Genomic DNA, 284,523 nt, shown 5'->3' with positions numbered 1-284,523 from the left:
ACAAGTTATCATCAATTAATGTGATCAGAAGTAATGTGCTTCACTTTTAGGCCAAGGAGATTACAAAGCAGTTGACAGATCTCCTCCCTCACCTCCCCATCTCCCACTATGATGCTGAGGATACAGCAGATGAGAAGCCTAGGCCTCAGGAACCAACAACACCAGCATCACCTGGGAACTTGATAGAAATGCAAGTGATTGGACCCCATCCCCCCACCTTACCCCACCCACCCCCAAACTACAGAATCAGAAATTGTGAAGATGAGACCCAACAACCTATGGTTTAGCAAGCCCTCCAAGTGATTCTGATGATGCTCAGATATGAGGGCCATTGTCTTAACAGATAATGGAGCTCAGTCTCTAAGGGCCTGAGTCCTTCTCTCCCCAAGGAGGAAAACCATCCATAAATCAGGAATGCTTCTTTTGGACTTTACCTGAGTGAAAAATAAAGTTCTTTCATGTTTGAGCCATCAAACATTTGGGAATTTACCAGTTTCAACAGCTAAAGTCACTTTAATTCACCTGAAGTGTTTGGAAAGGGGCTGAGAACCAAAACCATACACCCCACTCACCCCGGACACTGAGAACTGAAACTACTTCACTCCCACTTACCTCATCCTCTACATTAACATCTACATCAACATGTTTTTATTCCTCTGTCTTCATTACTTCTCTGGGAGTTTCTTTCCCAGGCAAAGATTGAGAGTTCATCACAGGAATTTCCTAAAAGAAACCCTTCAAAGTAAGACATCCCCAGGCATTTTGTGCCCTAAGATTCTTTGAATCCCTAGCTCAAAACACATTCCTTGTTGTTTCTACCAATCCTGAACAGTTTTATCTGATCTTTACCCAATTCTAATCAAATCCCTACACTGAAAACCTTTCTTAAGCCAAACTTCAAATTCTCAATAAGCTCGCTCCTGAGCTTCCCCCCTTTCAGAAACTGCCAAAACTCTAAGGAGGTGTGGTTCTTCCTTACCAATGTAAGCAATAAACTCAGCTCTGTCTTATCAGTAGATTGTGTTGGTGATAATTGTGAGACATCACTAGACAGGGCTGACAAAATACTACTATATCCTTGAGTTAGTAAATAGGGCAAGTAGAAATCACATAGATTGAGAGCATATAATAATTTATGTGCTTATAAATAGAAGAATGAAATCACGACATCCTATCCTCCCTGGACAGAGTGTGACCTTGGCCAAGAATTTAATATAAACTTATAAGTACAACCTTAGCGAGGTCTAATATAGCTAAAGGAGCAGCCTGTAAAAGGTACAGTTTTTACCTATTGGGCTAACAATAGGATTGCTTTGTTTTCCTAGAAGGCCTGAGAGGTCATAATGTGAAAGCGGAGATCAAAGAAGGAGCAATGAAGGGAAGAACCAATACGTCTCATATTATAATGTCCAGTAAATAATGTACAGGACAGATTCCGTTTATCAAGAAGTGGCTTATAAATTATGAGTAAGCAGGAAAATATTTGTCTTTCTCCTCATGGGTTCATTGCACTACTTCTGGGAATTAAAATTTGTCTTTGGGAGATGGCATGATGAACATGATTATGATTATGTATTGTGTGTTTTATTCAGTACTTAGCCTAGACAGTCCAGAGAATAAAAGATATGTTGAACTCCCACTGGAAAGAGATCAAGAGAACCAGATTTTAAGTTACCCACAGCTATTCTAAACTGCTTCTTGAAACGGAGCACCAAAGTCTGCCCTCAATTCCATGCCCAACTGTTCTGTAGGACTTGGAGAGTCACCACCAACTCTTCTTCTCCAGGCCCTCTTCCCTGGGGCGTTATTCTAATCTAGATTGAATAACTCATACTTAAGGACTTAAGCTGCTAAAAAAAGAAACATGGATTCAGAATAAGAGCAATTCTTATGTGTAGGGACTAGAGTTTCTTGAAAAGTAGCAGGGAAGTGGGACACCTGTATTACCAGGTTTAGAAGGAGGCACTTCCATAAGAAAAACATGGCCTTGATGACAGGGAAGCAAGAGATTAGGGTAGGAATGAGGAGTCCTTCTGGAGGCTTTAACTTCTTGAGTACTTTATACCTAGGACTTCAGGAAAGTGATATTCAGTGTATACTTTTGAGTTTTTCCTCTCCTGCACAGCAATTCCAAGCATTCTGAAAAGCCTGGTGCATCCTTAGAGGCACATGTTGTAGTCCAATGAACAATAAAGAACAAGGTAGAAGGGGAAGTCTTGCTGGCCCCTCACTCAGTCTCCCTAGACTTGTGTAGAGAAGAACAGCATCCCATTCAAGAGTCTAGGAGTTCCAAATGGTGACTGGCAGGGCAAAAGACAGAGCTGATAGGGGCAGGGAGGGACAGCTAATGGGGGAAACTCAGAAGGACTTAAGATCCCCACCTAAAATTATATACTTGTATACTTTATTTGCATGTATAACTTTGATTGTTTAGTTGAAAAAACATGTTGGTGAACAAATTACATATTTTGTTTAAGATCAAGTAAAAAGTTATTGTTTTTCAAACTTGAAAATTGGATGTTATTCACAGTTGAAGACATTGTGAGTGCTCCACAAAGACCATAAATATTTTGTTGTATAAAATAAAATTGCCCTTTTTACAAATCTATAGAGACAGGAAATAGATTAGTGGTTGCCTTGGGCTAGAGGTGGAAAAAGGATTGACTGCAGTTGGGCAGAGGACTCTTCTGGGGGTAGAAGAAAAGCTCAAATTTGGATTGTAGTGATGAATGTACAACTTTGTAAACTAATTAAACTGAATTGTGCACTTAACAGGAGAATTCTGTGGTATGTGAATTATATGTCAATAAAACTGTTTTTAAACAAAATCCCAAATTGCCTTTTTCAGTTAGAAGGAATATTTATTTAAAACCCTCATATCATCAACGAAACTCATATGAACATGCATCCTTAGACTGCCTAGCCTTCAACCAGATAAGAAATTAAGAAAATAATTAATTCCAGAGCATACCATTTGAAGTGACAAATTGATGACTTAACTGAAAATGTAATACACATCAACTTTTAAATAAATAAATAAAATTACACCCACTTTTGCAATTGGTTATGACATATCTACTAATACAGAAAATTGTCCTCAACTGTATATGTATAATATGTTGTTAAACCTCCTCTAGAGTAACCTGTTATTATCATTATGATTTTTCTCATGCCTTGGAAAATGGCTAAAGCTGAAGATATCTCAAAATTTTTCAAAGCGAGTGATCTGAATAGGTTCTTGTTTATATTGCCTACCCCAGCTCCCCTGCTAAAGCTGACTGAACCATGAGCAGAATTTGGAATTGGGTCTGAGAGAGCCAGCCAGTCTGTGGGCAGCTAGACCGGCAGCAGGTATGTTGAGGAGCTGTGGGGCAGCAATCAGCCACATGAATGGAGAAGTGAAGAAAAATCTGAGATGAAATCTGACCCACAGAGCCCACAGAGGAGAGATGTAGAAAGGGTACAATGAACTTCCTGACCTCTCAGTGACCCTTCAACTCCCAGAGGCACAGCTGCGTTTCTGCCCAGGGTTTCCAGAAGACACCATGTTTTCTATTTTCTGTTACTTGCAACCAAAAAGCCTTAACTGAAACAGAAATGTAATAATATGCATAGCGATATAACTGGGAGGATAGTCACCAAAATGGCAACACTGGTTCTATCTGAGCAGTGAGATTGATGGTGATGTTTTCTTCTTGTGTTTGTATAAATTATCTATAGTTAAAAATTACTATTTTGTAATAAGATTACATTTTTATTGTAAAAAAATACACATAACATAAATTTTTCTGTTTTAATCATTTGACGGTGAATAATTCAGGGGCATTTAGTAAATCTACAATATTGTACAGTCATCACCACTATCTAGTTCCAGGACATTTTCATCATTCCAAAAGGAAACCTTGTACTCATGAAGCAGTAATTATCCATTCCCCTTTCTCTCCCTAGACCCTCGAAACCACTAATCTGCTTTCTCTCTATGGACTTGCCCATTCTAAAAGGTTATATTTACTTTTCTAAGACTGACATGCACAAAACAATAGCTGACCCCCTGAAGTCTTGTGGCTCCCTTGCTAACCTGCACCCAAAAGCCTCTGACATTCAAAAGAACCTCTTTGGAAATGTCTGATCTCTTATAACATTAAATTTATCTTAGGAATTAAATATCAAAATTCTCTGATTAGAAGGCATAAAGTGAATGAATGTTACAAATAAGTTAGTTTAACTATGGATATTTTCAAATGTGCACATGCCAAAGTAAGAAAAATTATTTCCTAAAAAGAACATCCCTGACTCTTTTTGAATGATCTTTGTCTGTACGGCCAGTACTTGTGTGGCTTTCATGGAGTAGAAGCTTGATGTTTAATAGGACTTATGCTATTGTCTTTTTTCTGTATCTGGGATTTAAAACTATATGACAACACTATTACTTTTATTTAGTGGTTCTAAGAATTTTCTTCAGGTTTAGTAGATTGATTGAAAGGGACATATATGCAATATGTAAGCTTCGAGGGGAAAAAATAGAATTATTTCACAAAATTCACAATAATAAGAGGCAAAAGAGAAAACCATCTGCTTAAAGAAACCATTACAATAAAAATTAAACCAAAGAATACCATAAAGAAGCATGTCAATGATCAAGACATTAAAAGACACTAATTCTTCTACTTGGAAAGAGAATTTATAGATACCAATAGACACCACCACTAATTTAACTTTGAAATATGGTCTTCATGCTAGAAACTCTAAAAACTCTTATTAGCTATGTAAAGATGCAGTAGAAAATCACCGATTTTAAAAAAGAGTCAGTATGGGAATTCCCTGGCGGTCCAGTGGTTAGGACTCCGTGCTTTCAACTGCTGAGGGCGCGGGTTCCATCCCTGGTCAGAGAGCTAAGATCCCACAAGCTTAAGGTTGCAGCCAAAAAAAAAAAAAAAAGTCAGTAGCTATGCACTTCAATTTATAATGACAAATCCGAAAATGCTGATTTATTTAAAGCAATCCAGCCATACTCAAAAAACATTTAAAAATGGATCTAGTGTCTACCTCATGACTGTATGAGGAATAAATGAGATAAGGTGTGTGAAATTTGGTACTAAATGAATAGCTTTTAAAAATGAAATTAACCCTCTTTTCAACTCGCTTCCCTACAATCTACACAGCACTGAGTATAGTACTCTTCAATGAACACATGCGAATTAATTATCTAAAGCATGTCAGAAAATTATGAAATAATATACAATGTGTCATATAAGTGAAATTCTTTATGATGTCAATACATTCTGCAATTAAGAATGATTCTGCTTGCAAACTATTATATATAGAATGGATAAATAACAAGGTCCTAATGTATAGCACAGAGGACTATATTCAATATTTTGTGATAAACCATAATAGAAACAAATATTAAAAAGAATATATAAATATGTATGTATAACTGAATCACTTTGCTGTTCAGCAGAAATTAACACAATAGCCAAGATACACTTCAATTTAAAAAAAGGAATGATTCTCCTGTGTAAAAAAATTCTGATGGTCTTTCTAAAATGTATTTCCTTTCATTTGTTTTTTGTTGTTGTTTTTGTTTTGTTTTTTCTTGTTTTTTTAGTTTTTATTGTGGTAAAATATACATAACATGAAATATACCATTTTAATCATTTTTAAGTGTATAGTTCAGGGGCATTAAGTACATTCACAATTTTGTGCAACCATCAACACTACTTGCATCATCCCAGACAGAAACTCTGAACTCCATTCCTCCCTCTCCCTCAGTCCCTGTTAACCCCTATTCTACTCCGTCTCTATGAGTTTGCCTATTCTAGGTACCTCATATAAGTGGAATCAACCTTTCATTTGCTTTTACCCTGAGAAAAGAAAAATAACCAATGTCTTCACCTTTGACTCCTCTTTCCTCAAAACCCAATGGATTTACAAATCCTGCAGATCCTATCTCCAGCATGTCTTCTGAATTTATCCCCTCCTTTTCATCCCTGCTGCCATTTCCCTATTTGTTTCTCCTCACACCCTTATAAAACCCTCCTCCCCAGTCTCCCTCCCTCAAGTCTCTCTCTACTTCAGTGCTTTCTCACTTCCTGGAAGTGAGCTTCCAAGTTATCTTTTCTCACCCCAGCTGGGTATGAAGCTAAGATCTAAGGTTGTATATCTTTGTGTTCTCAGCATTTGGCATTGTGGCCAGCACATACAGTAGTCCCCGCTATTGAAACCATGCCCCATAGGGTTAACAGAAACTGGTGACTAACATAAATCCTTGAGCTTGTCTTACAGAACAGCAGATAAGGGAGCAGCTTGTTTTTTAAAAAAAAAAAAAAACCTCCACTTGTAACCTGCCTTCACTGAGCAAGCTTGCCTTAATTATTATTATTTTTTTAATTGCATGCCCTCTAAGCTTCACACAGCCTAGGAATTGGAGTCAGCACTTGTCCAGTTCAAGCCAGCTAAGACTGGTTAGGACCACCGACCCTAAAACTGGGCCTGCACAGGTGTCCAATGAGTGACCTTTTAATGTCAGAGAAATTAAAAATAGATCTACCATATGATCCAGGGATTCCATCTCTATGTACATACACAAAAGAAATGAAAACAAGATTTTGATGAAATATATGCACTCTCATATTTATTACCACATTATTTACAATAACCAAGATATACAAACAACCCAAATGTCCATCCATAGATGAATAGATTAAAAGGATATGGTATATTTACACAATGGAATATTATTCAGCCATGAGAAAGGAGGATATCCATCTATTTGCAACAACATGGATGGACCTTGAGCACATTATGCTAAGTGAGATAAGTCAGAAAGACAAGTACTGTATGATATCACTTACGTATGGAGTCTAAAATAATTAAACCTATAAAAAACAGAGAGTAAAGTGGTGGTTACCAAGGGATGGGAGGGGGGAATGATAAGAGTGATGATGTTTAAGAGTACAAATATGTAATGAGCAGTAAATAATCCATAGATCTCTAATGCACAGTATAATTAATATAGACAATAATATTGTACTATAATTATGTAATGTGATATATATCACTACATTGACAATCATATTACAATACATACATGTGTCAAAGAAACATGCTGTACACCTCAAACTTACACAATATTACCAGTTGAATTCATCCCACAAAAAGTCCAGTTTTCAATAAAAATTAAGAAACATACAAAGAAACAAGAAAATATGGCCCATTAATAGGGGAAAAAATAGAAACTGTTCCTGAAGGTGCCCAGATATTGGACTTACTAGACAAAGATTTTAAATAATCTATTTAAAATATGTTCAAAGAGCTAAGGATACCCTGTCTAAAGAACTAAAGGAAAGTATGAGAATGATGTCTCACCAAGTAGAGAAAGAGGAATTATAAGAAGGAACCAAATAGAAATTCTGGAGCTGAAAAGTAAAATAACAAATTAAAAATCCACAAGAGTGGTACAACACTAGATATGAGCTGGCAGAATAAAGAATCAGGGACTTGAAGATAGGTCAATTGAGATTATCCAGTCTAAGAAACAGAACGAAAATATTAAACAGAGCCCAAGACAACTATGGGACACCATCAATCATACCAATATATGCATGGTAGAGTACCAGAAAGAAATAAAGATAAAACTGGACAGAAAGAATATTTGAGGAAATAATGGCCAATTTACTAAAAAACATTAATCTACATATGCAGGAAACTCAATGAACTCCAGTTATTAATAGATCCCTTTCCAGACATCTCACAATTTAATTGTCAAAGGCTAAAGACAAAGAATCTTGAAAGTATCAAGAGAGAAACAAATCATCATGTGCAAGAGATACTCAATAACATTAAAGACTGATTTCTCATTAGAAACCATGGAAATCAGAAGGCTGTGGGATGACATATTCAAAGTAGTGTGATAAAAAATTGTCAACAAAGCATTCTATGTCTGACATAATGATCTTTCAAATCTTAAGGAGAAATTAAGACATCCCCAAATAAAGAAAAATTGAGAGAGCTCGTCACTAGCAGACCTACACTACAAGAATTACTCAAGAGAGTAGAATGTATTTTCTTGCAACTACTTTTTTCCTGCCTGATTTAAAAGTCAGCTTTACAAAGCAATAATTATAAATCTATGTTGATGGACACATAATATACAAAGATGTAATTTTTGACAACAATATACTAAAGGGGGAGGGACAGAGTTGTACAGGAACATGTTTTTTCTATAGTTTTGAAATTAAGGAAGTATCAGTTAAAACTAGATTTTTCTAAATTAAGATGTTAATGCTAACCCCCAGAGCAATCAATTAAAAAAACTCAAAATATATAGTAAAAGAAATGACAAGGGAATCGAGTTGATATACTAGAAACTATTTAACACAAAAAGCAGTAATTGAGGATTTGAGGAACAGAGAAGATATAAGACATATACAAAAAAGATCAAAATGGCAGATGAAAATTGTACCTTATCAAATAATTACATTAAATCTAAATGAATTAATTTCTCCAATTAAAATGTAGAGATCTGCAGAATAAATTTTAAAATGCTATTCAACTATATGCTGTCTAAAATTGACTCCTTTTAGATTCCTCAACATAATACCATCAAGCTAAATGTAGCAACATATAAAAAGGATTATACACAAATATCAAGTGGAACTTAATCCAGGAATGCAAGGAAAGAAAAGAAAATCACATGATCAGATTTTTGATAGACACAGAAATGGCATTTGACAAAATCCAGCACCCATTCATGGTAAAACAACAAAAACAACAATCAAATAAACAAAAAAACCTTGACAAACTAGGAATGGAAGGGAACTTTCTCAACCTGATAAAGGTCATCTATGAAAAACCCACAGCTTACATCATACTTAATGATGAAATACTGAAAGCATTCCCCCTAAGTCCAGGAATAAGACATGAACATTCACTCTTCCCATTTCTATTAAACATTATACTAGAGGTTCTAGCCAGAGCAATTATACAAGAAAAAGAAGATTGGAAAGGAAGAAGTATAACTACCTCCATTTCAGATGACATAATCTTATATATAGAAAACCCTAAATAATCCTCACACAAAAAACACCAAAACTGTTAACATTAATTAAAAAGTTCAGCAGTGTTGCAGGATAAAAGTTAAATATGCAAAAATCAGTTGCTTTTCTATACTCTAGCAATGAACAAAGTATGAAATTGAGAAAATAATTCCATTTGCAATAGCATCAAGAGGATTAAAACAATTAAATTTAATCAAGGAAGTCCAAAACTCGTACATTGAAAACTATACAACTTTTTTGCAACAGCTTTATTGTTCACATATTATAAAATTCATCCATTTAAAATGTGCAATTCCATGATTTTTACTATAATTACAGAGTTATATATTACCACAATCAATTTTAGAACATTTTAATAACCTCAAAAAATAAACACCATCCTCTTTACTTATCAACCCAATCCTCTATCCTATCTCCACTCCCCAATTCTAAGCAACCACTAATCTACTTACTGCTTCTATGGATTTACCTATACTGAATATTTCATATAAGTGGAATCATATAATATGTGATTTTTTGTAACTGACTTCTTTCGTTTAGTATAATCTTTCAAGGTTTATTCATGTACAGTCAGCCCTCTGTATACACAGGTTCCACATCTGCAGATTCAACCAACTGCGGATTGAAGATTTTTTTTTTTAAGTTTATTTATTTATTTTTGGCTGCATTGGGTCCTTGTTGCTGTGCATGGGCTTTCTCCAGTTGTGGCGAGAGGGGCTACTCTTTTTTTTTTTAATTTTATTTATTTATTTACTTTTGGCTGTGTTGGGTCTTTGTTTCTTTGTGAGGGCTTTCTCTAGTTGTGGCGAGCGGGGGCCACTCTTCATCGCGGTGCGCGGGCCTCTCACTGTCGCGGCCTCTCTTGTTGCGGAGCACAAGCTCCAGATGCGCAGGCTCAGTAGTTGTGGCTCACGGGCCTAGTTGCTCCGCGGCATGTGGGATCTTCCCAGACCAGGGCTCGAACCCGTGTCCCCTGCATCAGCAGTCAGATTCTCAACCACTGCGCCACCAGGGAAGCCCTGAAGATCTTTTTTAAAAATTCCGTAAAGTTCCAAAAAGCAGAACTTGAATTTGCCACCCACCAGAAATATTTACATAGCATTTACATAGTACTAAGTATTATAAGTAATCTATAGATGATTTAAAGTGTACAGGAGGATGTGCACAGGTTATATGCAAATGTTTCTGTAAAGGACTTGAGCATTGTGGATTTTTTTATTCATAGGGTGGGTCCTGAAGCCAATATCCCTCAGATACCTAGGGATGACTGTATAGCATGTATCAGTACTTCATTCCTTTTTATGGATGACTAATAACCCATTTTATGTACATACCACATTTTGTTTATCCATCAGTTGACAGACATTTAGGTTGTTTCTACTTTTTGGCTACTATGAATAATGCCTCTATGAACATTCATGTGTAGGACTGTGTGGACATATGTATTTATTTCTCTTGGGTATATACCTAGGACTTAAATTGCTGGGTCAAATGGTAATTTTACGTTTAAATTTTTGAGGAACTGATAGACTGTTTCCCAAAGAGGCTGCACCATTTTACATTCTCAACAGAAGTGTATGAGGGTTCCAATTTCTCTACATCCTTGCTAACACTTGTTATTATCTACATTTTTTACTATAGTCATCCTAGTGGATGTGAAGTGATAGCTCATTGTTGCTATCAGGGATAGCTTCCAATTCCCTGTTGACTAACAATATTTAGTCTATCTTCCCATGCTATATCCCCTTTGGAGAAATGTCTATTCAGACACTTTAACATTTTAAAATAGTTACTTATCTTTTATTATTAGTTGTAAGAGTTCTTTGTATATTCCATATATATGTCCGTCAACAAATATATAATTTGCAAATATTTTCTCCCATGCTGTGGGTGTCTTTAACTTTTTTGATAGTGTCTATTGAAGAACAGAAGTTTTCAATTTTGAAGTCTAATTTATCTATTTATTTTTGTTGTTGCTTTTGGTGTTACATCTAAGAATCCATTGCCAAATTCAAAGTCATGAAGATTTACCTCTATGTTTTCCTTTCTAACTAGGGTAAAATGTACATAACATAAAATTTACCATATTAATCATTTTTAAGTGTACAGTTCAGTAGTATTAAGTACATTCACATTGTTGTACAACCAATCTGTAGAACTATTTTCATCTTGCAAAACTGAAACCCTATACACATTAAACAACAACTCTTAATTCTCCCCTCTTCTCAGCCTCTGGCAACCACCATTCTACCAGCTGAGTCCATGAATTTGACTATTTTAGGTACTTCATTTAAGGGGAATTGTACAATATTTGCCATTTTATGACTGGCTTATTTCACATAGCATACCCCCAAGGTTCACTCACGTTGTAGCATGTATTAGAATTTCCTAACTTTTTTTCTTTTTGGCCCTGCCGCGTGGCATGTGGGACCTTAGTTCCCTGACCAAGGATCAAACCAGCGCCCCCTGCATTGGAAGCATGAAGTCCTAACCACTGGACTGCCAGGGAAGTCCCTAGAATTTCCTAACTTTTTAAGGATGAATATTCTATTGTATGTATAGAGATACATACATACGTATGTATTTATATCACATGTTTATTTATTTATCCACTAATGTACACTTAGGTTGCTTCCACATTTTGGCTATTGTGAACAGTGTTGCTATGAATGCAGATGTACAAATATCTCTTGAAGTTCTTGCTTTCAGTTCTTTTGAGTGTATACCCTGTAGTGGAATTGCTGGCTCATATAGTAATTCTTTTTTTTAATTTTTAAGAAATCTCCATGTTGTTTTCCATAGTGGCAGCATTATTTTACGTTCCAATCAATAGTGCCAAAGGGTTCCAATTTCTCCACATCCTCACCAATACACATGTTATTTCCTGTATGGTTATCCTAATGGGTGTGAGGTTGTATATCATGGTGGTTTTAATTTGCATTTCCCTAATGGTTAGTTATGTTGGGTATCTTTCCATGTGTTTGTTGGCCATTTGTATATCTTCCCTGGAGAAATGTCTAAGTCCTTTCCCCCTTTTTTAATGGGGTTGTTTGGGGTTTTGTTGTTGATGATGAGTAGTGAAGTTCTTCACATATTCTGAATATTAACCTCTTTCATATACATGATTTGCAAATATTCTCTCCCATTTCATAGGTTGTCTTTTCAATGTTGATTGTGTTCTTCAATGCACAGAAGTTTTAAATTTTGATGTAGTCCAATTTATCTATTTTTATTTTTGTTGCCTGTGCTTTTGGTGTCATACCCAAGAAGTCATTGTGAAGCCCAATGTCATGAAATTTTTCCCCTAGGTTTCCTTCTAAGAGTTTTATAGTTTTAGCCCTAATGTTTAGGCCTTTGATCCATTTTTCATTAATTTTTGTTTATAATGTGAAGTAGGGGTCCAACTACATCTTTTACATGTGGATATCCAGTTGTTGTAGAACTGTTTGTTGAAAGACTCTTCTTTCCCCATCGAATGACTAGTCTTTGCACCCTTGTCAAAAACCATTTCTGTTCCCTTGATCTATACGTCCATCCTTATGCCAGTACCCCACAGTCTTTATTATTGTTGCTTTGTTGTAAGTTTTGAAATCAGGAAGTGTGAATTCTCTGACTTGTTCTTCTTTTTTAAGATTATTTTACTCTTCTTGTTCCCTTGAGTTTCCATATGAATTTTAGGATCAGCTTGTCAATTTCTACAAAGTAGCCAACTGGGATTTTGATAGGAATTGCATTGAATCTATAGATCAGTTTGGGAAGTTTTGCCATTTTTCACAATATTAAGTCTTCCTATCCATGGCCATAGGAATCTCTTTCTACTTATTTAGATTGTCTTTCATTTCTTTCAATAACTTTTTATAGGTTTCAGAGTATAAATTTTATACTTGTTTCCTTAAGTTTATTTCTGAATATTTTATTCTTTTTGGTGCTATTTTATTTTTTTATTTTTTTATTTTTAACATCTTTATTGGAGTATAATTGCTTTACAAAGGTGTGTTAGTTTCTGCTTTATAACAAAGTGAATCAGCTATACGTATACATATATCCCCATATCTCTTCCTTCTTGCATCTCCCTCCCACCCTCCCTATTCCACCCCTCCAGGGGGCTGCAAAGCACCAAGCTGATCTCCCTGTGCTATGCGGCTGCTTCCCACTAGCTATCTATTTTACATTTGGTAATGTATATATGTCCATGCCTCTCTCTCACTTCGTCCCAGCTTACCCTTCCTCCTCCCCGTGTCCTCAAGTCCATTCTCTACATCTGCATTTTTATTCCTGTCCTGCCCTTAGGTTCTTCAGAACCTTTTTTTTTTATTAGATTCCATATATGCATGTTAGTATACAGTATTTGTTTTTCTCTTTCTGACTAACTTCACTCTGTATGACAGACTCGAGGTCCATCCACCTCATTACAAATAACTCAATTTCATTTCTTTTTATGGCTGAGTAATATTCCATTGTACATATGTGCCACCTCTTCTTTATCCATTCATCTGTCAATGGACACTTAGGATGCTTCCATGTCCTGGCTATTGTAAATAGAGCTGTAATGAATATTGTGGTACATGACTCTTTTTGAATTACGGTTTTCTCAGGGTATATGCCCAGTAGTGGGATGGCTGGGTCATATGGTAGTTCTATTTTTAGTTTTTTAAGGAAACTCTATACTGTTCTCCATAGTAGCAGTATCAATTTATATTCCCACCAACAGTGCAAGAGGGTTCCCTTTTCTCCACACCCTCTCCAGCATTTATTGTTTGTAGATTTTTTGATGATGGCCATTCTAACTGGTGTCAGGTGATACCTCATTGTAATTTTGATTTGCATTTCTCTAATGATTAGTGATGTTGAGCTTTCTTTCATGTGTTTGTTGGCAATCTAAATATCTTCTTTGGAGAAATGTCTATTTAGTTCTTCTGCCCATTTTTGGATTGGGTTGTTTGTTTATTTGATATAGAGCTGCATGAGTTACTTGTATATTTTGGAGATTAATCTTTTCTCTGTTGCTTCATTTGCAAATATTTTCTCCCATTCTGAGGGTTGTCTTTTCGTTCTGTTTTTGGTTTCCTTTGCTGTACAAAAGCTTTGAAGTTTCATTAGGTCCCATTTGTTTATTTTTGTTTATATTTCCATTTCTCTAGGAGGTGGGTTAAAAAGGATCTTGCTGTAATTTATGTCATAGAGTGTTCTGCCTATGTTTTCCTCTGAGAGCTTTATAGTGTGTGGTCTAACATTTCGGTCTTTAATCCATTATGAGTTTATTTATGTGTATGATGTTAGCAAGTGTCCTAATTTCATTCTTTTACATGTAGCTGTCGTCCAGTTTTCCCAGCACCACTTATTGAAGAGGCTTTCTTGATTCACTAGGTTTTAATTCCTCAGGAAACAGGTATTGCGCTGTCAGGATTGCTTTTTTGTTTTTTTTTTGTTTTTTTGTTTTTTAAACATCTTTATTGAAGTATAATTGCTTTACAATGGTGTGTTAGTTTCTGCTTTATAACAAAGTAAATCAGTTATACATATACATATGTTCCCATATCTCTTCCCTCTTGCATCTCCCTCCCTCCCATCCTCCCCATCCCACCCCTCCAGGTGGTCACAAAGCACCGAGCTGATCTCCCTGTGCTATGCGGCTGCTTCCCACTAGCTATCTATTTTACATTTGGTAATGTATATATGTCCATGACACTCTCTCACCCTGTCGCATCTCACCCCTCCCCCTCCCCATATCTTCAAGTCCATTCTCTAGTAGGTCTGTGTCTTTATTCCCGTCTTGCCACTAGGTTCTTCATGATCTTTTTTTTTTTTCCCTTAGATTCCATATATGTGTGTTAGCATACTGTATTTGTTTTTCTCTTTCTGACTTACTTCACTCTGTATGACAGACTCTAACTCCATCCACCTCATTACAAATACTTCCATTTCATTTCTTTTTATGGCTGAGTAATATTCCATTGTATATATGTGCCACATCTTCTTCATCCATTCATCCGATGATGGACACTTAGGTTGCTTCCATGTCCTGGCTATTGTAAATAGAGCTGCAATGAACATTTCGGTACATGAATCTTTTTGAACTATGGTTTTCTCAGGGTATATGCCCAGTAGTGGGATTGCTGGGTCATATGGTAGTTCTATTTTTAGTTTATTAAGGAACCTGCATACTGTTCTCCATAGTGGCTGTATCAATTTACATTCCCACCAACAGTGCAAGAATGTTCCTTTTCCCCCACACCCTCTCCAGCATATATTGTTTCTACATTTTATGATGATGGCCATTCTGACCCGTGTGAGATCATATCTCGTTGTAGTTTTGATTTGCATTTCTCTAATGATTAATGATGTTGAGCATTCTTTCATGTGTCTGTTGGCAATCTGTATATCTTCTTTGGAGAAATGTCTATTTACGTCTTCTGCCCATTTTTGGATTGGGTTGTTCGTTTTTTTGTTATTGAGCTGCATGTGCTGCTTGTAAATCTTGGAGATTAATCTTCTGTCAGTTGCTTCATTTGCAAATATTTTCTCCCATTCTGAGGGTTTTCTTTTGGTCTTGTTTATGGTTTCCTTTGCTGTGCAAAAGCTTTTAAGTTTCATTAGGTCCCATTTGTTTATTTGTGTTTTTCTTTCCATTTCTCTAGGAGCTGGGTCAAAAAGAATCTTGCTTTGATTTATGTCATAGAGTGTTCTGCCTATGCTTTCCTCTAAGAGTTTGATAGTGTCTAGCCTTACACTTAGGTCTTTAATCCATTTTGAGTTTATTTTTGTGTATGGTGTCAGGGAGTGTTCTAATTTCATACTTTTAAATGTATCTGTCCAATTTTCCCAGCACCAATTATTAAAGAGGCTGTCTTTTCTCCACTATATATGCTTGCTTTCTTTATCAAAGATAAGGTGACCATATGTGCGTAGGTATATCTTTGGGCTTTCTATCCTGTTCCATTGATCTATATTTCTGTTTTTGTGCCAGTACCAAACTGTCTTGATTACTGTAGCTTTGTAATATAGTCTGAAGTCAGGGAGCCTGATTCCTCCAGCTCCATTTTTCGTTCTCAAGATTGCTTTGGCTATTCGGGGTCTTTTGTGTTTCCATACAAATTGTGAAATTTTTTGTTCTAGTTCTGTGAAAAATGCCAGTGGTAGTTTGATAGGGATTGCATTGAATCTGTAGATTGCTTTGGGTAGTAGAGTCATTTTCACAATGTTGGTTCTTCCAATCCAAGAACATGGTATATCTCTCCATCTATTTGTATCATCTTTAATTTCTTTCATTAGTGTCTTATAATTTTCTGCATACAGGTCTTTTGTCTCCTTAGGTAGGTTTATTCCTAGATATTTTATTCTTTTTGTTGCAATGGTAAATAGGAGTGTTTTCTTAATTTCACTTTCAGATTTTTTGTCATTAGTGTAGAGAAATGCAAGAGATTTCTGTGCATTAATTTTGTATCCTGCTACTTTACCAAATTCATTGATTAGCTCTAGTAGTTTTCTGGTAGCATCTTTAGGATTCTCTATGTATAGTATCATGTCATCTGCAAACACTGACAGCTTTACTTCTTCTTTTCTGATTTGGATTCCTTTGATTTCTTTTTCTTCTCTGATTGCTGTGGCTAACACTTCCAAAACTATGTCGAATAATAGTGGTGAGAGTGGGCAACCTTGTCTTGTTCCTGATCTTAGTGGAAATGGTTTCAGTTTTTCACCATTGAGGACAATGTTGGCAGTGGGTTTGTCATATATGACCTTTATTATGTTGAGGAAAGTTCCCTCTATGCCTACTTTCTGCAGGGCTTTTATCATAAATGGGTGTTGAATTTTGTCGAAAGCTTTCTATGCATCTATTGAGATGATCATATGGTTTTTCTCCTTCAATTTGTTAATATGGGGTATCACGTTGATTGATTTGCGTATATTGAAGAATCCTTGCATTCCTGGGATAAACCCCACTTGATCATGGTGTATGATCCTTTTAATGTGCTGTTGGATTCTGTTTGCTAGTATTTTGTTGAGGATTTTTGCATCCATGTTCATCAGTGATATTGGCCTGTAGTTTTCTTTCTTTGTGACATCTTTGTCTGGTTTTGGTATCAGGGTGATGTTGGCCTCGTAGAATGAGTTGGGGAGTGTTCCTCCCTCTGCAATATTTTGGAAGAGTTTGAGAAGGATAGGTGTTAGCTCTTCTCTAAATGTTTGATAGAATTCGCCTGTGAAGCCATCTGGTCCTGGGCTTTTGTTTGTTGGAGGATTTTTAATCACAGTTTCAATTTCAGTGCTTGTGATTGGTCTGTTCATATTTTCTATTTCTTCCTGGTTCAGTCTCGACAGGTTGTGCATTTCTAAGAATCTGTCCATTTCTTCCAGGTTGTCCATTGTATTGGCATAGAGTTGCTTGTAGTAATCTCTCATGATCATTTGTATTTCTGCAGTGTCAGTTGTTACTTCTCCTTTTTCATTTCTAATTCTATTGATTTGAGTCTTCTCCCTTTTTCTCTTGATGAGTCTAGCTAATGGTTTATCAATTTTGTTTATCTTCTCAAAGAACCAGCTTTTAGTTCTGTTGACCTTTGTTATTGTTTCCTTCATTTCTTTTTCATTTATTTCGGATCTGATCTTTATGATTCTTTCCTTCTTCTAGCTTTGGGGTTGTTTTGTTCTTCTTTCTCTAATTGCTTCAGGTGCAAGGTTAGGCTGTTTATTCGAGATGTTTCCTGTTTCTTGAGGTAGGCTTGTATTGCTATAAACTTCCCTCTTAGCACTGCTTTTGCTGCGTCCCATAGGCTTTGGGTCGTCGTGTCTCCATTGTCATTTGTTTCTAGGTATTTCTTGATTTCCCCTTTGTTTTCTTCAGTGATCACTTCGTTATTAAGTAATGTTTTGTGTAGCCTCCATGTGTTTGTATTCGTTACAGATCTTTTCCTGTAATTGATATCTAGCCTCATAGCGTTGTGGTCGGAAAAGATACTTGATACGATTTCAATTTTCTTAAATTTACCAAGGCTTGATTTGTGACCCAAGATATGATCTATCCTGGAGAATGTTCCATAAGCACTTGAGAAAAATGTGTATTCTGTTGTTTTTGGGCGGAATGTCCTATAATTATCAATTAAGTCCATCTTGTTTAATGTATCATTTAAAGCTTGTGTTTCCTTATTTATTTTCATTTTGGATGATCTGTCCATTGGTGAAAGTGGGCTGTTAAAGTCCCCTACTATGATTGTGTTGCTGTCGATTTCCCCTTTTATGGCTGTTAGTATTTGCCTTATGTATAGAGGTGCTCCTATGTTGGGTGCATAAATATTTACAATTGTTATACCTTCCTCTTGGATCGATCCCTTGATCATTATATAGTGTCCTTCTTTGTCTCTTGTAATAGTCTTTTTTTTAAAGTCTATTTTGTCTGATATGAGAATTACTACTCCAGCTTTCTTTTGATTTCCATTTGCATGGAATATCTTTTTCCCTCCCCTCACTTTCAGTCTGTATGTGTCTCTAGGTCTGAAGTGGGTCTCTTGTAGACAGCATATATATGGGTCTTGTTTTTGTATCCATTCAGCCAGTCTGTGTCTTTTGGTGGGAGCATTTAATCCATTTACATTTAAGGTAATTATCGATATGTATGTTCCTACTCCCATTTTCTTAAATGTTTTGGGTTTGTTATTGTAGGTGTTTTCCTCCTCTTGTGTTTCTTGCCTAGAGAACTTCCTTTAGCGTTTGTTGTAAAGCTGGTTTGGTGGTGCTGAACTCCCTCAGCTTTTGCTTGTCTGTAAAGGTTTTAATTTCTCCATCAAATCTGAATGAGATCCTTGCTGGGTAGAGTCATCTTGGTTGTAGGTTTTTCTCCTTCATCACTTTAAGTATATCCTGCCACTCCCTTCTGGCTTGCAGAGTTTCTGCTGAAAGATCAGCTGTTAACCTTATGGGGATTCCCTTGTGTGTTATTTGTTGTTTTTCCCTTGTTGCTTTTAATATGTTTTCTTTATGTTTAATTTTTGACAGTTTGAATAATATGTGTCTTAGCATGTTTCTCCTTGGATTTATCCTGTATGGGACTCTCTGTGCTTCCAGGACTTGATTAACTATTTCCTTTCCCATATTAGGGAAGTTTTCAACTATAATCTTTTCAAATATTTTCTCAGTCCCTTTCTTTTTCTCTTCTTCTTCTGGGACCCCTATAATTCGAATGTTGGTGCGTTTAATGTTGTCCCAGAGGTCTCTGAGACTTTCCTCAGTTCTTTTCATTCTTTTTTCTTTATCTTGCTCTGCAGTAGTTATTTCCACCATTTTTTCTTCCAGGTCACTTATCCGTTCTTCTGCCTCAGTTATTCTGCTATTGATCCCTTCTAGAGTATTTTTAATTTCATTTATTGTGTTTTTCATCGTTGTTTGGTTCCTCTTTAGTTCTTCTACGTCCTTGTTAAATGTTTCTTGCATTTTGTCTATTTTGTTTCCAAGATTTTGGATCATCCTTACTATCATTATTCTGAATTCTTTTTCAGGTAGACTACCTATTTCCTCTTCATTTGTTAGGTCTGGTGTGTTTTGACCCTGCTCCTTCATCTGCTGTGTGTTTTTCTGTCTTCTCATTTTGGTAACCTTACTGTGTTTGGGGTCTCCTTTTCACAGGCTGCAGGTTCGCATTTCCCATTGTATTTGGTATCTGTCCCCAGTGGCTATGGTTGGTTCAGTGGTTGGTGTAGGCTTCCTGGTGGAGGGAACTAGTGCCTGTGTTCTGGTGGATGAGGCTGGATCTTGTCTTTCTGGTGGGCACGTCCACATCTGGTGGTGTATTTTGGGGTGTCTGTGGCCTTATTATGAATTTAGGCAGCCTCTCTGCTAATGGATGGGGCTGTGTTCCTGTCTTGCTAGTTGTTTGGCATAGGGTGTCCAGCACTGTAGCTTGCTGGTCGTTGAGTGAAGCTGGGTCTTGATGTTGAGATGGAGATCTCTGAGAGATTTTCGCCTTTTGGTATTACGTGGAGCTGGGAGGTCTCTTGTGGACCAGTGTCCTGAAGTTGGCTCTCCCACCTCAGAGGCACAGCCCTGATGCCTGGCTGGAGCACCAAGAGCCTTTCATCCACACGGCTCAGAGCAAAAGGGAGAAAAAATAGAAAGAAAGAAAGAAAGAAAGAGGATAAAATATAGTGAAGTAAAATAAAGTTATTATAAAGCAAAGCTATACAGACAAAATCTCACCCAGAAGCATATACATATACACTCACAAAAAAAGGAAAAGGGGAAAAATTAATATATCCTGCTCCCAAAGTCCACCTCCTGAATTTGGGATGATTCGTTGTCTATTCAGGTATTCAACAGATGCAGGCACATCAAGTTGTTTGTGGAGTTTTAATCCGCTGCTTCTGAGGCTGCTGGGAGAGATTTCCCTTTCTCTTCTTTGTTCGCACAGCTCTCGGGGTTCAGCTTTGGATTTGGACCCGCCTCTGCGTGTAGGTTGCCTGAGGGCGTCTGTTCCCCGCCCAGACAGAACGGGGTTAAAGGAGCAGCTGCTTCGGTGGCTCTGGCTCACTCAGGCCAGGGGGAGGGAGGGATACGGATGCGGAGCGAGCCTGCGGTGGCAGAGGCCACCGTGACTTTGCACCAGCTCGAGGCGCGCCGTGCATTCTCCCGGGGAAGTTGTCCCTGGATCACCGGAGCCTGGCAGTGGTAGGCTGCAAAGGCTCCGGGAAGGGGCGGTGTGGAGAGTGACCTGTGCTCGCACACAGGTTTTTTGGTGGCAGCAGCAGCAGCCTTAGCATCTCATGCCCGTTTCTGGGGTCCACGCTGATAGCCGCGGCTTGCGCCCATCTCTGGAGCTCATTTAGGCGGCGCTCTGAATCCCCTCTCCTTGCGCACCACAAAACAAAGAGGCAAGAAAAAGTCTCTTGCCTCTTCGGCAGCTGCAGGCTTTTTCCCGGACTCCCTCCCAGCCAGCTGTGGTGCGCTAACCCCTTCAGGCTGTGTTCACGCCACCAACCCCAGTCCTCTCCCTGTGATCCAACGGAAGCCCGAGCCTCAGCTCCCAGCCCCCGTCCGCCCCAGCGGGTGAGCAGACAAGCCTCTCCGGCTGGTGAGTGCTACACTGCACTGATCCTCCGTGCGGGAATCTCTCTGCTTTGCCCTCCGCACCCTTGTGGCTGCGCTCTCCTCCGTGGCTCCGAAGCTTCCCCCCTCTGCCACCTGCAGTCTCTGCCCGCAAAGGGGCTTCCTAGTGCCTGGAAACCCTTCCTCGTTCACGGCTCCCTCCCACTGGTGCAGGTCCCATCTCTATTCTTTTGTCTCTGTTATTTCTTTTTTCTTTTGCCCTACCCAAGTACGTGGGGAGTTTCTTGCCTTTTGGGAGGTCTGACGTTTTCTGCCAGCGTTCAGTGGGTGTTCTGTAGGAGCAGTTCCACGTGTAGATGTATTTCTAATGTATCTGTGGAAAGGAAGGGGATCTCCGCGTCTTACTCTTCCGCCATCTTCTTCTCCCCCCTCCTGGTGCTATTTTAAATGGAATTGTTTTCTTAATTTCATTCTAGGATTATTCACTGCAAGTGTGTAGGAATAAAATTAATTTTGTATATTGCATCCTGCAATCTTGCTTTTATTTTTCTTGGGTGAATATCTAGGAGTGGTATGTCTAGACCATATGGTAGGTGTATATTTAAAATTTTTAAGAAACTGCCAGGTAGTTTTCCAATGTGGTTGTATAATTTTACATTCCCATAATCATTTATTAGAGTTCTAGTTTCTCCTCACTCTTGCCAACCTGCTATCATCAGTCCTTTTCTTTTTTGTTAGCCATTTTAGTGCATGTATAGTGGTATCTGATTGTGGTTTTAATTTGCATTTCCTTAATGACTCATGATGTTGAGCATCTTTTTATGTGCTTGTTTGCAGCCACAGATCTTCCTTGATGAAGAGTCTTCACACCTTTTGCCCTGTTTTTACTGTGATGTTTTTCTTATTTTTTAGTTTAAATTTTTTCTTTGTATATACTGGGTACAAGTCCTTTATCCATTGCGTGATTTGTAAATATTTCTTCCCATCTCTTTTTTTTTTATTGGAGTATAGTTGATTTACAATGTTGTGATAGTTTCAGGTGTGCAGCAAAGTAATTCAGTTATACATATACATATATCCATTCTTTTTCAGATTCTTTTCCCATATAGGTTATTACAGAGTATTGAGTAGAATTCCCTGTCCTATACAGTAGGTCCTTATTAGTTATCTATTTTGTATACAGTAGTGTGTATATGTTAATCCCAACCTCCTAATTTACCCCTCATCCCCAACCTTTCCCCTTTGGTAACCATAAGTTTGTTTTCAAAGTCTGTGAGTCTGTTTCTGTTATTGTAAATAAGCTCATTTGTATCATTTTTTAGATTCCACCTATAAGTGATATCATATGATATTGGTCTTTCTCTGGCTGACTTACTTCACTTAGTATGATAATCTCTAGGTCCATCCATGTTGCTGCAAATGGTATTATCTCATTCTTTTTTATGGCTGAGTAATATTCCATCATATATATGTACCACCTCTTCTTTATCCATTCTTCTATCGATGGACATTTAGGTTGCTTCCATGTCTTGGCTATTATTGTAAATAGTGCTACAATGAACATTGGGGTGCACTTATCTTTTCAAATTACGGCTTTCTCCAGATATATGCCCAGGAATGGGAGTGCTGGATCATATGGTAGCTCTATTTTTAGTTTTTTAAAGAACATCTATACTGTTCCCCACAGTGGCTGTACCATTTACATTCCAACCAACATTGTAGGAGGGTTCCCTCTTCCCATCTCTTAACAGCATATTTTGAAAAAGTTCATAATTTTATGTCCAGCTTATCAATTTGTCATTTTATGAATTGTGCTTTTGGTGTTATAACCAAAACTTTTTTCCCTAACCCATGATCACAAAGATTTTCTTTGTTTATATCTAGAAATTTCATTGATATTCTCTATTGGCTTTCTAATATTTTAATTTCATGGATTTCTGCTTCAATCTTTATTATTTTCTTTCTTCTGCTTATGTTGGGTTTCATTTGCTTTTCTTGTTCTAGTTTCTTAAGGTGGAAGCTGTGGTCATGCAGGTTCAGTCTCCAAATTTAGAGTTGGAAAGCTTAGTTTTTGATACTTTACTAAGACCAATTCTACTACTAACAACACTATCTCTCTGTGTGTATACCAAGTAATTACACCCCCTGCTCACATCCACTCTTTATGTTTTTCATAAAAGAAGAGGGAAGATTTCAGAGAGATAAAAGTAATAAATCTCTTTGCAAGTCTATTTAATAACATACAAGGTCTTATTATTTGAGAGGTTTTTTTTGTTTATCATTCATCAGTTGTTGCACATTTGGGTTGTTCCTACTTTTTAGCTATTGTGAATAGTGCTATGATGAAGATTCATATACAAGCTTTTGTGTGAACATGTGTCTTCAGTTCTCTTGGGTATATGCCTCAGAGTGGAATTGCTGGGTCATATGGTAACTTTATGGCTAAATTTTTGAGGAACTGCCAAACTGTTTTCCACAGAGGCTACACCATTCTACATTTCCACAGTATGTGGAAATGTAGAATGGTGTAGTATGTGAGCATTCCAATTTTTTCATATCCTCACCAATACTTTTTTCTTTTTTTAATTATAGCCCTCCTAGTAGGTGTGATGTAGTATCTAGTGATTTTAATTTGCATTTCCTTGATGGCTAATGACATTGAGCATCTCTTCCTGTGTTCATCTTCTTGGTATGCTATATTTCTTAGTAATGGTAGCTCTTTTCCTCGCAATACATTAGGTAATAAATACCTAGTGCTGAAGTAACTTTTATACTGTGAATTAAACCCTGTATGATGTTTTTGCTGAGCTAGAAGTAAGAAAAGGCTGTATGATGAACACGTTAGTTGGCAGATAGAAACAAAGACCCATTGCAAAGAGAATAATTATTATATTGAAGTCCCTTGCAGCTTCCTCCAAATAAATCATGTATTAGTTCAGCAAGAGCCTGCTGTGGGTTATGGAGAAAACACAGATAGGTCAGATTTACAGGGCCAGTACTAGACAGACCTGGGTAGAACTGGTGGTGAGCCCTGCAGAATCAGCTCTGCTGAAAAGAGCTCAGTATGCTGCAGGAGTAAAAACAGAAAGTTGGGTGTCTTGAGCCCGCAGCAGCTACCTTTGGGAGGGAAGCTAGCTAGAAAACCAGCTTATAATGTGTGTGTATTTGTGTATGTGTGTTGTCCATTCATTCATTTATTTGTTCATACCTGGGTATGAGCTCAGAAAACTTCTGTGTTTCTCCTTTACTCCCACACTACTATTACACTCACAACATTTCTGATACCTGATGCGTGTGTGTATGTGGGGAGGGTGTTTCCTTCAGCAAGCCATTCTGCAACACCAGCTAGCTGTCCTACAGTTTAAGTCAATTTATCTCCAAGTAGTGTCAGATCCCACAAGACTGTCCCCCCCTACCTCACTTCAGATGCCAATCCAAAGTCCAGGGTGCAACCTGTTCTTCTGACCAACTGGCTATAAATCAGACGTTCCCACCTTCCCCCCCGACTTGGGTTCAGTTAATTAGCCAGAGCGGCTCACAGAACTCAGGAAAATAGTTCACTAACTGTTTACCAGTTTATTGTAAAAAGATATTATACAAGATACAGACGAACATCCAGATGAAGGGATATGTAGGGCAAGGTATGTGAAAAGGGGCACAGAGCTTCCATGCCCTCTCTGGGCCTGCCACTCTTCCAGTACTTCCACATGTACACAAGCCTGGAAAATTCCTGAACCCCGTATTATTGGAATTTTAATGGAAGCTTCATCACGCACGCATGATCAATTACTAACTTCATTTCCAGCCCTCTGCACTCTTTGAAGAATGGGTGGTGGGGCTGAAAATTCCAAGCTTATAATCATAGCGTGGTCTTGCTGGTGACCAGCCCCCATCCAGGAGCCCACCAAAAGTCACTTCATTAGAACAAATGACACTGCTATTACCCAGGAAATTCCAAGGGATTTGAGAATGCTGTGTAGGTGCAGACAAATACTGTTTGATTCCATTTATGCAAGATCCGTAGAATAGTCAAATTCATAGAGTCAGAAAGTACATTGGTAGATGCCAGGGGCCAGAGGGTGTGGGTGTGGGGAGGGGGAATGGGGAGTTAGTGCTTATGGGGACAGGGTTTCAGTTTAGGAAGGTGAAAAATTAGAGAGATGGATGATGGTGAGAGTTGCACAACAATGTGAATGTACTTAGTGCCACTGAACTGTATAGTTAAATATGGTTAAAATAGTATGTTTTATATTATGTGACTTTTACCACAATTAAAAAAAACATTAAAAAAAAGAACCAGGGTCAAAGACCAAATATGAGAACAAATGGTTCTCCTAGCACTCCTATTTGCAAGGATTTTAGAGACCTTGTGTCAAGAACCAGGAACAGAGACTAATATACATATTTTTTTTAATTTCACAATACCTTGCCAAAAAGAATTATCTCAGGTGGCAGACAGAAATCGATAGGTAAGGAGTTAAACTTCCAAAATAAAATACCATCAACAAGGATTTGTAACAATTTTTATAACTTCTGAATTCTTGGACTCAAGATTTATGATACTTTTCTATGTAAACTTTTCCTTTCTCTTCTTCACTAATTTTCTTCACCAGCAAGATGAAGTCAACCCAGGACTCCCTGTCCACCAACCCAGACCAGCTGGGTAACATCCTGACACACAGGCAAAGTCTGAGCCCCAAATACTCCTCATACTCATCCTGAATTCCGACTGCAATCTAGTTCAGGCATCCCTTTATCTTCAAACATCACCAGCTGGTCTACTGAGCTCGCCTACACCACCAAGCCTCTCCTTTCTGTGCCTTGTATTCTTTGTACATTTCTATTCCATTTTCTCTTGGACTTTGCATCTTGGTTCTTTCTGTGCTCATTTCCACTTCCCACTTCCCTCCATTCATTCACTTCTTCATTTCTGGTCTCACAACTCCCGTGAGACTTGATCTTCCAAAGTCATCAGTAATGTCCCAGTAGCAAAATCTAATGGCTTCTTTTAAATTCAGTTCCCATACCCATACTCAGACATAACCTTCGTTGTCAGTTAAGTAGTATCATTCTAGGCCTTTTTAAATGCACTTATAAACATGTACATATAAAGATGCATGGTACATTTTGTGGTTTTCTTAAAAACACAGAGATTAAACTGTTCCTTTTGCTCTGTGACTTGCATTTTCACTTCAAAAAATATGTCCTGGAGATCTTTCTATGTTGTACATTGATCTTTGCCTCAGCCTTCATATTTACTGCATAGCATTCTGTGGTATATAAAAGCATGGTTTATTTGACAATATTATTTCATATTATTCTTCTAACCTATGGACATTTCAATTGTTTAATTTTTTTCTAATATTTTAAACAATAATGCAATGAACATTTTTAGTTAGGCCACCCTATGCCCATGTGCAAAAATGTTGCTGGGTTGAAAAATTACTGGGTTGAAAACTATAGAAAATTTTAACTGGTAAATGTAGGCAAATTGCTCTTCTAAAATGCTATGACAATTTACATTCCTACCAGTAGTATAAAAGAGTAACTCTTTTTTCACATTACCAGTAATAGTGAACATTATCTTTTTTTACTGTTGCTAAGCTGTTGGGCAAAAATCATTTGTTATACATTTATTTATTTATTTATTTATTTATTTATTTATTTATTTATTTTAATTTTTACTGGAGTATAGTTGATTTACAATGTTGTGTTAGTTTCGGGTGTACAGTAAAGTGAATCAGTTATACATATACATATACCCACTCTTATTTAGATTCTTTTCCCATATAGGTCATTACAGAGTATTGGGTAGAGTTCCCTGTGCTATACAGTAGGTCCTTCGTAGTTATCTATTTTATATATAATAGTGTGTATATGTCAATCCCAATCTCCCAGTTTATCCCTCCCCCCCCCCCCCACCTTTCCCCTTTGGTAACCATAAGTTTGTTTTCTACATCTGTGACTCTATTTCTGTTTTGTGAATAAGTTCATTTGTTCCATTTTTTTAGATTCCACATGTGATATACGATACTTGTCTTTCTCTGTCTGACTTACTTCACTCAGTATGACAGTCTCTAGGTTCATCCATGTTGCTGTAAATAGCATTATTTCATTCTTTTTTATGGCTGAATAATATTCCGTCGTATACATGTACCACATCTTCTTTATCAACTCCTCTGTTGATAGACATTTAGGTCACTTCCGTATCGTGGCTATTGTAAATAGTGCTGCAATGAACATTGGGGTGCATGTATCTTTCCGAATTATGGTTTTCTCCAGATATATGCTCAGGAGTGGAATTGCTGGATCATACGGTAGTTCTATTTTTAGTTTTTTAAGGAACCTCCATACTGTTCTTCATAATGGTTGTACCAATTTACATTCCCACCAACAGTGTAAGAGAGTTCCCTTTTCTCCACACCCTCTCCAGCATTTGTTGTTTGTAGACTTTTTAATGATGGCCATTCTTACCAGTGTGAGGTGATATATCATTGTTGTTTTGATTTGCATTTCTCTAATAATTAGTGATGTTGAGCATGTTTTCATGTGCTTTTTGGTCATCTTTGGAGAAAGATATCTTCTTTGCAGAAATGTCTATTTAGATCTTCTGCCCATTTCTCGATTGGGTTGCTTGTTTTTTTGATATTGAGCTCCATGAGCTGTTTGTGTATTTTGGAGATTAATCCCTTGTTGGTTGCTTCATTTGAAAATACTTTATCTTATTCTGTGGGTTGCCTTTTCCTTTTGTTTATGATTTTCTTTGCTGTGCAAAACCTTTAAGTTTAATTAGGTACCATATGTTTATTTTTGTTTTCATTTTCATTACTCTAGGACGTGTATTAAAAAAGATATTGCTGAGATTTATGTCAGAGTGTATTCTAGCTATGTTTTCTTCTAGGAGTTTTGTAGTATCCGGCCTTACATTTAGGTCTTTAATCCATTTGAGTTTATTTTTGTGTATGGTGTTAGAGAATGTTCTACTTTCATTCTTTTACATGTGGCTGTACAGTTTTCCCAGCACCACTTATTGAAGAGACTGTCTTTTCTCCATTGTATATTCTTGCCTCCTTTGTCATAGAATAGTTGACCGTAGGCATGTGGGTTTATCGCTGGACTTTCTGTCCAGTTCCATTGATCTATATTAGTGTTTTTGTGCCAGTACCAAACTCTTTTGATTAAAAAAATCATTTGTTATTTAAATTTACATTTCCTTGATTATGCTGCATTTGAGCACCCGTTCATATGTTTGCTATTTGATTTTTTTCTTCAGAAAATTTCCTGTTCATATCCTTGTTGTATTTTTCCAATGAGTTATCTTTTTCTCAATGATTTGTAATATATTTGTATACTCTACATATTTATCTGTTGTCAGTTACACATATTGTAAATGTTTTCTTTCAATCTGTTACTTTCTTTACCTTGTTTACATTAACTTTTGATATTTAGATGCTTTCAGTTTTTTTTAATTGAAGTGTAGTTGATTTACAATGTTATGTTAGTTTCAGATGTACAGAAAGGTGATTCAGTTATATCTATATAATATATATTTTATATATATAATATTTTCATATTCTTTTTTCATATTCTTTTTCACTACGGTTTATTACAGGATACTGACTATAGCTCCCTATGCTATAGAGTAGGGCCTTGTTGTTTATCTATTTTATATATAGTAGTTTGTATCTGCTAATCCTAAACTCCTAATTTATCACTCCCCCACACCCTTTCCCGTTTGGTAACCATAAGTTTGCTTTCTTTATCTGTGAGTCTGTTTCTGTTTCTTGATTAAGTTCATCAGTGTCATATTTTAGATTCCACATATAAGTGATATCATACAGTATTTGTCTTTCTCTTTCTGACTTACTTCACGTAGTATGATAATCTATAGGTCCATCCATGTTGCTGCAAATGGCATTATTTCATTCTTTTTAATGGCTGAGTAATATTCCACTGTATATATGTACCACATCCTCTTTATCCATTCATCTGTTGTTGGACATTTAGGTTGCTTCCGTGTCTCAGCTATTGTAAATAGTGCTGCAGTGAACATTGGAGGTGCATGTACCTTTTCGAATTATGGTTTTCTCCGGATATATGCTCAGGAGTGGAATCATTGGATCATATGTTAGTTCTATTTTTAGTTTTTTTAAGGAACCTCCATACTGTTCTCCATAATGGTTGTACTAATTTACATTCCCACCAACAGTGTAAGAGGGTTCCCTTTTCTCCACACCCTCTCCAGCATTTATTGTTCGTAGACTTTTTAATGATGGTCATTCTGACCAGTGTGAGGTGGTGCCTCACTGTAGTTTTGATTTGCATTTCTCTAATAATCAGTGATGTTGAGCACCTTTTCATATGCCTATTGGCCATATGTATGTCTTCTTTTAGAGAAATGTCTCTTTGGGTCTTCTGCCCATTTTTTTGATTGGGTTGTTTGTTTCTTTTGTTATTGAGTTCTATGAGCTGTTTGTATATTTGGGAAATTAAGCTCTTGCTTGTTGCATCCTTTGCAAATATTTTCTCCCAATCCATATGTTGTTTTTTCATTTTGCTTATGGTTTCCTTTGCTTGCAAAAGCTTGTAAGTTTGATTAGGCCCCATTTGTTTATTTTTGCTTTTATTTCTATTGTAAAAGCTATTGATTTTTGTATGTTAATGTTATATTCTGCTGCATTACTGAATTCTTTTAATATTTAAATTAATTTTATCATTGATTTTTTGAGGGGGTTTTCAGGTATACTATCATATCATCTGCAAATATAGATGTTTTTACTTTTTCTTCACCCATTCTGATGCCTCTAATTGATTTCTCTTGTCTAATTGTATTGGCTAATATCTCTAGTACAATGTTGAATAGTAATGGATAATGCACATACTTGTTTCCAGTCCTAGAAGAATTGCCTATAATGTTTGCCATTAGCTTCTTTGAAGGTAATACTATGATCCTTTTTCTTAGATTTATTAATATTAGGTATGATACTAATTGATTTCTAAATATTTAACCAGATTTGCATTTCTGGAATATAACCCACTTGGTCATCGTGTATTATTTACTTAATGTGGTATTTACTTAATATTTTGTTTAGAATTTTGTATCAATATTCTTTTTTATTTATTTATTTATTTTTGTCTGTGTTGGGTCTTCGTTTCCATGCGAGGACTTCCTCCAGTTGCGGCGAGCGGGGGCCACTCCTCATCGCGGTGCGCGGGCCTCTCACCATCACGGCCTCTCTTGTTGCGGAGCACAGGCTCCAGACACACAGGCTCAGCAGTTGTGGCTCACGGGCCCAGTTGCTCCGTGGCATGTGGGATCTTCCCAGACCAGGGCTCGAACCCATGTCCCCTGCATTGGCAGGCAGATTCTCAACCACTGCGCCACCAGGGAAGCCCTGTATCAATATTCTTGAATGATATTGGCCAATAGTTTTCTTTCTTTGTACCCTATTTAGTTCAGATATCAGTGTTATACTTTCCTCATAGAAAAAAGATTTCTTTCCTTTTTAATGCTTTAGATAAATGGTTTGGTAGAATTCCCCTGAGAAATTATCCATGTCTTGTGCTTTTCCTTGAGATAGTTATTTAATAATTTTCTTTGTTTCTTCTATGGAAATTGGTCTCTTTAAGCTTTCTAACTCTAATGAGCTCAATTTTGCTAATCTGAATTTCCCTAGGAAATTATCAATTTGCTCTAGGTTTGCAAATGTATTTGCACAGAAGTTTGCAAAGAAGTCCCGTATGGTTTTTTAAGATTTTGCTTGGGACTTCCCTGGTGGTCCGGCAGTTAAGACTCCATGCTCCCCAATCTTGAGAAAGAAAAATGGAGCTGGAGGAATCAGGCTCCCTGACTTCAGACTATACTACAAAGCTACAGTAATCAAGACAGTATGGTACTGGAACAAAAACAGAAACATAGATCAATGGAACCGTATAGAAAGCTCAGAGATAAACCCATGCACATATGGTCACCTTATCTTTGATAAAGAAGGCAAGAATATACAGTGGAGAAAAGACAGCCTCTTCAATAAGTGGTGCTGGGAAAACTGGACAGATACATGTAAAAGAATGAAATTAGAACACTCCCTAACACCATACACAAAAATAAACTCAAAATGGATAAAAGACCTAAATGTAAGGCCAGACACCATTAAATTCTTAAAGGAAAACATAGGCAGAACACTCTATGACATAAATCACAGCAAGATCCTTTCTGACCCACCTCCTAGAGAAATGGAAATAAAAACAAAAATAAACAAATGGGACCTAATGAAACTTAAAAGCTTTTGCACAGCAAAGGAAACCATAAACAAGAAGAAAAGACAACCCTCAGAATGGGAGAAAATATTTGCAAATGAAGCAACTGACAAAGGATTAATCTCCAAAACATACAAGCAACTCATGCAGCTCAATATCAAAAAAACAAACAACCCAATCCAAAAATGGGCAGAAGACCTAAATAGACATTTCTCCAAAGAAGATATACAGATTGCCAACAGACACATGAAAGAAGGCTCAACATCATTAATCATTAGAGAAATGCAGATCAAAACTACAATGAGATATCATCTCACACCAGTCAGAATGGCCATTATCAAAAAATCTACAAACAATAAATGCTGGAGAGGGTGTGGAGAAAAGGGAACCCTCTTGTACTGTTGGTGGGAATGTAAATTGATACAGCCACTGTGGAGAACAGTATGGAGGTTCCTTAAAAAACTACAAATAGAACTACCATACAACCCAGCAATCCCACTACTGGGCATATACCCTGAGAAAACCATAATTCAAAAATGGTCATGTACCAAAATGTTCATTGCAGCTCTATTTATAATAGCCAGGACATGGAAGCAACCTAAGTGTCCATCAACAGATGAATGGATAAAGAAGATGTGGCTCATATATACAATGGAATATTACTCAGCCATAAAAAGGAACGAAACTGAGTTATTTGTAGTGAGGTGGATGGACCTAGAGACTGTCATACAGAGTGAAGTAAGTCAGAAAGAGAAAAACAAATACCGTATGCTAACACATATATGTGGAATCTAAAAAAAGAAAAAAAAAGAAAAAAAAATGATCAGAAGAACCTAGGGGCAAGATGGGAATAAAGATGCAGACCTACTAGAGAATGGACTTGAGGACACGGGGAGGGGGAAGGGTAAGCTGGGACAAAGTGAGAGAGTGGCATGGACATATATACATTACCAAATGTAAAATAGATAGCTAGTGGGAAGCAGCCGCATAGCACAGGGAGATCAGCTTGGTGCTTTGTGGCCACCTAGAGGGGTGGGATAGGGAGGATGCGAGGGAGCAAGATGCAAGAGGGAAGAGATATGGGGACATATGTATATGTATAACTGATTCAATTTGTTATAAAGCAGAAACTAACACACCATTGTAAAGCAATTATACTCCAATAAAGATGTTAAAAAAAAAAAAAAGACTCCATGCTCCCAGTGCAGGGGGCCCTGGTTCAATCTCTGGTCAGGGAACTAGATCCCACATGCTGCAACTAAAGATCTCATGTGCCACAACTAAGACTCAGCACAGCCAAATAAATAAATAAGTATTTTTAAAAAAGATTTCTCTGGTTATTCTCCCTTGTTGATATTCAATTAAAGTGTGTCTTAAGAGAAACCTAATATGATGGGTGAAGAAATGAAAGGAGACTTTCTTGGTTTTCTTGGTATGTTTTTATATTCCTTTTCTTTTTCAGTGGAAATATTCATGTATTCCTTATATAATTTTTTAAAAAGCAATATGGACAAAAGAATGAAGCCCCAAAAGGACATAGACACACATGCATGCATGCATGCATGCACACAGAGGGGTGATCTCTAACTGGTAAGTGTCTACTATGTGGAGTCTATGGCCCCATCATCCTCCTTGATACAAATTAACATGTCAAGATACAATCTGAGTCAGCCAATTCTTTTAAAAATTATATTTGTATCCAAGGCATATTTTGGAAATGATTGCATTATTAGTTAGTTTAGCACATTTTCAATGTGCCTACAGCCCCACATCCTCCAACTCAATGGAAAGCCTCTCTGTGAACTTAGATGCAGATATCTCCCATAATATAGGCAGAGTCTCCTGGTTATATCCAGTGCCAAAAGTTGATCACTGATTATTACTTTGACATAATGATAATACCTTACATTTTCATGATGCTTTTCTGGCATTCAAAGCACTTCTACATATTTTCTTATTTGACCCTCACAATACCTCTCTTAGGTAGACTTGGCAGGGTGTCTTCATTTTACAGTCAAAGAAAAAGTCCGAAAGAGATTAAGTGGCTTTGCTAAGGCCATCTGGCTGACAAGGGTCGGGGGTAGGACTGGCACCAAATTCACTCCTCTTCTCTTTATGCTGCAGTGCTCATCACAACCTGACTTCTCCTACGCTGTGTTTTAATGGTATGCCGCATCACAGTGCTTGCTAAATGATGTCAAAAACAGCAATGTTATATAGGCAAAAGAATTTAGCAATTGTGTTTTTAAATGCTCACTCAGCCTTAAGAGGGTAATTATATAATGACTTAGGAAACCCAACCATTTTAAAAGACTTTCTACAATGGCAGCAATAATCTTTGATGTTAAGCAAAGGAATCAAGTACACTGTATTGCTTAGCATTTCTATTTAGCTGAAAGTACGTTTTTAGACATTCCACCCCATTCATTCAACAAATATTTATTGAGTGCCAATTATGTGCCAATCCCAGTTCTCAGCAATGAGGATACGCAGTGGAGAAAACAAAGTCTGTTCTCAGAGCTCACACTCTAGTGGAGGGAGAAGGACAACAAGCAAATGAATGTACACTGTGGAAGATGCTGTGGAGGAATATACAGTGGGAAATGGGGCTTAAAATGGGTTGGTCAGGGAAAAGTGTCTCTGATAAGAAGACGTCTGAGCAGGGATGTAAAAGAATTTAAGGACTGAGTCTTACTGGAGAAACAGCTCCAAACAGAAAGGCCCTAGAGCAGGAGAGGAACTTCTGTCATTCTTTTCTATTTCAATTTTTAATTGAAATATAGTTAATGTACAATATTTCATAAGTTACAGGTGTGCAACATAGTGATTCACTATTTTTAGAGGTTATATTCCATTTATAGTTGTTACAAAGTACTGACTATATTCCTTGTGCTGTACAATACATCCTTGTAGCTTATTTATTTTCTACATAATTGTATCTCTTAATCCCCTACCCATATCTTGCCCCTCCCTCCTTTTCTCTCCCCACTGGTAACCACTAGTTTGTTCTCTATATCTGTGAGTCTATTTCTTTTTTGTTATATTCACTAATTTGTTTTATTTTTTAGCTTCCATGTGTAAATGATACCATACAATATATGTATTTGTCTGTCTGACATTTCACTTAGCATGGACCCTCCAAGTCCATCCATGTTGTTGCAAATGGCAAAATTTTATCTCTTTTTATGACTGAGTAGTATTCCATTATGTATATGTATATACCACATCTTCTTTATCCATTCTTCTGTTGATGGATACAGGCTGCTTCTATGTCTTGTCAGTTATAAACAATGCTGCATGAACATTAGGATGTATGTATCTTTTTGAATTAGTGTTTTCTTTTTTTTCAGATATATATATATAGCCAGGAGTGGAATTTGCTGGATTATGTGGTACTTTTATTTTTAGTTTTTTGAGAAACTTCTGTACTGTTTTCCATAGTGGTTACACTAGTTTACATTCCCACCAACAGTGTACAAGAGTTCCCTTTTCTCCACATCCTCACCAACATTTGTTGTGTTCTTTTTGATGATAGCCATTCTGACAGGTGAAAGGTTTTCTGTTATTCTTAAACATGTAGAAGAGAGAACTAATTCTCTCCTCCCTAAATGATCCATAGAGTGCCTTCAGAACTCAAATTTTCCCCCATGATTGGAGAATTAGTACGAACAGTGTCTTGTATTTAAAATAAAAAATTAATAAATAGTAAAACCTAAGCCTCTGTTGCCTAAACAATGTCAAATATTTTAAAAAAGAAAATACTGACCATTTTATTTATTCATCTATTTTTGTCTTCATGTCTTCACCACATAGACACTGTCTTTAGCCTTTGTTTCCTAAAAAATTGCATTTTTACCTAAAGAGCTTACCTAAGCTACACATCATGAGGCTCTGGAAAATTTTAGTTGACCTGGAAAAACAACCAGAAGAGGTGTCTTTTTATGTGGACGTTTGTTGTGCTGAACTGCCCTTTGTGTTACAAAAACCACAATTCTTGCTCAGGATGCTTATGTACCTTCCTCTTATATTTTTCTCTATGCTAGGGAAATATCTAGGATATTTGGTATCTTTGTGTTATTGAACTCACAGTCTAATGATCTCCAAGCTCAAAACTCAGTGACTTAAAACAACAACCATGTTATTATCTTATGATTCTGTGGGTTGACTGAACTCAATTGGGCAGTTCTGCTGGTCTTGTTTGATGTATTTCAGGCAGTTGCAGTCACATAGTAGGTGGTCATCTGGAAGCTTGCTGGTGATGCAGGAATGGCTGAGTTTTCCTCCTTCTCCATCTGGTCTTAGGGCTTCTCCTCTCCATGTGGCTTTTCCACATGGCTACTTGGGCTTCCTCACAGCATGGCAGCTAGATTCCAAGAAGGAGAGTTCCAAGAAGGAAATGGAAGCTGCCATTCTTCTTAATGGCTAGGCCCAGAATTGGCACAGCATTATTTCTACTTTATTCTGTTACCTAATAGTCACAGCCAGTCCAGATTCAATGAGGGAGGTGGCTGTGCAAGTGCGTGAATACTGGCAAGTGATGTTCATTGAGAGCCATCTTTGGAGACCAGTTATAACACCTTCTCATCCTGCATTATCATTCTGTGTGTTTACTTTTGTTAGATAACCAAATAGAAAGGCTATAAGACATGGCAGTACAAAGTGTTATACAATCACAGAAAAAGGAATGACCAACACTTTCTGGTAGGGAATAAACAACCTTGAAAGAAAGGAGACTTCAAAGCTAAATGTTGAATGCTGAATGGTCTCCCTGTGCAGTTCAGGTAGGGCGGATTAGGCAGAGGAAATATCACGTGTGAGGTCACTGATGCATGAAGAAGCCAGGGATGTTTGGGGAGCAAAATACGTTAAGGAGCATATGAGAAGGTACAGGAGGTGGCAGGAAAAAAATGGAAAGGAAAGCTGGGGTTTGATCAAGAAAGTATAGGTTCTACCTGCAAATGAGTTAGCCAAATTTTAAGGAGTTTAAGGGCATCTCCAGACTACCAAGTCTGCCCAACTCTGACAGCAACTGCAATGAGTTTGCCAGAGTGCAAAGTCAGAGGAAACAGTCCCCACAAGACTGCCTTCACTTCAGACACCAGCCACAAGTTTGGAGGTCTTCAGGGCCATCCTCATTTCAGACTAGCTGACTACAAATTTGGGGGTTCTCACAACCACACTCAGGCTTGATAACTCACTAGAATGACTCACTGAGCTCAGGAAAATGCTTTATTTATTATTAGAGTTTTATTATAGTGAAAGGATACAAATTAGAACCAGCCAAAGGAAGAGACTCGTAGAACAGAATCTGTGGAGAAGGGGGATCAAAACGTGAAGCTTCCATATCCTCAGGAACATGTTACCCTCCTGGCATCACCGTGTGGCAATACACATGGAATACTGTCAACCCAGGAAGCTCACCTGAGCCTTGGTGTCCAGAGTTTTACTGGGGCTTGATCACATACTACTTGTGTGGCTGACCTGTAGTCTCCAGCTCCTCTGGAGGTCAGAACTGATATGGCCTGTCCAAAGCACCTCACCATTTATCACATTATTAGATTGTCTGATGGGCAAAGCTCACAGGCAAACAAAGACACTTATCAGGCAGGACATTCCAGGGAGCACCTCCAAGCAAGTCAGAGGCCAGACCTCTCTTCGGGTAAAGTTAATTCCTCAGCACACAATACACTATCTGTATTTTGGAATACATGTTAGGAGTATAGGCTTCAGAGTTTGCCAAGGTTTGTCTGCCCCATGTGGTGGTCGTTGTCGGGCACTATTTATAAATATATTGGTTCTCTTCTCTTTCTGGGCACAATGTGGGATTGTGCTTCCTTACCCCCTTTGAAGACAGGTATGGCCTTATGACTTGCCTTAGTTGAAGAAATGCAAGTGGAAGTGATGAGCAGGCAGAAGCTTTAGAAGTCAATGTGAGATTCATCACATACGCCTTCTCCCACCTCAGGAACTGTGGAAACACGTGTTGAGATGGAGGCTCCATCTGCCTGGGCCCCTAAGTACCTATGAAGAACAGGTGCTTTGCCCCCAAACCTTGTTGGACTTGAAGTGTGAGTGAGAAGTAAATCTTTGTTGTGTTGCACTGCTGAGATTCGGGGATTATTTGTCACCACAATACATCTTGCTCTATCCTGATATTATACCATGGGTGATCTTGGGCAATTTATTTAGCTTCCCTGTGCCCTAGTTTCTTTCTACAAATGAGGATAATAATACCTACCTCTCGGGGTTATGAAGAGAATAAGTGTGTTACACATTGTATTACTTTGCTAGAGCTGCCATAACAAAGTACCACAGTCTGAGTAAACTTACACAACACAAATTTCTTTTCTCATAGTTCTGGAGGCTGGAAGTTCAAGATCAAGGTGTGGACAGGATTAGTTCCTTCCAAAGCCTGTCTCCTTGGCTTGTGATGCCTGTCTGCTCCCTCTGTCTTCACAAGGTCTTCCCTCCATGCATGTTTATGTCCTAATCTCTTCTCCTTACAAGGACACCAGTCATATTGGATTAGGGCCAACCCTAATGACCTCATTTTAACTTAATTACCCCTTTAATTTTTTTTTTATAGCTACTTTATTTATTTATTCATTTATTTATTTTTGGCTGTGTTGGGTCTTCGGTTCGTGCGAGGGCTTTCTCCAGTTGCGGCAAGCAGGGGCCACTCCTCATTGCGGTGCGGGGACCACTCTTCATCGCGGTGCACGGGCCTTTTACTATCGCGGCCCCTCCCGCTGCGGGGCACAGGCTCCAGACGAGCAGGCTCAGTAGTTGTGGCTCATGGGCCCAGCTGCTCCGTGGCATGTGGGATCTTCCCAGACCAGGGCTCGAACCCGTGTCCCCTGCATTAGCAGGCAGACTCTCAACCACTGCGCCACCAGGGAAGCCCAATTACCCCTTTAAAGAACCTATCTCCAAATACAGTAACATTCTGAGGTCTTAGGACTTCAAGAAATGAATTTGGGGGGAACACATTTCAGCCCATAATACAGATGGAAACATTTACAGTAGAACAGTACATAGCACATAGTTAATATTCAATAAACTTAACTATTATTGTTACTACTATCATTGTCTTTTATATACACTGATAATAAAATATATTGAAGGCATAGTGTTACCTGAAGAAAGTTGTTAAATGATAAACAATATGTTATTATCCTTATTTATTTAATTAATTAATAAGTAAGCAAGCAAATAATATTGTGCACTTAGGGAAAACAATCTAAAAAAATACGTCAATTTGGAAAGGCTAAATACTGTATGATTCCAACTATCTGACATTCTGAAAAGAAGACAGTAAAAAGATCAGTAGTTGCCATGGGTTGGGGGGAAGGAGGGATGAATAGGTGGAGAATGGAGGATTTTTAGAGCAGTGAAACTATTCAGTATGATGATGTCATTATATATTTGTGTGAATACATAAAATTTACACCATCAAGAGTGACCCTAATGTAAACTATGGACTTTGGGTGATAATGATGTGTCAATGTAGGTTCACTGATTCATAGACTACATTTTGTGCACTGCATTTATAGTGTAACAAATAAAACACTCTAATGGGGGATCTTGACAGTAGTGGAGGTTGTGCTTGGTTGGGGGAGGGAGTGTATGGGAAATCTCTGTACCTTCTGCTCAATTTTGCTGTGAATCTAAAATTGCTATAAAAAATTGTCTACTGAGATGGCAGACAGCAGAAGCAAGAAGAACTACAGTCCTGCAGCCTGTGGAACAAAAACCACATTCACAGAAAGATAGACAACATGAAAAGGCAGAGGGCTATGTACCAGATGAAGGAACAAGATAAAACCCCAGAAAAACAACTAAATGAAGTGGAGATAGGAAACCTTCCAGAAAAAGAATTCAGAATAATGATAGTGAAGATGATCCAGGACCTCGACAAAAGAATGGAGGCAAAGATCGAGAAGATGCAAGAAATGTTTAACAAAGACCTAGAAGAATTAAAGAACAAACACCTAGAAGAATTAAAGAACAAACAGACAGAGATGAACAATACAATAACTGAAATGAAAACTACACTAGAAGGAATCAGAATAACTGAGGCAGAAGAACGGATAAGTGACCTGGAAGACAGAATGGTGGAATTCACTGCCACGAAACAGAATAAAGAAAAAAGAATGAAAAGAAATGAAGACAGCCTAAGAGACTTCTGGGACAACATTAAATGCAACAATATTTGCATTATAGGGGTCCCAGAAGGAGAAGAGAGAGAGAAGGGACCTGAGAAAATATTTGAAGAGATTATAGTCAAAAACTTCCCTAACATGGGAAAGGAAATAGCCACCCAAGTCCAGGAAGTGCAGAGAGTCCCAGGCAGGATAAACCCAAGGAGAAACATGCTAAGACACATAGTAATCAAATTGACAAAAATTAAAGACAAAGAAAAATTATTGAAAGCAGCACGGGAAAAACACCAAATAACATACAAGGGAGGGCTTCCCTGGTGGCACAGTGGTTGGGAATCTGCCTGCCAATGCAGGGGACACGGGTTCGAGCCCTGGTCTGGGAAGGTCCCACATGCCGTGGAGCGACTAGGCCCGTGACCCACAATTGCTGAGCCTGCACGTCTGGAGCCTGCGCTCTGCAACAAGAGAGGCCGCGATAGTGAGAGGTCCGCGCACTGCGATGAAGAGTGGCCCCTGCGTGCCGCAACTAGAGAAAGCCCTTGCACAGAAACGAAGACCCAACACAGCCATAAATAAATAAATAAAATTAAAAAAAAAAAACATACAAGGGAACTCCCGTAGGTTAACAGCTGATTTCTCAGCAGAAACTCTACAAGCCAGAAGGGAGTGGCAGGATATACTTAAAGTGATGAAAGGGAAGAACCTACAACCAAGATTACTTTACCCAGCAAGGATCTCATTCAGATTCGATGGAGAAATCAAAAGCTTTACAGACAAACCAGCTGTACAACAAATGCTAAAGGAACTTCTCTAAGTGGGAAACACAAGAGAAGAAAAGGACCTACAAAAACAAACCCATAACAATTAAGAAAATGGTAACAGGAACATACATATCGATAGTTACCTTAAATGTGAATGGATTAAATGCTCCAACCAAAAGACACAGGCTTGCTGAATGGATGCAAAAACAAGACCCATATATATATGCTGTCTACAAGAGACCCACTTCAGACCTAGGGACACATACAGACTGAAAGTGAGGGGGTGGAAAAAGATATTCCATGCAAATGGAAATCAAAAGAAAGCTGGAGAAGCAATACTCATATCAGATAAAATAGACTTTAAAATACAGAATGTTACAAGAGACAAGGAAGGACACTACATAATGATCAAGGGATCAATCCAAGAAGAAGATATAACAATTATAAATATATATGCACTCAACATAGGAGCACCTCAAAACATAAGGCAACTGCTAACAGCTCTAAAAGAGGAAATCGACAGTAACACAATAATAGTGGGGGACTTTAACAGCTCACTTACACCAATGGACAGATCATCCAAAAAGAAAATTAATAAAGAAACAGAAGCTTTAAATGACACAATAGACCAGATAGATTTAATTGATATTTATAGGACATTCCATCCAAACAGAAGATTACACTTTCTTCTCAAGTACACACGGAACATTCTCCAGGATAAATCACATCTTGGGTCACAAATCAAGCCTCAGTAAATTTAAGAAAATTGAAATCATATCAAGCATCTCTTCTGACCACAACGCTATGAGATTAGAAATCAATTACAGGGGAAAAAAAGGAGAAAACACAAATACATGGAGGTTAAACAATACGTTACTAAATAACTAAGAGATCCCTGAAGAAATCAAAGAGGAAATCAAAAATTACCTAGAGGGGCTTCCCTGCTGGTGCAGTGGTTAAGGATCCTCCTGCCAATGCAGGGAACACGGGTTCAAGCCCTGGTCCGGAAAGATCCCACATGCTGCAGAGCAACTAAGCCTGGGCGCCACAACTACTGAAGCCTGCGCACCTGGAGCCTGTGCTCCGCAACAAGAGAAGCCACAGCAATGAGAAGCCCGCACACCACAACAAAGAGTAGCCCCCACTCACTGCAACTAGAGAAAGCCTGCGTGAAGCAACAAAGATCCAACTCAGCCAAAAAAAAAAAAAATACCTAGAGAGAAATTACAATGAAAACACGGTGTTCCAAAACCAATGGGATGCAGCAAAAGCAGTTCTAAGAGGGAAGTTTATAGCAATACAAGCCTACCTCAAGAAACAAGAAAAATCTCAAATAAACAATCTAACCTTACACCTAAAGGAACTAGAGAAAGAAGAACATACAGAACCCAAAGGTAGTAGAAGGAAAGAAATCATAAAGATCAGAGCAGAAATAAATGTAATAGAAACAATAGCAAAGATCAATAAAACTAAAAGCTGGTTCTTTGAAAAGATAAACAAAATCGATAAACCATTAGCCAGACTCGTCATGAAAAAGAGGGAGAGGACTCAAATCAATAAAATTAGAAATGAAAAAGGAGAAGTTACAATAGACACCGCAGAAATGCAAAGCATCTTAAGAGACTACTACAAGCAACTCTATGCAAATAAAATGGACAACCTGGAAGAAATGGACAAATTCTTAAAAAGGTATAACCTTCCAAGACTGAACCAGGAAGAAGTAGAAAATATGAACAGACCAATCACAAGTAATGAAATTGAAACTGTGATGAAAAATCTTCCAACAAACAAAAGTCCAGGACCAGATGGCTTCACAGGCAAATTCTATCAAACATTTAGAGAAGAGCTAACACCTATCCTTCTCAAACTCTTCCAAAATATATCAGAGGGAGGAACACTCCCAAACTCATTCTATGAGGCCACCATCACCCTGATACCAAAGCCAGACAAAGATACTACAAAAAAAGAAAATTACAGACCAATATCACTGATGAACATAGATGCAAAAATCCTCAACAAAATACTAGCAAACAGAATCCAACAACACATTAAAAGGATCATACACCATGATCAAGTGGAATTTATCTCAGGGATGCAAGAATTCTTCAATATATGCAAATCAATCAATGTGATACACCATATTAACAAATTGAATAAAAACCATATGAAAAAAACTGTCTACTAAAATTTTTTAAAATACAAAAAAATGCTGAACTGTTAATAGTGATTTTTTCCACTCATTTTATTTCACTTGTTAAACCATTTTTTTGAGGTACGATTGACATAGAAAAAGTTGTACAGATTTAATATAAAAATGTGATGAGTTCAGAGAGAAGTATATACCCATGACTCCATCACCGCATCTATGCCATTAACATACCCATCACCTCCATAAGTTTCTTCTTGCACTCTTTATTTATTACCATTAAAAAAAATTATTTTTTTGGCTGTGCTGCATGGCACATGGGATCTCAGTTCCCCAAGCCAGGCACTGAACCTGGGCCATGACAGTGAAACCCTGGAATCCTAACCATTAGGCCACCAGGGAACTCCCTTTTCATGTTTTTGTTTTTGTTTTTAAATTTTTTTCCAGTTTTATTGAGATATAATTGACATACAGCACTGTATAAGTTTAAGGTGTACAGCATAATAATTTGAGTTACATACATCTAATAATGAATTTTTCTGGAAAAGGGTGGGAGATTGACGGACAAATTATGAGAATTTTTGTCACATATTTTGGTGATGTTTGAGTTTTATAAATTTTCTGTGTCCATAAATTTATAATCAGAAAAAAAGCATGTATGAAAAACAAAAATAAAGGATGGCCAAAACCTTTGGGATGAATAATCAAAGACAAAGGTGGCAGAATCCACACCCTGCACTTCTGTCTCCTGGCAGGCCTGACATACAGCTGATGCTCAATAAAAGCTAGTCAAATCTTCACTGCTTGTTAATAGTCTCAGGCAGCATAAAGTCTCTGGGAAATACTCTACAAGGGAAGGGCCCATCCTCTCAGAAAGAACCACTGCCCCTTTGCCAGTAACCCCTGGCTAGGACTGAGAACTCCAAAAGAGAGGACGGTGACTTTGAGAAGCAAAGACCTCTGTGGGTGTATGGAAAGGTGTTCAGATATCCACAGGAAGAGCCCCTGGAGGGGAGCCAGCCACCAGGGCCAGAACAGGCAGGGCAGGGACTTCTGTAAGGGTCTTGGGAAACCATGGGGTAGGGTGAGCCTTTTTGAGCCAATATAGAAGATAGCAAACCTACTGGGCTTTTTCCCTTTGGGGTAATTATATTTTTTCTAAAATATGAAAGCAGCTTGGACTTGGACTTGGGGGCTGGTTTCAAATTCCAGCTTTATGACTTGTTACCTCTGTGACGTCAGACAGACCTTTTAGTTTTTTCACTATAATTTCCTCATGGTTAAAGTAGTGATAATAACACCTATCTTTCAAGATCCTTCTAAGGATTCCCAGTCATAATATGATTGCTCAGCTGATTAATGGATTGAAGTATGTCTGCAAGAAGTGAATACCAATAGGGTGAATTTGAGGGATTTCTAAGCAGGAACTGGGGGGTACAGGGGGTGGGGGAAATTAGGACAAGCCTTCCGTGTAGTAGACTGGGTCCTAGAGGGCTTTTAGTTCTATTTATAAATATCTATAAATGTGGCGTCTAATACAACAAATTTAAAAATATTCCCAAGGAGAATAAGCTAATCTCCTAAGAGGGAAAGATGGACTCCTCAGGTACCAAGTAAAGAAGGAGCTGAGGGCTTCCCTGTTGGTACAGTGGTTAAGAATCCGCCTGCCAAAGCAGGGGACACGGGTTCGAGCCCTGGTCCGGGAAGATCCTATGTGCCGCGGAGCAACTAAGCCCGAGTGCCACAACTACTAAGCCTGCGCTCTAGAGCCTGGGAGCCACAACTATTGAGCCTGCATGCCACAACTGCTGAAGCACACACGCCTAGAGCTCCACAACAAGAGAAGCCACTGCAATGAGAAGCCTGCTCACTGCAACAAAGAGTAACCCCGCTCGCCGCAACTAAGAAAGCTCGCATGCAGCAATGAAGACCCAACACAGCCAAAAATAAATAAATACAATAAACAAATTAATAAACAAACAAACAAACAAAAAATCACTTCTTTAAAAAAAATTAAAGAAAAAGAAGGAGCTGAAAGATCTCTGGTGGTCCTAGGGGTGGCAGGACAGAGGTCTGTTATGCTGGGAGAGGCCTGACTGGCTCAGAGCTTGGGCTTGGATGACAATTTAGAGATGGGAGATGAGGCTTCGGTGTATGAAGACTTCTTAAATAGTTCTCTCTGGTAGCTATAGTGATTCTTAGAAAAGTAGCTGTGCCAACTCTAGAGGAAGCCCCTCATCACCTCTGAGTGACCCAGGCAGCAGCTGATTTCCACAGCATTTCCATAAGCCAACTGTAGCTTTGATTGACTAATCCAAGAATGGGATGTAAAGCTCATGTTCATCTCCTCAATTTAAAACTCTCTTCTAATAATTACTTGAGTGTGAGAATATGTGTATCTAGAGTCTTACATGCCAGCATTATTGAAAATGGTGAAGCATGGGAAACACCAAAATACCCATTAATAGAAAACTGGTTCAATACACTGTAGTATGCTAGTTATTGATTTATTATCTCACATCTGCAAATTCATCCTTCATTGCCTGCTCCACAAAAATGGATCTAGGTCCTTTAAATCATTTTCCTTTGCCAGTGGAAGGTGTCAGACTCTGGTAGTAGCAGGTGCTGAAAGGACACTGGAAGAGAAAGAGCTTTTCTTTTCCTTGTTCTGGGGTACATTGTCACCAGGCTCCTACAGAGAATGCTTTTTACTCCACTAACTCCAAGTGTTTTTTTCTGTACTGTTTGCTGGGCTTCTGCTCTTTCCAGCTGTCAACATGGACAGTTAGCCAGGAGCCTCAGAATGCATGGGCCTGTGTCTCAGCCCAAGTGACTGCTCCTGGCACCCTCTTCTCTGCCTCCTGTGTGTACACACTAGAGCCCCATAAGACTAGCCATCTAATGGGCCAGTTAGCCAAATTTTGTTCCATGCAGTGTCCAGAGTCTCCTCAGCCCAAGCGATACACAGGAGTGTGCTGGGTTCCTACAGAGTGTGATTGCCCCAGCTTCTGGTTCCAGCAGTGTCAACAGTGGCACTTGACTCCCTTTATGCACCCCCCTCCCCCTTCAGCCTTTAGTCACCTAGGCCCTGGGGTGCTGCTCCTGTTTTCCCAGTGATTGTGGACCATCTATGACCCAGAAAACTTCTCAACCATCCAATGGGCTATAACCAACACCTTCCTCAGTGATGTCTGAACCCCCTTCCAACTTTGTCCTTCCTTGGATACCCTTCCTCAGTCCTAGGGTACCTTTTAGAATTCTTTTTCTATCCTTATAGTTACTCTCCTATCATAAGTTAATAATTCTTTGTGTTAAGCTTCCCTGTTTAAATTACTGCGTGTTTCTCTCTTTTGATTGGACCCAGATCACATACAGTGTAATATTTTGTGGCCATTAAAATGATGACATTGATGTATTTATTGACACAGAACTATGTCTATGACATTGTTGAGTGAAAAAAGCAGATATGTAAAATTATATGTATGTTTACATGCATGAAGAAGACTAGAAGTGTGCTTAGAAAATGTGGGCAGTGATAATTTGTGGGTGGTGGTATTTCAGATGAGTTTTACTTTCTTTGTGTTTTTCATAGTTTTAATTTCTTTCAGTGAGCATGTATAATTTCACCCAAACAATAAAGTTTATTTCTCCCAACCCTCAGAAAACTCTGGTGATACACCCTAAATTTAAAAGATAAAGTCCAAACTCCTTACCACGGCACATAAAGTAATTCAAGGTATGGCCCCTTCTTGTTGGTATAGCCCCATATTTTACCGTTCTACACAGAAATTCTAGTTAATCCAAAGCTCCCAATTTTATACCTATGGGTCTTTGCACATGTAATTCTCCCTGGAATGGCTTAATCATTCATCAAAGCCCTCCTTTCTAGAGCCTTTCCCAACTCGTTCCCCTTAACCTTGTGTTAAGGCATTAAGTTCATCAAAGGACATGTAGCTAGAGGACTTTGCAGTGGAAGAGGTTGTCTGAGCCTCTGCTGGTGCAGGATCTCTGTCCTTCCTTGGTGGTCAGACTCTTTTTCATTGTGTGCCTAGGTCCCAGGCTGAGCACCTCAAACTCACCAGCTGCCAGATAAGACTAAACTAGTCAACAACAAATGATGACCAGGCTTCCATCAGGTGGTACTAAGAGATCCCATTGCTGGCTTTGTATTTTTACTTTAGCTTAGTGCTTCCCAAATTCTACTGTGCACAGACATTTCTTAGGGATATTGTAAAATGCAGATTCAGATTCAGTAGCTCTGTGGTGGGCCTGAGATTGTGCATTTCAAAAAAGCTCCTGGGTGATTTGCAGTTGCTGGCTCACAGATCATCCTTAGAGAGTTAGATGTGAGCTTATTTTTAATATATTTCTGAAACATAATCTAAGCAGAAGAGCAGCCCTATTTCAACATCTTAGTCAATTCAAACTTAGCATGAACACTATAGCTTTCATTCCACAAAATTATAATTTTAGTCAATTCAAACTTAGCATGAACACAATATAGCTTTCACTCCGCAAAATTATATTTTTCATTCCACAAAATTATATTTTAAGTATACCATTTCCCCCACTAGTGTCTCAGTGAGCACTCCCTAACATAATTCTATTGGTGATATAATTACAGACCCTTAGGTCTCTTCTGAGAACTGTGCATTATGTGCACAATGTCTGCCCCCCACCTTGCATAGCTCTTTAAGGAGAGAAGCCATGTCCTGCTCACACCAAAGCTGTTAGCTCAATACTTAGCAGGAAAGCATTATGGTTAGGAGTGTAGACTCAAGTTCATGATCCCAGCTCTACCACTTACTGAGGCACTCATCTCATGGCACTGTAACATGGGGACAGTAGAAGCATCTACATCTTCAGGTTGTTGTAAGGACTAAACAAACAGAAAATGCTTAGAATGATGGCTAGCACCTAGTAAGCCCTATATAAAATTCAGCTATGATTATTAGCAAATGTGTGGAATAATGAATCTTTCAGAAAAAAGAAACAGTATCACATCCATTTAATCATGTAAATATATTAATTAACTTACACACATTAATTCGTTTGTTGCATTTTTACTTTATTTGTAACACATGCAAAATTGTCAGGAGCACATACATACAAAGAAGAAACTCATTTATTCACACAACAAATATTTCCTGGATGAAAAGCACTTTTGCAGGCACTGAAGATGAAGCCAAAAAGAAGGGAAGGAGGGGACAGAAAAATGAATTAGATATGATTTCTGGTCTTTGGGAGGAGAAGTAAGGAGAAAGAATTATAATGCAGGGCCCAACAATCCAATAATACAAGAGGGGTGCCAATAACATGTTCATGCTAATCATCACCTGTGGGGAATTCTGTTTGTTACCTACCTGGCCATCCATTCCTATCTGCTGGTATTGGAAACCTTATTTTCCTTGGGGACTTACTCCCTCCACTCAGCCCCAGTTGAGGGGGCTGACTCCAGCTTGACCTGGTGAACTAGGCCAGCTGATCAGAGAATCAAATGCCCTTCGCTATAGCAACTGGTTCAAAGGTGTACTCATGACCCAAGAAAGGCCAATGATTCAATTCTGGGACTCTATGCTAACGTTGCCAGAAAGGCCCTTTCTTTTCCTGCTGGGCTTACAACTATAAGGGTTTAAATATGGTACTACTGGGACCATCTACAAAGTGAAACTGATAAAAGGGAAGCCAATACAGAAGAACATATAGCAAAGAGATGGCAAGGGGCAGAGAGAGAGATGAGGTCCTGGTATGGTTTATCCCTGACCCAGCTATGCCTGATTCAATCATGGACTTTTTTCTTGAGCCAACAAATCCTTTGTTTTAATTATAGGTTTTCTGTTGCTCACAACTGTAATGATCCAGAATAAATGTAGAATTTAAAAGTTCTAAAATAAATTATTTTATTCAGGCTTGATTAAAGTTACAACCAAGGGGGTCTGGGCAAGATGGCGGAAGAGTAAGACGCAGAGATCACCTTCCTTCCCACAGATACATTAGAAATACGTCTACACGTGGAACTGCTCCTACAGAACACCCACTGAACGCTGGCAGGAGACGTCGGACCTCCCAAAAGACGCCCTCAGGCGACCTACACGCAGAGGCGGGTCCAAATCCAAAGCTGAACCCCGGGAGCTGAATGAACAAAGAAGAGAAAGGGAAATCTCTCCCAGCAGCCTCAGAAGCAGTGGATTAAAGCTCCACAAACAACTTGATGTGCCTGCATCTGTTGAATACCTGAATAGACAACAAATCATCCCAAATTCAGGAGGTGGACTTTGGGAGCAGGATATATTAATTTTTCCCCTTTTCCTTTTTTTGTGAGTGTATATGTGTATGCTTCTGGGTGAGATTTTGTCTGTATAGCTTTGATTTCACCATTTGTCCTAGTGTTCGGTCCGTCCGTTTTTTGGTTTTTTTTTTTTTTTTACTTAAAAAAATTTTTTTTCTTTTTTTTTAAATTTTTATTACACACACACACACACACACTGTATTTCATTTTTACAAGAGATAAATAGACTCCACCAAGCATTGTACATGGATGACCACAACAAAAGCAACAGTGATTGCAATTACCAAACATGAAACACACTCATACTATGTCATAATATTGACATTCAGTCCAGTAATCCTCCACTGTAACAGCTCCTTTACTTTGCAGTGAAAATTAATTTGTATGCTCTTTGCCTCTGAGTCCTTGTGGGATTTTTTCTTTTTTAATTCAGACAGAAAGTCACAAAAATTATACTCATCCTCATCAGTTCACTCAGTCCCATGTAATTAAATTTTTTTTTCATCTTGATCTTTTGTTAGCACTTTTATGAGTTCATCAGTTTTTCATTAGAGCTCTGAAAATGCTTATTCATTCAGTTCAGCAGTACAGTCAGTTATCAGAAACCTGTACTTGTCAGAGTCTTTTCCATGAATTTCTTGAAGATGAAACCCTTTTATAGGAACATATTTTCAAAAGCATCAGAGTACACCCAGAACTGTCTGTAAATGACAAAAGACTTAAAAATGACCACAGTTAAAGATTTGATGAAAGTTCATAATAATGCAGTTGACAAGAAAATTAGTTATTTCCGAGATATACATTTTAAAGTAATAACTAGGATTATGACTTATAACATTATACTAGAACATATAAGATTTTTAGAAATTTCATGTAATGTCTGAAACATTTATATTAACAAATTTCCATACAAATAACCCAATGAAAGTTTAGTATTAGTTGTTTTGTTTGTTTGTTTGTTTGTTTGTTTTATACTGCATGTTCTTATTAGGCATCAATTTTATACACATCAGTGTATACATGTCAATCCCAATCGCCCAATTCAGCACACCACCATCCCCAGCTCACCGCAGTTTTCACCCCTTGGTGTCCATATGTCCGTTCTCTACATCTGTGTCTCAACTTCTGCCCTGCAAACTGGCTCATCTGTAATAAGTGTTTTCTTAATAATTTTTTCCTTATTTTCTATTTTTAAAAATTAAAAAAAATTTTTCCCTTAATAAGTTTTTTTGTATTTTTTATTTTAAAAAATTAAAAAATTTTTTCTTAATAAATTTTTTCCTTAATAATTTTTTTATTTTTTATTTTAAAAAATTAATAAATCTATTTTTAAAAATAAAAAAAAATTTCTTAATAAATTTATTCTTAATAATTTTTTTTCTTATTTTTAATTATAATAGCTCTATTTTATTTTATGTTATCCTCTTTCTTTCTTTCTTTCTATTTTTTCTCCCTTTTATTCTGAGCCGTGTGGATGAAAGGCTCTTGGTGCTCCAGCCAGGCATCAGGGCTGTGCCTCTGAGGTGGGAGAGCCAACTTCAGGACACTGGTCCACAAGAGACCTCCCAGCTCCACGTAATACCAAAAGGCGAAAATCTCTCAGAGATCTCCATCTCAACATCAAGACCCAGCTTCACTCAACGACCAGCAAGCTACAGTGCTGGACACCCTGTACCAAACAACTAGCAAGACAGGAACACAGCCCCATCCATTAGCAGAGAGGCTGCCTAAAATCATAATAAGGCCACAGACACCCCAAAATACACCATCAGACGTGGACCTGCTCACCAGAAAGACAAGATCCAGCCTCATGCACCAGAAAACAGGCATTAGTCCCCTCCACCAGGAAGCCTACACCACCCACTGAACCAACCTTAGCCACTGGGGACAGATACCAAAAACAACGGGAAATAGGAACCTGCAGCCTGTGAAAAGGAGACCCCAAACACAGTAAGGTTACCAAAATGAGAAGACAGAAAAACACACAGCAGATGAAGGAGCAGGGTCAAAACACACCAGACCTAACAAATGAAGAGGAAATAGGCAGTCTACCTGAAAAAGAATTCAGAATAATGATAGTAAGGATGATCCAAAATGTTGGAAATAGAATAGACAAAATGCAAGAAACATTTAACAAGGACCTAGAACAACTAAAGAGGAACGAAGCAACGATGAAAAACACAATAAATGAAATTTAAAATACTCTAGAAGGGATCAATAGCAGAATAACTGAGGCAGAAGAACGGATAAGTGACCTGGAAGATAAAATAGTGGAAATAACTACTGCAGAGCAGAATAAAGAAAAAAGAATGAAAAGAACTGAGGACAGTCTCAAGAGGCGTCTGGGACAACATTAAATGCACCAACATTCGAATTATAGGGGTCCCAGAAGAAGAAGAGAAAAAGAAAGGGACTGAGAAAATATTTGAAGAGGTTATAGTTGAAAACTTCCCTAGTATGGGAAAGGAAATAGTTAATCAAGTCCTGGAAGCACAGAGAGTCCCATACAGGATAAATACAAGGAGAAACACGCCAAGACACATATTAATCAAACTGTCAAAAATTAAATATAAAGAAAACATATTAAAAGCAGCAAGGGAAAAACAACCAATAACACACAAGGGAATCCCCATAAGGTTAACAGCTGATCTTTCAGCAGAAACTCTGCAAGCCAGAAGGGAGTGGCAGGATATACTTAAAGTGATGAAGGAGAGAAACCTACAACCAAGGTTACTCTACCCAGCAAGGATCTCATTGAGATTTGATGGAGAAATTAAAACCTTTACAGACAAGCAAAAGCTGAGAGAGTTCAGCACCACCAAACCAGCTTTACAACAAATGCTAAAGGAACTTCTCTAGGCAAGAAACACAAGAGAAGGAAAACACCTACAATAACAAACCCAAAACATTTAAGAAAATGGGAATACGAACACACATATCGATAATTACCTTAAATGTAAATGGATTAAATGCTCCCACCAAAAGACACAGACTGGCTGAATGGATACAAAAACAAGACCCATATATATGCTGTCTACAAGAGACCCACTTCAGACCTAGGGACACATACAGATTGAAAGTGAGGGGATGGAAAAAGATATTCCATGCAAATGGAAATCAAAAGAAAGCTGGAGTAGCAATTCTCATATCAGACAAAATAGACTTTAAAAAAAAGACTATTACAAGAGACAAAGAAGGACACTATATAATGATCAAGGGATCGATCCAAGAGGAAGGTATAACAATTGTAAATATTTATGCACCCAACATAGGAGCACCTCAATACATAAGGCAAATACTAACAGCCATTAAAAGGGATATCGACAGTAACAAAATCATAGTAGGGGACTTTAACACCCCACTTTCACCAATGGACAGATCATCCAAAATGAAAGTAAATAAGGAAACACAAGCTTTAAATGATACATTAAACAAGATGGACTTAATTGATATTTATAGGACATTCCAACCAAAAACAACAGAATACACATTTCTCTCAAGTGCTCATGGAACATTCTCCAGGATAGATCATACCTTGGGTCACAAATCAAGCCTTGGTAAATTTAAGAAAATTGAAATTGTATCAAGTATCTTTTCCGACCACAACGCTATGAGACTAGATATCAATTACAGGAAAAGATCTGTAAAAAATACAAACACATGGAGGCTACACAATACACTACTTAATAACGAAGTGATCACTGAAGAAATCAAAGGGGAAATCAAAAAATACCTAGAAACAAATGACAATGGAGACACGAAGACCCAAAGCCTATGGGATGCAGCAAAAGCAGTTCTAAGAGGGAGGTTGATAGCAATACAAGCCTACCTCAAGAAACAGGAAACATCTCGAATAAACAACCTAACCTTGCACCTGAAGCAATTAGAGAAAGAAGAACAAAAAAACCCCAAATTGAGCAGAAGGAAAGAAATCATAACGATCAGATCAGAAATAAATGAAAAAGAAATGAAGGAAACAATAGCAAAGATCAATGAAACTAAAAGCTGGTTCTTTGAGAAGATAAACAAAACTGATAAACTATTAGCCAGACTCATCAAGAGAAAAAGGGAGAAGATGCAAATGAATAGAATTAGAAATGAAAAAGGAGAAGTAACAACTGACACTGCAGAAATACAAACGATCATGAGAGATTACTACAAGCGACTCTATGCCAAAAAAATGGACAACCTGGAAGAAATGGACAGATTCCTAGAAATGCACAAACTGCTGAGACTGAACCAGGAAGAAACAGAAAATATGAACAGACCAATCACAAGCACTGAAATGGAAACTGTGATTAAAAATCCTCCAACAAACAAAAGCCCAGGACCAGATGGCTTCACAGGTGAATTCTATCAAACATTTAGAGAAGAGCTAACACCTATCCTTCTCATACTCTTCCAAAATATTGCAGAGGGAGGAACACTCCCCAACTCATTCTACAAGGCCAACATCACCCTGACACCAAAACCAGACAAAGATGTCACAAAGAAAGAAAACTACAGGCCAATATCACTGATGAACATAGATGCAAAAATCCTCAACAAAATACTCGCAAACAGAATCCAACAGCACATTAAAAGGATCATACACCATGATCAAGTGGGGTTTATCCCAGGAATGCAAGGATTCTTCAATATACGCAAATCAATCAATGTGATACACTATATTAACAAATTGAAGGAGAAAAACCATATGATCATCTCAATAGATGCAGAGAAAGCTTTCGACAAAATTCAACACCCATTTATGATAAAAGCCCTGCAGAAAGTAGGCATAGAGGGAACTTTCCTCAACATAATAAAGGCCATATATGACAAACCCACAGCCAACATTGTCCTCAATGGTGAAAAACTGAAACCATTTCCACTAAGATCAGGAACAAGACAAGGTTGCCCACTCTCACCACTATTATTCAACATAGTTTTGGAAGTGTTAGCCACAGCAATCAGAGAAGACAAAGAAATAAAAGGAATACAAATCGGAAAAGAAGAAGTAAAGCTGTCACTATTTGCAGATGACATGATACTATACATAGAGAATCCTAAAGAGGCTACCAGAAAACTCCTAGAGCTAATCAATGAATTTGGTAAAGTAGCAGGATACAAAATTAATACACAGAAATCGCTTGCATTTCTATACACTAATGACGAAAAATCTGAAAGTGAAATTAAGAAAACACTCCCGTTTACCATTGCAACAAAAAGAATAAGATATCTAGGAATAAACCTACCTAAGGAGACAAAAGACCTGTATGCAGAAAATTATAAGACACTGATGAAAGAAATTAAAGATGATACAAATAGATGGAGAGATATACCATGTTCCTGGATAGGAAGAATCAACATTGTGAAAATGACTCTACTACCCAAAGCAATCTACAGATTCAATGCAATCCCTATCAAACTACCACTGGCATTTTTCACAGAACTAGAACAAAAAATTTCACAATTTGTATGGAAAAACAAAAGACCCCGAATAGCCAAAGCAATCTTGAGAACGAAAAATGGAGCTGGGGGAATCAGGCTCCCTGACTTCAGACTATACTACAAAGCTTCAGTAATCAAGACAGTTTGGTACTGGCACAAAAACAGAAATATAGATCAATGGAACAGGATAGAAAGCCCAGAGATAAACCCACACACATATGGTCACCTTATGTTTGATAAAGGAGGCAAGCATATACAGTGGAGAAAAGACAGCCTCTTCAATAAGTGGTGCTGGGAAAATTGGACAGGTACATGTAAAAGTATGAAATTAGAACACTCCCTGACACCATGCACAAAAATAAACTCCAAATGGATTAAAGACCTAAGTGTAAGGCCAGACACTATCAAACTCTTAGAGGAAAACATAGGCAGAACACTCTATGACATACATCACAGCAAGATTCTTTTTGACCCAGCTCCCAGAGAAATGGAAATAAGAACACAAATAAACAAATGGGACCTAATGAAACTTAAAAGCTTTTGCATAGCAAAGGAAACCATAAACAAGACCAAAAGACAACCCTTAGAATGGGAGAAAATATTTGCAAATGAAGCAACTGACAAAGGATTAATCTCCAAGATTTACAAGCAGCTCATGCAGCTCAATAACAAAAAAACGAACAACCCAATCCAAAAATGGGCAGAAGACCTAAATAGACATTTCTCCAAAGAAGATATACAGATGGCCTACAGACACATGAAAGAATGCTCAACATCATTAATCATTAGAGAAATGCAAATCAAAACTACAATGAGATATCATCTCACACCGGTCAGAATGGCCATCATCAAAAAATCTAGAAACAATAAATGCTGGAGAGGGTGTGGAGGAAAGGGAACACTCTTGCACTGTTGGTGGGAATGTAAATTGATACAGCCACTATGGAGAACAGTATGGAGGTTCCTTAAAAAACTACAAATAGAACTACCATACGACCCAGCAATCCCACTACTGGGCATATACCCTGAGAAAACCATAGGTCAAAAAGTGTCATGTACCACAATGTTCATTGCAGCTCTATTTACAATAGCCAGGACCTGGAAGCAACCTAAATGTCCATCGACAGACGAATGGATAAAGAAGATGTGGCACATATATACAATGGAATATTACTCAGCCATAAAAAGAAATGAAATGGAGGTATTTGTAATGAGGTGGATGGAGTTAGAGTCTGTCATACAGAGTGAAGTAAGTCAGAAAGAGAAAAACAAATACAGTATGCTAACACATATATACGGAATCTAAGGAAAAAAAAAAAAGGCCATGAAGAACCTAGTGGCAAGACGGGAATAAAGACACAGACCTACTAGAGAATGGACTTGAGGATATGGGGAGGGGGTGGGGTGAGATGTGACAGGGTAAGAGAGTGTCATGGACATATATACACTACCAAATGTAAAATAGATAGCTAGTGGGAAGCAGCCGCATAGCACAGGGAGATCAGCTCGGTGCTTTGTGACCACCTAGAGGGGTGAGATGGGGAGGGTGGGAGGGAGGGAGATGCAAGAGGGAAGAGAAATGGGAACATATTGTATATGTATAACTGATTCACTTTGGTATAAAGCAGAAGCTAACACACTATTGTAAGGCAATTATACTTCAATAAAGATGTTTAAAAAAAAAAAAAATTCAACACCCATTTATGATAAAAGCCCTGCAGAAAGTAGGCATAGAGGGAACTTTCCTCAATATAATAAAGGCCATATATGACAAACCCACAGCCAACATTGTCCTCAATGGTGAAAAACTGAAACCATTTCCACTAAGATCAGGAACAAGACAAGGTTGCCCACTCTCACCACTATTATTCAACATAGTTTTGGAAGTGTTAGCCACAGCAATCAGAGAAGAAAAAGAAATAAAAGGAATCCAAATCGGAAAAGAAGAAGTAAAGCTATCACTGTTTGCAGATGATATGATACTATACATAGAGAATCCTAAAGATGCTACCAGAAAACTGCTAGAGCTAATCAATGAATTTGGTAAAGTAGCAGGATACAAAATTAATGCACAGAAATCTCTTGCATTCCTATATACTAATGATGAAAAATCTGAAAGTGAAATTAAGAAAACACTCCCGTTTACCATTGCAACAAAAAGAATATCTAGGAATAAACCTACCTAAGGAGACAAAAGACCTGTATGCAGAAAATTATAGGACACTGATGAAAGAAATTAAAGAGGATACAAATAGATGGAGAGATATACCATGTTCTTGGATTGGAAGAATCAACATTGTGAAAATGACTCTACTACCCAAAGCAATCTACAGATTCAATGCAATCCCTATCATACTACCACTGGCATTTTTCACAGAACTAGAACAAAAAATTTCACAATTTGTATGGAAAAACAAAAGACCCCGAATAGCCAAAGCAATCTTGAGAACGAAAAATGGAGCTGGGGGAATCAGGCTCCCTGACTTCAGACTATATTACAAAGCTACAGTAATCAAGACAGTTTGGTACTGGCACAAAAACAGAAATATAGATCAATGGAACAGGATAGAAAGCCCAGAGATAAACCCACACACATATGGTCACCTTATGTTTGATAAAGGAGGCAAGCATATACAGTGGAGAAAAGACAGCCTCTTCAATAAGTGGTGCTGGGAAAATTGGGCAGGTACATGTAAAAGTATGAAATTAGAACACTCCCTGACACCATACACAAAAATAAACTCAAAATGGATTAAAGACCTAAATGTAAGGCCAGACACTATCAAACTCTTAGAGGAAAACATAGGCAGAACACTCTATGACATAAATCACAGCAAGATCCTTTTTGAGCCAGCTCTTAGAGAAATGGAAAGAAAAACACAAATAAACAAATGGGACCTAATGAAACTTAAAAGCTTTTGCACAGCAAAGGAAACCATAAACAAGACCAAAAGACAACCCTCAGAATGGGAGAAAATACTTGCAAATGAAGCAACTGACAAAGGATTAATCTCCAAGATTTACAAGCAGCTCATGCAACTCAATAACAAAAAAACAAACAACCCAATCCAAAAATGGGCAGAAGACCTAAATAGACATTTCTCCAAAGAAGATATACAGATTGCCAACAGACACATGAAAGAATGCTCAACATCATTAATCATTAGAGAAATGCAAATCAAAACTACAATGAGATATCATCTCACCCCGGTCAGAATGGCCATCATCAAAATATCTAGAAACAATAAATGCTGGAGAGGGTGTGGAGAAAAGGGAACACTCTTGCACTGTTGGTGGGAATGTAAATTGATACAGCCACTATGGAGAACAGTATGGAGGTTCCTTAAAAAACTACAAATAGAACTACCATACGACCCAGCAATCCCACTACTGGGCATATACCCTGAGAAAACCATAATTCAAAAAGAGTCATGTACCACAATGTTCATTGCAGCTCTATTTACAATAGCCAGGACATGGAAGCAACCTAAGTGTCCATCATCGGATGAATGGATAAAGAAGATGTGGCACATATATACAATAGAATATTACTCAGCCATAAAAAGAAATGAAATGGAGGTATTTGTAGTGAGGTGGATGGAATTAGAGTCTGTCATACAGAGTGAAGTAAGTCAGAAAGAGAAAAACAAATACAGTAGGCTAACACATATATATGGAATCTAAGGGGGAAAAAAAGGTCATGAAGAACCTAGTGGCAAGACAGGAATAAAGAGACAGACCTACTAGAGAATGGACTTGAGGATATGGGGAGGGGGAGGGGCGAGTTGTGACAGGGTGAGAGAGTGACATGGACATATATACACTACCAAATGTAAAATAGATAGCTAGTGGGAAGCAGCCGCATAGCACAGGGAGATCAGCTCGGTGCTTTGTGACCACCTAGAGGGGTGGGAAAAGGAGGGGGGGAGGGGGGGAGAAGCAAGAGGGAAGAGATATGGGAACATATGTATATGTATAACTGATTCACTTTGTTATAAAGCAGAAACTAACACACCATTGTAAAGCAATTATACTCCAATAAAGATGTTTAAAAAAAAATAAATAAAATAAAATAAAGTTACAACCAAGACCAACATTTTAATAGTAGGAATTTTGAGAGAATAAAAAACTCTTGTATTGGCATGAGTGCTTTGAGGATATAAAGCACTGTGGTAGCCAGTAACATCTTGACATAAGAAAGCTGGAAAGAGGACTTCCCTGGTGGCGCAGTGGATAAGAATCCTCCAGCCAATGCATTGGACACAGGTTCGATCGCTGATCTGGGAAGATCCCACATGCCGCGAAGCAACTAAGCCTGCGCGCCACAACTGCTGAAGCCCGCGTGCCCTAGAGCCCATGCTCCACAACAGGAGAAGCCACCGCAAGGAGAAACCCGTGCACCGCAACGAAGAGTAGTCCCCGCTGGCTACAACTAGAGAAAGCCCGCACGCAGAAACAAAGACCCCACGCAGCCAAAAATAAATAAATAAAAATAAAATTAAAAAAAAAAAAAGCTGGAAAGAACCTCAGTGACAACAAGAATACAAATATTAGTAGGCTGGGTGCAGGTCCTTTCCTGGTTTAAATATTCTGTTTCTGGTCGTCATAAATGGAATTTGGCTTGCTGGAAGTTCTCCTGCAGCATCCTGATTGTTAATGATTTATGGTTCTATAACCCCTAACTTTGAGACTGTGAACTTGCTTTATTCATTTGCTGTGGGAAACTGAATTTAAATTCACTTCCACCTGTTAACAACTAAACCAGGACCTATAATTTCACTGATCTTATCACAATTGACTCAACTGGCACAAAAGACAGATGAGATCCTCTTTGAGTTAGGAAAAATATTTTTGTTCTTGCATATATTACTCAAGTAGAAACAACTGTAAAATAATGTTAAATTTTTTAACCTTTTAAAATTTACTTCTTTCGTTTTATCTTCCCATCAACCATATGCGGAACACAGGACCAATTTTAATCATCCTAGTTTTATAGAGGAGAAAGGTAAGCAAAGAGGGAGTAATAATCCAGTGGCAAAACAGAGTATATGGAATGATGATTCACAAAAACTCACACACTTTATAGCCTGACTGGCCCCTCCGCCTTGGCCCTCACCCAGGTGTTGCTCTTTGCATGTAATCAAAGGTAATAAAGCTACATGCTTGTAAATTCTCTAACTTTCTGTGAATTTTAAGTCAATCTGGAAGATTTTAGTGTATTTTATTTTATTATTCCTAGTGGAATTTGCCTATTAATTAACTCAAGGCAATTTACATTTTGTATGTAGTTAAACTTCACTGCATTTCCACTGGTGCCAATAAGTAACTGTTATGGAAGGGCTGGTGGTATCGTTCAGCATCCACCCTTCACTGCTTTTTTTGTATGCTTTATTTTCTGAGTTGTATGGTTGTGTGCATGTTTTGGTTTTTTCTCTTTGGTATCATAATTACTATCAAATAACTTTTATTGAGGATCTACTCTGGCCAGGTATGGTAATGAACACTTCATATGCATTACTGGACCCGGTTCTCACAATAACCCTCTGAAGTAGGTACCATTATTTTCTCTGTTTTACAGATGAGAAAACTGAGGCACAAGAATAAGGAATATGTCCAAGGTTACAAAGTCAGTTAGTGGCATAGCCAGGATTCAAATCATGGTCTAACTCCAAAATATAAGCTTTAAAAAAATTGTGGCAAAATACACATAAAATTTACTATTTTAGCCATTTTACAATTCAGTGGTATTTAACTGTCACCACTATTTAGTTCCAGAAAAATTTCATCACTCTAAAAGGCAACCTCATGCCCTTTAAGCAGTCAATCCCCATTCTTTTTCCCCTGAGCCCCTGGCAACCACTAATCTGCTTTCTATCTCTATGGATTTGCCAATTCTGGACATTTCATATAAATGAAATCATACAATATGTGACCTTTTGTGTCTAGTTTCTTCCACTTTGCATAATGTTTTCAAGGTTCATCCATGTTGTAGCAGGTATTAGTACTTCATTCCCTTTTCTGACCAAATATTAATCCATTGCACCACATTTTGTTTATCCATTCATCAGCTGATGTGCATTTGGTAGTTTCTACCTTTTGGCTATTGCGAGTAGTGCTGCTATGAACACTCAGGTACAAGTTTTTGTTTGAACACCTGCTCTCAGTTCTTTTGGATAAAAAGTATAGGCTTTTGATCATAAGCCTCTGTTGACTCCAAGAAGGAGAAGACCAGATATCTTAAAATCTTCATTCAACAAATATTTACTGAGAACCTACGGTACAGCTACCTAGAATGCTAAGCACTGGGAATATGTTGCAATAATGAATAAGATGGACATCATCCCTGTTCTCTTTCTCGGGAATGACAGAAAGTTGAATAAGTGAGTAAAACACAGACCTGGCAGCAGTTAAGATGAAGGGTTCCTTTTCCATTTGCTATTAAAGGAAAGTAAAAGTTGGTACTGATGTATCTGAGCAAGATGCTATAACAGAATGCTTTTGATGCAAGAAACAAGTACAACTAAGACTAGTTTAAACAATAATGGCATTTATTGTCTTACATAATAATAAGTCTGAGGCAGGAAGTTTCCCGATTGTGGCAAGTCAGCAGCTCCACATCATCAAGGAACTAGGTTTTCTCCATCCTTCTTCTCTGCCATCCTCATAGTCACAATAAGGGCCAGCACTCTAGGCATCATGCCCTCCTCACATAACAAGGACCAAAGTACAGAAGTGGAAAGTTAGCAGATCCTGTCGCAATCCCTTTTTAGGTACAAGAAAAATGATCCCTCCAAGAAATCCTGCAGAATACTTTCCCTCAGGTCTGTTCTGCCAGATTTGCACCAGAAGCCTATTCCTACACCAATAATTGGTAGGGGAATGAAACTACAATGGGTGATTTAAGATTAATCAAGTTTGAGGCTGGAAAAGGGCCCAGTGTCCCCCTGGGGCAAACAGCTCCTTGATGCCCTAACAAAACACAGGTTTTGGGAAAGTGTAAGAGGGAAAGGAAGGGCTGTAGTATAGGCAGCCAAGAGTGTCTCCACCAGTGCCTAGGCAAGAATTCCTGGAGAAAGTCCAATTCACAGTTCTTCTCTGAACTTCAAGCCCTCAGTTGAATAAAACAACCAACGAACCAACCAACCAAACAAAACCCTAAACTTCAACATGTCCAAGACTGAACTTATGATTCTCATCAAAGTGGTCTATAAATGCTCTGTTTCTTTGTGAATAGCATCACCATTCCAGTTGCAAGAGCCAGAAAAATAGGAGTCATCATACTCTCCTCCTTTTTCCTCACCACCCATATCTGGTGCATCACTGAGTCCTGTTGATATAACCTCCAAAATAGCTCTTGGATCTACTACTCTCTTCACCTCCACTGACAGTATCCACTATCCAAGGATAGTGATCATCACCTTTTCCCTGGAGCTCTGCAGCAATCTTCAGCTTGGTCTCCCTGCATCCATTTTGACCTCCCTCCAACCTAGTCCTTCACATTACAGCTACAGCGGCCTTTTCAAACACGTGCTCATGCTTAAAATTTGCTTGCCGCTGCTCCTAGAATAAAGACCAAAATAAGGCCTTCCCCCAACTCTTAGCAATCCATTTCCTTGAGCTTGAAGGGGCTGTGCTCCACCCCAACTCAAGACTTGTGCACTTGCCGTTACTCATGTCCCTTGTCATCCTTCAGATCTCAGCTTAACCGTCATTCCCTGGGAAAGCCTCTCCAAACTTCCTAATTAGGTCAAGTCTCTCTGCTATAGGATCATAGAGAAGTCTGTGCCTTTTCTTCAGGGCACTTTTCTGCCTATAGGCTGTAAGATCTACGAAAACAGAGAGCTAGTATCTCCTACAACATAACGCCAGGCACATAGTAAGTGTACACTATACAGTTGTTGAATGGCTCAATCAATGTATAAACTTTAAAGAAGTGTGGCCGATGATGAATGTGGACCCAGTCCCAGAGAGAACATAAATTATGGCCGTGACCCACCTGCACGGTCCAGCAGCCTGGACCGCAAGGCTCGTTGCTCCTCCCAGTAGCTCCGCCCCTTGGGTCCTGCCCCTCCCTGCTGAATCGTGGGGAGGGGCATAGAGGTCGCATGACGTGACAGCAGCCGGCCGCTGATTGGGTTTCCCGGCGTGCTGGCTAGGAAAGGGGGCGTGTCCGCATGCGCTGATTGGCTGGCGGGAAGCTGCTGGACGGGCGGCGGCGGCGCGGGGGCGGGCGCTGGTAGGGACGGGACTGGGCTGGGCGGGGAGGGATGTAGCTGCGGGTAGGATGGGTCATCGCTGCCGGCTTCGGTGAGACTCGCTCGCGTGGACCGCCTGCGGCGGGCCCGCAGTGGCCGCGGCGGCATGAAGGGCGCTCTGGGGAGTCCTGTGGCCGCGGCCGCCGCAGGCGCCGCGATGCAGGAGAGTTTCGGCTGCGTCGTGGCCAACCGCTTCCACCAGCTGCTAGACGACGAGTCGGACCCGTTCGACATCCTGCGCGAGGCCGAGCGCCGACGCCAGCAGCAGCTGCAGCGCAAGAGGCGCGACGAAGCGGCGGGGGCGGCGGCCGGGGCTGGCAACCGCGGCGGCAGGAGCCCGGCTGGGGCCTCGGGCCACAGATCCGGCGCGGGCGGCGGCCGGAGGGAGTCTCAGAAGGAGCGCAAGAGCCTCCCGGCCCCCGGCGCGCAGCAGCCAGACAGCCCAGGGGGCGGCCCTCAGCCGCCCGGTACGCGCGCTCCGCCCGGCACCTAGATGCCCCCGGGTGGGCGCGGTGGGCGGGAGGGGAAGGAGAATGGGGTCATGGAGGTCACCTCTCCTCAGCAGCCCCACGACCTCCTACTACGAGACTGGGATCACTGGAATCTGTTCCAGAAAGGGGAGGGGGCTCCGGGAAGAGTTGGCTGGAGTTGAGGGTCCCTGTGGCCGAGGAGGGTGGGAAAAGAGGACGGGGTGGGGGGGGGTGTCATGCCCCTTCTGGCCTTTCCCAGTCCCTTCTGGGGGCGAAGGAGAGTGCAGGCTTGGAGTAGGGGGTTTCAGAACGCTGAAACTGAGGCTTTACAAGTTGGGCAAAGTTGAGGGATATTTCTGGGTTGGTGTGTGGGGGCGAACACTGAGGTCGCTGCCCCGGGGCTCTCAGATCTAGAACTAGCAGGGACATTCTCCATCCTGCAGCCCAACCTCTGCAAGATTCGCGTCGGGAGGCAAAAAGTAGTGTGGTGGGAAGGAGGGAGGGGAGCGCCTTTTAGGGAGAATGGAGGAGGGCGCACGCGGACCCTGGGGGTGGTGGCGAGAGCCCGGGGTGTGTGAAGGATCGCCGGGGTGAGGGGCTGGGGCCTCTGTGATAGAGGGAAGTCCTGGGTGACCTCGAGGGCGGGCTGTGAAGTCAGGGCCGCGAGCAGAATGCGGCGGGGGTGGACGCGGGGTCCCCGGCGGCGCCTTCCAAGCTCTGTGCCTTCACCCATCCATCCCCCTTACGGAGCCTCCAGCAGTCATCCCGCACGACTTTTCAATATAGCAGGCAGCATTGATGGGTTGTGTAACTTGTCATTAACTCAGGCTGCTTTAAGAAAAGCGTTTTTAATTAACCTTTTCAACAAGAATATTCAAAGCTCCCCACTCCCTGCTTAGCCAGAACGGCAAGTGCAAAGCTTGGTGTACTACTCTCTGCATCTAGCGACGGAGGGTGCTTAAGAGTCTTCTCACCTGAACTGCATCAGTGGCAAAGCCTACAAGTTTCCACCTGTGTTTCCTCTGTTTTTCAAAAATAAGACAGTGGTCCTAAGGTTTCCGTAAAAAGAATGTTAAGATGTATAATTCGACCACTCCAGCCAGTGTTTGGCAGTGTATTCAACTTGGCTTTACTAACTTGGTCCTTGCTTGATAAAAATTGTGCAGCCCAGCCCTGAGAGAATAACACCTGATTTGAGTGTTGGGGCTTTGACTCCTGCAACTAGGTAATGTTTACCTTTATCTGTGGAAAGTTCAATCCAGCATTATCTCTTGAAAATCAGAAAATTAAGTCACTATAATAAAAATATTGAAAATTATTTAAAATGCTATTGGATATCCCAAGACTCCTTGGTAGGCCAGTACATTTATGAGCCTATTTAAACAGTGGGTGAGACTTGAGGTATTTTGTACACTTTGCATTATGTTCTATCTTTTCTTCTAAATCTATTTAGATAAATATCATAGTAATAAGAGAATTAGGAAAGGCTAAGCTTTATTTTTTAACAAGTGAAAATATGTATTTTAATGTGAAACTGAATTTAGTTTTCTATGTCCATGTATTGCTTTTTAACCTTTTTACTATTAAAAATGTCATGCATTTTTGTTATAAAAATTTTAAACAATTCAAAAGTGTATGAAGTAAAGTGAAAATCCTGTATTTTTCTTACTTTTAACACCTTGCATTTACATACATAATTGCACAGAGCTACTTCTTTTTTTCTAAATTTACATGATATAAACTGGGTTGTAACCTGCATTTAGCATTATGATCTAGTACAGTTATAACTTGCTAAACTAATAAACTTAGCACTGTAATCTAGTACATTTATAACTTTTTTTCTGTCAATTGTTTATGATCCAAGTGATCTGGCTTTTGAGATCTATATTAAAGAATTTTAGTTAGTTTTGTAGTTAAAATGGAAATTTTGTAATTCTAGTTCTTTTTCAAGCATGTTATTTCAGGAGCAAACAGCTCATTAATTTCCGTTTATGTAGTTACTGTGCTAAATTTATCTGTAATGGGTGTTAGAGAGCTACTCTCTCAAGGTTTTGTAGCCCTAATTGATATGGACTGTACTTTTCTAACACTCAAAATTTTTAATTTAGTTAGAATATTATAAATGAATGCTTAGTGTAGACAAGAATCAAAGTCAAAACAAGTTTGACATATAACGGAAACATTAATCTCAAAGGGATGTGGAAATCATAAGATTTTCCCATAGAAATAGGTTTTTAATGGCCTTCACTATTTAACAATATACATAGACCCTTGGATGAGCCTTGCTCAAAAAAATTCGTTCTTGAAGTCTTCAGAGGCTGTTTCAGCTTTGCTTTTCCTGGCCTTTCAGAACTAATCTCTGAGTCAAAGCTCAAATTTATTTGGGGGAAATCTCACTGTAAATTTTATTGTATTCTAAACTTATTCACAATAAATTTTATTGTCCCTTCATGTGGGCTTGGGGTTACATCAGTGATCAGACTGCATATGCCAGACTTTTATTGGAAAGGGCTAGTAAAATTCAATGTTTGCATATCCACTTGGAGCCGCTGATCTAGCAGAGAAAAACTAGGTTCAGTTGCATTCTTGAATCCCTTAGTAGTAAATTGTGGGAAAAACTGGACCCCTATTGTCTTTGTTTTTTGGATTTTGGGAGGAAAAGGAAATGTTTGCAGGGTATTGATAATTATTCTAATAAGTTGCCAGTTATATTTAATGGTTTTCAACTTATACACAGAAGCTTTGGAAGAAGCTTTAGTATAAAGTATGCAGCAAACGTCATTTTAAATTTTGAATGATGAATTCCAAATCTAATTGATACAATTTTTAAAATAACCTTGAAAGCAGAAAGAAGGTGGGAATAAGCTCCTAAGTAATTCTGTAGTTGAGTGGAGATATTTAGTTTTTTTTTTTTAATTACAGGTTATGAATAGGAAATTTGAAACTGTATTAAAATAACTTTTTACATTGAGGGAAAAGTATTGAAAAGTATTGTTACTGTTGATGTTCTTGCTGTTATATCATGGTCTAATATAGTTTTCAACTTGTTAGGTAGTTAACTTTCACAATAACATTTTCTACCTTACATTTTAAATGCCTCTTCCAAATTTGATCTCTCTTAGTAACGTGTGTGCGCTCGGATCTGGCGTTGCATACTCCTGGGCAATTGGGCACCAGTGTCAGTCTCTGTTTCTGCAATAAAAGCATAATGCTCTGTTTATGATAACATCTTTCCTATATCCTAAACATGTCACAAGCTCAGATTGTGGCTTCAGGAAGCAAATCAGATTTAAGCATTTCCTAGGTTATGGGACATTAACTTACGATTGAACTTAGATCTGTTGTGCAATATTTCACATTTCAAAAAAATACTTTGTTAGCTAACAAGTAATAAATTACACAGTTTTACACAGTTTTACACACAGTTCCTGGTGTCACGACATGATTTTTGCTTTAAAATGAGATTAGTAACGTATTGGAACTATGTTAATATTTACATGTGCCTAGTTTATAAAGATTAGATAGAAAATATTAAGTGGGAAAATAGGAGAATACATGTAAACATATATTTCTTAAGAGTCACAAGTATCTGCCTAAGTAGAAGAGGAACCCAGTAGTTTAAAAAAATACCCATTAACTCAAGTACATTTAATATTTTTTATAGCCATACAATAAATGTGAAGGGTGACATACCAAGAAAAATCTAAAATTTTCTACTAAAATGAAAATTGTACATAATGTTTGAGATGGAGACCTATTAAATGTATACAAAGAAAAGATAAACACACATTTTTGGAAGATGATTTAAGAAGTAACAAAGTTCTTCACAATATATTCACCAAATATTAGTTGCCTTAAGACATAGACCCTGCTGAAAAATTTTAAAGCATCAAAACCAAGAGGAGTAAAAAGAGAACAGAGAAGGCTGGAGTGCCCCAGCCCCTACCTCCTCAGTGCTGGCCGCTCCATGGACGGGAGATGCCCCTTCAAGTGCTGGCCAGCCCTTGCATGAGTTGGCAAATACCAGCTTGGCCTCATATTTGAGAAGTGTGATCATAAATGTGTAAATCCCATCAAAGAGCAGGAAAATCTGTTTTCAAATGAGAACGATATAATGGTACAAACTATTTAAAAATGAAAACTTTATTAGCCAATGAATGATAAACTATAGTTGGGATTCTCAAAATATGTTCTGGAATACAGGGTATTTATCCTTTAATTTTCTGGAAGGAACTTAGCTACCATGTTTTGATAAAGCTGCTCTTGTGAAATGTAGTTGATAATATATCTCCGTAGCTATCACAGAGTCATTGTAAAATATCTGTAATTGTAAGTTAGTTGGTATAGTTTATCTTATCATACTTTCTAGGACATAGGGGGTTCAATGGTAATGTCAAAGTTTTATTAAAAGACGACTCTGGGCAGTAGTAGTATCAGCAACTTTTTTTCTTCTCTGAACTTTTCCAAACTTCCCAAATTTTCCTATGACACTGATTTCTAGAAAAGTAAAATTTAAAAGTACCTGTAATAACGTGCTGCTGCAGACCTTGTGTTCTAGCTCTCCCCTTTGATTTCTCCCTGTCAGGCCAGAAACGAACTTCCAGAAGAGGCGAGCAGCAAGGATGGAGTGAGAGCCGGGGGACAGAGGTGACGCTTGATAGAGCAGAGCGGAGATCCTACAGGGAATATCGACCCTATGAGACGGAGAGGCAGGCAGACTTTACACCTGAGAAGTTTACAGATGAAAAGTAAGTACTGCAGACCTCGGCCTGGAGGGTTGGGGGAACCAGAAGGATTTTCAGAGGACTACTAGCCTTTGCAACCTTTTTGTGGTGCCAGTCCTGGGAATATTTTGCCAATTTAAGTACCAAATCATACTACCTTAGGTAACACGTGAAGCACCTTCCATTTATCTCATAGATGACCTTAAGTCTTGGTTCAGGAAATCATTACACAATGAAAAATGGATTACTTATTGGTAACTATGAAAAGCATTCTTATAACAAACTATATAGGAGTATGCTAAACTGATTAAATTTTCTTTTGAAATTTAGGCCACGGATATAATTATGTTCTTGATTTAGCAATACTAATTTGGGCTACTAATGAATTTAAACAAATTCCTAGCCCCATGTCAGGTCAATAGGTTATCACGATGAAATTGGACAAAATAACTGATAAAATATGTGACTGTGACACCAGTTTAAGGCTCCCATGCCGTCTCTAGAAAGTGCTCTGACCTGGAAGATGGTCTCAGGCTGGTGCAGCCTGACACCCTTCTGAGTAATGTGGCATGTGGGCTATCATGCCCACCTATACACAGAAAGCAGTTCTTAGTGTCTTACGCTTGGCACTAACAAGATGGATGCTCGCTGCCTCAAGTTTTTAATTATTAAACCTGCATAGCACTGGGTTTAGATTAAAACAAAACAACTTGTGAATCATGTTTAAAGGAAAAGAAAGTTAAAAAGGCTAAAAGAGACTAGAATAGTGTACAGTTTAATGTCAAGGGAGCCGTTATTCCCAAAGTCTTTCAACTTCTTGACTACCTATTCCACTACACATTCAAAACAGAGATGGTATATCTGCCACCATGTTAGAGGATGAGGGCTAGAGAAAGGCTTAATTCTGCTTTTTTGGGTGATTAGTTCAAATTTGCTATGTAACAGCCGCAGTCTGCTTGCTTACAGAAAGCCTTCTGGATCAGAGCTGCTTATTTTGGGAAGCATTTGTGTATTTTTTTCCTTCACTGCAGGGATTTATTCTGTGGAAATACAGAAATTATAACTCATGTTTCCAGCTTTTTTAGTAGCAAAATTATGAGTTTTTTTAAAAGGATAAGTCTTTATATGTTACCATGAAAAAAACTGCCTATTAAGGGATGCCTATTTTGGATACAGAAAGTTTTAAGAATTATGTAAGGAATTCCCATATACCCTCATCCAGATTCTCCAATAACATTTTACCACATTTGCTTTATCATACCCCTCCCTCACTCTCTCCTTCTCTTTCTCCTCTCTCTCTTTCTCTCTGTCACACACACACACACACACACACACACACACACACACACCCCTCTTTTTTCCTTGGCATTTGAGAGTAAGGTGCAGGAATGTCTCTTTATCCCTAAATACTTTAAATATATTTCCTAAAAACATGGTACAATTATCAAACTCATTAACATTGATACAATACTATTATCTAATTCTCTAAATTATGTAATCTACAGACTACTCAAATTGCACCAATTGTCCTAATAATACCCTTCTAGCAGAAGAAAAACAATTTTGGTTCAGGATCCAGTCCAGGAATGTGCATTGCATTTAGTCTTCTTTAATTTAAAACAGCTCTTCAGTTTTTCATTTATTTATGGATTTGACATTATTTAAGAGTATGGACCAGTTATTTTGTACAACAGCCCAGAATTTGAGTTTGCCTGCTCAAATTCTTAATGCTCACCAACCTATTAAAAAAGAGGATAAGCTACATGTAGAAGAATGAAATTAGAACACTACCTAACACCATCCACAAAAATAAACTCCAAATGGATTAAAGACCTAAATGTAAGACCAGACGCTATAAAACTCTTAGAGGAAAACAGAGGAAAAACACTCTTTGACATAAACCACAGCAAGATCTTTTTTGACCCACCTCCTAGAATAATGGAAATAAAAACAAAAATAAACAAATGGGACTTAGTTAAACTTAAAAGCTTTTGCACAGCAAAGGAAACCATAAACAAGATGAAAAGACAACCCTCAGAATGGGAGAAAATATTTGCAAATGAAACAACAAAGGATTAATCTCCAAAATATACAAACAGCTATGGAGCTCAATATCAAAAAAAACAAACAATCCAATTAAAAAATGGCCGGAAGACCTAAATAGACATTTCATCAAGGAAGACATAGAGATGGCCAAGAGGCACATGAAAAGATGCTCAACATCACTAATTACTAGAGAAATGCAGATCAAAACTACAATGAGGTATCACCTCATGTGGTCAGAATGGCTATTATCAAAAAATCTAGAAACAATAAATGCTGGAAAGGGTGTGGTGAAAAGGGAACCCTCCTGCACTGTTGGCGGGAATGTAAATTGATACCACCGCTATGGAAAACAGTATGGAGGATCCTTAAAAAACTAAAAATAGAACTACCGTATGACCCAGCAATCCCACTACTGGGCATATACCCTGAGAAAACCATAATTCAAAAAGAGACATGTACCAAAATGTTCATTGCAGCACTATTTACAATAGCCAGGACATAGAGGCAACCTAAATGTCCATTGACAGATGAATGGATAAAGAAGATGTGGCACATATATACAATGGAATATTACTCAGCCATAAAAAGAAATGAAATTGAGTTATTTGTAGTGAGGTGGATGGAGTTAGAGTCTGTCATACAGAGTGAAGTAAGTCAGAAAGAGAAAAACAAATACAGTAGGCTAACACATATATATGGAATCTAAGGAAGAAAAAAAAAAAAAAGTCATGAAGAACCTAGTGGCAAGACGGGAACAGAGACACAGACCTACTAGAGAATGGACTTGAGGATATGGGGAGGGGGAAGGGTAAGCTGTGACAAAGTGAGAGAGTGGCATGGACATATATACACTACTAAACATAAAATAGATAGCTAGTGGGAAGCAACCGCATAGCACAGGGAGATCAGCTCTGTGCTTTGTGACCACCTAGAGGCATGGGATAGGGAGGGTGGGAGGGAGGGAGATGCAAGAGGGAAGAGATATGGGAACATGTGTATATGTATAACTGATTCACTTTGTTATAAAGCAGAAACTAACACACCATTGTAAAGCAATTATACTCCAATAAAGATGTTAAAAAAAAAAAAAGATGTGGCACATATATACAATGGAATATTACTCAGCCATAAAAAGAAACGAAATTGAGTTATTTGTAGTGAGGTGGATGGACCTAGAGTCTGTCATACAGAGTGAAGTAAGTCAGAAGAGAAAAACAAATACCATATTCTAACGCATATATACGGAATCTAAAAAAAAAAAAATGGTACTGACAAACCTAGTTGCAGGGCAGGAATAAAGATGTAGACATAGAGAACAGACTTGAGGACATGGGGTGGGAGGGGGAAGCTGGGGCGAAGTGAGGGTAGCATCGACATATATACACTACCGAATGTGAAATAGTTAGCTAGTGGGAAGCAGCAGCATAGCACAGGGAGATCAGCTCGGTGCTTTGTGATGACCTAGAGGGGTGGGATAGGTAGGGTGGGAGGGAGGCCCAAGCGGGAGGGGATATGGGGCCATATGTGTACATATGGCTGATTCACTTTGGTGTACAACAGAAACTAACACAGTACTGTGAAGCAATCATACTCTAATAAAGATCTATTTAAAAAAAAAGAGAATATATTTTATAAGAAGGGGAGTATAAAGAAGCAATTGAGCATATATTTAATTGGGGGTGGGGTAAACCTGTGGGATAAAGAAAAATGATTTAAGGGATTAAAATAGACTAGAACACAGGGTTATTTTTAGGGTCAGCTTCAGTTACTATTATATTATTAATGAATTCGTTATTTTATCAGTATCTGATCTAGATTTCATGTAAATTTAGACCCGATTTTGACTATTGGCATTATTTTCCATATAGAGTTTTATGCTTCATTTCTTCTCAGTTTTTAGGTAGACTTCTTTTCTTTTACGGCCCTGTCCAACTTCCTGGTTAAGAACTTACTGTTACTTTTCATTTGTCATTGTTTTAGAGCTCTGCTTTAGATATTTACTGTAATGTGGAATCAGATTCTACAACAATCTCTATTTAAAATTTTGGTTTTGGTCTGGGGAGGTGGGAGACAGAAAGGCCAGCTTGGAGAATTGATTTAAGATGATGTTTCTTGAAAGAGACTGGCATAAAGTTAATGATTGGCGCTTCTGTATTTCTTTATCTTTCTGAGTAAGGAGAATTGTGAGTTTTGTATCTTTTATCGGTGATTGTATAGTAGCTTTTTAATGTAACATTTTCAGCCTGTTTCAGTAGACTGGAACACACCTCTAGTTCTGGTGTTTGAGCCACTAATGTCACTAGATTTCAATAAGTAATTTGTTGCTTTAAATGTTTTTAAAAGCCTTGACAAATTAAAAAACATAATTTATCTTATTAAACTAGGATTTAACAATGAAAAAGATGAGGCCCTTCCTGCAGAAGCTTTGAGTCTGGTGGAGGAGAGACAAGTCCTCATAAAAAGTGACAGTGACCAGATGGTAGCAGAGAATGTATGTGAGGAGAAGCGGGCGGTCAGGCCCTGGATCCAGTGGGTGTGGCAGGGAAAGAGTGAGAAAAGGCAGATTCTTGGCTTGGACACTTCCACGTTGTGAGTTAGGGACCATAGTAGGAGCAAGGGGTCAGTGTTGGTCATGTATCTTCAGGGCCATGGGGTGACATAGGGGGATGTCCAGGAAGTAACTGGCTTTGTGGCCTGAAATCAGAGAGACCCCCAAATGAGAGACACAGGGTCACGTGAAGGGGCCATGTAGCATTAGCATAGGGACGAGGACGATGTGTACAGGAGGTGGGGAGTCAGGAATGCTGGTGCTTTTAAGGACAAATGGGTAGGTATCCAGAAGATGAGATATCCAAGACATATTCCATGAAAAAGGCAAGGTGTAGAACCTTTCCCTGTATGTGACTCTGCAGTGTCTGCCTCTGAGAAGTGGAATTGTGTGGCCAAGAAGCAAGAGGAGTACCTTGTGAATGTTTGGGTATTACCTATTTCAAAAATCATTTTATAAGGATGAGCAGGGAAAGAGAAGCCAGAAAGGGCAGAGGAAAATTAGTGGTTGGCAGTGTCAAATGATGCATAAGGGTCAGATGACCTAGAGACAAAAGTTGCTATTGGATTTAACAACAAAGACGTCATCTTCAGCTATCTTCCTCATCTGTGGGCACTAGTTGTAATTAAACGACTGTACGTGAAGGGCTCAGAACAGTGCTAGAGATAGTATGTGCTCAGTAAATTTAACTATTAATTTTTTTATTCAAGACACACAATTCTTTCCAATATACTGTAGCCATGATGTCCTTCTAGAATTTTTTTTTAATCAAAAAAAGCCTTAGCTCTTTAATGCAATTCACTGCTTTTTATTATACTCATCTCTTCCAAGACCAGTTGACAGGTTTGATCGAGACAGACCACTGAGAGGTCGTGGAGGCCCAAGAGGGGGCATGCGAAGCAGAGGCAGAGGTGGTCCTGGGAACAGAGCTTTTGACGGTTTTGACCAGAGAGGGAAACGAGAATTTGAGAGATACAGTGGGAATGATAAAATGTAAGTTTCTTTGTAAATGGCTATTTTCCCTTTAAGATCTTGGTGTGAATCTGTTGTGTGTTAATATTTAGTTGACTTTATACTAGTATGCAGTTATTCCTAAGGGGGCTGATCCTGGGACAGTTTTTATGATCAACTTTTCTGATTTGGAGATTGACTGGAGACCAGCTTTCAGTTTAAGGGAATATTCTTTCTTTTTCTAGAGCAATCAGAACTGAAGACAACATGGGTGGATATGGAGTTCGCACCTGGGGATCAGGTAAAGATACCAGGTATGGTGCAAATGTGTACCTTCTGTGAACCTACAATTAAGTGGAAATATCTGGATCTTTATTTGCCTGTCTTGAAAATTATGTCCTCTTTGTTATGCTTGCCATGTCTTTATACTTGTGTGCTTTACGTAGCGATTGAATTTAGGCTTTTGTTTCATGAGATAACTTTTTAAAACAGTTTTGCTATGTTGCGGTTAGATTTGAAACTGCTTTCAAAATTCTTTTATTTTATCTTATTTTAGCCAAGCAAATTGTATATTTGCTGATGCCCCAAGCACATGGCACTGTATATTTGCATATGCCTCAGAATGCTTTTTAAATTCCTGGATATTCTATACTTTATTTTTCTGTGACTTTCCAAAGTTTTTGTATACATTGCCTCTTTTTTTTTTTAATAAGTTTATTTATTTATTTATTTATTTTTGGCTGCGTTGGGTCTTCGTTGCTGCGTGCAGGCTTTCTCTAGTTGCAGCGAGCGGGGGCTACTCTTTGTTGCAGTGCGCGGGCTTTTCATTGTGGCTTCTCTTGTTGCGAAGCATGGGCTCTAGGCGCACGGGCTTCAGTAGTTGTGGCACACGGGCTCAGTAGTTATGGCTCGTGGGCTCTAGAGCGCAGGCTCAGTAGTTGTGGCACACGGGCTTAGTTGTTCCGCAGCATGTGGGATCTTCCCAGACCAGGGATCGAGCCCGTGTCCCCTGCATTGGCAGGTGGATTCTTAACCACTGCGCCACCAGGGAAGTCCCTGCATCTTGATTTATAAAATCATTTGCAGATGAAAGCTCAATGACAAGTTTCACCTGAGGTTCAAATTTGATATTTCTCAGGCTTTATGATATCTCAGATCTGTGCCAGTTTTGCTACTTAGGGGAGGTACTTGGTTCTGCTATTTCTGTCATTTCAGGGCTGCAGGGAAGTACGAGGAATGGGTTGCTCCAGGATGTGTTGCAGGGAAGGCTTTACACAAGTTTGAAGGTTTGAGGGGATCCAGACTTCCACTTTTTTTCTTTTGAAGAATATAGGCTCTTTACATAAACTTATTTTTCTTAAATTTTTATCCTTAAAAACAAATGTACAAAATGAGATCAAATGTAAAATTAAATTTACTACCATTGCACATCTGTGTTGTCCTTGAAAAGAAACTTGTTGAATGTTTGTCAATCTAGGGTTCTACAGAATCTCAAATACAGACTTTTTCATTTTGTTTTATTTTACTGTAATAGTATATTTTTAAAAAGTAATATAGGCACTTTCTGCATCATCTGATTTACTAGCTTATTTAATACTACCACCCTATTTCAGTTTGCATTTGAGTTTAAAATCATTTTGTCTCCAAGTGATTACTTACTCTAAGAGGTAATTATTGACCTTGGAACATGAAGAAGTGACCACATGTGCTCCTGGCAGATGGTATGTCCCAATGTTAAAATGAAACGTGCCCCATGGCATTCATTTTGGATTGGTTTGTGAGTTATAAAGTCAAAGCTCTTAGGTGGTAATAATGTGTAATTGAAAGTTCTTTTGTAGAATAAGACTTTAATTTCTTATTTAATACATTGAGATTTTGATTTGCCACCATGGTATAGTGCAGCTGAGTTATGATTAATCAGAAAACAGCAGAGGTGAGCCTAACAATAAGTGATGTGTTCGTGGCTGACAAGGGCGAGTGCTGCACCACGCATTGGAGGTGTGAGGGTTTTGCTGTAGTTTAGTATTCCTGTTTGAAGACATTGGCAGTATAACTAGATCTAAGGACAAGATGCTTTCATAATGGTGTGACTGAGCCATTTCCATTGTTATTGGTTTTCTTCAAGAGTTTGACTGTTAGTACCTGTGCTGAAAATAGAATTTTCTCCATTTGTAATAATTTTAAAAGTGTAATATCAGATATTATTTTCTTGTTATTAACTGGAATAGACACCCACAAATGCAGTTTTTAATAATACTGCCTTCCAACTTTTGTTGTGAAGAGCCAAGACAGTTTTATGTAGTAATCAAGCAACACTGGATTAAATCTGTTCACTGTCATAGATTTGGTTAAGTATGAAGTCTGATTGAATTTGAGCTAGTTAACAAAGCATTGAGGTGTTTAAAATTGTTTTGTAACCATACTTGTGCAAACAGGCATTTTCTACATAAGTATAACTGAAGTCAAAATATAGGCATGGGCCCTGGAGCTTTATCTTTCTTCTAATAAATCCAACATTGGTGATTTACTTTCAACAAAATAATAAAATTTGCCAAAATAAATTGTTGCTAATCTTGAAACTTGTTCTGTAGTTTTGGTCATATGGTTCTATAAGCTATGGTTCTATTGAGCTATAAGCACAAAATTAGTTTTATGTTTATTCATAAAATAATTTAGGTCAATACAGGAGGGAGGTCTGTGATTTTTCTTCTAAATTGATTGACAGGTTTAAGAATTGCTGGTCTCTTTGTTTTGTATTCTGCTTCTTTTTTCTTCCCCTATATAGTTATAGCCCTTTTATGATTTTTAATTGTTGAAAGCTATGAACTGTCAGTGAATCCATGTTTTTTATCCCCTTGGTTTATGACATGGCCAAGGGAATAAAGAGAAAGTTGGAGTAATACAGCACTGCCACTGCTGCTAGACTCCTGGATGCTAAAAACTCCCATGACCCACGAGGGTCAGGCTGATGTGTAGAGGCTGCTTTTGTTAGAGGACTTCAGTCAGGCAGAGCAGCAGGGATGTCCTTCCAAACAGGGAGAACATTTGATTTAGGACCTTTTTTAAAAGTAAAAATTATTTATTCAAATTTTGTGTTGGAAAACTGAGTTTTTTTTAAAGTTGATAACAATGGCTTTGAGTTGAGAATTAAAATATTTTTAATGTAAAAACTCTATTCTTTTATTATAGTTCAATTTATGTTTACTTAAAAAAAACCTGATTTTATGAAGATTTTTCCTGAACTGGGGATGAAAAAGTGCTGGGTTCTGAATGTAGAGTGTAAAATATTTCTATTATATTGACCAATTTTAGCATTTTCCTGAGAATGAAATTTCTTTTGCTGGTACTTTTTTAAAAGTAATGTTCGGATAGGATTAATGTCAACATAAAAAAATTAAGATTATGTATTTAAAATTCAAATTGTTTTTCACTGTGCTGTAATTTCTAATCTGCAGATTATGTATTTAGATGTGATGGTATGTAAATTGATGTTTCAAAGCCTTATTTTTCTGGTATGGTTATCACCAGCTTGTTTGTAATCCTACACATTCCTTTTTGTGGAATGTTTCCACTTTCTTGCCATTTTCTAAAGTTTGAAATGGCATGTTCTTAACTATTTTAAGTCATTTAACACTAACAGGTTGAAAATTTTTATGGCCCCTGTTAATATTTGGAATTTCCTAGGATAATAAGAGTTTTGAATAATTGTTCTGGTCCTTTACAATCTGTTTTTAATTTTAGGCCATTCATGGAAACTTGTATTTCTCAAAGTACTTTTCACACTTTTGGAAATAATTTATATGGATTAGCAATTAAGAGCATTTTTCTTCCTCTTGTTTATTTTGATGTGGGTTACCTGTATGTACATATTAATTCCTTGAGGGATGTTTACTTAAGAAAAAGGACATTGAAATGTGGTTTTTTTCTGTCTTGAATATATAAGGGCATTGATGTAAACAGATCTGTGTGACTAGAGTGGTTCTTGCTGCTTTGCAGTGACATGGACCCAACTGCCCCCATGGAAGAGACCACAGTGGTGGAGGAGTCCCTGGGCCCCCTGGAGGAGGAATCTCCAGCCAAGTGGGTATTTCATTCATTTTACCCATTGGGTTGTTGGTGGTTTTCTTAAAGATTTATAAGAGGTCTTCATAGAATAGGAAGCTCAGCCTTTCATCATATCACAGAGGGTTATCTTCTTAATGTGTTAATGAATAATCAAACTAATTAATAGTTCAAATCATCTAATGAATGATTATTAATGATAATTAATGGGTTGAATTCAAGTATTCTGTCCTGTGCCTACAACTTATTTTCCATCAGCAGCCTGTACTGTGACTAGTCTCTCTCTCATCAGGACCCCCATCTTTTGTCCCTTTATTCTCTCCCGGTCCCTCCTTCCTCTTTTCTTCATGGAGCTTAGTTCCCTGCTCCATCTGTAGCACCCTTGCCAAGGCTTTAAACTCCCTTGCCCCTTGGGTCTATGAGTACCTTGCTAGCAAATGCACCCACCTCCTGGACAACCGGTAGCCATCTGCCTTCTTTCTGCCTGCATCCACAGGCTGAGCACTGCAAGATACTCAGCAGGACTGATGGGAACCCCTGTAAATTCCCGATCACCACATTCTGAACTGAGCCCTCAACACCGCCCAGCAATACCCATTTCTTGGATTCGCTCTTTCCCCCACCCACTACAATGACTGGCTCAGTCCTTCCTGTCCCCTCAGAGCCCTGACATTGCCCCCCACTTTCCCCTTCTTCCATCCTTACGACACCCACACCTCCTCTTTCATTTTCTGGGTACAACTTGGCCTCCTTTGTCACAGAGAAATTACACCACTCTCAAAGGTGCAAACCTGCCTGCACCTGCCTCCTGGGCTTCTTCCCTTGTGGTAAAATAGAGGCACCATCCCTCCACCAGCCTCTCCAGCATTTGGATCCTATTTCCTACTGACTTCAGAGAAATCTCACTATCAGTTAGCTCCTTCATTTTTAGGCATACTCACTTCCTTCTTCCCATCTCTGGTCTTCTTATCAACATTTTACCTGCGCTCAATCTCTCCTGTTTTAAGCCTCTTGTTGCCCCTACATTCACATTCAGCTGCCTTTTTCGGGGTTATGTGCATTCTTTCTTCATTTCCTCCCCTTCACTTCATCCTCGCTTCACTCCAGGTCTGGCTTTGTCCTCATTGCCCTTCTGAAACAATCACCACATGTCTCCAGACCTAACAGATGTTTCGGTCTGCATCTTTCTTGACCTCTCAGAACATGTGACTTTACAGGCATACCTCAGAGATATTGTGGGGTTTGATTCCAGACCACCTCAATAGAGTGAATATCACAATAAAATGAGTCACACGATTTTTTTGGTTTCCCAGTGCATATAAAAGTTACGTTTAGACTATACTGTAGTCTATTAAGTGTGCAATAGCATTATGTCTAAAAACAAAGTATACATACCTTAATTTAAAAATACTTTATAGCTAAAAGATACTAACCTTTTTAACATATTTATCATCTCAGCCTTCAATGAGTCATAATCTTTTTGCTGGTGGAGGGTCTTGCCTTGATGATGGCTGCTGACTGATGAGGGTGGTGGTTGCTAAAGGTTGGGGTGACTGTGCAGTTTCTTAAAATAAGACAGCAATGAAGTTTGCCATATTGACTGACTCTTCCTTTCATTTGAACACTTAGAGGCCATTATAGGGTTATTAACTGGCCTAATGTCAATACTGTTGTGTTTCAGGGAATAGGGAGGCCCCAGAAGAGGGAGAGAGATGGGAAGGCCAGTTAGTGGAGCAGTCAGAACACATACAACATTTATTGATTATGTTCACTGTCTTATGTGGGTGCAGTTTGTGGCACCCCAAAACAATTACAATAGTAACATCTTTGTATCATTGGTCACAGATCACCATGATAAATATAATAATAATGAAAATGTTTGAAATATTTTGGGAATTACCAAAATGTGACACAGAGACATCAAGTGAGCAAATGCTGTTGGGAAAATGGTGCTGCTAGACTTGCCCAACGCAGGGCTGCCACAGATATTCAATATGTTAAAAAGGCAGAATCTGTGACGTACAATACAACAAGGTATGCCTGTGTTGATTTCCTCTTAACCACAACCTCCCATTGGTTTCTGCATTCTTCTGGCTTGCTTTCTGCTGCTCAGTTCCTCCTTTGCAGACTCATCCTTGTCTTTCCGCTCTTTTAAAATGTGGAGTTCTTCAGGGCTCTGCCTTAGGCCCTCTTCTCTGTGTCTAGTGTCTCTTTATAGGATCTCATGCACTCCTGCAGCTTGAGTTGTCATTTATCCCCTGACTCCAGAATATATATCTCTGGCTCCAACCTTCAACATGGACTCCAGGCCCATGTGTCCATCTGCCTCCTAGACACCTCCCTGTGGGCATCCCAAATGCACCTCATGCTCAGTGTGGCCAGGACTGAGGTCCACAAGCCCCCACCCTCATTAGGTGTTTCTGTTTTGCGGAACGGCATTGCCATTCATCCAGTTGCACAAACCAGAAACCTAGGAGTCATTCTTGAGATTTCCTTCTTCTTGACCCACTGTCTCCCCAAAATCCAATCTGTCACCATGCCCTGAGGATTTGTACCCTTTTATATCTACCATCTCCACTCGCCGTCATAGTCTCCGCTACTGCTATCTGCTCTCTCACCAGAGCTCCTAATGGGGCTCCTTGCATTCTCACATTCTACCAACCCACCCGTTTCACACCAAAGTGGCTTTCACACTGCCATTCTGATCATCATGCCCCTACCCCTCGAGTAAGACCCTCCCCCTGGTGGCTTGCTGTCCTTTTTCTGTCCCTTGCCCTGACCTGCACAGTCCTGCATGGTCTGGCCCATGAAGAGCCCTCAAGTTCAACCACTCCTGTGCCTTCTACAGGTTCACCATGTGGCCCTTATTTCATGTTCCCAAGCACCTTTCTCCAGCTCCTATGCCACACCTGCCAAAGAGCTTTTGCAAGTGCTGTTTTCTTGTTTTTCTGTACCTCTCTTCCACACCTCCTTCACCCTTCACCTATTTATTTAACTCTTACTCATCCTTCAGCTGCGAAGAGGCAATGCTTAAGAGCAGAGACTCTGAGCCAGTGTTCTGGGTTCAAATCCCAGCTCTGCCATTTACTAGTTTGGCTAAGTTATTTAATCTTTCTGTGCCTCAGTTCTCTTCATCTGTAAAATGGGAATAATAATAACACCTACATCAGAAGGCTGTTATAAGGATTGGTTGGGTGTGCATGTGTTTCATGTAGAGTGGGGCCTGGCATGTAGTTAGTGCTGTATAAATACCTACTATTATTATTGTTACTTATTACAAGAGTAAAGTGCTACGATTGATGATTGTGAAAGCTGTTAAGTTACTATTCAAAACAACTAAGTAATGTATTTAATTAAAGAAATAGATTAATAGTTAATATGAATATTTAGACAGTAAGTTAACTAAGAAAATAGATCAACAGTGTATATGAATGTTAAGAAGTGAGTTAATTAGATACCTTCAGGAAAAATTGGATCCTTTTTGAGCCAGTAAACCATTTATACAAATTCAGGTAATATAAAGCAGAATAATAGAGAGTAAATTATAGCATAATTGTAATCTTTAGAATTGATTGAGGTACTCTAGCATTCATAATATTAGATAAAATAATTATTGCAATTAATCAGTTATTCTGAAAGACAAAATAATACTTAATGATTTTGTTGGCAGTCTCATTGTCCACGATATCCTAGTGGAGCTAGTCAGCAAATCTCTCTCCCTCTGCTGAACATGCTGGACAGTGAGCATCCAGTTAAAATTGCAGGAGCTGCAGTGCACCACATCTGCAGTCTAGTGGCCGACCACATGAGAAATTCTTGTTTCTGCACTGCCTTGTCAAATTTTAAAATTATTACTAACATTTGTAGTAATACAATTATAGTTTTTTATAATTTCAAAATTAGGCTTGTATACGCATTCTAGGATGGAGATGCTCTCTGATCTTGGCTTTGTCGGGATATTGACCTAACAGCCAAGCTTTCAGCATTCAGCCAGAATGTATATTTAGTGCAACTCTTGGTTTAGAACTTCTTGGTAGGTGAATTTAATGTACCCTTGCTTATTTTCAAACCTACAACCCAAAGTACATACATTTTCCTCAAATTGGACACATTTTGTTGACAGTTATATGTGCTATGCCCTTCCTTCCTTCTTCGTTTCATTACAGAAGTATTACATGTTTCTTGTCACGTGGTGTTCTAATGTCCAAGGATACCTGTGACAGTTTCCTGTTTTGCTTTAAGAGTAAGTCTAATATTTATTGAGCATTTCTTGTGTGCCAGGAACTGCTCTAAATGAGTCTATGGCTTAACTCATTTAACCCTTTGCTGCCTGTGAAGGAGAAGGTACTGTTCCTATTCTAATGCTGAGACATACAGGTTAAACAACTTGTAGTAAATGTCAGAGCCAGAATTTGAACCAGGTATTGTGGCATGAACATTCATGTTCTTAACTGTACTGAGTGGTAGGAATGGTTAAAAGTGCCATTTAGACTGACTTACTATTAAGAACTGCAAATGGGAGAAGGTGGTTCTGTAAGCAGGGGAAGAGCTGCCAGGATCACTGAGGATTTCCCTATTAAGTAACATGGATCAACAACTCCCTTCCATCCTTAAAAATTTTAAACTCTATGAAAAGAGAATGGTGAGGAAGCATTATTACAAAATATCTGCAATTAATTATTTTGTACTTTGTTTCCAAGGGTATTTGCTTAGACAATGAAGATTGTTATGTACTGAGTCTTCTTAAAGCAGGACCACACCTCTTTAAAATTTTTATCGCAAATTTATGAGGAGCTCAAAGTTTATCATGAAATTCACTTCCCTTTCAGTACTTAATTTTTTTCTTTTATTACTTTTTTGGCTGCATAGGGTCTTCGTTGCGGCACGCGGGATCTTTCATTGCGGCACGTGGTCTCTTTGTTGCAGCGCTCGGGCTTCTCTCTAGTTGCGGTGCCTGGGTTTCTCTCAAGTTGAGGCACTCGGGTTTTCTCTCTAGTTGTGGCGCATGGGCTCCAGAGTGTGTGGGCTCTGTAGTTTGCGGCACGCGGGCTCTCTCCTTGAGGTGCACGAGCTTAGTAGTTGTGGTGCACGAGCTTAGTAGTTGTGGTGCGCGGGCTTAGTTGCCCTGTGGCATGTGGGATCTTACTTGATCAAACCCACATCCCCTGCATTGGAAGGCGGATTCTTTACCACTGGACCACCAGGGAAGTAGCCCTTTCAGTACTTTGGAAGGACGTAGGAGGTATTATTTACATGTTAGGTTAGATCCACTTGCCGCAGTTAAGTATTCAGTGAGTAAAGTTTTATTTCTAGAACCCACTTTTCTTGATTCACTGCACATTTTCATTCAGGTGAAAAAGTATTGCCTGAATGGAAGTTTGGACATTTGAATTGTATGCTTCCTCTGTCCATATCTTGACTATCTTCCATCTAAGCATTTTTTCTGCCATCTTATTCCTTAAATAGCACAGAGGTTAAATGCGGGCTTTGGAGATAGAGTGAATGGATATGAAACTTGGCTCTTTCATTTATTTGTTAGCTGTATAACCTGTCTCCTTGATTTTCTTACCTGTAAAATGGAGCTGTTAATTTTAACTAACTTGTGGCATTAATTATCATGAGCAAATTAATGTAAAGCACTTTGAATAGCATCTGGCACCTAGTAAACATACAGTAAATATTAGCATTATTATCCCATTTATTTCTACATAAAGATAACTGTTGTTAAAACAGTTCTATTTCTTCTATAATTTTACCCATTTAGAAACAAAATGTATAATTATCAAATCTTCATACAGCATTGTTCACATTACAAGTCATAGATTTGATGACTTATATCTATAAGCAGTTTTGATGGAAAATTCTTTCCAAAAATTTTTTATCATATTGGGTGGGCCAAAAGTTTCATTCGGTTTCTTCTGTAAAATGGCTCTAGTAGCACTTTGTTGTCTTTAACTTCATTGGAAACAATTTTGTTACATTGTATTTGACAGCTGTCATATCAGCGTGCATTTAAAAAAGACATAAAAATTGGTGAATTTTTGTGTAGCCATTTTAATATTGAAGATGGAAGAAAAAAAGCAACATTTTTGGCATATTATGCTTTATTATTTCAAGAAAGGTAAAAACGCAACTGAAATGCACAAAAAGATTTGTGCAGTGTATGGAGAAGGTGCTGTGACTGACCAAATGTGTCAAAAGTGGTTTGCAAAGTTTCGTGCTGGAGATTTCTCACTGGACGATGCTCCACAGTTCAGTAGACCAGTTGAAGTTGATAGCGATCAAATCAAAACAATAATTGAGAGCAATCAGTGTTATGCCACGTGGGAGATAGCCGACATACTTAAAGTATCCAAATCAAACGTTGAAAATCACTTGCACCAGCTTGGTTATGTGAATCGCTTTGATGTTTGGATTCCATATAAGCGAGAAAAACCTTCTTGACGCTATTTCTGCATGCGATTCTCTACTGAAATGTAATGAAAACATTCCGTTTTTAAAACAAATTGTTGGGGACTTCCCTGGTGGCACAGTGGTTAAGAACCCACCTGCCAATGTAGGGGACACGGGTTCGAGCCCTGGTCTGGGAAGATCCCACGTGCCGCGGAGCAACTAAGCCAGTGCGCCACAACTCCTGAGCCTGTGCTCTAGAGCCCGTGAGCCACAACTACTGCAGCCTGCGCGCCTAGAGCCTGTGCTCCGCAGCAAGAGAAGCCACCGCAATGAGAAGCCTGCGCACTGCAACGAAGAGTAGCCCCCGCTCGCTGCAACTAGAGAAAGCCTGCACCCAGCAGCAACAAAGACCCAATGCAGCCAAAAATTAATTAATTAATTAAAAAAAAAATTGTGACAGGCGATGAAAAGTGGATACTGTACAACAATGTGGAATGGAAGAGATCGTGGGGCACGCAAAATGAACCACCACCAACCACCAAAGGCCGGTCTTCATCCAAAGAAGGTGATGTTGTGTATATGGTGGGATCAGAAGGGAGTCCTCTATTATGAACTCCTAACAGAAAACCAAACGATTAATTCCAACAAGTACTGCTCCCAGTTAGACCAACTGAAAGCTGCACTCAGTGAAAAGCGTCCAGAATTAGTCAACAGAAAACACGTAATCTTCCATCAGGATAACGCAAGACCACATGTTTCTTTGATGACCAGGCAAAAACTGTTACAGCTTGGCTGGGAAGTTCTGATTCATCTGCTGTATTCACCAGACATTGCACCTTCGGATTTCCATTTATTCTGGTCTTTACAAAATTCTCTTAATGGAAAAAAATTCAATTCCCTGGAAGACTATAAAAGGCACCTGGAACAGTTCTTTGCTCAAAAAGATAAAAAGTTTTGGGAAGATGGAATTATGAAGTTGCCTGGAAAATGGCAGAAAGTAGTGGAACAAAAGCGTGAATACATTGTTCAATAAAGTTCTTGGGGAAAATGAAAAATGTGTCTTTTATTTTTACTTAAAATACCGAAGGCACTCTTTGGCCCACCTGATAAACCAAGAACTGTAAAGGTCTTTGAATTACTCAAAAGGGAATTGTTAAATTTAGAGTGATGGCAGTTATGTTGCTTTTATAACTGTTAGAAATATACTTGCATTAGTCCTTCCTGGAACTGAGAATTAGTTATATCTCTTCCTGTTGAATATCCAGTCTTTGCTAAAACGGCAGTAAAAACCACATTCAGAGCTGATTCAAATGGGAAATGGAATCTGCCTTACAGAACTGTCATAGAATGTGTTTTGTTTGTTTAGAGTGTGTTTTTTATAATTATTTTTGGTCAATAGGCAATGAAGTTAAGGAGCCTGTCCTTGGTGATTTTATACTGCTCCCAAAATGGCTTGTTGAAATAGCAGGTGATAAAGGAGAATGCATGGGGGCATCTGTAAGAACACCTCTGAATGAGGCGCATCTGAGTGAAGGGTGTCAGGCTGATCACTTTCATGGATGGAATCACTTGTGGCAGATGCTCTATTCTGAACTGCACTATTTGCTTTATTTTGAGTGTCTGTGTGGCTTCAGGGCTACATTTCTTACATGCCTTCTACTTTTTCTAGTTGTTTATGTTTAGATATATTTTTTAAGACAAACAAGCAAACAAAAAGTACTTCTTTTGTGGTCTTAACACAAAATCTGTTCTTATTGAACTTTTTGGAATTTATTAACTTCTATTAGGTTATCTTAGTTATGAAAGAATCCTCAAATTCATAGCATCCGGTTCCACAGATTTCTTAATTCTATCACAAGTAGGCTACAGAAACCCTCATGATTCCTTAATATTTCTTTATTTTTAGCTCTTTTTGTTAAAAGTTATAGAAAAAATGTATATAAAATAAGAATAGTATATTGAAACTCCAAGTAAGTTATTCAGCTAAACTGTTAGCAAATCATGGTCATTCTTGTTTCATATATTTCTCTACCCACTTCCTCTACCTCCAGGATATATTATATATTATCCAAAAATGTTTCAGAATGTTATATCTAAAAGACTTCCTTTAAAAAAACCATAACTGGAATATCATTATCCCATCTAAAACTTTTTAATAATTCCTTAATATCATTAAATATCTAGGCAGTTTGTCAGTTTCCCTGATTATCTCAAAATCCTTTTTTTTTTTTTTTTTTAATTTTTATTTATTTATTTATTTATTTTTGACTGTGTTGGGTCTTCGTTTCTGTGCGAGGGCTTTCTCTAGTTTCGGCAAGCGGGGGCCACTCTTCATCGCGGTGCGCGGGCCTCTCACTATCGCGGCCTCTCTTGTTGCGGAGCACAGGCTCCAGACACGCAGGCTCAGTAGTTGTGGCTCACAGGCCTAGTTGCTCCGCAGCATGTGGGATCTTCCCAGACCAGGGCTCGAACCCATGCCCCCTGCATTGGCAGGCAGATTCTCAACCGCTGCGCCACCAGGGAAGCCCTCAAAATCCTTTTTTAAAACAACTTATTTGTTTGAATTAATATTGAAATATACATTTTAATTTCTATGTTTCTTACATCTCTTTTAAAAACAGCTTTATTGAGATACAATCCAAATCCAATAAACAGCACATATTTAGAAGGTACAGTTTTACAAGTTTGAAATCCATAAACAATCAAAATAATGAGCACATCTATCAACCCAAAAAGTTTCCTTGTGTCCCTTTGTAATCCCTCCATCCCACCCCTTTCCCCCAGGCAACCAGTGATCTACTTTTTTGTCATTAAAGATTAGTTTGCAATTGCTATAATTTTATATAAATGGAAGCATACAGCATGTATTCTTTTTGTATTCTTTTTTTGTCTATATTCTTTCACTGAGCACGAATATTTTAAGATTCATCCAGGTTGTTGAATGTATCAGTAGTTCCTTCCTATTTATTGTTGAGCAATATTCCATTGTACAGATAGACCCCTATTTATCCATCTGCCTGATGATCATCATTTGGGTTGTTTCCAGTTTTTGCTATTATAAAGCTACTATGAACATTTCTGTGTGTGCCTTTCTGTAGATATACATTTTCATTTCTCCTGAGTGAAATGGCAGGTATTTATGTAACTTTTTTAGAAATTGCCAAACTCATTTTCAAAGTGGTTGTTCCAGTTTTTATAATTTTTAGGCATTAGAATAGGTGTATATCTCATTGTGGTTTTAATTTGCATTTTCCTAATGACTAATGATGTTAAGCCTCTTTTCACGGGTTATTTGCCATCTGTATGTCTTCTTTAATAGTCTGTTGAAATCATTTGCTCATTTTATAATTGGTTTGTTTTCTTATTACTGAGTTCTGAGAGTTCTTCATATATTCTGGATTCAAGTCCTCTATCAGATACATGATTTGCAAATATTTTCTCCAGATCTGTGGCCTGATTTTTTATTCTCTTGACAGTGTCATTTTTTTTTTAAATGATGACCCCCCATTTTCTTTTTTTTTTTTAATATTTATTTATTTATTTTGGCTGTGCCAGGTCTTAGTTGCGGCACATGGGATCTTCATTGCAGCATGTGGGATCTTTAGTTGCAGCCTGCGGGCTTCTTAGTTGCAGCTTGCATGCTGGATCTAGTTCCCCGACCAGGGGTCAAACCCGTGCCCCCTCCATTGGGAGCGTGGAGTCTTACCCCCTGGACCACCCAGGAAGTCCCCTCTTGACAGTGTCTTTTGAAGAGCAGAAGTTTTTAATTTTGAAGAAGTTCAATTTATCAGTTCTTTCATTGATCATGATTTTGGTATGAAATCTTTTCCTAACCTAATACCACAAATGTTTTCTCCTATAAGTTTTATAATTTGGGGTTTTATATTTAGGTCTGTGATCCATTTTTAAAAATTAACATTTGGTCCATTTTGAGTTGACTTTTATATACAATGTGAGGTATGGATAGACGTTCCCTCCTTTTTTTTGCATATGCATATCAAGTTTTTCCAGCATACTGAAAAGCATTATTTGAAAATCAATCACCCATGTATGTGTGGGCCTATTTCTCTACAGTCTGTTCCATTGGTCTGCCAATATCAAACTATTTGGATTACCCTTAAGTCGCTTTTAATCTATGTGTCTTCTCTTTTTTTTTCCCTTGCAATTTATTTGTTGAAAAAGCTGGGTCATTTGTCCAAATAGTTTCTCAGAGTCAGAATTGTATTGATTGCATCCCTGTAAGCAGTGGTGTGCTGGTAAATATTTAACATCTGGTTCTCTGGGATGAAAAAGCCTGGATCTATTGCACTTGCTAGTTTCTGTGGTGTAAATATTGCTACCATGGCTGATTTAAAACTACCAAAGCAACATCATTGAACACAGAGTGGGGAAAAGATGTGCAGTAGTACATCGTTGCGTAGTATTTCCACTCTACACATAAAATAGAGATAAATAACTTCAAGTGCATAGGAAAAGGCAAAATGTAGTGAAATAATTAGGGAACAATGAGTTGTGAGGATTTATTACCTTTGTTTTAACATTGTTAATTATGCGTTTCTATAATTTAATTTTTAACAACTGTATTTCACAGCCAACTCGGCAAAATTCCTGAAAATTTAACAATTGGCTGTTATGACTTGGTGCAAGCCAGTCCCAGCATGGCATTGTAGAGTAGTCCAACATGTTTCTCTGTTCTTCATATTTTTTTAAAATTTCCTGAATATTAATAATGAGAGGCAGAGGTTTGATTAAATTCAGGTTCAACTTTTTGGCAAGATTGTTTCGTAGGTTATGGAAGGCTGCTGATTGTCATTGCCTTTATCCATTAATTCATTAGGGCTGCAAATTAGTGATAGTCTAATTCTATCATTCTTTCTTCAGTTAAGTAGCTGGGATGATCTGTAAAGAAAAGCTTACCTAGAACTAGTTGATTACACTGAGTGTAAGTTTGTTTAGGAAATGAAGGATGCATAAAAGGCATGTTTTACTTTTAATTTACTCATTTTCAGAATAATGAGCTGGTTCCCTCATATCCTTCAAAGGTGCCAGTGACTTTTTTTAAGTGTCATTGTGAACTTAGAGATTTAAACATATCTGATGTGTTTCAATCCACTGAGTTTTTATGCTTATTGGTGCTTAAACTGATCCATTTTTTGACTGAAGGGAGCCTCTTCAAGTTGATTCTTGATCCTTTTGACACACATTCAGTGGTCTTTGATAGCTTCCTTGCTTTCTGGTAAGACATGTTTCAGACTCATCATCTATACTTCACCCCTCATACTGAGTCATTTTTCCAGGGAGCTAGAGTCCTTTAATAGAATATGGTATTTAGAACCATATGATATCACTTATGTGTGGAATCTAAAATATGACATAAATAAACTTATCTACGAAACAGAAACAGACTCACAGACATAGAGAACAGACTTGTGGTTGCCAAGGGGGAGTGGGTGTTGGGGAAGGATGGATTGGGAGTTTGGGATTAGCAGATACAAACTATTTTACATAGAACGGATAAACAACAAGGTCCTACTATTGTATAGCACAGGGAACTCTACTCAATATCCTGTAATAAACCATAATGGAAAAGAATATGAAAAAGAATGTATATCTATGTATAACTGAATCACTTTGCTGTACAGTATAAATCAACTGTACTTCAATAAAATAAATTTAAAAAAATATATAATATGGTATTTAGAGACCATAGTCTAGGCACTAGGGTTACTTACTGCTACTACTTAACTGTTTCTAGGACATTTAAGTGAACAGAGCTGAGGAATACACACACACACACACACACACACACACACACACACACATTTTTAAGCTAAAATATATTATGAGTTCATTCAATATTTCCATTTGAAATTTAGGAGTACAAAACTTTTAGCTAAACTTTCTTAAGTTTGTTTCTGTTTTTCTTCCATGCTGAAAATCCCAGTTGTCAATAACATCATACTATTACTCATTTGCTGCACACACGGCAGTAACAAATAACATTACCAACACTACCTCCAATAATATGATTATTAAAAAGTTATATACAGAGAGATGAATAATTATAAATTTGGATTTAAAGGCACTTTAAATAGCTTTTTTCTGATGCTTTTATCACCAACTTGATAAACAATTAGGCTAATTTGATTAATTTTGCTTCCAAATTTAGAGATTGAATTTTAATTTAAATCTGTTTTATAATTATGTAAAATATTTAAATGTTTCCAAAGTATAATCTGTTAAAACATGATATTTTCCAAATAGCTGCTATCCCTGTTCTTTCCCTGGTTTATATTATGATTTTTTTTTAAAAAACCTATATGTATATATATTTGTATGTCTCCTTATTTCTTAGGTGAATGGTAACATACATACCACCTTGCTTTTTCATCAGTATATCCAGGAGGTGCTCCATAGCAATTTATGTATTTCTCATTCCTTTTTAGCTGCTTAATATTCATGTTTGATATCCATAATTTTTCCACCAAATTCCTCTCCAGATGATTTTGGGTTGTTTCCAGTATTTGGCATTACAAAATTTACTGTCTTTTTATATTTTTGCCAATGTATGTTTGGGATATGTTTTAATGTTAGTATTTTTCCAACATTTTATTATGAAAAATTTCAAACACAGCAAAGTTTAAAGAATTTTACAGTGAACACCTATACCCACCACCTAAAGTGATATAAAATTTATTTATTGTGAAATGTACAAAAATAAGTGTACATTCATTGTTTTGACAAATGCACATTTTTTAGTTGCATCATTTATTTTTTTGAGTTATGAGTCCTTTATGTATTCTAGATCTAAGTCTCTTATTAGATATATATATGATTTGCAAATATTTTCTCCCATTCTATGAGTTGTCTTTTCACTTTCTTGATGGTGTCCTTTTGCAGCACAAAAATTTTCAATTTTGGTGATGTCCAGTTTATTTACTTTTTCTTTTGTTGCTTGTGCTTTTGATGTCATATGTAAGAAACCATTGCTTAATCCAAGGTTTATGCCTCTGTTTTCTTCTAAGAGTTTTATACTTTTAGCTCTTACATTTATGGTGTGAGAAGTCCAACTTAATTCAAAGGAGAAAGAACAGTCTTTTCAACAAACGGGCCTGGGAAAACTAAATATCCAAGTGCAAAAGAATGATCTTTGGCACACTGATCAAAAAAAATTAATTGCTCATAAATGTGAGGGCTTATTTCTGGACTCTGAATTCTATTCCATTGTTCTATATGTCTGTCTTCTGTTTTAAGAATTCATGAATTTAAGGAGGATATTTACAAAAGTATGTATTTGTGACCCATTGTTTATAACCTCTGTTCATGGTTTCCTTATATGTGTTTTGTCTCAGTTGCTTCTCCCATTTGTTTCTATAATTACCTATCTCATTTTGTGTGTAATGTCATAGGGGAAGGGAGTGCCTGGTGGTGAAGTGTAATATTGTCATTGAGATGGTGATGCTCCCATTTTTCAAAGACTGCTTTGAACACAGACAGGAAGTACCTTCAGTTGGCAATGGTGGCATAAAATGATGAAAATAAAATAAGGAAGCTTATGGTTCAAAGATTTTCTTACCTTATTTAAATTTAAGATACAGAACCATGAAAGTACGTTAAACTAATGGTTATGACTTTCTCTTTGAGAAAGTAGACATTTCAGACCTATCAAGAAATTATTCTTTATGATTATACTTCTTTATAGAGTTCCTGAGTTGGAGGTAGAAGAAGAAACTCAAGTTCAAGAGATGACCCTAGATGAGTGGAAAAATCTTCAAGAACAGACCAGACCAAAGCCTGAATTTAACATCCGGAAACCTGAGTCCACTGTCCCTTCCAAAGCAGTGGTGATACACAAGTCTAAATATAGAGATGATGTAAGCATGACGTTTTGTATCTAGAGGTAATCTTCACTGTTACCTTATTGGAAACGAAATGGGCTTTTCCACTTCTATTTTAAAAATGGAACATTAGTAGTTGACATTCTAGTTTCAACCTAAGAGTAATCAGAGATTATGTGTGCCTAATTTTACTGTATTTTTATTGTTTATTAAGAAAAAAAATTGAAAAAGAATTGACCCATTAATACTTAATCCAAAGCAGTTATAGTGACAGTGCACTTTCTGCTCCCTCCAGAACTGTGCAAAGACTGTGCACATGCTGTATGTTTTAGTTGCATTTCAATTTTGTGTCAGAAGAGAGGTACAGAATGTTTCCTGAATCCATTTCAGAGGATAACTACTCTGCATTTTCGTGATTAGATTACCTTCAGTTCTAATTCTTTTTTTTTTTTAAGTTTAAGTATAGTTGATTTACAATATTTTGTTAGTTTCAGGTGTATAGCAAAGTGATTCAGTGTGTTTTTTTTTCACAGTTCTAATTCTTAATAAGAGCATTTAGTTGGAACTAGTTGATCATTTTTAACTGGTCAGGGTTGGGTGAAGCCTTTTTTGTGTTATTGCAGCAGCTTTGCTCCCTCTGCAGAAACTCACCAGAGGAGCCCTGAAGCACCTGGCAGCACAGTCAGGCACTGCTGCTGTGGCCAGCTATCCTGCTGGAGCTGCTTGTGCGTTCCTCTGTCTTTTGTGGTCCTGATTTTACAAGGTTTATGTTCAGCTCTTCATTGGCGGCTTCAGCTTTGAAAATATCTTCCAGCAGATATTGATAAGGCTGGTCAGAGAGTTATTTAATCACATTCTGTTTAAAGCTGCTGGACTTAAGGAAGGGTACACTGAAGCATTCTAATTTTAAAATTTAGAGTTTGTATCATTCAGTCACAGCTATTTATTTTGATACCAGTCTCTGTGTCGATGACGGTAGTGAGCACCCTTCCTGTCTGCTGGATATTCATTGATTTTCCATTTGAAACTCAGAGGTTTTGTACTATGTAGATTTGTCTGTGTTCCCATTTACACTTTGGTTAGTTACATTCTTTGAATGAATAGCTTCCCTAGGGGGTCATTTATGATACAGGATCCCCTCCTAACTCCTGTTTCAGTCAGTCCAAGCTCTTGGAGTCTAATAAGTTTTTAGCTGTTCCACTAGAAATGGCTTTTTGTACACATACGAGTGAGGCCTTTTTACAAGTCCATCAGCTAGCTGGGTTGTGTTTTTTTTCCTATCCATTTCCTTCTTTTTTGTTCTGGGGCACTGTAAATAAAGCTTTGCCTAAAACAATTGTGCTGTCAGGATTTGAAATGCGCAGCTGACATGTTAGGTAAAAATAGAAGCTGCTCTTCCTTAATCCACACCAGATTCATCCTCCCTGGCTCCAGAGAGAGGTCTCCTGGAATCTTTGAAGCAACTGTGTTAGCTGCTGAGTCATCGAGCTTAGTCTCAGTAAAGCACACATCTTTGGTACTTATTAATCTTATGGCATTGACGATTTTAGCCAGGAATTTTTCTTAAAGCAACAGAAGCCAAATCTGAAGTGATTGGTGTCACTTAGTTTGTTCTGAGTACCCTAAGAGACAAAAGCACTAGAATAACACCTCTTGTTTGCATGGAGCGCTGTTCTTTGCAAAGTTCAGACCAAACAGTAGCCTGTGAAGAGAGCTGGGACCTTAAAAAGCACCTTGGCCTGACTATTCGCTCACTCTGCTTCCATTGCAAGCTGTCCCTTCTTACTGGGAAGGCCGCCGTGTCTCTGCTGAGGCACACTGACAGCCAATTGTTTTCTAAACCAGGCCGTAGTTATCATTTTGCCTCTTATATTTTTTGTGTTTATCTTGTTGCCAGAGTGCCATTGTTCCTGAATTGTTCTTTCCTTCATCTTTTTAGCTTTGAGAGCCCATCTATCTAAGGCCTTTGCTTTATTTTAATCTGAAACTTTGAAGGGGACACAAGTGTTAAACGTGAAACCTGAAATGAACATATGGCCAAAAGGGATTGATGTGCTCAGGGAAATTTGATTCCATTTGCTGGACAAGCTGTAGGGATGTTTAACCTTACAGCACTTCGGAGATTCTCATCTACTATGACTGGCATATTTTGTGTAGGTTTATATTTTACTTAAAAGTGAGAGTTGTTCTTTGTTTCATTCATTGTTAGGAATTGAAGCCAAATCAAATTTGAAGGAGATTTATTTAATACAGTGTTCTTTTAACAAGAGGTAGAACTTATTTGACCTCTTATAATAAAATGTACTTTCTCAAAGAAGTTGAACTAGAGCAGTTCTTCCAAAGCAGCTTGAGTTCTTTATGCAGCCTTGGTAGCAACCCTCAGATAAATCGTACTGTTGTTCTACCCTTTCCATATATTTTGAGTCAGAGTTGTTTATTGTATATCATCCAGTTTTTAACATATGGTATTTGTACAGCCAGCACCCATGTTGAAAGAAGTTTCTCCAACAAGCTCTATTCTAGGAAGGTGATTTTCCTTATTTATCGAAGTAGCATTTGTGAAGAAATAAAACAAAAGGCAGAAACTAAAAGTTTTCAATCTCAGCAAAATACACTTAGATATAAAACATTTAAATGATTACTGTTAGTCCTGTCAAATCTTACATCTTAACCTACTAAACTGATAGAAATTTGGTCTCACTTGAAGTAACGGTAAGGTCAAAAATGTTTGAATTAAGACTGTGAGACACTACTATATATAAAATGGACAACCTTGTAGCACAGGGAACTCTGTTCGATACTCTGTGATGACCCATATGGGAACAGAGTCTAAAAAATAGTGGATATATGTATACGTATAGCTGACTGACTTTGCTGTTACAGCAGAAACTAACACAGGATTGTAAGTCAACTGTAGTCCAGTTCAGAAGAAAGGACTGTGAGTATGAGAACGTGTGGCTGCAAAAATGTGCAGAACCCACCTGGCTGGAAGCGGAGCAGCAGCATCACCTTTCCCTGCCCAGAGAAGCCCGGCCCAGTGAGTGTCCATGGAGACGGCCGTGTGTATGTCCTGTGTTTGATGCTGTAACTGTGTTTCAGTTGGTAAAGGATGACTACGAGGATGATGCCCACGTTTTCCGGAAAGCGGCCAATGACATCACATCCCAGCTGGAGATTAATTTTGGTAACCTCCCCCGTCCCGGGCGTGGAGCCAGAGGTGGCACCCGGGGAGGCCGGGGAAGGATCAGAAGGGCAGAAAACTATGGACCCAGAGCAGAAGTGGTGGTAAGTGTTTATATTCTAAACCCTGGATGGTTTTCTGAAGTGAGAGGATGAAGATGCCCTGGGCCTACATAGTCTAATTTTGGAAGATCATCAGGTTCTGCCTCATCTAGATAGAGGAGGTTCTTCCCCCTCTGTCTAGTGTGGGTCTGACGTTGGAGTGTTTGGAGCGGTCATGTCAGCATGATGGACATCAGTTGGATACAGACCATTGTGTAGCCCTGGCCTCCAGGGTCTCCAGGGAAGTCCGATGTCTGCCATGAATGCACGTTCAGAGCTGGAGAAAAATTCACACATCTGCATCAGATAAGATCCCCAGGCTTGGGATTGAATTAGATCAACTGATGGTGGCTTGCCATGGTCTGATCATCTGCCCTGTGCCCTGATGCTTTCAGGGTAGACAAAATCCTTCCTACAGCTTCAAGGCCACCTTTTCGCTTCAAACCATTCTTCCCCACTCTTCAGCCAACACTGCTCTACTTCTAGAACAGACAAGCATGTTCCTTACCCCACGGGGCCTTTGCACCTGCTGGCCCTTCTCCCACCCCTTTGCCTGTTTACCTAGAATAGATCCTCCAACCTCCCTTCCTCAGAGGAGTCTTCCAGACCAGGTCAGAGTCCTTATTTTCTTTGAAGCACCATCTGCATTTGTAATTGTATTCTCGCTGGTGCAGTTGTTGATCAGTGTCTGCTGTCTCCAGGGGACATGATGGTTTCCCCAGTGCCTAGCACAATGTAAGCTGTAGTAGGTGCTTTGTAAATGTTTTTCGAACAAATACCTGTTTAGTGGGAGCTGGGCACAAGGCCCGGTGGCCAGCACAGGCCGCCGCGCAGTCCTTGTGACGGTGGAGCAGGAGCAGCCCCTTCTCTGTGGCTGGTCTTGGAAATGTTCCTTTTGCTGCCTGATTCCCTTACTCCAGGGAGCAGCCCCTGGGAGGAGAAACTAGTTTGTTATACTTAAACAAGAGCAAAAATACAACAGTGTTTTTTTCTGGGTACATTTGAGGCCATGTTGGAAAAAGGAACTATTCTGGGAATAGAAAATATACATCCACTCCTTTCCAATAGCAGAGCTCTGCCACCGCGGCACTTCGTGTGCAGTGTGGTGATCTGGTGCCTCGAACCTGCTGCCCACCTGGGCTCTTCCACCTCCTAACAGCCTTCACAGTCGCATTGTTTCGGGATCCTGTTCCTTTTGCTCATTCATTGAGGCTTATCTCTGGGAGAACCTTCTCTTCTAGAAAACATTACTTGACTGTGATGTGTACTTTGCCACCAAATTGCATTGGATTCCCTGACTGTGGGCCCCCATTCCCAGGCCATCTGTTACTGAAGTTACCAGTATGTTTCTCCCCCAACTTTGTGAGCTCCCCGAGGGCAGGACTGTCTTTAATCATCCTTATATCTCCATGTAGCAAACATTCCATCATATTTATTGGATGAAGGAAGCTCCAGATACAAAAAGGGTCACTCAGTAAGGATCTGTGGGAGGGAGGGCCGGGGGTGGCCAGCCATTCTGCAACAGGGATGGGAGCGGGTCAGAGGAGGGAGAGGCACCCTTCCATGTCCCCTCTTCGGGGTCTGTGCAGTACTTGGCTGCAGCTCAGCTCAGAGCAGGGCCTCACTTAGGGTGACCCTGCCACTCTTCTCTTCCCACTGGGACCCTCTCTCCCTCAATGTTTGGGCCGCTACCCCTACCCCATTAGCTCCTCCCCTAAGGGAGAGTGGGCACCATGTTTCACATAGCTCTGCACCCAAGTGGGAATGGGTGAAGTGACAGTTGGTTTCAAAACTTTTCTTTTTCAGACACAAGACGTTGCTCCAAACCCAGATGACCCTGAAGATTTTCCTGCTCTGGCTTGAGAGAGCCCTATTTCCCTGGCAACTTAAAACAGCACTGGCATACCTATAAAGAGACTTTTCTTGCTGTGGGGAAAAGAGTCAGACCCTAAGAACAATAGATGTTGCTTTTTCCCATGTAGTTTGAATTCATTGCACTTTTTTGGCCTGGGGGTGGTGTGGGAATAGGGATTTCTCCAGATGCTAGAGAGCCGCAGTTCTGGTCAGGGGTTAGTCTGGCACTTTCCCAAGAAGGTGGAGAATGGTGATTATTTTTTTATTTAAGGAATTCCAAATGTAGTTCAGAAATAATGTTTAAAATATGTACATAGAGATTGTATTGAATCTTCCACAAAAGCATGGAGAGTAAAGCAAGTTGTAAAATAGAATCTATTGAGACTACTTAGTAAGTTGTATAGATACCGGAAAGGCTACGTCCTTCGGTATTAAAGGAAATACATATAACTGGGACCATTAATTTAAAGCGGTCACAGCCTAGTTTTCCGAGACCAAGAAATTAAAATACAGTTGTATTTACTATTTACTTGTAAATGTTATATTCTCCTGGAATTTTTTGGTTTTCATTTAACCAATAATTTTAAGTAGCTATCGTGCAGTCACTGGTTACCACTCTGTGGCAGAGAATTAGGGAAAGTATTGATTTTTTCATGGTGATCTAAACTACCTCGTGGTTTCTGCGTGTATGTACACACACATACACACACATGCTTAGTATAAATGTGCATATTTAGTGTTTGGGTGGTTTTTAGGATGAGTATTAAGTAAATGATTTTTTAAATAATGTTATTTAACCCACCAATCAAATGAAAAGGGGTGCAGGCAAGAGTATTGCAACTTAACACCACATGCTTTTCTCCCTCAGAGCTAGTGTCAGAATTCAACACCTGTGACAAAGGCCCTCTGTCCCTGTCCTGGGCAAGACTTACAAATAACTAATATTTATTGAACACCTATGTTTAGTTTTTCTCACTTGGCCCTTGCACCAGTTCGAGTTCCTATTTCTTGCCTTTGGAGAATTTTGGGGTTAGGGGCTTCCTCAGAGGTTCAATAACTCCCTGAGTCCCACCCTAACCAGCAGGGCTGAGACCTGGAGGCCCATGTTCTCTCAGCCCAGCTGCCTGCAGCGTGGTGCCCAGGGTGGCAGCCGGGGCAGAGGCAGCTGTAACAGCCGCTGGAAGCTGGGGTGACACTCTTCCCACTTTACTGAAGAAACTGGGTAACATTTGCTGGTTGTCACACAGTTAATATGCTTATGTGGGAATCTGAACCTTGGTCTCAGGATCTGTGCTTTTTTTTGCCTTGCTATACTAAGATGGCAGTTCTGAACTTGAACCCAAGTGTAAATAAAGGTTGGTATTCCCTCCTTTGTGTATAGAGAGCTGAATCCTTTTGGTGACACCCAGGTCAAGAGAGAAGAATGTGGGAAAAGGCCACAGTGGAAAGAGTCATTTCATATTTTGTTGAATAATCAGCACTGAACCCTTGGCCACGTTAAGCCAGTTAAGGACCTTCCCTGTGGTTGACAGCCTACTTTTGGATTCTTGTTATTAATCTGAGTACTAAGGTAGTCATTTTATTCCCTCTCCCCGGAAAAGACACAGTGAACGTGAGTACCTGACCTGAGAAGTCTTGTGAGAGTGAATGTCATGTTCAGCCATGATAACCCGCTGGTGCAGTGTGAAGATGTGTCACTACTCATCAGGCTTGAGCTGTCACATTAAGTCATTTTGCCTTGCCCTGGCTTTGAAGATTGGCAAAACAGAGATCCTTCTCAAGAAAATTCCCTTTAGTGTTGTGAATAACAATTGAAAAGCCCATTGTGCTGGATTTAATGTATTTGCAAACACTGCATCCTTCCCAAACACATTGAGGATTCCCGTACCACGGAGCAGTCTCGGGTCTTGTGGTCAGAAACTAAGTTTGGGGGAATAGGGGACGGTTTCTGAGCCTGCTCGAGGTCTTCATTTGCTCACCAGGACTACCTCTTGCCAATTTGGTGGGGCAGATGAATGTCAGGCTTTTGTCATGTGGTTGTCCACAGTCCGGCCCCAGAGAAGACAGAGCAGAAGCAAAGGGCAGGGGAAATCCATGATGTGCTGTAGGGAAACTCAGGAGGCAGGATTGTGTATTCGGACCTATATACAAGGCAGGGCCTTCCACATGACAGTGCCTTGCGAGACTCCTTTGAGGTGCTTGGGTGTAGACGTGTTGTTGTGAGGCAGGACACATTTCTGGCTGGTAACCTTAAAACTAAGCAAATTAACCCCATTAAAGAAAACCTGTGAGCCTAACAGACTCTCTTGGAAAGTGGGAGGTCAAGCATGTATTTTTTTTTTTAATTAATTAATTTATTTATTTATGGCTGTGTTGGGTCTTCATTTCTGTGCGAGGGCTTTCTCTAGTTGTGGCAAGCGGGGGCCACTCTTCATCGCGGTGCGCGGACCTCCCACTATCGCGGCCTCTCTTGTTGCAGAGCACAGGCTCCAGACGCGCAGGCTCAGTAATTGTGGCTCACGGGCCCAGTTGCTCCGTGGCATGTGGGATCTCCCCAGACCAGGGCTCGAACCCGTGTCTCCTGCATTAGCAGGCAGATTCTCAACCACTGCGCCACCAGGGAAGCCCATCAAGCATGTTTGAATTCCAAGGGCAGGTGTGCCAGCCCCAAGCCTGACTTGGATCCCTTCTGATACGGGCGCTCACTGCCGGGGCTCCTGAAGCTGAGCTGGTCCCAGGACCTGCAGAGGGGGCAGCCTCATCAATAGGAGGAGGTGTGACCCCTGACAGGTTTTGGTACCCTGCTTCGACTGGATGAAAACCTAAGTCACACAGCTGACAGGGTCTGGGAAGAGGCGGACTCACTGCAGAAGCTGCTCCTGTCTGGGAACCTTGCAATGGATGGTTTGAACGTCTGGCCAGGCTACTTTGAAAAGTACATCCTTAGCCTAATGTTACTGATAAGCATTTGACATTTTCATCCCATGCAAGGCAGCCTCCTCAGAACCAGAGAAGCCGCAGCAAGCACCCCGTTTTCTAGTGCTGGTCTCTAGTTGAGGTCCTTTCCTTCTCTCTTCCCTCGCTCCTCCATGCCAGCCCAGGGCATAGGTGTTTCACAGGTGAAGGCATTGTTTGTCCTTTGGAACCACACCATGTGTGGTGTTGGCAAGGCCTATGGAGCAGCAGGACCCGGGTCTCAGAAGCTGGGAAAGGGCAGCCCTCAAAGTAAAAACAACTGCCATCTTCTAAGCTATTCAGGAGACAGCTACGCTGCCCTCCCTCTCAGCAGAGCATGACCCAGCAGGACAAGCAGGGTTTCACTTTGAGAAAAAATCTGCCCACTTTCCTTTCATGGCTGCTGCTGCGGCCACCCTCAGCCTCCATGGGTATCACACTCTGTGAACACCTTCCAGGGTCCCGCCCTCCTCACCGCCACATGCTCCCGACATCGGCCTGAAGTCAGGTACTTGGGTTGCCGGCACCACTGCCGACAACGTGTCCCAAGTGTAAGGCTCTGCCTGGCTCTCTGTATTTATGTAGTAAGGAGAATGAGGAAGGAAAAAAGCAGAAAATAAAGAAACCTTTATTGTAAAATACAACACGGATAAAAGTGCAAAAACTTTTTTGTAACCACCATCTAAGTCAAGGAGCCAACTCCCCCAGAAGCCTGTCCATGCGACCATGCCCATCACAGCCTCCCCTCCTTCTGAAAGGAGCCAGTCTCCTGACTTAGAGGAAGCACTGCCCAAGGACGCACCCCTAACAATACGGTTCTGCCCTTTACCTGAATGTCCTTTAAGTCTGAAGGATCCCCCTTCCACCCTTTTTGCAGAACCTGGGTAACTGGAGGAAACAAGCATTTCTTGAGTAACTGCTGTGTGCTGTCTTGTAATTGTCTCATCACTTTTCAGTCAGGGAACAGGAAGGGACATCTGTCTTCCTTGCTCCCTAGCTAGTATTTGGGCAGGGATGGGGTGAGAAGATGAAGCAGAAAGAAGATTCGGTCCCCAAGCTGTGTTCTTTCTACACACTTCTGAAATTTCCAGTTAATTGATTAGTCCCTCTGGCAAAGCTGCTAAGAGAGAGACAGGGAAAGGCCAGAGGACACATGTACTTCTGTGGGGGCCCGAAGGACCACATGGGGCTGTGTGCTGCCGTGCTTAGCCAGTCCCTGTGGTGAGGTGGTGCTCAGGGCAATGCCACACTGTGACACGTTCTCCTGAAAACATTTGAAGTGCTCTTAGAAAGCTTTATTAGGTCTCCTGCACAGGTGGAGATGCCAAGACTTGAGAGGCCACGAGACTAGGTTCAAGGCTGCCGGCAAGGCGCTGGTGGAGACAGGAGCAGAAGCTTGGCTCTCCCAGGGGCCTCATGGAGCCTGAGGTCCGAAGCACTCCAGGGGCCTCCGCTGGCCCAGGCGGCCTCTGCCCATCTCCTGCTGCTCTGGGAAAGCCTTTTCCTTGGCCATAGGTTTCCCATGACTCCAAGGCAATAGGACTTTCCCCAACCAAACCACAAAGGTTCTCTAACCCATCACAACTTTACCACGGGCAAAATTGGCCCCATAGTGTGGGGAGAGCACCAGCTGCCTTGTTTCTTTGCAAAATGTGGCCCCATTTCAGAAGACTGACTTGGGATCACAGTCATTTATAAGTTGAGAAACGCCTGTCATGAGAATGGAGTGGCATCAACTTACACATAAGTAAGTCCCTCAGGGGGCTCTGAGAGTTCTCAAATGTTCTCAGAAAATAGGAAAACTATTTTCTTGAGAACAGCCACCCTGCCAGAGGCATCGAGGATACCTCCAGAGAGGTGTGCACTGCCCAGCCCCAGGGGACCTCACTCACCTTGATGAACCACCCGCATAACTGTGCTGGTGGCTCTGGTCTGCACTTCACCCACCCGCTCAGATAGGAGCAGCATTAGAGCAACAGGGAGGAAAACTTAAAGTACGTGAGGTGAGTCCTACATTCTTGGCAATGCAAAATGATCAGAACCTACATGTTCTGGTGGTGAGGGAAAGTGAGAGTGGAAGTGAGTGGGGACGCCAGAGAAGTGTTCAATAAGAGGGAAAGGACGGTGGGTGGAAAGGAAGCAGGAGAAAGGCAGAGCCCAGGTGGCCCAGCGAAGGAAGTGGCAACCCAGGGTCCTGTGACCAGGGTGGAAAGACATCCTTCAGGGGTTTTCACCGAGGATCCTGAAGGCCCAGAAGTGTGCCTTGGGATGACTGGCGAATAGGCTCCTTCATGGCACACCTCTAGGGGGCACCCTTCACACTGCACCTGTGTGAACAGCACCTCTGGATGCTGTGATGCCATGGAGGGCCTGTCTATGAAGTCTTCAAAATTTTGCTTTTGGGGGGGCAAGAGGGACCAACTCCCATCAGATAGTCACAAGGACCTCTAATGTAAGAAAGGTCAAGGAATGCTGTCGACTTGGACTTGGGATTGCACCACTACCACAGAGGGTGCCAGCCTGGTCATGTCCCTGACCCGGTCATCCCCCCAGGTCACCTACAGGAAGTGCCAGCTCTGGCTTTGGGCTGAAATCTCCATACCCAGTGGAAGAACGAGGCAAAAACTCCTTTGCTGTGAACCTGAGGCATGGGCCTGAGGAAACAGGTTTAAGCAGTTTAAGCACCTTGAGAAAATCTCTGATGGTGAGCGCTGTGGTGTCCAGGAGAAACCTCTGGAGATCTAGTCCCCGCGGATCCCGAGCCAGATTAAAAGTCGGTCTAGAAAGGTTACAGCCCAGGACATCCAACCATCGCTGGAAAAGGTGGGAGACAGACAGAGTTGTACTTACAACACCAGAACCTGTCTTAGGGGGTTACTGGGTATGGCAAGGACTAGTTTAATATGCTGGCTGGAGAAAAGACCCCAAGGTTCATCCTCTAAACTCCCTGGTTAACCGCAAGGCAAATCTGGGGCTGGCCAGAGAGAACGGCTCTGAACAGCAGGAGTGAGCTAGGGTGGCCACCAGCCATCATGCTCCCTGCCCTCACTCCTGTCCTGCCAATGTTGAGTGAACACTCAACTGCCACTTAAGGACATGCCAATCACTGGTCTGCCTATGGTACTCCGTGTGTTGTCCAGCTGTCACAACAGACCCCTCACAGGGATGGAGACAACAGGATGGGCAACCTCCTCATGGCTGCTACATTGATAAGCCAGGGCCAGGCAGGAAGGCCCCGCCTAAAATCTCAGGGTCCCCCAGTCTCATGAATACTCATGAGCCTTATACCCAGGATTAGCCTCTGCTGCCTCCTATATAAATGAAACCTTTTCTCCGACCCCTTCCTCTGCCAGCTGGGGCTTGGGCCAGAACAGAACAAGGAAGGAGAACAATATTCACTTCCCAAGAGCATCTGCTACTGTTTCTGTGACATCACAAGTAAAACTGTGAACCTAATCAGCGGTTCCCAACTGGAGGCAGCACTGCCTCCCGAAGGTGGCTGAAACTATGGTGGTGGTGGTGGGTAGGGGAAGTTGGATTACTCAACAGCTGGGACATGACTGGCATTTAGTAGGTTGGTGGGGGGTAGGTTTGCAAGGAATGCCAGACTGGCTGCATTCTCTGTGGAGTCCTACACAAGGAAGAACTGTCTGCCTGAAAAATCATCTTGCTTTACATAGGGAAGCAAACCCACGATGAAGAGAAACCACTGTCTTTCTCCAAGTAAAACGACGCACAAACCTCACTACCTCCCCCACTCTTTCTATTCCCACCCAAAGCCTCTCCTCACTTAACCTATGATATTTGGCCATTATAAGAATCAGAGGGGCCAAGGCCAGGCTCCCGACCCGCAGGAGGCCTCCTTACCTGGGCACCTCAGTGTGGATAGAGCACCCGTCATCCAGAAGCATGTCAAAGCCATGCAGACTTGCTAGCAAAGAAATGAGACACAGTTAGAGACAAGGCAAGGAGACCAGACATGCTTCAGGGGCAGCGCAGAAGGATCTCCATTCCACATGGACTGGGCCAGCTTCCCCATTGAGGGAGCTGGGGTTATCTGGAGAGGAACCTGAAAGGGTTTCCCAGAGTCCATGTGCTCCTCCAATAAGCTGAGAAAATGGTGAGACTATATATAACATAGGGGCATATTATGCCAACCACTTAGAAGACAAAATGCCCCAAATCTTAATAATGGGGCAGCTAAAAGATAGGACTATATATAGCAGGGAGTGATGGTGACCATGACTCATGGCACTAGGGCCAGTGTCCTCCCGTTAATTAACCAGCTCAGCAGTGTCACAACAGCTGCTGATGGGGGACGGAGGGAGTACAGAGAACTGTATGTATCATAGTCCTTTTGAAGAGCATTAAGGCAATACTTTAATTTTTAAATTAAACATAATATATATAGCTCTTAGTATGTACCAGGTGCTTGTTCTAAGTAATTAACAAATATCAAATCATTTAATCCTCATACAACCATATTAGATATTGTCACTCTGGCCCAAATCACACAGCTAACAAGCAGCAGAGCAAAGGTTTACACCCAGTCTGGGTCCAGAATCCGTGTTCCAAACAATTATACCAAGCTCCTTTTCGATGCACTGTACATCGAAACCTTTAAAATTTTGCATATCCCTGACCTAGAAATGCCTTTTTAAAGAATTTATCCCAAGAAAATAAGCAGCACCACCCAGGAAGAATTTACATATGAGAATATTCAAGCAGTGGTATAAAGGTAAAAGGTTGGAAACTACCTACATGGGCAACAATGGGGAGAGAATGATTATTGAAGTCATGGCATATTGCAGAGAAGGTAAAAATCACATTTGTGGAGAATTCCTCCCACTACACGGCTTTCCAACGCACCCACAGCTGCACTTAAGACCCACGGGCAGAGGAAAAGCAAGCAGTGGAGGATGTTATGCTCCACGCTGGCACTGGGCCCCATACTATGCCACCATTGTGTACTTTGGTCTCTTTTAATCCAAACCCTACACATTTACTAGTCCAATTTTACAGATGAACAAAGGGAGGGCCAAGAGGCAGATAAAGGATCCCCAAGGTCACAGAATAAGTGGCAGAGCTCATTTTAGAATGCACATTGCTGATTGCTCTTTCCATTATCAACTTGCTATTTAAATAAACTCATGCGGCCTCATGAAGGGGCCTTTTCTACTTAACTATGCCCCTGCTCTGCCTTGAACAAACCACTCTCAAGAGACTCAGAAGTCAAAACAGTCTGACCTCTTTAAAAACGTACACCATTATACTTACATGGAATTATGCTACAGGTACCAAAAATAGTGGATACTGAGGGACCATAATCTGCTATCAAAAAATTGGTCTTTACCTAATTACCTAGAGAAAATTACCTTAAATGTATGAAAAAATTAATTTATTGAAAGCTGTGTGCCAAATGCTGTTTTAAGCACTTTCCAAATGCTGTATTATCTCATTTAATTCTCCTTGTAACTGTTAAGGTGGGAATTCTCTTTATTCCCGTTTTACTTGAGGAACAGAAGCAGAGGGATTTAGCAAATTGTCCACGTGGTAAATGAAAACTGGACAGTGGTCAACAACAGAGAAGGAGACCAAGAATCTACAGGGCCGGGGTCTCAGAGGCTGGTTGCCCACACTGCACAGTCCTGGAAGCCACAGCTGCTCCCACGAGAAACAGACACGCCCTATGGTTTCATCCAGAGCCTTGCAAGCCTCAGAGCCTTGCTGCCAAGCCTGCCCCTTTCACAGCTCTCATGTACCTTGAGTTGCTTGGCCCATGCCAACTGAGCTCCAGTGGGTCAGCAGGAGGGCACACGATTCAGCACGGGTCTCAGGGTAAACCATAGAGGGGCAGGCAGACGCTGCAGAGCCTGGAAATCGCTCTTTGCGAGTAGTGGTGTGCGGGAGGAGTTTGGATAGGGGTGAGAAGACAGATCCCTTTGCTTTGTACTTTGAAAACTCATATCCTAGCACAAATCAAAGCTAAGTCCCTTGGGGGAACTGGACAGCACTCCTTAACAGGACAGACTCCTACAACCTAGACACAACCTCTGCATGATGGTGTAGGCAGTTAGGTCTTTTAGGATTCCGCCCTGCAAGAGACCAAGAGGGAAGGCAGGTAATTAACACTGCGGATGGCGTCCTGGGTTATACATTGGGATGTGAAGTGCTCTAGCACTGGTCCTGCCCTTTACTCAGCACTTTAATCCTGACCTTGGCAGGCAAAATGAAGGGGCTAAGGTGTACATAACCTACAAGACTCTAAGGGCCTGACTTACTTGTGTCTTATCCTTAACAGTTTCCAGAAAAGTCAAACCTTTGCATGCCTGAGCTGGCTAGTGGGTGTGTGTGAATGAGTTCTTAGCAGGAGGCCCCTCACTTGCTTACTGTCTTATCCTGGGGAAGATGTTATGGACTAAACTGTATACCCCCAAATTCTTAAGTTGGAGCCCTTCCACCACTACCTCAGAATGTAACTAACTGTATCTGGGGGCACTGCCTTTAAAGAGGTAATTACGTTCAAATGAGGCCATTAGGATAGATCCTAATCCAACCTGACTCGTATTATAAGAAACGGAGGACAGACAGAGGGACACCAGGGACTGCAGGGCACAGAGAAAAGGCCAAGGAGAGAGGCATCAGAAGAAACCAACCCTGCTGACACCCTGATCTTGGATTTCCAGCCTCCAGAACTGTAAGAAAATTAATTTCTGTTGTTGAAGCCTCCCAGATCACAGTATTTTGGTATATAGCAGTCCCAGCAAACTAATACTACAGAGGGTTACATCCACTTTATACTTTAACCACTGCCTACCATGATTCAGAATGGTAAGTGAATAAAAAACTCAAAAGGCTCTTTGGTTAATACTTTTAATTACATGATTATAATTATACAATTTCCACTATTCAACATTTCATATAAAACCAGTTACAATACACAAATGTGACAATATGTATCAAACTATATAGATATGCAAAGTTTACATGCCATTATGAAGCTTTATCTTAAAAATACCTTCAGGAAAATAGACATTCATTCAACCAGTTCTCTCAGCTTTATAAAATATGATTAGAAATATACATTTTAATTAAAAAAAATCAAGACAATGATTGATCCAATACTGATTAATCAGTTACATTTTAAAAGTTTTAATAATCTATACATGAGTGCAGGTTAGATAAAAGTCTGCAAATCATTAATATAAAACTGCAGTAATATAATCAGATGAATACATCTGCTGACAGTTAATTCTACTGGGCAATTAAGGAGGTAATTTCCTACACAGATTAGGTGAACTGTCCAGTCAATTAAACACATCTGTAGTATTTCCACTTAGTGACATGGAGAATACTCAGATTTAGGAGAAAAGGAAGAGCAGCAGCTAGCCACACAAGGACAGTTTCGGTGGGAAAGAACTATGAAAGAATTAAAATATGTTTTTAAAGTTGTGATGAGCACTGCTTTCCAAAATGCAATAATCACTTTAAAAACCGTATGAAGAGAAGCAGCTCAGCCGCTTTCTGACAAACATCAAAGGAACGCAAGGCCCACTGGTCAAGCAAGGGAAGGGCTCCCGGAGCTCTTGGCATGACGCGGCCCAGAACACCCGATGGTCCAAACGGTTCACCCAAGGGGAGACACATCGCCTCATGAGAACACTTGGGGACTCCTTCAATCTTGTCGGGGCCCAAGAGGTAGAAATCACCCCTGTGAGAGGCGGAGGAGGGCAGGGAAGGAAGTGGGTGGGGGACAGGCTAAGAGGATCGAGTTCACAACAGAAAAATTCTGGAGACTAGAAGAGTGGCGGGCCGCTTAGATGCAGCTACATCTTGACAAGTAAGGCTGCTTGTTTTAGTGAGGCACTGCTCAGGATCCATCCCTCGTCACTGACAGGTTAGAGGGATTTCTAGTTTTTCTGTAGCATTACATAATGGAAGTCTGTCTATATGTCTAGGTACCCAGTTTGGCAGACACCCTTCTTTTGGACTGTCCCTAACTCTTGATGGTTTGAGTCCCCAGAAAGCTTCAAGGGCACCTAAAAATATTCATTTCTAATTTTAATTCCAATGGAAACTGTCTTGGTGTACTTTCAAAGTTATTTAAGGCTCTGAAGTTAAAGAAATCTCTCCATCTGACATGCCCTGTTTCATATTCCATAGCAACAAGATCTTCTATAACAAATTAAAAATGAGAATCTGAGAAGATTCTTGGGTATGTTAAAGTTTCAGTTGGGGGCCGGGGGAAGAGTCTACTTTTATTCACAGCAGGAAGAACTTTCCATCAATCAGATCCAGAGACTTCCTAGATTCTAGATGTCCCCAGTACATTTAACACTGTGCTATACAATCCATCTGAAGCACTATCCCAAATTGTGTGTTCCAAGGAATGCTTCTTTAACAAATGACTAGTTTGCTATGACTAATTTCAGTGAACCTGTCAAATACAAGGATTTTTAGAAAGAACCACAGTGACAGCAATTCTAGCTGGAAACTTGAGCAGCCACACAAAAAGGCAATTTGTAAAACAAAAAGTACATTGACGCCCAAGAGACACCAAATGGCTTATTCACTGTGAGGGTGACGGCACATTTACTTGTTCTGACCAGCAAGAACGGTTCAGATGGAAGTTTGATTTTCACAACTACCGGGATTATTTATGTAGAAGATGGCCTTTAAAAGTATAAAGGGAAGAAGAGTTGCCCTGAGAATTCAGTGTTTAATGCCTGGGCACAGCTTGAATATTTAGTATCATCTCCCAGACCAACACAGCAAACAGAAGGTTTCCCCTCCCACTCAAAGCTTAATGAAGAGCTGTCTTCCCTCAGGTAAGTAGGTCTTTGTATTTATGAACTTCCAGGGATAGAAAAGTACTGTTTTTCTGAGGTCTAGTCCTGATGTTTAAAAGCTGGCATGGCCCTCATGGTGCCCAATGAGGACGAGCTGCTTGTTTGGCCAAAACAATGGCATCTTCCATCTCCCCTCAAAACTAGGCAACCTTACAATTTACTCCAAGAGAGTAAATACCAAAATAGATCCACCGTCTTCTAATTACTTTCTGCATTAACAGACTTTAATCTGTTTATTCCAACCATTCCTTATTCTTCATATTTGTATTAAAAAGGCAGCTTTTTAAAAATGGAATTGCCTACTGACCTGATTCATTCATCTTATAACGTGAAGGCATTTTGCCTTTTAATATTGTATCATCTCCCCATTCTCCAAACTAGGACAGGCAAACACTGGTTAACAATAACTAAACCATTCACTTCTTATGGAAGTAACCAAGATGATTACAAATATTTTTTTCTTTTGGGTCCCATTTTTTTTTTTTTTTTAGCAGCAAATAAATTCTGTTTTGTGATTGTTTTACATTACAGACTCTGCTGTGTTTCTGTGGGGTTGAGGGGAGAAGGCACTCTGCAAAGAGTTATTAGTTGTATTCCCTAACCAAAGGCAACAGTGAGTTTCTTATTTACAAACAACTGAAATCCAGATACGAATAACTGTCACTGAAACCAAAGGGTGTGTGAATGGCCTTAGGTCATGCACATAACAAAAAAAATCCACAATGCTACAGAGAAAGACCCTAACAAAGTAACTTTTTTAAAAAGTCACCATTATTTGGGATCACTGTTTCCAGGGGAAACACCAACAGTGTGGGGTTTTTTCCTGCATGGAAGGAAATATGATTTTAATTTGTATGACTGGGCAACCAAATAGTGGGCAGCCTTGGCATTCTTCAGTCTCGAAATGACAAAGGAATGACTTACAACCATCTTCCAACTCTGAAGCCAGTTTCTCCTCCTGAGTCTTCTAAAGCTACTATTAACATTCTCTTGAAAGCTTTAGGTTACCAAAGTACCGCAACATGCAACAGTCTTTAAATGTGGTTTTCACAGATTCTTGTTAATAAAGCACTCTTTGGTGGAAGACAAGCAGCTTGGGTACTTAACAGAGTTAACATTACAACAGTATTACAAATACTAAAGTGAAGATGATTAAACCAAATAGTATCAAATTACAGAAAGTACCATTTCAGTAATGCTTGTTTTATCTTTATAAATTTTGACACAGGGTGAACAGCAAATAAATAAGTAAAAAACCTCCATCAGACCCTCAATTCTTCTGAAGGCCAGCAGCTAAAATGATTGCCATCACAGGGACACACGTGCACCACACAGACTAGTCAGCTCTCCTGATAACAGAGGGCTTTGATATTTACACCTGAGACTAATTTACAACAGCTTTTTTGTTAAAGACATTTCTATAGAAGGAGAGTTGGGCCCTCTTCAAGTCATTCACTTGTACCCAAACTCATGTAGTTATTTAAGTTCCAGTGGACATTTTCTTCATTGAATGAACTTCTTAGGTGGAAAGCAGCTAAGGCTTTTGCAATTCTGTTTTGTTTCCAAATAAATCGTGCTAAAGTCCTGTTGTAGTTTTCTGTTCCTAGAGTCTTCCTTCAGTTCTGGTCACAGGTTTTTACTTAACGCAAGACTGTTTTAGTCCTTGAAATGGAGGGACTACAGGGGAAAAAAGAAAGGATTTTACCATGAAGGCTTTTAAGTGTCCCATATGTAGTTATCAAAGACAAGGAAGGCAACATAATAAAAATATTGACATGCTAAAAAGTGTACACTTTGTATAATTCTTTAATGACAGATACTTTGGAAAAGACAGTACAATATCAACCGTAAAGTAAAGACAAACAGGAGAGAAGAGGCAGAGCAGAAAAAGGTTCAGTTCTGCAAAAAATTAAAAAACAATAAAAAAACAATAAAAAAAGAAGGGAGGGCAAAAGCAGCCGAGCAATGAGAGTACCATAATGCCATTAAGGGCATTTGTTGCAAAGCATTCCTTTTCCTTCTTTCCCTCTGAGGAATCAGGCTGTGGGAAAAGTGGAAAGAACGAAAAGATAAAGAAGTGTTACTTGATTATTTCCAAAGCCAGAAGTCGGTCACAGAAAAAGCTGGGGCACAGCAAGCAGTTTCCAGTTTAGCAGAGTGCAGCAGGCACCCCGCACCTGCTCCCACCTTGCTCCGCACTGCTGCACAGCTGCAAGGGGACAGCCGCCGACCCTTTTCTGTTCGTGAATAATTGACCTACATTGATCTTCACCCTACCTCCTTTCTTTCCTTCCCCAACTGATCACTTTAACTTTCAACTAAATAGCAACTTTCAGAGAACAACTAAAGCAAAAGAAAAGAGAGAAACCAATTCCAATCTGGAGGTGAGCCTCACTTGGATGATGATAATGGTGCTCTATCAGAGCAGCTCAGCTGAATCAAACATTTAGTTTTCCGAGCCCCCAATAGAGTATTGAGTATAAAGGTCCAGGTTAGTTGGTGGAGCCAAGAGGGAAAATATCTGAAATTTCAAAGGGAGATTAATATTTTAAAAGAACAGAGGTAACCAGCATAAAAGAGTATTTAGGTACAACATTCTGGGGCTTCTACAGTGATATAGTTTTTAAACATAATAGCAATGACAAAGAATTAAAGCCCAGAGGTGATGGAACAGACACTGAGATCTGAGACTCTAAGGAACAAGAAGCAGTGACAGGTATGATGATGGCAAACGTCACAAATGAGAAGACTTAAAAAGCCAAAGTCCTAAATGTAGTTAACGCCAACTGAAGGGCTTGTGAAGAGACTCATGGTTTCAGAGGCTGAAGAAAGAGCCTGAGCATTTATCTTCCTCCAAACTATGAATAATTAGGTACAAAATACCCCAAAGCAATGAACATTGGTTTGGTTTGGCAGGTGGAGCAGAAAGTGATGGTTCCCAATGATGCAACTTGGAATAAAAAAGGCACTTATACATGACAGTTTTCTTAGGAAACAAATGAAGTTATAATTTTTTAAAAAAAGAAACAAAAGACTGCCCCAAAGAAACAGCATAAGCTTACAGAAACATGCACTCAATGGGTGAGCAGTGTAAAGACATGAACCGAATTGAATGACATCAAATGAGGTGGCTACAGGTTCTCAATCGGAGGCTCGATGATGAAATGTTCGAGACTCATTCTCAGGGAGCTCTTCAGAGTTGATACAACAACACTGAAAAATGGGCCAATTCTATTTAGCTGGTTCTTCAGTGGATTAATGATTAAAACAGAAACATTAAAATGGGTTTCTAGCTCTAACAGGAAGTGGGAGGTGTAGAAGCCCATTAATTTACTTCTCTGGACTTAAGGAAGGGGATGAGGACGGTGCTACACAGACCCCTCTCAGCACCCCATCCGCCACCAGACACTCCAGTGTTTCCGTGCCTGAACTGCCACAGCGGCGCCAGAGCAGAGCTTGTCACCCACAATTTAAGCTTAGATGTGGCTAATGTTCAATGGATACATGGGAGAATAATCAATCACCTGCCATGAGAGAAACATGGTGGCAATTCTTCCCAACAACAAATACTTATGCCAACACTCCTATTTTTTCAGTCTCCAAATAACTGCTCTTTTAACATGTTTGTGGAAAAGTTCTTCAAAGATGTAAAGCCTCTCAGTAAACTGTCAAAAATCAAAAGAGACAAATCAATGGAAAGTGAATTTTGGTGAGGTCTTCATCCTGGAAAGCCTCGAAGAGTAGAATAGAACATGGAAATGAAAGGTCAAGTTCTATGGCACAATAGAGATGATGATGATGACGTGCAAACAACATCAACCTGCAAGAGAGAAGGCCTCACAAATGGGAATGACAGCAGACTGGCAACCCTGGCTCCTTGCAAGTGTTTATGAATGTACATGGAAATGGTGTAAAAATGGTGTACTATTTTGTGTGTGCGTGTGTGTGTGTGTATTGCTGTTCAAAGAAAAGATTTCTATTCAATACTTTAAAATTACTCAACAGTCTTAGCTCATATTGTTTTGTCCTGAATCAGATTATGTACAATTGTGTTAATTCTCTCACTACCCTCCAACCAAAAACGAATACTATCCCATAGGACAAAAACTTCAGGCTACACCTTGGGTGCGAGTCCCATTATTTCCTAGAAGCAGGGAATGGGACCTGTGCATAACATATTTGCCTTTCTCTTGTGAGCTGTATGTGGTCACAGTTAAGGTGATGTCAATACAGGCCAAAGCCCAGAAAGAGGTAAAGGAGACCTGGCATGGAGGGCGTGGTTAAAAGCACTGTGAAACCCAATTAACTCTCGTTGTTTTACTTCTTTGCCCCTCCAAATCTCTGAAAGTCCATTTCAGAATTTAGAAGAAGTCTTTTTAGTTTTCAGCACTATCTCGAATGCCTGAAAACTGCTTTCTTTGGCCCATTTCAATATTTGGTCAAGCTATTCAGTCTGAACTCTACTTTAGAGCCCTCAAAGCAACAAGTCCAGGGACCTCAGGCAGATGCTCACCGCAATCAGGAACCACCTCTGCTGAGAAGCACAAGCTTAGATCACTAGACAAGACCTAGATGGAAAAACTGCCATAGGGTCACACCCTAAGAGGAACGGGGTGTGACCGGGCAAGTGCAATCCCGGCTCCAGGACTCTAGCCAACTCCTCTGAAACCTGCAGAGCGCCATCCAGAAAAGCAGAAAGCAGAATTAAATGTGCAAAACACACTCGGATGTGATAGAAGTCTGAAAAGAATATGTCCATTCAAAACATGTCTAATTATCATCAACAGCAGGCTCTTTATTTGAATTTTTAATAATTTAATTTACATAAAAGTGTCAAAGTTAAAAAACCTCGCATTTCCCCTCATTTATTGTAGAAAAGTTAGAAAAAAAGAAAATGATAAAAAAAAGAAAAAAAATCCCCAAATGTCCTACCAACCAGAAGAACTGTTAGTGTTATGGCATATTTTTCCTTTATCTTACTTCTCTACATATATATTGGGTTGGCCAAAAAGTTCTTTTGGGTTTTTGGGTAAGATGTTACGGAAAAACCCGAACGAACTTTTTGGCCAATCCAATAGAAATGTCCACATCTATAAATATTTAAGCTTATAAATATTTACACATCTATACTCTTTTACACATATATATATAAAGTATATTTTACATTTACAAAATTAGAGCAATACTTCATAATTTTTATGTGTAGCCCTTTTCACTTATTGCTCCATGAGCAATTAACCCAGGTCATTAACTTTCCTTTGAAAATGTGACTCTCGATTCATTTGGCAGAATTCATCAATCATTTCCTATTTCTTACTATTATAAATAACATTCTGATATTATGTTATAATGTACCTAAATCTGACTTTTTGTCAGTATTTCTCTAATATTCTTCTCAGTGAATTAGAGTAAAAAGAGTATGAATATTTGATACCTTTCTAATAAAAAGTTTTAAACCCTAAAATCATGAGTCAGTGCCCAATTCTCAAATACTTGTATTGAGGCACTATCACGTTCTCAGGCAAGTAAAAGATTGTAGTAAAACTGTACAAAAGAATCAGCAAAGAAGGAGAGTGGCAGAATGGAACAATTCCTTACAAAAGCAAAATACACAGAGCCCTCTAGATTGTCAGTGAGTCCCCCACGACACAGGCTGCCGTGGGACTGCACCGGAGACTACCTTAGCACTGAAGGTCAACGCAGGCCCAAAGCCTCAAAGATCTGAGGGCAGGGAAGTCAAAAAGAAGCAAGGAAAACTGTGAAGGACGTTTTAAAGTCTGGTTCAGATTACCTTCAGGTTGCTTGTGGTGTCTATAAGACAACACTGTGCCCTGAGCACGGTACTGTCATGCTCAGGACCGCATGGGTTGCCAGCTCAAGGCAAAGATACACAAACACAAAAAAGGTGCCTGCCTGCCTATCCCTCCTGAGATGATAGGAAGTGGGCAATCTGCTCTCCCCTAAAAGTGGATCTGTTTTTGGAATATGTTAAAAATGAAATGTCTCAGTTCATGATAAACAACCAAAAACAATGGTGAGTAATGGATTTGGTCACAGAACATGTCCATTTTTTTGTGAAAGCCTCTATTAATGAAGGAAGTGAAAGATGCTGGGCCAGAAAGTGAAAAAGCTAGCGCCCTTGGGTATATATAGACTGTGGACAAGAGGATAGTCACTAGGTAAAGAAGGATCCCAAACTCAAGAGAGTTCTCATTTTTCCACCATCACACTTATTTGCAACTAATTCTCCAACAATTATGCTGGATCTGATACACAGACAGAAAGATTTCCTCCAAGTCCTGACAGAGAGCTTTGGAAGTTCTTAATTTAAGAACTTAGAAGTACAGCATTCTCAACTTTCCCATATTATGACCCAGAGACCACATTTCCAGTGTTGAGAATCACCTCTGTAAAAAAAACAAAACAAAACCCCAAATTAAAATGGTCCAGATTGTCTTAGATGATGAACAAGTCAAACATTTTTGATTAATTTCCTGCCACAGGGACTCTGCTTTCTCCTGTCTTCATTTCTATCTCCAGAAGACTAAACTGGAAAACCAATGCTTAGAACATTTCAGAAGAGTAGGATTCTTTTCTCACCTTTTAAAACTGCTTTTTCTTGAAGCAGATCTGGTGGTTCTTTTAGTAATGCCTGCACTGCCAGAAATGTTAGGTTCAGATGTTTTACAGCTCTGAACACTGGACTGAAGAATTACTCTGAAAACAGTTGAAAAAAGATAACATTATATTCACTGAAGCAATGTGCAAATACTTGACAGAGGAAGGCACTTTTGCACTTTAGTGCAAATTATTTTCTTGAGAACGGAAAGGATTTTCCATAAACACATTTGCCAAAAAAAAAATTTGAAACACACTTTTACATCAAGGTCTTTTGAAATAAAGCACCTCATTTCCCTATGAAGGTTTACACAAAGATAACCAAAGAACTTTGCTTTTGGAAAATGAAATGACCTGGCATGTCAAGCAATTCCCACACCAAAGAAATCAATCAGTAAGACAAATTTTTGTGCCCCAAAGTAAAAATAAATTCTCAGAATTCTAGTCATGAAAACAAGAAATCATTTAAAAGCCCCAAATTCTAAAGACTACGAATATAAATATACATACAGTATTCACTCTTCAGAGATGGAAGTACAAGCAATAGACATCAAATCAACAGTAATTTTTTATAACATTTCAAATTTTAGAAGTATGTTCAAACAGAATTTTTTGGGCTGGCTTACAACCACTTACAAAGTCACCCAGTACCATTAAAGTGAAGCTGTTTAAATTTTGTGAAACTTGATTTAATTAAACTCTAGACATCTCAAGGAACTGAGACCTATGGGAGTAGACTGCCCAGGAGGCAAATTCATGAATCAGAAAGAACACCCTCAGATAAAGCCCACACAGAATACCTGTTCAAAAGTAGAGGGTGTTTTAAAATTCCTCACTGAATTGTCAGAGGGACAACAGCAGAAAACACCAAAAAATTTTACAAGCAATTCTTTTCTTCAAGAGATAATGACTAAAACACTGAACTGCATACATACACATTTACATATACTCAACTTTTATTTATCTTTGAGAGAAAATACTTTAAAAAGCTTTCTCCTCTCATATCCAAACATAAAGGTGAGATAGCCAACAACAACTTATGAGAACCCAGCTCATGCGTAAAAAGAAACCATTACAACGAACTAGCAGTCAGTCCTACCTCCTATGCCTGTGTTAACACCACATTAGTTAATAACCAAAGCCAGGTCCTTAAAATGTAGTAAATTCTTATAATCTTAATATTACTCAAACCATAGGATATTCAACATTTAGTAAAATACTAACTTCTCATCACTAAAAAAACAATGGGTTGTACTGCACCAGAGCAGAAGTCTGGAGGTCAGTGGTTTTCGAGCCATTTGGGGGAGAGGAGTAGAAGGCTGAGGGAGGGGAACTCCTAGCCTAGCTGTTTCTCTTTATCCAAGAACCATTTCTGAAAGTCTTATGAATCAGGCCTTCAATCTCACTGAGGGAAACTGATCCTGGGTAAATGAGCCAATGCTTGATTCAGGATTTCTGATAAAGTTTTATCATCCTAAATGTTGACTGTTTCAACAAAACAGAAAATGTATATGCAGACATAATTATATTATCTAAGAGGGTACCAACTGCCCTGGCATATAAATTCTATCCTTGAAAACAAGGATTTATTTTTAAATTCTTTCTGATTTTATAAAGTGAAGAGGAAATATTTAGTTGTCTCTGTTAAGAATGTGAATCTAGAATTTTTCATTAAAAAAAACAAACTGCAATGCTTCCATTGCTATTTCGAAGGCCCAGGCCCAGGGCTTGGTGCTGCCACTACTGTCCCGAGGCCTCTCACCCACTCAGTGAGGTTCATGAGTTTTATCTCCATTTTTTACAAATGGAGAAAATGAGACTCCTGTTGGCTTTTTTTTTGAAATACAACATCTACTTTTCAAATAATTTGAGGCCACTTATGGTCAAAAGTATCAACTATCACACTGTAAAATCATTAATATGAGGAAAAAAACAAGAGCCAATACATTGCCTGCTTAGGATATTTACCTCCTGATTTCTTAAGTTAGCTATTATGTTTAAATACTATTCAAAAGAAGAAATTACTGCTAAATCATATTTTAGGCTGATAGGAAACATCCTTTTAAAAGTACTTATTTCTCTATAAAATTAGTGTAAACAATTCATGTGAAGTAATATACTATTTTTTTTTAAACATCTTTATTGGAGTATAATTATTTTACAATGTTGTGTTAGTTTCTGCTTTATAACAAAGTGAATCAGTTATACATATACATATGTTCCCATATCTCTTCCCTCTTGCATCTCCCTCCCTCCCACCCTCCCTATCCCACCCCTCTAGGTGGTCACAAAGCACCGAGCTGATCTCCCTGTGCTATGCGGCTGCTTCCCACTAGCTATCTATTTTACATTTGGTAGTGTATATATGTCCATGCCACTCTCTCACCCTGTCACATCTTACCCCTACCCCTCCCCATAGCCTCAAGTCCATTCTCTAGTAGGTCTGTGTCTTTATTCCCGTCTTGCCACTAGGTTCTTCATGACCTTTTTTTTTTTTTCCTTAGATTCCATATATATGGGTTAGGATACTGTATTTGTTTTTCTCTTTCTGACTTACTTCACTCTGTATGACAGACTCTAACTCCATCCACCTCACTACAAGTACCTCCATTTCATTTCTTTTTATGGCTAATATTCCATTGTATATATGTGCCACATCTTCTTTATCCATTCATCCGATGATGGACACTTAGGTTGCTTCCATGTCCTGGCTATTGTAAATAGAGCTGCAATGAACATTTTGGTACATGACTCTTTTTGAATTATGGTTTTCTCAGGGTATATGCCCAGTAGTGGGATTGCTGGGTCATACGGTAGTTCTATTTTTAGTTTTTTAAGGAACCTCCATACTGTTCTCCATAGTGGCTGTATCAATTTACATTCCCACCAACAGTGCAAGAGGGTTCCCTTTTCTCCACACCCTCTCCAGCATTTATTGTTTCTAGATTTTTTGATGATGGCCATTCTGACCCATGTGAGATGATATCTCATTGTAGTTTTGACTTGCATTTCTCTAATGATTAATGATGTTGAGCATTCTTTCAGGTGTCTGTTGGCAATCTGTATATCTTCTTTGGAGAAACGTCTATTTAGGTCTTCTGCCCATTTTTGGATTGGGTTGTTTGTTTTTTTGTAATTGAGCTGCATGAGCTGCCTGTAAATCTTGGAGATTAATCCTTTGTCAGTTGCTTCATTTGCAAATATTTTCTCCCATTCTGAGGGTTGTCTTTTGGTCTTGTTTATGGTTTCCTTTGCTGTGCAAAAGCTTTTAAGTTTCATTAGGTCCCATTTGTTTATTTGTGTTTTTATTTCCATTTCTCTAGGAGCTGGGTCAAAAAGGATCTTGCTGTGATTTATGTCATAGAGTGTTCTGCCTATGTTTTCCTCTAAGAGTTTGATAGTGTCCGGCCTTACACTTAGGTCTTTAATCCATTTTGAGTTTATTTTTGTGTATGGTGTCAGGGAGTGTTCTAATTTCATACTTTTACATGTATCTGTCCAGTTTTCCCAGCACCACTTATTGAAGAGGCTGTCTTTTCTCCACTGTATATGCTTGCCTCCTTTATCAAAGATAAGGTGACCATATGTGCGTGGGTTTATCTCTGGGCTTTCTATCCTGTTCCATTGATCTATGTTTCTGTTTTTGTGCCAGTACCAAACTGTCTTGATTACTGTAGCTTTGTAATATAGTCTGAAGTCAGGGAGCCTGATTCCTCCAGCTCCATTTTTCGTTCTCAAGATTGCTTTGGCTATTCGGGGTCTTTTGTGTTTCCATACAAATTGTGAAATTTTTTGTTCTAGTTCTGTGAAAAATGCCAGTGGTAGTTTGATAGGGATTGCATTGAATCTGTAGATTGCTTTGGGTAGTAATATACTATTAATAGCTAATAATTTATGTGCAATTTTGAAAATGAGAGCATGACAGAAATTTGAAATGCATTAATCTCATCAGTAAAGATTCAGGTCACCAGTTATTTGCATTAAAAACAGAGCAGTTATTACATCTGTAGGTTATGCATCAATAAAGTGGGAAGGAAACACAGCAACTACACTTAGATATTACCTGAGATATCCTACAAGTTAACACCCTAAGGTGGGTTAAGCTAGCAAACGTGTGAAGTATTCACTCTGCCACAGGGATGTGGGAAATCACTAACCCCCACCTTGCACACTAGGCCAATCACATGGCCCTGCAGGACAACATTCAGCAAATGTCATTTCTCCTTTCCATCTTTTCCTGATAGAACCCTCAGTCCTACCTTCTATCTCTTGCCCATACTAGAGTTCGTTTTCTTCTCTGCAGTATCTTTTGAGGCCCAATATTTTCCGATTTTGGATACAAAGATATCTGCAACTTGAGGCAAAGCAAAAAATTGAAAAGCCAGGTCTCTCACCTATCAAGTCACAAAGTACTTTGAAAATAAATGTTCATTCCAAGAAGAGAATCCATCAGCTCAACCATGCACTATTTACACTGGTTGTCCACCACTGATACAAAAAGAGCCTGCAAAATGATAGGCCTGAGGCCCTGCAACCTGCAGAGATGCCTTTCCCACTGTCTAAAAGGTCTGAAGCAGCATGTGAAGTGCTGTTATAAGGAAGCTCTCCAGGCATGCCAGGAAACAACCTATCAGGCGATGCTACATCATCAGCCAATAGAGGTGAATGTCAACAACAGTGCCCATGAGTAGTCACCTCAAAGGATAATTATAAGGATTATATCTGTTTACATTATTGTTATTGTTGAAAGCTTTTGTTTCTGTAAATTCCAAATTAATCAGGGTAGGCTAAAGTGAATACTCTGCTTTGGGCTAGAAATACAATGGCAAATGTCAGTAATAACAAAAAACGTTATGTCTTACATAGAATATTAAAAAGAAAAGAGCCTGATAGAGACCATTTTTTAAACTTACCCAGCAAAAAATAATACAACCATGAAATGCCTAAACATCATTAGCAATGACTCCACCTGTTTGAAATTGCCACTCGGAATAGTTTGAGAAGAATAAATCTATGCAGTGTGTGATGGCCCTGAGTCCAAATGTGTGAAATCTAGGCTCAATAAGAGAAGTAAAGGAACAAAACACCTGAAGGGATAATCCGTATCAGAAACATAGCATATGTGCCTATGTAATAAGCTTGTATTAATAAGATTTTTTAAAAATGTCATATATAGGTTCATGTTAAGCAGCTTTTCCTTAATTTTGAAAAGAATGGCATCTGCTAGTTTTTTAAATCTTTTCTAGCCATTTGAAAACATTCAACGAACCACAAAGTACTAGAGTTGGTTGCAATGGAATTTTACTTTGGAGGAGATCCTAGAAGGCACTTTTGTATTCCTTTATAACTCCCAAGTCCAAGTTGGAACAAGACAAGAAATTCTTAAAATTTGAGCTAAAGAAAAAGTTTCAGAGAAAAAAAGAATGCAGCCTAGACGTAAGAGGGTAATGGTGAACCACAGTCTCACAGGATACACCCTCCTTTCTGTGCTCTTGGTCTTAACATGATGTTCCCGGAAAGCTTCTTGCCACATTCTTCTGCAGAAAAGGAGTCTCTTCACTGTGAAGGTATTCATTTAATGACGAAAGGTATCAAGAGAATACAAATTCTGCCTCTATTAACCTAATAAAAGCATTCTAGTTACTTTTGGGAAAGGAGGAAAGTGGGAAGGAAAAAGGAGCACAGTGCCTGTCATGTGAAAACACAAACATAAACAAGGGACTCCAGTTTTCTCTGCTTTCCTATCTTCATTCAACACCAAGTGTTGAAAACTATACTTAACTGTATTCCCTAAAGGGGAGGAAGTGAAACGAGGTAGAGGAGAAAATTCTGCATACTCAAGACAGAAGATTTATTAGGGAAGCAGGTGCCTGCTGAGAGAGCACCGTGTACAATGGCAGAATCAGAGGTGAAAAAGGATGCAATGCTCACTAGACCTCATGGCTACAAAACAAAGTCTTTACTAACAGCAGAAAACCAGTGGGAAAATTCTTTTTGCTAGATTGGAAAGGATATATTAACGATATTTACTCTAGAAAACCAGAGGAAAGTTGTACAGACAACTGATTGAAAGAAAACCACCCCAATTACCCCAAACTAACTATACATTTTTGATAAGAAAAAGAAACTACGTCATTGTCATCATAAATTGCTATTTCAAAAAATCTGTTAAGAGTAAGCACATCTTAAACGAAGCGTGTTACTTTTAATATCCCTGGTATGAAAGTAACAGAGAAGACTTCCTTCCCTGCCACCAACCCATGAAGTGCAATGATTCAGAATAAGAACCTTTGAAAAAAGGCAAATCAACAAAGCTAGAAGAGCTGATAGTGAGAAAAACATGCATCATGAGAAACACACTGGACACCAGAGGTGAGCACTAGTAGAGAAGTGGAATGGGACACTTACACAGCAGCTATCTGTCAAGGGTCCTGATGGCTACTGTGTTCTTAAACCATCGAGACAGAATAGCAGGATGGGGAGAATGTAGTCACAAACAATCCACCAGATGACAACACTACACAGTGCAGAGGTCAGCACAGCTAGGGAACATCTGGAAAGGGGCGAAGGGGAAAGAACAGATGTTCAAATTGGGAAGCCAAAATAAATAAAATAATAAATAAATAAAGCCACGTGTGAATTTTAGATACCCTGCGATGCAAAGGAGCAGGAAACAGGGATCAAATTTTGCCATTTTATGTTGGAAAAAAATGCTGTCTTCAGTTTTAAACAGATTTGATATTTGGTAAAGAAAGAGTAGACCCAATCTCTAGTTGGATAACTACCCCATGTTAATTTAATTGTATGATACTGAAATTAGAGTCGTAGCTATGCGATTGAAATTCTTCAAAAAGCACAATATGCACACAGAAAACCAAATCACAGAGAAAAAGGAGGCAAAACCAACCAGACAAACAAACAAAAAAAGCCCTGAACTGACACAGGCTTGTGTCTGCTTTATAGATTTTCATTTGTTCCTCTAGTAAAGCTCATGGCATGAGAATTATTTTTCAATGATGAAACATACCCACCTACACTGTACTGTTTAGGTGGTTTTAAGGGATTTTCAAGGCTAACTATATCTGTATTTTTACCTGTTCCCATAGGATGCACTTCCACTCTTCATGCATCATTTCCTTTGCCCCTAACAAACCTAGCAGAAATCATCAGCACAATGCAGAAAGATAGGCAGCATGGATGAAGTTACAAAATCTACCCAATCTGTTTTAGCACAGACAATAATATACTTGCCATTATCCTGAAGATCACTTCAAGATCATGGTGCTACATAATTTCCTGTCTTCATGGTAGTCAGGATCAGACAAGCTCTCTGACAAAATTACCAATTTTACAATTTCTAACACTTAATTCTCCCCAAATATTGACTGTAAAACAGAAACCAATGACTGGATTACTTTATGTACTATAACTTTCTTTTAAGAATCACCAGTATGCATATATTTTTAATTAACTTTCCCTCTTACATTTTCATTTGGCTAAGTACCAACAGTGAAGCAAAATAACATGTCCACACTGACAGATGGGTCAAAATCAGGAGGCAGGAATTGAATTTAGATGTTTCAACCCAAGCTGCTGCTGCAAACTCTCTCTCTCAGGGGACTTTTAAATATTTCTAAAATAACAACAAACACTTGGGAAGGAAAGGAAATCTCCAGTTGACCTCCTCTTCTAGGGCCAAAAGAGCTACAAATAGAGCAAAAATGAGACGACTGTAACAGCAAAGAGGGTCTGAAAAAGCAGGAAGGGATAAGGAAGGAGAAGGAAGGAAAATCTGCTGTGACTAATCTTAAATCTCCCAGTGTTTACGCATAATTAAGAGCTTAGAATTTTAGCATTTTGCTTTTCCTTTAAAAGTGTGACCTAAAATCTTGTTAATTGTGTGTATGGGAAGAGGGTGGTTTGGGGACTATTCTATTTTTGGGGGGATTACAATTACAATTAAAGGGAATCCTGAGCTAGCTTTTTTTTTAAACTTTTACCAAGTAAAAGGTTGTTTTAGGGAATTCCCTGGCAGTCCCAGTGGTTAGGAATACACTTTCACTGCTGAGGACCCAGGTTCGACCCCTGATAGGGGAACTAAGATCCCACAAGTCGCAAGGCGTGGCCAAAAAAAAAAAAAAAGATTCTTTTAACACATGCCAAGAATGCCAAGAGTGCTTCAGAGCAAAGGGCCAGTGTTCTTTACTCCTTTTAGGGTAAGGTGGGCTGTAAATAGATAACTAAGCAAATGGATAGCACAGAGGCTGGTCTTTCCTCCACTGGTCTTTGCTAGTTACTATCATTCAGCCATCCATCAACTACCACCCCAGGGAACCTCACATACCAAGATAAATGTCATAGCATCTAGTGTCATCTTTGGTTTCCAACAATATTTCTAATTTTAGTCTACATTTATTGTTTTCTTTTATGTTTCCACAAATCCATGAGCTATGGAAGAGACTTTTATAGTCTCATTTTTCTAGAAAGGAGCATCAAATGATTTGAACTCTTATAAAACATATTCACAAGATAGCAGACTCAGAGTAACTACAGAAAATTTCCTATAAGCCCTATCGAACTCAAGAACCTTTGACTAAGCAGAATTCCCATCCCTGACTCCCAACTTGACTTTTGAACAGAAGGCAACAAGCTATTGAGAAATAAACTGATGCTGCAGATTCTTAAAAACAGAACGAAAAATCTGGACATGACTAAAAGCAACCCACAAAATCATCCATTTTCTAGGGCTTGTGATTCCAAGTGTGGTCCCTGGACCAGCAGCATCTTTAACACCTGGAAGCTTGCCAGAAATGCAGAATCAGATGGCACCCCAGACCCACTGATCATTATCTGCATTTTAACAAGCTTCCCAGGAGACTCAAATGCACACTGAAGTTTGAGAAGCACTGCTCTAGGGCACTAGCTATTTCCTCCTGTCTAAAATTGGCTTCAGAATGATTATTTGGAGGGACTATACTATTTCTAAATAAAAAGAACCATTAAGGGCTTCCCTGGTGGCGCAGTGGTTAAGAACCCACTTGCCAATGCAGGGGACACGGGTTTGAGCCCTGGTCCAGGAAGATCCCACATGCCGTGTAGCAACTATGCCCGTGCGCCACAACTACTGAGCCCGTGTGCCACAACTACTGAAGCCCGTGCACCGCAATGAAGAGTAGCCCCCGCTTGCCGCAACTAGAGAAAGCCCGCGTGCAGCAATGAAGACCTAACATGGCCAAAGATAAAATAAATTAAAAATAAACTAATTTAAAAAATAGTAACTAAAAAAAAAAAAAGAACCATTAAGACCTTAAATGAAGACTTATAATGAAATTAAAAACAAAATGGCATTTGGAATTAAATAAATTATTTAAAGCATTCTAGTTGATTGAATGCACAACTAAACAGCAAAGAGAATGCTTAATTAATGCCTATAATCAATACTGATGCCTTTCATTCACATGGCACTTTATTTTGGAAAACTCGTTCCTTTTCTATGGGTCTTTTAAGAATCTCCCAAGGCAGTGGCCCATGATGACACATCCCTTAAGTGTAATTCTACTTTGGATTTTAAGATTATGAGAAGATACCAGTGAAGAACTACTTTTAATTAAAAAGGCCTGTTCTTCTCTGCCATAACCATTTACTATGTCATAGGTCCTTGCCATATTACAGGATGCTTACTGAATACTAAGATGACCTATCTCCATCACCAAAAAAGGGGGGCGGTGTGAAATTTGGCACCCACCCCACAATGAAAGGTACTAGAAGGAAGGAATCCATTGGTATAGGTGGGAGCATCTACTAAAGAATACCCTAGAAAAAAAGTACAATGGTCAAGTTTTTGATTCTACATATCTTTCTAACAATCCTGGACGTTCCATGAGATTGAATCCCGACTAACACTTACAGAAGCAAGTATAAGTGGACACACACACAACCCAATAACTATAAAACTTCCTATCTCCATACTAAACCTTCTTCTGTAACTTGAAAAATTCCTCCAACAAAAAATTAATACAAAAATATAGTTTAATCAATTCACTGTTGACTTAAAATAATATAATGACATTAAGCCACCATGTCACCACTAATTAAAGTTTACCATACCAAAACAGATTATGTGTAATACGGTAGTAAATTTAAAGAAATTCACAATTTTAATAACTCTGGACAAACCTACAGTTATTCTACAGTTTATATCTGCTGTCACTCTCTTGAGGATGTAACATGTTTATGAGAAATGGAATACTGTGTGTCATATCAGTAAACAAAGGATGTCACAGTCATCAGTGATTACAGCCACAAGCCAACAATGAGCTGGTGAGCCCTAAGGGAACTCAGGAAGGAAAGAATACCTGCCATCTAGCAGCCATCAGGCTGCAGCCACTCCTACTCCCCATGGTGAGCCCTGAGGAAACTCAGCATAGATACTGGCCCCAGATAGCTGAGGAGCATATCAAAGGAATTATTTCAGTGAGCCCAGACTCTTGCATCTTCCCATACATAGAAAAGCGCTAAATTCCTTAACTTGAGATATCTATTTTCTCTTATTAATGGTAATCTTTTGACATTCAGACTACCTTTGCTGCAAAACTCCTATATATCCTGGCTCCCTCCTCACCTCCTTGGAGCAGTTCTCTCAGGGTTACTTGAGATGCTGCCTCCCGGGCTTCTTCAAGTCCTAAAAATTTCCGCCAAATGAAACATAACTCTCAACTTTTAGGCTGTGAATATTTTTTTAGTCGACAGTTATTATCCATGGAGAAAAATCACTCCGAATAGTGCTTTCCTGTCTATATGAGCTAGCGAGGTTGCAACAGAAGACAGAGATAATCAAAGGATAGCTAAGAGCTTCTTAGGCAACACCCTTAGATTTTAAATAAAGTAGATATTCATTTCAAAGTGGCATAATGGGCATGCAACCATGGAGAAAATGTACAGGAAAAAATGCTCATGAAGGACCTTATACACAAATTAAATAACTACAACCACACGAAGGAAATCAGACTCACGTGAGGGGAATAGCGTTTGTTTTTGATTGTCTTCTGCTTTTCAGGGCTCGAAGTCTATCACCTTGTGTCACTACATTGATTTCGTCGTCATCACTGTACTGTGTAAGTAGAAAAACACTGAGCTAACGATTTAAGCTGTACTTATTAATGCAGCGAAGCATAGCAGCTACATTTACCCATATAGATCATACATAGACACATATAAATATACTTCAACATTCTGATGAACTCTAAAATATTTTGCTGCTTTCAAAATAAAGGTACCGGACACATTTCGAGACAACCAAAAGTTGACTTTCATAGACAAAGAACCCAATAGCACTCTTGTTATAAAACATTTTGACAGTGAAGAGGCATAATGGGTTTTCAGTATTGAAAACACTCTCTTTTAAATTTCACAATCTACTTACCACCACTTAATATAGTACTGCTACCCCCTAAACTCTTGGTTCTTTAAAGTGCCCCATCTGAGAACAATTGGTTCCCTAAATCAGCTACCATGAAATAGGAAAAAAATGGGGGAAAGGGGTGTCACGAGGTCCATCTAAAGAGTGTACTTCACATACCTCTTTTTATCACCAGTGCCTTGTGAGTAAACAAAAAATAAACTTTAGTTTTATGGACACATAACCTCGTTTTAACTATTTTGACTAAAAAGTTCCTAGAGAGGGCTATAAGTATAAAAAATGTGTGATGATAATCCCTCAAAATGTGCTTTATTATTTTTATCTACAATTTTCTCCATGCCCTAAAAAGTTCTCAACAGCACTTAAAGCAATGACAACAGTGTGATGGGGGTGGTTCGATTACCAGTTCATGTTCTTGCTTGTCTTGATTCTCGACCCCATTGATTGAAATGTCATCAACAGCCAAGAGGAGTTTTGAGACAGCTGCTCTGTGTTTTCCATTCTCCTGACCCTTTAACTTTTGACGAAAATAGTCACCTTCCATCCAGAGGCTTGCCTGTTTCCTACAGTATTTAAGTAACAATATCAAAATACAGCCTTCCAGAAAGATACATACAAACAACTTTCTCCTACTAGACTATCTGCTGTTACTGGAGCCTAAGGAAAATTCTACTTCCCATCACTTTCCAGACCCATGCATTCCTGAGGAATTACAAAAGCTCTCCATCCACTTACATCATCAAAAATTGTTGCTGAGGTCCAATCACTGAGCCAGGTCTGCAGATTCTGACCCAAGCAATGGCCTCGGTTGCTGTCATCCTGTAATGCTTCATGATGTAGCAGGCTATCAAAGTGCCTGTTCGTCCAAGGCCAGCTAGGAAAATAAACAAACCAATGAGACCTGGTGTCATGTGCTCCAGAATTTCGTTGGGCAGGTAGAATTTTTTAAAAAAGCTTCCCATGATTCTGCTCCCCTCAACAGTGGTTCACATGTTTTGATGCACAGTACAATCAACTGGAGAGTTTTTTTGTTTGTTTGTTTTTATTATTCTTTCTTTATTTTAGGCTACATTGGGTCTTTGTTGCTGTGTGCGGTCTTTCTCTAGTTGTGGTGAGCGGGGGCTACTCTTCGTTGCAGTGCACGGGCTTCTCACTGCAGTGGCTTCTCTTGTTGCAGAGCACGGGCTCTAGGCGCCAGGGCTTCAGGAGTTGTGGCTCGCAGGCTCTGGAGCGCAGGCTCAGTAATTGTGGCACACGGGCTTAGTTGCTCCACAGCATGTGGGATCTTCCCAGATGAGGGCTTGAACCTGTGTCCCCTGCATTGGCAGGCGGATTCTTAACCACTGTGCCACCAGGGAAGCCCAACCGGAGAGTTTTAATTGGTATGTGATGCAGCCTGGACACAGAGATTCCTAAAATCCCTCACTTGATTCTATGTTTAGCCAAGATTGAAAATCACTTTCTAAGCGATGATTCTCAGTAAGTGCAGTGTTTTATACTCTGGGTTTTCAGTTAATGGAACCACCATCTTTCCAAAAATACAGGCTTAAAATCTTGTACTTTCTCCCTCATCCAACTGTTTTTTCTACTCTACTTTTATACCTATTTGCACGTGGACTTTTTTTTCCACTCTATTCCTGCTGTCCTCCTTTACTCTTGTCTAGACTAGTATCATTACCTCCTGTGATGGTTAATTTTGTGTGTCAACCTGGCAGGTGTATTTGGATGAAATTGGTAGACTTTGAGTAAGCCAACTGTCCTCCGTAATGTGCGTGGGCCTCATCCAATCAGCTGAAAGTCTGAACAGAACAAAAATACTTGCCTCCCAAAGTTAGAGGGAATTCTCTACCAGACAGCCTTTGGATTTGAACTGCACCATTGGCTCTCCTGGGTCTCCAGCCTGCCAGTTCACACTGCAGGTTTTATGCTCACCAGCCTATATAGTCACATAAGCAAATCCCTTATAATAAATCTCCTTCTCTCTATATATACATCCTACTAGTTCTATTTGTCTGGAAAACTCCCACTAATACAGATTTTGTGAAGTGGCATGCTACTGAAACATTATGTAAAAATGTGGAAGTGACTTTGGCATTGGAATTCTAAAGGCTGGGAGAGTTTTAAGGCACATGTTAGAAAAAACCTAGATAAACACACCATTGTAAAGCAATTATACTCCAATGAAGATGTTAAATAAAATAAATAAAAAAAAAGAAAAAACCTAGATTGCCTTTGAAGGGGCTGTTAGTAGCAGGAATACAGACATTAATCGTGATTCCAACGGACTCACATGGAAACTGGAAGAAAGGCAATCCTCGTTAAGAAGTGGCAAAAAAACCTGGCTGAATTGTGTTCTAGTGCTTTGTGGAAGGTAAAACTTATGAGTGACAACCTTGGATAATTAGCAAAGGAGATTTAAATTCATAAGTGAAGTGTTAAAGGTGCAGCTTGGTTTCTCCTGACTGATGTGAGAGGAGAGAGAGGAATTGAAGAAGTAATTGTTAAGCAAAAAGGAACGAGAAACTAAACATTTAGAAAATTCTAGGCCTATTCATTTTGAAAAAAGTGAGAAAGTGTGTTCTGGATACCAAGGGTATGATTGAAAAATCAGTTCCATAAAGATATTACCCATGGATTTAATCAGCCATCTCATCAGAAGCTAAAAATACTGATGGGATTACACTGGAAGACTGCCAGTTTGGACTAAAGGGGACAGAAACAGGATGAAATAAAGGAAGGCTTTTACATTTCAGGGATCCTATAGGACTGGACAACAGAGGTAACTGGTTGCAAACATGGCTTATCCTTCAAAAGAAGGTTAGTATGACCCTGACGGTGATGCAGAGATCAGCTTCCACTGCAGGGGGCACAGGTTCAATCCCTGATCAGGGATCCTTGCATGCCATGTGGTGAACAACAACAACAAAAGACAGTTTTTTCTGTTTTTTTTTTTTTCCCAAAGATAGTAGTCATCTTTTCTTTCTAAAATTTATTTATTTATTTTTGGCTGTGTTGGGTCTTCGTTTCTGTGCGAGGGCTTTCTCTAGTTGCGGCAAGTGGGGGCCACTCTTCATCGCGGTGCGCGGGCCTCTCACTGTCGCGGCCTCTCTTGTTGCGGAGCACAGGCTCCAGACGTGCAGGCGCAGTAGTTGTGGCTCACGGGCCCAGTTGCTCCGCGGCATGTGGGATCTTCCCAGACCAGGGCTAGAACCCGTGTTCCCTGCATTGGCAGGCAGATTCTCAACCACTGTACCACCAGGGAAGCCCGACAGTTGTTTTAATGTCTTTGTCTAGTAAGTCCACCATCTGGTCTTTCTTTGGGACAGTTTCTGTTGATTCATTTTATTCCTTTGAATGAGCTATCCTTTCCTGTTTCTTTGTATATCTTGAGATTTTTTGGTGAAAACTGGACATTTGAATCTTATAATGTGTGAACTCTTGAGATTAGATTTCTGATATTCCCCAGGTTTGCTGTTTAGTTTTTCTTTTCCCCAGTGTTGGATTTTTCTTAACAAAAATGTATCCCTTGCCTTCTTAGTTAACTAACAAAAGGAGAAAAGTTAAATAAATCCTAGTATATTCATCCAATGTGTTATTACACATTCATTCAATAAATATTTATTAAGTGCCAAGCACTGTTCTAGCTGCTGAAAGCCTAGCAACTTGTCAGAATATAAAGTCCAAAAGATAAGCTCTTGGAGTCTGCTCTGCTTACTGACATATGCCAGAACCTACCAAAGTAGGCACTGAATAGATATTTGATGAATAAATGAATGTGATAAGCCTTTGTAGTATTACCCATGAATACAACTTAATTTACTATACTTTCCATATGAAATTAGGGTTTTAAAAGCATTCTTTATATGTACAGCCTTTTTATGACAATCATACCTCAATAAAGTGGTTTTAAGAAAAAAAAGTAAATCACAAAAGGAAAAAAAAGCACTCTATAAAAAACAAAGGCATCTTCATGTGTCCTTGCATATAATCTAAACGAGTATGGTGTGTTTCTACACATATATACATTCATGTCCCCCATTTTTTAACCAACACTAGAAACATACCTTTACAGTGTACTGCAATGGCACCCTCTGCATTTTCACAAATATCCAGAAATTCTTTAACAATGGCATCAGTAGGGGTGCTGCCATCCGCAAAGAAAAGATCATAGTGATCGAAACCAGCGTTCGTAAAGCGTTTGGCATCATACATCCTTTTATTCAGACGAATAATGGTAGTAACGTTGTGATTCTTAAAATACGGAATATAAGCCTCAGGAGAATGTTGGTGGTAACCTACATAAAGAAATTCACCAGATGCTGTAAAATGCAGAAAGAAAACAATGGATAACAATTTCACTTGTAACTGGGTGGAAACAGTATCTGGACTGGGGATTGAATACCAGTTTGATTATAACTGTGAAAAAAATAAATTTAAAAAGTTAAAATTCAGGCAGAATGATGTGCTAAAATGTCCACGTACACTTAATTAAGACAGTCGAGCTTTGGCCTCTTTTAAAAGAAAATATTGGATAGATACTTTTAATAACAAAACTATACTGGTCCCATGTATTTGCATACCACTTTCAAGTCTGGTTCTTGAATGAGGTCCACAGAAGGCAAGAAATCGGTCTGGTATTATCCAATTTAAATCTCCATTTTCTGCTTTCTGCAAAGGGAAGACCAAAACAAGATCAATGTATGTGTATGTATACGTGTACCTAAGAACAGGTAAGAAATAAATCAAGAGTTGCCTTAAGAGCTATAGGCCAGGCAAGTAACCCAAAACTGATTTATTTGACTTAATTATCAGCCAAGGGAATTGATGAGTTCATTCCAAGCTAAAAGATGTAAGCAGGAATGAGGACAAGCATTGCCACATGTTCTGATTTTGAAGTAAAACCAGAAGTCTGGAGTTTTTAATGAGAAATGTGTGGTAGATTTCATTGAATCACAGGCATCACAGATTGTAAGACATATCCTGAATTCAGAGAATTCCTATTCAAAACAGGATAAAATGGGCATCGTGGACTCAATGAAAAACACTAATCCAAAATTTCTAAATATACTTATAGAGACTAAACAAAGCTACCATGGTGGTCTGTAGCTACCCTGTGTCTCAATGCAGTTTCACTGAAAGTAAACGACATTTGTGGGTGACCCTGCTACTCTCCCACAATGCTGCAATTTCCGCATTAGCGAGAGGGAAGCTAATTAGCACCTATATTACTCCTTAGTAAAAAACACATAAAGGCATCACTGTGCTACACTGAGGGAATACCAACTGGTGTTTTTATTAGTTTTGCTTATCTAAAAAGAGAAAGTATATTTTATTTTAAATGTTTAATTTTATAAGGAGAAGCACAAAAAATGGTGTTAATAATTCAATTATATTCAGTAGTTAAGATGGTAAATAAATATTGATGTATATTGTACTTTATAAATGTACTGCTCTTACACAGAAGTAAAGGCAGAGTTGGCCTAATGAATCACACAATATGCTTTTAAGTGTTTGGTACATCACAGTAGTGACTAGTAGTAACTATTAACCCAATTTATCAATAAAATAGTTCAGTTATACTTAGGAGTTTAAAATAATAGTTACTTTAAAAATTGATTGTGAAAGAACAGTTATCTGAGGATTCAAGATACTGCTGAATAAAGTACTGTCTATGGAATCACTCCATTATTAGTGAGACTGCTCAAGATAACTATAGCAGGCTAAAAAAAAAAACAAGATTCCACAAGTATTCTTGGCTGGAAAAGACCTTTAGCATAACATCTTACTCATTATCTACTTGGAAGGTAGAATAGTAGAATCAAACTACTCATTAAAAAAAAAAAAATACACTACATTAAAAAACATAGAGGACATCTGTGGTTTTGCCTGCCTGGACTCTCTCCTCTCTGTGCCCCCCCCCCCCACCTTTCTTGGTCTGTATGATTTGATAGGGCTGACCCGATTCCACTCCTGTGATGGCCAAAGTATTCTACACCTACTCATCCCCCACCCTCACCAAAAACACAACCTAGGTCAGGACTAGAGACATGATCTAAGCCAGGTCAATGAGAGGAATTCGAGAGTCTTCTGCTGGAGCTATGAATTTTCTTTTCCAATGAGTTGGGTAAATCAAACGGGTAAGTCAAAGCTGTTGGTAGCCATCTTTATTCCAACTGGGGAGAACTGACCTTGGAACAAAACTAGCTTCAGCCCAATTTCTGGTAAGTGCTTGAGTACCTGAATCTGGTCATGAGTGAAGTTACACTAGCTCCTGGACTTTTTATTTACGTAAATCAATAAATTTTCCCCATTTTATTTAAGCCACTTGTGTTTACTTTTTGTAATTTGCATCCAAAAGTGTCTTGACTTCTCAGAAACAATAGGTTCTGACAAAAACAGATATTTTCCAGAGTTAATTAGATGTATAATGGCTATTCATTTCATCAGATCCTATGCTAAGGGTTTAACAAACATTATCTCATTTAATCACTGTATGAAAGTCATCAATAATAAAAAAATTTAAACTAAAAATTAAAGAAAAATGCCAGAGCACACTCATTCACTCTGGAAAGATGTATCAAATGCAAAAATCAATATGAACTAGGACTACAGAAATAGGAATAAGAGAAAAAAAGACTTGAGTTTTTTTTCACTCTACACACATCTAAATTGTTTGATTTTTCAAAAAATAAGAATATTACTTCTGGAAGTAAAACATGCATAAAAGAGTTAAAAACAATATCCTTGAAAACTTACTTCATAGTATTCATACTCATCAAGGTTAAATGAATTGAAATTAAGGAAGCCATACTGCATTGCCTAAAATACAAAGGAAAGCTTTTAATAACAAAGATGCAAATAAGGAAACAGTTTCCAATCCAATTTCTTAATAATAAGTATCAGGAGGCACCCCAGAAAAACATTATTATATTTAGATTATGTTCCATTGAGTAGTTTTCAAAGGAGGTGGGCTATGTCTTTTAAATGCTTCCATTATCAGGAAAATTAGTTATAACAATATTTATTTTTTTAACTATTTATTTTAATGAAATTTTATTTTTTATTTTCCTTCATCAGTCATCCTATCCATGCAAGATCTAAATAATCAAGCCTTCAAAGTAATCCTACTAGTTTATTAGATCAACATCATTCAGGCTTCAAATATAATGCATAACCCAACGGTTGCTAAATAAATAATATAAAGGAAAGAAACCATGGGTTAGTTTATATCAAACAAATCCCACACATTTCATAAACATCTTCACTTTCAAATTCTGAACAGTCTTAAATTAAAAGATGAATGTTCCCTATACTAAAGACAGCCCAGAGATCAACACTAAAATGCAAAATTCTGAGGGAAAAAACCCTTCTTTCAATAAGGAAAAATATATGAATTTTCTCTTCTACTCTGTAGCCTCACTCTGAGTTGCAATGGGCAGAGCATGCTAAGCAAAATAAGCACAGTATCTATTTTCTGAGACAAGGACGAGCTGGCGGCCTCTGACAACCATTCTCCCAGCTGACTGAGCCAGACAGTATGTAAGCAACAATTCTTGATCAAGAAGGTATTCTTGGTTCAGAAGGGGTGATTCTGCAAACCCAGTGTGCAAAATGTAAACTACTGGAATATGAATGAGAAATAAGAAGGCTATAATACCAAACAAAAAAAACTCATTTTATAAAATATAGTTGCTTAAGTCCTAATTCCAAGACCAAATCCACGATGAATTTTATTTCTTTGAATTCGGAGTACCCAATATATATCATATTTGGACTAGAATGATACAATAACATAATAATACAACAACAGAGTGATACAGTAAAATAACAGAATGATACCATAAAATGTATCAGTTTGCAGGGAATTTCTATTATTTGAATTTCATAAGGAGATCCTATTAGAAGTAGCACTTAAAAAAAAGCACTACTAAAATCAAGACATAATTATTGATACATTTATAAAAATTTCAAATACACAATAATATTCAAAATCAGTCACAAATAGAAAATGTTTAAATGGAAAATCAGAAGCTGTTGTCTCTTGAATAAAATTAAATGTAGCATGAAAAAAGCAATCTTTGATCTATAGTTACAGCTAATTAAACTTTGGATATAACATCTGATAAAAACAAAGCCAATGTTATAGTAGACCATCTCCAAGGCCCTCATAAGTGTTTCTTCTTCTTTTCTTTCTTTGTTTTAAAAGGTGCTGGGAGCAGAGAGAAGGGAGCCCTAGGATCAAGGACAAGTATGCCTGGCTACATCAGCAGTTCCCTGGGGTCCATCTGGCAAGGACTGCAACTGTAGCTAGAAGGGGTCATCTATACCTACTGTCCCTCCATCTCCTGATCACCTCCTCTGCCCATGACCTGCCTAAACTGCGGCCTCATGGAGCTGTCTCAAAGCCTGCGGCAACTACCTCCATTAGCTCCATACACCACAGAGTTGCTGGACTCAGCCCCAAAATTAAGGTCCATCCTCATTGCCTTATATAGGAAAAAAGATATAATAATTAATCTCTGAATTTGTATACTAATTAGGTCTCTCAGTTTAACCCATAAAATTTCTGTCAGAATTCTCAGAAAGCCACCATGTTTCATTATACAAGAAAGTAAACCTGGGTTCCTTTTGCCTCTGAAAATACAAGCCACACAAACTTGAGATGTTTTTGAAGGCTTATTTGATCCAAGGGCTACTGACTGACAATTCTAGTTTCTTGCACGGCCCTGATGTTCAAGAAATATACCTGAGGGAGTGAGTGTTATAACCAGGGTCTGCTGCATCACATGACTCCAGGGGACCCTGTTTATTTAAAATGTGGTATGACGGTTGTCCCCTGGAGTCAAAGACAGCAAGTAGCCCTGGTTATAAAACACAGGAGTTATTTTTAAATAGCTTTGACAAAGCAGTAGTGACCTATACTTAGTATTATATAAAACCTAGTAACAAACTAATGGGCTACTCAAATACTTCTGTTGAACTAGAAATTGAATGCTTGAAGATACAAAAACAAAGTATTTGACAGTTACTGTGTTATAGAAATGTCTGTTGTAAACAGAAGTGATGGGAATCAGACCCATAAAATACATAAATCAAAGAGAACTTAGAAACCAGTAACCTATTTACTTCTTGTTTTTCTTTGAAATCATAACACATTCAAAACCAGTTCTGAATTTAGAACCTAATTACAAAACTGTTTCTTATTGTTCCCTGTGTTCAAGTGGCTTTTCCCCCAACTCATGCACAGAAGCACTCAGATTCAGAATAATCTGTTTTCTAGTTTAGTGTCATTCTAATGTTGGCAGGGAAATGGGATACCTCTCACATCATATACATCTTGGAAGATCTTTGGGGAAGAAGGCCTGTCTTCCTTGCATTGTACTTAAGTTCTCCAGCACAACACTGGGTGTATCCTACGAGTCACTTACCTTCTTTACTGCATAAAAACAGTCAAGAAGTGTAATGTAGAAATTGCAACTCCCATAGGCAGCATCTCTGAAATTCCAAAAATATTGAAATACATAGCTCAGTTAATTTAATTTTCTGCTGTACACTTATCTCAAGACAAAGTTGATTAGAATTTAAAATCAAACACATACTCAGGATCAGTCTCAAAAAAAAAAAAAGAATTCTTGCCTTTTGGTTTTTAAATAAAGGATAAGTCACTGTTATACAGTTCATTGTAATTTCTACCTATTCCAGTAGATACTGTTTTATAGATGTGGATCAATAATGACCACATCTTAAATTTCAAATGATCTCTGTAGACTGTTTTTGGCTTTAATAGTTGAGCTTCAAAAGTTCCTTCTTGAGTTCAACTTCTCAATAGTATGTACTCCTCCCCTCAAAAGGGAAAGGCATTTGAATTTTTTCTTCCAACTGGAGAATACTGTGTCAAACTGTTAGCAGGAAAGACTGCTTTTTGATTCTGTATATACATGTTGTGTGTGTGTGTTTATCTCCATCCACGTAGCAAAAAAAATTTGGAAAGCAAGCTAATATTTGAAATAATAGGTGCAAGCTAAAAAGCATTTTGCTCCTCTCATTATGCTCTTATACTTTTTAACAATTTAACTGGATAACTTCTTTCTGGTTCTTAAAGGACAACAGTACCAATAAAACCACAGAAACTAAGGAGTCAACTACTGTTAGGAGAATCACTCTACATTGGAGAAGTGCTTAAATTAAGTTAGACAGCCCCACCCAACACTGCATCAACACCTGTTAGTAATCTTACTACAAATGTCTTATGTCAGTTAAGATTTTGTCCAGAAAAATAAGGTACTCCTCCATTCCCACCTGCTTCTCCTTTTTGGCTACCTTGAGTCATTTCATTACAAAGTGAAAATTTTAAGAATTAGGCAAGATAAAAATGAATTTAATTATCATCATTCTAGGCATGCCAAGCAACTGTGCCTATCAGAATGGTACTTATTTGGTCCCTATGTGGAACCAGGTTGCTACTGGAGCCATAATTAATTGCCTGCCGTGGTTGGGTTTTCACACTGTGATTCACTTACCTGAAAAATTAAACGGCACATTTAAAATGTTTAGTTCTTCTACAAACTTTAAGAATATAGACTATTATAGCAACATTAACAGCAAAGAAAAGGGCATCCTTTTTAGCTAAGACAGTTTTAGACATTACTGTCTGAATTGGTTAGATTTACTTAAGTATATGTTAGGCTTCATGAGGATTGGACGCAAGGCCTTACAACGTGCCATTTTTGTTCTGTAAGCTTTTGAATTTAAATGCTGCTCTTCCAAAAGCTAGGAAAGGTCTCAATGCAACCGAGAAAATGATTTTTACCAATAGCTTACTGGCAATATTCAGGAAGGAGAAAAATAAAATGACCTGCAGCATTAGTTCTCAGAATATACTCCCTGGGCAAGGAGCACCAACATCCACCCCACTTGTTAGAAATGCTAATTCTCAAGCTCCACCCCAGACCAGTTCTAGGGGTGGGGCTGGGTCCTCCAGGTTATTGTGATATATGTTCAAGTTTAAGAACCACTGACTTATAGGATCAACACAAATAATGTTTTGTACAAGTAATTGTTTCATGGAATAAGGAATGTTTTTAAGATAAAGAAGCTAAGGTAGGAAAATGAAGTAGTTTAGTCTAAATCAAAATCAAAATTATCAGTGGAAAGACGATGAACTCTCAAATTGCATCCCAATGTTTTTCACCATGTCTCCTCAGTTAGCTATGATTATTATCTTCTTAACCTATGATAATTCTTTTCCAATCAAGTTAAAGGCATGTTGATTCAGTTTTTGTGAGGATTTGATGCATTTATTCAATGCATAACTTTGAATAAACCTACTGTGGGCCAAGCCCTGCTCTAGTCAAGCTTTGATCTGAGCTTGGATAAAGTTCTGCCACATTATCTGAATAGACAAGAATCTTTCTTTATTCACTCATGTTTATTTCATTAACACCTCCAACTTTAAACACATCCACACCTCCTTCCTCCCACCCAAGCAATCAGACTTCTTCAAAATGGTAAAATAGCAGCTACGAATCTGGATATAAGCCTTTGTGAGGGGGAAAACCTTGTTACACATCATTTAACAAACTTGGAAAAACAGATAAGAATCAATAAAGGAATACTGCTTAGAAACTGCAAAACGATGTCAAATACTAGTTTAAAAAAATAACAGTTTTCATAGCAGCTTGCATTCATAACAGCCTAAAACTACAAATAACCCAAGTATCCATCAAAAGGATAATGGACAAATAAATTGTGGTATATTCATATAATGGAATGTTTCAAAAGCAATAAAAATAAGACAAACTATTGATACTAATACCTGCCACCACATGGATAAATCTCACAGACATTATATATTTAAAACACAAGATCCCAGCTCTCCAAAAATGTATACTGTATGATTCCATTTATATGACATTAAAAGATAAGAAAAACTTTTAGAAAGGGGGTAAAAGAGAATCTTCATGCGGGCTGACAATTTTCTGTATCTTGAACTGGATGGTAGTTACATGTAAATATGTAGGAGTTTACTGTGATGTACACATAGGGGTTAGAGTTTTTAATTGTGTCTAAGTTATACATGGTTTTTAAAAGGAAAAGAACATGAATGTTTAACAAATGTCATCTAAGGATCAGGCACCAAGTGTTTCACAAGCAGGATGTTACTTAATCCTCACACCTCATTAGGGTGATCCTACTATAGTTCCCACTTATAGACTAAGAGACCAAGGCTCACATTTGTAAAAAACCACGGAGATATTAGTGGCAGAACGGAGAGTCAAACTCCCATCTCTCTGATGTCAATAGCCAAGCTACTAGCAGCTCTGCAATACTACCTCTCAAGAAAATAAAGAACAGAGCGCCCCCCCCCAAAAACCAAAAAAACACACACAAAAAGAACAACTAAGAAGCAAGGAGTATTATAGGTAATACCAAAGAACAGAAGTATATGCTCTTCATATAACAATGATCCAAAAGTATTAAGAAAATGTTGAACTATATTTTATACCGTTTTTTCAGGTAGACAGGTAGAGAAATATCTAACACAATTCATTAAGAAATCATATATATATATATATATATATATATATATATATATATGTATATTTTTAAACTCAGTGGTTGAAGAATTATATGTAACTTAAATTACATCTAATTAAATACTGTTATGAGCCTAAAAGGAGTTATTAACTACAAATGAACACTATTCTTGCACAATCCCTTGTTAGCAGTTATATTTATTCTATGCTCTTGAATTGGCAAAGATAAAAGACTATAGTGTAATTTCTGTCAAAATATTATCAGGTTTTATTAATCCTGATTTGCCTACTTTCTTTTTTTTAAAAAAATATTTATTTATTTATTTGGCTGTGCCCGGTCTTAGTTGTAGCACGTGGGATCCTTGTTGTAGCATGCAGGATCTTTAGCTGTGGCATACAGGATCTTTTAGTTGCGGCATGCAGGATCTAGTTCCCTGACCAGGGATTGAACCTGGGCCCCCTGCATTGGGAGTGTGGAGTCTTAACCACTGGACCACCCGCCTACTCTCAATTAGTAAGTTCTTCAGAACAGTAAAATGTGGTGAAGCACAGATTTTTAAATCTGTCAAAGGCTGATACTTTTGTAAAATACAATAATATTTGTACTATCACATACCCAAAATAATGCAATAATCTTATTTTATAAGTAAAAATGAATTACTAGAAAAATGGAAGGAAAAAACACATAAATACAAGCCTAAATTCTTCTATTATTTGATTCCACAGACATAAAAATACTCTATTAAATTGCTAAAAAGTCTGTAAAATCTTACTCGCAATTCCTGTACTTATCACAAGCTGGTAACAAAAAGTTCACAGACTGGCACTAGTTCACAGGCCACACTTGGAGAATCATTAAATGTCTGGCATCTATGACTAAAGAGATTCAAATTTCACAAACCTGAACTGCTTCTAGCTAAGTCCTGTTTTTTAGAGAATTAATGATTTTTGTTCCTGGAACCAGAAGCAACTAACTACATTTTTCAGTGCCAAACTAAGAATTTAAACACGGGTATGGCAGTAAACAACACTTATTCTATTTTTGATCCCTGTATTTAAATTAACACAATACTTCTCTTACATTAACAATGTTTCATGGATCCTTACTTAGATTATGTGAAATCTGTAAGCTTATCCCTGTTTCAGGACCTTGCGTTATAAACTTTAAGAATGGCACTATTATAAAGGATTACTATTATAAAAGAAGAGTTCTGTAGAACAAAATTATCACTACAGCAATGTGCCTATGACTCAGGGACCACAAACACAATCACTTCTTCTGAAGGAAGTATACGGTTGCTGTTATAAGTTGAGAAGAAAAATGGAGCACTCTCCAGTTTAGAAAATAACCTTCATCCCTTCCTACCTACCACAAAGAATACTTAAGATATCTCTGAGCTAGGAAGAAAGGCAGAGCGATACTGGGTCCAAAGCAATTCTTCTAATTGGCTAAATCACTAATATACGTGCAGCCTTTAGCGCAATATATAACTGAACTCTGCAGACTATCCTAACAAAAATCTCTAATTCATGGAGTATATCCATGGACAGTCCTACAGAGTTATTTAAGAAGGAGACAGATTCTGTGTAAGGTTAGGGACACTCATCCCAAAACTTGTCCACAATTAAGTCAGGTTCATAACCTTCCCTTTAAAGGCAAGCCCACGTCTTCAAAATCAGGCATTTGAGGTATATGCAACAATCCTAAAACTATTAACTAATTTGCAGGTGGAAGAATAATGCAGTATTTGAAATTCTCAATACAGTATGCAATGAGTAAAATCATTTCACACACTTATTATACTTAAGCACCATACAAGTATTTAATTATACAGCTAAGTCAAGCATTTTGATAAACAGGAAGAGCAACTTTTAGAACTTCATTTGATTTTAAAAAAAGAAAAAAACCCACAAGTTTTTGGGGTTTTTTTTCAAAATATCTTCCAACACAATCACCTGGTAACTTTGACATAAGATGAGGATGTCATTAACGTATATAAAGACATTACTTATCTACCACCTCTATGACACAGCCGTTTTGGTTTTTCAAATAGCAACCTCACCCACTATTTCTGCTGGCTGTGTCCCTAGGAAAAGGGGGTTCGTTTCTGCCCCAGAAGTAACTCCTGATTATTGGGAAAAACTTATTTCTTAACTCCTCAGGACCAAAACTCCGCAGTACTGGAAAACGGTCGTTTTGTATACTGTAACTCCAAGATTCTCATCTGATTACAAAGCACAGTTTCCATCAGTGAGAGTGGTTCTGACTTCTCATGTCGGAGCGATTCACCACCACTACCACTAGCACCACCACAGACATCTGGCAATGTCTGGAGACATTTTTGGTTTTCACAATTAATTTTCTGGGGTGAAGGTGTTACTGACATCTAGTGGGCAGAGGCCAGTGATGCTGTTAAACATCCTGCAGTACACAGGACAACCACCCCCCAACAAAATGTCCACAGAATCACTGTTGAGTAACCTAGATCTAGGGTGTTATTTGCACCCACCTCAAAATGACTAATTATGAGGTCTTCTTTTTTCAGAAACAACTACACCAAGATATTTCTGGCAAGGGCCTGATTAAATGAATCTACCATAACATTCTTATATTTACCTGAAAGGAATATAGGATGTATCTCCAAACATTAATATTCTATATGCTTCTTCTGGAGTTTTCCCCAAATATATAACCTACATTTGAAGAGAGAAGAAAAAGGCAATTTACTTCTAAATAAAGATATAGTACTGTCACTGAGAAGTAAGCTTTGTACAATCTTTAGCCAATCAACTGAGCCTGATTCTCTAGCCTTCCCAAGGATCCTATGAGTCGCCCACTACCCAGTCAGTGAATTCCCCTTTTGTTTAAATCTGTTGTCATAGCTGGTTTCTGCTGCTTGCAGAGCCCTGACCAACAACTTTTTACAAAAGCCTTTTGTGGTAAGAAGTATAGCATTTCAAGAACAGATTTTCTAAATCAAGATGTTAGACTGAGCACATGCTTTTACCTCATGTCCTTTCTAAAAATACACCGAAATGATAGTAAAGAAGTGTGTGGGAGATGGGGATTGGGGATGGATTGGGACTGGGAGGAGGATGAGAGGAACATAAAAGCAGAACAAAGATTTTTATTAACTCCATCCATTTAGATTTAACAGCTTACGATATTGTACGGGTTTCCTATAAAACTTCATTTGTTTACTATTGCCATTTGCTTCTTTTATCTTCAGAACCATGTTATGCTTCAATTTTTATCTGGTAGAATACTTCAAGTGGATTCTTCAGCATTTGAGGTCCACAGTTGGTGGACCTTTTTGTATTTCCAAAGTATCTTGTTTTCTGCCCTGACATTGGACTATGTATATGATTTCAGGTCTGCAGTCCTTTTCTCTCAACAGTTCATAGATGTTGTTCCACTGTCTTCTCATTTCCAGTACTGCAGAAGTATTTCACTAGTCTCATTCTCTTCTCCCCCTCCTCCTCCTCACAAGCAACCTGTTCTAGAAACTTGGATTTTGAGAATGTCCACTGGCATCCCCCTAAATAAGTCATCCCCCAGCCCCAATTAAGTTTGCCTCGGACTTTCTGACCCTCACTCTAACCGAAGGCATATCTTTTTCCAACTCAGAATCTTCTGGCAGGACATTTTCCACCCATACATGGAGGCAAGGGGTGAGAGAGGCCACAAGCATTAGATTTGGCACACATATTATCACCCAAATTCAATTCAATTCTTAAGCTTACTTTGGGATAAAATACACTTTAAATTTTGACCAGTAAAAATAAATAACTAAAAAATTTAATTACAAACTTTTTATCTCCATTACTTAAATTTATATAAATGAGCTGTTTCTTCAACCAAATTGTGAACATTCTGAAGTAAGAACCCATGTCTTATGTTTCATTGTAACTCCAGATTCATATTGGGTTGGCCAAAAAGTTCATTCAGTTTTTCCATCCCATCTTACAGAAAAACCAAACGAACTTTTTGGCCAACCCAATACCTTTTATATGGACTCAGATTCCATGCTTAATTCATTGAACTTAAATCTACTTATAATAGTTAGGAAATTTTAAAATCATTGATAAAAAGTTAATATAAATATAAAAATATCATTGGATTAAGAAAAATTATAAAAATCAAAGATCCAGCAAGAATCTTTGAAACTTAGAGAAGGATATATCTTAAAACAAGTCAGCTTCCAGAGGGCATTTTATCAATTTTGTTTTAAGACTCATAAATGGAAATGTTTACCCTGTTTCTGAAAATGATTTTATCCCATTTACTCTAAAAATAATACAGAACTATAATTAACTATACAGAATCTTCTAACATTTATCTACAGCAGCATACAAACCCACAACGAACAATCAATCCCAAGAACAAAGGAATGCCTTCTTACCTAGTATCAAACAAATTTTCAAGTACAATATTACTGACTCAGAGAAGGTTGTAATTTATCATGAATTAACTAATCAAAATCATCTATAATTGCACTCAACATTATATTTATCTATATATTACTTATTTAGATGTTTTAAGGATCAATCTGTCAATTGACTTTCTATTGTCTTACTATTTATTTGGAAATAGAGCATAACAGTTCCTTTAAGAAAAACTAAAAAGTCTTTTAAATCTAGTGCCCCCCCTTCTCTACATTTACTCATTCTCTTCTAGTCTCCAACCTGCTTCCTTTCTCTTCTAAGACTTAATGAATAACTTTAGGAAAGCCTTTTCATTTCTCCATTCTATTTTAGGACTTCCTAGCAGGACTCCTCCAAAAAATTTCCTCTAAAAAAACAACAACAAAAACAAAAAACAAAACAAAACAAAACCAAATAAAAAAATACCTTGAGGCCAATGAGGGTACGAATAGGATTTGATTCACTGATGTACGTATATACATACATAATTTAAATAAATTAATTAAGTGAAATCCAGAAACCTCATTCAGATTTTCCCTAAATTTCTAATACGAACTTCTCTCAAATTATATAAACTTTTTCTTAAGCACCAGGTTAAAGATAATTCCTCCAACTCAAGACTGCAGTTCCTTGGTTTCTTTAATTGCTAAAATTGCAATGGTATTATTTCCTTCTAACTTTCAAAACAGAAATAGTCTGTAATACATTAAATAATTGTGGGTTAGCCTTGGAATACAAATTCGGTTCAAAGAACCCAAGAACAATGTAACATTTTTTCCTATGGAGAAACAAAACCTATATTCCTAGTGATGAACTTTTTAAAAACATAATCTTTAAACCCAACTGGGGAATGCTTATACATAGAGAGTTTAGGTACAATGCAATAAGTTGAAGGAAATTTACAGATTCAGAATAAGTTTTTTTACATAATACTATGGTCCAAATGTTTCTGTCCCATCCAAAATTCATATGTTGAAATCTTAACCTCCCAAAAGTGATGGTAGTAGGAGATGGGGCCTTTGGGAGACAGCCATTAGAGTGAAACCCTCATGAATGGGATTAGTGTCTTATAAAAGGGACTCCAGAGAGATCCCTAGGCCCTTCCACCATGTGACAGCCCTCACTGGAGCATGCTGTCACCCTGATCTTGGACTCCCAGGCTCCAGAACTGTGAGAAATAAACTTCTGTTGTTTATAAGCCTCTGGTATTTTGTTATAGCAGCCCAAAAGGACTAAGACATATAACAATCAAAGAAATGTTTGCTAACAATCTATAATTCTTAATTTTACACCCACTCATCTTCTCTAGTCAAAAGCCCTTCTCCATTAAAATTATTATAAATTTGTTACTTGAGAAGAATCCTTAAAATGGCTCCTATATAAGTTCTCAAATTAGTAAACTCTAAATCAATGAGATTTTATGATGCATCAGTGTGATCCCAGCAATTTGGAAGCTATGTGCTTCTCAAATTCTTTTAGTGTATTTTCATGAAAAGCTATATATATAGAATGGCCACTCTAACTGCACATTGCTGTCCAAAAATAGAAAACAACAAGAGATGAACAAGAGAGGTACTAAATAGCTGTGGTAGCCAGCTTCCAAGACAGCCCCAACAATGCTCATCTTCTGGTATTTCCACCCTCAGTGAATAGGTCACCACTGTGTAAACAATAGGATACTGCATTAATGGTAGAGTGTAACACCTGAGGCTAGATGACAAGGACGTTGTGGCTTTTGCCTTGCTTTCTTTAGGACTCCTCACTCCAAGTAAATCAGGTTCTTGTTTTGTGAGGGCAGCCCACGTGGCGAGGAACAGAGGCTCCTTGCCAACAACCAGTGCTAACTTGCTGGGCATGTGAATGGGCCATTTGAGCAGTGGACCCTCCAGCCCCAGTCAAGCCTTCAGATGACTACAGCCCAGCCAGATCCAGAAGCAGACCCACCCAAGTTAGCCAATCTCAAATACCTTCCCCACAGAAACTGTTTGAGAGAACATTAATTGTTGTTTTAAGTCACTAAGTGCTGGTGTAATCTGTAAGGCAGCAATAGATAATATAGCAAGTAACACAGTAAAGAGTGAGCAATTGATCATTTCAGTTTGTTGAAAGTAGATAAAGTTTTTAAAAATGTGACAAGTGCAGAGATGTAAAAGTAAGGAAGCCCTGTGGCTTAGGAAACATGAGTAAGGAGAACCTGCTGTCTCTCTCCAGGGTAAGGAATCTCTCTGAAGGAGCAAAAGGCAATCTCACAGGAAAAATAAAATACTGGGATAGAAAATACTTAGGAAGTTGGTAGTGCTTTTCAAAGTCATGACACAAACTTTCTTGGTTTTGTTTTTTGTGGGTTTTTTTGTTTGGTTTGTTTTTTTGCTGAACAATATTGTAGCCATTAGGATTCCACTGCCCCCATTTAAAACTACCATCTGCCTAACCCAGCCCCTGTGAAAACTTCTGATCTTGGATTGCTGATTGATGTTTCAAAACCCAGGAGAGGCTCAAGTAGCAATGGATAAATTAGTGGACTGAAACAAAAAGATCACAACTTGATCATGTATAGTTTTAATCCTGACAATTCAGGTCTCAAATAATAAAGCCCAGTTATTTAGACATGTGCTTCTCATTTCTATTCTTCTACAGAACATTTTGAAGTTTAATCTATGTACTTAGAGAAGCCTCTGGTAGAGTTTAAAAAACCAAAACATTGAGGGGGACCTTCAAGATGTTGGACGAGTAAGACATGGAGATCACCTTCCTCCCCACAAATACATCAAAAATACATCTACATATGAAACAACTCCTACAGAACACCTACTGAATGCTGGCAGAAGACCTCAGATTTCTCAAAAGGCAAGAAACTCCCCACGTACCTGGGTAGGGCAAAAGAAAAAAGAAAAAACAGAGACAAAAGAATAGGGATGGGACCTGCACCTCTGGGAGGGAGCTGTGAAGGAGGAAAAGTTTCCACACACTAGGAAGCCGCTTCACTGGTGGAGACGGGGATGGGCTGGGTGGAAGCTTCGGAGCCAAAAAGGACAGCACAGCAACAGGGGTGCAGAGGGCAAAGTAGAGAGATTCTCACACAGAGGACTGGTGCCGACCAGCACTCACCAGCCTGAAGCTTGTCTCACCTGCCAGGGCGGGTGGGGGCTGGGAGCTGAGGCTCGGGGTTCGGAGGTCAGACCCCAGGGAGAGGACTGGGGTTGGCTGCATGAACACAGCCTGAAGGGGGCTAGTGCGCCACAGCTATCTGGGAGGGAGTCCAGGAAAAAGTGTGGAACTGCCTAAGAGGCAAGAGAACATTGCTTCGGGGTGCGCAAGGAGAGGGGATTCCTTCCCTGTGTTCCCACAGTAGGCAGAGCACTGCCTAAACGAGCTGCAGAGATGGGCAGGAGCCGCAAATATCAGCTCGGACCCCCGAGACGGGCATGAAATGCTAACGATGCTGCTGTAGCCACCAAGAATCCTGTGTGCAAGCATGGGTCACTATCCACATGCCCCCCCATCCCACCCCGACCCAGAGCCTGTGCAGCCCACCACTGCCAGGGTCCTGTGATCCAGGGACAACTTCCCCAGGAGAACACACCGGCACGCCTCAGGCTGTTGCAACATCATGCTGGCCTCTGCCGCCACAGGCTCGCCCTGCATTCCAATTATAACTACCATACCCCTCCCTCCCCCGGCATGAGTGAGCCAGAGCTCCCTAATCAGCTGCTGCTTTAATCCCACCCTGTCTGGGCGGGAACAGAAGCCTTAGGGCAACCTACAAGCAGAGGTGGGGCCAAAACCAAAGCTGAACCCCAGGAGCTGTGTAAACAAAGAAGAGAAAGGGAAATTTCTCCATGCAGCCTCAGGAGCAGTGGATTAAATCCCCACAATCAACTTGAGGTACCCTGCATCTGTGGAATACCTGAACAGACAACGAATCATCCCAAAATTGAGGCGGTGGACTTTGGGTGCAACTGTAGACTTGGGGTTTGCTGTCTGCGACTGACTTGTTTCTAATTTTTATGTATATCTTAGTACAGATTTTAGCACTTGTTATCATTGGTGGATTGCTTATTGGTGTGGATGTTCTCTTTTTTTTTAATTACTTTTTTATTTTTAATTTTTTAATTTTTTTATTTTCATAATTTTATTTCTTTATTTTTCAATTATTTTTTTCTTTCTTTTTTTCTCCCTTTTCTTCTGAGATGTATGGCTAACAGGGTCTTGGTGCTCTGGCCTATGTGTCAGGCTTGAGCCTCTGAGGTGGGAGAGCCAAATTCAGGATACTGGACCACCAGAGACTTCCCAGCCCCAAATAGTATCAATCAGCAAGAGCTCTCCCAGAGAACTCCATCTCAACGCTAAGACCCAGCTCCACCCAATGGCCAGCAAGCTCCAGTGCTGAACGCCCCATGCCAAATAACTAGCAAAACAGGAACACAACCCCATCCATTAGCAGGGAGGCTGCCTAAAATCATACTAAGTTCACAGATACCCCAAAACACACCACTGGACACAGCCCTGCCCACCAGAAAGACAAGATCCAGCCCCACCCACCAAAACACAGACACCACTCCCCTCCACCAGGAAGTCTACAAAACCCATTGGACCAACCTCACCCACTGGGGGCAGACACCAAAAACAACAGGAACTACGAACCTGCAGCCTGAAAAAAGGAGACCCCAAACACAGTATGTTAAGCAAAATGAGAACACACAGAAATATGCAGCAGATGAAGGAGCAACGTAAAAACCCACCAGACCAAACAAATGAAGAGGAAATAGGCAGTCTACCTGAAGAAGAATTCAGAGTAATAATAGTAAAGATGATCCAAAATCTTGGAAATAGAATGGAGAAAATACAAGAAACGTTTAACAAGGACATAGAAGAACTAAAGAGCAAACAAACAATGATGAACAACACAGTAAATGACATTAAAAATTCTCTAGAAGGAATCAATAGCAGAATAACTGAGGCAAAAGAATGGATAAGTGACCTGGAAGATAAAATAGTGGAAATAACTACCGCAGAGCAGAAAAAAGAAAAAAAAGAAAGAAAAGAATTGAGGACAGTCTCAGAGACCTGTGGGACAACATTAAATGCACCAACATTCGAATTACAGGGGTCCCAGAGGAAGGAGAGAAAAAGAAAGGGTCTGAGAAAATATTTGAAGAGATAAGAGTTGAAAACGTCCATAACATGGCAAACGAAATAGTCAATCAAGTCCAGGAGGCGCAGAGAGTCCCGTACAGGATAAATCCAAGGAGAAACATGCCAAGACACATATTAAACAAACTATCAAAAATTAAATACAAAGAAAAAATATTAAAAGCAGCAAGGGAAAAGCAACAAATAACATACAAGGGAATCCCCATAAGGTTAACAGCTGATCTTTCAGCAGAAACTCTGCAAACCAGAAGGGAGTGGCATGATATACTTAAAGTGATGAAAGGGAAGAACCTACAACCAAGATTACTCTACCCGGCAAGGATCTCATTTAGATTTGATGGAGAAATCAAAAGCTTTACAGACAAGCAAAAGCTAAGAGAATTCAGCACCACCAAACCAGCTTTGCAACAAATGCTAAAGGAACTTCTCTAGGCAGGAAACACAAGACAAGGAAAAGACCTACAATAACAAAGCCAAAACAATTAAGAAAATGGGAATAGGAACATACATATCGATAATTACCTTAAATGTAAATGGATTAAATGCTCCAACCAAAAGACATAGACTGGCTGAATGGATACAAAAACAAGACCCGTGTATAGGCTGTCTACAAGAGATGTACTTCAGACCTAGGGATGCATACAGACTGAAAGTGAGGGGATGGAAAAAGATACTCCATGCAAATGGAAATCAAAAGAAAGCTGGAGTAGCAATTCTCATAGCACACAAAATAGACTTTAAAATAAAGGCTATTACAAGAGACAAAGAAGGACACTACATGATGATCAAGGGATCAATCCAAGAAGAAGATATAACAATTATAAATATTTATGCACCCAACATAGGAGCACCTCAATACATAAGGCAAATAGTAACAGCCATAAAAGGGGAAATCGACAGTAACACAATCATAGTAGGGGACTTTAACACCCCACGTTCACCAATGGACAGATCATCCAAAATGAAAGTAAATAAGGAAACACAAGCTTTAAATGACACATTAGACAAGATGGACTTAATTGATATTTATAGGACATTCCATCCAAAAACAACAGAATACACTTTCTTCTCAAGTGCTCATGGAACATTCTCCAGGATAGATCATACCTTGGGTCACAAATCAAGCCTTGGTAAATTTAAGAAAATTGAAATCGTATCAAGTATCTTTTCCGACCACAACACTATGAGACTAGATATCAAGTACAGGAGAAAAACTGTAAAAAATACAAACATATGGAGGCTAGACAATACGCTACTAAATAACCAAGAGATCACTGAAGAAATCAAAGAGGAAATCAAAAAATACCTAGAAACAAATGACAATGAAAACATGACAACCCAAAACCTATGGGATGCAGCAAAAGCAGTTCTAAGAGGGAAGTTTATAGCGATACAATCCTACCTGAAAAGACAAGAAACATCTCAAATAAACAACCTAATCTTACACGTAAAGCAACTAGAGAAAGAAGAACAAAAAACCCCCCCAAACTTAGCAAAAGGAAAGAAATCATAAAAATCAGATCAGAAATAAATGGGAAAAAAATGAAGGAAACAACAGCAAAGATCAATAAAACTAAAAGCTGGTTCTTTGAGAAGGTAAACAAAATTGATAAACCAGTAGCCAGACTCATCAAGAGAAAAGGGAGAAGACTCAAATCAACAGAATTGGAAGTGAAAAGGGAGAAGTAACAACTGACACTGCAGAAATACAAAGGATCATGAGAGACTCCTACAAGCAACCATATGCCAATAAAATGGACAAATTCTTGGAAAAGCACAACCTTTAGAAAAGCACAACCTTGTGAGACTGAACCAGGAAGAAATAGAAAATATGAACAGACCAATCACAAGCACTGAAATTGAAACTGTGATTAAAAATCTTCCAACAAACAAAGCCCAGGACCAGATGGCTTCACAGGCGAATTCTATCAAACATTTAGAGAAGAGCTAACACCTATCCTTCTCAAACGCTTCCAAAATATTGCAGAGGGAGGATACTCCCAAACTCATTCTACAAGGCCACCATCACCCTGATACCAAAACCAGACAAAGATGTCACAAAAAAAGAAAACTACAGGCCAATATCACTGATGAACACAGATACAAAAATCCTCAACAAAATACTAGCAAACAGAATCCAACAGCACATTAGAAGGATCATACACAACGATCAATTTGGGTTTATCCCAGGAATGCAAGGATTCTTCAATATATGCAAATCAATCAATGTGACACACCATATTAACATACTGAAGGATAAAAACCATACGATAATCTCAGTAGATGCAGAAAAAGCTTTCGACAAAATTCAACACCCATTTATGATAAAAACCCACCAGAAAGTAGACACAGAGGTAACTTACCTCAACATAATAAAGGCCATATATGACAAACCCACTGCCAACATTTTTCTCAATGGTGAAAAACTGAAACCATTACCCCTAATATCAGGAACAAGACACGGATGCCCACTGTCACCACTATAATTCAACATAGTTTTGGAAGTTTTAGCCACAGCAATCAGAGAAGAAAAAGAAATCAAAGGAATCCAAATCGGAAAAGAAGAAGTAAAACTGTCACTGTTTGCAGATGACATGATACTATACATAGAGAATCCAAAAGATGCTACCAGGAAACTACTAGAGCTATTCAATGAATTTGGTAAAGTAGCAGGATACAAAATTAATGCACAGAAATCTCTTGCATTCCTATACATTAATGATGCAAAATCTGAAAGAGAAATTAAGGAAACACTCCCATTTACCACTGCAACAAAAAGAATAAAATATCTAGGAATAAACCTACCTAAGGAGACAAAAGACCTGTATGCAGAAAATTATAAGACACTGATGAAAGAAATTTAATATGATTGAAACAGATGGAGAGATATACCATGTTCTTGGAGTGGAAGAATCAATATTGTGAAAATGACTGTACTACCCAAAGCAATCTACAGATTCAGTGCAATCCCTGCCAAACTACCAATGGCATTTTTCACAGAACTAGAACAAAAAATTTCACAATTTGCATGGAAACACAAAAGACCCTGAATAGCCAAAGCAATCTTGAGAAAGAAAAACGGAGCTGGAGGAATCAGGCTCCCTGACTTCAGACTATACTACAAAGCTACAGTAATCAAGACAGTATGGTACTGATACAAAAACAGAAATATAGATTAATGGAACAGGATAGAAAGCCCAGAGATAAACCCACGCACATATGGTCATCTTATCTTTGATAAAGGAGGCAAGACTATACAATGGAGAAAAGAGAGCCTCTCCAATAAGTGGTGCTGGGAAAACTGGACAGCTACATGTAAGAGACTGAAATTAGAACACTCCCTGACACCATACACAAAAATAAACTCAAAATGGATTAAAGACCTAAATGTAATAAGGCCAAACACTATAAAACTCTTAGAGGAAAACATAGGCAGAACACTCTATGACATAAATCACAGCAAGATACTTTTTGATGCACCTCCTAGAGAAATGGAAATAAAAACAAAAATAAACAAATGGGACCTAATGAAACTTAAAACCTTTGCATAGCTAAGGAAACCATAAACAAGACAAAAAGATGGCCCTCAGAATGGGAGAAAATATTTGCAAACAAAGCAACTGACAAAGGATTAATCTCCAAAGTATATAAACAGCTCAGGAAGCTCAATATCAAAAAAACGAACAACCCAATTAAAAAGTGGCCGGAAGACCTAAATAGACATTTCTCCAAAGAAGACGTATGGATGGCCAAGAGACACATCTATTAAGATGTTCAACATCACTAATCATTAGAGAAATGCAAATTAAAACTACAATGCGGTATCACCTCACACGGGTCAGAATGGCCATCATCAAAAAATCTACAAACAATAAATGCTGGAGAGGGTGTGGAGAAAAGGGAACCCTCTTGCACTGTTGGTGGGAATGTAAATTGATACAGCCACTATGGAGAACAGTATGGAGGTTCCTTAAAATACTAAAAATAGAACTACCATACGACCCAGCCATCCCACTACTGGGCATAAACCCTGAGAAAACCATAATTCAGATAGAGTCATGTACCACAATGCTCATTGCAGCTCTATTTAAAATAGCCAGGACAATGGAAGCAACCTAAGTGTCATCGACAGATGAATGGCTAAAGAAGATGTGGCACATATATACAATGGAATATTACTCAGACATAAAAAGAAATGAAATTGAATTATTTGTAGTGAGGTGGATGGACCTAGAGTCTGTCATACAGAGTGAAGTAAGTCAGAAAGAGAAAAATAAATACCGTATGCTAACACATATATATGGAATCTTAAAAAAAAAAAAAGTTCTGATCAACCTAGGGGCAGGAAAGGAATAAAGACGCAGATGTAGAGAATGGACTTGAGGACATGGGGAGGGGGAAGGGTAAGCTGGGACGAAGTGAGAGAGTGGCATTGACATACATACACTACCAAATGTAAAATAGATAGCTAGTGGGAAGCAGCTGCATGGCACAGGAAGAGCAGTTCAGTGCTTTGTTACCACCTAGAGGGGTGGGATGGGAGGGTGGGAGGGAGGAGATATGGGGATATATGTATACATATAGCTGATTCACTTTGTTATACAGCAGAAAGTAACACAACATTGTAAAGCAATTATACTCCAATAAAGATGTTAAAAAAAAAAATTACACAAGTCATCATATCTCAGAGTTAAGTATAACAAAGGATATTTAAATGCCAACCCAATAAACCAGTAAACTATTTTCAATTATTCTTCATGAAGAAGTGTCGCAACGTTTCCCATATTTAATTATTTTCACATCAGCCAGATGACACAGTCATTCCAATGCCAAGAACTTGGTTGATCTTTTTTTAAAAAAATCACTCAATCCAGATTAACATAGAATTTTCATGAATCAATGCAAGTTGGAAACAGGCTTAAAGATTCAACTGCTGAATAAAAAAGGTGAACAGGGAAAAGATTATATATAATAAGCAATTTTATGTGATAAAGTAAGTAAATAAGATAAAATCACTCTCACAGCTCCTGCACAAATACCAGTAAGAAAAAAAAAAAGCATAAATCTCTCTAAAAAATTCAGATGGCCTTATATTTCAATAGTTTTAACTTCTCAAATTACTTTTATTTGTATATATAGTATGCTGGTATAATGATGCTCAATTTAGATAAAAGGAAACTGGAACTCTAGAGTAGCAAACACATCTTTACCAAGGCCAGACTAATAAATGTGAGGGAATTGGCCTTGGGTATAAGCACACATGGATATAGTCTATGTGAGTGGCAGGGACTTTTTTAAGACAAAGCAAAAATCTTGAATTTTTAAAATAAAGGCACCAAATTTGTAAACATTGGCAAAAACAAACTACTAATTATAAATACTCTGAGTTATATAAAGCTGGCATGCTACTACTTTCTAACCTCTGGTGTTAACTGCTCACCCAAGATCACACTGCTTGTTATTGATGGAAGAGGGCCTACTGCTCAAGCCTTATTTACAGATAAGAAACGATACTATGTAAAAGAAGTACTAAAACAAGAATGGGATCCAAAATTACACAGAACTTAACAGATCTGCAATCAAAGATCATAAATGGTCAGAGGGGCCATTTCTCTTTACTCTTTCCCAAGACTTGCTAGCCCCTAGCAAGTCTCACAGGCAGCTGAAATATCAGATAGGCTCAGTAAGGTGAAAAGGGAAGTAAAGTTCTGATGAATGATGGTGACAACAGCCAGCTGCCTCCACCACAGGGCTTTGTCCTATGGCAGGGGCCCATGCTGGCCCCTTTCTGTGGCTCTGGTGCACCTCACACTGCCTGGTGTCTGATTGCTGTTTGCCCTGCCTTTCACAGATACCCAGGAGGGTGTTTGCCCAGGGGTGGGTGTTTACAAAGACCTTGGCCATCCCACCGGGTTCTGTCTTCCCGTCTCTGTTGCCCTGTCTAGACTGCTATTTGCTGAACTGGATTCCCACCCACTGCTTCCAGATCCTTTCCCCTCAGCATTCCTTGTCTTAAGTTCTTGTCTAATGCCTTCACCCTGCAGCTACCTTAACCCAGCATTGAGTACTCTGAGTCCAAAATAATTAAATCATTAAGAAAAATGGACAACAGGTTCAAAAGATCAGCATTAAGTAACAAATTAAGCCCCTGAGCTCTTATTACAACTGTTGAAGCAATCTCAAATTCAATGCAATTTAGGATTCTACTCAGATTGCTGAATTAATATATTCCTAGAATTTAATTAGTATCACAGTTTTTAGTATAAGTGTTTACAAGGTAAACCATTCTGAAGGCTATAAAAATTGCTTAAAATAAAAATATAATATAGTGATACATTTTGAACAGGGAATCTATATGTTACCACAATTAGCTCTACCAAAGTAATCTATTGAACATTATAGGAGGGCAAATTTGCAAATTGTGTACCAACAGTTTGCTTGTGTCATTTATTTTACACTCAGGATGCTTTAACCACAGAAAAATGTTAGAAACAATGGTTAATTCCCCAGGCAAGCCCTCAAAAGTACATTTAACCTATAGAAGAGCTAAGTACTATGTATCTATAGGAAAATATAAATGCTGGGGCAGTAAGATGTAACCAAAGTTGATAATCAGTAAGATACAATGGTAACTTTCTTGTTTTTTAATATAAAAAGCAGATTTAAGGTGTAATAATGGTAGACAGAACCAAAAAAAGAGAAAGAGAATGACGTTTAGTAAATGCTTAATTTGTGCCAGATAGTCTACCAAACAAATTAAAAGCTAGCTCAATCTGAACCTAAATCCCTAAACTTCATCCCCTATACAATGGCCTCTTCCAAATAACTGTTCGCAACTAGATATTAATGTTTGCACCTACTAGTGTAATAACACAAGACCATCATTATAAAGTATACACATAAAAAATTAAAAAGTGACATTTCTAAAATGAATTATTATATACTGTAATTGTGTTTTAAAAATTCTGTTCACTAAAACATTAATAAATTTAACAGTTAATGTGATCGATGCGCTTCAATTTTTTTAAATCTTGATTTAAAAGTCTAGTTGTGGGCTTCCCTGGTGGCGCAGTGGTTAAGAATCCACCTGCCAATGCAGGGGACACGGGTTCAACCTCTGGTCCAGGAAGATGCCACATGCCGCGGAGCAACTAAGCCCGTGCACCACAACTACTGAGCCTGTGCTCTGGAGCCTGTGAGCCACAACTACTGAAGCCTGCGTGCCTAGAGCCCGTGCTCTGCAAGAGAAGCCACCGCAATGAGAAGCCCACGCACAGCAACGAAGAGTAGCCCCCACTAGCTGCAACTAGAGAAAGCCCATGCACAGCAACGAAGACCCAAAGCAGCCAAAAATAAAATAAATAAATTTATAAAAATAAATAAAAGTCTAGTTGTAAGTCCAGCTATTTCACTTCTTGATTTTAATGGCTGCTGTAACTAAAAAAGATACATTACCATGATATGTAAATGCAAATGCAGGAATGATTACACTTACTTTTTTAATCCCATTCAGCAATGATGTGCATTTGGTTAGTAAATTTCCAACTTCCCAAATGCTAATCAGGTGTTGGGAAAGTGTTGCACATTTTTTAAATGTTTAGCAAATGAGTTCAAAACCCAATGAAACATTATTTAAATGACTTTAAATAAGGTTTTAAAATTTTGTTTTGTGGCTATTCATGTCATACCTCAAAAACTGGTGATTAAAGGGAAACGGCCACTCTCTCTGCCTTCTCGGTAGGAAAATTGGTTTCAGGGTAACCAAAGAGCCCCAACTGAATGAGGGAAAGCTCAATTTCCATAAAAGTAAGCCAGCTAATAAGTGAAGGAGGAATGAAATAATTAGAAAAATGTTAAACTGAAACCCTAATAAAATTATTGATTCAGGCAAGTATGATCAATTGTTTAAAACACCAACATGCATGGTTGATGGGGAACTGAATATACAAACAGTTCCAAAATAACACCACACAGAATGCTTAAATCATAAGGAGAAAACAATATATTGAAGGGATTTGATGGCTGGCACCTAATCCAGTGGTGCCATTTTTAGCACCACTAATGGCAATTTAGGTATTACATGTCTTCTTATGGGATACAACATATACTACTAATGCACAAGCCTATAGGTAAAACTTCCAGTTCACAAGAAATACAAAGAATGGAGAAACAAGTTAAAAAATACCACAAAGAAGAAACCAGAGAAATTCAAAAGGTGGAACTTTCTACAAGAAAATAGGTCTGGCCTCTTTATAAAAATCAGTGTTAGCAAAAAAGGACCATGTGTGAGAGAGATTAAGGACACAACCACCACATGCAATGTGTGGTCCTGGATTAGATACTGGTTTGGACACTTTGGATCAATTGAGAAAAACAAATACAATCTAGGTATAAAGATGATAAAACATGTACTAAAATGAAAGAACAGATCACTAACAAAAAATCAGGTGATAAAACTATACTGGTGAACACATCCTGCTTCTATAAATAAATATAAAAGTATTTTTTAAAGGAAGTTTTTCTAAATTTCTCAAGGGTCCAAATATGGGTTTTGCACATGACATTTTTTTTATAACAAAATGACAAAGTTTCAAACTTTTATTTTAGAAATACACTCTCAATCGCGAATTTGTTTTGAAAAGCACTTACTTTGCCACTTAGAATTTCACCTTTACTTGAAATGACAGGTTAAGTACCACCACCCCAAAATCTGGCTAGGAAACAGCCACTGACTTATCACAACAGGGTAGCAAACTTATTATTTTGTAAAATGATACGGTTCACTTACCTTTTTGTTAAAAAAACCCAAAAAAATCCAGTTATCTTTTATGTTCCTCAACTCTTTTATGGTGAGTGGTACAAAAAGATTTTTAGTTGCACCCTAATTTGTTACCCAAGAATCTACCATTTCAGATAGTTAGCAAATCCATTTGCCAGGCCACATAAACTGTAATATTTAGAAATACAATGTATTTGAAAAGTATGGGCATGTCAATCCTATTTTAAGTATTTGAGTATTTTAAGTATTTATAAAGCCTAACCTCTTCTGTTTTTAAGGTAAAAAAATAAATAGAATTACTAACACTTTATTCTCTCACTCTCTCCACATCCCCTATTAGGTCCTTTTGAGTACACAAGAATGAAGGGAGAATGATTCCTTTCAGAGGCCCAGCGTTTAAAAGGACAGAGTCAGTCCTTTTAAATACAATCAGTCCATTTGGAATACTTCCTTCCTGTCTGTACTTCCTCCAGACTTTTTGTTTTTGTTTTAATATTACTACACCATCCTCTAAGTCAGTCATTAAAAAGACTTATTATCTCCAAAATTCCTCAAACAACTCCAGAAAAGGTCATCAGGTCTGAAGATCAATTTTTAGGGAATTCTCACTCATCTCTACAAATCTTTAATCAGAGGATCCAATAGACTTCAACCAGATTAAACCTACACTACTTACTTACTTTGATGTTTAATCTTTTGGGGTATCCATATCAAGTCTTGACACTCCTTTCCTACTATTAATAAATCTCTTCTTAGAAGTTTTTCTTCTGTTTCCCCACCTAGCATCATTACAGCTCCAAGCTCCTACTTAAGCCAGTCAGTCATGGTGCAAAGACATTTACTACAGCCAAGAGCTGTAAACCTCCTGCCAAGCTGGCTTCTAACTGAACAGAGGAATGAACTCAAGTTCATTCCTTGAGTCCAAATTGCTTACCTGGCACTTTCCTAACCAATCAAATCAGTGCTAACCTGGGAGTATAAAATCCTGGAAGGATTTCTAAATCTAAAACATATTAACTGTAGAAAAATAAACTTCTGCATGCCAAAATACAACCATAAACAAAGTCAAAACAAAGTCAAACACCAAACTAGGAACAAGCACACTAACACATTTTCAATCAGTATGCCAAGGGGTTACTGCTTTTTCACTAGCTATGAAAAAAAAACAGCAACAAGATCTAAAAAGAGAGATTTCTTATCTATAAAATTATCAAGTGTTTTGTTTCTAAGACAATGCTTGGTTTGCATGATGCCCACAGCTACCCTCTAAGGGCTTCTTTCACACTGAACTTACCATATCTGGCTACTCAAGACCCCACCGTTTTAGGGACATCTCATCTAACAAAGAAAGACAAATGACTGACTCCAGTGCAGCCCAGGCAAGCTCTGTGTGCTCTGCTCAGGAGAACGTTCTCTTAGGTGGAACTGCTTCAGCCATCCAGATTTTCTCCTGGGCAGTGTAGTGGCTTTTACTGTTACACCAGGGCCTTTTCTCCATGGTTCCCTTTAATACTTTATGAACACCAAGAATTCTGGCTGTGTCCCTTTTCCTGTAAAGCCGTCACAATTTACTCTAATCCATGGCATTCCTCTCCCCAGTGACTGGCCAAGTAATGGGATCAATTACCCCAGTTAAAACAGCTACCTTCTCCATTCTTTTTCTTGGGATCCTGCAGAGGCTCTTTCCACCCATCCTCCCCCTCAGGATTTTTGCTGTTAAGTACAGTAAACATCAGGAGAGATGACAAAAGCCAAAAAACAAACAAAAGTCCTTATCTGGGTAAGCTTAAGAAAAATCAATTTTTAAGAGACATAATCTACCACCTGTGTTTCATACAGAGATGATAATAAAACTTAGTTATCTCAGAAACATTTCTCTCAGTTACTTTTGTGAGCACAAGTATAAAAACAAAACCCAAAAAGGCCTTAGTCATTGTTTATGATATACCTTAAACGTAGAAAAGGAAACTACCCAATTTTGAGGTACAATTTCAACTAGTACCACCAAATTTTGGTCTAATCATTGTAAATTCCAGACGTTCAAACTACATGTCAGAAAATTTTAAAAGAAAGCATGACAGAACCAAGTAGCAACCTGGGAGAAGAAAGAACTTACCTCAAGAACTCCAACACCAATCCTTTTTTATCTGGAATAACTACTCGATATTCTTCTCCACTGAGTAGAACAGCTAGCTTCCACACCACCAAAAACATGAGGAACACCACTCCGGAGGACCTCTTACACTCTGGAGGACCTCTTAGCTTATTCAGGAAAACCTGTTACTTAGGTACTCCTGAAGATGAATGCAGGCACTAGATAAAATCTCCCTCTACATAACCACTTTCCACGATATTTACAAATAAATGAAATTCATAACTCATGAAATACTGGCTATTCCAAAGCATACTTCCAATGACCCAAAAAGACCAACCACTCAATGTTGTATGTAATCTACACAGTATGTTACCCATTTTCCTACAGTACCGACATGCCATGTCCTTATGGCATGTTTTGATGTGTTTAGAATCACACCTTATTTAGGAAAACATTGCCTGTATTCAAATTATACAGCACTCTTACCTCATGTGATACACTTTTGATGTTTTTTGTTTTTGTTTTTTTTTAAATCAATTATTGGTCCTGATTCCACCTTTACAACTTTACTAAATGGATCATGAGTTAATAAAAACACAGATTTGGGGCATTATTTTCTAACCTTAAGTGCTGTAACACATAAAAAGGTTTTCACACTAGTTGGTCAATTTTTTAAAAAATAGACTTTTTTGGAGCAGTTTTAGGTTCAGAACAGCAAAACCGAGTAGAGGTACAGAGATCTCCCATATACCCCTTGCCCGCTCCATAGCCTTTCCCAGTTGGTCAATTTTTATAAAGCAAAACATGTTCTTTCTGGAAAGAAATCAAGATGTCTGAGAAAAAGTAATTTCAAAATTTCAACCACAAATTTAAAGTACCACTGTTGTACGTATTTTCACTAATACATTAGAAAAGTAGTTAAATACTCACCATATAACATCCAACAAGGAAAGCAGCATTTGCCTGTTTTCTCTGATCAGGGCCAGTAAAATGAATAATTTTCTTCCTCATCATTGTAATGGACTGCATAAAGATAAACAGCTGTTAGTATTTCCTTTCTAATTTCAAGTTTTCTAAAACTTTATTTTGTGATTAAAATAAATTCCAAACCTCACAATGTTGAAGCATTCATATTAGCAAGACTTTTAAAAAGATAAACTTTGATACCCAAAAATACCATGTACCTTCCCATAAAAGACATATCCTTGGAGTAGAACAAATGTACAATTAAAGAGTGGGAGAGGAGAAACCTGAAACTAGTATGATATCATAAATCAACTACACTTCAATTTTTTAAAAAGGTAGGAGAGGAGCTACGAACAGATACACTTTAAGTATAGACTACCTCTGAAAGAATACATAAAAAGCTGGAAAAGGTAGTAGGAGAGACCTTTTCTTTCCTTTTCCTACTGTCTGACTCTTTTTGTTAATCTCTTCCCAAAACCTTTAAATTAAAATCAAAGGGTATAAAAACGGGCAAAAATAATTCATTCTGTTAGAAATCAGGATAGTGAATGGGGTAGGGAGGGGTGGAGTGAGGAGGGTGGTGCAGAGATAACCAAGAGAGCCGAAGTGGGCTCTTCTGGGGTGTTGCTAATGTTCTGTTCTTGATCTGATGATCCAGATGATTATCCATGTATATTCAGTTTGTAAAATTCATTGAGCTGTATATTCATGATCTGTACATATTTCTGTACATACATTGTGCTTCAATAAAAAGTTAAAAATAAAAAGGATATGGAATTTAAAAACCAAAGGAACACATAATTTATTAGCTCTTCCTCACCTGTACTTCACTAAGGTGAGTAGACATGTTTCAAGTAAGGGTAAGAAACAGGATATATTCAGTTGAATAAGCACAGTATTCTTTTGCTTCTGTGAGCCAATGTTTGGGTATTTCAATGATGAATGTTACATATTTTCTTTTAGTTGTTTTACATAGAGTAAGAAATCCAAGTTGATTTAAAGAAAAAAAAAAAAAACAACCCAACCAGCCCTCAAGCAGCATACACACAAGACACTCTTAATACAAATTCTCAACACACTTTTACTACTATTAATTGAATAGGAATTAAGTTTCAGTCAGGTGGGATGGTCAACACTGCAAGCTGTTCTGGTAAATAATTTTTGTTTAAAGTTTGAAAAAAGGACAAATATATTCTTGGTTGACCCAAAGGATAAAAGGATGGCCAAGTATGTTTAAAACAAACAAAGAAACAAACAAAAAACTTTCAAAATTAAAGCAAAGGAACACAAGCAGGGGAAAAGGAAATTATTTTTAGCTTCTCAGCCCTGTATGAAACAAAAAACCTGCCACTGGCAACTGGAAAAACGGAATGGGGGGAACATAAATACCCAAGGCCACAAATGCTTATATTCCTGTTCCGGGGAGGAATAAAGTCCAGAAAGAAGAGTCTCCATCTCTGTATACATCTCTAGTGAATACAAATTTAATAAAAAAAAGAAAAAGCAATGCTGCAACTTCCTTTATACATATTAGTAACTTCTGACAGATGCTTCTAACATTTATGGTGTGGAATTTTAAGTTTGATGTTCAAGGGGAAACAGATCTGCCTTACTCACCCATAAATTTTTAGTATAATTTAATTTTTAATTGAAAATGAATTTTATTTCTGTGTAGTAGTCTAATAAGTAATCAGCTGAATAAACTTGTTCTTAAAAAGCACCTGCCCCCAAATCCAGTATTTCTACTAGAGAATATACAGTGACTCTTAGAATTGCTAGCAGTATATGAACACCTTTTATTGTACATGACCAACAATTCAAAGTTTTTTTAAATAAATGAATAAGGTCTAAGTTCAAACTAATAGTAATACACTCTTAGAATTCAGTGATACAGTCTTAAAGACTGTATGCTGTCTGCCCTTGCTTCTCTGCTCCTTAATCATGTGTAAAGGGTCATGGTGAAGAGTCACAAGTAGTACAATATCATGGGAGATTCAAGGCATAATGAAATAAAGTAAGATGAATCCAATTTCTCTTAGTTTCCTAACACTCCCTATCAAAGTGAAGGCAGAAAGAACAATGACCAAAGGAAGAAAAGCTCCTCTTGTTAGGTGACAGTTCCACTGGCTCAGACAATAAGAGGTTCACTTTACTGACCATCTGCACTTTGGCTTTTCAAGTATACGAGCATCACCAATCCAAACCAGAACCAAATGACCCAAACTTAAGCCATTCATCAAAACTCTGGAGAACAAATAGATATACTATGACTTTATAAAACAATAAACCACATGTATGTCTCAAACACCACTGCAGTGAAAAACATGACATTTCCTTTTTAAAAACAGATTTCCCTTCCTCCCCGCAAGATCAGGCTAATAATGATTACTTAAGTGAAATCTTCAGTAAGAAATACTTTACCTTTAATTTCTTATTAATCTTGCAGCAATATCTGTAAACCATTGCTAGATTGAGTGGTCCAAAATCTGCGTAGAAGCTGCAAAAATGAAAAACAAAAATGTGTATGTATATTCCAGATGCTCTGAATATAAATGCCTTTTTGTAGCTGCAAGATCAAAATAAAGCAAGAAAGCACACACCAAATTATTATAGGTCACACAACTTAAAGGTACTGCCTTACTAATGGAAGAAATACTCTGGTAAAAGATGACTATTAAAATACATGACAAGTGTTACAATGCCTAAATCTAACCTCAAATAACAAATGAAAATACTTTCTGAATAAAAAAGCTGTTTTTCCACACATATTTTTCCACTGGCAAAAACACAACATCTTAGTACACTAGTTTATATCTCATTATACTGTAAACTATTAGAATTTCAAATGTAAATTGTTAAATTTAGGAAGGTTCTTTCATTCTGATTTTTTTCCCTAAGGATCTATTTTATTACTAAGGGTTAAAGAAAAGAGTATCCTGCAACTAACAGTCAACAGATTTGTAATGTTCCAATTTTATAAACATACCTTTAGATTCTTCAAAATAAAAAAAAGTTACTAACAATCTTTTAAAAAGCAATACTTACTTTTCATATTCAAGTTCATTATCTATGCTGAAATAATGTACATTTGATGAACTCTTTGGTCTGCTGTAGAGAATGGCAAAACAAAGGCGATCTGAAATGGAAAAATTGTAATGTTCCTTCCTTCACATTATTAAAAAACGTTTCATATATCATGTTGCAACTCTTTTCAGATGAAGTCAAATTTTTATTTTTTTCCCATGCATGTTTCAGATGGTAAGGTTGTCAGTGAGTAACTTCAAAATGTTCTGGCTATTTTGGTGGGTAATAATAAGTAAGCAATTTTTAAAAAGGAGAAATTGCCTTTAATATAAGTTTCAATAGCGGTAAATGACTTTTCATACAGCCATACGGCTTGATTTCTGGAAAACTTTAGTTACCCTGGACTAAGAAATTTCGGTAAGTGGCAGCATGCATTTGATAGCTAGACCACCAGCCTGGATGACTTTCCCTATGTGTCGCTATGTTTTCAAGACATCCTGAAAAGTCATTTCAATAAGAAACTATGTTTTAAGTAGAGAGAAAACGCTTTCAAAATTGCTTCAAAATTAATGTTTACGGCTATAACACACAAAACAAACCATATGTTTATCCAATGTTCTTAGGGGTCGCTACTTTTTTTTTGATTCGGAATCACTACTTTTGTAATGATTATTACAATCAGACCCTTATAGCAGAGGCAAATGAGAGTATTCTGCACGATGAGTATGAGATGAACCTGCGTTGCATAAAAGCAGTTAGGCTGCTGTGAGGTTTAGCAAGAATGGTAACAGGGTAAGGTTCAGAGGCGCCACCCTTCCTCTCCTGCCCCACCCCAAAAAGAGTTGCCTAAAAATCCTTGGTGAAGCAAAGTCATCCGCAATACCTAGCAGTAGTAATACTAGTAATAGTGCTAGTAGAATACTTAGATTCAAATTGTGGCAAAATTAAGTACAGCCCTTAAAATAGTAAGGAACAAAGGATGCCAGCTGGCATCCTTTCCCCAAATAGTAATTTAAACAATTTTTTGTAATAGTAATTTAAACAATTCAGTACACACAATTGCTGTATTTATTTCCCTATAAACGCCTCAACTGAAACGTCCTGCAACCACAGACACCCAAACGGATGACGGGGCTGACTCCTTTTCAGCCACAAATGACCCTTGATCCCCATGCAGTGACCACGGATTTTGCTCCCTAAGGTGGAGAGCCTACCATCCACGGTGTAAGGACACAAGGGGCCGAACTGCACACATCCGTGTGGATTCGCCCCAAAGCAGGACCACGCCTGGGGACTAGGAGTCCCAGGAAGCCACCCACGCCCAAGAGACAGCATCAGCCCTGGCCCCGAAGTTTAAAGGCACATCTTGGCCAGCAATGGGGGCCTCCTCGACCCCCGTGCACTGCCTGATGCCCTCTAAATAGGGGGTGTCCCGAGGGCGCGCCCTCCACACTAACCTTTGATCACCTCGGCCACCAGAGGGGTCCCTGCGCCCTCCAGGCTCATGACTCCACAGCATCTGGAAGGCGGGGCGGAGGGAAGGACCGGGTGGCCAGGGAGCAACCCGCAGAGAGAGGAGGGCCGTGACCACACCCCCGAAGTTTAAAAAACAAAAAAGTTTAAAGAGACACGCCCAAACACTGGGCACAGCGACGCCCTTCGGCTGGCCACCACACCGCAAGCCCGGGAGAGCCAACCCGGAAGTTCAAAACTTCTCAAACTCCCCAGACGGGGTAGCGAGGGAGCGGGGCGCGGAAACCAGCCCCAGGCGCCGGGGCTGAGCTTCGCCCCGCCTCGAGGAAACCTGGCAGTCGTCTGCAGCGCCAGGGCGCTCTAGCGCCGCAATTCTGCGCTCAAAGTCGGCACATGCAGAAAGGGGTCAGACAGGCAAATGCGGGCCTTGTGAAAGAAAGCGGCTCCCAAAGCGATTAAAAGGATTTCTCGGAAGCGAAGGGTTCAGCGGTGGACCTGACCCTCAGCCTCGTGCTTGGCCGCCCTTGCCTCCGCCACCAGGGGGCACTGCAGCCAGGCTCGAGGACCCCAGCCGGCCTGGAGCTCCGTCCGCTCTCGAGTCGAAACCCGCTGAATGTCGGGCTCGCCTGAGTGCTGGTGTCTCATTTAAAATGGAGCACTTTAAAACTGTTCAAAATTTAAAGGTATGCCTAAAGCCGAGGTCATTCACTCCTTTCAAGGCCTCAGATTTCGCCTCAGAAAAATATTAGGATGGTTGAAAAAAATTCTGACACCATGCTAAACGACAATTTATTTTCTAAACCTAAGTTCCTATCTATGTTAGTCTCAAGTGAGAAAAAAATAAGTTGCAGTATGAGTACGGTCCCAATTTTGTTATATATAATATGGTAGTGGGATTATGGTTGATTTTTATTCCCTCCTGTATTATTCTAAATTTCCTACAGAAAAGTGTTACTTTAATAATCTGTAAAAAAATTTTCAATGACTCTCCCTTAAAACGAACAAGCAATACAGTAACAACTCTTTCCCAAGAATTACACTTTATTTATCATCTCAATACAATATACACATTATATATCACAATATATACATTTTTGCCTCAAAAGTAAAGCTGCATACCTACTACCCTTATTTAAACTTCCAGACAGATCAAAGACTTTAAATGTAAAAAAACAAAACCATGAATTATTTTTTAATAAAGAATGCCTTTCTAAATGAAACAAAATCTAAAAGCCATGAGAATCTGTTAAACTAATAAACATTTTTTAAATGGTCTTCATGGCAATAAACACAAATTCAAGGGATAAACTAGAAAAATATTTTAAGTACATCTCAAAAAGATGCCCAACTTCAATTTTATGTTATTGCGAAATAACAAAAATGCAAATTTAAACTACAAGGTACTACTTTTCCTTCAGACTGGCAAAAATGAAAGGAGTTTGATAAGGCACTGTGTTGGTGAGATGGGGAAACAGGTACTCTCACTGCCTGTGTGTTAGAACATAAACTGGGACAACCTCCATGAAGGGCAACAAAGGGCAATTTGGCAGAAATTTCCAAGACTGAAAATTGAACACGGGCAAGATTGCCAAGATGGACAGCTTTATAGGTGTTTACAGGCTGGATGATTTATAGGTGTGTATTTAAAACACAAATGTATACGATTGTATATGAAATCTTGCATATCTCTAGAAGGAAACACAAGAAACTGGTGTTTGCCTTTATAAGGGGAAACTGAGTATCTGTATATAGGGAAGGGTAAGAAAGATTTATTCGTTTTTGTAACTTTTGAATTTTGTAATATATATTACCTATTCAAAATTATGAAGCTTTTGAAAAGTGAACCTGTGGGCTAAAAGTGTTTTTCCAAGTCTGACTCTTCATCAAGATATGAAGCATTCAGTAAACATAGTATAAGACAATATGGAAAATGTCCTTTGCACACATTTAAATAACAGAACTACTTAGTAACCTCTTGCTTGCTACCATCTCTTGAAATCCAGTTTCTTTTAACAAACCCAAATAAAACTGGAAGGAAATGGGGAGAGGTTTTCCCTCCAAGTCCAAACCTGAAATTCAGTTCCCTAGGAAATATTTTATATATTACATGTCGGGGAGGAATCGCTGATTTTTTATGTCCAATTATCTCTGCACAATATATTCTCAAAATTCTATTGTTAGAGTCATATTGTGATAAACTACAATAGAGGCTAGAGTGCTGGGATGAGAGCTATTTATTAGAAACCTGGAGCTAGAAAACAGGTCTCTTTACGTTTGCTTAAAAGTTCATGATTAAACTTATAATCCTATTGTAAACCCACATATCCTCCCTTTAATGTGTTTGTTGTCCTCCCTTTAATGTGTTTGTTGTCCAAAACTGAAGTGGTAAACTTTCTTCCCTCTATACCCCATCACATAATGTCACCATTCCTGCTTCTTTGACTGATATAATACAGTAGAAAGAAATGAAATCTCATGGTTTTAAAATACTGACAAAAACATTCAAAATCCATCCTTGTGCCAAATTTGTCTACAGTTCTGATTTGGCTTTTGGGCCTCCAGTTTACTACTTCTTCCTTTAATAAATATTTGTTAAATAAATGAATAACATTTTCCTGCATAACAACTAGCTATCTGGGGGACAGTTAATCATAAAACAGAGAGAGGTATGTTCTAAACCAGGGGTCCCCAACCCCCAGGCCATGGACCAGTACTGGTCGTGGCCTGTTAGGAACCGGGCCGCACAGCAGGAGGTGAACAGTAGGCAAGAAAGCAAAGCTTCATCTGTATTTACAGCCGTTCCCCATTGCTGGCATTACCGCCTGAGCTCTACCTCCTGTCAGATCAGCGGTGGCATTAGATTCTCATAGGAGCGTGAACCCTACTGTGAACTGCGTGTGGGAGGGATCTAGGTTGCACGCTCCTTATGAGAATCTGATGCCTGATGATCTGAGGTGGAGCTGACGCAGTGATGCTAGCGCTGGGGAGCGGCTGCAAATACAGATTATCATTAGCAGAGAGATTTGACTGCACAGAGACCATAATAAATCAATGTGCTTGAATCATCCTGAAACCATTCCCCCCCTCCCCCGCCCCGTCCTTGGAAAAACTGTCTTCCACCAAACTGGTGCCTGGTGCCAAAAAGGTTGGGGACCACTGTTCTAAACCAACTGAGAAATATATGTAGCAGTCAGGTGGCAATGATAATACAGTATCTACATTTTAGTAGAAATGATTAAAATAACTCTACTATGGACACAATGAACTTCTCACTATTTCTGTTCCCCCCTGGAACTAGACTGACTTCACAAGTCCTGGCAGAGGAAATGGAGAAGTGCAAGGCTTCTCTATTGGACAGGGAAGTCTGCCCTTGGTGAGCTAACTGTAAGACAAGCAGAAGGGAGAATTCACACCCCTTGGGAACAAGAGAGAACAGGCCAAAGAACAGGCTCCACCTGAACAGTGACTGTCCCTCAGAGAGGGTCAATAGCCATCGCTCTCATCTATTATTAGTCCCTCATTCTTTGAGATAAGTAGTGACCAAGGGGAGCAGAAGAAATGTTCATAAAACTACTGATTAATAAAAAGAAGCAGTACCCCCTAAAACAATGACAGCTAACAATTATTGAGAGTATAGTGCCAGGAATTATATTAATAAGCTCATTACAACCTACAAAGCAAATACTACTACAACTATCAATATTTTCCCAGAAAGGAAACCTAACCTTAAAGAGGCAAAATGACTAACCTGAGCGGAGTCACAAAACTTGTACAGTAGCAGAATTAGGATCTGAACACAGGCTATTTGGGTAAAAACTGAGATTTTTAAATTCCTGCCTTAGAGACTTGCCTTATTATAAAGCAAGAGTAATTAAAACAATACGATTTTAGCACAGCAACATAGAAATATGAACCCAGGCATATATGAAAACCTAGTATATGAGAAAACTGGTTTTTCAAATTAGTCACAAAGAAAGCCATATTCAATAAGGGTCAAATGTCTGTAAGTATGAAAAGAAAATGAGGTTCCAATCTCACATACTATATAAAACAAATACCAGATGAAATAAGTTTTTAAAAGCTGTCAGATAACTATAAAATTATAGCAAATAATTTTACAATTTAAATGGGGTTTTTAAGCATGACACAAAGTTCAAAAGTTATAAAAGAAAAAAAGCAACAGAAACTTACAGAAAATATATAATAAAGGGCTAATCATCACAACTGATAAAAAGTATCTGTAAAGCAATATAACAACCCAACAGAAAATAAAAATCTATAAAGGCTACGAACACTCAATTCAGAAAAGAAATACAAATAGTCAATAGCATATTAAAAGAAAATTAATCTTACCAGTGGCTCAACGTTAAACAGTCCAACATCATGAATATATTACAGAAGAAAGCCACATAATTATGTCATTAACTACAGAAGTCATTAAAATCAACTCATTCCCAATTAAGCCTTTACACAATGGGACTAAAAGAGGACTTCCTTAAACTGATAGATTATCTTCCAAATACCTCTAGCAAAATATAATACTTCATGCTTTAACTTTGTAAGTATCTCCCTGAAGTGAAAAACAAGAAAAAAATTCCTACTACCATTACTCCTATTTAATAATGTAATAACTGGAAATACTCACTGATGCCAAGATAAGAAAAAGAAATGAGAGAAGACTTAGAAAGGAAGAAACAAAATTGTCCTTATTTACAGACGACTGTCTGCCTAGAAATTACAAAAGAATCTGTAGATAAACTATTAGAATAAATAAATAAATGTTTGTAAACTTTCTGGATATAGATGATTAACACAAAAACCAGGAGTTTTTCTATATACTACTTGTAATAACTAATTTATGAAATATAAGTGCTTAATTATTTATGGACATATGGAAAGATAAAGCAGGGTTTTTTTTAAAATTTTATTTTATTTATTTTTTTATACAGCAGGTTCCTATTAGTTATCCCTTTTATACATATTAGTGTATATATGTCAATCCCTATCTCCCAATTCATCACACCACCACCCCCCCATAAAGCAGGTTTTTAATGGGAAGATTCAATGTCACAAAGATGGTAATTTCCCTCAAACTAAATGCAACTCTTATCAAAATCTCAACAGAGCTTTCCACAGAACCTAACAAGCTGATCCCAAAATTAATCTAGAAGACCACAGGGCCAAGAAGAACCAAGACCATTTTGAAAACGAACAAGAAGGGAGCTCTTGCCCTACCAAATATTAAAACTTACAGTAATTTAGGCTTGTAGAATTGGAACAGATATACTAGATCTTTATCTATTACATACAACAGCCCAGTAAGAGACTACATATACACAGAAACTTCCCTTATGACATGCATTACACATCAATGGGAAAAGTAAGAATGCTCAACACACATGGTGTGGTGACAATTGGTTGTCCATATTGTCTGGGGTGGAAGGAGGGGGAAAATTCACGATCCTCATCTCATACCACAGGCCACCACCCCTCAAAGAAGAAAAAAATCTCAGGTGGATTAAAAGCCTAGCTATGAGAAGAAAAGATTCGCCAAGTCTTAGAAGAAAATATAGAAAAATAACTCATAACGGTGGAGTAGGGATGGATTTTTTAAATAATTAATTAATTAATTAATTAATTTATGGCTGTGTTGGGTCTTCGTTTCTGTGTGAGGCCTTTCTCCAGTTGCGGCAAGCGGGGGCCACTCTTCATCGCGGTGCGTGGGCCTCTCACTGTCGCAGCCTCTCCCGTTGCAGAGCACGGCTCCAGACGCGCAGGCTCAGTAGTTGTGGCTCACGGGCTTAGTTGCTCCGCGGCACGTGGGATCCCCCCAGACCAGGGCTCGAACCCGTGTCCCCTGCACTGGCAGCAGATTCTTAACAACTGCGCCACCAGGGAAGCCAGGGATGGATATTTTTTAAAACAAGACTTAAAAAGCCCAAACTATAAAGCAAAAGATTGAGAAATTTGATTATATGAATATTTAATGTTTCTGCTCAACATAAGACCCCCAAAACAAGATTTAAAAAGGTAACTCACAGACTAGGGAGATAGGTACAATGCATAAAAGCAACAAGGATTAGTATTCAGAATTTACAAAGAACTATAAATCAAAGAGAAAAAAGCTAACACCCCAACAAATAAATGGGCAGAGGATGGGAGTAAGAAATTCACAAAAGAAGAAACCTAATTGTCCTACCTTACTCCTCTTTTTCCAATCTACCTACAGTGAGTATGGTTTTGGTCTACTCTATGTCCTGTGATGCATTGAGTTTATTAGTCAGAGTAAGGTATGGCAAAAATAACCCTGAAATCTTAGTGATTTAATTTACAACAGCGGCTATTTCTTGCTGGGGGGCTATGTTCAGCCCAAGGATCCAAGATGATGGAGGCTCCACCAGTTTGCAGATGCACCATCTGGAATTTATCCCTGGGGTTGCCAGTGACTGCTTGTGTAAGTAATTCCACTTGTCTACAGATCTAAATGTACACAGGTATAAACCAAGCCCCATAATGTTATCAGTAATAAAGCTTACATTTTAATCTTTATCTGTTTAACTCTTATGTTCCTCAAACAGTTAGTACAGAATTAAGGTGGGGAAAAGAGTAATCTTGTCTAAAGATGTTCCAGACATCCTCCCCCCAAATTATGTTAGTCTCCATATTCACCTATATTTCTAAAGTATTTTATAAATGAATTTTTTAAAAGGGAGCCACTAGAAGAATTTTAATAGTTTTCATACCTTTCAAATCACTGGAGCCGGTGAAAAAATAAAACTAAGAAAACGTGATCAAGGCACCAAACAGCAAGAAGAAGCATGGCAAACACAAAACAAAATAAGTCCAAACATATCAGTAAAAGTAAAACATGCAAAATATTTAAATTCACCTATTAAAATTTTTTCAAATTGAGTTTAAAAAAATTCAACCTATATATTGTTTAATAGAGATAATTAAAACAAAACCATATAGAAAATATTTAAATGAAAGGATAGAAAACAGTATGCTATATAGTTACTAGGAAAAAGAGCAGGTATATTAATATCAACAGCAGATGAAACAGAATTCACAGCAAAAAGCAATAAAGACAAAGATGTTTCACAATTATGTAATCTAAAGAGAGATTACAACAATCACACACCTTATGACAAAAGATTTTATATCTATAACACAAAAACTAGTGAAAATAGGAAAAATTAGTAAACCCATAATAATAGAAGGTTAACACACCTCCAAAAAATAAAATAAGTAATTAGAAGCTTGATCTAGTAAATACAGAGAACCATTTTCAACAGAGAGCACAAACTTTTCAAAAAATAGGATATTCACTGAAGTCATCACGTATTACGTCACAAGGAAATTACAACAAATTCAGGAAAGCAAAGATCATACATACATATCATACAGTTAACACAATACAAAATTTGAAATTCATTGATGCAAATATAACAAGCAAAAATCTATCAACCTGCAAATGTTTAAAACCCATTTCTAAATAACTTGCAACAAAGGGAAATTAAAAGAGAATTCAACAGGGCTTCCCTGGTAGTGCAGTGGTTAAGAATCCGCCTGCCAGGTTTCCCTGGTGGCTCAGTGGTTAAGAATCTGCCTGCCAGTGCAGGGGACACGGGTTTGAGCCCTGGTCCAGGAAGATCCCACATGCTGCGGAGCAACTAAGCCTATGCGCCACAACTACTGAGCCTGTGCTCTAGAGCCCACAAGCCACAACTACTGAGCCCACGCGCCTAGAGCCCATGCTCTGCAACAAGAGAAGCCACCACAATGAGAAGCCCATGCACCACAATGAAGAGTAGCCCCTGCTCGCCTCAACTAGAGAAAGCCCACACAGCAACAAAGACCCAACACAGCCCCCCCCAAAAAAATTAAATGACAATTCATCACAAATTACTTTAAAATTAATCTCAATAAGAATTCATGTTAAAATCTGTGGAATATGCTTAAACAAAAATCTGAAGAAAATCATCTGCCTAAAAAAAAAGGCTCCCTCTGTCACACCATTCACAAACAAAAATAAATTCTACCTGCATTAAAAAGCTGAACATAATAGTTCTGGTTCCCTACATTCCAGGCCATGGTAGGATTGTCCTGACTCCTCTGAGATTAAATGAGCAGAGGTGAAATATATGACTTCCAGGCCAGCCCATTTAATTGATGGTACAAAACCCTATAGAACTCTCTTTCCCTCTGACCAGCAGCAATCGAGATAATAGCTGAAATACAGCCATTTTAGAAAACTGGCCATATTTATAAAAAATGAACATCACACATCTTTTGACTTAGTAATTCCACTTCTAGGCATATATACAACAGAAATGCATACACATGTTCATCAAGAAAGGTACAAACAGTGGTTCATAGAATCATTATTTGTAATAGCCAAAAATTGAAAACAAACCAAATGTCTAGAAATGGTGGACTGAAACACTGTGGTACTTTCTCACAGTTGAATATTATATACCAGCAAGAATGAATGAATGAACTTTGACCATGCCCAACATCATGGATGACTCTCACTAACATACTGTAGTGAAAGAAGCCAAACAAGAGTATGGCTTCATCACACAGTATGATTCCATTCAAATAGATTTCAAAGCCAGACAAATCTATGGCAATTAAAAATTATGATAGTTTTTATTCTTGGAAGGGGAGTGTCTGGGAAAGAGCACGAAGGAGTAGTTTCTGGGGTATAGTGATATTCTCTTTCTCAATCTACCTGCTAGTTACTTACCCATGATGTACAAAGCTGTCTATCAAGTTGTTCACTTTGTGCACATTTCTGTGTATGCATGAATCATTACGACATATTATAGAGATATGTGTATATTATAAAATAAATTAGACTTCAGTTATGTTATACTGAATTAAAAGTTATATGTGTAGTAGTTATGCTCCACTAGCTGGGTCACAAAAGTAAGAAGATTTATAACAGTTCTTACTAACCAGTGATAGACATGTGTCATGAATAAAAAATAAACCTTTACTTGTTACATGCCACTAAGATGTTGGGGTTGTCATCACAGCATAACCTAGCCTATCCTGAATGATACATATCTTTAGATATTTAAGTCTTAAACTAAGACACAAAATGCAAAAGCTATAAAAAGAAAGGATTTGATAAATTTACAAAAGACACCATTAAAATATTTTTAGAAAGGGGGTGGGAAGAAAGTGGAATACAGGATCCAACCTGAAAAAACTTCCAACAGCCAAAGCTGGAACAATTTGAGCAATGAAGTAAGTACATAATATTGGATTATAACTGAAAGTATAAAATAAATATGGGGACTTCCCTGGTGGTCCAGTGGCTAAGACTTTGCCTTCCAATGCAGGGGGTGCGGGTTTGATCCCTGGTCAGAGAGCTAAGATCCCACATGCCTTGTGGCCCAAAAGACCAAAACATAAAACAGAAGCAATATTTTAACAAGTTCAGTGAAGACTTTAAAAATGGTCCACATCAAAAAAAAAAAATCTTTAAAAAAACTTTTTTTAAATAAATAAATATGCATGAATACATGCTGATATAAAAAAGTGATTGATTAAATAAATGAAGAGACAAATCTTCCTTATACAAGAATTCCAAGTAATATATATAGATACATCCCTCTAAGAGGTAGAGCTTAACTCCCCTCAACTTTGAGTATGGGTTGGACTTAGTGACTTGCTTCCAAAGAATATATTGAGTTGGCCAAAAAGTTCGTTCGTTCCCCCCATAACCCCAAATGAACTTTTTAGCCAGCCCAACAGTATGGAAAGGGAAAGATAGTAACTTTACAGAGGAGAAACCTGGCCAACACTACTTTAATCAAGTGTTCATAATTCATCAGTGATGTTATGCGGATGTCATGTACCCCCTGATGTGATGCAACAAGAAGGGTGCTTCTCCTCTGTGGTATTTTATTCCAAAAATCCAGTCTAGTCATTAGAAAATATCAAACAAAATATGAGGGACATTCTACAAAATACCTGACCAATACTCATCACAACTGTCAATATCATGAAAAACACAACTGAGAAACTGTCATGAACCTTAGAGGTGGCTAAGGAGATGACAACTAAATGCAAGGTGGTATCCTAGATTGAATGCTGGAATAGAAAAAGGACATTAATGGGAAAACTGGGGAAACATGAATAAAGTCTGGAGTATATGTAACAGTAACATACCAACCAGTGTTGGTTTCTTAATGCCACATGGTAATGCAGAATGATGTTATGGAACAAATTGTGCCCCCCCTCCCCACAAATTCATATGTTGAAGCCCTAGCCCTCAGTGTGCCTGTATTTAGAGATAGGGCCTTTAAAGAGGTAATTAAGGTTAAATGAGATCATAAGGGTGGGGCCCTAAACCAATAGGACTGGTGTCCTTATAAGAAGAGGAAAAGACGCCAGGAATGCATAGCACAGAGTAAAGGCCACATGAGGTCACAGCAAGAAGGCAGCTGTCTCACCAGAAACCAATGCTGCTGGCACCTTGATCTTAGAATTCCAACCTCAAGAATTGTGAGAAAATAAATTTCTGTTGTTTAAGCCAATAAGCATGTATATCTTATTATGGCAACCTGAGCAAACTAATACAAATGATAACATTCAAGGAAACTAAAACTGGGTGAAGAATATACAGAAACTCTCTGTAGTATCTTTGTAATGTTTCTGCAAATCTAAGTTATTTAACCTAGAAGGAAATGGACAAATTCTTAGAAAGGTACAATCTTCCAAGACTGAACCAGGAAGAAATAGAAAATATGAAGAGACCAATCACAAGTACTGAAATTGAAACTGTGATTAAGAAACTTCCAACAAACAAAACTCCAGGACCAGATGGCTTCACAAGTGACTTCTATCAAACATTTAGGGAAGAGTTAACACCTATCCTTCTGAAACTGTTCCAAAAAATTGCAGAGGAAGGAAAACTCCCAAGCTCATTCTATGAGGCCACCATCACCCTGATACCAAAACCAGACAAAGATATAAAAAAAAAGAAAATTACAGGCCAATATCACTGATGAACATAGATGCAAAAATCCTTAACAAAATACTAGCAAACCAAATCCAACAATACATTAAAAGGATCATATACCATCATCAAGTGGGATTTATCCCCAAAATGTAAGAATTTTCAGGGACTTCCCTGGTGGCGCAGGGGTTAAGAATCCGCCTGCCAATTCAGGGGACACAGGTTCGAGCCCTGGTCCGGAGAGATCCCACATGCTGCAGAGCAACTAGGCCTGTGCCCCACAACTACTGAGACTGCGCTCTAGAGCCCACAAGCCACAACTACTGAGCCCACGTGCCACAGCTACTGAAGCCCGTGCACCTAGAGCCTGTGCTCCACAATAAAAGAAGCCACCACACTGAGAAGCCTATGCACTGCAACGAAGAGCAGCCCCACTCGCTGCAACTAGAGAAAGCCCACGCACAGCAACGAAAACCCAATGCAGCCAAAAATAAATAAATAATATTTTTTTTAAAAAAAGAATTTTTCAATATCTGCAAATCAATCAGTGAGATATACCACATTAACAAACTGAAGAATAAAAACTATATGATCATCTCAAGAGATGCAGAAAAAGCTTCTGATAAAATTCAACACCCATTTATGATAAAAACTCTCCAGAAAGTAGGCGTAAAGGAACCTACCTCAACATAATAAAGGTCATATATGACAAACCCTCAGCTAACATCATACTCAACGGTGAATAGCTGAAAGCATTTCCTCTAAGATCGGGAACAAGACAAGGATGCCCACTCTTGACACTTTTATTCAACACAGTTCTGGAAGTCCCAGCCATGGCAATCAGAGAAAAAAAAGAAATAAAAGGAATCAAAATTGGAAAAGAAAAAGTCAAACTGTCTCTATTTGCAGATAATATGATACTATACATAGAAAATCCTGAAGATGGTAACAGAAAACTGCTAGAAATCATCAATGAATTTGGTAAAGTTGCAGAATACAAAATTAATACACAGATATCACTCACATTTCTATACACTAACAACGAAAGCTCAGAAGGAGATATTAGGGAAACAATCCCATTTACTATCGCATCAAAAAGACTAAAATATTTAGGAATAAACCTACCTAAGGAGGCAAAACACCTGTACTCTGAAAACTATAAGATGCCGATGAAAGAAATCGAAGATGACACAGATGGAAAGATATACCATTTTCTTGGATTGGAAGTATCAATACTGTCAAAATGACTATACTACGCAAGGCAGTCTACAGATTCAATGCAATCCCTATCAAATTACCAATGGCATTTTTCACAGAACTAGAACAAAAACTTTTTATATTTGTATGGAAATACAGAAGACCCCTGAATAGCCAAAGTAATCTTGAGAAAGAAAAACGGAGCTGGAGGAATCAGGTTCCCTGACTTCAGACTATACTACAAAGCTACAGTCATCAAAACAGTATGGTACTGGCACAAAAACAGAAAAGTAGATCAATGGAACAGGATAGAAAGCCCAGAAATAAACCCACGCACCTATGGTCAATTAATCTACAACAAAGGAGCAAAGAATATACAATGGAGAAAAGACAGTCTCTTCAATAAGTGGTGCTGGGAAAATGGGACAGCTACATGTAAAAGAATGAAATTAGAACATTTTCTAACACCATATTCAAAAATAAACTAAAAATGGATTAAAAACCTAAATGTAAGACTGAAAACTCTAAGAGGAAAACATAGGCAGAACACTCTCTAACATAAATCACAGAAATATCTTTTTGGATCCACCTCCTACAGTAATGAAAATGAAAACAAAAATAAACAAATGGGACCTAGTTAAACTTAAAAGCATTTGCACAGCAAAGGAAACCATAAACAAGACGAAAAGACAACCCTCAGAATGGGAGAAAATATTTGCAAATGAAGGAACTGGCATGGGATTAATCTCCAAAATATACAAACAGCTCATGCAGCTCAATATCCAAAACAAACAAACAACACAATCAAAAAATGGGCAGAAGACCTAAACAGAAATTTCTCCAAAGAAGACATACAGATGGCCAAGAGGCACATGAAAAGGTGCTCAACATTGCTAACTATTAGAGAAATGCAAATCAAAACTACAATGAGGTATCACCTCACACGGGTCAGAATGGCCATCATCAAAAAATCTACAAACAATAAATGCTGGAGAGGGTGTGGAGAAAAGGGAGCCCTCATGCATTCTTGGTGGGAATGTAAATTGATAGAGCCACTCTGGAGAACAGTATGGAGATTCCTTAAAAAATTAAATATAGAACTGCCATATGATCCAGCAATTCCACTCCTGGGCATATACCTGGAGAAAACCGTAATTCAAAAAGATACATGCACACCAATGTTCACTGCAGCACTATCTACAATAGCCAAGACATGGGAGCAACCTAAATGTGCATCAACAGAGGAGTTGATACAGAAGATATGGCACATATATACAATGGATTACTCAGCCATAAAAAGAATGAAATAATGTCATTTGCAGCAACATGGATGGACCTAGAGATTATCATACAAAGTGGAGTAAGTCAAAGAAAGACAAATATCATATGATATCACTTATAGGTGGAATCTAAAAATATGATACAAATGAACTTATTTACAAAACAGAAACAGACCCACAGACTTGAAAAACAAACTTATGGTTACCAAAGGGGAAAGGTGGGGGGGAGGGATAAATTAGGCATTTGGGATGAACATACATACACTACTATATATAAAATAGATGATCAACAAAGACATACTGTATAGCACAGGGAATTCTGCAATATTCTGTAATAACCTATATGGGAAAAGAATCTGAAAAAGAATGGATATATGTACATGTATAATGGAATCACTTTGCTGTACACCTGAAACACAACATTGTAAATCAACTATACTCCAGTACAAAAATAAAATTAAATTTAAAATAAATAAATAAAAGTTATTTTAAAAAAGCACTGACTGGGAGAAAATATTTGTAACTTATATAACAAAAAATATACGTATTATACAAATATTTTTTAATTCCTATGAAATATCTTAAAATTGCAAACAGTCCCATAGAATATTGAGTCAGGTATAGAAAAGGTAAGTCAGACAAATAGAAATGACAAAAAAAGGTGAGATGCTTAAACTAACTAGTAAACAGAAAAATAAAAAGTATAAAACAATGACATTGTATTTCACACCATCAAATTGGAAAAAAATTTAACAGTGCTATCAGTTAGGGAAAGGTTGTGCGGAAGTTGTTACCTTTATACAAGGAAGATGGGACTGAAAATTGGTAGAGGTATTCTGGAGAGCAAGCTGGCAGAATCTGTTATGCATGTATCCCTTGACCCAGCCAGTCCCCCTTCTTCACATATACCTCAGAGAAAAAGTAGCATATGACAAGTAAGAAGCTGTAAGGATGTTTACTGTAGCACTGTCTGCAGTAAAAGTAAATTGAACTAACTGTTAGCAATAGAGGAATAATTACATAAAACTGTGGCAGTCATACCATGAGTTAAAGTTAATGAGGTAGATCAATATGAAATATTTTCACAGTAATACAAAGACAAATTATTTTTTTTAAAAACTAGTTGTTCAACAGATACATGTAAAAATGATAAAACAAATCTAAGCCATAGGCAAATTTATTTGTATGAAAATAAACAGAAAAGCAACTGAAAGAATACCCCTACCAAACTGCTTACAGAGATGGCACTGGGATTGGGGGATGGTGAAGGAAATTTTTACTTGATCAGTATTTACTTGGGTTTTTAGAACATCTTGGTGTTCGTTTATAATTGAAAATATACTCTTCTGGAGAGTAAGGGAGGGATGGGGAATGAAGTCTTTCAAGACTGTCTTCCCCTCAACCTGGGTACCCTACTTCCCTGATAATACGTGTGGTAAAACAACAGCTATTTCCAGCCAGGACAAGATTTACCACCCCAGTGTAGACAGTTTAAATAAAGCATTAGCAGCTAGTATTCTTAAATGGAAAGATGAGTTAATAATCCCAGCCAGTTACCTTTCACGATCCTTCCTTATCTTGGTCTATCCTTCATCCCTGGACAGGAGATTCAAAGTTGTTTGACTCTCAGTACACTTTAAGGGGAGTAACTGAGGAGTGGCAACAGTAAGAGAGCTGTATCAGCTGTTTGGCCCTTCTCTTTTAAAACAAGAGTGAAATCTTCCTGTTGAAAAAAATCATAAAGTACTGGGACTTCCTTGGCGGTGCAGTGGATAAGACTCCATGCTCCCAAATCAGGGGGCCTGGGTTTGATCCCTGGTCAGGTAACTAGATACCACATGCCACGACTAAGAGCCTGCACATCACAACTAAAAGATCCCACATGCCGCAGCTAAGACCTGGCGCAGCCAAATAAATAAATTAATTAATTAATATTTTTTTAAAATCACAAAGTACTAAATATTCTGATAAAATTTACAACTGGTAAGTATATTTTATCGTTTTTGTTTAAATCGAATGGATATGTGCAAGCATTCTCCGTATACTTAATCACACATCCTGAATTTTCCCAAACAATTCTAATTTCAAATATTCTGCTCCATTCCTAAGAGTAACCCTTATAATTGTCAGATGCATTTATTTGCTTAAAATACAGGTAAAACATTCTCTGAAATCTGGATTCTTGATCTCCAAGAGCTTAATAAATTCCAGGAAGAAATACCTACACAAATAACAATACTAAGATTAGTATGAAATAGAAGTAGATGTGAAACTGAGTTTTTTACAACCATAAGTTCCTTTTGTGATCTTTGATCACAGCATAAAACAGCATAAAATTTATCATCTTAACCATTTTTGAGTGTACAGTAGTGTTAACTATATATATATATATATATATATATATATATATATATATATATACACACACCTTGTTGTGTAACAGATCTCTAGAATTTTTCATCTTGAAAAACTGAAACTCCCCCCAATCAAGATAGATATTTTCATTACCACCACCATTTATTTTCTGTTTCCAGGCAATTGGCTACTTTAGATATGTCATAATTGGAATCATACATTATTTTTTTGTGACTGGCTTATTTCACTTAGCATAATGTCCTCAAGGTTCATCCACATTGTAGCATAGGACAGGGTTGCTCTTTCTTTCTTTAAGACTGAATAATATTCTACTCTACATATATACCACATTTTCTTTATCCATTCATCTGTCAATAGACATTCCACCTCTTGGCTATTGTGAAAAATGCTGCAATGAACATGAGTGTGCAACTATCTCTTCAAGAGCCTGTTTTCACTTCTTTTGGATAAATACCCAGAAGTGGGACTGCTGAATCATATGGAAGTTCTATTTTTAATTTTTTAAGAAACCTCTATACCCTTTTCCATAGCAGCTGCACCATTTTCCATTTCCCTCAACAGTAAGAAGGGTTCCAATTTTTCCACATCCTTGCCAACACTTGTTACTTTGTGCACGTGTTGGAGGTTTTTTTGTTTTTGATAGGGGCCATCCCAACAGGTATGAGATACCTTATGGTGGTTTTGATTTGCATTTCCCTAGTAATAGTGATGTTGAGCATTTTTTTCATATGCTTGTGTGAGATCTTAAAAAAATTATATCAATATACGTGTGTGTATATTTAGATATACACAGAAATATATATTATATATATCTGCCGCCAGTTTTTGGCACAGAGTTCCTAAAACCCTTGCGATTTCCTAAGTGATAAGAACACTAGGAGCATCTTTGATTCTAATATTTGGTCTCTGACCCTGGTTCCTGACACCAGGATACCAAATCCCTTAGAGTTTCCTGGGTAGCAGGAGAGTCTCTTGTTCTAATGAGGTGACTCTGGTGGGCTCCACGATGTGTATGGTCCCCAGAAAGACCAAGCCATATTAGAAGTCTGAAGTTTCAGCCCTGCCCCAAATTCTCTAGAAGAGAGAAGGGCTGGAAATGAAATTGATAATTGATCATGCCTAAGTCAGGAAGCCTACATAAAAATCCTAATAGTATGGGGTTCAGGGAGCTTCCAGATTGGTGAACACAGAGGTGCTGGGAGAGTGGTGGGCCCAGAGAGGGTGAAAAAGCTCTGTACTCCTTCCCACATACCTACCTTCTGCATCTCTTCCATGTGGATATTTGTCTATATCCTATGTTACATCCTTTTATAATTAACTGGCAAAGAGTAAGTAAACTATTTCCTAAGTTCTGCGAGTCACTCTAGCAAATTAATCAAACATGAGGCAGGATCGTGGGAACCTCTGATTTATAGCTGATCGGTCAAAGCACAGGTAACAACATGGATTTTCGACTGGCATCTGAAGGTGGGGTGGGTAGTCTTGTGGGACTGAGCACTAACCTGTGAGATCTGACACTATCTCTAGATAGATAACGTCAGAATTAAATTGTAGAACACCCAGCTGGTACCACAGAATTGCTTGGTGTGGGGAAAACCAGAAAGGTCAGAAGTGAAGTGTTCTGTGTGAGAGTAAAGGAGACAACACAGGAGGGAACACTGGGAAATATCTTCCCAATACAATCTGTTGGCCATTTGTATATCTTCTTTGGAGAAATGTCTATTCAAGTTTTGCCCACTCTTTTTTTTTAACATCTTTATTGGAGTATAATTGCTTTACAATGGTGTGTTAGTTTCTGCTGTATAACAAAGTGAATCAGCTATACATATCCATATATCCCCATATCCCCTCCCTTTTGCGTCTCCCTCCCATTGGACTGTTTATTTTTCTGTTGTTGACTTGTAGGAGTTATTTATATATTCTGGATATTTAACCCCTTATATTAACTCATTTATCGAATACGTGGTTTGCAAATATTTTTCCGATTCCACAGGTTGCCTTTCACTCTATTGATTCTGTCCTTTGATGAGCAGAAGTTTTTAAGTTTGATATAGTCTCATTTGTCTTTTTTTGCTTTTGTTGCCTGTGCTTTGGTACCATACCCAAGAAATCACTGCCAAGTCCAATGTCATGAAGCTTTTCCCCTATGTTTTCTTTTAGGAGTTTTATAGTTTTTGGTCTTAACTATAGGTCTTTAATTAATTCTGAGTTAATTTTTGTATATGATGTAAGGTAAGAGTCCAACTTCATTCTTCTGTTCCCCCCCGAGCCAAGCCCTTTTCCGGCTTTTTTTTCTTTTTCCTCTTTTTTGCTATTGTGGTTCTGTTTTACTTTCTGGTTGTTGTTTCATCTATATTTTTATTTTTTTCTAACATATCTGTTAGTTTTCTAATCTTATTTTATTTTTTACTCTCTTGTTATTATTCTGCTCCGTTTTTTCTTTTTCTTTTTTTTCTTTTTGCAGCCCTGCACAGCTTGCAGCATCTTGGTTTACGAGCCGGGGGTCAGGCCTGAGCTCCTGCGGTGGGAGTTCCAAGTCCAAACCACTGGAAAAACAGAGAACCTCAGACCCCAGGGAATATTCATCAGAGTAAGGTCTCCCGAAGGTCCTCATCTCAGCACCAAGACCCACCTCTACCCAACAGTCTACAAACTGCAGTGCTGGAAGCCTCAGGCCAAACTGTTCCTGTCCAGTAAGACAGGAAAACAATCCCAACCATCAAAAAAAAAAAAAAAAAAAAAGACGACAAAAAAAATATGTCACAGCTAAAGGAGCAAGGTAAAAACCTACATAACCAAATAAATGAAGAGGAAGTAGGCAACCTACCTGAAAAAGAATTCAGAGTAAGGATACTAAAGATGAGCTAGAATCTCAGAAATAGAATGCAGGCACATATCAAGAAAATACAAGAAATGTTTAACAAAGGTCTAGAAAACAAAAGAACAAACAAACAGAGATGAACAACACAATAACTGAAATGAAAAATACATGAAAAGTAATCAATAACAGAATAATTAAGGCAGAAGAACGAATAAGTGGGCTGGAAGACAGAATGGTGGAAATAACTGCCGAAGAGCAGAATAAAAGAAAAAGAATGAAAAGAAATGAAGACAATCTCAGAGACCTCTGGAACAACACTAAATGTACCAACATTCAAATTATAGGGGTCCTAGAAGAAGGAGAGAAAAAGAAAGGGTCTGAGAAAATACTTGAAGAGATTATGGTGGAAAACTTCCCTAACATGGGAAAGGAAATAGCCACCCAAGTCCAGGAAGCATAAAGCGTCCCATACAGGATAAACCCTAGGAGAACACACCAAGACACATATTAATCAAACTAACAAAAATTAAATTCAAAGAAAAAACATTAAAAGCAGCAAGGGAAAAGCAACAAATATCATACAAAGGAATCCCCATAAAGTTATCAGCTGATTTTTCAGCAGAAACTCTGCAGGCCAGAAGGGAGTGGCAGGATATACTTAAAGTGATGAAAGAGAAAAACCTACAACCAAGGTTACTCTACCTAGCAAGGATCTCGTTCAGATTCGACAGAGAAATCAAAAGTTTTACAGACAAGCAAAAGCTAAGAGAATTCAGCACCACCAAACCAGCTTTACAACAAATGCTAAAGGAACTTCTCTAGGCAGGAAACACAAAAGAAGAAAAAGACCTACAAAAACAAACTCCAAACAATTAAGAAAATGGTAATAGCAACATACATATCAATAATAACCTTGAATGTAAATGGAATAATGCTCCAACCAAAGGACACAGACTGGCTGAATGGATACAAAAACAAGACCCATGTATATACTGTCTACAAGAGACCCACTTCAGACCTAGGGACACAAACAGACTGAAAGTGAAAGGATGGAAAAAGATATTCCATTCAAATGGAAATCGAAAGCTAGAGTAGCAATACCCGTATCAGACAAAATAGACTTTAAAATAAAGACTGTCACAAGAGATAAGGAAGGACACTACATAATGATCAAGGGATCAATCCAAGAACAAGATATAACAATTATAAATATTTATGCATCCAACATAGAAGCACCTCAATACATAAGGCAAATGCTAACAGCCATAAAAGGGGAAATCAACAGTAACACAGTAATAGTAGGGGCCTTTAACATCCCACTTTCACCAATGGACAGATCATCCAAAATGAAAATAAATAAGGAAATACAAGCTTCAAATGACACATTAGACCAGATGGACTTAATTGATATTGATAGGACATTCCACTCGAAAGTGGCAGAATACACCTTCTTCTCAAGTGCACACAGAACATTCTCCAGGAGAGATCACATCTTGGGTCACAAATCAAGCCTCAGAAAATTTAAGAAAATTGAAATCGTATCAAGTATCTTTTCTGACCACAACGCTGTGAGATTAGATTAGACTTTTTGAATTGCAGGGAAAAAAACCTGTAAAAAGCACAAATACAAAAACAGTGCACTACTAAATAACCAAGAGATCACTGAAGAAATCAAAGAGGGAAAAAAAAATACATAGAAACAAGTGACAATAAAAACACGATGACCCAAAACCTACGGGAAGCAGCAAAAGCAGTTCTAAGAGGGAAGTTTATAGCAATTCAATCTCACCTCAAGAAACAAGAAAAATCTCAAATAAACAATCTAACCTTATGCCTAAAGCAACTAGAGAAAGAAGAACAAAGAAAACCCAAAGTCAGTAGAAGGAAAGAAATCATAAGATCAGAGAAGAAATAAATGAAACAGAAACAAAGAAAACAGTAGAAAGATGAATAAAACTAAAAGTTGGTTCTTGAGAATATAAACAAAATTGACAAACCTTTAGCCAGACTAATCAAGAAAAAAAGGGAGGATGCAAATCAATAAAATTAGAAATGAAAAAGGAGAAATCACAACTGACACTGCAGAAATACAAAGCATCATAAGAGACTAGTACAAACAACTCTATGCCAATAAAACGGACAACCTCAAAGAAATGGACAAGTTCTTGGAAAGGTACGATTTTCCAAGACTGAACCAGGAAGAATTAGAAAATATAAACAGACCTATGACAAGTAAGGAAATTGAAACTGTAATTAAAAATCTTCCAGCAAACAGAAGTCCAGGACCAGATGGCTTCACAGGAGAATTCTATCAAACATTTAGAGAAGAGCTAACACCCATCCTTCTCAAAATCTTCCCAAAAATTGCAGAGGGAAGAACACTCCCAAATTCGTTCTATGAGGCCACCATCACCCTGATACCAAAACCAGACAAAGGCGTCACAAAAAAAGAAAATTGCAGACCAATATCACTGATGAACATAGATGCAAAAATCCTCAACAAAATATTAGCAAACAGAATCCAACGATACATTAAAAGGATCATACACCATGATCAAGTGGGATTTATCCCAGGAATACAAGGATTCTTCAACATACACAATCAATGTGAAAGACCGTATTAACAAATTAAGGAATAAAAACCATATGATCATCTCAAGAGATGCAGAAAAAAATCTGACAAAATTCAACACCCATTTACGAAAAAAAAAAAAAAACTCGCCAGAAAGTAGGCATAGAGGGAACCTACCTCAACAAAATAAAGGCCATATATGACAAACCCACAGTAAATATCATTCTCAATGGTGAAAAACTGAAAGCATTTCTACTAAGATCAGGAACAAGACAAGGTTGCCCACTCTCACCACTATTATTCAACATAGTTTTGGAAGTTTTAGCCACAGCAATCAGAGAAGAAAAAGAAATCAAAGGAATACAAACTGGAAAAGAAGAAGTAGAACTGTCACTGTTTGCAGATGACATGATACTATACATAGAGAATCCCAAAGATGCCACCAGAAAACTACTAGAGCTAATCAATGAATGTGGTAAAGTTGCAGGTTACAAAATTAATGCACAGAAATCTCTTGCATTCCTATTCACTAACAACAAAAGATCAGAAAGATAAATTAGGGAAACAATCCCATTCACCATTGCAGCAAAAAGAATAAAATACCTAGGAATAAACCTACCTAAGGAGGTAAAAGACCTGTACTTAGAAAACTACAAGACAGTGATAAAAGAACTCAAAGATGACACAGATGGAGAGATATACCATGTTCTTGGATTGGAAGAATCAATATTGTGAAAACGACTATACTACCCAAAGCAATCTACAGATTCAATGCAATCCCTATCAAATTACCAATGGCATTCTTCACAGAATTAGAACAGAAAATTTCACAATTTGTATGGAAACACAAAAGACCCAGAAAACCAAAGCAATTTTGAGAAAGAAAAACGGAGCTGGAGGAATCAGGGTCCCCCACGTTAAACTATATGACAAAGCTACAGTAATCAACACAGTATGGTACTGCCACAAAAACAGAAATAAAGCTCAATAGTACAGGATAGAAACCCAGAGATAAACCCACGCACATATGGTCACCTAAGTTATGACAAAGGAAGCAAGAACATACAATGGAGAAAAGGCAGTCTCTTCAATAAGTGGTGCTGGGAAAACTGGACAGCTACATATAAAAGGACGAAATTAGAACACTATCTAACACCATACACAATAATAAACTCAAAATGGATTAAAGACCTAAATGTAAGACCAGACACTATAAAACTCTTAGAGGAAAACATAGGAAAAACACTCTTGACATAAACCACAGCAAGATCTTTTTTGACCCACCTCCTAGAGTATTGAAAATAAAAACAAAAATAAACAAATAGGACCTAATTAAACTTAAACGCTTTTGCACAACAAAGGAAACCATAAACAAGACAAAAAGACAACTCTCAGAATGGGAGAAAATATTTGCAAACGAAGCAATGGACAACGGATTAATCTCTAAAATATGCAAACAGCTCATGTAACTCAATAGCAAAAAAACAAACAACCCAATTAAAATATGGCTGGAAGACCTGAATAGACATTTTTCCAAAGAAGACGTACGGATGGCCAAGAGGCACATGAAAAGATGCTCAACATCACTAAATTATTAGAGAAACGCAAATCAAAACTACAATGAGGTGTCACCTCACACCAGTCAGAATGGCCACCATCAAAAAGTCTACAAACAATAAATGCTGGAGAATGTTTTTGTACTGGGAACACTTCTGTACTGTTGGTGGGAACATAAATTGATACAGCCACTCTGGAGAATAGTATGGAGGTTCCTTAAAAAATGACAAATAGAACTACCATATGACCCAGCAATCTCACTACTGGGCATATACCCTGAGAAAACCATAATTCAAAAAGAGTCATATACCACAATGTTCATTGCAGCACTATTTACAATAACCAGGACATGGAAGCAACCTAAGTTTCCATCGACAGATGAATGGATAAAGAAGATATGGTACATATATACAATGGAATATTACTCAACCATAAAAAGGAATGAAACTGGGTCATCTGTAGAGATGTGGATGGACCTAGAGTCTGTCATACAGAGAAAAGTAAGCCAGAAAGAGAAAAACAAATATTGTATATTAATGCATACATGTGGAATCTTGAAAAATGGTACAGATGAACCTCTTTGCAGGACAGGAATAGAGACATAGACGTAGAGAAAGGATATGTGGACATAGTGGTGGAAGGGGAGGGTGGGATGAATTGGGAGATCCAGATTGATATATATACACTACCATGCATAAAATAGATAGCTAGCGGGAACATGCTATAAAGCACAGGAGTCTCAGCTTGGTGCTCTGTGACGACCTACATGGTTTGGATGGAGGTGGGTGGGAGGGAGATCCAAGAGGGAAGGGATATAGTACACATATAGCTGATCCACTTCATTGTACAGCAGAAACTAACACAACATTGTAAAGCAAGTATACGCCAATTAAAAAAAAAAAAGAAGAGTATGTTTGTCTTTTTACCAGTGTTCTTTCACTCCACCTAATGATTTCAAGGTCAATATGGTTTGTTGCATTTATCAATAGTTCTTTCCTTTATATTGCTGAATAGTATTATTCCATTTTATGGATATATGAAAATTTGATAATCCATTCACCTGGTCATGGACATTTATGTGGTTTCCAATTTTTGCCTATTACAAAGAAAGCTGCTTTGAACATTCATGTATAAGTCTGTGTGAGTATGTGTTATCTTTTCCCTTTGGTAAATACATAAGAGTGGGATCACTGGGACATGTATGTTTAGCTTTCTAAGCAACTGACAAACTGGTTTCCATGGTGGTTGTATCATTTCACACTCCTTATGGCAGGATATGAGAGTTCTAAATGCTCCACATCCTCCCCAACAATTGGTATGGGGAGTTTTTTAAATTTTTGCCTTTTTTATTGGTGAGTACCACACTGTTTTGATTACTGTAGTTTTGTAATATGTTTTGAAATCAGAAGTGTGAGGTCTTAGCTTTGTCTTCCTATATGAATTTTAGGATGTGTTTTCAATTTCTACAAATATGCCGTTGGGACTTTGATAGGGATTGATTGAATCTGCAGATCGCTTTGGGCACTACAGACATTTTAACAATATTAAGTTTTCCAATCCACAAACATGGAATGTCTTTCCATTTATTTGTGTCTTTGCTTTAATTTCTTACAGCAGCGTAAAACCCTAAGTTTTTTTTTTTTTTTTATGTTTTAGCTCCACAGAGTTTGTTTGTTTTTATTAATTTATTTATTCATTTATTTTTGGCTGCGTTGGGTTTTCGTTACTGCACGTCGGCTTTCTCTAGTTGCAGCGAGCGGGGGCTACTCTTTGTTGCGGTGTGCGGGCTTCTCATGCAGTGGCTTCTCTTGTTGCGGAGCACGGGCTCTAGGCACGCGGGCTTCAGTAGTTGTGGTGCGTGGGCTCAGTAGCGCCGTGGCATGTGGGATCTTCCCAGACCAGGGCTTGAACCCGTGTCCCCTGCACTGGCAGGCAGATTCTTAACCACTGCGCCACCAGGGAAGTCCAACCCGAAGTTTTTAAAAGACCATTTTGCTTCTCAAGCAAATTCCTACTCACTTATCAAATAAAAAAATCTATTCACTGAATACAATCACTATTAGCCATACTAACTTACTCTACATAGTTCAAAAACAGGTAGCTAAACAAGGATATTAATAGAGTCTTATTTACAAGGGGTAAATAAGAACATAGCAACAAGATCAAAATGATCAATCCCTAAACTTTAATAATTAAAAACAAAGCCATGAGGTAATCATCTACATTGTAAATGTAGTATTAATATAGTTACAGTAACTCCTCAGTCTTTATTCTAACATCTAAACATTGAACTGCCACTTCTACTTTCCAAACCCTTTGGTAGGTACTGTGGAGTCAAAGTTAAATAAAATTAAAATATTTTCCATAAAGAGTTCAGCTAATTGTTCAGAGAATCGTTAATATGTGAAATAAACAGAAGAGAAAAAATATCACATTCATAATAGTAACAACAAAGATTAAAGTACCTATGAAAAAGCTTAACAAGTAAAGTGTAAGACACTGTATGGTATGAAATCTTAACACATTAATGAGCTACCGAAAAGAAGACTTGAGCAAACAAAAAGATATACCATGTTTGTGGACAGAAGAGCCATCATCCTAAAGATTATTTTTCTCCAGGTTAATTCATGTAAGTAACTAGCAGGATTTTTTGTTTGTTTATGGAATAGACAAGTTGATCCTAAAATTCATATGGAAAAATATGCAAGAATAAACAAACAGGAATAGCTGGAGGAAAAAAATTTTTTAAATGAGTTCTAAGAAGGAGCTAGCACTACCAGATTATTACTCCATTACTAATACAGAGTGTTCCTAGTGTCTGATAGACATATATACAACAGAAGTTCTGAAACAGACCCAGCCATATACAGGAACTTAACACTTGATAAAGATGATAAATCAAACCAGATGTCGAGTAAATAAATGGTATTAGGTAGCAATCTGAAAAAGTAAATAAAAGTGGTCCCATGACCTCACAGCAGAATAAATTTCAAATGGAGAAAATATTTAAATGTAAGAAAATGAAACATAAAATATATAACACATGATTTCTACTGCTAGCCAAGATAGAATAACAGGGACCAGATTTACCATTCCTCTTAAAAAAAATTTTTTTTAAACAGACAAAATACATTAAATAATGGTTTTCAGGACTCTGGATATCAGAGTATGGAGGACAGTGATCCCCAAGGCACAGTAAACAAAGAAAGGTGAGTCCTGCAATTACCCCAGCTTACAGCCACTGCACAGAGAGGGTAAACCAAGGCAGAACCCAGCAGACTCCATGTTGAGATGAAGCTGAATCCAGGGAAACCAAGCAGCAAAAGTTCATAGTACAGAGTACCAAAGAGAAGGAAGCTGCACAGAGAGGGAACCCTGGAGATTTGTAAAAACTCTCAAGTATTTGAGCATACAGAACACGCACGTTAGGAAACCACTGGAGCCCATCTGAAAGGATTACAGCAAACAGTGTCTGGCATTCACACAGGCTGGGAGAGCACTTGTTTTCCAGGCCATTTTGTGAAAACTCCTAAGTTACAGGGCATTGGATAAGACTCGGGAAGGTCTTGCCTCAATAATGAATAATTAGTCCTCAGCTGAATACTGATCCAGGCCCACCTAATAAACCATAAAAGCAAGAACTGAAAGTATGAAACTAGTAACTTAACTGCATCCCTGAACAAAACTCAAGAAGATTTATAAAAATACAAAAATATCCAGCATCCACTAAGGTAAAATTTAGCATTCAAAGATTGCCAGGCATGCAAGGAAGCAGAAAAGCATGACCCATTATGAAGAGACTACTCAGTGAATCAAAATAGACTCAGAACTGATGCACAAGTTAGAATTAGCAGAGAAAAACATTAAAAGTTATCATAACTGCATTCATATGTTCAGTTGGTAGACGAAAATATATGTCCACATAAAATATATGTCCACATAAAGTTATATATATACACATATAAGTTTAATGTGATCTAGTCATACAATGGAATATTATTCAGCCATAAAAAGGAATGTAGTATGATACATGTTACAACATGGATGAACCTCAAACATTATGCTAAGTGAAAGAAACTACTCACAAAATATCAATAATAGTATAATCCCATTTATATGAAATGTCCAAAATAGGAAATCTATAGTGACAGAAAGTAGATTAGTGGTTGCCCAGGGCTGGGATGGAAAAGAAGGTGAAGGGAATGGGGAGTAACTGCTATTAGGTACAAGGTTTCTTTCTTGGATAATGAAAACGTTCCAAAACTAGATTATGAGGATAGTTGCACAACTCTGTAAATATACTATTTATCCCCTGAAATACTATTTTTTAAATATTTAGTATTTCAATACTACATAAAATGTACTATTACAAAAAAATAAGCCACTGAAATGTACGCTTTAAATGGGTGGATTATATGGTATGTGAATTACATCTCAAAGGGCTATTATTTTTTAAATAGAGTAAAAAAATGTAGACATGGAAGATATAAAAAACACCCAAATCAAGCTTTTCTAAAAATGAAAACTACAATCTGAGATGAAAAATACATTGGATTTGATTAATGGCTGATAAGAAAATAGAAGAAAATATTAGTGAATTTGAAGGCATAGCAGTAAACCTATCCAAATGAAAGTGAGTGAGAGAAAAAAAAAATCCAAAAAAACTGAAAAGACCATCTGTGAGCTCTTGGACAGCTTAAAATGGCCTAATATACAGGTAATTGTATATTAAGGAGGGGAAATGGGCAGAAAAAAAATTTAAAGAAATAATGGTTGAAAATTTCCTGAATTGATAAACTCTTCAAACCCACAGCTCCAAGAAATTCAAGTCCTGAGCACAATGTGAAGAAAAATATGCCATAATCAAATTCTCAAAACCAGTGAGAAAGAGAAAATCTTAAAAGCAGCCAGAGGAAAAAGTACATATTACATACAGAGAAACAAAGATAAGGACATCAGATTTCTTGTAGGAACCAATGTAAGTGATAAGACAATAGAACAATGTCTTTACAAGTACAGAAAGAAAAAAGAAAAATGCCAAACTTGAATTCCATAATAAGCAAGAACGTTTCAAAAATGAAGGCTATAAGAGGCTAAAAGAGACCCAACTATAAGAAATGTTAAAAAACAAAAACAAAACAAAAAAAACACCATCCTTCAGGCAGAAGGAAAATGATACCTTTTGGAACTCTGGATCTACACAAAGGAATGAAGGGCACTAGCAATGGTAACTATATGGGTAAATATATACGATTTTTCTCAATTATATCTCTTTAAAAGATGATTGTTTTAACAAAAGTAGTAACAATATATTGGGCTGGCCCAAAAGTTCATTTGGGTTTTTGGTAGCGTGTTATGGAAAAACCCAAACGAACTTTTTGGCCAACCCAATATTGTGGGGTTTATAATATATGATATGTGTGAGTAAAATGCTTAAGAACAACAGCATACAGGCCAGGGCAGGAGAAATTAAACACATGAGAATTCCTTAATAGCTTTGTTGAGTTCAACTATGACTTAAAATCCAGAAGCCGTAAGAGGAATGATTAGCAGGTTCACCTACAAACTTTGCATGGCAAACACACATCACAACCACAACTATAAGATAATCAAAAGGCAAATGACAAATAGAAAACACATTTGTAAATCATCACGGATAATAATTTCCCTAATAATATACACAGGGCTCCTGGAACCAATCCCCCACGGACACTGAGGGACAACTGTATTTACCTATCCAAAATATCAAGTTTATGGGAATTCCCTGGTGGTCCAGTGGTTAGGACTCCACGCTTTCACTGCCAAGGGTCCGGGTTCAATATCTGGTCAGGGAACTAAGATCCCACAAGCCTCGCGGCGTGGCCAAAACCAAAAAACAATACAAAACAAAAAAACAAAATATCAAGTTTAAAAAATTATAAGACGGTACTTTATGAGGGGACAAAGGGGATGAAGAGAGGTTATTCTAAATAGCACTTATATTTACAACCTAGAGACCATGATAGGAATCCAATGCTTGGCTGGGGAGGGTCTACAACCTCTAAATATTTCTACCAATTTTATGGAAATTAATGTACATTTTCCTCAGGAGAGGAGCCACAAGGAAATACATTATTATATAGGCATAAAATAGAATAATATGCATCCAAAAGAGATACATATTTAGACACATACTTAGGACAATGAAAGATTCTGCTATAACATATGAAGTGGAAAAAAGTAATGATAAAATTACTTAGTGTTTATCTTATTGATATAAAAATATATCTCTCTATAGAGATATCTATGTATACAAATATACACTGAACAATCTAAAAGGCTAACTGTGGTACTCATTAATGCTGTTCACCTAACAGGCACATTCTTGCTCCTCTGTGGTTGGGTGGGACCACATGGTTAATTCTGGCCAATGAACTGTGACGAAAATGAGCATTTAATTGTTGATCAAGACCCTCCACAGCATTCTTTTCCCCTCTGGCACAGGGACCAGCAATATTAGAGACCATTGTTACTTATAAGCCTAGGTTCCCAAACAATTACAGGAAGCAGAAACCCCTGCCAACCCACAGTGGCTGTGAAACAGAAACAAGAATTAAATCTTTATTTTAAACTGCTGGGAATGGGAGGGGGCTTGCTATTACAGTATAACCAAGCCTAAACTAACTGGTAGAGAAAACACCCTTGCTAGTAGCATCACTGATCTTTTTCTTTATGTGTTGTCTTTTTAAAAAATAATGAGCACCTATATCTTAGAAACTTTATTTGGAGGTGGAGGACAGACATAGGTTTTAGCATGGGCCTTAGCATGGAGCATACACTGACTAACCCAGAGGCTATTATCATCACATCTTAATCTAGAGCATCTTGAAAGCATGGCCCACTAGGATCCTCCAGCTCGCTTTATTCCAATTCTGGGCTCAGTGAGCAACCTAAGAGCAGTGAAAAAAAGCAAGGTAGAGATCAGTGGGAATAATGGACCATAATTTGCATGAGAGGATACAAACATACAGACATCTGTATACACATATATACATATATTTGTAAATACATAGAAAACCTCTGGTAAGACATAAGAGGTCAGCTTTGTCAACTGATTCTGAAGAGGGGAAATAGGCAGCTAGGTGACAGGTGAAAGTGGGAATCTTACTCTGTGTTGTTTACTCTTTTGTATCTTTTAAATTGTGAACCATGTGCATGTATTATCTATTCAAAAAATAAAGAAAAGAAAAAACATAAAAGAAAAACAAGCAACTCTAGTTGAAGAGTATACTGAGTGTTCTTTAGTGGGCCATATTTCAAAAACAGAAAGCCTAATAAAGGGGCTTGCATGGACCAATGATAAATGTGTCAGGAACCCAGGATCAGGAATGCACCTCAAGAATATGGAACAGGATTATAGGGCAGGAAACATCACCAGCACTAGTTTTTCTAATAAGTTCTAAAAGCTGCCCACTCATATTTAGGAAAATGATGAAAAACTATTTCTAATATCTCCAAAGTCAAGGCATTTATTACTGAATCTTGATCCCCTGTGAAAGCTTCAGCATTGTTAAAGTCTACCTCTCACAAGATTAGCAGTATGACTATTTTCCCCCTCTGTTAAATAGACTGAATTATTTTTTCCAAAGAAAAATGAAAAGGAACTATGCAAAGCTTTAATAATATGGGAACTTGAGGATATGGGGAGGGGGTGGGGGGAGATGTGACAGGGTAAGAGAGTGTCATGGACATATATACACTACCAAATGTAAAATAGATAGCTAGTGGGAAGCAGCCGCATAGCACAGGGAGATCAGCTCGGTGCTTTGTGACCACCTAGAGGGGTGGGATGGGGAGGGTGGGAGGGAGGGAGATGCAAGAGGGAAGAGAAATGGGAACATATTGTATATGTATAACTGATTCACTTTGTTATAAAGCAGAAGCTAACACACTATTGTAAGGCAATTATACTTCAATAAAGATGTTAAAAAAAAAAAAAAAAAATAATATGGGAAAAGCATCCAAAAGGCAGGAAAATAACTCTTACTTACACAAGGTAAACTGTGATTTCCCTACTTTGTGTAACACTTTGTACACGCATATGATACATTGATTATAAACTCTTGAGCAATTAAATCAGTAGATTTATTTATCTTGAACCACTCATAAGAGTACCTAATGCTTGTTATCTGGCCTTATTGGAAATAAATGACATAAGGTGGCTGACTTCACACGTATGCATAAACTCCATTTAGCTGGGGGTGAGGAGTTCTTGGAAATGGTACTTGCACGGAATCTATAGTGTCCAAGGAGATCAGTCCTGGCGTTCTACATTGGCAATGGCTCAGCTCCTTCCAGTCACTTCACATTCACTGAAGTCAGGATTGTCTCTGGCCATAATTCTTCTAGATGCTAATCACAACTGTTAGTTAAATCTCCAAGCTACAGTGATCTTTATAAAGCCTTTCATAAAAATCCAAGAACTTCCAACTATCCTTAACTGCACACAGATCTTTACCTAGTTTCCTTAAACAATTCCTTGCAAAGGCTTCATTAAGCTCGCATCATAAACATCCAGCTTAATACTCTCCCATTGGTTCTTTCTAACAAACCCGCCCTGTCACGTGTGTGCCTCGTCCCAACATTTGCTATCAAAATTGCCTCACCAGGACACAGCACAGTGACAATAACACACTCAACTTGGGATAATGGTTGAGGGCTAAATAGCTAAAAAAAACACTAATAGCACTAAGAGCACACAGAAAAAATTTAACCATACTATGACCGACTGCAGGAGTCACCGCTCCCTACCCTCCCCTTCTCAGCACACATTCCAATTATACCAACCTTTCTTTCAGGACTTTCTCCCATCTGCAGAGCCCATTTGGGCTGCCCTCACAGCACTTCAAAATTATCACTCACCCTCTGAGCTACTAGTGTACAAATATCCCAGCCCCCTTCCATCCTCACGTATTCTACACTGGCTCCCAGATTTCCCCTGTGGGATCAAACTACAGCTACCACAGTAAGTAACTTGCTTGCTAGTGAGCTGTCTATGGCCTGCACCTCCTGATCCTCTCACTTACCTACTTCACTTTGAGAGTTGCCTGGGACCATCTCCTAAAGAAAGTACTTGCCTTGGAATCCTTGACTCAGTCTGTTCTGGGGGAATCCGAAACAAGACATTGACTGCAGTTTTATATATGCCTATTTATTCTTAGTAAAATGTTTTGAAGACAATATAATTACAACAAAGCAGCACTGCATATGGTTATGTTAAATGGGGTGTGTAAAAGGCACACAAAAGAAATTGGCATTATTTAAAAATTCCTTTTGTGGCATAAAACAAAATTTATTAATCCTTTTCATAAATCTCTATATTAGAATAATACTCATTTTCTGAAATCATTTTAAAATACAGTCCTTAATCCAAAGCATGGATTTTTAAAAAAAATCCAAGTTTATTGCTTAGCCTTTGGAATAGCCAACATTTTTATTTTGGAAATTCGCAGAAGTGTTCCACAAGAAAAAAAAAATTCCTTTAGCACTGTGCCTGGAAATGATTGTGTTCTGAATCCACAAATTTAGCCTCTAAAAATGTATTTGTTCAAAATAATCTGAATAGGTCCTATTAAATAAATAACGTTTTAAGGTTTATCTTCCTTTTCCTGCCCTCTTGAGTAAGAGAGATTTCACTAAATAAAGTATTTTTCCATTTTGGAGCAAAGTTATTATTTAATTCAGGTTAACTGCTGAATACAAGAGCAGGACAGGTCGGGGAGGGGGGTATCCCATGCTGGGATAAAGTCTATCCCCAATCCCAGCAATCACCCTACACACATACAAATGCCACCACAGTAGTAGCAATGGTACTGTCAGGAGGAAGGAGAAAGCAGAGACTACTGTGTGTTACCGTCAAGAACAGTTCCTGCTAGTTCTGCAGGGGAAAATAAGGGAATCATTTAAAACACAGCTCAAGCCTCCTTTCCAAGGATCACATTCATTCAGACGCATCTATCTTTGAGTGTCCATGACATTCACAGATAAGTTCCTCTATGTGACACAGAAGATATATAGATATCACCCAGTTCCGTGTACTAGTGTCACTTCCCAGAGATCCGGGGTCAACTATGAAATCTCTATCGCAGCTCTTGCAGCACCCATTGCAAGGATGAGACTATAATACACACTCAGACATATCCTGAGTGGATTTTTACTTCAAGCCCTTTTAGTCACAATAGTTTAAAATTAGAATATAATAGTGGAGTTAAAATCCCAACCTCTGTTGTGTTTGCTAGCTAAATTCTAAGCTTTTTTGACAGTACACTGTCAAAAAGGAAATAAATGAATGTTAAGATGCTTGTTTCATGTATTAGGCGCTTCCAAAAAGCTACCTAATGACAGCAGTACAGTAAAAAAATTCTAAGAGCAGATTGAGAACAGCTCCCAAAAATGTAAAACCATAATGTTAATTCTGCTACACATTCGTGTCAAAGCAATTCTTCCTCAGCACCTATAAAAGAATGTGAAAATCAGAATGCTTTTCAGTTTAAAAGTCACACATGCCAAATATAGTTCTTAAAATATTTAGCCATCTTCAGTGTCTCCAATTTAAGAAGCAATACTCAACATAAAAGGTGCTCTATAATTACTTCTTACCAATAAATAAGGTATTCTTAAAAATAAAATGAAGTATCTCATTTTAAGTTATGTCCTGTGGGATACTTTGACATTGAAATTAGTAATACAGAATTAATTGGAATTCAGACCTTTCACTTTGGCTCTGTGTTAGTAGAGATATAGTTTTCAGGGTATTATTAACTATATGCATATATTCATATCATACATATATATGATTAGTTATATACCAAAATGAAGCTTTTTCTCATTTCTTTTAAAGGTTAAAACATACACACACACAAACACACACACACACACACGAGAAAGACACCATAGGACAGATCATTTTGACCACATATTGAAAAAAATAATTCACTTTGTGTAGGAATTATCAAGTAACATTTCCATCACAAATTTCTCTCAAACTGACACTGTTTAAATTAAGAGAGCAAAATTACATAATGACTGATTCCTTCACTGCCTGTCTTCATTGAGATGATGACTTAAGAGTGTATGCCTTCTCAATCTTTCAGTAATAATGAGCATGTTGTTATTAAATCTTCATATCCCCTCCTCCCTTCCTCAGTAATACTTGGCCCACTGCCTTGTTCAAAGTAGTTGCTCAATAAATATTTGTTGAATAAATTCCATAGCACAATCCATACGAATACAAATGAGGATAAATGAGCAAAATGCAGAGAATGATTCAGCTGAGATGGTCCTAAAATAGAGGACTTTGCAGAATTCATAATCTGTAATGATATTATAACATTACGGATTGGGTATAAAAAGATCAATGTCATAAATTGCATAGCAGTGCCAAGAAAGTAATTTTACTGTCAAATTAGAACTTGAAGGAACAACAAATATCACTGACATCAGGAACAAGATGCTTTTTGCCTTTGTGAAAAGTACACTTTCGACCAAATTTTAATGGTATAAAAGTAAACTACCTGAGAAATGAAATCAATATGCGATTATTATGCAATTAGAATGAATTTACCCTGCCTAGCTTCCTCAGCTTTTCAGACTCAAAGACAATGGGACCAAATCTTTGAAATGACTGGTGAATAAAGGACTCTTAAGAGAATTGCTCCTCTAGAATATAAATTATACTAAGAATTAAAACTGCTGAATAAAAGATGAAGAGGATAAAGTCAGAAAATTTTCAATTGAAAATAATAAGTATATGGGGCCATTCAGATTTGTTCTTTTGGTAAATGGCCTTGGTTGAGGAACCTGAAAATCAAAGGGAATCAGAATATTTAAAAAAAAATTTTTTTTTAAATAGGATACAAAAGAACTCTCCTGTTCCCAAAGTTCAGGTTGGCATTTCATGAGATTTCCCTCTTACCAAAAACAGTAAGTGAGATATATACCTGTCCACTAAGCAAAGAAATGCCTAGAAATAACTAAAGTAACCTGGGGGGAAAAAAATCAAGAACAGCTGTCATAACAACTCATTCTAAGTATCTTTTCGGCAAGCACCTACAAAAGTGAGATTTAATTAAAATAAAAATTTAGTATTACCAAAAATATCCACCATCCAAAACATAGCATTCATAATTAACCCCATAAAATATCACAGAAACTACTTCCAGCATCACCTGTACACAGAAACCAACAGAACTTTTCTTTCATGTAAAGACAGATTTCAACTTAAGTCGTAAACATATGAAAGATACTCTACAGTTATAGAAAACTAAAACTGCTACCTAAGACTAAAATTAAGACGAGCAAACAGGAAGAGACGGAACCAAGAATCACAACTAACAGATTAAATCCACAGTTTTAAAATCATCAAAGAACTGCAAAGTAGAGTCAATGATCTGAATACCTTTGTTGGAGCAGTATCCATGAAAAGCTATAGAAAAAAGAGAGAGAGAGAAGGGCGTAAAACTTTCAAATAAACTAGAGAATTCAGATGAGATGTACAAATTCCAGTTAAATAACCTTGTGTTTCAGAAGTTAAAATCAATTTTATTTTGGAAATTGTTTTCTAAGGTAATCCCTGGCTAATATGGTAGTCAGCACTTCTACAAATTAAGTGACTAACCAACCTTGGAAGCTAAAAATCAAAAACTGTAAAGAAACAGTATTTGAAAATTGGTTAGCTCCTGCTGCACCACTTTCTTCGTCTCCATACAATCTCTCCACTTTTGGCCCAGAGTAACCCCTGGACCTACTTACCTCACTCATAATGGTACCTGACCTAAGGGAGGATTGGCTTTTAAATACTCAGATAAACCAATCTACCCATGTTTTCATTTCTTTTTAAAGACAATTATAAAAGTAATTTTAATGTGAAGGACCTTAAAGGACTTACTAAGATTAAAATAAAAAATATTCTGTAGCTAGGATGGGAAGAAAAACAAAATACTGGCTACTAAAATTATTTTTTCCCAGTGTAATAAAAAAAATATATTTAAAGATATCATTTCTTATTTATCTTATTTTCTAACTCCCACCCCTTCCAAATAAATTGGGTCTCTGTGCCACACATTAAACATTAGAAAGGTCTTTTGAAAGGTAACTTGTTTTACCCCAAACAAACAAACACCCTGTCTGCCAATAATATGCACCACCAGTATCAAAGCTTTTGGATCTGTGAAATACTCTTTTAAAACGGATGTACTAGGGCACAGTCATGCTTTAAGTTAGTCACTCGGAAAAATTTGTATTTTATCAGTAAATAACTTAACACACTTTTAAAAAATAACCTTCTACCTGAGGCTCTCCCATGAGGACTTTGCATTTTTATGAAGAACCACCCCCCATAAACTTAGCTGCAATTTAATAGTAGGCAACATACAAACTCTTCAGTATAATAAAAGCATGTAACAATAGCCTCAGAAGAGTTTTGGTTTATTCCTCCTTTTACAAGAAATCTTTAAAGTGAAACTGTAACGTTTTTCCCAAGGCAGAAAAGATTATCAACACGGCGCCAAACCTCCTCAGTCTCCGACAAATACTGAGCCAGCCTCATCTGCAGCGTTTCTGCTCTGAAGATTACATTCAGAAGCAGGGAGAGGAACACGCTGCATTTTCACTGTTTTGATTCACCGAACCTTTTGTGCAAGTACACGTATGGGGGAAATGTTTGCTTCTGAGCCTGAAACCCTCTCAACCATGATGACTGTCTCAGTGTGCCCTCTGTACCCCCCGGCCTTGCCCACTGCTGGCACACTTGTAATACCAGAAACCATTTATGGAGCCCCGGTTGTCAGCGAGGCACCAAGCCAGGCACTTAACATCCATCCCCTTCATTTCATCCTCCCAACAACCCTGCAGACTTTTTATTTTTAAACAGATGAGAGAATCCAGGCTCCAAAAGGTTATTAAATCTGGCTGTGTTCAGCCCCTGTGTGGGGAGACACCAGCTTTCCCTGGTGTCCTCGAGCCTAACTACCAGAATTAGCTCTTCAAAAACTCTACCATCAAAGTTTTTCTTCCCCAAAGATTTCAGCCAAGATATGGTTCCTCTTCAGGAACCCTCCAAGTTTTATTTTCTCAAATAAAGAAAAGAACATAACCTCCATGAGAGCAGGGACTCTCTCCAGCAGTGACCTATTTTATGCACTTGAAGGGGGAAAAAAAGGCTGGCAGAATAGATATTCATTACATGTTTGCTGAAGGAATGAAATATCTGGAAGATCAGGGGTGTAAATGATGGCCAACTTGGAAAACAGCATGAGCTCTGAAAGACCTGAATTGTGTACCTAGTTTGCTCATTTTTCCAAATTCACTAGATAATTATTCATCTCTCTAAATTCAACTTCATAGATACTACTTATGGAGCATCTACTATGACATCATCTACTAGCCAAAGTAGCAAAGGACTAACTAGTAGATGTTCAGGAAATCATTTATGTATAACTGTGAAGCAGCTTTATATGTCAGAAAGAATAAAAGGCAGGTAATCATGACCTTCCCAAAAAGAAACTGCATTAATTTGCAGTTTGCAAATCTGCAAACTTATTTTACAAATTTGCAAAATTACTTATCTCTGGTCTTGGTTTCTTCACAGGGAAAAATGGACAACTGTGAAATTCCTAGGTGATTTCTCAAAATTCTTTCAAAAAATACCAGTTCTATCAATTCAGAGTTCCCCAGAGACTATCTCAGAAATTTCCAAGAAATGTCATTGGTATGTGCCAGTGCCTTCCTTCCATCCTAAAAATCCACAAAGTGGTTTCATTCCAGCTCTCCCCAACCCCAACAAAATTTGGAGAAATTCATTCCCATTCTAAGGCACAGCGCAGTTAATTTGTGCTGTCAACTCCTGGCATTAATACATCTCTGTGGGACTTCCCCGGTGCTCCAGTGGTTAAGACTCCGCACTCCCAGTGCAGGGGGCCCAGGTTCAATCCCTGGTCAGGGAACTAGATCCCGCATGCCTCAATGAGGATCCCACATGCCGCAACTAAGCCCAGTGCAACCAAATAAATAAAGAAATATTTAAAAAACACAACTATCTCTGTAACCCAGTTATTCCACCTCCCCTTTATCTTTATGCCCAAACACTCTTTATGTGGCAGCAACACTGAAACTGTGTTAAGTTTTTGCCTTTTTATTGGTGCCTTAAGGAATGAGACTCATAGCAGATGACTAACATGATACCATCAGAAGTAAAGATGTTGAAGAATTAAGCAAGCACATAAATCAAGAAAATAAATTCACATTACACAGAGAGTAAGTATAGACATAAGTCATAAGAAGAAAAATGGACACTATAGACTTTGATGCGTTTCAGTTACTGAAACTCAATAATCTACTACATGAAACTGTTGAAGAAAAATTAATTTATTTCCTCCTGAATCAGTGCCCCAGGTTAACAGCATTCCTTTTCTATCAAGAAAAATATATTTCTATCACTGCAAACAATGAATACGCATGACTATTTTACATAGTAAGCATTCAAAAAATACTTCAATTAATGAATAAATTTTCTGTCTAATGATGTCTAGTGTGATTTTTTAAATCCTAAAAAGAAGGGGAGAGGAGTAGTGCTGTATCTGTTTAATTTTATTTGATGAGTATCCAATACACCATTAATCAATGCTTTTAAGTAACAATCCTGACCTCAATTAGAGCTTCTCCAATAAAATTATTTACTGTTATAATATAGACACTCTTTAAAAGGTAGAATATAATGGCAGACACTAAAAAAAGTATTTTTCAATTTAAGACAAACCACCAAGAATATTTTTTAAGCCAGCAGTTATTGACAATTTTTGTTACTAGTCAGAAATTTAAAAAACAAAAAAAAAGTAAAATAAATTGAACTTCTGTACCAACTATTAAATCCTATAAATTATCAAACACAGATTATGCAGTAATGTTATAGCCTTTAATTTTTTTTCTATATTAATAAAGAGGAAAGGAAAATGTGCAATGTCATTTACAGAGGGCCCTATTTAAGGGACAGGAATGTATAGAGACCAAAAAGATTCAGACATCTGGCCACAAGGAGGTTCATAGGAAAATCAAAAACCTGACTGTGGGGAATTTCGTGGTGGTCCAGTGGTTAGGACTCTGCTCTTTCATTGCCAAGGGCCCAGGTTGGGGAACTAAGATCCCACAAGCCGCATGGCCAAAAAAAAAAACAAAACCAAACAAATAACAACAACAAAACCTGACTGTGTCCAACATTTTTTCCCTTGGTATTTCTCTCATCTAGATACCTAGTTCCAAATCCAACTGAAAGCCCTCCTCGCTTCCCTTCTTCCCCCTGCTTCCTGACTGATAACTCGTTAGGATCTTATCTTTACTCAGTTATCTCTCAGTTAGCATTAACATATACAGTTTATACTGTATTTATAACCTTTCTTTCACATGGTGCACTGGTACTGCACCAGGAATACAGGTAAAATTCCATGTCATTGCATATGGCAAGAACTGAATGAATGGTCAATGAGAGGTTGATGGGGTCTGCTTAGGAATAAAACCTGGGTCAGTCTGCTCCTAGTAAGAGTAGTGTCCAGTGCATCGGGGTGGCAGGATAGACAATAAATAGTGACCACATAAAAGAGAGAGGAACAAAAATAGGAATTAAGCCTCCTATGTTAAATGTACACACATGAAATACCCTGGGATCTATGGGAATTCAACCTATAGATAAAATAGACTGTAATAAAAATGTGAAGGGACCAAAGTTTAAAAAAAAAAAAAAAAGTAATGTATTTAAAGGCAGAGTGGGCAGAAGTAATAATGTTTACAAACCAACCCCACTGGGAAATAATCTTCACAATCCTATAACAAGTGTTGGTGAGGATGTGGAATAATCCATACATTGCTAGTGAGAATGCTGGTGGTACAGCTGCTTTGGAAAAAAGCCTGGCAGTTACCATGTGATCCAGCAGTTCTACTCCTAGGTATATACCCAAAGGAATTCTACTCCTTGGTATATACCCAAAGGTATATACCCAAAAACTTGTACGTGAAAACTTGTTCATAGCAGCATTATTCATAATTGCCCCAAAAGTCCACTCACAAATGGATAAACCTATATATACTTTGGCCTGGCCTCTTCACTTCAAGTTTACACAGTCACACATGTAGGTAGACATGTACACTGATGCTACTGCAGCCATTTGCAGTAGGGACTGGAAAACTCCCAAATAACCATTTATTTATTAGCATTATATAAATCACAATTCAGCCATACAATGCAACAACATGCAGCCATTAAAAAGAGGACCACTCTTACTGGTATGGCACAATTTGTAGAAACTTGAATATGAGTAGAAAACTGAAGGGAAAGAAAATATTACCAGGCGAGGGGGACTAACTATATTTATATATCTCCTTTAGTAATGTTTGATATTAAAAATGTGCATGCAATGCTTTTAGAAAACAATAACTGAGGGAAAAACAAGTTGGGAAGGATGGTACCAGGTTGCCATTTGCTGAGGATGAGGCATCAAGCGTTTCCTACAAGCCCAGTAAAAAGAAATCCCCACCTTGCATCCAAAGTTACTTTGTCTTGTATATCACACCCAATCAAACTGATTAAGTGTCATTATTCCCAGAAATACAAGACTGTCACTAAGGGACATCTGGAGAAATCGTAGGGGAAGTTGATTTCCTTAACTCCCCTGGAGTGATCTTACACTGAGATTGGACCCTTCCATTATCTGGGCTTGTCACCTAAATAAAGAGTATTATGATTTTATATAGTGCACCAACTATTTCCTCAATATTCTGTTTGGTGATGTTTTCTGAAATTAATTCATTGATCACTACCTCAGGAAAGCCAGCCACATTGCATCTTTTTCTCCATAAAGAAGGAAGATTTACCCCAATGACTTTGCTGTCAGACACTTCCTTTTTGATTGGAGGCAAGTGTCTCCAATAGGGAACTGTCTAAACAAGTCATAAAACATACACATATATATAAACAAGTCATAAAACATATACATTTAAATCCACATACACCATTTTATGGTTTTATACTTTAAAACCATATCTATTTTGGCAGAAGCAGTACTTAAAACCAAATGAGGTAATACTTTACCTATTACCATGTACTAATACAGAACAATCTTTCTGCTAAGAAAAACTGTGAAAGCAATGTGCAAAACAACGTATTGTATGCTGCCGTGCTTGCGTACGGTAGAGAATGTATACGTGTAACCACGCAGTCTATTTCTGTAAGGATTCACAAGAAACTAGGAACATAAGTTGCCTCTGGGGAAAAACACCCGGTGGCTGAGACCAGCTTTTCACTATATATAATACTTCTCTTTACCTTTGTAATTAAGAATTCTGTACCAAGTAAGTGTGTTACTTGCCCCCAAATTAAATGCTATTCAACAAGGTCCTTCTAAAAGGTATACATAACAAGGCATAAGGCCTGTGTGGGTCCTGCACCCGTGGCCCTCCTCTGCGGGGCCATCTCCCCGGGAGCGCACAACGTGGTGGGACCTAGTCTCAGCCTCAGCAAGTGGGCTTCACCTCCTAAAGCGCCAGGCGCTACGGTGGACCTGGGCAGGTGCCAGCCGGAGACAGGTACTTACGGGAAACCCTTCCTGCCTACCTCCTCCGTCGCCAAGGTCCATCCACTCAACGCCGAGATACCTTCCGCTTTACTCTCAACTTTCTGTGAAATGGACCCTAGTTTCAAAACAACTGTCCATCGACCTAGAAAATAATTTCTACTAAATTTCTGTGTTTGAGCATTTTCTTAATTAATGTTCTGACCACTCCAGCTTACCTGGTTTATCAATGGGCGGGAAACAGTTTATAAAAATCCAACACACCGAGGTTTACACACTCTGCGCCACAGAAAACAGACTGAAAAATCCCTCAAAATTGTAGACAAAGCGTTTCCACAAACATCATCTCATTTAATGCCCTCACACGCTTCAGTGTCAATCCTGGCAAACCCAACGGCTCCCAAATTGGATTTATAAAGTCTTCAAGAATTGTAGAATAGGCACTAATAATAAAGCAGTTATCAAACGGCTGCTTTTCTACCTGTGATTTCTCAAAAGTGACAACTCTGGGCATTGATCAAGCTGACCGGTTCAAATGCCATCAAAGTGACATTCCAGAAGCAAGGCAGGGGAATTATCCCTAGGAGGTCTGGGGCGTGCTCGTACGCGCGCTGGGGAGGGGGTGAGTGCAATGAGGACCAGGGCAAGGATCTGGCTTCCGCGCCGGACCGGGGAACGCCGCCCCAGGCGGGAGGGACTCCATTTCCCACAGAGCAGCGGAGGCTTGGCAAACGCCAAATAAATACTGCAGCTCCCGCGCCGGCGTGTTCAGCGCGCTCGGGGAATCCTTTGGAGTGATTCGGAGGTTCACACTCCTTAAGGGCCAACCGAGCTTGCAACCCGGGAGGCGGTATCAACTCGAATTTAGGAAAATCCCGAGGCGCCGAGCAGACGCCCGCAATTTAGAAAGGTGACCCCTGGGGCCATCTTGCTGGGGTAGGAGGGTGCAAAACGGATAAAGTTACAGCTTGCAACAATCGCAGAAGAAAACTCGGGGTAGGGGGGCGCTCCCAGGGCCCGGATCCTGAAGGGGGTGTGGCCGGCTCGGGCTTTTATGGGGGTGGGGGTGGAGGCGTGTCAGTCTGGCCCCGGGAGGCGCCTCTACTGCCCCGGGTGGGTGGGCTAGGACCCCCGCGCCGGGTGCCGCGTGTCCGGGGTGCCCCGCCATGCGCTCGCTCGCCGGCTCACCGGTGATGTCCAGGTACAGGTCGTCCTGCCGGTCCAGGTGGTGCAGTTCCTGCGACGTGGAGCTGCGGCTCTTCTTCCCTCCCGGCGAGGACGACGAGCACCGCCGCGAGCAGGGGGGCGCGGCGGCCCAGCTCGGCCGCCGCTCGCTCTTCCGCTTCATGGAGGCGGCCGCGGCCCGTCAGGGGACCACGACCATGGCCTCGCGCGCCCGCTAGCCCGCCGAAGCCCCCGCTGGCCCCGCGCGCGGGCGCTGAAAGCTGCGGGCGCGGAGCGGCGCTGCGGCGACTGCAGGCGCCGGCGGAGCCCGGCGGGAGGTGGCCGCGCAGGAGCCGGAGGAGGGGCCTGGCCCACCGCGGCTGTCCCGCTCCCTCCTGCGGCCGCCGCGGGACCCGCGCCGCAGCCCTCGCTACAGCGCCTCCTGCCGCTGCCGGCGACCCCCAGCCCGCCCCCAGGTGCCTGCAGCCCGCTGGCGCGGCAGAGGCGACGGTGTTGCCGCCGGCGGTTGGGGCTGCCCGGAGTAACCGTGCGCGCCCACCGCATACGCGGACGCTGCCGCCGAGGCGCCCGAGCACAGCGGGCCGCGGCTCCCGGGGACTCCAGGAGGGCTGGTCCGTGAAGCTTCATTCACAAAAAAGGGCCCACAACCCTCCTCGGGGCCCGCAGACTGAGGCCTTTCATTGGTCAGTGAGGCGTGACGTCACGGAGACGGAGCTTTTCTACAGGCAGGTAGCCGGTGACGCCATAAAGAAAAGTCTGAGTGATTCCGCCAAAGAGTGTACTCGCCACCCTACGGAAGCCCCCCAACTTTTCTGTTCCTTCTGTGTTCCCCGAGTGCCAAGACCCCAGTTCACAACTTCATTTAGTGAGTCACCAAAGCTTTACACAGCCCCACCCTAGTAACTTAACTCCAGTTCTTTGGCCTGTATATTTTTTTAAGTATTTCTTGGTTTTCCCTGTAATAGCGCCAAGTGAAAGGGACTCTTGCCATGGCTGCTGGCTTGGAAGAATATGGACTTCTTAAATTGTCTGCTGTTATATAGATTTAAGGTAGAGTTGATGTCAGAACTTAGGAACTATCTAAATCAGCTACGCTCTTTTTACTGACCTATGCCCAGGATTCAAATAGACCAAGCAAGGGCTTCTTAAGGAGTCAATAAAACTACCATGGAAACACGATATACTATAAAGGTTTGCACCTCGAAGTTCTTCATCTCGGAATCCTGTGCCCGAATTGACTCAGTAGTTTTATACACCAGTTGCTATGTTTTTCTTACCTAAGGTATCGACAGGTCCAATTGTTGAAATATTGAAGCAAGTGGCGAATTTAATCCTTTAAGTTTTATCTTGCAAACTGTATAATCATATTTCTTTTTTTTTTTTTTTTTCTACTGAGTTAAAATAATGCCTGATCTTTCTAGAACTTAACCAAAACTGTCATTTTGGAAGGCTTTTAAATGAATTTCCATGGTGGCAAAGAAAATGGTGTTAAGACTGGAGGGCAGTATTTAGATTTCATACCCCAAAATCCTACATCTTGCAAGCTCTTCCTAATTTTTCACCAGTATTTTAACGTTTTACCCTGCAGTTCCGCAGTTACTGCCAGCCTCTAGAAGAAAAAGATGAATTTGAGTCAGTCCTCCAGGAAGCCTCTTAGAAATGCACATTTCGATGGAGTACCTCGGGGGAGGGGGGGGAGGCTGTTTGACTTCTATTGTTGAAGGCCTTTACCTTAAGCACAACTAATTAAGGAGGAATGGGGGCTGGGGGAAAGAGAGCTCTGCATGACAGTGGCATTTGAACAGTCTGGAACTAGAGATCTGACACTTGGACCAGAAATTTAGTAATCATGTTCATTCTTCCTGTTTCGCATAAGGAAATCAGTCAGTGAAGGCCTTAAATTAAAAATGACCTACGTGTTGTCTGTAAGGGCAGCAAAGAAGCAAGAGACTTGGGAGGCTGTGAAGTGCTGTGCAAATGAGTCTAGGTAAGCAGAAACCTACCCATGCCAGGTCCTATGTTCTGACCGAGAAGAGGAGGCCTTTCACACTGGCCTAGAGGCTCAGCGGTAGAAAGGCTGCCATTTCCCGGACTATCTGGCATTTTACAAGAGTAGGTCTTGGTTTTTGTTTTGTTGTGTTGAGGTATAATTGATATATAACATTATATTAGTTTCAGTTGTACGACATAGTGATTTGATATCTGTATATACTGCAAAATGATCAAAATAAATCTAGTTAACACTGAGTAGGTCTTGTTTTGAATAGATAATACTTGGGAGTTGTCCACTTGGCTCCTTAAAGAAATTCAAGTACACTTTGACATTGTATTTGTTTGAAAGTGACTTATCTAAATGTCAGACTAAGACTAAAGTGCCAAGAAGTTCACCTATATCAGTTTGTTTTCTCTCACCTTCAAATACAATGTTTGGGCTAGAAATTCTAATGAAATGTATATGATTTAAATAAAAGAAAAGGTGTTATAAATACAGATAACTATACTGTTAAGTATTTTCACATTTTAAAAACATTAAAATTTTATGGTTTTGTTAGTATAACATCATTAGGAGAGAAGTTATATGATTACACTTTGAAATTATGCAGAAATATCTTCCATTTTGGAGAATAGGTAGTCCCTATGCTAAGTATACATATTGAAGTTTAAAACCTTATTTATATTTTATTTTTAGGTCGTGTTTAGATAGTGGCAGAAAAGTGCTGTTTCTTACTGATACTTGTTTTGTGTGTAGCACGTCTTTTGAACAAATTGACTCTTCCCACTGTTCAATAAGCTGACCTCTGGGCTCCTGGGCTCTGAGAATTTGGCCACAGGAAATGTAGTTTAGTTTGCTTGGTTGGTTGGCTAATTTGTTGTTCAGATTGACCATTGATCATAGAATTTTAGAGCTTGAAAGCACCTTAGACAATATTTGGCGCAAGGCTGTTCTTTTACAGTCAGGACATGGGGACCCACCTAAATGGCATTGGCAGCCCTAGGGCCAGAATCCAGACACTTTACAGGATTCTGATTGTCTTTCTGGTTGTTTCCTCAACATCATGGGCAGCACAGTGAAAAGCTAAAAAGGGAAGGCAGGGGTTCTCTAAAATAGTCCTTTATACTAGGTAAATTGACCCTGAAAGGAAAACAATTATGGAACATTTTCTTATACATTTTAGATAACTCATATTCTGAAGAATTTAAATCTTGCCCTAAAATTAGTAAAAACTGGTGGATATATATATGATGCTAAAGTTTCAAATGATAATATAAATATCAGAATCAGTGAATTACAGCTTTAATTATGTGAAGATAATTTGTTTAAGGTCAAATTTCCATAAAAACTAGAGGGTTTAGGTAGCAGGCATATGGGAAAACACACTAAAATCTTCACTAGCATATTTAAGAAGAGTTGGTTTTATTTCATTGGCTATTCTGGTAATCTCAGTGTTAATCTGAAATCCCCTATGTTTCTGACCCTGAGACTGAAAATCTCTTAGAACTGCAAAAAAGGAAGAAAATGAATATATATATATATATATATAGCTACCGCCACATGCTGGCCACAGTGCTAAGGGCTTCACACAAATGCCCTGTTTGATGGTATTGTTCTTACTTTATTGGTGAGAAATCCCTCATTTGACAGGTCAAGGCAGTCATCCCACCCACCTCCTGCTGTGAGTTTGGTTTGAAAACCCATGGCTCTTTCTTGGGGCCAGCATCATTCATCACAGGTTGAGAACAGAGTTTGAAGGGATCTTTCCTTGTAGGTAGGTTTCTGAAATTGAATAACCTCTATAGTTGTGTAAATATTGTAAATTTTGATTAATTTTTTGGACCTCAGATCAGACCCTAACATTGTGGATTTTTAAAACAATATTCCTGATGGTAATTTGGATTTTTTGGTCATGTATGCTTCTTCCCACCAAATAATAATAATAGTAATAATAATGGAATAATGGAATGCTGGGGTGGAGGTGGGGTAGAGAATGAGGAGAATTCTGGTTATTTTGAGTCTTGTGATCAAGTATGACTGAGGATGCTTTCACCACAAAGCCAAAGAGCCCTGTGCCTAGGATGCTGAGTGAGCAGTACCAAACTCTTTCTCTCACATTACCTTTCAAAACATGCTGACATGCTTTTGACATACTGTCAGATATTCAGTATGTCAGTAGAGTAGAATTTAGTAATTTGGAAAAAATGGAAAATGATACATGAAGATCAGCACATCATGCGCTCCTTGGCTAAACACTTCTACCAAGACTGAATGAACATACATGCTCATTATTAGCTTCTTAAATCTAGGTCTTATTTTGTGATAGTGGCTTGGCTTTTTACCTCAACGATTTTTTAGTAAGGACTTTTTCTTTCTCTTTGATTTTATTGCATATGACCAAATAATGCATGAACATGTGGTTGTATTTTTTTTTAATTTAAATGAAAAGCAGAAATATATATATGTATGTATATATATATACATATATATGAAAGTTCTCCTTCACACCTCAATCCTACCTTCATAGATAACCACCTTTAACAGTCTATATTTAGAATTAAAAGATTTGTAAAAATAAATTGGTTTATACTGTGCATATTGTTCTGTGACCTTATTTTTTTCACTTAATACTGCGTCTTGAAAATTATGTCAGTCCTTATGGCCAATTTCATCCACTCTGATGGCTGCATAGGCTTCCCTGTGTGTTTTCCATATTTATATTCCTATAGATAGACACTTAGGTTGTGTTGGGGGGGGGGTGCTATTCATCACAGCTACAAACAGTGCTGCGATGAATATCCTAACATATGTATATCCACAGGAGATGGAATTGCTGAATCAAAAGGTATTCACTTTTAGAATTTAATAGATACCAACAATATTTTGGGTGTTTCCCCACACCCGCACCCTGAATCACTGGATATAATTAATATTTTTAAGTTTGAGAATAAAAATGATATCGGTTATTTTCATTGCATTTCCCTGATCGCTAGTGAAGCTAAGCATATTATAAAGTGCTTATTAGATGTTTACAGTATGTTTTCTAAGAATTTCTTATTTATGTCCTTTGCTTGTTTCTCTATTTGTTTTCACTTTCTTTTAGATTGGTGGGAATATTTATATATTATGGATATCATCCCTTCAATCTTAGTTGATATTACCTGTCTATTCTTTGTCATATTACTCTCTTCATGTTGCTACAAAAGTTTTGTGTTTTAATGTCAAATCAATTTTACCAATCTTTTTAAGGCTTCTAGATGTTGTATCTTGTTTGTCCCATCCCAATATTTTAAAAGTATTCTTTATTTTCTTCTATTTTTTTAGAGATGTTATTATATTTAGGTCTTTAATCCACCTGGATTTTATTTGGAGGATGTAGGATAAAGGAGGCATCTATTTTTTTCCCCAACATTTTTTATGATATAGTCCATCTTTTCTCCAGTGATTTGAAAGGCTACCCTTTTGTATGTATAGTTTTCATATATACTGTGGCCTGATTCTAATCTCTGTTCTTTTTTATTGATCTTTTTTGTCTATTTCTGTGTCTATGCACACTATTTAGATTACTGTAGCTTTATAGTATGGTTTGGTATCCAATGGGATTAGTTCCTCCTTACAGTTTTTCTTTTCCAAAAATATTTTTATAATACTATCACCACTTTAAACCAAATGTTAAATGTTGCCTCTCTAAGACTGAGCCAAAAAGAGAAGATGTGCCTCTTGATGAACACAGCATCACCAATAAAGTATTAGAGCCAAAAATGTTTACCCTGAATCTAATCAAGTTTTGAGATGTAATTTCAGTTTACAGGAAATATAGAGGGTAGAGGAACAAGTTAAATGACTTATAAGGAAACAATCTAACAAATCCTGAATGTGGGACTTTCTACAAACTGTTTCTTCAACAAGCAAATGTTGGGGGAAAAAAACTGGAGTCTATTGAGTGACGGGATCTGTGGTAAATGAAAAGAGCCTTAAGAAGCATAACAACCAAATGCAATGCATATACTCTCCAGCTGTAAATGACATGTTTAGGACAACTGGAGACATCTGTATATGGATTGGGCACTAGATGATATTAGGAAAATATTGTTGTATGTTTGGGGTATGATAATAATATGGTTATGTAGGAGAATGGTCTTATTCTGGTGGTATGGACTGAATTGTGTCTCCTCAAAATTCATCTTTTGAAATCCTAACCCCCAGTGTGATGGTGTTAGGAGATGGGGCCTTTGGGAGGTAATTACGTTTAGATGAGGTCAAGAGGGTGTGGCCCTCATGTGGTGATTAGCACCCTTATAAGAAGAGGAGGAAAGTGAGGACACATCTAGAAGGTGGCTGTCTGCAAACCAGGAAGAGAGTCATTACCAGCAATCGAATCCACCAGCACCTTTGATCTTGAGGAGATAACAGTGAGCAGTGGCTTGAAGCGAGATCTTAGTTCCCTGCCCAGGAATTGAACCTGGGTAGCCTGGGTGAAAACCAGGAATCCTAGCCACCAGCCCACCAGGGGCTAGAGGCTAGAAACAAAGTTGCCCTGGCTCTTGCCCCTGTTGAAAAATGAATTTCTCAAGGAGGCAAAAACTGTAAAAACAGGTACAAAGTTTATTATTAGCGACACAGCACAACAAGTGGGAGAGCACACAGAGAAACAGTTTGTTTTAGACAGAAGCAAGGCAGATATAGACACCCTGAGAGAAGGGGTGTGGGAGTCCTCCCTAATGAGGAGGAGTGCACCAGAGAGGTGATTCACATCACTTATATAGAGCAGTTCTTCCAGGTCTTTGTTTACCTGTGGCAAACTATCTCATTTCTTTTCCACAGGGACCTGTCCTAGACCCCTGCCTGACATGCATGCGTATCTTTTTACCATGGATTCCAGTACAGAAGCCTATGGGGAGGTTGACACCACCTATTATGTGGTGGTGCCCCCCCCCCTTGACCCCCAGGAGCCTTTCTGCGCATGTTTAGTCAAGGAGGTCTCCTTGACCTCAAGAATGAGAAATATGTGGTTTCTTTATCTTTTATCCAAGCGGGGCTCAGCTCCTCCTTGCTCCTGCCATTATCTTTTTCTTGAGTATCTGTCCACAGGGGACAGATGCCAGCTTCTCAGCCTGAAGCCCATCTATCTCCTGCCTCACCTTGATCTTAGACTTCCCAGATTCTGGAAATATGAGAAATAAATGTCTATTGTTTAAACCACCCAGTCTGTGATATCTGTTATAGCACCCAAACCATCTAATACATCCAGTAAGATGCATACTGAAGAATTTATGGATAAAGTGTTAAGAGTGTAACCCTTTTAAATGGTTCAGTAAATGTGTACCCTATATCACCTTCTGTCTGCCTGTCCATTTATCTATGCAGCAACTATGGCAAAGCAATAAGAATTGTGGAGTCCAGGTAATGGTTACTTGTTTTTTCATTGTCTTTCTACTTTTTTCTGTGTTTGGAATTTTCATAATCAAAGTCAGTTTTTCTCTATAGTCTTAGATATTTTTAAATTCTTACTTTGATTTTTCCTGGGGTAGCATTCAATTGCTAGACTAATTTGAGGAAAATTGATATATTTAAAATACTGAATTTCTTTAATAGAAATTTCATAAAATATCAAATTTGTTTAATTAATGGAAAAGGTATAGATTTCAATTTATTTAAGTCCTCTTATGCCCTTCAGTAAGTAAATCATCATTGGTTTATTATGAGGCATTGCATGATTTTGCTGCAATTGTGAAAGGGCCTCTTTTTTTCTCTTATACAGTTTCTACTTGGTCATTGCTGGTGGACAGGGAAGCTTATTGATTTTACGTATTGTTCTTGTATCCTACGATTATTACTACAAGGTACAGCCTATATCCATACTAAGAAATGCAAAGATTTTTTTCATTAAACATATATTTCTCAGCTTCTTTTGTTCACCAGAGAGACAGTATTTTCAATTATTGTCCAGACTAATTTCAGTTCCTTCTCCTGGCTTCTCACAAGGCCCAGAGGTCTACTGGAGCAAAAGAAATTACACCTATTACAGTCTGACCAAAAAAGAGAATCTACTACATCTGGGACACTTTTATTTACACCAAAGCCGAACACAACTTCGAAATTAAACTCTTCTTTATTTTAGCCCGATTTCTGGGCAGTGCAGTCTCTCATCATCTCATTTTTGTAAGTGTAAAGGAGGCCTTGTGAGGATTTATTAACCTATGTTCAGAGTAAACTCTGGGGGTACAGTCAGTAAAACTGTGATTTCAGCTACAGAAGTTTCCTGCTGTATTTACTTCCAACAGGCTTTTAAAAAATCAAGGTATAATTAACGTACAATAAAAGCAAAGATTTTAGGTATTAGTTCAATGAGTTTTAAAATTATATACAACTGTGTAACCACCACCCAAAACAAGATACAGAATCACGGACCTTTTAAAAATACCATCCATGCAAAGGTGAGCATGGTTGCCTGTGTCAGGCCTTTATCCTGACAATCCCCCTTACCATTCCAATCCATCCCCCACTCTTCCATTGCCCCTGCTTACTGCTCTCCATTGTCTCTGACACCCCTTGGTGCCATACCTCAGCTTCTGAAACTTTCCTCCTGCTCTCTCACCCTGACTGAATTGGATGGTCTCTGCTGGCTGGTGTCTCAGTCTTTTTCTTCATACAGGACTTGACTGTTCTCTCTTGGACTCTGCAAAATTTGCTGCAGACCCAAGTTGTCCCTGCCTTTGGCCCCAGCTGCTGGGCCAAGCCCACCAGGTCTCCTCCCACTGGGGCTTGGTGGTCGTAGTATAGAGCTTGCGAGGTTAGTAATCAGGAGAGACAACCAGGTAATCTGAAGTAGCTAATAGCCTCCTTCACTTTACTACACACATTTTTCTTTCCAGTTGTTGCAGGACAAGAAAGACATCCTTGTCTGACTCTGCCCCATCCACACAGAAGTAGATTAAAGGCATCAATTTCAAGTCACTTCTCTAGTTGTAGAAGTGTAAGAGCAATTTATTCCTTATCTCGTGTTGTGGCTAGGAAGGAAATTCCTTGCAAAGGTTTTCAGAGAAAACTAGCTACCAATTCCAATACACTGGGTGATTTTTCTGTCTTTTTGTTATAAATTTTCCCATCTATGAGGAAATCCTAGCCCAGTCGTGGTTCTCCACTTGCACCCACTATTTCCTATAGGAGTAGGGAAGGCAGGAAAGAGTAAAATGCACAGATCTATACTCCCACCAAATTCTTACATGGTGGGAGGTTTTCACTATTCATGATTCTTTTTCTTCTCCAATGATACAAGAGCACAAATGGGCAGATTAAGTTGGATTCTCCATTAATTTCCTCTTTTCATTTTTAAATACAGATTCATGTGAGCAGTGAATGATTTTATCCAAAGGTAGGGACTATGCAAAAGAAAAATAACAGAAGCCTGAAACGATCCATAATATAGGCAATCAGTTTCTAGAAATTGTATGTAAAAGTGGATTTTCATTTAACAATATTTATTGAAAGAAAAGCAATTATGTTTTCACATTTAACGTATTAATTCTTTTAGTTTGTGCACTACTAAAAATTATATTTAAAACTTATGCTTCTGACTTAAATCTAGCTGCCAAAATAACACTAAAATGTATTTAGAGAATCCAAGTGATGAGTTTGGGGATCAGACGTGTCTTGGACTATGTTCCACCCTGCTCCCCTAGTAAAATTTCAAAATGGCAAATCTAATAGTATCATATTATCAATTAAAATGTTCTAATAGCTCCCTGCCCCATGTAGGGAAAGTCTTCTTGAGTTTATTTTCTGGACCATCCTATACATTTCTATGAGAGTGATCTTTATTTTCTGTCTTTTTTTTCTTCAAGTTTTATTAAGATATAGTCGACATACATCACTGTATAAGTTTAAGGTGTACAGCATAAGGATTTGGGACTTTTTATTATTATTTTTTTTAGTTTTAAAAGTTTCAAACCTATGGAAAATTTAATTTAGGGGGAAAACTTTAGTATCTGAACCATCCAAGAGTAAGTTACAGACATCATGACTGTATTTCCTAAGAACAGGGACATTTTCTTACATAACCATAATGTCATTGTCAAATTCAGAAAACTTAACATCATTACAATGTTATCGAATATTTAGTCCATCTTCAAAATTCACCAGTTGTCCTAATACTGTCCTTTATAGCACTTTTTCCCCTGACCCAGGAAGAAATGCTTTTCCTAAAGATTAGCCTCAGGATGTACATTTTTGCAGGAGTCCTCTGCTGTGATGGTGTATCCTTGATGTATCAGATTAGGACTCCAGGATGTCAATTTCCCCCATTCTGGGTAATTCACGAACTTTGATTCATTAAGGTGTTGTCTGCCCGATTTTCCACTGTAAAGGTGTAATTTTTCCCTTTGTATCTAATAAACAATTCGTGGGGAGATACTTTAAGACCACAAACTTTCACCCAATGATTCAGTACACATTGATGATTCCAAATGAGTTGTTACTATTCTGTATTATACTATACAATGCAGACTGGTGATTTTCTAATTGTCTTCTACATTCATTAGTTGGCATCCTAGACCTAAATAGATGTTTCTCCAGAGAAGACATACAGATGGCCAATAGGCACATGAAAAGATGCTCATCGTCGCTAATTATTAGAGAAATGTAAATCAAAGCTACAATGAGGTACCACCTCACACCAGTCAGAATGGCCATCATTAAAAAGTCTACAAATAATATGGGATTTCCCTGGTGGGCCAGTGGTTAAGAGTCTGTGCTCCCACTGTAGAGGGCATGGGTTCGATCCCTGGTCGGGAACTAAGATCCCACATGCTGTGGGGTGCGGCCAAAATAACTTTTTTTAAAAAGTCTACAAATAATAAATGTTGGAGAAGGTGTGGAGAAAAGGGATCCCTCCTACAGTTTTGGTGGGAATGTAAATTGGTACAGTCATTATGGAAATCAGTATGGAGGTTCCTCAAAAAGCTAAAAAATGAGTTGCCATATGATTCAGCAATCCTACTCCTGGGCATATACCCAGACAACACTATAATTCGAAAAGATACATGCACCCTAATGTTTTTTGTTTGTTTGTTTTTTGGCCACACTGTGAGGCATGTGGGATCCTATTTCCCTGACCAGAGATCAAACCCATGCTCCCTGCAGTTGGAACGCAGAGTCTTAACCACTGGACTGCCAGGGAAGTCCCACACCCCAATGTTTATTGCAGCATTATTTACAATAATCAAGACATGGAAACAGCCTAAATGTCCATCAACAGATGAATGAATAAAGAAGATGCGTTATACATATACAATGGAATAACACTCAGCCACAAAAAAGAATGAAATAACGCCATTTGCAGCAACATGGATGGACCTAGAGATTATCATACTAAGTGAAGTAAATCAGAAAGAGAAAGACAAATACTGTATGATATCACTTATATGTGGAATCTAAAATACGACACAAATGAACATATCTATGAAACAGAAAGAAATAGAGGACAGACTTGTGGTTGCCAAGGAAGAGGTGGGGGAGGGAAGGCTTTGGAGCTGGGATTAGTAGATGCATAGTATATATAGGATGGATAAACAACAAATACAACACAGGAAACTATATTCAATATCCTGTGATAAACCAGAATGGAAAAGAACATGAAAAAGAAAAAGTTATATGTATATAACTGAGGCACTTTGCTGTACAGCAAAAATTAACACATTGTAAATCAACTATATTTCAATAAATTTTTTTAAGTTGGTATTCTATAGAAAAAAGAGCTTTCTTTTCTCTCCCTTTTATGTATGTATGAACGTATGTATGTATACATGTAAGTGGTTTGATGGATGGATTATGGATTATCACTTGTTTTCTACAATGGGTTATAATCCCTTACGTTGTATATTTTGATGCTCAAATTGTATCAGATTTGACTAGTGGGTGGCACTTCATACTAGCTTCCGTGTCTTTTTGACATGTCCTTATCAATTTTTTAGTGCTTTCTTATGTTCTGGCACAAGAACATGTGTAAGTTGTCCTTTCTGTTCCTAGAATCATCCATTCTTTCAAGAAGGCCCAGTTCCCTTCTTTGGGTAATGATATTTAGAAAGTATATGAGGCCTCTGTGATCTAGCTTTGGTCTCATCTGAAAATCCCCCTGTGACTCTGTCACTGCCTCCTGTGCTCAGCCACATAGAGTCCCCAAAGTGTCGTGCTCTTCCATATACTTGCTCTTCCTGGATGCCCTTGCCACTACTTTTCTGTATGGCCAATTCTTACTCCTTTTCACAACTATTCAAGTATTAACTGATGTGTGGTCTTCTCTGACCACCACAGAATCCTACCCTGAGCTACACTCCTTGCAGCACTTCCTCCAGAACTCCTCTCACATGGTAGAAAAATGGCATCTCATTGTTTTAATTTACATTTGCCTGATTACCAGTGTAACTGAGAATATTTGCTTTGTGTGTGGGAAATAGAAAATAATACGGTTCAAGATAACAGGAGAACTGGGATTATAAAGCAATGAGGTTGCTATTCTTTGTGGTACTGCAGTTGAATCTTCTATAACCAGTTAGTATCAAATAATGTAGAGAAGGTTATAGTGCAATGACAATTTGGATTATTGTTATTTATAAAAATAATTATTTACTTATTAAATAGATAATACATCCACATGGCTCAAAATTCAGAAAATGCAAAGCAATAGGCAGTAAAGAGTCTCCATCCCTCTGGCGTCTGCAAATCACCTGGCTGCCTTCCTATAGGTAAACAATGTTTTCAATTTTTTTATGTATCCAGATATAGTCTATGTAAATGCAAGCATATATTGGTTATTATATACCCTGTATGTGGTTTACTTTTATATCTTAAAACAAAATGACCTAAAACAACTTACAAGCAGAAAGACGTTTATAAATTTTAACAAAGATATGTAAGATTACACTGCAGTCCATAGATTCTAAGTCAATATTAGAATAATATCTCAACATTAAGAATTAGCTACATTTTCCCCTAAAAAAGTGGCAAAAAGGTGCTTAAAATGTTTGTGGTCACAGGTCTCTCTACCAGAATGTCTCTGGTACTATATTTTATTTTCTTCATTACAAAACATACCTGGATCATTGTTTCCAATACATTTTTGAGATATAATGGACATAACATTATATTAATTTCAAGTGCACAACATAATGATTTGCTATCTGTATATATTTTTAAATGATCACAATAAGTCCAGTTAATGTTCGTTACGGTACATAGTTACAATTTTTTTTTTCTTGTGATGAGAACTTTCAAGATCCATATTGAAAAACTCTATTCAGATATGCAATACAGTTATTATTAACTATAATCACCATACTGCACATTACATCCCCACAGGACCATGACTTATTTATTTATAAATGGGAATTTGTACCATTTGAATTCCTTCATTCATTTCGCCCATCCCCTTAGCCCCGTCTCAGGCAACCAACAATCTGTGCTCTTTATCCGTGAGTTTATTTTTTTGTTTGTTTGTTTTGATTTGTTTTGTTTTTAGATTCCACATATTAGTGAGATCATATGGTATTTATCTTTTCTGTCTGACATTTCACTTAGCATAATGTCTTCAAGTTCCATCCATATTGTCGCAAGTGTCAAGAGTTCATTCTCTTTAATGGCTAAGTAATATTCCATTGTATATATATATATACCACATCTTCATTATCCATTCATCCATTGACAGACATTTAGGTTGTTTCCATGTCTTGGCTACTGTAAATAATGCTGCAATGAATATGGGGGTGCAGATATCTTTTCAAGTTAATGTTTCTATTTCCTTCAGATAAATACCCAGAAGTTGAATTGCTGGATCTTATGGTAATTCTATTTTTAATTTTTTGAGGAACCTCCATAGTGTTTTCCATAGCAGCTGCACCAATGTATCATCCCTCCACCAGTGCACAAGGGTTCTCTTTTCTCCACATCCTCACCAACATTTATTATTTCTTGTCTTTTTGCTCCTAGCCATTCTAACAGGTGTGAGGTGATATTTCATTGTAGTTTTGATTTGCATTTCCCTGATGATTAGTGGTGTTGACCATCTTTTCATGTACCTGTCTGTATGTCTTCCTGGAAAAATGTCTCCAGTACAGTTTTGTTTTGTTTTTTGTTTGTTTTGGGTTTTTGTTTGTTTGTTTTGGGGTTTTTTGGTTTTGTTTTTTGTTTGGGTTTTTTGGCCACTGCACACGGCTTATGGGATCTTAGTTCCCCGAACAGGGATTGAACCTGCACCCTCAGCAGTGAAAGCATGGAGTCTTAACCACAGGACCACCAGGGAAGTCTATCCAATACTTTTTTTTTTTTTGGCTGCGTTGGGTCTTTGTTGCTGTGTGCGGGCTTTCTCTAGTTGCGGTGAGCGGGGGCTGCTCTTCGTTGTGGTGTGAAGGCTTCTCATTGTAGCGGCTTCTCTTGTTGCAGAGCACAGGCTCTAGGTGTGTGGACATCAGTAGTTGCAGTGTGAGGGCTTCAGTAGTTGTGGCATGCGGGCTCAGTAGTTGTGGCGCACGGACTTAGTTGCTCCTCAGTATGTGGGATCTTCCCGGACCAGGGATCGAACCTGTGTTCCCTGCATTGGCAGGCAGATTCTTAACCATACACCACCAGGGAAGACCCTCCAATACATTTTTTTAAAGCATTTTCTTTTGCTCCATTTTCCTCTTGTGTGGCAAACAGAATTAATTGACAGGAGGCCCTCATACTTGCCAATATAGACACAAGCAACAAAACATCAAAAGCTGAGCTTTCAGTTTTAAAAAGTGGAGAGGAAAGTGCGCTGGTTTAGGCAGAAAGAAAGATGAATGTTGTGTTTATAAGAGATGTAGGCATGTTGCTTGGAAATATGAAGCTATTTTTTATTTACATCAAATCAGTAAATACATTCACATATGGCATTTTAAGTCCTTAAGGAGTCAACGTCTGGAAATGTCAGTGATTACAGGCTGCTCTCAGAGTAAAGTTAACAGAGCTGGAATTATTTCTAAAGAAACCTTTAAAATATTCTGAGTGCTACCTATTTTTAAAAATAGCATTGTAAGAAGATTGGCAAAATATTTAAAATAATTTTCTAGAAACAAGCTTTACTTTCAAAAGAGCTTTGATCAAATACTTCATCATGATGAATAAAGCCAATTACACTTGTGGTCCTTGTGAGCTGCTTTTAGAAATTCATGTGCAAACCTTCTTCGAGCACTTCAGTCTCCTGCATTTCCCTGCAGGACCTTCTTCAAATCACTGTGAGGTTTACTGCCCCTCCAGTGGGCTATTTATTTTACTACTCTATTTTGTTGGTTACCTTGATATTCTTCCTGCCCTCCCCAAATATATTCTGAATGATTAAAGGCAGAAATTCTGCTTTATGTATCCCTTAAGTCTCCCACAGTACCTAACACATAATAGGAACTCCAAAACATCTTTTCCTTGATTATCAGTCTACATCACCTGTAAGGCGGAACCGCAGCACAGATCCCAAGCAAGAAATACACCTCTGTGTTATCATTTTAGGTGGGAACTGAAAGGAGAGCTACATGTTCTAAAGGTGTACAAGTTATTTTTCCACTTCCCATGTATAAATATAAAATTGATGACTGCCTTCTCTTTCAATACATAAGCTGTAAAGGCAACTATTGGATAATAATGTAAGGCACAAAGCAATTAATACATCTACATAACAAGCTATGGTATATATATATATTTTGAATATATTATATATATTTATGTGTGTGTGTATATATATACACCTATACATTTAATTTTCAAAAATACTATACACCATTTAAGAATACAAAAGGTATAAAGAATGACATTACAGATACCCATGTACCCACTATGCCACTTAAGAATGAAATGTTGCCAACTCAGCCATAGCCCACCATAACCACTCTGATTATCTCCACTTTCATCCCCTAAAGTATTTTCATTATCCTTAATTTGCTATTTATCATTCCCTTGCATTTCTTTAAAACTGTAATACATATGTAGGTATCCTTAAGCAATATATACTATTTGAAACCTAATACCACAATTAATTCATCCATTTTCCTGGTGATGAACATTAGGATGTCTCCAGTTTATAGCTATGAACAAACAATGTTGCTGTAGACATTCTTGTGCATTTTTCTGATTTATATAAGACTGACTCTAGAGCTGTACATGTTTTTTATTTTACTAGGTATTGCCAAATTTTTCTGTAAATTGTTTCTCCAATTTATGCTCTCACTGTCAGTGTATGAAAGTACCCATCACTCTGTATTCCCAACACCTGTATTGTCATACTTTTTATTTTTTACCAAATTCCTGAGTATAAAATAGTATCTCATTGTAGTTTTAATTTGCAAGTTCTTAATTACTAGTGAGGTTCGACATACTTTCATTTGTTTATTAGCCTTTTACAAGGTTTTTTCCCCTATAAATTTGTGGTTGTATAGTAAAGAACATGGTCGTTCCCCAAGAGAGGTCTAGCCTTTGGTCTCAGCTTCTTAGAGATAATCTCTAAGCCCTTAGAATGCCTGATAGGAGTGTTTTTGTTTGCCTGAGGACCTTGGGTCATACCAGATAGACTAATGATAGGATTAACAATATACTGGGTTGGCCAGAAAGTTAGTTCAGGTTTTTCCATATCATCTTATGGAAAAACCCGAACACCAATAATTTATGGCCCAACCACTACGGAAAACAAAAAATTAAAAATAGATCTACCATGCAATCCAGCAATTCCACTTCTGGGTATATAACCAAAGGAAATGAAAACAGGATTTTGAAGAGATATATGCAGCATTATTCACAATAACCAAGATAGGAAAACAACCTTAAGTGCCCAACAACAGATGAATGGATAAAAATGATGTGAGATACACACACACACACACACACACACACACACACACACAATGGAATATTATTCAGCTGTGAGAAAGAAGGTTATCCTGCCATCTGTGACAACATTAATGGACCTCGAGTCCATTAATGGACTTAGTACAATTGTACTAAGTCAGACAGAGAAAGACAAGTACTGTATGATGTCACTTATATGTGGAATCTAAAATAGTCAAGCCCATTAAGAAACAAACAGAGTAAAATGGTGGTTACCAGGGCATGAGAGGTGAGGGGATAAGATTGATGTTGTTTAGGGTGCGAACTTGCCACAAGTAGTAAATAAACCATAGTGATCTAATACACAGTATAAGATGTGTTTATCTTATACTGTGTGTTGTTTACAAGATATATAAACAACAGTATTGTACTATAAAAATATAAAGTGATAAATTTTGTTACAACTGCAATCATATTATAATATGTATCAAAGTAACACATTGTACACCTTAAATTTACACAATGTTAAATGTCAAATTTGTTCAATTAAAAAAATGCAATTGGGACTTCCCTGGTGGCGCAGTGGTTAAGAATCTGCCTGCCAATGCAGGGGGCACGGGTTCGAGCCCTGGTCCGGGAAGATCCCACATGCCGCGGAGCAACTAAGCCCATGTACCACAACTACTGAGCCTGCGCTCTAGAGCCTGTGAGCCATAACTACTGAGCCCGTGTGCCACAACTACTGAAGCCTGCGTGCCTAGACCCCGTGCTCCACAACAAAGAGAAGCCACTGCAATGAGGAGCCCACGCACCGCAACGAAGAGTAACCCCCGCTCGCCAGCAAAGAAGAAAGCCTGCACACAGCAAAGAAGATCCAATGTAGCCAAAAGAATAAAAATAAAATTAAAAAAACAAAAACAAACAAAAAAATTAAGCTATTAAAAAAATGCAATTTATGGTAGAAGTTTTGAGTCATGTGATATCAGCTTAACCTCTGGAGGGGCTGGAGACTGAGGTCAGCCACTTGGGGAGTTAACCATGGAGCCCCAGTAAAGACTCTGGATACCGGCTTGGATGAGTTTCCCGGGTTGGCAGTACGCCATGCCTATGGTCACTCATCAGTGCCAGGAAAGAAACACTGTCCAGAGTCCAAGGGGAGAGGGCAACTGGAAGCTCTGCATGTGGTACTTTCCTGGACTTGGCCCTATGTGCTTTTTCCCTTGGCTAATTTTAATCTTTTAAAGATTTTTAAGACCTATTGATTTTAATCCTTTCCCTGTGATAAATTGTAATTGTGAGTATAACAGCTTTCAGTGAATTCTGAGTCCTTGTAACAAATTATCCAACCTGAGTATGGTTTTGGGACCCCCTTGAAATGGCAGTTGGTGTCAGAAGGGAGGGTGATCTTGTGTACTGTACCCTCTAATTTTGCAGTGGTTGATCTGTTTTGCCTATTTATCCTATTATGTTGTTTAATTTGTTTAAAAATCGATTTGGAGAAGTTCTGATATATTCTTGATATTAATCATTTTTTTATTGTTATAGGCATTGCGTATATCTTTTGCCAATTTATTTTCTCCTCTTTTGCTACCCATTGAACAGAAGATTTTGATCTGATGGAGTGTCTCAGTCTTTCCTTTATGATTTTTGCTTTCTTTAAAATCTTATTTAAGGATTTCTTTCCTACCCTAATTTCAAAAAGACATTCTCCTACAGGAAATAAAAGTAGAAACGTTTCAGTTTTCACATTTAGGTCTTTAATTCTTCTGGAGTTTGTGTGTTTGGTGTGAGTTAGGAATCTATTAAACAGGATTAGATTTAGCTGAAAATAATAGTGATTTGAAAAACAGTGGCTTACAAATATTGCACTAGTGTATTTATCTTATCCTATGGTAATCAAATATCCCAGCACCGTTTATTTATTAATTCTCTATCCTTTATGAAGCATAGACTTGGTCATATATCAAGTGCCTATGTACGTGTATGGACTCTCTATTCTATTCCATATGTGTATATATATTTTGCCAATTCCACACCATCTTAATTGTTATGGCTGTATTCTGCATTTTGATATCTTATAGAACAAGACACTTCTTGCTTGTTGTTCTTCAGGAATATCTTAGCTTTTCTTAACTTTTTGCTCTTCTACATAAATTTTGGAACCAGCATTTCAAGTTCCATGAAAAAATCTGTGAGGATTCTGTTAGGCATCTGTAGATCAATTTGGGAATAACTAACATTTTTAGGATAATGAGAATTCTTCTTTATGAATATGTTATACCTCTACGTTTATCAGCTCCTTTAAATATTTCTTTAACAAAGTTATATAATTTTCTCAGGTTTAACACATTAGATTTATTCCTGGGTCCCTTATAAGTTTTATTGCTCTTATAAATGATTTTATTTTATTTTATTTTTGGCTGCACTGCACGGCTTGTGGGATCTTACTTCCCTGACCTGGCATTCAACCCAGGCCATCGTCAGTGAAACCACAGAGTCCTAACCACTGGACCATCAGGGAATTCCCATAAATGATTTTAAAATTAGGTTTTCTATTTATTAAGGGAATGTAGAAATGCAGCTGAATTTTGAATATGGATGTCATATTCAGCAACGTACCTTACTAATTCTAAGTATTTGTCTTCTTTTTGTTTTTTTATGTTGACAATTATGGCATATGTGATAAATGTGAGTTTTAGTTCTTTTCTAATTCTTATACTTTTTTATTAGTTTTGTTGTGGTTTTGAACTGGCTAGAAATTTGGTATAATGTCAAATGTTAGCAGTAAAAATGAGCGTCTCATCACAGTCCTTTGTTTAAAAGGAATAGTGGGACTTCCCTGGTGGCGCACTGGTTAGACTCTGCACTCCCAATGCAGGGGGCCTGGGGTTTGATCCCTGGTCAGGGGACTAGATCGCACATGTATGCTGCAACAAAGAGTTTGCATGCCACAACTAAGAGTTTGCATTCCACAACTAAGGAGCCCACCTGCTGCAACTAAGACCTGGTGCAACCAAATAAATAAATATTAAAAATAGAATAGTTATGGCATTTTCTCATTAAATATGATATCTGTTGTAGGTTTTTGGCAGATAGATTTTATCAAACTGAGGAAATTCCCTTTTATTCCTAGATTTCTTAAGGTTTACTTTTCTAATGTGAACAGATGCTAAATTTTATCATGTGCTTTTTCTGCTTCTTTGAAATCACTATATACATTTTTTCTTCTTTAAATGTGATAATGTGGTGAATTGTATTAATTTTTATCTGTAAAACCAAATTTGCATACCTGGAATAAACTCTATTGTGGTAAATTAAATGTTTTATATATTGTTTGATTCTGCTTGCCAATATTCATTTTAGGAATTTTGCATTTGTTCATGGGAGAGTCTAAATTATGATTTTCCTTTCTTTTATTGTCCTAGTCCAATTGAAGTAGCAAGGTAAAATTAGTCTCATTTTTCTATTCTCAGAAAGTTTGTATAAGATTGGAAATACCTATAACTGAGTCTCTTTGTTGTACAGAAGTAATTAATACAACATCAAAACACTGTAATTCAACTATACTTCAATAAAAAAAAAACATTGGAAATTACTTTTCCTTGAAAATTTGGTAGAATTCACTTGTAAAAATTTGGTAGAATTTACCTCTTGATCTGGTGTTTTCTTTGTAAGAAGAAACTGCTGGTTCAATTTTTAAATGGCTATAAGGCTACATTAGTATTCTATTATAGTTCGTTTAAGACTTTTGAAAAGTTACTATTTTTTTAGATAAAATATATTCATTTTCTCTAAATTTTCAAATTTATTGGCATAAAGTTGTTCAGTTTTTTTATATTTTAATCTCTACTATGCATGTAATTATGTCCCTTTTTTACTACTAATATTTGTACTTACTCTCTTTTTTTCCTTCATCAGTTTTGCCACAGATTTGTCTACTTAATACCAGATTTTGGCCTGTTGTGTCTCCCTATTATTTCTTTTTTAAAAAAATTAATTAATTTATTAATTAATTTGGCTGCGTCAGGTCTTAGTTGCAGCACGCAGCATCTTTCATTGTGGTGCGTGGGCTTCTCTAGTTGTGGCACACGGGCTCTAGAGCTCTCGGGCTCAGTAGTTGTGGCACGCAGGCTTAGTTGCCCCACGGCATGTGGGATCTTAGTTCCCCGACCAGGGATCAAACCCGTGTCCCCTGCATTGGAAGGCTGATTCTTAACCACTGGATGACCAGGGAAGTCCCTCCCTATTATTTTTTTGTCTCTTTAATCAATGACCAATCTAATTTTTCTTACCTCCTTTCTTTTTTTTTATACAGGTTTAGTTTGCTCCTTTTTTTTTGTTTGTGTTGTTTTGTTTTGTTTTTGGCCTCACCGTGTGGCTTGTGGGGTCTTAGTTCCCCAACCAGGGATGGAACCCACGCTCTTAGCAGTGAAAGCCCGGAGTCCTAACCACTGGACCCCCAGGGAATTCCCTAGTTTGCTGCTTTTTTAACTTCTTAAAGTTGAACACTTAGTCCATTAATTTTCAGCCCTTTTTTCTTTCCTAATATGAGTGTTTAAGGGTATATAAATTTACATTAAAATACTATTTCTGAAGAATTCCATGAGTACTGTCATTATTCAGGTCTAATTCTTAACATCCATCACAATTTCTATTTTGTCCCATGACTTTCAGTGTTTTTTAAATTTAAAAATGTCTATAGAGGTTTTTTGTTGTTATTGATTTCTAATTTCATTGCAGTGTGATAACAGAACATGGTCTGTACGAAATTGAGTCTTTGAAATTTATCGAGATTTACTTTAAGGGATAATATATGGTTAATGTTTTATGTTCTTGAGAATGATAGGTGCTTTTAATTATTGTTTTGATTTGTTAATTATATCAAGCTTATTATTTCCATTGTTCAACTGTTCTTTATCCTTAATTATTGTTTTATTTATTTAATTTGCTTCATCCATCAATGAAGATGATCAATAAGGTGGCCATATAACCTATAGTCCAAACCAGAACATCTGAGAGTGAAAAAAGCCACAAAAATAAAGATTATATAATTTCTTGAAATATTAATTGACAATTGTTTCAGTGTGAAGGGACGTATAATAATCTACTCAAAAACTATTAAAAATTTTTTCTATACATTTTAAAACTTTTTATATTGATTATCTGAAATTTAAAAAGGGAATTCCCTGGTAATCCAGTGGTTAGGACTCTGGGCTTTTGCTGCCAAGGGCCCAGGTTCAATCCCTGGTTGGGGAACTAAGATCCCGCAAGCCATGTGGCAAAAAAAAAAAATAATAATAAAAATAACAATAATGCAAGCAGAATAATTATGCTTAGCCCATGTTTATATACTTTAGTCCATTTGTAAGCTGAATCTGTCTCTAATACTACGTCATTGGTATATTTCTGAAAACTGTATTTTTCAATATGGTTTTATTATTTTTAATTTTTATATAAAATTCCTTGCAACCTTCTCTAAGGTTGCATTTTAGTGTTAAATGACTTAGAATTGTAGACCTCTTCATCTGATTTTTCTCTGTAGTCCACATTTCAAGTTGAGAATATTCAGTCTCTACAGATACTGAGGTACCTGGTAAGCTCAGGACAAATTTTGCTAAATGAAGGATATTTTCAGGTCAATATTTTCATATTAAAAACAAATACTTGTGGGGGAGGGATAAATTGGGAGACTGAGATTGACATATACACACTACTGTATGTAAAATAGATAATAAGGACCTACTGTATAGCACAAGGAACTCTACTCAGTACTCTGTAATGACTTATATGGGAAAAGAATCTAAAAATGAGTGGATATATGTATATGTATAACTGATTCACTTTACTGTACATCTGAAACTAACACAACGTTGTAAATCAACTGTACTCCAATAAAAAATTTAAAAAATTAATTCAGCCCTAACATTTTCAGATACTGTTTTTTTGCTTCCACTCAGAGTGCCTTTCTTTAACACATAATTTTTACAAGATGAAACTCATAAAATAAATTCTCCACTTAAAATTCTTTTGAATGTTTCACCATATTTTGATGCTATAAAATCATAGGCCATTTTTTTCCTTTTTTAAAAAAATTTCATGCCTTTCTGATGCAGAATTCACTTTTACCCAATTAAAAATAGGAGCTCTATCATAAGTTCAGAAACTATAAAACAAAGTTATAGAATTTAACAATTATATCTTTTATCCTATTTGAGCTTTCAATATTTATTTTGTTTAGTTTTCTTCTTAAGGACCAATTTCAATGTCTTCTTATTTGTAAGGTTAGTTTTCAATCACAGTTTTGCTAAAAGCTTCAAAAGTGATAGTTTTTTGGCACACCATTCATTGAGTAAATTCATTAAATATTTCCAACTTACTAAACAGAAGAAATCAAAACATACAGGATCCATTAAAAAAACAAGTTCACTATCAGTGAGGACAGCATAGGTTGACTTACCAGAGCAGTTCTTCAACACTTCAAACATTTCTAATGTCTGCTGAATGGTGGACGACAACAATAAAGTGCCCAGTGTCATGCTCGCTTTTTAAAAAATTGCTATTCAACATCAGCTTCTCTCAAACATTGTGTTGCCTTATCACTCTGTATATACATTTTTAAAAACTGGCACATTTTGTCAAAACTACAGTGAGATATCACTTCATACCCATTAGAATGGCTATTTTTTTTCTTAAAGCAAAACAGAAAAATGTATGTAGAGTAATTGGAATTCTTGTGCATTGCTGGTGGGAATGTAAAATGATACAGCTGATATGGAAAACAGTGCAGCAGTTCTTCAAAACAAACAGAATGCCCACTGTGGGTATTCCGCTTGTGGGAATGTACACAAAAGAATTGAAAGCAGGGACTCTCAGACAGGTATTTTTACACCATTGTTGATAGCAACATTATTCACAGTAGCCAAAAGGTAGAAATAACCCAACTATCCAGATGAATGGATAAGCAAAATGTAATACACACACACACACACCCAAGAACATCCAGCCTTAAAAAGTAATAAAATTCTGATACATTCTATAACATGGATGAATCTTGAGGATATTATGCTTAGTGAAATAAGCCGGACATAAAAGGGTATATATTGTATGATCCACTTACATGAGGTACCTAGAATAGTGAAATTTATAGAGACAGAAATTAGAACAGTGGTTACCAGGGGCTGGGGGATGGGCAAATGGGGAGTTATTGTTTAATGGGTACAGAGTTTCAGTATTAGATAACAAAATTCTAGAGATGGATAGGAATGACGCTTGCATAACAACATGAATATGCCTAATGCCACTGAACTGTATACTTAAAAATGTTAAAATGGTAAACTTTATATTATGTATATTTTACAATAAATAATGCTTATAATGGTAAATTTAATGTCATATATATTTTACCACAATAAAAAATTTTTAATTGGTAAATTTTAACAACTATAATCTCTGTTTTGATTGACAGCTTGTTTGGACCTAATTATGAATTATGCGTGCACCACAACACATTCCAAAACACATCTGCCCCATAGGTTTCTTAATATAGTATGAACATTACTTTTATCAAAATATATATTCATCCAAATCTATGCTCATATTGTCACCACAAAAACAAATCATTTTTTCTTCAGCGTTGAATTTTTAAACTGAATTTAGAGTAGCACACACCATACTGTCAGATATTTCATCTTCCGAAAGTTTTGCCTTGATTTTGTAAACTGGATTTAAAAAAAAAAAAAAAAATCTTTTTTTAAGCTCCTTTGTAAGGAATGAGTTTATCTGATTTTCTATTTGAAGCATCTGATAATACTGATTTAAAACTGGCATCCTGAAACTGTTTTCAGAGTTTTCCGCTAACAGAGCCAGCACATGAAGAACTACCACTTCACTTTTAAATGTGCACAAGAAAACTTGGAATTGAACATAAGTGAAATTAATTTAAAAGAACTCTGATCTAAATGAAAAATCGTTCTTCACGGAATGATGTGTAAGTGTACCTTCTGCAACTGCATGTCTTAAATCATCTTCTGGAACACTCTTAAAATAACTCTTAACCTTGAAGTAGATGTTGCTTCTTTAGAAAGTTTGTCTTCCAGTTTTCATGTGGTCAGTGTTACCACTTTGCCCCCCCCATGGTAGATGGCAACATGAACAAACATTTTATGCAGGCGATTAGTTATCAATATCCTTGAGAAACAAAAATACTTGAATTTTTAAATTAAACATGATCTTTCATTTTATTGAAATTCTTTTTGCCACAAAGGTTCATTGCAGAAGCTTTACAACATATTTCCTCACAGGGCTCCTTGGTCTATAGATGGATTTGACTGCAGCCCATTCTTACACTGTCGTAGCCCTCAGAAGTCCCAGGTCTCAGGTAGTGCTTTAAGCAGTGGTCTTACTTTTAACTCTACAGTGTAAGGCCTTTGAGTTGGCCAAGAAACAGCCTTCTCTAACTCCTGGGAGGGGGACAGCCCTCAGGGCAGCCCATGGCTTCAACGCATGGTCAACAGCCTGGTTTCTGCTTCTGTTTGGCCCTTGTGGAGTTTCCTCACTTTCTTGTAAGTTCAACTTAAAAAAAGATGTTGTTTCTGTTCTGTAGAATGGAGTTGACAATGATAATGATGATAGTAATATCAATTCCACAGAGCTAATGTATGTAAAGAACTTGGAGTAGTACCTGGCAAATAATTAGCACCACAAAACTGTTAGATGTTATTATTTTTTCATCCAGCACTTCTACATATTTATCACCAAAAGGTTTTTCAAAATTTTGTGTCCAGTACATTATTGGATATGGAGTACGTTTATATATTTCACAGCACCTATTATAAGTAATTTTTATATTAAATGTTTGTTCAGGTAGGCAATTTACTACTGCACTGTATTTATGTAACTGTTCCTCCATGAAACCACATAGAGAACATTTATGTATCTTAAAAAATGTGGTGTACATTTTCATAATGTATATATATAATGTACATTATAAATGTAAATATATAAATTTTGTGTAAGCTACGATTCAGCAGTTTTAAGTCTAAAATCAGTAGAAGGATCTGGGCCACCAGTCTCCTTACTATAAAAAATAGCATAAAATACCTTAATTTTAACTTTTATAAGATAACTCATTTTTTTTGATTAAAAACATGATTTTCCATTTATATACACATGAAAATAGATTCAAATTTTTGGATACTTTAAATTTATATTTTGTGTATGACTCCATATACTTGATATAAAAGTTTAAGTTCAGAGCAGTATTATACTTGCTAATAATTACAAATACTTTAATTTTGCTGTACTTTTCAACAGAATTCCTGGGACACTTCCAACAAAACATATTATGATTCCAGAAAAATAAAAGATCACAATAGTCTGCTAAATAAAAGAAACTTGGAGGTGAGAAATAGAAACTGTCCAGGAATATACAACCTAACCAGTGTACATTTAAATTACAAAGTTTTTTTTTTTTTTTTAGTTTAAACAATTCTTAAAATTTCCTTTCAGAAAGCATACTGATTATGTTTTAAATACGTATCTTAAATATCTAAAACATATTTCTCTCCTTTTACCAGCAACCCCGCCCCCGTTTCCCCAAACAAAATCCTAGTGAAATGGACGGTGGGTGTGTGGTCAAGATGCTGTGAGCACAGGCTCTGTGAAGGTTCGATCTGTTGTATTTCCTCTGAGTAAAGCAATCAGGATAGAAACTTGTGGACTGCAGCCTATATAATTGTACCTTTGTGGAGCTTGCTATGTAGGGGTATATTCTTCATATAATTTTAAAGACCTTTTCCTTGCCAAAAAAATGAATCATGTTCATTATAGAATAGTTGGGAAATATAAAAAAGTATGGAAAAGAAAATTAAAACACTTGTAATCTTACCACCTTAGAGATACTTAACTGGTGATACTCTGGTGTGTTTACTTCCTGTCTTTCTAAGCATACAAAAATATAAACATATACACACAAAAATGTGATTATACTGTTTACAGAATTTGAGATCCTGCTTTTCTCAATGGATAAAATGGTCTTGGGTTGCTTCCCTTTCTCCTTATATGTTCTTCATGAGAATTTATGATTTTAATGGCCAAAAAAACCTTCATTAAATGGATATATCATAATGTAAAATAAAGAATGGTATTTATAATTTTATAGCTTTTAAAGTTTTATTTTGCAAAAATAAAATTTAACTTTTTTACAAAAATTTTTATAGAAAATAAAACTTTAAAAGCTATAAAATTATAAATATATGTCACATTTTTGACAACTGATGCCTCTCAGCATGCTATTCAACTGGTGGTCTCTTTATGGTTTCATAACTCCTCAAAGGCTGGGAAGAGCCAACAAGTTAGGCACTGCACAAGTATACTGCATTCCCACAATTCAGGTCATATCCCAAGGTCCATTTGAAAGCGACAGAGTCTGTAATGTCACACATGGATAACTGAAGGTCTGCTTGTAAAGTCCACGTGCTGAACTCCTACAAGCTGTAAAACAGAGTTGATGGGTTTGTGATCCAACCTATTCCTATCACGGTGTATAAAATGGATGTTGTTACCTAGAAGAGAATAAGAATAAAAGGTAAAGGTTGACATACAGTGTTATTCATTAGATTTATTGCTTACTAGAATCAAGGAGGCATTTTAACTTTAAATTAGTAAAAAAGAAAAAATTATTTACCTGGAGTACATAATATTCTCTATATAATGACATAACAATTTTTAATTAAGGTAATAAAGCATGACAAAAATTATCGTTAAATAAGGCTAATACTTAATGTTTTATGAGATCCAAGGGGAAAGATTCTTAAATTATAACCATCTGTTAGGTTTTATTAAATGTAATTAAATAAAATATCCTGTCAAACAGACAGGCAGAATATGGAACTAGCATAAATATCAAGCTGGAAAATCATCTGTTTCTTAAATGTAATAATAGAATAAATCACTTCCTTAAAAAATTCACTCCCAAATACTGATTTAATAGGCTATCTACATTATAACCATAGACCAAAAGCGGCTGAAAAAAATAAGGGCATTAAGACAATCAGTTACAATACACTTAGATGTTCACAATTCTTTTATCTGCTCAAATAAAATAGTCGTAATTTATAGTCTGTGTTCTGTTTACTTTGATTCTTGGACTCAAGACCAGAATTTTAACTTAAAACATTAGATTAGTAAATATTATGAGGCATGTTTTCTGCATTGTATTTATCTGCTGTCTACAGTAATCACTGTAGATTTAATATCATAAACTGGCTTATTATCAAATAAGGCAAAATGAAATACTTGGTTAACCGTGTAAGAGATTTGTATAAATAAGTAAGTAAACCCAGCTCTTTCCTTAAAGGAGCTACAATTTTTCCAATGGGTAGTACCAAAATTTTATTAAGTCTGCTCCCAACTTGGCACACAAATGATGCTTTCTGTGTGCTCTTCATTCTTACACAACAGAACGTGTGCTCAAATGATGCTGAAACCTGGAGATGAGGGACTCAAAAAATAATGCCTTACAAGTCTGAGGATGGAAATAATTCATTCAGAAATATGGCTCAGTGTCATTCTGGGCTAATTTACAGGATATATTCTCATAAAACAAAGCTTTTTTTTTTTTTTTGTCTAGTCTAACTAGTGTAAATTCATGAGAGAGAGGGAAAGGGAGATTAAATAAAATGAAAGATTTTAGCTAGCTCTAGTGTTCCAGCTGCAAAAAACCAAAAAAGTTATGATATTTGGTCAAAATCCTCCTTCTAAAGACTTCCTTATAGACATCTGGAATTTATTAAAGTAAATGTTAATTTTATAACCTGTAGAAGCTATGCTCACTAATATGAACAGTTTTAAACATGAAGAAGAACCAAGAAAAATCAGTTTACAACACAGTGATTTAGGCTTTTTGGGTGTTTGTCCCTGACTGCAATACTTGAACATGGTAGAGATCCAATGCCCAACCATTTAGTAGAGGGAAGCCAAAGGAATTTCAGGTGGTACAAATTGATCAGTAAAACTATTTATAGATCAATGGAACAGGGTAGACAGCCCAGAAATAAACCCATGCACCTATGGTCAATTAATCTACCACAAAGGAGGCAAGAATATACAATGGAGAAAAAGCAGTTTCTTCAATAAGGGGTGCTGGGAAAAATGGACAGCCACATATAAAAGAATGAAATTAGAACATTTTCTAACACCATATACAAAAGTAAACTCAAAATGGATTAAAGACCTAAATGTAAGACTGGATACTATAAAACTCCTAGAGGAAAACACAGGCAGAACATTCTTTGACATAAATCACAGCAATATCTTTTGGATCCACCTCCTAGAGTAATGAAAATAAAAACAAAAATAAACAAATGGGACCTAATTAAACTTAAAAGCTTTTGTACAGCAAAGGAAACCATAAACAAAATGAAAAGACAACCCACAGAATGGGAGAAAATATGTCCAAACGAAGCAACCCACAAGGGATTAATCTCCAAAATATACAAACAGCTCATGCAGCTCGATATCAAAAAAACAACCCAATAAAAAAATGGGCAGAAGATCTAAATAGACATTTCTCCAAAGAAGACATACAGATGGCCAAAAAGCACACGAAAAGATGCTCAACATTGCTAATTATTAGAGAAATGCAAATCAAAACTACAATGAAGTTATCACCTCACATCAGTCAGAATGGCCATCATCAAAAAGTCTACAAACAATAAATGCTGGAGAGGGTGTGGAGAAAAGGGAACCCTCCTACACTGTTGGTGGGAACGTAAATTGGTACAACCACTATGGAGAACAGTATGGAGGTTCCTTAAAAAACTAAATACAGAACCACCTTATGATCCAGCAATCCCACTCCTGTTCATATACCCAGAGAAATCCATAATTCGAAAAGATACATGCTCCCCAACGTTCATTACAGCACTATTTACAATAGCCAGGACATGGAAGCAACCTAAATGTCCATGGACAGATGAATGGATAAAGAAGATGTGGTACATTTATACAATGGGATATTACTCAGCCACAAAAAAGAATGAAATAATGCCATTTGCAGCTACATGGATGGACCTAGGAATTATCATACTAAATGAAGTAAGTCAGACAAAGAAAGACAAATATCGTATGACATTACTTATATGTGGAATCTAAAAAAAATACAAATGAACTTATTTACAAAACAGAAACAGACTCACAGACTTCAAAAACAAACTTATGGTTACCAAAGGGGAAAGGTGGGGGGAGGGATAAATTAGGAGTTTGGGATTAACATATATACACTACTATATATAAAATAGATAATCAACAAGGACCTACTGTATAGCACAGGGAACTCTACTCAATATTCTGTAATAACCTATATGGGAAAAGAATCTGAAAAAGAATGGATATATCTATAAGTATAATTGAATCACTTTGCTGTACACCTGAAACTAACACAACATTGTAAATCAACTATACTCCAATATACAATAAAAATTAAATTAAATAAAAAAAGAAAGCTATTTAAAGGATGCAGCTTAGAGTAACTGTTACTGAATAAGCTGCCCCTAGGGTTGACTTGCTTCCTTTTTTTTTGGCCACGCTGCTCAGCATGCAGGATCTTAGTTCCCTGACCATGATCGAACCCATGCCCCCTGCAGTGGAAGCACTGAGTCCGACTGCCAGGGAATTCCCCTTGACTTGCTTTCTGACATAGGGCAAGTCTGCTAGTTCTGTTAGATATAAATAACTAGATTTGATTCTTCTATTGACAGAAAAAAGTTCTTGATGGTTTTCTCCCATTTGAAAATGTTCGCCTCCACTGAAATTTTTAAAGAGTGTTATAGCCACATACAAGTCACCAAACCAATGCTGACTTCTTCTATCCCAAATACCTGGAATCACTCAGGTATGGAATCATGGCCACATTACATCCAGTAAACAAACATCAAAAATACACAGGCGCATTTGAAAACAAACGATGACCCCTATGAAAGCACAGCATCCTGACTGTTACCATGTCCAGTTGCCCATTTTTACATGGTGGCTATTTTATAAAGAAAGTGGATGGCCTCTGGACTTCTAAAAAGCACGAGAAGTGTACTGCTGAAGTTGGGCTTTGATGCTTACCTGGACCTAAAATGAGTGTTCCACCTTGCTGAGCTGGATCTCCTTGAAAATCAAAAAGAGGGCCAGTCACTGCCCGCCACAGGCTCCGAATGCTTCCTGAGAGTATATTTGATTTTATATGGGGGCTCTGTCCTGAAATATTAGGAATTGTCTTTAGATGTTGTCATTTTATAGTTGATTAGATATTAAGATAACGTTAGTATTTCTAGAAAACAGTCTCTTTCTTATGTGTCATCTTACTTTTGACTTGTCTTTTTTTCTTCCTTCAAAGAACAGTTCTCAGCCTTTCATTACTGATGTTTTACACCAGATAATTCTTTGTCCTGTGCAATGTGGGGTGATTATCATCATCCTTGCTCTCTGTACCTACTAGATGCCATAGCAACCACCATTCACCAAGCTGTGACAACTGAAAATGTCTCCAGACAATGCCAAATGTCCCCTGGGGGCAGGGGTCAAAATTGTTCCCGGTTGAGAACTACTGCTTTAAAGGAAGAAGTGATGACACATCCAGATCATTTTCTGCCACAGAAAAATGTCAGCTACAGACTTACCAAACTGGTAGTGCTTTCCTTTTTAATTCCCCATTTATGTTTTGTTTAGTCTCTTACCAACTAATAGATAACTACATTCCTCTTCAGGAGACATTGTGGCACAGACTGTTATACGCTGGTCAAAACCTGTTTCCTCTTTCTGGGACCACAGCTAAACACTTCCTGGAGTTTGGTATGGCTATGTGACTACACTCTAACCAATGAGTAAAATGATGTGTGCCACTTCCAGGGCACCTCCTAAAAACCTCTCAGGAGTGATTCTCCATGTTCCTTCTACATCCTTTGAAGTTTGGATTGACAATGGCAGAGCCACAAGATGGAAAGGGCCTGAGTCTTTCCTACTGTGTCCCCGAATTGCTGCTTGGAGAAGCATGCAATAGATATACCTTTCTTGAAATGTGAAAGAAAAAGAACCTTCTCCCACGTTATGCGACTGAGACTTTGCGGTTTAGCTGTAACAAGAGCAACTATAGCTACCACTCCATCTTTGCTTGGCTGTCAGTTTTTCTCTTTCCTTTCTCACAGTAACTGATACTTCACTTCCACTCCCCCCCCCCTTTTTTTTAAGTAATTTAATATTTTATTTATTTATTTACTTTTGGCTGGGTTGGGTCTTTGTTGCTGCGCGCAGGCTTTCTCTAGTTGGCTGCTAGTGGGGGCTACTCTTCGTTGCGGTGTGCGGGCTTCTCATTGCGGTGGCTTCTCTTGTTGCTTCAGTAGTTGCAGCACGTGGTCTCAGCAGTTGTGGCTCATGGGCTCTAGAGCGCAGGCTCACTAGTTGTGGCACATGGGCTTAGTTGCTCCGCGGCATGTGGGATCTTCCCGGACAAGGGCTCGAACCCGGGTCCCCTGCATTGGCAGGTGGATTCTTAACCACTGCGCGACCGGGGAAGTCCTCCACTCCCTTTGAGTAAAGAAACTCAGTCTCTACCTTTCTTGTAACTTATCTTTTTCCTATCCCTGCCTTTTACGTCTTTTTAGTTTTTTTAAATTTTGGACTCCACCAGTTCTGAGGCCAGAGAATGACTGGTTGAGCAGCAAGACACCATGGCCTAGGTCCTCTTGCCCACCGTCTGCCCCTCCAGGTGCACGTCCACCAGTGTACAGCAGTTACCAGTCCCGTTCATCTTCTCCTGCCGGGTCGCAGCACAGAGCCCAACCCTCAGCCCTGCGGTCGGCTCCTACTAGTGCTTTTTGCTTTTTATTTTGATGATTATGCTGCCTTTGACCTGCCCGATTCCTTAATATATCCTGATACCTATTATTTCCTTCATCTCTCCAACTTTTCTATTTCTTTCATGTTTATATTGGGATGGACATTCATCTCACCAAGAAACAAATACAGGCTCATTAGCTTAGAGACATGGGTAAAGGACTAAAGTTTACTGTTTTTTAGGATTTTACACTTAAAATAGATGTTCATAAATCCAAACTATCTCCCCATGTCTGAAGAAGGGTCATTTAACATTTCTGAAATTTTAGAAATTCAATTGAAGAAGATTCACAACCTAGAATTTCACAATCTTTGCTGTAAAGCACAATCTAATTTTGCTAGTAAGAATTTAGTTATGTGTAAAACTCTTGTTTTTCATTTTTTCCTCTTAGTTTGATTCTTGGACTCAAGACCAGAATTTTAACTTGAAAAATTAGATGAAGTAAGTATTATAAGAGGCATGTTTTCTGCATTGTGCTTATCTGCTGTCTACAGTAATCATTATAGACTTAACACCATAAATTGGCTTATTATCAAGTAAGGCAAAACGAAATACTGGGTAAACCCATTACTCCCTTGAATTTAGTGGCTTTATTTTCTTACTCTTTGTCTTTATAAACTGTCCCATTAATTTTTTTTTTTTTTTTAATGAAAGGTTTCTCTTTTAAATTTATTTATTTATTTATTTATTTATTTATGGCTGTGTTGGGTCTTCGTTTCTGTGCGAGGTCTTTCTCTAGCTGTGGCAGGCGGGGGCCACTCTTCATCGCGGTGCGCGGGCCTCTCACTATCGCGGCCTCTCTTGCTGCGGAGCACAGGCTCCAGACGTGCAGGCTCAGTAATTGTGGCTCACGGGCCCAGTTGCTCCGCGGCATGTGGGATCTTCCCAGGCCAGGGCTCGAACCCGTGTCCCCTGCATTGGCAGGCAGATTCTCAACCGCTGCGCCACCAGGGAAGCCCTGTCCCATTAATTTTAAATTATTATATTTTATTTTCAGTGTCATAATTTTCAAGTAGGATTATTCTGAAACTGATTCTGAGATTTGTGCTTTTTCAGGTAGGAACTTTAAAAAATTATTTTGTGAGAACCTAATGTTTTCTGTTTGGAAATACAGTACTTTAACACAGATCAAAGGAGTTTAAATGATTTGAATATACTCTCTCTTATAATCACAAGCATGTATTTTGCTTTAAATTCATGTTTTCTTTGCAATTCCACATCTTTATTGAGGCAATGAATGGTGAGGTGTTACTAAAGTGAAACTCACAGTTTATATCTAAAGTGGCTAAATGACAAACAGACCTTACACATGCTGAGACTCTGCTATAGCACAGGAAAACAGTCTACCAAAGACGAAGGTTCACAATCTGTACTGTTGCAATTTCCTATACTAAAAAGAGAGGGGCAAAAAAGAGCAAATTCTGTATTTATGCTACCTCATCATTGGTTTTAATAAAGTTTAGGTTGCTTTCTTTAAAAACTTCAGTAAAGGGATCCTGTCAACTCTACCTCATAAGTAGCTCTGTGATCTGTCCCTCTGCATCTCTACTTCAGGCCTTGTCATTTCTTTCTAGCCTATTACTACAAACCTGTCAAGAATATCAATGACTCCCATTTGGCACATTCCAATTGCTCCTCCACCTGGCAACAAGACTGTATCACTTCTCCACTCAAATATAATACTTTTATGACTCCCCCACTGCCTCCAGAACAAATCCAAACTCCTTGGCATGTTCCCAGACTCAGTCCCCTGGCTCACACAATCCCCCAACTGGCTCCTAGACTCTGGCCAGACACAGGGAACTGCACTTCTCCAACAGTCACATTTTTTCATACCTGTGTGCTTTTGCGCGTGCTACTTTCCGTCAGCTGCACCATTCCCAGCCTCACTTCACCCAGCTAACTCCTTAAAGAATGAGCTTAGACAACACCGCCTCTAAGAAGCCTTCCCAGATTCTTCTCTCCCTGTGCATTTCTGGTGTTATAGGCATTTCTGCATTATAGGTATTGCCAGTACATGCTCTCCTCTTTTATGAGCCCTAAACTGTAATGTAGTTGACTGTTTGCTTCTGTCTCCCAGAGTAGATTATGAGCATTGGGTTGGCAGGGGCTGTGTCTTTTATCACAGTCCTCCCGGGAACATCCAACACAGTGGGTGCCATGGGTGTCATTCTCAGCATTTGTTGAGAGTAAGTGATTTGAGTTCAAGTTGAGTTCTCTTATTTGGTATTTCAGAAGCCAAGTTCTTTCTACTTAAAATACATATAAATAGTTCACCTAAAGCTTATTATACTCTTAATTGTAAAGAACTGTGTAAGGGCAGGGAATATGGACCATATAAAGATGAATAAAACATCAAACTTTTCAACTAGTTATACTACCCACCACCTTAAGTGCAATTATGGAGCATATAATAGCGTACAAGGTGCTACTAAAATACAATGAAGGAAGCAATTGCTTCTGCTTGAAGAGCTATTAAGAGCCCCTTTGAGTTGGGCTTTAAATGAAAACTAAGATTTCATCTATTAAAGAATATAGAGTGTTCAAAGCCATGGTGTTGAGGTATGAAAATATATTAAGCAATATTATTTTTCTTGTAATTACAAAAGTAAAATGTACTTATTGTAAAAAATTCAAAAGCCACTTTTCTCATTCCCATGCCTTGGGGTAATCATTGCAATATCTTTTAAAACATTTTTCATTTCACACATATATAGTATAGATCTTTATGAAAATGGTTTTTATTTTTACAAAAATGGAATCATACTAAAAACACTGCTCTGCAACTTGCATTTTTCATTCATTTAGTACTTCGCCAACAGCCTTCCATGTCATTACATCCAGGAAATGAATCTTTTAGAGTCTCATGAATCTGGATCACTTATTAGAATCACAAAAAGCAGGCTGATTTATGAATTTACCATTTGTTCCCCTATGCATATATATGCATATGTGAAACGTAAAATACACCATTAGTGTTTTCTACTTGAGACATATCATGTCTTACCTGAGGAGGCAATTTCTTCACCTCTTTTCATTCCCAATCTTTTATAAATTTCTCTCTCAGGATCAACATAGATTTCATGAGAATACCCAGTCAATTTACAGAAAGGCTGAAAAAAGAGTAGAGTTGGAATTTTTGTCAAAAGAAATGGGAGAAAAATAGTGATAATCTGACTTAATTTTAGCAAATTTAGCCTACATTTAGTGATTCAAATAATATAATTTTTATGTCTGAAAGATATCTAACCTGTAGAGTCCCAATTTACTATATATTTACCTCAATATGATGGTAGGATGACTGTCCAATCACTATAAGAGTGACATTTGCTTCCTTTAGGAGAGAAAAAAGACATGTACATATTATTGGAAATCACATGTTTCATACAACTTCCCCTAATCCAACTCTTTTGTTCCATTCTAATGCCACCTATAGGCTTCTAGAAGAATGGTATAAAGAGCAAAATTGTGTGAGTCAAAGCAAAGAGATGTATGCTAAAATGTTCAATTAATTCAGATGATTCTTTTGCTAAGTAAGAATTTCAAAATAATATAGTCACTAGTTCTCTACACTTCCCCCAAAGGCATACATTAAACAAGAATAAAAACTATTAAAGTAGGGTTATTTAATCAGACAATTTTATTCTTTCACATCTCAATTGATAAGGTCTGCTGAAAATAGACCTTAGTTTTACAAAATCTACCCAATGCGTTCACTCAAAAGCTCAGCTGAGGACAAACCTCTATATGCCTGAAGAAACACACCTGTATGTGGTTGTCAGACCAATGTGGAACATACATTCCATTAACAATACAAATTTTCACCTTTAAGATATATTAGTATTTTCCTATAACGAACAACTATTTGGAGTGTCTTTATTACAAAAATAAAGGGAAGGAAATATTTTTAGCATTTCTGTTTTTGGTCATTATCAATCAACATTTGAGAACTGGCAGGTTATTAGGTAACATTAAAATTATTATTATGGTTAGTATGTTTATAACCAGGAAATAATGAACAGGCCAGAAATAGACTTCTAACGCGTGCCTCCCCTTTTTGGAGGTGTTGGAGAGATGTGTGGGATGGTGAGAATCTGGGTTTGTGAGTGTCTGCGCTGGAGAGGTGGTGCACTCCGCACCTCATGCCATTGCACTCCTTATAAATGGCAGGTGATTTTCACAAGGCCGCCCTGAAGTGGGGCTCGCTGCTGCTCACCCTCAGGAAACTTACTTGTAAGAAACTCTTGGGGATTTTGGCCAGATCTTCTACATATTCCTTGCAGATGTAACACAGGAAATGCTGAAATCCCAATACGGGCAAAAAGGACAAGTGAGCAACTAACACCCCCGGGGTCAGAAAAGACCAAGTACTTCATTATGCGTGATGCTAATTAACACAACACCCAAGACGGGTAGAAAGAGGTGTCGGGGCGCCCAAATATGCATTGAAATTAGGCCGCACCCAGTCTGTGCTAGGCCTCTTCGCTCGCTAAGAAAATGGCCTTGGCTTGGCGGGCTGCTTTTCCATTCCCGTTCAAGGAAGCGAGAGGAGCAGTTCGCGTTCCGGAAGCTTCTAGTGGATGACCACGGGAAGGGCCAGGCCCGGCGGGCTCCGCTCTCGGGCCCTGGACCCGTCCAGGGGCCCGATGTAACCACCCCCCAGCGGAGGCCGTGGAAGCAACCTCCGTCTCAGCCTGCGGGTGAGGTCCCTGCTCCGGATCGTCCCGCAGCCCGCGCTCACCCGCACGAAGACCACTACAGCCCGGCGCTCCCGGAACAGCGCGCCGAACAGCACCCGCCTCCCGGAGACGTCCAGCACCGGCAGGTCGGCCACGGCGGCGGCCAGGGGCTGCCCGCTCTCGGGGCCGCTTGGGACTGGGACTGGGGCTGGGGCGGCGCGGCCGCTGATCTGCCGCATGACCGGGTCCACGGATGGGGCGGCCATCGCGCCCTGCATCCGCGGGCCCTTGGTTCGCGAGGGTGGGGGTCAGAATCTTTGGTGGGCCGGACCGCTACCCAAGCTGGGCGTAAGGAGCGGACCGTACTGGCGTGCCTTGGCGGGGCGCACGGCGGGGCGGGGCGCACGGCGGGGCGGGGCGGGGCGCGCGGGGCGGGGCGCACGGCGCGGAGTTGCGCCGTCCAGACCCGCTGTGGCGCCCGGGGAGGGTGAGGGGCGCGGTGGCAAGCTGCGGCGTACATGTCGTCTTCCAGGTTAGGCCCCGCCAAGTCTCTTTACGCAGCTCCGGTGGTTCCGAAGCTCCGGGAAGGTACGGAACCGTTGTCGCGTTTTCTGACTCAGCCACTCATGGTAGGGAGAGACAGAGAGAGAGACAGAGAGATCCAAGCCGAGAAAGGAGTTAATTAGGAAGAAAGCAACCCCTGCTCTCCGTAGCCGCCTGGGTCGAAGTTAGTTCATATCTGTTCAAGAGAACCAGTTACCAAGCACATCCATATTTATGATCCGATAGATTTGTTTTTCCTTCTAGTCTGTTTTTAACACACTCCCGCCTCAGTTCTCTTGCTTCTTTTTGTTTTTTTGTTTTTTGCAGGTATCATTAACATACAGTGTAATGTACAAATCTTAAGTGGAGTTAAATTTTATTTTTTAATTAAATTTTTAAATTTAAAAATTTGCTAAAATTTTATCATGGAAATTTTAAAACATGCCCAAAAAGTTGAAAGAATTTTACAGGGAACACTCCTATATCCACCACCTAGATTCTATTTTACTCCATCAGAATCTGTGCATCTGTCCACAGTTAGGTGAGTTTTGCCTGATTATCCACCCGTTATCCACAATCCTATAAAAATATGGACCATTGCTATCACTTGAGAAAATTCCCTCAGTTATATTTTTTAAGAGCAGGTATAATAAATCTATTTATAAATGTGCTAGGGTGTTCCAGGAGTCCATGTCCTTTCTTCAGACTTTTTTTGCTAAAGCTATTTACCAGGCCCCTCAAGTGATATAACTGTGTGTGTGTGTGTGTGTGTGTGTGTAAATGATGGATTGAGAGGGATGAGGAAGATGGAGCCAAATGGCTCTGTTCTACCTTAATTTCTCTTGGGGCAGGCTGCAGGCAAGCAGGCATAGAGGAATTTAGGAATTTCTGCAGACTCTGTGAGAGTCAGCTGGTCCTGGACTTGGAGGTTGGTTTTGCACTGGGGTTTCTCATAGATGGTGACCATGTGTCCAAGTCTTCCAGGGCAGAACCAGACAACATTCAGGTTCTTTGTCTTTATAAGTTCACCCACCCTTGTTTCTGGATTTGTGGTTCAGAAAATACAATCCTCTATTTATGGTATTTGTCTAGTGGAACCCCTTCAGGATCACGCTTATCAAGGGCAGAGTGCTGGTGAGGTAAAAGTGACCAATTTCACTCTGCCACAAAGTGCAGGAGAGACTGATCCTGAATCCTCTGGCTTTCAGTTGTGTGAAGACATACATTATTGAACACACATATAAGTGCTCCCAGTTTGAGAAACTCTGCTGTGGGTTTGGACATTTCTAATCATAGACCTGTTTCTAAGTCATGTTCCACCAGTGCTGGGGTGCCACAGATGCACTCTCAGGGGCACAGCAGGATATTTTAAATACTTGAGGGAAGCAGGGGTTATCCTCCTGACATCCTGCTTGTGAGTGGAGATAGTTCACGATTCCACATTAGACTACATTTCTTTTCCACTATATTTCTTTGAATAATGTCATATCTTTGCCAAGCTGGGTTTCTAACAGTTGTGATAAAAAGCTGGAACTGCACAGGCTTCCCTGGTGGTACAGTGGATAAGAATCTGCCTGCCGGGGCTTCCCTGGTGGCGCAGTGGTTGAGAGTCTGCCTGCTAATGCAGAGGACACGGGTTCGAGCCCATGTGGGGTCTGGGAGGATCCCACATGCCGCGGAGCAACTGGGCCCGTGAGCCACAACTACTGAGCCTGCACGTCTGGAGCCTGTGCTCCGCAACAAGAGAGGCCGCAATAGTAAGAGGCCCGCGCACCGCAATGAAGAGTGGCCCCCACTTGCCGCAACTAGAGAAAGCCCTCGCACAGAAACAAGACCCAACACAGCCAAAAATAAATTAAAAAAAAAAAAAAGAATCTAGGCAATAAAATAAAGTCTAACCTTTAAAAAAAAAAAAAAAAAAAAAAAGAATCTGCCTGCCAATGCAGGGGACACAGGTTCGATCCCTGCTCCAGGAAGATCCCACATGCCGCGGAGCAACTAAGCCCGTGTGCCACAACTACTGAGCCTGCGATCCACAGCCCGTGAGCCACAATTCCTGAAGCCCACGTGCCACAACTACTGAAGCCCGCGTGCCTAGAGCCCGTGCTCTGCAACAAGAGAAACCACCGCAATGAGAAGCCCAAGCACCACAATGAAGAGTAGCCCCTGCTCGCCACAACTAGAGAAAGCCCGCACAGCAACGAAGACCCAATGCAGCCAAAACTAAATAAATAAAAATTTTTTTAAATTAAAAAAAATAAACTAGAACCGCACAAAAATCACTGTGTTTAGGGAATGAAGTTGGGGATGTCCAGTCTGATTCCAAGATTGGAGAAGTTGTGCAGTGTCCAACAGGCAGGCACACTCTGGGATGAAATAAAAATATTACTTTTTCTTTTAATTTATAGTTGTATCTTCAAATAGCTACTAAGTTGTTCAGACATAAATACTTACTAAGTTGTTTGGATCTAACTTCCAAATAAAAGAAACTGATAGGAATTTCTTTTGGCCTAAGGGTGCTGTGAATAAACTACTGACACCAAGAAATAAACTACTGTGAACCAAGAAAGTTTGGAAAGCTTTGAATCAGACAGTAAGCTCCTTGCCTCCTGCAGCACTGCAATATCTTCACAGACTGGCACAAGGCCTGGCACATTGTAGGCCTCCATGAATATTGTCTGATTGATGAAAGCATGGAATGTGCAAGATAGGGTGGCGCTAAGAGAGCTTTCACCATCCGGCGTGGATCGAGTATGAATGGGAGCAAGGTAGTCATAGTGCCTTACAGAAATGGTGTTTCCCACTGTCTGAAACAAGCAGGGCAGAGCTCAGAGGACATATGCAACTGCAGGCTTGCCAGTCCACAGAAACCCATCAACCTAACACCCAGCCAGCTCTATTTCATTCAGATTATTCCAGGGGTGAGCCTCACCTGACAGTAGATGCCCAGGTTTCCTTGGTTTAGATGCTAACCACTGACTCTAACCACACTGTCTTCACACTGTGACCAATAGCTGGTCAAAGCTCCCCAAAACTTCCTGGTTGAACCTGGGAATATGTTACTTGGTACATCATATATTCTAGACCATCAAATATTCCAACTTATCAAATTTTCCTGACCTCCTAACTTCTGGTTATTTGGTACACTGCACACTTTTTTTTAAAAAAGCATTTGTTACATTTATGATTAAATAATTATTTGTTTTTTGTCCATTTCATTTTTTATTGAAGTATAGTTGATTTACAATGTTGTGTTAGTTTCTGGTATACAGCAAAGTGTTTCAGTTATACAGTTATACATATATATATATATATACATATATATGTATATATATTTTTTCATATTCTTTTCCATTATGGTTTATTACAGGATATTGAATATAGTTTCCTGTGCTATACAGTAGGACCTTGTTGTTTATTTATTTTATATGTAGTAGTTTGTATCTGCTAATCGCAAACTCCTAATTTATCCCTCCTTTACCCTTCTCGTCCATTTCTTGAGTATAAACTCCCCGAAAACAAGTCCATGTCCATTTTGTTCTGCATATCTCCAGAATCTATCACAGAGCTTGGAACATAGAGAGTACCCAATAAATACTCATAAATGGATGAACTTCTTTTTGCTTGTCCTTATCCTCTTGTACTTCTCCCTCTACCTTCCTCCCCACTCCCTAGCCTTTCATTTTTCATTTTGTTCTCCTTTACTATGTTTCTGGTATGCCATTATCACCCACACACCTGGCTGAGTTCTGCAGCTGTACTTCAGTCTGAAAATAGTACATTCCTGGTGAATTCATGTCCGCTGCTGTCACTAATGAACCTTGGTTTTTCTGAAACAAGGAATGTGTCCCCCAAGAGGTTAATTCATTGAGAAGTAACTTAGGCTGAAGGGATAAGTTGTTGCCAATATATCCTATCAGCCTTTTGAAGAGAGCCTTGCCCAGAGAGCAAGGTTTCACTTTGCTCCCTTTGTCTAACTATTTGCTCATGAGAAAGAAGAAAGTACAGTAGAACGCTATCTCTGAAAGGCAACTTTTGGGTTTTATTATTAGCTGTTAATGATTAGTGTCAGTAGAGTGCAATATTAGCAGGAGAAATGAAATACACAGATAATAGAGGATTTTAGGACTGGAAGAGATTTTATAAACCACTTATGCCCATGGAGGTAAGGAATCTGACCCTCAGGGTAACTCACAAGTTCAAGCCCAGCTCCCTTCAGGCCTGGTCCAGTTCACTGACCTCATGTCCAGGTGTTACCGACCTGGGTTCTTGGACTCTTCAAGCAATAGAAATTGATAAGAGGCCAGACAAGAAATTCAGACAGGGCTTTATTGGGACTGGTGCTGCAGCACGAGGGAATGAAAACAAGTAATAGGTTCCCTTGCTTGCTCCCTGAGCTGGGGCAAGCTGATCCCTTAAATGGGGTGAGGGTAGGGGCGGACCCGTGTGTCGGGCAGAAGGAGTGGCGTGGGTGATCTGCCCACCCCCTTGGTCGTGCTGTGTGCAGGGATCATGCACAGTACCCTGCTTTTGCTCCTGACACCTCAGAAGTGGCAGCTGGGTTTTTGGGTTTTTTGCGTCTTGTTCATACTTTGCCCCAACTGGGCATGCACACAGTTATTTTTAGTCCCTTATAGTTTCTTTGTATTCTGTTGCTCGGACTAGTCTAGACGTTTGTCCAGGTGTAAGTGAGGCAGGAGATAGATGGGCCCCAGGCTGAGGAGCCAGAGTTTGTCCTCTGTGGACAGATACTCCAAGTTGAGGAGCTAGAGAAGAGCTGAGCCCTGCCCAGATAAGAGATAAAAGACCACATATTCCTCATTCTCGAAGTCAAGGAGACCTCCCTGACTACACATGCATAGAGAGGCTCCTCGGAGGTCAAAAGGGAGGGGGTACCCCACAGTAAGTGATACCAACCTACCCATAGGCCTCTTCACTAGAATCCATCTTGGCTATGAGATGTGCGCATGGGAGGACCCTGAGATATACCATATATGGACTCAGAACCAGGCAAAGCAAGATGATTGGCCAAAGGAAACCCGGAAGAAATGCCCCATAAAAGTGATTCAAACTACTGTGAGGGCGTGACTCTCTCTCTGAGCCTGCCCGTGTGTCTATCCACACATATGTACTCTTTTTCTTCCTAATAACACTTGTTTCACTACTTTCCGACTCTATGTGGAAATTCATTTCTACACAGCTGACAGGCCAGGGCCTTGTCACTGGCCCCTCTTCCCTGGTGGTCTGTCTAGTGGCTAGGATTCAGCGCTCTCACTGCTGCGGCCTGACTTCAATCTGTGGCTGGGAACTGAAATCCTGCTTCAAGCCGCTGCAGGCTGAGGCCACCCGAGATCATAAGCACTGCAGCAAAGGGTCCCAGGTCCCAAGTCCCAGCCTGTCTCACAGGCTTCATTCCTGCAGGTGCTTTGGTGCTTTCAGCTTCCTCCTTACAGCATCTTTCCATGAGTGCTTTCCCATATATGGGGAGAAATGTTCTTTCTGAGTCACTTCTCCAGGTGGAGATGAGAATCACCAAAGGAATGTAGTGACGTTGGTCTGTAAAGCATAAAATATCCTAAAATAAGGCATTATTATTACTACAAAAGAATTTCTAGAAAGCTTCAGACATCAGAAAAGAAGAAAGAAAAAAATGGAAAAAGCTCTAGATAAACAAAATTTGAGGGACATTTTACAAAATACCTGACCAATACTCTTCAAAAGTGTTAAATGTCATAAAAGACCAAGAAACCATCACGGATGGGAGATAAGGAGTCATGATAACTAAATGCAGTGTGGTATCCTGAATTGGATCCTGAAACAGAAAGAGGACATTAGTGGAAAAACTGGGGAACTCTGGATAAAGTCTGAACTTTAGTGAGTTGTGTTGTACCAGTGTTAATTTTTTGGTTTTAACAAATGTATTATAGCTATATAAGATGTTAATATTAGAGGAAAGTGAGTAAAGGGTAAATAGGAGCTCTGTACTATTTTGCGATTCATCTGTATATCTAAAATTAGTTCCAAAAGTAAAGTTTAAAAAAATGTTCTAGAGTCCAAGTGACAGGAAGAAAGCATGAGTAAAGCCACAAATGATCACCACAGAATTTGGCTTATTCTGGTATGGATGTTTCATTTGGTTACTCTCAAATGTGTTTGTTTTTTGGAGTATTAATTGCAATGTATTGTAGTTTCCTTTACACTTTAAGCTTACGAATACAAACTATGTTTCATATAAACACCCCAAATCCTTGAAATCAGGATGCAACAGGCAGAACCAGTCACAGAGTTAACAAATATTTACTTAGTAACTTCCCTGTGTCAGGCATTGTTAGAAACTAGAAAGATTAAGATAATTAAGACAAGCTCAAGGGAAGGAGACAGGAGTCTAGTTGGGAAGATAAACTCAGAATAAATAGTTGTGATGAAGGGCAATAAATAATATAGCAGAAGTATGAATAAAGTATAATGAGAACTTGTATCAGTTACGATATGTTTCTTTTCAAGTGACAGAAAACCTTGGCTCAAACAGTTTTGCGTCATAAGGATATTTATTATCTACCATAACAGGAAATTCAGGGACAAGTCAGTTTCTAGGTGTGGTAAAATCAGGGCTTCCTTCCTCAGCTGTTCTCTTGGTTCTATCCTCCTTTGTATTGGCATTGCCCTTAGGCTGGTCACAAGATGGATCCCAGTTGCAACAGAGCTGCATTTTCTAGTTCAGGTGCGATGAAGAGACATAGAACATGTTCATCCCCAGAAGCCCTAGCAACCTTCTCCTTTTGGTTTAGCTTACCTAAATTTGCTATAAAAAATGATTAAACAGCAACCTGAGTTAAACAGAGTTGGGAAACCAGGAGGGGGCGCTCTCATGCTCTGCAGCGATAGCCAAGCCCAACATTTGTAAGAAAGACTCCTTTCCTGGCAAGGACTCAGCCAACGAAAAGCCATGGACTCTTTGCTTCTTATAGCCCTCCCAACTTCCTTTTCCCTCTATAAAAGTGTTCGTCATCCCTTGCGATGGGTGAACTTGCATGTAGCTCACCATGGTTGCAGACCCAGAATTGCAATTCCCTGCTGATTCGGAATAAACCCATCTTTTCTGGAGAAAAATCTGGAAGTCTATTTGTTTCAGGTCAACATAGCTTAGACCTGCCCTTCCCTGGACCAGTCTCTGGCAAAAGACTTAAATATCCATGATTAATTTAAATTGATTATTTGAATAAAAGAGACACTGGGGAAAAAGCCAAAATGACCATTACAGGGTACAAAACAAGGAGAGATCCATTTTCCAAAGATGATATTATCACTGACAAAATTAAATGAAATAAAAAATAAACAATCAGAGCTGAACTCAACTGGTTGAAAATCTTCAAACAGGATGATCAATCTCTATATAGTTGTGCTGGTTAGTAATGAATGCATCTCAGCTGCAAATCCACCCTTCATTACTTACTCTATGGTAATGAAGAATTTCTCCTTTGCAGTAAACACATTTTGTCAGTAGGGGGCTGTATTAACCATGTATTTCTGATGGTTTGACATTTGGGGGCCTTGCTGACCCTGGAGGGACTGCCTAGAAGCCAGTTCCTAGAGACAGCAAAGGCCTGCCTGCAAGCACAGCTTTCAGATGCACACTAAACAATCCAGAGCCCATACCCCTCCACCACTCTTTTATTGGGTTCTCACACTATGGGCCACTGTTCCCTTGCACTAATTATAATGGGGCCAGTTATCAGACAACTAGGAGCAGGCCCTACACCCTGGAGCTCACTAAAATTACTCAATCCTAAGCCTGTTTACCCTACCTCTCCCATTCCTTCCCCTGAAAACCACAGTAAAGGCTGTTGCCCATGTTCTCCCCTCACTCCCTCTGCCTCCTGACTGACTCTGATGCTTCCCTGTGTGGCCCTACGTGGCATGGCCTGCTCTGTCCTCTTGGGAACTGTGAGTAACAAACTATCTTTTCAATGACAATTGTCTCCTGACTTGGCCTTACCGTACCTGAATAATAATAAGACCTAACGTTTTAAAACAGGGGTGCTGGAGGGACATTGCAGGAGAAAGGGCTTCTCTTCTTGTTTTGATGTGCTTCGGTTTGCCTCACCTTGCTCCAAATTCACAATTACCGGGGGTGCATGTGTGGGGACTTCAGTGATGCTCTGTCTCACTGGGCATCCAGGAGCGGGTAATCCCTTGGTGAGCTTGCAGTCCCGGCCCAGGCCCAGTGACCACCTTGTTGCAGCCCACACAGTGTGAACATTGTGCACCCCAGGCCTCACACTGCACTGCTCATAGATGGGCTCCTGATGCCCTGACTCCCTCTGCTCACCCAACTGACAGCCTCAGTCCACTTGCACCCTGGAGGGTTGTTTCCTATTGTTCTCCCAATGTGGACACCACACATGCCAGGCTTAATACCACTCAGTGGGCTCCTGATGCCCAGCTCCCTTTGCATGCCTATCTGGTAGTCTCTGCCCACCTGCAGCCTGAAGGAGTATTTCCTGCTTGCCTGGATTATGGACCAGCTTTGGCTTAGGAAACCCAGCAAATTTCTCCATCATCCAATGGGCTAGATCCACATCTCAGAAGAAACTGAATTCTAGCCATGCGGAGGGAGCCCCCGACAAGTTTGTTCCTTCCTTGAGCACTCTTCCTCAGCCCTAGGATATTCTTTAGAGTTATCTTTTCACCCTTAGTTACTGCCTATATATAGTTACTAGTTTGTTATATTATTTTTTTCCATTTAAGTAGTTAGTTTGTTATCGCTCTTCATTGGGCTCTTCATTCAGTAGGTTTGTATTTAAGATGAAAGATCTCAAGATGTGTAACTTATCTTAATGATTAACATCTTTGCTGAATTGTAGCAAAAGGCTTTGCAAACAGAATGCCTCTTTTTGAGTTTTTAGTAAATAAGAGCAAGCATCCCTTGATGAATGGAACAAGTTTGCTCTACTTGCAAAGTGGTTTCATAAAATACATTTGTGGTATCTACTGTTGTTTAATAACATGCAGATAAAATTCTTGTTGATTTGCAATGGGTAGATTTTAAATGTTCTATAGCCACACAAGAACACCAATCAGAGAGAATATTTTCCCTCTTTCTTTAAAATTTGCCAGTCCAGGACATTGAGTCCTTCTTTACGAACTTAGTAAACAGATGATGAAACAATGTTTTATCAGTTGTGTGAGAACCAATTTGAAATTCAGGGACTCTTGGATTTAGGAAACATATTCTAATTTCAGATTGAATTATAATCTACTTGTTTAGATTGTTGAGAAAATAATCATGAAAAAAAATAATGATGCATCTATTGTTTACTCATTCATCTGTTCAAACAGCTCTCATTTATTGAGCACCTACTGTGTCCCAGGTGCAGTGAACTCTTCTGTTTGAAAAACTAGTTGAACTGAGAGAAAACAATAGAGTTAAGAATCAAAGTAGGTTCTGACTCTAGTATGAGCTTTTTTGTTGGCTAATTCTATTTTTCATGTAATGCCTTAATTCACTGCCTAATTTCCTTTTTATTTTTTAGAATAAAAGAGAAATTTATTATTGCATGTAACAAAATAAGAAAGGCATAGATATGGCTTGTCTTAGAAGATAACACCACCAGGAACTTCTTCCTTCTTCTCTAGTTTTGCATCTCTTTATGGGTGGGTTTCCTTTTCTCAACTTGTCCTCTTATACAATGCCTGAGAACATGGCTACTCCCAGAATCATGTCTCACACACTCCACTGGGGATGAATTGAGCTTCCCCCTTGTGAGGTAATGGGAAATATATATTGGTTCTGCCCCCAGTTCCTGGCACAGAGCTCCTGAAACTCTTGTAATTTCCTAAGTGATAATAGCTCTTGAGGCATTTTTGTTCTAATATTTGGTCTTTGACCCTGGTTCCTGACAGTGCTCCTAAAACCTTTGTAATTTCCTGGGTGATAGGAGCATCTTTTATTCTAATGAGGCAGCTCTGGATAGCTCCTGGATAGGGGCTGGTCACAGGAAATACCAAGCCATGATTAGAAGCTTGGAATTTTCAGCCCCACTTCCCATGCTCTTAAGGAGGGAGAAGGCCTAAAAATAGAGTTAATGATTGATTATGCCTTCATGATGAAGCCTCCATAAAAATCCCAATAATAGGAGGTTCCGAGAGCTTCCAGGCTTGTGAACATGCAGAGGTTTGGGGCGGGTGCTATGCTCAGAGAGAGAGCATAGTAGGTCCATGTCCTTTCCCCACACATTGCCCTGTCATCCATCTGGCTGTTCCTAAGTTATATTCTTTTTATGATAAAACTGTGATCTAGTAAGTAAAATGTTTCTCTGAGTTCTGTGAGCTGCTCTAGCAAGTTAATAAAACCTGAGGGCCCTCATGGGAACCTTTGACTTTTAGCTAAACTGGACAGAAGTTGTGGGTAACTTGGGGACCTACTACTTGTGATTGACATCTGAAGTAAGGGGTGCCATTCTTGTGGAACTGAACCCATGACCTGTGGAATCTGATACTATCTCCCAGTAGATAATGTCAAAATGGAGTTGAATTGTTAGGATACCCAGCTAATGTCTGGAGCATTGTTTGGAGGAGTGGAGAGAAACCCTCACCGCACTCCACCGCAGCACACACACTGGAATTGGTGATCAGAATAAAACACCCTTCCTAGGTCTCACGTTTAGAAGCCAGAGAAGAGCCCTGAATGGCACAGTTTGAGTCAGATTACTAAACCCAGACCATTCAATCGAGGTTCTTTGATGGACCCAATTTGGATTAGGTACCTAAGCATAGACTTATCATTGTGGCAAGGAATGTGGAGTTTATAAGAGGATTGCAACTCCATAGTAAACACTTGAGTAGACAGTGTGTATCTGAGTGATGGTGGGAGGTTCACATCTGGGCAAATAAAACAATATTCAATAAGAAGCCAATGTGGAGGTAGGTTATTACTAATTACTATCAATGAATGATTACCACAGTGCTGGAACACTCCTATAAGCTTATTATTGCATTTAATACAACTAACTTTGATTTTTTAAAATTGGCACACATTTCAAAGTTATTCATTGCAGCACTGTTTTTTTAAAAAAAATTAATTATTTATTTATTTATTTAGGCTGCGCTGGGTCTTAGTTGCAACATGCAAACTCTTAGTTGTGGCATGCATGTGGGAATTGAACCTGGGCCCCCTGCATTGGGAGCATGTAGTCTTACTCACTGGACCATCAGGGTAGTCCCTGCAGCACTGTTTTTGATAACAAAAAGATTATGACAACCCAAAACTCTATCATAGGAAACAAACAAAAAAAACCTGTTGCATTCATTCAGTAGAGTACTATGCAGCTGTAAAAATGAGCAGGAAGATCTCTATATACCAATATGGAGTGATCTCCAAGATATATTATTGAGCAAAAAAAAAGAGCAAGATGCAAAATACTTTTATAGTTTGCAAATTTTGTGTAAGAAAGGGAAGGGAGTGTGACTATATTTAAATGCATTTGCTTGTATGTTCAAAAAGAAAAAATGAAAGGATAAACCAAAACTAAGAAAACTAATGGTCTAAAGAGGGAGGAAAAGAATTGCAGGGATGAGGATGGAAGCAAAATTTCCATGAATGTTCTTTTTTTTAAAATAATTTTGACTTGTAACCATGCAAATATTTACATAATTAAAAAAGCAAAATTTAAAAAAGGAAAAAATTTCTAAAAATTGAAAAAAATAAACTTTTTTTTTATAGTGAACATAGCTGTATGTCAAGCTGATGGCATAACCACATACTGAAGAACTACTTCAAATGACTCTAAAACAGAGCATTTTTGACTGTACATCCCTAGGAGGATCTATTCCAAGATTAAAAAAAGAACACTAAGAAATTTTATATTCTATTCAGTAGCCAATATTAGCATTTTTTAAAATTAATTTTTATTGGAGTATGGTTGCTTTACAGTGTTGTGTTAGCCTCCCCTGCACAACAAAAGGAATCAGCCATACACATACAGATATCCCCTCCCTTTTGGACTTCCCTTCCATTTAGATTACCATAGTGCATTAGGTAAAGTTCCCTGTGCTATACAGTATGTTCCTATCAGCTGCCTATTTCATACCTAGTATCAATACAGTATTGGCATTGTTATTTCAAGACTTTTATATGTATTCTGCAGGATAAAGCAAAGAAGTAATCAACAACAAGGTCCTACTGTATAGCACAGGGAACTATAGTCAATATCCTGTGATAAACCATAATGGAAAAGAATATGAAAAAGAATACATATAAACATATATATATATATACAGCAGAAATTAACACAACATTGTAAATCAACTATACTTCAATTTAAAAATTTTTCAGCATACATGAAAGGGATATAATTATACAGTCAAATAAGTTCAACAAAAACCCTATTATCTTTTCTGTGAATGGGAAATAAATATCAACTTTTAAAAAAAAATTGGCTTTTTTGAAGAGTAGTTTTAGGTTCACAGCAAAATTGAGCAGAAGTTATGACGAGTTCCCATATATCCCCTGCCCACACATGCACAGCCTTCCCCACTATCGACATCCTGCACCAGAGTGTATATTTGTTAAAATGATGAACCTACATGAACGCATCACTATCACCCAAAGTCCATAATTTACATTACCATTCACTCTTGGCGTTGTACATTCTATGGGTTTTGACAAATGTATAATGACATGTATCTTCTATTATAGTATCATACAGAATGACTTCACTGCCCTAAAATTCTGTGTGCTCCCCCTATTTATCCCTCCCTCCTGCCTCTCTAACCTTTGGCAATCACTGACATTTTTACTGATCTCATTAGGTTAACGAGTGCTCTAATGAAAACTTCATTTTTTTCATCTTCCCCATTTCCTTCCATCTTCAAAGATACAAGGGTGGGAGCTTACCACCAGGTATGCACTGCTCAGCTCACCCTCTTCAGGAGAACTGTCCAAATTGCTTGAGGAAGAAGTTTTGTTGACTTGTTTCTTCATAGGTCTTGTCTTCTTTCTGGCTTTTCCATTCTTCTTTTTAAAGCTCTTAAACGTCCACTATAAGAGGAAAACTTAGGCAAAAATAGGGACTTCACTGGAAAAAGGTAGCAAGTGGAGTATCAGATGACCATCAAAATAGCTATAAGAGCTACTACTGCTTTGAACCAAACACAAAGAAACTTATAGGTTAAATGATAGGGATTTTTCAGTCTGTGATTGAAAAGCTACAGCTTCTGATTTCTTATCCTGGAATTGCTCAGAGATGGTAGATAAGTTTCTTAATTTATATGACATTAACACAGTTATTGCAAAATCAAATCAACTGAGTTAAGTTAATTAAGACTTTAAAGAAAACTTTTTCAAATTTTCTCTATGGCAAGGAGAGATCAATTTGGATTGCAATACAACAGAAGACAGTTTGTTTCTTGTGTAAGCAGGTCTTGAGGGGATAAAAATGCAGAAAACAAAAAGAGAATATTATGAGAGTCACTCTTTGGCATAGGTGATGACATTGCTATCAATTCCCAAGTAGTTAGAAAATAAAGTTAAATAGGTCATTAAAATATTTTTTAAAATATGCATATATTATAATCTGTTTAAATCCATATCAGAAACAATGACTCCCATTTGTTTAAACATTGGAACCTGGTATTTATATTTTCAAAGTAATGGAGGAATCAGGAAAAATACAGTTACCTTCCTTAAAGCCTAAAATTCATCTTTGTGAAGCATCATAATTTATACAGCTGAAAGATCATAAAATTCCTTTTAAAATTTAAAAAATAAATGTGGTTATGTTAAACCATAGCTTCTTTGATATTTTATTAACTTACTGATTTGGGAGAATAATTTAGAAGAAAAATTTGTTTCTTTGGAACATTTTTTTGATGAATTTTTCAGAACGATCTTCATTGTGCCAGTATTACAGAATGAATTATAAATCTGGGATTTTGTATAAAGTTTCTAAATCTAGTATTTAATGGAAAATCTTTGCTGTTTCTGTAGTGGTAAGATAAATTAAACCTCTACCTCATAATTGATAAGCTCACAATTAAATTTATTTTGGTGGAGCCTGAGAAGAATGTCTGTGTTCGTGTTTTGGGGGGTTGAGGAGGGTGGTGGAGGGTGTAGTTATGAGGAGGAAGTTCCCATCTGAGCTATTCTTAAAGAACCACAGTCTACAACTTTGTCTAGATAGAATATTGTGAAAGGGCATGATTTTATTCTGATTTTACATTTCAATGTTGTTACTTTAACTGTCACTTTTATTTTTGTCCTCAAGGGATAAGGTACAAATGTAAATTAAAACAGTCACATGTTCTGGAAATATTAACAACGAACAGTGGTTTCTCTTTGTAAGTGAATTTAACTATACAAATGGCAATATTTCAACTTGATCGTGCTCTAGATAGAAATCATTTAACACTTCTTTTCTAAAACCACCTGATACTTTAATAAATAAAGATTCTTTCAGGCCAATTTAACAGGAATCCAGCAAAATTACACAGAGCATTCAATTACTTAATTAGAATATATTCCATACTAATAGTGTAGTTATAGTAGGTGCCAGTCATGTATAAAAATATTTGTTAGCTCTACCTTTAAGAAATAGCACAAGAACACAAATCATGATAGATATTTTATATTAATTAATCAGTCATGAGTGTGGGCGTGACTCAGTTTCTTGGCCCTTCTCACTTATACTTGATGGGGATGTGAAGACGTTGAGAGCATAAACAACTCCCCATTTCTCCTCCCCCACCTCTGGCAACCACCATTCTACTTTTTTGTTTCTATGAATTTGACTACTTTACATATCTCATACCCAGTGTCCAGCAGAGTACCATGCACTGGTTACCAACACCAGGGGAAGGACTCTAAACACTTCTGCACATTGCATCTTGGTATTGGAGTTGCCAAGGAAAACACAACACAGTTAATTAGGCACTGGATGGAACAACGCTTTACTTACATAGAGAAGAGACAGAACAAGATCAGCCCCAGTAGTATGTGTCAGTCCTCCATGGCCAGGGAGTCTCTCCTGGTGGCTGACTCAGGCCAATTTGCCTATGTGCATCCCTCTAATGTTGCAGTGGAAGGAACCCTGTCCCCTCCCTGTGAGGAGGGATATGACGGTGGGGTTGGCCAGGTGCCATGTGATGCACACATTTAAAGCAGAGATGAGAGTACTAACTGTGGCTGTAACAAGGAGAGATATTCCCATGGCATGATAAGCTCACACAGGCTATGTGGGCTCTTTATCTCTTGGTATGGAAGTGTTCCAGACCCAAGGCCCATTCTTATGTGACAAAGTGGGAGTCAAAAGGCTGCGTACATGAGACTGCCTTTACCAACATACAGTATTTCTCCTTTTGTGACTGGCTTATTTTCCTTAGCATAATGTCCTCAAGTTTCACACATGTAGCATGTGATAGACTTCCTTCCTTCTTTTTAAAGCTGGATAATATTCTACTGTGTGTAGATGCTATCTTTTGTTTATCTACTCATCCATCAATGGACATTTGGCTTGCTTTCCACCTCCTGACTACTGTGAATAGTGCTGTTATCAACATGGGTGTGCAAATATCTCTTCAAAACCCTGCTTTAAATGCTCTTGGATATATACCCAGAAGTGGCATTGCTGGATCATGTGGTAGTTCTATTTTTAATTTTTTGAAGAATCTGTATACTGTTTTCTACAGTGGTTAGACCAGCTTACAATCCCATAAACAGTGCACAAGGGTTCCAATTTCTCCACATCTCTGCCAACACTTGTTCTATGAACTGAATTTTGTTCCCTCCCAAATTACTACGTTGTAGCCCTAACCCCCAATATGATAGTATTTGGGAAATGTGGCCTCTGAAGATAATCAGGTTTATATGAGGTCATAAATGTGGAGACTTCATGATGGGTTTAGTGCCCTTTTAAGAGATGCCAGAGAGCTTGCTCTTTCCCTTACCCTATATGCACATGCATCAAGGAAAGTCCATGTGAGCACAGGGAGATGCAGCTGCCTACAAGCCAAGAGGAGAAGTCTCAGAATGAAACCTGCTTTGTGGGGACCTTGATCTTAGACTTTCTAGCCTTTAGACCATGAGACTGGCTGACACAAGCCACCCAGTCTATGGTATATTGTTATGAGGGCCCAAGCTAAGACTCATGTTATTTTCAGTTTTATTGATACTAGACATCCTAATGGGTGTAAGGTGATATCTCACTGTGATTTGGATTTTCAGTTTCATGGCTAGTGATGTTGAGCCTTTTCTCATATGCTTGTTGGTCATTTGTACATCATTTCACCTGTTGACTGTGTCCTTTGATGTACAAAAGCTTTTAAACTTGATGTAGTCCCATTTGTTTAGTTTTTTGCTTTTGTTGCCCTGCTTTTGGTGTCATATCTAAGAAATCATTGCCAAGTACACTGTCATGAAACATTCACCTTCTGTCCACAAATATTGGTGCTCTTGGTTCTCAGGCCTTCAGACTCAGAATGGGACTTAGACCATGGTTCTCAAGCCTCCGGACTAGGGCTGGGACTTAATACCATCAGCTCAACTGGTTTTCAGGCCTTTGAATTTAGACTGAATTACACCACTGGCTTTACTGGTTCTCCAGCTTATAGATGATGGATTGTGGGACTTCTTGAACTCCGTAATCATGTGAACTATTCCTATAGTACACTATTTACATATAACTATATATATTCTGTTTCTCTGGAGAACCCTGACTAGTAAAGATTTTGGTATGGGGAGCAGTACTAGAAGAACAAAATGTTAAGGATGAGTTTTCTGAATTGGTTCTGGGGTTTCTGGAATTGGCTCTCTAGTCTGATTAGATTTAGAGATGCTAATGACTCCATTTCGAGTAGTAGAGAGCCCTGATAGTCCATGGTGTGAAAAGTATATAGAGATATGCAAAACATCTGCATTGAATATCCTCATCAACCACTTAAAAGAAGAAAGGAACTAAGTGACTCTGTGTTTGGCATTTTTGAACATTTTTGGAAAACCAAGGAATTCTAATCCAAGAACATGGTATATCTCTCCATCTATTTGTATCATCTTTAATTTCTTTCATCAGTGTCTTACAATTTTCTGCATACAGGTCTTCTGTCGCCTTAGGTAGGTTTATTCCTAGATATTTTATTCTTTTTGTTGCAATGGTAAATGGGAGTGTTTTCTTAATTTCACTTTCAGATTTTTCATCATTAGTGTATAGGAATGTAAGAGATTTCTGTGCATTAATTTTGTATCCTGCTACTTTACCAAATTCATTGATTAGCTCTAGTAATTTTCTGTTAGCATCTTTAGGATTCTCTATGTATAGTATCATGTCATCTGCAAACAGTGACAGCTTTACTTCTTCTTTTCCGATTTGGATTCCTTTTATTTCTTTTTCTTCTCTGATTGCTGTGGCTAACACTTCCAACACTATGTTGAATAACAGTGGTGAGAGTGGGCAACCTTGTCTTGTTCCTGATCTTAGTGGAAATGGTTCCAGTTTTTCACCATTGAGGGCAATGTTGGCTGTGGGTTTTTCATATACGGCCTTAATTATGTTGAGGAAAGTTCCCTCTATGCCTACTTTCTGCAGGGCTTTTATCATAAATGGGTGTTGAATTTTGTCGAAAGCTTTCTATGCATCTATTGAGATGATCATATGGTTTTTCTCCTTCAATTTGTTAATATGATGTATCACGTTGATTGATTTGCATATATTGAAGAATCCTTGCATTCCTGGAATAAACCCCACTTGATCATGGTGTATGATCCTTTTAATGTGCTGTTGGATTCTGTTTGCTAGTATTTTGTTGAGGATTTTTGCATCTATGTTCATCAGTGATATTGGCTTGTAGTTTTCTTTCTTTGGGACATTTTTGTCTGGTTTTGGTATCAGGGTGATGGTGGCCTCGTAGAATGAGTTGGGGAGTCTTCCTCCCTCTGCAATATTGTGGAAGAGTTTGAGAAGGATAGGTGTTAGCTCTTCTCTAAATGTTTGATAGAATTCGCCTGTGAAGCCATCTGGTCCTGGGCTTTTGTTTGTTGGAAGATTTTTAATCACAGTTTCAATTTCAGTGCTTGTGATTGGTCTGCTCATATTTTCTATTTCTTCCTGGTTCAGTCTCGGCAGGTTGTGCATTTCTAAGAATCTGTCCATTTTTCCAGGTTGTCCGTTTTATTGGCATAGAGTTGCTTGTAGTAATCTCTCATGATCCTTTCTATTTGTGCAGTGTCAGTTGTTACTTCTAGTTTTTCATTTCTAATTCTATTGATTTGAGTCTTCTCCCTTTTTTTCTTGATGAGTCTGGCTAATGGTTTATCAATTTTGTTTATCTTCTCAAAGAACCAGCTTTTAGTTCTGTTGACCTTTGCTATTGTTTCCTTCATTTCTTTTTCATTTATTTCTGATCTGATTTTTATGATTTCTTTCCTTCTGCTAGCTTTGGAGTTTTTTTGGTCTTCTTTCTCTAATTGTTTCAGGTGCAAGGTTAGGTTGTTTATTCGAGATGTTTCCTGTTTCTTGATGTAGGCTTGTATTGCTATAAACTTCCCTTTTAGAACTGCTTTTGTTGCATCCCATAGGTTTTGGGTCGTCGTGTCTCCATTGTCATTTGTTTCTAGGTATTTTTTGATTTCCTCTTTGATTTCTTCAGTGATCACTTCGTTATTAAGTAGTGTATTGTTTAGCCTCCATGTCTCTGTAATTTTTACAGATCTTTTCCTGTAATTGATATCTAGTCTCATAGCATTGTGGTCAGAAAAGATACTTGATACGATTTCAATTTTCTTAAATTTATGAAGGCTTGATTTGTGACCCAAGATATGATCCATTCTGGAGAATGTTCCATGAGCACTTGAGAAGAATGTGTATTCTGTTGTTTTTGGATGGAATGTCCTATAAATATCAATTAAGTCCATCTTGTTTAAAGTATCATTTAAAGCTTGTTTTTCCCTATTTATTTTCATTTTGGATGATGTGTCCATTGGTGAAAGTGGGGTGTTAAAGTCCCCTACTATGATTGTGTTACTGTCGATTTCCCCTTTAATGGCTGTTAGTGTTTGCCTTATGTATTGAGGTGCTCCTATGTTGGGTGCATAAATGTTTACAATTGTTATATCTTCTTCTTGGATCAGTCCCTTGATCATTATATAGTGTCCTTCTTTGTCTCTTGTAATAGTTCTTATTTTAAAGTCTATTTTGTCTGATGTGAGAATTGCTACTCCAGCTTTCTTTTGATTTCCATTTGCATGGAATATCTTTTTCCATCCCCTCACTTTCAGTGTGTATGTGTCCCTAGGTCTTAAGTGGGTCTCTTGTAGATAGCATATATATGGGTCTTGTTTTTGTATCCATTCAGCCAGTCTGTGTCTTTTGGTTGGAGCATTTAATCCATTTACATTTAAGGTAATTATCGACATGTATGTTCCTATTCCCATTTCCTTAATTGTTTTGGGTTTGTTATTGTGTCTTTTCCCTCTCTTGTGTTTCCTGACTAGAGAAGTTCCTTTAGCATTTGTTGTAAAGCTGGTTTGGGGGTGCTGAATTCTCTTAGCTTTTGATTGTCTGTAAAGATTTTAATTTCTCCCTCAAATCTGAAAGAGATCCTTGCTGGGTAGAGTAATCTTGGTTGTAGGTTTTTCTCCTTCATCACTTTAAATATGTCCTGCCACTCCCTTCTGGCTTGCAGAGTTTCTGCTGAAGGATCATCTGTTAACCTTCTGGGGATTCCCTTGTGTGTTATTTGTTGTTTTTCCTTGCTCTTTTAATATTTTTTCTTTGTGTTTAATTTTTGATAGTTTGATTAATGTGTCTTGGCGTGTTTCTCCTTGGATTTATCTGGTATGGGACTCTCTGTGCTTCCTGGACTTGATTAACTATTTCCATGCCCATATTAGGGAAGTTTTCAACTATAACCTCTTCAAATATTTTCTCAGTTCCTTTCTTTTTCTCTTCTTCTTCTGGGACCCCTATAATTCGAATGTTGGTGTGTTTAATGTTGTCCCAGAGGTCTCTGAGACTGTCCTCAGTTCTTTTCATTCTTTTTTCTTTATTCTGCTCTGCAGTAGTTATTTCCACTATTTTATCTTCCGTTCACTTATTCGTTCCTCTGCCTCAGTTATTCTGCTATTGATCCATTCTAGAGAATTTTTAATTTCATTTATTGTGTTGTTCATCATTGTTTGTTTTCTCTTTAGTTCTTCTAGGTCCTTGTTAAAATTTTCTTTTATTTTCTCTATCCTATTTCCACGATTTTGGATCATCTTTACTATCATTATTCTGAATTCTTTTTCAGCTAGACTGCCTATTTCATCTTCATTTGTTAGGTCTGGTGGTTTTTACCTTGCTCCTTCATCTGCTCTGTGTTTTTCTGTCTTCTCATTTTGCTTAACTTACTGTGTTTGGGGTCTCCTTATCGCAGGCTGGAGGTTCGTAGTTCCCATTGTTTTTGGTGTCTGTCCCCAGTGGCTAAGGTTGGTTCAGTGGGTTGTGTAGGGTTCCTGGTGGAGGGGAATAGTGCCTGTGTTCTGGTGGATGAGGCTGGATCTTGTCTTTCTGGTGAGCAGGTCCACGTCTGGTGGTGTGTTTTGGGGTGTCTGTGGCCTTATTATGATTTTAGGCAGACTCTGTGCCAATGGATGGGGCTGTGTTCCTCTCTTGCTAGTTGTTTGGCATAGGGTGTCCAGCACTGTAACTTGCTGGTCATTGAGTGAAGCTGGGTCTTGGTGTCGAGATTGAGTTCTCTGGGATATTTTCAGTGTTTGATATTATGTGGAGCTGGGTGGTCTCTTGTGGACCAGTGTCCTGAAGTTGGCTCTCCCACCTCAGAAACACAGCCCTGACACCTGGCTGGAGCACCAAGAGCCTTTCACCAAACGGCACTGTAGATCCTGGTGTCCTCAGCCAGGAAAGGACACAGCATCTGATAAGATGGAATTAGCACTTGGGATAAGAAAGCAGTGTATGAGGGGTGGTCAACACTCCATCAAATTCATGGCATCATTACATTTGAGCAGTGAAAGTACTCCATTGCTTAATCTCCTTGAGTCTCAATATTCTCACCGCCCAGGCAAATGAAGAGACACTGTAGAATAATGAAGTTTATACTGAAGATAAATTCTTCTCATTCCTGCTGGGCCAGTCACCTGAAACTGCTTATATCACAGTCGTTGGTCAGTCAAATCCACAGGGCAATTCTCCTCAAGCAGCAATCAGGGATCCATGGAAGCTGCTAGTGTTGGAGGGTCTCCTGCAGAGGTGGGGGGTGGCTGTGGCTCACTGTGAGTACAAGGACACTGGCAGCAGTTCTGGGAAGTACTCCCTGGTGTGAGCCCTCCCAGAGTCCTCCTGTCCATTTTTAAATTGAGTTGTTTTGTTACTGTTTAAAAAATTCTTTGTATAGTTGGGATACAAGTCCTCTGTCAGATATATAGTTTGCAAATTGTTTTCTGTCTGTAGCTTGTATTTATTTTTATCTCTTTTATTTATTTATTTATATTTATTTATTTTGGCTGTGCCAGGTCTTAGTGCAGCACGTGGGATCTTTTTTGCGGCATGTCAACTCCTTAGCTGTGGCATGTGGAGTCCTTAGTTGCGGCATGCGGACTTCTTAGTTGTGGCATGCGTGTGGGAATTAGTTTCCTGACCAGAGATTGAACCTGGGCCCCCTGCATTGGGAGCACAGAGTCTTACCCACTGAACCACCACTGAAGTTCCTATTTCCATCTTCTTGCTATTGTGTTTCTCAGAGTAAGTGTTTTATTTTGATGTTCAATTTATCAGTTTTCTATTCTATATTTATCTTCTATTTATTATGAGTATCCTGTCAAGACTAAGTTCTGGAAGAATATTTTCCCTTTTTCTTCTAAAATTTTATAGTTTTACATTTTATATTGAAATCTCTGATCCATTTTGAATTAAATTTTGCATAGGGTTTTAGGTTTAGATGCGTGTGTGTGTGTGTGTGTGTGTGTGTGTGTATGGTAGATAGATATATAATTTATTTTTTGTGTTGATCTTGTAACCTGCAAACTTGAATTAATTTATTAATTCTAGGAAGTTTTTATTTTTTTCTGGATTCTTTGGGATTTTTGTACATACATAGACAATTATGTCATATGTAAGTAGGTATAAATTTATGTTTTTCTTTTATAATCTATATGCCTCCTTTTCTTTCTTTCTTTCTTTCTTTTTTTTTTTTGCCTTATTGTGCTGGCTAGACTTCCAGTACTATGTTGAATAACAGTGATGAAGGTGGGCATCTTTGCCTTGGTCTGAATTTTGAGGAAGATATTCAGTCTTCCATTATTAAGTACAATTTTAGCTGTGTTTTCAATTAATTATCAGGTTGGTGACATTCTCTATTCCTAGTTAGCTGACTTTAAAGAAAAAATCATAAAACGGAAATGATTTTGTCAAATGCTTTTTTGCATTAATATGATCATGTCATTTTTCTTCTTAGTTTAATATGTTGGATTACATTAATTTATTTTCAAATGTTGAATGAGCCTGGCATTCCTGGAATAAATTCCACTTTGTTGCGATGTTAGTTTTTATATATTGCTGGATTTGATTTGCTAATAGGCTTTTGATGATTTTTTAATGGAAATTCATGAGAGATATATTTAGTTTTTTTTTCTTATTGTCTTTGTCATGTTTTTGTGTACAGGCCTCATAAAATGAGTTGTAAAGTATTCCCTCCTATTCTGGAGGAAGTTGGGTAGAACTGGTGTTAATTCTTTAAATGTAGAAGAATTCTTCATTGCAATCAACTGAGCCTGAACATTTCTTTTCGGGAATGCTTTTTGCTATGAATTCTATGTATTTAATAGTTATAGAAAAATTTAGATTTTCTGTTTTATTTTGAGTTTTCATAATTTGTGGCTTTGTGATATTGACGTCAGTATTGGTTGGTTTCACATAAAGTGTCAAAGTGACACACACAGAGTTTTTGTAGTGTTCCTTGATTATCCTTTTAGTATTTGTGTAGTGATATCATCTTTTTCATTCCTGAATTAATTTGTATCATTTTTCTTCAGTCATAGTAGAGTTTTATCAATTTTATTTCTCTCTTCAAAGGATTAAGTTCAGGTTTCTTAGATTTTCTCTTCTCAACATGATTGAATCTTGCTCTTACATTATTTCTTTGCTTCTGATTGCTTTGGGTTTTTTTACCCTGCTCTTTTTGTTTCTTGAGATGAGAGATTAGACTATTGATTTGAGATCTTTCTTTTACTAATGTAAGTTTTTGGTGGTATGAATTTCTTGCTCAGCACTGCTTTAGCTCCAGTGCACCAATTTTGACAAGTTTTTTCCTTTTTGTTCACTTCAAATTATTTTCTCATTCCCTTTGTAACTTCCTCTGTCCCATGAAACATTTAAAAGTGTGTTGTTTAATTTCCAAGTGTTTGAAGATTTTCTTTTTCTTTTATTTTGTAAAATTTTTATTGGAGTAGAGTTGATTTACAATGTCATGTTAGTTTCTTGTGTAGAGCAAAGTGAATCAGTTATACATATACATATAAGCACTCTTTTCTAGATTCTTTTTCCATATAGTTCATTACAGAGTATAGAGTTCTGTGTGCTATACACTATGTCCTTATTAGTTATCTATTTTACATATAGTAGTGCATGTATGTCAATCCCAATCTTCCAGTTGATCCCTCCCCCACTCTTTCCCCACTGGTAACCATAAGTTTGTTTTCTACATCTGTGACTCTGTTTTGTAAATAAGTTCATTTGTACCATTTTTTAAGATTCCACATATAAGCAATATCATATATTTGTCTTTCTCTTACTTCACTCAGTATGACAATCTCTAGGTCCATCCACGTTGCTGCAAATGGCATTATTTTGTTCTTTTTTATGGCTAATATTCCAAGTAGTTTCTCAGTTTATTGTGTATCAAGCTAGTCAGCTGATAATTAAGCTAATTATGCTTTTGTCAGTTGGCAGTCAGTTCCTTAGAAAACCGGAAGATCACTAAAATAGCCAGTTGGTCAGGCAGGTTAATGGTACTTGGAGACTGTGCAGTCTCCACAAAACAAATTTGTTTCACCCCCATTATAGTGTGAAGCTGCCTTGGTAGAAGGACAGAATATACCATTTCTGCTTGGCTTCTAGGGAGATCTTTAATGTGAGAGAAGAGGTATTATATACCTGGCAAGGAAAAACAAAACATGGAGGTAGGTCAGAGCAGATGTTATACCTGTTCTTGTGGGGTCAGACATGTCTCCTAGGAGATAGATTTTGGACCTGAGAAAATAAAAAACTTTTCCTTGTAACCGTCAGGAAGTTGATTGGGAAGTAAAAATGAGCAGAACTAATGGTATGATGAATTAAAGACATGACCCCAAGAACTAATTATTTTGCCTTCCCATTTGGTTGATCCTGAAAATCGAATTTATCATTGTCATTGTTATGCACAATTTTTTGGATTGGTACTTAAAAAATATTTGTGTGGAAGCACCTCCCCCCCCAAAAAGCTTGTACTCTCCAATGCTAATAAAAAACCGATAGCTATGCAGACATAATTTTGAACTGGGAATACTAGTTTATTGAAAATAAATTTTATTTTGGCTGAAAGAGATCTGAAGAACACTTCTGAATATTAAGAATGAGTTTTCTCTTAGCAATTTTAGAAAATATCCAAAAGAGAAGAGTCTGAGTGTGAGCTTAGAGCAATAATTTCCTTAACTATTTATAATAATGAATAATCTCAAAATATAATTTGAAGCATCAAAAGGAAAAATTTTCAGATATCACTTTGATAATTCTACCTTCAACAAGTATTTTTTAGTGCCCAATATGTAGAGGGACTCTTCGTAATTTTTTAATGCCCAATATGTAGAGGGACACGTTATGAACAAAACAGATAAAAATTCCTGCCTTCATGGAGGCTTCTTTTATTAGCTCGAAGACCCTTAATAGGCAGGCAGACAGAAAATTGACTCTGCCAGTGTCTCTAGATAAGGCACCCATCTGTTGGAATAAAAGTTAATACTTGGAAAGGAGATAAACCAGGTAGGGAGAATGGAGTGTTCGTGACTGCAGCATAGACCATGGTCTCCAGTTGATAATGTATTATCTGGAGAGGCTTCCCCACCAAGGGGACAGCAGATAAAGCCTGAGTGCCATCAGGGGACTTTGTCACCTGGCCTCCCATTCAGGCCACTTGGGTGAATTGGTTCCATCTTGGAGGGTAGATGGTCCTGCACTTAATAGCAAATCCAATCATAATCCTAAAAAATGATATATGAAAGGGGGTGTAAAGGAGATGATTCTACATATCTTAAGAAACAGAGAAATTTTATGAAAGAATGACTTTCTTTATATTACCAACAATTATAAAAACAGAGTAAACAGTAATCTCTTGATTTTCAGGGAATATAGTACGAATTGGACATTATTTTCTCTTATCGCAGTTGAATCTTCTTCACAATGCTGCTGGCAGCTCTGGAGTAACAATGTAACTGGTCTGTGATGTTTCATTTCCAAAGTCCTAGGAGGTATTCTCCTTTTCTAAACTTGATTCAAATACCCTTCAGTGAAACATTCAGTATCAGGCCAGAAAAACAGGGTATTTTGGCTCATATGAGGTATGAGCCATCCCTGTTCATAAAAGGAGAATCTGTTACTAATATGGTCACGAGTAGTCAGTCATATGCAATATGTTTACAAATGACAAGTTAGTATATGAAGATATTTAAAATCAGTAGGAAAAGGATGAATTAATCAAATGGCATATGGAGCACTGGCTACTAATCCAGAAGAAAAAAACTACATTCTTGTATCAAATGACATCAAAGGAAAAATTGGATATATACACAGACCTTTACTTTGTATCCAGGGTAAGATGGTAAATGTTTTGCCATCAGTATGATATGGATTCAGGTAGCAATGCTGGCAATCATGGTAGTGGGGGCTTGATCAGCAACTTGATTCCAGTCAGTCTTATCAGAGAATAGTCTCTTACCATGTGAATCTAGTTGAACAACCCAGATGTTGTGCTCAGCAGCTGTGATTTCCCTCCCACAGTTCACAGTGCCAAACAGGGGTGCTTTTATAAGCCTATAGTTTTACAACAGGCATGTCAGATAGCTAGGTACAGTAAGAACCCAAGAGTCCATGAAAACGCACCAAGTTTCATCAGAAGGAATACTGGCTAGAGTTGAGAACATCTTTGTGTTCTGCCCAGTGACAGGAGCAGCCACATTAGTTTTGTGGTCTACATAATGGCACTGAGGTTGAACAGTCACAGTGTCCAAGTTGTTTCAACTAGCAAAACCATCAGTGAAACAGGCCCAATTAGAGTACCTATGAGTTGAGGGTCCTACTGAGCCAGCAGCTTTGCTTCAGGCAGCAAAGTGGGGGATACATTTCCTCTCTAAGGGATAGCTGCTACTATTCCATGTATGACTGAGATACTGCTGGGACCAGGGAAGTCAGAACTAGGTGTGGCATACAACATGAGTATTCTCAGTCTACTAGCCAGTCACAAAGCCCCACTTAGATGACAGGGAGATAGGGAAATTTAGTTTAGCTATGAAATTCTTACTAATGAGATTACCAGCACATGTGATATGAGATATCTAACAAGGCATGACTCCATCCAACAGGGTTTCCATAGCACCTTGAAAGAAATCCTGTGTGAATTCTCTGATACACTCTCAGAGTTGCCTTTTGGGCAAAATTCTTCCTATATTCATACTTATATGGTTTTTCTCCTTTGTGAATTTTCCGATGTCAAATAGGTTGGTCTCCTAGTCAGAAGAATTTTCCACAGTTATTATATCAATATGGTTTTCCCCCTCCCTGAATTCTCTGGTATATACTTAGGGTTGACTTCTTAGGCAATTTTCCACATTCATTACATTCATAAGATTTCTCCCCACTGTGAGCTCTCTGATGTATTCTAAGGTTTGATTTCTGGCCAAAAGTTTTCCCACATTTATTACACTCAAAGGGTTTCTCCCCTGTATGAATTCTCTGATGATCACTAAGGATTGCCTTCCGGACAAATTTTTTCCCACATTCATTACATTTAAATGGTTTCTCCCCAGTGTGAATTCTCTGATGAACTCTGAGGGTTGATGTCCGGGCGAAAGTTTTCCCACACTCATTACATTTAAATGGTTTCTCTCCTGTGTGTGTTTTCAGATGTTGAATGAGATGGTCTTTTCGCCAGAAGGATTTTTCACATTCTTTACAGTGATAAGTTTTCTCACCACTGTGAGTTCTTTGATGTATTCTGAGGTTTGACTTCTGGCCAAAAGTTTTCCCACATTCGTTACATTGAAAGGATTTCTCCCCTGTGTGAATTCTGTGATGATCTCTGAGGGTTGACTTTTGAACAAAAGTTTTCCCACAATCACAACATTCATAGGGTTTCTCTCCTGTGTGAATTCTCTGATGTCCCCTGAGGGTTGACTTCTGGACAAATGTTTTCCCACAGTCATTACATTTATAGGGTTTCTCTGCTGTGTGAATTCTCTGATGTGTACTGAGGTGTGACTTCTGGGAGAAAGTTTTTCCACATTCATTACATTCAAATGGTTTCTCTCCTGTGTGAGTTCTCTGATGTTGAATGAGATGTCCTTTTTGACAGAAGGATTTCCCACATTCATTACATTTATAGGGTTTTACTTCATAGTGAGTTCTCTGGCGTACTTTGTGGGCTTTCTGGTAAGACTTCCTATTTTCATGACATTCAAAGTGTTTATCTCCAGTTTGTGTTCTGTCATTACATACCAATGGATTCTCTTCTGTGAGAGTTCTCTGAGGTTGAGTAAGGTATGACTTCCTGCTGAAATTATTCCCACTTGTAATACATTGACAATGTTTCACAGTCATGTTAAATTTATTGTATTCCTTGATAGCTGACTTCTCACAGAAGGATTTCCCACACTGGTTAAGATGAGAGTGTTTCTCCCCTGTCCCAGTTCTTTCATGGTCAAAGAGAGGTGTCTTGTCATAGTTTTTCCTAAACTCTTCATCTTTACAGGATTGTTGTCCTATATGAGTACTCTTATGTTTAACACAGGCAGCCTCAACATAGAAGGCTTTTCCAATCCCATTAAATTCAAAAGCTTGCTTCAATGTTTGACACTTTTGATGTTCAGGAAGATTTTCCTTATAACTGAGAGTTTCCTGATTTTTATTATATTCATAAAATTTCTCTCCAATATGAGTTCTTTCAAGCTTAATTTTGAAAGGCAAATTTTCATGTACATTATAACAATCTGTTTTTTTTGTTGAGTAGGTTCTACTATTAATGATAAATTGAGAAATACTTTGTGAATTCACTCCCCATGAGTCACATTTACAGGGCATTTTTGATGAAGAAACAGGAACTATGTGCAGATTAAATGGTTTTCTCAAAACTTCTTCTTCCTCTCTAGGCAACTGTTTATTATTTATAAATGTTACTTGCTGCAGGTGTTTGTCTTTGATTTTTTTGTGCCTCTTGATTAGATTTTCATCTCTGTAGTCTTCTAAAACAGAAAAATTGAAAACACTTTGAATCTTACAATTCTTATGGATGGGGCTTATAAACATATAGCCTATGTTGCATTTCATTTTTTGATTTCTCAAGATTAATTTGTGGGTTTGTGTGTATGAGAGAGAGACACCTTCCTTTAAAAAATAATATTGATATAGTGAAAATGGGAGAGGAAACTGGTTATAAACATATATCTGTAGTTGGATTGTGATAAATTGGATTTTCCTACCTGGGTGGAGAAGGGAGAGAAATTAGACTTTTATGGGAGTGATGATTTTAGGGAGCAGGAAAACCAGATAATTAATACAACATGGGGGGTTACAAACTTAAGTAGAGTAACAAGAAAATTAGGAGATAATAAGCATTGATGGGCTAGGCCCAACAGGAGAATGGTTTGGTTTGAGGAAGTAAATTACAGTAGAGGTCCAACATTATCTAGGCTCTACTGGTAGAATCCTCAAGAGTCTTCATACTTCAGTTTGATATCATTCCTTATTTCCATTCAGTCTTTCAAAATCAAATTAAATTGACAGCACCAACCTCCTCATGATTAAATGAAGAAGTTTATAGCTCAGGATAAAACCCATCTTGCAGCTGTGAGTCACAGAAATACAAGTATAAGACTGATAAAAGGAAAATCAATTCTTGTAATTAAATTAGATTCACTACTCAATTCTGGCTGTGATACCTTTGACTTATTCCATCTAACAAAACTGCAGATAAGTGAACCTGATTACTTCATTCGAAATTTCCACATTTCAGTTTCATATGAGGAGTGAAATTTTAAATGAGGTATCATGGAAGACCTTACTGCAAAGATCCAAATTCCTTATGCATTCTAGATGCCCATCCTTTCTGGCTTATATGAATTGTGAATACTATTTCACTTTTGGCTCATCTTGTAACTTTCTGTTAAGCATGAAACATAATTTATATTTGCATAAAACTTATATGTGCAATTTAACAGTATAGAGTGAACACTCATCAAATTAGAAACCATGTCAAGAAACAGAACATAAATGGCTCTGCAAAAAACCCTGTCTGGTAACAACTTCCTCATGCTTAAGAGTTCATCACTCTCCTGATATTTACTTCCTTGATTTTCTTTGTAGTTTTACCACCTATATATTAATTCCTAAAAATGTAATTGAGTTTTGCTTGTTTCTGACATTTACATAATTGTAACCATACATGCATATTTATATTTTTTGTTTAATATTATGTTTGCAATCATTGTATAAGATTTCATATAGCATATAGTATAATTCTCCCTTAAGAAATACTATTCCTTTATTCTACTGCTGATGAGCCCAATTTTGGCAAAAATAACCAATATTGCCATAAATATTGTTTTATTCATTCTAGAGAATACAATCATGCCTTTTTATAGGGTATACAGTTGGGAAAATGATTACTTGGTTACAGGTGTATAAAACTTTAACTATTTGATAACATCTTCCTGATTTCACAGTGGTTTTATCAGTTTACATTTTCAGTCAGTAAATAAGGTCTTTAATATTTTACATCCTCCCCATGACTTGCCATTGCCAGATTTGTTAATCTCAGTTCATGTTATACATATTACTTATCTCACCTTATACTCTATTTTGTATTCTGTGAAAAGTAATGAGATTGAACACATTTTCAAAGATTTACCAGCTGTTTGAAAGCTCCTATATATAAAGTCTTTCACCTACACTGAGTTGCTATACTTTCCTATATAGACTTGCAGAAGTTTTTACATTTTCAGGATGCTTATCATTTCCAGGTTACTTGTATTGTATATCTATTCTGCTACTCTGTGGCTATACTTTCCTATATAGACTTGCAGAAGTTTTTACATTTTCAGGATGCTTATCATTTCCAGGTTACTTGTATTGTATATCTTATTCTGCTACTCTGTGGCCTCTCTGGTATCATTTATGAACAAAATTCTCAATTTTAATGTAGTCAAGTTTATTAATCATTCTCTTTTGACTGGTGCTTTTTGTGCCTTTGGGACTTATAAGAAAAGTCTTGAAATATGAAGGTGTTCACTGCTAAACTGACCTTTTGGAGTCTAAATACCCCACAGAATTCTATTAGTGCTCAGTAACTCACCTTTATGGCTCTGGTTTGAGAATTCTTCCTCTAAGAACCAAGGCTCTTCTCCTTGCTTCAACTTGAAGATCACCTCTGGTTTGAAAATGCAGTTCCCTGTAAACAGGCAACAACTGAGTACTTAGGCCAGATGATGAGCTTTTTAGTCTCCAGAAGTGTAAAAAGTTTCAGGAACAGCATCCTGAAGGCCCTCAGCTGAATTTATCATTGGCAGTTGGCATTGGCAGTCAAACACTTTCTATTCTTCAATAGGGCTTGGTTACATTATATTCCTGAATAAAAAGCCTAAATGACATTAAAATCTAAAGTATTCATGTGTACTGATGCATAAAAAGGAAATGCCTTCTGTATGGAGTTATGAGGGTAAGTTATGCTTATATGCTCACCCACTGAGACTAGGTTGTTGTAGTTCTCTAGCATCACATCTCTGTAGAGGGTTTTCTGAATAGGACCCATTTGCTGCCACTCCTCCTGGGTGAGTTCGACAGTTACGTCCTTGAATGACACTGATGCCTGCAAAAGTACATTTCTGTTTAATCTGGGTTTAGAATTAGATGACATAGAAAATACGCATGAAAACAGTTCTTATGTTTATGGTAAAGAGATTAAACAAATGAATATAAAGGATGCCTATTTTGGATCTAATTTTAGCTTATACTTTGGAGGTGTTCAACTAGTAAAAATATTAATAACTTAATTTGTATGTATTTATGAGTTATATACTTGTACTCTCAATAAGTATATTAGTAAAACTTTTGTTTTTTTAATTTATTTTTTAGCAAAAAAATATAAATACACTTCCTACAATTTTCATCCCACTCTACTACCCTGGGCATGCTCCAGGGAAGCAGTCAGCAAATTATGACCTGTGGCCAAATCCAGCTTGCCACTTTTTAAAATAAAAGTTTTATTGGGGCACAGCAACCCCCCTACCCCCAATAATTTTGTATTGTCTATGGTTGCTTTTATGCAAAAACAAGCAGAGCCTAGCAGTTTTATCAGAGACTTTATGACTATCAAAATTGAAAATATTTACTACCTGACACATTACAGAAAAAATGTGCCAACCTCTGGACTAATGAATACAATTAAAGGAAAGACTGACAGCATAAAAATAACAACAAAGAAAACACAATTTATAGAGGCGGATGTATGAAGATTGAAAGGAAAAGGATGGAAAAAGATATATACATAATCACTAACCAAAAGAAAATTGATGTGGTTATATTAACATGAAAAGCAGTAGACCTGAATGTAAGAGAGTATGAAATATATATATATATATATATATATATATATATATATATATATATATATATACACACACACATATACATACACATATATATAATGATAAAATGATTCTTTTAACAGAAGGTGTAACATAAATTGATATGCTTCCAAATACAGTCAATTCTCATTTTTCAGATTCTGTATTTGCAAATTCACCTACTCACTAAAATTTACTTTTAACTTCCAAATCAGTACTTGTGATTTTGCAGTCATTTGCAGACATTCACAGAATGATAAAAAATTTGCCTAATACACGTTTTCCCAGCTGAGTTTGAACAAGATAATGCCTTGCCTTCTTGTTTCAGCTGTTGTACTGTAATCTTATCCTTATTGTAGTCTAGCACATTTTTTTTTTCATTTTTGTGCTATTTCTTGGTTTCACATTTTAGAATGGCCCCATTGTGTAGTACAGAAGTGCTATCTAGGGACTTCCCTGGTGGCACAGTGGTTAAGAATCCTCCTGCCAATGCAGGGGACAGGGGTTCAAGCCCTGGTCTGGGAAGATCCCACATGCCGTGGAGCAACTAAGCCCGTGCGCCACAACTACTGAGCCTGCGCTCTAGAGCCCGTGAGCCACAACTACTAAGCCCGTGTGCTGCAATGAATGAAGCCCACGTGCTTAGAGCTCATCCTCCGCACAAGAGAAGCCACCCCAATGAGAAGCCTGTGCACCGCAATGAAGAGCAGCCCCTGCTTGCCGCAACTAGAGAAAGCCCGCGCACAGCAACAAAGACCCAATGCAGCCAAAAATAAATAAAAATAAATAAATTTATAAAATTCCATATTAAAAAAAAAAGAAAAAGAAGTGCTATCTAGTGTCGCTAAGTACAAAAAGGTTGTGATATGCCTTATGCAGAAAACAAGCATGTTTAATAGGCTGTGTTCAAGCATTAATTATGGTGCTGTTGGTTGTAAGTTCATGTTCATGAATCAACAATATTACTAAATAAGATGTTCTTAAACAGAAACACACATAACCAGGTTACATATTGATTGGCTAACCTAAATGTTGTGACCAGGAGCTTGCAGGAACCTAATCCTGTATTTCCTCTGGGAGCAATGATTCAGTATTTGCTAATTCAGTGTTCATGGCCACTTTACAGAACATAATTACTGAGAACAATGAGTATTATTGTATATTGTATATATATAAACAATAGGTGAAATTAGATATAGACACACAATTATAATTAGTATTTTTAACACAACTCTCTCAGTAACTCACAGGACAAGCAGACTGAAAAACCAATAGAGATTTAGAACAGGGGTCAGAAAATTATGGGCCAAAGACCAAATCTGGCACACTACCTGTTTTTTTGAAAATAAAATTTTATTAGAACACAGCTCATGTTCATTTGTTTATGTATTATCTATGGCTGCTATAAGACTAAAACTGTAGAGTTCAGTAGTTCCAAGAGAGACCATATCTCCCACAAAGCCTACTACCTGACATTTACCAAAAACGTTTGCTGACCACTGATACAGAAGATTGAAATGATGTAATTACCCAACTTGACTAACTGAAATATAAAGGATAATCTGATCATAACATAAATTATTTTCTGGTACACTTTGCATATTATAAAACAAAAACAGTAAGTCTCACCAAATTAGAAAAAATTACAATCATACAGTGTGGCTTTAGATTTTAGCTCAGAGATGTAGAGAGCTGAAAAGAGCAATACTAACATCTTACAAGAACAAAGCTTGGCGAACTGAAAATTAATGTCTTTTTGAACTCATTAGAGAAATGAAATTGCATGGCAAACAAACAATCTGAAATCAGGAGAGAGATAGGTACCTGTAGGGAGTATCAGGACCCATTCATTTGCTTACTGAACCATATGCTAAACTCCATATAAGAAGATAGGAAGCTTAAGCTATAAAAACCACATGCATGCAAATGTGACGAGTGTGAAGTCCCTGGGGAGATGGTATGTGTCACAGACATAGGGTAATTTCTACCTTCTTTGTGAGATTTTCTCAAGGGAGCCAATCTGTCATAGAGAGGATTGGGGGAGAATTCAGAAGAACCCCCTTTCTGTCCCATGTGGTGATAGCTAGTGTAGAGGAAGAACAGTCAGTGCTTAAATCCACTCAGACTCATGCATATCTCCACTAAAGAATACTTAATCTGTAAGGGGAAAGTCATCAGAACACATAATGTGATTGGCGGGATCTCACTGCAGTAGGGAGAGAGCAGTAGCAGACACTACCAAAACTGCTGCCTAGACCCATCTGCCCTATCTCTTCTAAGTAATAAAATGCTGAGACCCAAGTTCTCAGTACCTAAGACTGAGGTTCAATTAGAAGATAAACCCCATTCCCAGAGAACTGGCATTATTTGGCCTGTCCGGTGGTTTCCTAGACCACCCCTCTTCATTTGACATGACTCAAAGCTGTAAATAACATTTTCCCTGGGGACATGACATTATTTTTTTTTAAAAATCATGGGTTATTGTTTACCATCATGGCTACTTGACTACTACAGGCAGTTTTTAACAGTTAAGGGAAACAACTATTACTAAAAAGTTTAAAGGGAAAAGCTGGAGAATAAGATATCCAGAAGGGGCTCTGAAAAGCTCAGGTATATTCCTGATGATCTAAAAGGTGACACACAATCCCTGGGCTGTGTGCACATTCAGGAAAGACCTGAGAAGGTGCTAAACCCTTGCCTCTCACTAACCTTGAGGCTCTATGAAAGAAAAGTGAAGGCTAATGTGGAGTAATAAAATGCTGGGCTAATTGTTGAAGGCATGCCCCAACATACACACAGAGTAACTTAGCAAATATTGGGAGCCTTATTGGTTACAGGTATTTAAGGAAATCATTGTCCAATTATTAGCTGGCTATTTAATTAATGGAGCAGTGACTTCAGTTGGCCACACATGACAAAAAATACAGATTCTACAGAATTAGTTCAAAAGAGTCACCAAATACATAACAACAGCTGCAGTTGTTGAGATTCTGATTACACATTACACATTATATTTTAAATGTCCAGTTTTCAACAAAAATTTGAGACGTAAACAGATGAGAAACTATTACTCATATACAGGAAAACAAACAGACTATGTATGAAACAGTGTAAAAACTGTCTCTGAGTAAGTCCAGACATTGGACTTACTAGACCAAGACTTTTCATCAGCTGTTTTAAATATGTACCAAGTACTAAAGGAAACCACATCAAAAGAACAAAAGGAAAGTATAGGAACAATGTCTCATCAAATAAAGAATACCAATAAAGAGACAGAAATTATACATATATTGAAAAAGCAAACTGAAATTCTGGAATTGAAAGTACAATAATTGAAGTGAATAAGTTCCTAGAGGGTTCAAGAACTGAATAGGCAGAAAAATCAGCCAATTTGAATATAAATCTATTGAGATGACCCAACCTGAGAGCATACAGTAAAAATAATGAAGGAAAATGAACAAAAAGCCCCAGTGATTTGTGGGTCACAATCAAACATAGCAACATTCACATACCAGAAGTAGGAGAGAAGAGAGGAAAAAGGGCCAAAAGACAAAGAATAAAACTTGAAAGCAGCAAGAGAGAAGTGACTCATTGCCTCCAAAGGCTCCCAAGTAAGATTAATAGCTGATTTCTCATTAGAAACCAGGGAAACCATTAGGCAGTTGTATGACATATTTAAAGTATCAAAGGGAAAGACTGTCAACCAAGACTCGAATATTCGGCAAAACCATCCTTCAAAAACGAAGAAGAAATTATGACACTCCTAGGTAAATAAGGACTGGGAAAATGTCATTAGTATACCTGTGTATAAGAAATATTAATAAGGGAGTCATTCAGGCTATAATGAGAGTACACTGGACAATAACTCAAAAATCCATATGAAGAAATAAAGAAAACTATGTAGGTAAAAGTAAGTACACAGGTAAAAATATAAAAGACACTATAAATGTATTTTTTTGTATTTATTTTTCTCCTGTATGATTTCAAGACCACTACATGAGGCAGTAATTAGAAATTGCTACTAGTATACACACAACATATATAAAAATGTTAATTTAGATGACAATAACAGCATAAAGGAGTGAGGAGGGTGTGAAGCTATAGAAGAGCAAAGTTTTAGTATACTATTGAAATTAAGTTTGTATTCATCTGAACAATACTGTTATAGTTGTTAATTGTAATCAACAAGGTAACCACTAATAACTGGGAAAAAATGTAGTAAAGGCACAACAAGGTCACTGAAATGGTATACTAGGAAATATTGACTTAACACAAAAGAAAGCAAAATTTGTGAAGTAGAAAAACAAAATGGACATATCACATACTCAGAGCAAATGTCTAAACAGAAGACAAATTCTTCTTACATTAAATGTTAATGGTTAAATATTTGAATTAAAAGGCAGAGACTTGCAGAATGGATTTAAAAAACATTATCCAATTATATTCTGTCTACAAGTAACACTTCACATTCAAAGACACAATAGTTTGAAAGTAAAAGACTAACACAAGATATATCATGTAAACAGTAACCAAAATAGACCTGGATTGCCTATACTAGGATTAGACAAAACAGACTTTAACTCATTAATGACTGGGGGATTTTTGCAAAAACTAACGCCTGTGGCCGGCGATTTTTATTTCGGCTGGCCAGAAATTAATTCTGTTATTTCACTGACACTTTGCAGGTTATTACATTTAATAGTTACACCTGACACACATGTAAAGTCTTCTAATTTTTGTGAAATGTTGTCTTCAATCCACTCTTCTGTAGAAGCAAAGGAGCAAGTTCCAGCACCTTGAGTTTCATTTTCACTTTCCATATCAGAATCAATGATTCTGTTGGTCTAATATTCACATCACCTGAATCAGAACTATATTCTGAAGAACTATCATCCTCTGAGAGACTAGTATATATGTCACTTGGACAATCAGAGAAAGTATCTGCATAAAATTCACCAAAAAAATCTTCTTCACTCAAAATTTCACGATGTGTCATTTTTGAAAATTTTATGTTTATAATATACACAAGGTTGGAACAAAAACCTAATGGAGCAAAATGTGAATGATAATGACAATCGTAAGTTGTATAATGAACCCTTGGTCAATTTTAGGGTCTAACAACTTCACACAGTGATGTTAATTTTATCACTCTCTACAAACGTATTGATACGTCTCCGGTCAATAACGTTCGGGTAACAAAAGACTAAGTATTAATACATCTCTGGTCAATAATGTGTTAAGACCAAAAAAAAAAAAAGAGAGAGAGAGAGAGAGAAAGGACATTTTACAATGGTAAAAGGGTCAATAAATCAAGAAAACAAAACAGTTATAAACATACATGTACCTAACAACAGAACTTCTGTTGGCAAAAACTGACAGAATTGACAAGATAAACTATTCAACAATAATAGTTGGAGATTTTATTGCCCCACTTTCATAATGGGTTGAACTACTAGACAAAAGATCAATATTGGAAGAACACACTTGAACAAAGCTGTGAACTGTAGATCACAGATATCTACAGAAACACTCAGGCCAACACCAGAAGCATACACATTCTTCAGAAAACACGGAACATTCTCTGGTATAGACCATATGTTAGGCCATGAAACAAGTCTCAATATATATTAAAGGTTAAAATCATACGAAGTACCTTCTATGACCAAAATATAATGAAACCAGAAATCAGTAGGAAAAGGAAAACAGGAAAATTCAAAAATATGTGGAAATAAAACCACACACTCTTAAAAAATCCAAAAGATCTAAGAATAAATCAAAGGGAATCGAAGGGAAGTTAGAAAATATTTTGAGATAACTGAAAACAAAAACACAACATACCAAAACTTATGAGATGCAACTAAAACAGTGCTTACAGGGACATTTATAGCTATAACACCTACATTAAAAAAGATCTCAAATCAATTACCTAGCTGTATATCCTAAGGAACTCGAAAAATAAATGTGAACTAAACCCAAAACTAGCAGAAGGATGGAAATAATGAAGATTAAAGCAGAGAAAAACCAAATAAAGAATAAAAAACAATATAATCAACTGAATGTTGGTTCATTGAAAAGATCAACAGAATTGATGAACCTTTAGGCAGACTGACTAAGAAAAAAGAAGATTCTAATTTACTAAAATTGGTAATGAAAGTGGGGCCATTACTACCGACTTTACAGAAATAAAAACGACTATAAGAGAGCACTATAAACAACTGTACACCAACACACTAGATAACCTAGATGAAAAGGACAAATTCTTAGAAACATACAAACTATGAAAACTGAGTCAAACAGAAATAGAAAATCTGAAGAGTTCCATGTAAGGAGACTGAATTAGTAGTTAAAAACCTCCCAACAAAGAAAAGCTTAGGACCAGATGGATTCACTGGTGAATTTTACCAAACATTTAAGAAGAATGAACACAAACCCTTCTCTAACTCACTCCAAAATAGAAGAGGAAACACTTCCTAACTCATTCTATGAGTTACTTTTAACCGAAGTCAGACAAAGAAATCACAAGACTAAAGATCAATATTCCTTAGAAATATAGATGCAAATCTCCTCAGCACAATACAAGCAAACCAAACCTAGCAGTATATTAAAAAGATTATACACCATGACCAAGTAGGATTTAACCCAGGAATGTAAGAGTGGCTCACCAAAGGAAAATCAAACAATGTAACAGCACAGTAATAGAATGAAGGAAATAAACCACATGATCCTCTCAACTGATGCAGAGAAAGCATTTGACAAAATCCAACACAAATGATAAAAACACTCAACAAACTAGGAATAAAAGAGAACTTCCTCAACACAATAAAAAGCACTTTTTTTTAAAAAACATCTTTATTGGAGTATAATTGCTTTACAATGGTGTGTTAGTTTCTGCTTTATAACAAAGTGAATCAGTTATACATATACATATGTTCTCATATCTCTTCCCTCTTGCTAAAAAGCACTTTTGACAAATCCCAGCTAACGTCATACACAATGCTAAAAGACAGGAAGTTTTCCTCCAAAGTTCAGTAATAAGACAAGGATGTCCACTGTAACCAATTCTATCATTGTACTGGAAGTTCTAGCCAGAGAAAATGAGCAAGAAAAAGAAAAAAGATAAAAGTGGAAAGGAAAAAAGTAAAACCACCTCTAGTCAGATGACATAATCTAATATATAAATATATATAACACATCAACACTAAATCTACAAAAAGTTATAGCTAATAAACAAACTCAGCAAATTTTCAGGATTCAAGAACATACAAACATTCGTATTTCTAAACATTAGCAATGAACAATAAAAAAAATTAAGAAAACAATTCCATTTAGAATAGAATA

At 38.2% G+C, this 284,523-nt stretch overlaps 4 protein-coding genes across 21 annotated transcripts in view; 1 reads left to right on the top strand and 3 right to left on the bottom strand.

Annotated features, from left to right (window-relative positions):
* Positions 1–62,390: 62,390 nt before the first annotated feature.
* HABP4 (hyaluronan binding protein 4) lies at positions 62,391–96,690 on the top strand. Its single transcript, XM_059924454.1, has 8 exons — positions 62,391–62,862; positions 67,451–67,613; positions 73,015–73,176; positions 73,380–73,448; positions 77,131–77,214; positions 91,292–91,463; positions 94,527–94,712; positions 96,516–96,690. Exons 1-8 carry the CDS (start codon positions 62,502–62,504, stop codon positions 96,570–96,572), a joined length of 1,254 nt encoding a protein of 417 aa, XP_059780437.1. The 5' UTR covers positions 62,391–62,501; the 3' UTR covers positions 96,573–96,690.
* A 5,527-nt stretch (positions 96,691–102,217) lies between these two features.
* CDC14B (cell division cycle 14B) lies at positions 102,218–207,639 on the bottom strand. Of its 9 annotated transcripts, XM_059924445.1 has the most exons (15): positions 207,416–207,639; positions 163,405–163,495; positions 162,781–162,856; positions 160,324–160,416; positions 141,558–141,634; positions 135,833–135,899; positions 133,161–133,223; positions 130,985–131,072; positions 130,469–130,699; positions 127,140–127,278; positions 126,808–126,967; positions 125,998–126,095; positions 114,968–115,084; positions 110,343–110,408; positions 106,378–110,044 (listed from the first exon to the last, which is right to left on the bottom strand). In XM_059924445.1, the coding sequence occupies exons 1-15, from the start codon at positions 207,573–207,575 to the stop codon at positions 110,008–110,010; spliced, it is 1,563 nt and encodes a 520-aa protein (XP_059780428.1). In that variant the 5' UTR covers positions 207,576–207,639; the 3' UTR covers positions 106,378–110,007. The 9 variants fall into 9 exon arrangements, with proteins under 9 accessions (XP_059780436.1, XP_059780428.1, XP_059780431.1 ...); XM_059924448.1 differs by lacking the exons at positions 110,343–110,408; positions 114,968–115,084 and adding an exon at positions 121,394–121,538; XM_059924446.1 differs by lacking the exon at positions 110,343–110,408.
* Positions 207,640–232,441: 24,802 nt separating this feature from the next.
* On the bottom strand, positions 232,442–245,180 carry PRXL2C (peroxiredoxin like 2C). 3 transcript variants are annotated; one of them, XM_059924441.1, is made up of 6 exons: positions 244,853–245,180; positions 244,343–244,411; positions 243,392–243,445; positions 243,119–243,224; positions 238,344–238,475; positions 232,442–234,793 (listed from the first exon to the last, which is right to left on the bottom strand). In XM_059924441.1, exons 1-6 carry the CDS (start codon positions 245,066–245,068, stop codon positions 234,666–234,668), a joined length of 705 nt encoding a protein of 234 aa, XP_059780424.1. In that variant the 5' UTR covers positions 245,069–245,180; the 3' UTR covers positions 232,442–234,665. The 3 variants fall into 3 exon arrangements, with proteins under 3 accessions (XP_059780424.1, XP_059780426.1, XP_059780425.1); XM_059924443.1 differs by having other exon boundaries at positions 238,344–238,385; XM_059924442.1 differs by lacking the exon at positions 244,343–244,411.
* Positions 245,181–269,909: 24,729 nt separating this feature from the next.
* The window catches only part of ZNF510 (zinc finger protein 510), a 24,518-nt gene continuing 9,904 nt past the window's right edge, over positions 269,910–284,523 (bottom strand). For 7 of the 8 annotated variants that reach the window (XM_059924435.1, XM_059924440.1, XM_059924433.1 and 4 more), the window contains 3 exons: positions 276,302–276,428; positions 275,916–276,011; positions 269,911–273,807 (listed from right to left, as the gene is read on the bottom strand). In XM_059924435.1, coding sequence (XP_059780418.1) covers positions 272,108–273,807; positions 275,916–276,011; positions 276,302–276,428 — 1,923 coding nt within the window. In that variant the 3' untranslated portion in view covers positions 269,911–272,107. Of the gene's footprint in view, positions 273,808–275,915; positions 276,012–276,301; positions 276,429–284,523 lie in introns of all 8 variants that reach the window. The other variant, XM_059924438.1, reaches the window with a different exon arrangement.

This window comes from Balaenoptera ricei, chromosome 6 (assembly GCF_028023285.1).
Source record: "Balaenoptera ricei isolate mBalRic1 chromosome 6, mBalRic1.hap2, whole genome shotgun sequence".
Classification (NCBI taxonomy): domain Eukaryota; kingdom Metazoa; phylum Chordata; class Mammalia; order Artiodactyla; family Balaenopteridae; genus Balaenoptera; species Balaenoptera ricei.
This window is presented reverse-complemented; position numbering and strand designations above follow the sequence as displayed.

Coding starts and splice junctions, on each gene's coding strand:
- HABP4 (XM_059924454.1), top strand. CDS start 62,502: ATGAAGGGCGCTCTGGGGAGTCCTGTGGCCGCGGCCGCCGCAGGCGCC. Junction 62,863..67,450: donor GGGCGGCCCTCAGCCGCCCG/GTACGCGCGCTC, acceptor TCTCCCTGTCAG/GCCAGAAACGAACTTCCAGA. Junction 77,215..91,291: donor GAGGAGGAATCTCCAGCCAA/GTGGGTATTTCA, acceptor ACTTCTTTATAG/AGTTCCTGAGTTGGAGGTAG.
- CDC14B (XM_059924444.1), bottom strand. CDS start 207,575: ATGAAGCGGAAGAGCGAGCGGCGGCCGAGCTGGGCCGCCGCGCCCCCC. Junction 160,417..162,780: donor AGATTAATAAGAAATTAAAG/GTAAAGTATTTC, acceptor ATCTTTATGCAG/TCCATTACAATGATGAGGAA. Junction 126,968..127,139: donor CAGCAACAATTTTTGATGAT/GTAAGTGGATGG, acceptor TAAATACTGTAG/GAAACAGGCAAGCCTCTGGA.
- PRXL2C (XM_059924441.1), bottom strand. CDS start 245,068: ATGCAGGGCGCGATGGCCGCCCCATCCGTGGACCCGGTCATGCGGCAG. Junction 243,446..244,342: donor TCCCCAAGAGTTTCTTACAA/GTAAGTTTCCTG, acceptor TCTCTCCTAAAG/GAAGCAAATGTCACTCTTAT. Junction 243,225..243,391: donor CATCCTACCATCATATTGAG/GTAAATATATAG, acceptor CTCTTTTTTCAG/CCTTTCTGTAAATTGACTGG.